A 230,771-nucleotide genomic window follows, 5' to 3' on the forward strand; every position below is an offset into this window, starting at 1 on the left:
CTCTGTCCCCAGGACCTAGCACAGTACCTACCCATAGTAAGTGCTCACTCTTGGCTGGGGAGTGGACCTTATTCACCTCCTCCCCTGGCCCTCTGTCCTGGACTCACCAGGCTCCTCCATGCCCTTCTGCCCCCTGGTGTCACCCTCAGCTTGCCCCCCCCCCAGTCTGCTCAGATCTGCCCCAGTTCTTCACCCTGTTGGGGTCTCCCCTTCCCCTCTCTTTCTAATCATGCCAATATGTCAAAGACACAATCAGGTGCCTCCTCCAGGCAGCCTTCCCAGCCCTTTTCCTTCCACACTGACTTCTCCCTTCTCTGGGTTGCTTTGCACTTGTAACTCTGGACAGAGGTGGTGGCTGTGATTGAGCCCCATCACAGGGGGAACAAATAGCCAAATGCGGAATTCTTTAGAGAGGAATTGCTTCTATCTTTTCCCTAAACCTTGTGATTCCCCCAGGAAGAGAGGAAGAGGGGAAGGGCAGGGGCCACTGCAGAGAGATGGCAGCTCAGATGGGAAAACCCCAAAGGACATTCCCAGCAGCCCAGAGGACAAAAGTGTGAGGTGTATGAGGTCAGCCCCAGGGAAACAATCGGCAGTCGTGCCTGGTGTGGCCATAGCCGCAGACACAGAGCCGTCACCCTGGGAATCCCTGCAGGCAAAGGGGACGTGGCCCCGCCTGGTGAGGGGCGGGGACATGGGCAACCTTGGCTTTCCAGGTCATGTGATAATGAGCTGTCACTGAGATGACCCTCCGTCGTCAGGGTCCACATGCAGCATCCGTACTTGGTGTTTGCTCCAAGGAGTAAAGAGTATCATTTGTTTATCAGATTTATTCAGGTGACGAATATGCTAGAGAGTTTGGCAGGAATGCCACATCCGGAAGAACAGTGCCTCGTTCACCTTCAAAAATACTCCGAGGGAGACCCATCCTATAGAAAGGGTGTGTTTCCCAGGGATGGATGGCAGCCTGTAATTACGCACAAAGGGTTAGGGCCACACACAATAGCATTCAGCTTCTCTCTCATTTTCTCACGTGTGCTAGTCATTCTCAGCAGGTTGATAATTCTGTGAATGGCCAGGACCATGTCAGGCTGTGCCGTCTCTTCCAAAATGCCTAGTTCTGAGCACACAGTAGACTCTGAGTAATTTTTTGATCGCCTAGTCAATAAACAAAAGACGAACATCTTCCGATTTCTATGTGAGGGATGCATACATACTGATCTAACGTCTGGCCATTTTCTGAGAATTCAGCATTGGCATTATTCGATATCCTCTGTCCCCACAAAATTGTGCTCCATGTAAAGGGAGAAAATAGCTTTTGAAAGGGATTGAGGGGCCTGGGAATTATTCCGAGAGAGAGTGTTAATCAGCTTTGTGACAGAGAGTCAGAGAAGGATGGCTTGGGCTGTAGAGGGCAAGTTCACGCAAAGCGCAGTGGCAGCTCTGACTAGTTCAAGGCCATGTGGGCGAGCAAAGCACAGGGGCCACCTCTGAACAGCCAGTTTCAGGATGGTCTGCCCACCCACCAACCGCTAGAGTGCACCTGGGGCCTCCGCACCACCAGCGACCCTCTCCCAGCTGATGGGATGGCATCCTCTGGAGTAAGACCAAGTCTCTCTCTCTCTCTCTCTGGGACCCAGGATCTTTGGGGCAATGGGAGTAACCACCATTTTCCTTCCTGTTAGCAAAGATTCACAGCAAGTCACCCAGGGCTGTTTGCAGCCCTTGCAGGTATGAGCTGAGGGGGTCCTGCAAGGACCCCTTTGCCCCAGAAGCCCACCAACCGTGGAATAATGTGAGGTCCTCCAGCCAATGGGACACCAGGAAGATACAGAGGGGCACTGAAAACTTGCTTTAACCACCTCTCAGGACTGCTAAGAGCCTGCTGTTCTCCCAGCCTCTCCGTGTCCGTCCAGGAAGCTTGCACAAAACATTTCACCCCAGAACAAAGCAAACACCTTGTATTACAGGATCTGCAATATCCCTCCCAGCTCCAGGAAGCTGTGGCTCTAAATTCAAGGCTTAGCTCGGAGATGACGCCGGCCCTTTGCTTCTTTTCCTCCTCCGCCTGCATTTGCTGTTTCATCGTGTTCCTTGTCTCCTCTGCCTTATGGGGCTGAAAGTAAAGAGAAACTCAAATCCATCATTTTCACAGTTTGTTGGCAGCTCAAATTCACCGTTTTGCAGTTGTTTGCAGCTCTTGGAAAAAAAAAATGTGTGTTCGGAAGGGTGACGGAACCACAGCCTGGTAGGAGAGACAACGGTGCGATGGGATAAATACAGGTAAAAGTCCTTGGAAGCACAGACAGGGAGTGACCAGCTGCTCAGGGATGTGAGAGAAAACTGCAGAGGGGCTGGCTTTGGAGTTGAGTCTTCAGGAAAGATTAGAAGTTTCCCAGCCTTTATCATTGCTGCCCCATCTGCCGAGAAACCAGTCCCTTGGAAATTCCTGTGACTGGCTCTTTTTTTTTTTTATGTTAAGACTTTATATTTTTAGAGCAGTTTTAGGTTCATAGCAAAATTGAGGGGGTGGTACAAAGATTGCCCATATACCCCCTGTGCCCACACATGTACAGTCTTCCCCATTATCAACATCGCCCACCAGAGTGGTACATTTGTTACAGCAATGAACCTATGAGAACACATCATAACCACTGAAAGTCCATAGTTTACACTATGGTCCACTCTCAGCATTGTACATTCTTTGGGTTTGGATGGCTGGTTCTTTTCATTCTTTAGCTCTCATTTCAAACGTCACCTTCTTGAACTGAAGCGTTCATCAATGGATGAATGGATCAACAAAATGGTGTATCCATACAATGAAATATCATTTGGCCTTAAAAAGGAGGGAAATTCTGATGCATGCTTCAACATGGATGAAGCTTGAGGACATATGCTAAGTGAAATAAGACAGCCACAAATGACAAATATTGTATGATTTTAATTCTATGAGGTACCAAGAGTAGTCAAATTCATAGGCAGAAAGCATAATGGTGGTCATTGGGGCTGGGGGGAGAGAGGAATGGGGAGTTAGTGTTCAATGGATATGGAATTTAGGTTTGGGATGATGAAAAAGTTCTGGAGATGGAAGGTAATGATAGTTGAATAGTAGTGTGAATGTACTTAATGCTACTGAACTATACACTAAAAATGGTTAAAATGGTAAATTTTATATTATGCACATTTTTCAATAATAGAAAAAATAGATGCAAGTTACAACTGAGAAAAGGTCACCTCTTCAAAGAGGCCTTCCCTGACCATCAGGTCTTAAGAAGTCTTCCTACTGCAGTTGGTTGGTTACTCTCTGTTTCATTGCCTTATTTATTTCCTGCACGTCACTCACCACAATCTGAAATTATTGTACTTGTTTCCTTGTAGGCTTCATGAGGACACAGATCTTGTCTGTTGCCTTCACAGCTATATCATGCTGCTTGTGCCATGCTTGGCACATACTAGATGCTTAAGCATTTAGAAGGAAATACTGAAACCTCTATAAAATGCAAAGTGCAATAAATATGTCAAAAATATTATTTATTTCATGTGGCTCTTCTCGATCTGGAAGGATTCCACATAGTGAGGCTAGTTCAGGACCGAGGACCAGATGTGACCAATTGTTGCTAAAGGCAGCAACAATTTGACTTTGACTGATGTAGGCCTGAAACAGAGCCAAGAAGTAGATCAACAAAGCCTCATCAGGGCATGGCTCCTTGAGCCTGCTTTTGGCTGAAAGAAACAGAAACCTCAACTCAGAATGGTTTGGACAGTAAAGACCATTGTCCTTATCATCTCCCATAAAAAGAGATCTCGAGGTAGGGTGCTGCAGGGGTTGGTTAATTCAGTGGCTCATCTAGCATCAAGGCCCCAGTTTCTGTCCATACTTCTATTCTGCCCTTTTCAACACATGAGCTTTGTTGTGAGCTCATGATGACTGCCTTAGTTCCACTGTGCCACACCCAGACACAATAACACAATTACTCTTGTGGAAGAAAAGAAACTATCTTTCCTTGTGTCTCTCTTGGGCAAGTGAAGGAATCTTTCACAGAAGCCCCACACAGATTTCCCCTCATGTGTCCTTAGCCAGGACCGCATACCATGTTCATGCCTAAACCGGTCACAGGCAATGGGAATGGGACCACCATGACTGGCTTAGACTCATATAGACCCTTGGGATTAAGGATGTATCCAGCTTTCCCCAAAGCTCATGGCAAGCTAATGGTAGATGCATGAATTACTCTTGGCATTAGGAAGATGGAAATGCCTATTGGGAAGGCAGCTAGTAGTGTCTACCTCAGGGTGAAATTAGAGGTTTGAATCCATGTCACAATAGCCATCCTGGCATGGAGATGGAAGCATGGATCATTCAAGGGAGCACTGACTATGGAACACCATGGCAGCCCCCAGGCCCCTGCTTCTTACCCACCACTGACCTTAGCTTATTTGGGATCAAACTGACTACAAAGGGTTTAATGAAATTGATGCACACCTAGGAACTTGCCTCATCTTGTGATTTCCAAGACAAGTAGCCATCATTCAACCTTCATCCAGCATGAGGTTTGCATTTACACAAGCCTGTGTTCAATTCTTATTCTAAAACTCTTTCATTCTTTGATTCAACATATATTTATTGAGCACCCATTTTGTGTCAGGTATTATACTAGGAACTGGGATATAAGAAATAAAGTGTCTGCCTTCATGGAGCTTACTATGTGGTCTGGGGAGAGAACCAACTAACATATTTTTAAAAATTAATTTCACATATGTACTGATATGTACTAAGGAGAAAATAGAATGATGGGATAGAGAGTGGTGGGACCAACAGGCTACTTGAGCTAGACAGTTAGGGAAACTCTCTGAGGAGGTGAGAGACCTGAGTTGTGAAGGAAAAAGCTAGAAGGAAGATTTGGGGGAAGGATATTCCTTGTAAATACATACTCTTTGTAGCAAGAATAAGATTAACATGTTTAAGTCATACCAAATCAGCCTGTGTTACTGGAGCTTGGAGGGCAAGGGAGAGAGTGGTAGGGATGAGGCCGAAGTTTCAGTAGCCTTGGAGAAACTGTTTTAGTGGGGGAGGGGAAAATCCAAGACTTGGGTTTTGGACATGTTAATTTATCTAGGTGGATTAGCCATTTAAGGGGGGATGTAAGAGGTCCAGAACACAGAGTTGTAGACATGAAGCTGAAAATTATCAGCTTATGGATGATATTTTAAATCTGGGTGAGATCACTTAGGGAGAGATTGTAAAAGAGAAGAGAAAGGCTTCTAGACTCACTAGGTGTATGATTTGAGCATGTTATTCAGCTTCTTTGAGCTTGATTTTTTTTTTAATTAATTAATTAATTTTTAACATCTTTATTGGAGTATAATTGCTTTACAATGGTGTGTTAGTTTCTGCTTTATAACAAAGTGAATCAGCTATACATATACATATATCCCCATATCTCTTCCCTCTTGTGTCTCCCTCCCTCCCACCCTTTGAGCTTGATTTTGAACTTGTCTATAAAGTGAGTTTTATCGTATCTACCTTGCAGAGTTGTTATAAGAATTAAGTTAGATAATGTATGTGAGAGCACCTGGCACAAGGCTTGGTAGAGTCTAAAAAAATGTTTTTTTCTTCACGCTGAGTATCCTCGTCCCATTTTGTTAGATAATAAAGGTATGTATGTGAATCATTAAAATTGGATCTAGGTAAAGTGAGCGTCCAGGATTTGACATTCCTTTTTCTGACTGATCAACTTTCAAAAAATCATTCTTAGGCACTGGTGGATAGATGAGGAAGGAGTTCTATCATATTTTTCTGCTAAAAGAGAGCCCAGATTTCCTTAGATGGGTGAGGGAGGATAGGTGAAAGAAGAGCTGCAGGTATGGGAGAGGAAGGAAAATGAGAAAAAAGTATTTCAGACAGCATATAACGGAACAGTGATGGAAAGCTCAAGATTTCAAACCTTTGTCTTTAGGAGATGGTGTCACTGCCGAGAAATAGACACATCGGATGAGGAGTTAGTCTGGGATGAACGTAGAAGTGATGGTGAGCTTAGTTTTGGCCAGGCTGAGTGTGAGCTCCAGAGAGGGCGACCTGGAGGAGACAGCAAGCAGACAGCAAGCATTTAGGGAATTTTTGTAGCACAGGAGAGAGGCCGGACCTGGAGCTACAGGTTTAGGGGGCTTTGCATGGAGAGGACTGAAGCCTTGAAACTGGCGAGGTCATGGACAAAGTCTAGGGTGAAACCCTTCTCCAAAGAGCTCTTTTACTGCTGTTTAATATTTCATGTGGTTGTTTGGCTTCCCTGTTTGATTGCAAACTTAACTGCTCTTCCACTTTCTCAAAGGTGACTTGGGAAATTGCCTCTCTCAGCTTCAGTTTCCTCAACTCTCAAATGGGACTAATAATACGTACCACATAGACGGTTGGGAGGACGAAAAGAGATCATCTCCTGGAGCGATTAGCATCGTGCCTGGAATGAGGAAGGTACACAATGAACACTGAATGTCGCCTCGATGTTATTTATTTGATTCAAAACTAAGAAGTGTTCTTGCATACTTCCCAGGTGTATAAACACTTCCTGTTCACTCAGGGTACGTGACAGTGGGGAGGAGGCGTTGAGGTGGGGACTCTAGTCCTATAACTTCCTCCTGCCCAACCCTGAGGTCACATCCTAACTAAGCTTGGGAGAACTGCCTCGTCCCTGGTTTATATCAGTCCCTCCCACATAGGAGGGGAATGGTAGATTGCTGCAGATTCAACTGAAAATAGTCTTTTCCAGTTGCCACGGCCCACATACTGCTCTGAAGCCCGTCTCTAGCACAGATATCTAGGTCTCTTTTCTCCTAGTGGGACTGCCCCAGCTGGACATATGGGCGGTTGTCAGAGGGCTGGCGGGCCCCTGAACAAAAGAGAGAAGCAGCAGGGACACATCTTTCTTGGAAACCAGCCTTAGGCAGCCCAGGATCCCACAGTCTTCCCACCTTCTTTGCTTTTCTGCTGGGATTTGAGGTCACCCCCTCCCCTCAGGAGACACCCACGTGGATCTGACCATTATGATTTGCTCTCCCCTAGTCTGTGCTCCCAGGGAGGGGAGGGGAAGAAGAGTTTAATTAGGTCTCTGAGTTTCCTGATGCCAGCAAGAGTGCCCTCAGGTTGTCTGATGTGTGAGTAGCTTTGGGCTAGTTTCGAATTATTTTTAGGACTGTAAGAAATCAGCTCTGAGACCTGAGTCATGAGCAGGCTTGCAGGAATCTGTGGACATGGAGCTCTTGGCCCCTGGCATGAAGGGGAAGGAGGGTCTTGCCTTGACCTTGCAGCTTTTCCCTCTCAGAAGCCGAGCAGACAACCCTACGGGGGGCTCAGGGTGTACAGGGTATGGGTCCTTTTAGAAATGCAGCCCTCCTCACCCCACGCCCATCTCATTTCCCCACCAATTTTTTCTAAGCTATTTTGAAACAGCCATGAAAAGGTTTAGAACTGGTTTAAATTCAGGTAACAGTGACGATTCTCTGTTTGCAAAGACCTGGAAACCAGCTGTGCCCTTAAAGCCAAGGAGAAGACTGGATTTAGCTATTGCTGGGAATACAGCAACTATTTCTCCCACCACCCTGGTTTGGCAACATACAAACATGCCTTCAGAAATCTCAAAGAAAAACTCAGATTTAAAAAAAATAAATGATGACCTAACTTCAATTTACAGAGCAGTTACAAGGCTAGGGCAAAGAATTTCACTCAAATAAGGCAGACCTCAAAAATATTGCAGGTTTGGTTCCAGAAAAAAGAATATCAAAGAAAGTGAGACACTCTAAGTTTTGTGGTTTCCTAGTGCACATCAAAGTTATGTTTACACTATAGTCTATTAAGTGTGCAATAGCGTGACTAAGAGAGCATATATAACTTAATTAAAAAATACTTTATTGTTAAGAATGCTAACCATCACCTGAGCCTTCATAATCTTCTCGCAATAGTAACATGAAAGATCACTGATCACAATCACCGTAACGAATATAATAATGATGAAAAAGTTTGAAATACTGCGAGAATTACCATAACGTGACACAGAGACACGAAGTGAGCAAATGCTGTTGGAAAAATGGCGCCAATAGACGTGCTTGACACGGGGTTGCCACAAACCTTCAATGTGTAAAAAACACAGTATCTGTGAAGTACAATAAAGCCCAATACACAAAGTCTGCCTGTACCCCAAATGTTAACATTCTACTATATTGGTTTTATCATTTTCTCTCTCACCACATACACTGATACAGGGTTCACCATATATACTGATACAGGGTAAGACTGATACAATACTATTCCCTAACCTGCAGACTTTATTCAGTTGTCATCAATTTTCCTATAAAGTCCTTTATAGCAAAAGAAAACCCAGGACTATATTATTCAGTTGTTGCATCACTTTAGTCTGCTTTAATTTTGAACAGTTATTGAGTATCTCTTTGCATTCATGATATTGACATTTTTTCATAGCGCAGGCCACTTACGTTGTAGAACGACCCTTCCTTCGGGCTTGTCTGATGTTTCTTTGTGATTGCATTCAGGTCGTATGCTCTGGGCAGTAACACCAAAGTTGTGGTGCTGGGTTTTTCTCAGGGCACCGTATCAGGAGGCACATGCTGCTCTCTCTTTGTTTCATCACCAGTGATGTTAGCTTTGATCATTTGGTTAAGGGGGTATGGGCCAGATTTTTCCACGGTAAAGTGACTTAATTTTCCCTTCTGTAAGGTTACTTTGTAATTAATAAGAATCTTGGGGGGAGGTACTTTGAGTTGGTCTATATACTCCTCTAAATTTCACCCACTAATTTTAGCATCTATTGATGATTCTGGCCTGAATCTATCATTATGTTGATGGTTGCCAGGTGCTGGTTTTCTAAATCCATTATTCCTTTTACATTTATTTGTTAGTTTTCTACTGTAAGGAAGAACTTTCTCGCATATCTATCTATCTATCTATCTATCTATCTATCTATCTATCTATCTATCTATCTATCATCTATCTATCTCAGTTTTTAAAAACAAAACAGCATGTTAACTAAAAAAACCCAATGTATTCCCACAGTGGGTGTCCTTCCTTGAGCCCTCACTGACAGCAAACGTGTCCAGGCCGGTCTGGTGAGCTGGGGGCCGGCAGAAGGCGTCAGTACACAAGAACTGAACTGCACTGGGGCTCTGAGTGTGGTGGGGGATTCGTGCTGGCCTCTGATAAGGGGCAGGGTGTGGAGGGCAGCAGGCAGGGATTGAAGGAACTGTCTTGTGTGAGACAAGAATGTGAGCGGCAGGCATGTGTGTCCCTAGGACAAAGCAGGGCTCACAGTGGCGGACAGGGGAGTTTAATATCCTGGGCACACGGCACCCTGTGCTGTAGGACCATACAACCTGGCAGCAATGGCTGTGCAGGAAGATGGGGACACTGGGGTCTCACGTGGGTAGTGCCAGTGACTCTCACGCGGGCTTTCAGGAGGATGGGAGCGGGACAGAGGCAGAACATGGCCCACAAGCATGACGGTGGGGAGGGGCACCTACTCTGGGTACTTCCAGAGGCGACTTTGTGGGAGTCCAAGATCTTATATGAGCAGGTCAAGACAAAAGCCAGTTCAATGACAGAGGCTGGAGAGGCCATGGGACACTGGAGTTCCAATCCACACAGCACTTGCAGCCTGGCAAACAGTCCCTGATAAATGAGACTCGTTGCACTAGGGGCGGGGCTTGCTTGGATGTAGAGCATAGTGCCAAACTGGTGCGCTGCCCCACCTGCCAGCCGCCCATGCTCGTCAGCACAGTTTGGTTGTCTCCTGCTCATTCCTGGGTGCTCTCCTGGGTTCTGAATGGCAGAGGACCGGTCCTCCTCCTCCAGACTTATGTATACCCGAGGGGACTAACTCTGAACTAGGCACTCGCAAAGAGGGACGAATGCACGAAAGGAGAGCACCCAAGAAAGACGGAAAATGAGGAGACGTGGCAGCACAAGGGAAGCGGCTTCGCCACATCTACCAAGTAGCTCCCTAGGAAATACTCAATCTTTCATTTAATTGAAGACCGGAACATTATTATCTCTGGCACGAGAAGGAGTTATCCTAAAGAAAATTTACAGTGGTATTATCATCGACTCAAAAATAAATTACACTTTGGTCTAGTTTAATTTAGTTTCCTAAATTACACTTTGGTTATATTTGGGTATCATATCAAATCAGGCCGTGTGCATCTGTCTGTGAGAGTGAAGAAATGCTACGTTAGAAAGCCTTAATTTGAAATGCTGGGTGCATTGTCCACTGTGTACACTTTAGCAGTTTTCACTTGGAAGTTGATGGTGATGCAGTGTTTCCTACAATACAGTCTTTACGTCAGGCTTTCGAAGAAATCTTTTTGAAGATTTACAATGCGGGACAGCTCGAATGTTACTTCTGAAGTGATTTTTGGGAAGCTTTGAGATAAGCCAACCTGCACTCCTACAGCTGGGCTGGAGGAGGCCCCCAGGGCCTCAGACACCTGCCTGGCCACCAGAGGCTACCTGATCTGGGTCCCTCTTTTCAGGGTGATGACGGCCACAGTTGTCTGATCACCTGCCCTTGGAAGCTGTGTGTATGATGGCCTCTGAGCTCCCCTGTGCAGAGGTCATTCCTCCTGGATCAGGGAGTCACGTGGAGTCACAGAACAGCTGTCAGAGCCTGACCCAGCCAGCAGGGACCTTCCCACAGAGCTATTACAATTCAATTTCAGTAAATATTTAATGGCAGTCAATACCAGAACAGATGCTCTGGGATGAGAGTTCAGGAAGTACAAACAGGACCTGCCTTCAAAAGATGGACAACCTAGTTGAGATTCAAGTAACATTTATTGGGGAAAAATGGGAGAGAGTGAACAGAGCTTGGGGCTGGAACCACAGGGTTTTGTGTTTGGGTTTTGATCTTGTCACTTATGGGTTTCGGGCACCCAGTAGGACCTTTCAGGGCCTCCATCCACAAGGAGCCTCCGTGTCTCCATCATACATGGAGAATAACCATTCTTACCGCATGGGTTTCTTGTAAAGATTAATGGGAGACTAGACAAAAAGCACTCAGCGTGGTGTCTGGCCCAGAATAAGAGCTCAGTAAACAATAGCTGGTTTTTTGAGGGCTTTCACAAGCTGGGCATGTTTACCTATGTGGCCTCCCACACCCCGCTGAGCAGGGTGTTATTATTATGCCCCATTTACAGATATAGAAACTCAAGGCCAGAGAGGCGAAGGGCTTGCTTTTAGTTAGCGGTTCATCAGCGGTAGGGCTGCACTTGACGGCCCACCTCCTGGCACCTGACCTGACGCCATCCTCGCTCTGACACGACTGGCCCTTGCGGTGTCATGATCATCTATGGAGAAGAAATATTCTGGCATCTTCTCAGCAAACACACCACTAATAACAATGATCTCTTACCTTTGTATAATCCCTTTACCTTTCCAAAGTGCTTTCACATCCAGTATCATTTGATCCCCTCCACTCCAAAGAGGAGTCTTCTCTGTTCAACTTGCAAAATCAACTTCTGCCAGGACTTTTTCTGCCTGAAAGACTGAAGCATGGCAGAATAAATGTTCTGGACCGTGTCTTTTCCAGCCTGGGCAGCGGATAGGGTGGCTTTCTTTCTGGGCTGAGAAGGCTCTGTTTTTATTTTGGGCTTTTGTGCAGCACCCCTAACCCAGCCCGCCCCACTTCAAGCTTCTTCCTGCTTTACGTCATGAACTAGGGGAGCGTTTCCTATCTTCTTCAATACTTTGAAAGCCTCTGACTCATCTTGGGATGAAGCAGAAGTCACATCGGTAGGATGCTTGGACCAATCTCTCGTCCTTACACCCCTTGGAATACACACATGTGCACACGTGTGTACACCTGCTGCTTCCCAACTGCCCTAATGAATGAGGCTCAGTGAACACGAATCCACGAAGCTCCACGGAAGTCTGCCACTTGTTTATGGCTCCCTTCCAGGAGCTCAAATGTTGATTATCCACGTGTCTCATCTCCATCTCCTTCAACTTGGCTCAGGGGTGCTCCCATTAATGTTATAGTCACTAGACACGTTATCTTCCTTCTCTTTGAGCAAAGTTATTTTTCAAACACTAAGCACAAATAATTATTCTAGAAACACTTTGCAAAAACAGCATTTATGAAAACCGTACAATTCAAAATCTATTTTAGAAGCTTTTACAAAAAGCAGGAAATTTAGCGGGGGAAGCAGGTGCTGCATTCTTTTCATGATAAATGGCGGTGCATGCCCGGGCGAGGGTGGGGTGGGAGGCTGCCTGACTAGTCCCGGATAGAGCGGTACCAGAAGGTTTTCCAAACACAGCCTCCAAACCAAAATGCCCTTAGACTCAAGCAGCTCTGACCATAAAGGTAAGAATGAGAGGTGTGTTTTGCTGGTCTGAGATTTGTAAGAAGTGCAGTCAAGTAAGCAGTTGATTTAGTATCTCACCCCCTCCCCTTGCAGAATTTACCATTTGACATTTGGTGCCTGTGACCTCAGCAGGAGTTCTAAGGACAAAGCAACACCTGTGTCGACTGAAGAGGCCATAGCTGGGGTCTGGAGGGTCCCCAAAGCGTCTTTGAAGGAAACGTCTTGAAATCAAAAGCCATCTGCTAAGGGAAAACTCTGTTTTTTGTGTTTTACCCCCAGGAATCACTAGGTTCCTAGTGGAGGAGTCCAGGAAGAAGAACAAGACTGACAACAACCATAGCTATCACTTTCCAGAACTTCCTGAGCCACAGACTTCACATACATTATCTTGTTCATCTCATAGCAATCCAGTGAGGTGGGGACCATCCTTATGCCCATTTTCCAGTGGGGGAAACTGAGTCTCACAGTGGTTACGTCCCACGTGGACAGTCTGTCAGCTGGTGAGTGGCAGAGCCGGCATTTAAACCCCACACCATTTGACTCTACATCCCACGCTTTACCTCCTTACTGCACACTGCATTCCTGGACCCCTTCCAGCCATTAGCCCCCCACCCAAGGGGAGCCACTCTCCTGACTTCCACAGCAGAGGTTAGTCCTTCTGTATTTGTACTTTATGTAAATGGAATCATGCAGTGTGTGCTCTTTGGTGTCTGGCTTCTTTCACTCAACATTAAGTTTGTGAGATTCACCCATGTTGTTGAGTATGGCTGTTGATCATTGGTATGCTCTTGGCCGTATGGAATTCCATTGTGTGACTACGCTTCAGTTTATGTATCCTTTCTATTACTGATGGACTTTGAATTGTTTCTTGTTCTTGGCTATTACACAAAGCTGTATTATGCATATATAAACTTTTAAGGTTGTAGATAAAAGAATCTATATAGACAATCATATCATCTGTGGATAATGAGAATTTTAAGTTTTTTTTTCCCCTTTCCAAACCTTATATGTTTTCTTTCTTTTCTTTTTTCTTCCTGATTTTAAAAGCCTTCACTGTTTCACCATTAAAAATAATTTTGTGTAGGTTTTGGTTAGACTTCCCTTATCAGATTAAGGAAATCCCTTTCGATTCTGAGCTAGTTAATTTTTTAAATCATAAATAGATATTTTGAATTTCATCGAATGTGTTTTCTCTTTTGAAATAACCATATTGTTTTGTTCTTGTAATGCTAATGGGGTGAAAGATAATTACAGATTTTCTGAAGTTAAACCTTACATTCCTGGAATAAACTCAGCTGAGTCATGATGTGTTATTTTTTTTCATAAAGTGCAGGATTTATTTTGTTAATATTTGTGTAGGATTACTGTCTTTATGTTCCTAAATGAAGTTTCCCTATGATTTTTCTTTATTATATTTTTCCAGTTTTAGCATCAAAGGTAGAGTGGACTCATAGACTGAATTAGGGAATATTCTTTTTCTTTTTTCTTCAAAGAATTTGAATACTATTAGAATGATATGTTCCATGAACACTTGGTAGAATTTACTACAGATGATTGTAAAATCATCTGTGCCTGGTGATTATTTGTAGGAAAATTAAACAATTGATTCACTTGTTTTGATGGTTATGAGCTATTTCTATTTGAGTTGGTTATTTTTAAAAGAATGTGCTCATTTCTTCTAAGTTAATGCATCTTTATGCATTCTTTGGCATGTAGTTTTTTATAGTACTCTCTTATCTTCTTAGTCTCTGATGGATCTCTCATTATATCCCTTTTTATTTTTAATATTATTTGTGCATTTCTCTTTCTTGCACAATTCTGCTAGAGGCTTGCCTATTTTATCCGCGTTTTCTAAGAACCAAATTTTGGTTTTTGTAAATCTTTGTTTTCTATTTCATTAATTTCGACACCTAAAGTTATCTTTCTTTAAATTTATTCTGTTGTTCTTTTTCTAATATCTTAAGTTGGGTACTTAGTTCATTAATTTTCAGCCTTGCCTCTCTTATACGAATAAGCATTTAAGTCTCTACATTTCTCTCATTTCTCTCGTAGTATCTTTTTTACTGCATTCCAGAAGCCTTGGTATGTTGTATTTTCATTATTGTTTAGTTCTAAATATATTTAAATTTCTCAGGGTCTTTTATCCAAAAGGTATTTAAAAGTGAGATTTAAAAGTTCTAAGCATATGTTTTTGAGGTCTAAATTAATTGCACTGTGGTTGGAAAACTTGGTCCATATGATAAGGGATATTTGAAAATTTTAACCCTTCTTCTATTCCATGGTTAGTCTTTGTAAATATTGTCATATGGAATCTATATATGTTTGATAAATGAAACGATAATTGCATTTTTATATTTTTACTAATTTTTTGTCCTATCAATAAATAAAAGATGTACCTTGAACATTGCCCACTCTGATGATGAGTTTAATTTCCCTATGTACTCTATCAATTTTGCATTACATGTAACATAAGACTTTTTAGAATTGTTTTATCTTTCAGATGCATCAAACATTTTGTTATTGCACAGAGGCCCTATCTATATAACGCTTTTCTGTATTAAAGCCTACCTTTTCTGACAGTAGAAATCTTTCTTTTGGTTAATATTTGCTTCATAAATCTTTCACTTCCAACTTTTCCCTGTCCTTATGTTTGAATGTGTCCCCTGTGAATAGCACACGGCTGAATGTTTTAAAATATCTAGTGTGACTATCTCCGTCCATTGTGTGGTGAGTTTAGTCCTGTTTCATTAACGTGATGCCAGATTTGTCTGTCTTTCCACTAGGCTGTTACCTTCTGCTTCCTATTTATTTTTCCCTCTGCCTATTTTTCTCTTCTTGACTATTAAAACTTTCCATTTTTATTGGCTTTCTCATTCCATTTTTCCTTCTACTCGTTTGGAAGTGATGCTGTACTCTCTTTCTGTTCTCTGATGGTTACCTTTGAAATTATACCATGCAAAACTACTAAACACTAACAATAGTACCTCAACCCTCCTAGCAAATCGCACAACAATTTCCTCTTTCAACTTTTATACTATTATCCTGAGTATTTTCATTTTGTCTTCTTAAACATTTTTATTTCTATAAGTTAGACATGGAAATTAAATGTTAATATTATTTTATGGACAATATTAATATTTGCCTACTTCTTTACTTTTTTGCAACTCAGACTTTTCTTCCAAGATTATTTCCCTTCTTCCTGGAGTGCATATTTTAAAGTTCTTCTGGCTTAGGTCTATTGGTAGTAGACTTGGTTTCTGTTTCTCTAAAAACGTTTTTATTTCACTCTCATGAGTGGAGGTATTTTTGCTGGGTGGACAATTCTAGGATGACTGTGATGTGATTTTCCCTCAGCATTTAGAAGATATTATTCCATTGTCTCTTGGCTTTGGTTTTTGCTGTTGAGAAAATTGCTGTCAGTCTGTCATTCCTTTGAAGGTGGTACATTTTCTTTTTTAATGCTTTTAAGATCTTCAGTTTGTTTTTGGTACTTGGCATGTTGTCTTCAATATGTCCATGTTTGGATTTACTTTTTCTTTGTCTTGTTGGGTAACTGCCATGATTACTGTGTCCTTGTACTCATGTACCTCAGTTTTAGAAAATTACCTTTAAATTAGCCCTCTTACCTGTCTTATCTACTCCTTCCTCCTGGACTCTGATATGATATTGGAACTTCTTACTCTACCTTCCTTGTCTCTTTTTTTCTCTCTTGCAGTTTACATCTTGTTTCTTTGTGCTACTTTCTAGAAAATTTCTACAGATCTATCTTCAGGTTCACCAATTCACTCCTCAATTATGTTTAATATGCTATTACCGCACTCCCTGAATTTTTTTTTTTTTTTTAATTTATTTATGGCTGTGTTGGGTCTTCGTTTCTGCGCGAGGGCTCTCTCTAGTTGCGGCAAGCGGGGACCACTCTTCATCGCGGTGCGCAGGCCTCTCACCATCGCGGCCTCTCCTTGCGGAGCACAGGCTCCAGACGCGCAGGCTCAGCAACCGTGGCTCACGGGCCCAGCCGCTCCGCGGCACGCGGGATCCTCCCAAACCAGGGCTCGAACCCGCGTCCCCCGCACTGGCAGGCAGACTCTCAACCACTGCGCCACCAGGGAAGCCCCCTGAATTTTTTTAATAGCTAAAACTATATATGTCATTTTAAAAAGTTCTATGTCTTTTTCAAATCTCCTTCATCATATTTGCTATTCCTTTCTGCTTGCTCATCTTTATGATCCCATCTTTTTCTTTAAACATTTATATATGGTTATTCTCTATTCTGATTCTGAGAATTCTAATATTTCAAATCCATATGCATCCTAATCTGTTTTATTTCTGCTGATAATCACTCATTATGATTTGTGTCCTTGTGTGATGATCTATTGAGCTCATATTTGGCTGTTCTTGGTCTGTGGAAAACAGAATAGGATGCTTGTCTCCAGAGTGGTTTCTTCTGCCAGAACCAGGAAAGCTGCTGACCTGGACCCATGTCATCCCCTTCCATAGTCCCTGGACTAAATTGTGAATCTCAGGGTCAGCTTCTCCCTCTTGACATACTGTTATTTGGAATTGTCCTCAGAGCAACTCTGCCTGTATGTCCTCAGAGCAACTCTCCAATACTAACTACTCAGATCTCTGACTATGTGTGTTTGTGTGTGTGTGTGTGTGTGGTGTGTCCCCATGGAGGTCTCCCTTATTTCCATAATCTCAGCAATGCAAAGAAGTTGTATTTTATGAAAGATATACCTGTTCTGAAACAGGAGGACCCTCAAGATCACTAATCTCCCAATGAGACGTAGAAATTTGGGCCTGTTTTTGCATTAATAAAATAGACAGGGAGTATGAGAGGGAAAGATGGAAACATTTCATTGCCATTTAAGCAACCCTAAATAAATCCTAGTTATTGCTTGTGGCATATAATTTCCTAAATCTCATCATTCTGTCATTGCTTTCTGGCTACCTCATGTGTATGAAGCTTGCTTCCTGAGTTCCAAGGGCTACCCGATATCCTCTCTTCTATTTAGCATCTCGAGAGCATCCTTGCCCACTTCACCTCATTTTGTAATGCCCACAAGAGGCCTGACTTGCAGACTGGATGGAGTATAATGCTGTATGCTATAAGGCTATAATAGACAGAGACAGGTCCAAGGGAAAGGCTTGGGTCCCAAATTGGTCCAATCCAAGTCTTTCCTAGAATTTTCCATATTGGAGGCAGAGAAGTCTCTCTTCTTGGATTGCAAATAAGAAACACATAAGACTAAGGCTGTTGGTGGCCATCTTCCATGCCACATAGGGAGAGTCAATCTGTAGCCTTGATTAACACATGGGTCTGTTTCTGAGCTGAGCTTAAGAGGATGGGATTGACATGTACACACTGCTATATTTAAAATAGATAACCAACAAAGACCTACTGTATAGCACAGGGAACTCTGCTCAGTATTCTGTAATAACCTAAATGAGAAAAGAACTTGAAAAAGAATAGATACATGTATATGTATAACTGAATCACTTTGTTATACACCTGAAACTAACACAATGTTGTTAATCAACTATATTCCAATATAAAATAAAAAGTTAAAAAAAGAAGACATTTACAAAATGATTATAAAGAAGGGGGGGGTGAGTAGTTCCTGGCAGCTCATACTTTCAGACGGTTGCAGGAGGACTCCCTCGCTGTGCCATGACAGGGACCTAAGGCTTCTATCCCTTTTCCACCTTCAAGGCAGTGAAAGGGGCATGGCTTTAAGCAATTACCATCATCCACCCAGTATAAGTGTCAATTAGGCTAATGGAGAAAATAAGATTCAGAACCTTTTGAAGTGGTCCTTCCTCCCCTTTTGAGAATTAGCTCACCTCTACTTGACCTCAAAAATGTAAGCTTTCCAGTGAATCTGACCCCCTACTTCCTGTGAGTTTCAACATCTGCAGCATCAAAGTGAAACAATCACTCCTTTAGAAGCACAGAAAAATTAACTGGAAATAGAATGATGCTGGTTTCATGTGCTATGAGAAAGGGAAATGGGTCTGATTGCAACTAGATATAGAATTGGAAAATACCCAGAACTTTCTGATTTTTAAAAAGGCAAAATCAAATTGGCAAGTGTTTGGTGTCTCAAAAAATAATTTTACAAGATACACGCAAAGGAGAAGCATACAGCTCCAGATCATTTCAGTGACATCCCATACCCAGAAAGGATTAATGCCTGAGAACACTCAGTTGAATCAGTATTTTCTCCCCTCAATGCACAGTCACTACAGGATCAGCATAGAGTAGGAACATTAATAAAAGCTGGTCCAATATGGAATTAATTCAATTAGATAGGCAGGGGAGAAACACTTCAATCCCCTAGAGCCAAAGGTAACTTCTTTAAAACTCCTGATATCCGGTCAAATGCAATTAGTATCACTATCTGTTGTTCAAATCCTACAATAAAAGATATATACATGTTAATGTTTGACAAAACTTAGGTTATTTTACCATTCATTCCTCCCAAATTCTGAGTGTCCTCGCAAATCAGATTTTCAAAAATACTTCTTCCTTTCTTCTTTTTGGTTTTTTTTTTTTCAAAAATATTTTGTCCAGCGTTGGAGTCAAGAAAATATTATATAATAAAAGCTAACATGGAGTTTTTGTTGTGTGTTCAACACTGTTCTAAATACTTTACATGTGCTGATCCATTTAATCACCACGACCCTATGAGTTATGCACTCTATTTCCTTCATGTAAATAAAGAAACTGATGCATGGATGGGTAAAGAACCTTGCCCAATGCCCCTCTTAGTTAACTGATGGAGATTAGATTTGAACATGGAGAGTCTGGTTTCAGAGTCTGGGTTATAATCACAATGGTGTATTTCCTTTTCATCACTGAAAGGCCGGTAATGTATGGAAACAGCATAGGGAGTCGGAGAGAACTGGGTTCAAATCCCAGCTCTACCACTTACTAACAGCAGCATCTCAGAAATCTTTCTCAATCTCTGTAAACCTCAGTTCTTCATCTGTGAAATACCGTAGCTAACTTATGTTATAAAGGTTATAAAATAAAAGGAGATAAATGAATGTAAAAGTGTCTAGTGTATGTCAAGTGCCTGGCACATAGTAAACTTTTCATAAGGTTTGGCTAGATGATAGGATGTTTTGATCCCATAGTTTTGATCTGCTAAGTACTGAATACAAATATTTAAGTCAGAATACTAAGGCTATTACATTTTCATTGAGAGAGTATTTTCTAACACAAACTCCTTTAAGCCAATTCAATTCTGTGATCAGTTTTCTAAATGGTACAGGCATTGCTTCCAAATTTTTCTATTTTTGTTTTCAATTTACGAAACTTCTTTGCATTGAGACCGGTTGCATTTATTTTATCAGTGTTCTTGACAATATCAAATGTGACCAATTACAGCTTCTGTTGTTGTGGGAATTATTTCTACCAAGTTCAATTTTTCCAGGCCAAATTATACATAGATACATGTATAGAGAAAATGTGCTTCAATTTTTAGTCAGTAACAACTGTTACTATTTTCAGTTTTAGCCTTTGTTGAGTTTACTTTGTGTTAATAAATTTCTACTAAATCTAATTTTCCTGGGTTCAGGTTTTGATGTTCTCATTGTCAACAACAAAAATGCATTTTTTTCCAGCAATCAATAATGTTAGTTTTATTTTGTTTTTAGAAATCTTTTGAGATAATTGTAGATTCACATACAGTTTTAAGAAGGACAGAGAGATCTTATATGCCCTTTACCCAACTTTTCCTGATGATAACATCTTGTAAGCTATAGTACAGTATCACACCTAGGATACTGACATTGACAGCCAAGATACAGAACATTTCCTTCACCAGAAGGACCCCTCATGTTGCCCTTTTATCGCCATAAACACTTTCCTCCACCTCCATCCCATCTATAATCCCTGACAGCCACTAATCTGTTTTTCGTTTCTGCCATCCTGTCATTTCATTAATGTTATATAAGTAGAATCACACACTATGTAACCTTTTGGGATTGGCTTTTTTCAGTCAGCATAATTCTCTGGAGATTCATCTAAGTTGTCGTGTGTATCAGTAGTTGTTTCCTCTTCATTGCTGAGTAGTATTTCATGGTATGGATGTACCACTGTTTGTTTAACCTTTTAGCTGTTGAAGGACATCTGGGTTAACTCAGTTTTGGGTTATTATGAATAAAACTGTTATAAACATCCATATATAGGTTTTTGTATGAACATAAGTCAATTTCTCTGGGATAAATGCCCAGGACTGCAATTGCTGTGTCATATGGTAGTTACATCTTTAGTTTTTGAAGAAACTGCCAAATTGCTTTCCAGAGTGACTGTACCATTTTGCATTTCCACCAGCAATGCCTGGGTGATCCAGTTTCTCTGCATCCTTGCCAGCATTCTGTGTTGTCACTATTTCTTATTTTAGCCATTCAATAGGTGAATAATGATATCTCATTATAGTTTAAACTTGCATTTTCTCATCCCATAACTTGTCATTTTATCCTCTTAACAGATTCCTTCACACAGCAAAAGTTTTTAATTTTGATAAAGTCCAATTTATCAATTTTTTCTTTTATAGATTGTGCTTTTGGTGTCAAGTTTAAGAACTCTTTGCCTAACTTTAGATCCTGAAGATTTTTTCCTGAAAACTTTATTGTATTACAATTTGCATTTAAGTCCATGATCCACTTTGAGTTAATTTTTGTATAAGATGTGAGACTTGGGTTGAAGTCTTTCCTTCCTTCCTCCCCTTCTCCCTCCCTCCTTTCCTCCCTCCCTCTCTCTCTCTCTGTTACTTCCTTACTTTTTGCCTGTAGATATCCACTTGTTCCAGCAGTATCATGTTCAGCTGTCTGTCCTTCTCCATCAAATTGCTTTTGCATCTTTGCCGAAAATGATAATTGGACATATTTCTGTGGGTCTCTTTCTGGTTTCTTTATTCTGTTCCATTAATGTATGTGTCTATGTCTTCATCAGTATCACATAGTCTTAATTACTGCAGCCATGTAATAAGTCATGAAACTGGGCAGACTGATTCCTCTCACTTTCTCTTTTTCAAAATTGTTTTAGCTCTTCTAGTTCCTTTGCCTTTCCATATACATCTTAGAATAACCTTGTCCATATCTACTAAAAATCTGAGACTTTAAGAGGAATTACAATAAATCTGTTTATCAGTGGGGGAGAATTGACATCTTTATTATGTTGAGTCCTCTAATCCATGGATAGTAGGTCTATTTATTTAGGTCTTCTTTCTTTCATCAGCTTTTTGTGGTTTTCAGCAAGTAAGTCATATATATGTTTTATTAGATTTATATGTAAGTTTTTCTGAGTTATTGTAAATGGTAGTGTATTTTTAAATTTCAGTGACCATGTGTTCATTGATAATATATAGAAATCTGATTGATTTTTGTATGCTGCTCTTGTATTCTGTGATCTTGCTAAACTCACTTATTAGAAGATTTACATAGATTCCTTCGGATTTTCTATATAAACCATCATGTCATCTATGAATAAGGATCGTTTTGTTTCTTCTTTTCCAATCTTATGCTTTTTATTTTCTTTTCTTGCTTTCCAGCATGATGTTGAATAAGAGCAGTGAGAATGGACACGCTTGCCTTGTTCCCGATCTTGGGAGAAAGCATGTAGTCTTTCACTTAGGTGTAATGCTTGCTGTAGATTTTTTTGTAGATGCTCTTTATCAAGTTGAGGAAGTTCCGCTTTATTTTTATTTTTCTGAAAGTATTATTCATGAATGGGTGTTGAATTTTGTCAGATGCTGTTTCTGTATTGATTTATATGTTCATGTGCTTTTCTTCAATTTGCTAATGTGCTGGATTATTAATATGGTGATTGATTTTCAAGTACTGAATCAGCCTTGCAGTCTTGGAATAAATCCAACTTTGTTGTAGTGCATAATTCTTTTTATATACTGTTGAATGCAATTTGCTAACGTTTTGTTAAGGATTTTTACATCTATATTCATGAGTGACATTATTCTGCAGGTTTTGTTTGTTTCACACTGTCTTTGTTTTGGTATTGTGGTAACACTAACTTCATGAAATAAATTGGGAAGCGTTCCCTTCTCTTCCATTTTGTTGGAAGAGGTTGTGTAGAATTGGTGTTATTTCTTGTCTAAGCATTTGTGAAATTCTTGAGTGTTACCATCTAGCCAGGAGATTTTGGGGGGAGAGTTTTAAAATTATGAATTTAATTTCATTAGTGATTATGGGCTATTCAAATGATCTATTTCATATTGGGTGAGTTGTGGTAGTTTGTGTTTTTGGAGGAATTGGTCCATTTATCTAAGTTGTCAAACTTTGTGTAAAGTTGCTCATAGCATTCCCTTATTATCCTTTTGATGTCTTCAGGGTCTGTAGTGATATTGCTGTTTCATTCATGATATTGATAATTTGTGTCTTCTCTTTTTTCTTTATCAGTCTTGTTAGCGGTTTGTCTATTTTATTGAATTTTTCAGAGAATTTTTCAATTTTATTTGAATTGATTTCTGTTCTTCGATTTTCTTTGCTTGCTTTGGGTTTAATTTTGCTCTATTTCTAGGTTATTCTAAGGTGAGAGATTAGATTACTGATTTGAGATTTTTGCCTTTTTAAATGTACTTAATTCTATAAATTTCCCTCTCAGCACTGCTTTTGCTGTGTCCCACAAATCTGCCATTTTATTTTAATTAAATTCAATGTATTTAAAAAATTTTCCTTTGAGACGTTGACTTAGGGATCGTTTAGAAGAGTTCTGATTAATTTCTAACTGTTGGAGATTTTCCTGGTATCATTGTAATTGTTTTCTAGTTTGATGCTTTTGTGGTCAGAGAACACATTTTGTATGATTTCAATAATTTAAATGTCCTGAGTTTATTTTATGGACCAGGATATGATCTCTCTTGCTATTTGTTCTATGAGCGCTGGAAAAGAATGTGTGTTCTGCTGCTGCTGGCTGGGGTTTTCTGTAACTGTTGATTAGATCCTGTTAGTTGATGGTGTTAAGTTTTTCTGTATCTTTGTTGATTTCTTTGTAGAAGTCCTATCAATTGTTGAGAGAAGGGTGTTCAAGTCTCCAGCTGCAACTGTGATTTTATTCCTTTTTCTAGTTCTATTGGTTTTTACTTCATATATTTTGTAATTCTGTTGTTTATACATAGATGTTTAGAACTATGTCTTCTCAGTGGATTGACTCTCTTGTAAGTTTATGATGGTCCTGTCTATGGTAATTTTTGCTCTGAAGTGCACTTTGTCTCATATTAATATAGCCACTCTTTTGCAAATGTTTTCTCCCAGTCTGTGGCTTATTTTCTCATTCTCTGATCAAGAATTTTTTTCTTTTCTTCAGTTTTAGAAGTTTGACTATGATATGTCTTATGGATTTCTATGGGTTTACTCTTTTGGGGGGGTTCACTCAACTTCTTGAATATGTAGGGTTAGCTCTTTACCAAATTTGAAAAGTTTTCAGCCATTATTACCTTGAGCACTTTTTCAGCCCTACCTTCTTACTTCTCTCCTCTGGGGACATGCCATGACTGTTAGAACTTCTGTTATAGTCCCACAGGTCCATGAGGCTCTGCTAATTTTTTTTTTTTTTTTTTTTTTGTAATTTTCTATTTCTCAGAGTTGGTAATTTTTATTGTTCTGTCTTACAGTTCACTGATTCTTCTGTCCCCTCCATTCTGCTGTTTAGCTCATCCACTGAGCTTTTTATTTTTGTTAATGTGTTTTCCAGTTCTAAAATTTCGATTTGGTTCTTCTTTATATCTTGTATTTTTTTTTAAGCCTTTCTATTTGCCAAGACAATTTTATTTTTTGCTTGTTTCAAGTGTGTTCATAATTGCTTGTTGAAGCATTTTTATCATGACTTCTTTAAGATCTTTAGATGTTTCTAACATTTGTCATCCTCACATTGACACCTATTGTCTTTTTCATTCAGTTCGAGATATTCTTGGTTCTTGATATGAAGTGTGATTTTGAATTGAAACCTGGACATTTTGAGTATTGTAAGACTGGATCTGCTGTTTTATCTGGCATCCTCTCACACTGTTCTAGAAAGGGAAGAAGGTTGAGGCCTTATTATTGCCAGGCAGGGGTGTAAGTCCAGCTCCCCACTCAGCCTCCATTGCCACCTGAGTTGGGGGGAGGGGGCTTTCTCCACCACTGCTGGGTGGAGGTGGGGATGTTGGCTCCCCTCTAGGCCTCCAGTGATACCTCCCTGGCTGGGAGGGCTAAGAGTGCCTCATTACTGCTCCCCACATGACATCTATTGACACCAGAGGGGTGTTACTGATGGAGGGTGATAAAACTCCTCTCCACTAGGCTTTATCTGATACCACTCAGTAGGGAGAGAGAGGGGTGCCCTGTTACTGCATCGTGGTGGTGGTGGTGGTGTCAGTAGTGGTTGAAAGTCTAGGCTTCCCAAGTGGTCTCAACTGACTCTGCCAGGGTGGGGAGCTCCTTATTACATCCTGGTGAGGGTAAAAGTCTAGGCTCCCCACTGGGTCTCTGGGGGCATGGGTAATGGTTGGGGTCAAAAAATATATATATTTATACTGGGGATATATATGTATATATAGAATATTTTTTTAAGGGAAAAATAGGGGAAACTAAATGTACTTCATCTTCTGTCAGTTTTATTCTGTATTGATTATTTCTACCAGTAATATTCATAAAGAATTGAATAAAAGAATGAAAGTCTGTATTTATTTCTTGGAGCAAAGAGCAAAGAACATTAGTAGGGTAAAGGCATGGGATATGGATGTAGGGTCAAAATATTGTGCTTAATGGCTTTTGACTTTATATTGACCACCATGTTAAGCATGGGTATAATGACCCTGGCCTTAAGTAGCATGCAGTCCAGCTTGGAAGCCAAGATGGGGATTGCAAAACGGATATGCCAACAAAGCAGCAATTTCTAAGTGCTCAATAAGCCATAAAGTGAGCAGCTTGTCAAAGAAGGCTGATGTTGAGATGGAGCAGCCAGGGAGGTCCCACATTTCATACAAGAGGCAGGATGTGAGCTAACCTCAGAGAAATCAGACTTGGGTATGATGGGAGGAGGCAGCTGGTGAGAAAGCAATTAGATAGGGAGAATGGAATTGACAAAAATGGAAAGTCAGTAATATAATAACAACTGCAATATTTAATTACTGTGTGTGTATTAGGTTCTGGACACTATGCCAGGCACCTTAGATTATTTTAATCATCCCTCACAACACCCCTTTGAAGTATGAAATACAATTCTATTTTACAGATGAGGAAACTGAGGCCCAGGAAGGTAACTTCCCCAAAGTCACATACCTATGTCAAGAGGAAGAGTTAGATTCATGGGACGTCTGTCTGAGATATTTTAAACACTTTCCTAGAATGCTGGGAATGTACACAGCATTTGGCTGGAACAGCATTAGCTTGGGTGAAGAGAAGAAAATAATAAGATTAGAAATTGAGCCAAGATGTATGGGCCTTTCTACTTTTGAGCAAAGGAGTGAGGGCCTGAGTAGGCCTCTTTGGGGACAGCAGACAGAGGGGAACTACGGCAGGGAAGTGGGCCCAGTTTCCATTATGTAAGATGAGAATATGGATCTCACACTGACCTTTGAACAAAACCCCTTGCCAGGTCACCTTTCATGTCATTTCAAAAACACTAAGAAGACACAAATCTTCCAGTGGGGCTTACTCTCTCCTCTTTTTTTTTTTTTTTTTGAAAGACAAATGTTACATTAGGGGCATTTAAAGAACACCTTTAGAATTTTTCAATAGAGACTTTGAGATGTGATGGGTTAAATTCTACTTAGCTTCTGGCTCCTTATTTTTTAAATGTCGTGTTCCTGAATCATGCTTAGCCATTCATTCAGACTGGTTAGGTTAATTAGACACAATGTGGGTAGACAGAATGACATCACATACCTCCTTCAGAAAAGACAGAGGAGAAACAGAGGGGAAGAGAAGGATTCTAATAGAATTTCGTTCCAAAAGACTGGATGAGACTGACCAAAAGGGGGGGGGGGGGGAAGAATTGGACCAAAAGATTCCAGTGAGCTTTTGGACAGCATGTCTGTGGTGGTGCAGTCAATCAGTAGTGCTAAAGGAATTATAAATATTTCCTATTAACACAGGAAGGGAAGGCCAAAGAAGTGCAGCCTGGGAGGATCTACAGAGAGCTGTTTCCAGAAATATTTCACAGAACATCAATCCCATGGAAAGATCCAAGAAAAAAAAGAGTTCCGTGGTTTGTGAAAAACACTAGGTTAATCAAATGTGTCTTTACTGCCAGACTTTTCAGAGCCTTTAAAAATTTCACATGCATTATGAAATCCCAAGAGGGGCTGTAGTATGCTGTGTTCCCAAATATACTTGTTTACAGAAATTCCCCCCACCCCTACCCCCACACACTCTTTTTTTGCAGATTTTTCTTGCAGATTTCTTATGACAGGTACATCACACTTCACATTTTCATAAGTTCTGGACAGGGAAAGACTTACCTCATGACACAGAACTGTATTCCCCACTGTAGATTTTTCTTTGGTTCCTCAAAGATGGGTCTGACATATGCTTCTAAGATTACTTGAGAACTAAATGAATATTTTCTACTTAAATCCAAATGTACAAAGGCAAGTAATTTTCTTAAAATTTCCAAATTTCTACCCCAACCCTCTCAACCATCCAAATGAATTAATAAACTAGTTCATCAGAGGAAATTGCAGCTATTTTATATACTTTAAAAAAATGAATGCTCAATTATAATCAGATTATAAAATGAATCACATTGCCACATCTCTTTCTAGCCGCCTGGGCTGTAAGCTATTTGTCGTCAGGTTCTCAGTGGCCTCCTCTCTGCTGCCCACCTCGAACCTGGGCCTCCCGCCCTATCGGATCAAAGAAGTTGTTGGCAAACTTTCTCACGTTGTCTGCCCTGGACGCCCTGGAGATCTTTTGGAATTCACCGAAGGGTGCATCTTTCTCTCGCGAGCTCTGCTCCATCTTTCGCTCCTTTTCCCTAATGGCTTCCTTAATGCGCTCGATGTGGCACTTTTCCTCCTTCTCGGCTTTCAGCTTCAGGATGTGATGATTCTTCTCCCGCAGGATGTTGAGCTCCCGAATCTGCTGCACCTTGTCGCTGATATTCCTGTGGACGTTACTCCTGGTCTGCAGGATCTTCTGGTCCGCGAGCTCCACGGGCAGCCGCTCGTGCCCCCTCCTCTGCTCCCCGGACTCTTCCGCGCACCCCTTGACCTGCTGGCACTGCTCCTCCTCCTTCTTGACCTTCTCCTTCGGCTCCCGGTGATGCTCCTTAATCAGGCCCTGGGGGATCTCTTGGGACCACTGGGAACTCTGTTCCAGGGACAGCTTCCTAAGGAGCTCTTCAGCCTTGACCTGGCAGTCCCTGAGGACCTTCCGGGCCTGGTAATTGACTAGGGAGCTAAGACGGGTCTCCTGGATCTTCTTCTGGCCCTCGGTGGTGTGCACATGCCTCTTTAGACAGGCCTGCTTCAGCCTCTTCTGCAGCTGCAGGCTGTTCTGCTCCCGCAGGTCCTGCATCATCCTCTCGTGCTCCTGCAGGCGCTGCACCTGGTACGGCTTCCCGCGCTTGGCCTCGGTCTCAGAGGGGGCCCCCTCCAGCTTCTCCTGGCGCCGGTTCTCTTGGTCCCCTAGCTGCGCCTTCCACCTGCGCTCCTGCCGGATCGTGTTCGTCGCTTGCCGGTCCCGCCGTCGGACACGCTGCTCCTTCTCCTGCTGCCACTGCTCCTGGCTCTGCTGCAGCAGCAGCTTGCGCTCTGTCTCTAGGGTCAACTGGACCTTCTGGTCCGAGCGCTTCAGCTCCTCCCAGGCTAGGGCCGCCTGCTGCTGCAGCTCCCGCATCCTCTGGGCCTTCTTGAGCCAGGTCAGCACCAGGGCCACAATCTTCCGGTCCCTGGAGGACATTACTGCCTCTTCCAGCTTGTTCTTGAGGATCTGGGTGTGCTGGTTCTGCATCGCCTTGCTGGAGAGCGAGGGCTGGGAGTACTGGCTGGCTAATGACTCCACTGGATCATTACAGTATCTTTTCTGGAGGTACACGCAACCTGACTGCGTCCCGAACTCTCTGGAGGGCACAGAACACTTCTTCGTGTGAACCGAGGAAAGGGACCAGCGACCGAGACCTCTGCAGGCCGGCACTGCCCACTGGTCTCCGCTCTGCACCTTTTCTACCCCGAAAGTTCCACTTGGGGGAGTGTAAGCTCCCTGCAGGTAAGGTGGGGGCGAATCTCCCCGGGCCGGAGGGTAGTGCTGGCAGGGCTGAGGCTGTTGCGGTGGCAGCTGGGGCTGCTGCTGCCAGGCCGGGCTAGGCGGGCTGCCTCCCTGCTCCAGGGGCTTGGTACCCGCCTCCCCCCAGGCGTCTTCCAGGCGCCGGCTGCGGGGCCGGTGCTTCCTGGCGTGGTCCGGGGGCCTCCGGGCCACGTCGGTCAGGCTGCGGCTTTCAGGCGGAAAGTCCGGGTACCGGCGCCGGCGGGGCCGCGGGGTGGGCGAGCAGCGCAGGTGCGGCCAGGGCGCCGAGGCCTCGCTCCGCTCGCAGGGAGTCCCGGGCCGGGAGCACAGGCCCTGCTCGCTCTGCGGCCCTGACCCGCCCAGCCGCGCCGAGGATGCGCGCTCCTTGCGGGGCGGCGGGGCCTCCCAGAGGTCCGAGTGAGGCCACGGGGAGAAGCGGCCGAAGCCCTCCATGCTCCCTTCCCGCGCACCCAGCGTCTGAGCCAGGGTCCCTGGACCTCACGGGGGGCGCTGCGAAGACCCGCCCCGCCCTCGGATCCCGGGGGTCCGGGCCGCCTGTGACGCTCTGGCCACTTCACAATGCGCCTCCGCCCCCCGGTTGCCGCAGCCCTCGGCCCTCGGCCCTCGCCCACCCCAGCCTTCCTAGCACCCCGCGCGGTGAGAGGAGGGGGGAGGAGGGGAGGGGAAAGGGGGAGGAGAGGGGGGAGGGGAGGGGGAGGAGAGGGGGCAGGGGGAGGAGAGGGGAGTGGGGAGGGGCTGTAGAAAGACAGGGTGACCCTTAAAGCTGAGGGTGTGTAGTGAACCCCCACTGGTGTTTCAGGCAGGAATTTGAACTCGCATTTGTACACCTTAAAGTAGCAGAATTTTAAAAGTAGACAGGTGAAGGCGTTACTCCCAGAATGGAATGTGGCGGGCAAGTCCTTTAGTCAGGGGTTCCTCCGTCTCTGCGCCTCTGCAGTGTATGCAAATGAAGCGGCCGTGGAAGCACGTTAATTCACTGCACCATCCTTCTGCCCTTTTAAGTTAGCAAGCCCAAAGTATACTTTTTAAACTTTTAGAAGAGAGAGAGAGAAAAAAAATAAACAACTAATTTGTTTTCTCCTAATATGGCAATTACTGCTTTTGTCAAAATATGAATGTTAAGTGCACATTTCTGAAATAACATCAGTGGACAGCATGCCGAAATCACATTGTTATTGTTGTTTTCCTTTTTCTCCAGTTTTGTGAGATTATTTTTTCTTGTTGAGGCACCCAGGGCTAATGGGAAAAGCACTGAATTTGGTCATGCAAACTTGAGTTTGAATCTCCTCTGCCACTTTCCACTTGTGTGGTCTTGGGCTAGTTACTTAACTCTCCTGACCCTCAAATTCTGGAACAGTGGACTGGAAGAGGGGCCGTGACAATAGCACTGTTGGGCTGCTCTGAGGGTCAGATGAAACTATGTATCAAGAGCTTAGTGCCTTAATGCATTCAATAAACATTATTTTGATGTCCTTCTAGCCTTCAATTACAAATTGTAAGGTTTAATATATGGGTTTACAAAAGTTTCTACACATTCCTAGAGAAGAAGAATGGAATTAGTGTTATCCTAAAACAGTTTAGGTAAAGTATAGAGTGCTAGGGAGGGGCGATGCCCAGGTTCTGTTGTGTTCTTCCTGGACTGTGGATCATGGCTAAGTCACTTCCTTTCTCTGAGATGTAATGAGGAAACAGTTCTGGATAACATTCTCCAAATACGGTCAATCCTTAAAGAAGAAAATTAAATATTTACTGATCCCAATCCTCTTCACCCACATCTCCTTGAAGTTTCACAGTGACCCAGCTAGGCAGGGCCAGTAGAACTGATAACATTTCCTTAAGACAAATCTGAGACTTGGCCATATTAACTGATTCCCCCAAAGATCAGTTGGTCAATGGTGGAAGTTTTGACTTCAGGTTCACTTGTCTTTCCATATCATGCTGCCTTTCAGGAAATGTACTTTGAATTGAGACATGTGTTATGGACCGAAAGTTTGTGTTCCTCCCAATTCGTATGTTGAAGCCCTAAACCCCAGTGTGATGGTATTTGGAGGTGGGGCCTTTGGGAGGTGATTAGGTTTAGATGAGGTCATGAAGGTGGGGCCTCCATGATGGGATTAGAGAAAGGGACCAGAACTTCTGCTCTCTGCCATGTGAGATCCCAAACAGAAGGTGGCTGTTTGTAAGCCCGGAAGCGGGCCGTCACCAAGAACTGAATGTGCTTGCATTTTCACCTAGCACTTCCCAGCCTGCAGAACTCTGAGAAATAAATGTCTGTTGTTTAAGCCACCCAGTCTATGGTGTTTTGTTAGAGCAGCCTCAGCTGACTAAGATGACATGCTTTACAAAAAATTATGATCAGTATATATCTGAGGGTCATGACAGCCATGTCCTTGAAGCCATGTGGTAGCAGCCTTAACCAGAGTGACTGAGGCCTCCCCAGGAGCCCACTCTGCCTGGATGGGATCTCACATGCAGTCATTAGCACGTCTATAGCTGAGAACAGGAGGTTGTTTCTACCCTAGGTTTCTATTGGTGCAACTCATACCATTGTTAGAGAAATTATTTAGTGATTATAATTTTTACTAGGAGGCAACTTTTACATAAAATAAATCAAATTTGAAATGGAATCATTTAAGTGAGGAAATATTTGGGCATGAACTGAGTTGTGCTGATACCTGAATGTCATATGCCTTTGCGGAAGCTTTGTAAAACATTTTGTACATCTACATGTGGCTCTGGCTGGTATCAGGCCATTTCCTGTTACAGAGAAGCAGTGCTGTGTGGGCGAAAGTAGAGCCACCCAAGAGCCAGGAGACCTGCCACCAGGCAGCTCTGCCACCTGCTGAATCACCTGAAGTGGTCATCTTATTCTCTGTCTGGTGACTCTGGTGGTTTCTTCATTGCTGCAGGAGATGATCTGTAAGATCTCATTCAATCCCCAGTGCAACTAGAAAGAGGAGTTCAATTTAGTAACTCCTGCAGCCTTCATTCTGCAAAACCAAAATGAGTTAATCCCTGAAAAATGCTTACAGCAGTGCTTGGCATGTGGTTGCTGCCTTATAAAAATTAGTCACTAGAGTGATCATTATCATTATTCCAAGAGCATTAAAACCATAGCAGCTTAGGGCTGAATTTAAAGACCTAGTTTGGCAGATGTAAGCTATTACATATGGAATAGAAAAACAACAAGGTCCTACTGTATAGTACAGAGAACTATATTCAGTATCCTATGATAAACCATAATGGAAAAGAATATTTTTTGAAAAAAGAATGTATATATGTATGTAACTGAATCACTTTGCTGTACAGCAGAAATTAACACAACATTGTAAATCAACTATACTTCAATTATAAAGAAAGAAAGAAAGAGAGGAAGAAAGGAAGGAAGGAAGAAAGGAAGAAGGGAAGAAAGAAAGAGAGAGAGAGAAAGAAAGAAAGAAAGACATAGTGTGGAGCAAGCCAGATTCCCAATTCAGGGCTCTTTGGCCTCTTTCTTGCCCTGAAGGTTCTCAGAATTCCTCATGGAATTGAGAATAGCTCACTCACCTCTGTTGATGATAGAGGGGACACAGTCTTAACTTCATGATGCCACAAACATTTATTGAAATCTGGGCCAGGATTAGAAAGATAATCAAAGGCCCTTGCCCACAATATTGCTAGGAGAAACACGTCCAGGTAACAGATGTGGTAAGTGGTTAGACAGTAAATTCAGCAGTATTCCTAGAGGAGGGAGGGATTAGTTTATAACGGAAGTTCATCCACGTTGTTCATAAGGGAAGAGTTCACATAGAATGATGGTGCTAAACCTGGGAAGGCAACTAGGATCTCGCCATACAGGGATGAGCAGGAGGACACACCCGGCAGAGGACACTGTGTGGCCACAGTGTGAAGCCTCAGAAATGCCTGGCATGTGGGGTCATGTGTGGTTTGTGTAGCGGGGACTTGGGATATGTGTGCAGTGCAGTGATGGGTGATGGCACCAAAAAGGTGGGCTGGACCCTGATTCCATTGGGCCCTGAATGCTAGGCCAAGGAGCACAGGCTTCCCACTGGGCAGTAGGGTTCCAGCTGTGTCCAGAAGTGCTTCAGGATTCCTTGAAGCTGCCGGGAGCCCAGAGGAGGTGGGGCTAGAGGACTTTAGGGCAGCCTCTGAGGCGTCTGTCCCTGCTTCACCCAGAGCAGCTCAGAGCAGCTCAGATTTTATCTGTTTTCTATCCTGGGGTTCTTGGTAACACGTTATTGAAAAAAGTTGGGGCTTCCTCTGCTTATAAAAAAGGGTTAAAATCCACTATGTAGACAACAGTGAGTCAGTAAAAGTCTTGAAACCAAAAAGTGACCCGATTTAGTTTCTATTTTAGAAAGCTCACCCTGGCAGCAAGGTAGAAGGTAAATTGAGATGAGGAGTATGGGGAGGGAAATTGGAGAAAGGGGGCCAATTAAGAAATTGGTTCAGTAATTGGGGGCAAGCAAGAAGGAAGTGAGTGTAAACCCAGACATTGGCAAGGGGAGAGGGAGGGATGGATTCAAGGTACACTGCAGAAGTCAAGGAACCATGACCTGAAGGTGGACTCGATCTGGAGAAAGTGGGTTTCTACCCCAGGGGCCTGGGAAGATGGTGAGTGGCAGTGACAAGAGGTCTCAGTCTAGGTGACCTTGAAAACAGTGATTTTGGAAATCAGGTGAAAGAAGCTGTAATAAAAGTGACTATGGCACAGAGCAGCAAACAGAATGTCTGCAAGAGGCTGATGAAACTGGGAAGAGAAACCTTATCTTTTGAGGGACCTGGTGACGAGGCCCCTGCTTAGAGCACAGCTGCCCAAGCAGGACAGGTGCTCTCACCTGCATTGTTAGCATCTGATCAAGATCCCTGGGAGAATGACTAGCTGGGAAGCCTTGGTCAGCTCTTCCACCGGGCAGATGAAAGAGATGTTTTGTAAATGTTCAGCTGCTAAGCATTCCCTTGATACTAGGAACAATCAGCCTCCTTTTTATTTGGCAGAAAAATCCTCAATGTATTCCACTGGAGGCCTCAGAATTTAGACCTTCTGCCAAATGAGGACATGGGCCTCTTTTCTGCATTTGTTGGAGACTTAGAAAATATGGCAAAATGTGTTCTAACCTCACAATCTGAATTGACTTATGGAGTAGACATGTGTTTTGGGCCCTTACTCAGAATGACTGTTAGTGGGCCCTTACTCAGAATGACTGTTAGTGGTAGTGACTTCAGATTTGATCTCTTGGCACAAAGCAACTAGTTCTTGGATGGGCCAAAGGGGAGAAATAAACTAGAGTTTCTCCATCCAATATAGCAGCTGGCAGCCACACATGGGTATGAGCATTTGAACATGGGTAGTTCCAATTGTCATGTGTTATAAGTATAAAATACACACTGATTTTAAAAACTTACTATAAAAAAAAGTTAACTATCTCAACACTTTTTATAATATTGGTCACTTGTTGAGATGGCATTTTAAACACAGTGGACTAAATAAAACATATTATCAAAGTTAATTTCACATGTTATTTGTTTTAATGTGGCTATTAGTCAATTTAAAATTATATATATGTAAGTATATATCACGGTATATTTCTATTGGACAACACTACTCTAGATAATTGAGGTTCCTCAACATTCATGTTGCAAGTGAAAGCTTTCAATGTCTAGGTAATTTTTATTTTATGTAAATTTATTGCTTTGAGTAGAAGGGTTTAAGATGGCGGCATAGGAAGACCCTGAACTCAACTCCTCTCATGGACACAACAAACTTACAGCAACATATGGATGATTTTCCTTTGAAAAGGACCTGAGAACTAGATAAACAGTGCCTTGACAACAAAAGATAAAAAAGATGCATTGAGACAGAGAAGCAGAGTGTCTCACCCAGGTCCCCACCCCAGAAGCAGTGACCCACAGTTGGGAGGGATCCCAAAGATATAGAACTTTCCCTCAAGGAATGAAGGGATTGAGCCCCATGTGAGGCACCCTGACCTTTGGGTCCAACACTGAAAAGACGAGCCCCACAAATCAGTGGGGATTAAGTCCAGGAGAACCATAAAACTATAGGGAACAGTGAACCCGCTCTTAAAGGGCTTACATGCAGACCCATTTGCAGTGAGATCCAGGGCAAAAGCAGCAGAAAGGGCAAAAATGGCAAAGAGCACCTAGACCATAAGTGAGGGAGACCCACTTACTGATTTTACAGTAGCTGCCAGAGAGGTAGGAACCTGCTGGTACTTTCTTGGGGATGGAGGTGCTATTGGGCACCTTTTTTACAATCTCATCCTAACTTGCTGGTGAAGAGCTGGTGAATGCCATTTTTGGCACCCTCCCTCTATCCTGATAGCACCGGAGGGCATGCTCCACCCACTCCACAATACAACCCAGCTGGGTGAGGGCCTTGCCCACACTGCGCAGCAGCCGCGCCACAACTCGGCTGGGCGAATGCACTGTGTCCTGCCTTCCCCAGGCAGTGGCCATGCTGCAACCAAGTCAAGTGAGCACCCCAGGGCCCTGCCTTTTCCACACAGCAGCTGAGACCCCACCACAGCTGGTGTGTGCATGCAGCCCACACGAGGGCCTCCCCTTGAGCACCTGGCTCTGGTGTTCAGGGAAGACTGTGCTTCTGGGCCCCAAGGGTCATCTCCTACACGAGAACACTCCTTCAAGACTGTGAGAAGTAGGTGTTTTGCCTGATACATATAGACGAACACAGGTAGTAAGACAAAATGAGGAGACAGAGGAATACGTTCCAAACCAAAGAACAAGACAAATCCCCAGCAAAAGACATTAATGAAATGAAGATAAGCAACCTACCTGATAAATAGTTCAAAGTAATGATCATAAAAATGCCCACCAAACTTGGAAGAATAATGAATGAACACAGCAAGAACTTCAACAAAGCAATAGAAAATATAAGAAAGTACCAAACAAAAGTTATAACTGACCTGAAAACTATACTTGAGGGGTTCAACAGCAGACCAGATGAAGTAGAAGGATGAATCAATGAGCTGGAAGACAAAGCAATGAAAATCACCCAGACAGAGCAGGAAAATGAAAAAGAATTTTAGAAAGTGAAGATACTTAAGTAACCTCTGGTCCAACATCAGGTGGAATAACATTTGCATTAGAATGATCTCAGAAAGAGAAGACAGAGAGAAAGGGCCAGAAAAATAATTTGAAGAAATAATGGTTGAAAACTTCCCCAATCTGGGGAATGAAATAGATATCCAGGTCCAGGAAGTCCAGAGAGTTCCAAGTAAGATGAGCCCAAAGAGAACCACACCAAGACACATTATAGTTAAAATGGTAAAAGTTAAAGGTAAAGAGAGAATCTTAAAGGCAGCAAGAGAAAAACAACTTATAATGTATAAGGGAAACCCCATAAAGCTGTTAGTAGAATTTTCAACAGAAATTTTATGGGCCAGAAGGGAGTGGCATGACATAATCAAGGTGCTGAAAAGAAAAAATTTCCAGCCAAGAATTCTCAACCTGACAAGGTTATCATTCAGAATTGAAGAAGAGATTAAGAGTTTTCCAGATAAGCAAACGCTAAAGATGTTCATCACCACTAAACTGGCCCTACAAGAAATGTTAAAGGAAATTCTCTAAGCTGGAAAGAAAAGGCACTAATTAATAATAAGAAAACATACAAAAGTAAAAATCTCACTAGAAAGGTAAATATACAGGAAAGATAGTAGATCAACCACTTATAAAGCAGGTATGAAGGTTGAAAGACAAAAGTAGTAAAATTAACTAAAATTATAATAATTAGTTAATAATTAGTCTGACCACAATGACCACTATGAAACTAGAAATCAATTACAAGAAGAAAACTGGAAAAACCACAAAAATGTAGAGATTAAACAACCAGTGAGTCATTGAAGAAATCAAAGGAGAAATTGAAAAATACCTGGAGACGAATGAAAACAGAGATACAATGTACCAAAATCTATGGAATGCAGCAAAAGCAGTTGAAGAGAGAAGTACATAGCATTACAGGCCTACCTCAAGAAACAAACAAACAAACAAAAAAACCTCTCAAATAAACAATCTAACTTTACACCTAAAGTAACTGGAAAAGGAAGAACAAATGAAGCCCAAAGTCAGTAGAAGGAAGGAGCAGATCAGAGCAGAAATAAATGAAATAAATACTAAAGAGACAAGAGATCAGTGAAACTAAGATCTGGTTCTTTGAGAAGATTTAAAAAATATAGAAAATAGAAGATAAAAAATATTGAAAAGCCTTTTGTTAGACTAACCAAGAAAAAAGAGAAAGGGCTCAAATAAATAAAATCAGAAATGAAAGAGGAGAAATTGCAGTTGCTACTGCAGAAATACAAAGGATCATAAGAGAATACTATGAACAATTATACACCAAAAAATTGGACAGCATAGAAAAAAAGGGACCAATTCCTAGAAACATGCAATCTACCAAGATTGAATCATGAAGAAATATAAAACCTGAAGACTGATTACAGTAGTCAAAAACCTCCCAACAAACAAAATTCCAGGACCAGACAGCTTCCCTGGTGAATTTTTCCAAACATTCAAAGATTTAATACCTATCCTTCTCAAACTCTTCCAAAAAAAAATCAAAGAGGAGGGAATGCTTCCACACTCACTTTATAAAGCCAGCATTACCTTGATACCAAAACCAGATAAGGGCATCACACCCACACACACAAATTACAGGCCAATATCCTTGATAAGTATAGATGGAAAAATCCTCAACAAAATATTAGGAAACCAAATTCAATAATACATTAAAAGGATCATACACGCCATAATCAAGTGGGATTTCTTCCAGAGATACAAGGGTGATTCAACATCTGCAAATCGATCAACATGATACACCACATTAATAAAATGAAAGATAAAAATTATACGATCATCTCAATAGATGCAGAAAAAGTATTTGATAAAATAATAACATCTATTTATGATAAAAACTCTCAACAAAATGTGTATGGAGGGAATGTACCTCAACAAATAAAGGCCATATATGACAAACCCAGAGATAACATCATATTCAATGATGAAAAAGCTGAAAGCTTTTCCTCTAAGATCAGGAACAAGACAAGGATGGATGTCCACTCTACCAATTTTATTCAACATAGTGTTGAAAGTCCTAGCCACAGCAATTAGGCAAGAAAAATAAATAAAAGTCATCCAAATCAGAAAGGAAGAAGCAAAACTATCATTATTTGCAGATGATATGATGCTATATATAGAAAACCCTAAAGATTCTACCAAAAAACTCTTTGAACTAATAAATGAATTCAGCTAAGTTTCAGGATACAAAATCAATATGCAGAAATCTGTGGCATTTCTATCAGAAAGATAATTTAAGAAAACCCCATTTAAAATTGTAGCAATAAGGATAAAATACCTAGGAAGAAATTTAACCAAGGAGGTGAAATACCTGTACATGGAAAACTATGAGACACTGATGAAAGAAATTTAAGAAGACACAAATGAATGGAAAGATACACTGTGCTCATGGATTGGAAGAATTAATATTGTTAAAATGTCCATACTACCCAAAGCAATCTATAGATTCAATGCAATCCCTATCAAAATTCCAATGGCATATTTCACAAAACTAGAACAAATAATTCTAAAGTTTGTGCAGAAACAGAAAAGATCCTGAATGGCCAAAACAATCTTGAGAAAGAAGAACAAAGCTGGAGGTATCATGCTCCCTGATTTTAAGCTATACTACAAAGCTATAGTAATCAAAACAGTATGATACTGGCACAAAAACAGACACACTGATGAGTGGAACAGAACTGATAGCCCTGAAGTAAACCCACACATATAAGAACAATTAATTTATGACAGAGGCGCAAAGAACATACAATGGAGAAAGGACAGTCTCTTTGGTAAGTGGTGTTGAGAAAACTGGATTGCCACATGTAAAAGAATGAAACTAGACTACTGTCTTACACCAAACACAAAAATCAACTCAAATTGAATTAAAGACTTAAATGTAGGCCTAAAACAGTAAAATTCCTAGTAGGAAACATAGGCAGTAACCTCATTGTCATCAGTCTTAACAATGTTCCTGTGGACCGGACTCCAAGGGCAAGAGAAACAACAGTAAAAATAAACAAATGGGACTACATCAAACTAAAAAGCTTCTGCACAGTGAAGGAAACAATTATCAAAACAAAAAGGCAACCTACTAAATGGGAGAAAATATTTGCAAATCATGTATCTGATAAGGGTTAATATCCAAAATATATAAAGAACTCATAAAACTCAACAACAATGAAACAATCCAATTAAAAAATGAACAGAGACACTGAATAGAGACATATCCAAAGAAGACATACAGATGGCCAATAAGCACATGAAAAGATGTTCATCAGTACTAATTATTATGGACATGCAAATCAAAACCATAATGAGATATCACCTCACACCAGTTAGAATGGTTAGTATCAAAAAGACAAGAAATAGCAAGTGTTGGAGAGGATGTGTTGATGGGAATGTAAATTGGTGCAGCCACGATGGAAAACATTTTAGAGATTCTTCAAAAAATTAAGAAAACTACCATACGATCCAGCAATTCCACTCTGGGGATTTATTCAAAGAAAATGAAAACAATAATTCAAAAACATATATGCACTCCTATGTTCATTGCAGCATTATTAACAATAGTCAAGATATGAAAGCAGCCTAAGTGTCCATCCATGGATGAATGGATAAAGAAAATGTGGTATGTATACCCAATGGACTACTACTCAGCCATAAAAAGGAATGAAATCTTGCCACTTGTGACAACATGGATCGACCTGGAGAGTATCATGCTAAGTGAAATAAGTCAGAAGGAAAAAGACAAATACCATATGATTTCACTCATCTGTGGTATCCAAAACAAAGCAAAACAAAACAAACGAACAAACTCACAGATACAGAGAACAGATCAGTGGTTACCAGAGGGGAAGGGGGTTAGGGGGTGGGCAAAAGAGGTGAAAGGGGTCAATTTTATGGTGACGGATGTGATCACTTTGTAGTGTATACAGATTTCGAATTATGATGCTGTACACCTGACACTAGATAATTAAAAAATGTATTGCTTTGAAATTACCTTTTCTAAAAAGATAATAATTGGGTCAAAAGGTTTTTTCTTCAATGGCTGGATGATAGGTTAAATTATTAAGTTTCAGATTTTAGCTTTGCAGTACAATTTCACAGGAATTCAGTTATTTCACGCCCCACCCCCACTTTTTCCTTACTACACAAGAATACGACGCCCCAAAGCAACAGTATCTGAGAATACAGAATAGGCCACTCTCTACATGTGCCTATGAGATATGAACTCATTAAAAATACCAGACCCACAAAACAGTGAAAAAAAATTTTTTATGGGAACACCCATGGCAGTGAATGAAAAACTTATGTTAATGCTGTTCTAAGAATGAAACTTGTAGCTTATAAACTTCTTTAAAAAAAAAAAAGAAGAAGATAGTGGGATAAGGACCTGGAAATATGAAAGTTAAGTTCCCATGGAAACAATCATTTATCCACCATGCAAATATTCCATGAGTATGAGAGTAGATATGTGTAGAAATGAGGGCTGACCCATATTAAGTTGGAGCGTTGGAGTGTTGCTATAAGCGCTTTATGTGTAAACCCTACCACAATGAAGTGAAGTAGGGACTGTTTTTTCTTGCGGCACAGAGAGAGAATCAGAAGATCAGGAAGCTAGCTAGCAGTGGAGCCAGAATCAGAACCCTGGCCCTCACCCTAACCTCTACACTGTATGCCCTTCTGAGCAAGTGCAACATAATTATAGTCAGAGAGAAGCACGTGTGGACCAGAGAGCAGGACAGGATTTTAAACATTTCTAGTTTTGCTTCATCTTAGCGTTCTGATGTTTTTCACATTTGTAACCTTAATGCAATTAAAAGCAGGAGATGGTAATCAACCAATTCTTATGAAGGAAAGAAGGACTTAAAATAAGTACTTTGAGAGCCGAAAGGGAGTTCACTTCCACAGTGTGATAACGGGATGCAGTTACTGGATCACTCAGCAGTGACACAGGAACACAAAACTGTGCCATAACGTTATTTATTTTTGAAATTTATCACAAATAATTTGTAAAGTTAAACATAGGAAGAGGCTTTTCCAATGGAAATTTGCAAAAATAGTCACACTTAATAACTTACCCAATTTGGAATTTCTTCTTCATCCTCAACATAATATAGATATTACATTAAATTTTTTTTAAAGAATGTGCTTTGCTGAAACTTTAAAAAATGTGTGGGGTTTTTAAAGTTTTATCTTTTTCTGTTTTGCTAAAATTGAGCCTGGCATTTTTAACTTCAAAGGAAATTTGTTTTTCCGAAAGGTCTAAGTGAGGGGAGATAGCTCTACAGTACAAGTCTGATGATGGATGGTTTGCTGTGAGTGCTGACTCTGCATGTAGTGTATCAGTAATAATGTTGTGCATTGACTTCTTTTTTTAAAAAAATTATTTATTTATTTTTGGCTGCGTCGGGTCTTCATTGCTGTGCATGGGCTTTCTCTAGTTGCAGCGAGCGGGGGCTACTCTTCGTTGTGGTGCACGGGCTTCTCATTGTGGTATCTTCCCTCGTTGTGGAGCACAGGCTCTAGGCACATGGGCTTCAGTAGTTGTGGCATGCAGGCTCAGTAGTTGTGGCTCGCGGGCTCTAGAGCTCAGGCTCAGTAGTTGTGGCGCACAGGCTTAGTTGCTCTGCGGCATGTGGGATCTTCCCAGACCAGGGCTCGAACCCATGTCCCCTGCATTGGCAGGCAGATTCTTAACCACTGCGCCTCCAGGGAAGTCCTGTACATTGACTTCTTTACTGATGTTACCAGCTGGGTAGGAACCCTCAGCCCACTAAAATTCCAGCCGCCACATCCAGCAGGCTTATCCTACTGTGGATAACATATGGTGTCTTTTCACTCAAAGCCACTCACACACAGGGCTGGAGTAGAATCTCGACAACCATGGGTGGCTTTGTCTGTGTGCTCAGCAAACACTTCTGTCCGCAGGAACCTTACAAAGGTGCCTTTGTCTGCCTGCCTGGGACTCTGCATGGTCCAGTTCAGGGCAAAGTTATGAGCCGTTCTCCCTTCTGTATGGATTGGTGCTCCTTCTTCAAGTCTTGGTTTGAGGCACGCCTTCCCTGACCTTCCTGACCAGATGAAATCCCCTGCCATGCCCTCTCATAGCCACTTTAGAGCACCAGCCCCTCTCCTTGGTGGTATGTGTCCATTGCAGGGCTACTCTTGGCAGCTCTGTGATTAACAAAGACCTCCACCAGTAAGTTCCATGAGAGAATGGGCTTGCCTGTTTTTGTCACTATCATTCACTAATGTTTCTCCAGTGCCTGGCATGGTGCCTGGCATGTTGTAGGCACTTGGCAAGTATTTGTTGAATGAATGAAATAAATGGTTGGCTGCACCTAAAATTCAGTATCTAACCACAGCTGAGCCCCCGTGGGTGAGCATCAATCATTCTCTATGTGTATATGCACCTCCTGCAGCGATGATTTCCAATCTTTCTTACTTGACTCAATGCCCAAACTTGGCCTGCTCACTCTTTGCTCCTGTTCTCAGCCCCTATGTTTTAGACAATATCAAGTGTTATCAAAGCAAGCTTCGTCACCTTCCCCTTCCTCTGGACCTTCACCCATTTTCCTCTTCCTTTCTGACCCAGAGCAGAAATTGTCCCCATCCCTTGCCAAAGCCAACTTTCCCCGTACCCTGATCCTGCCCCCCCCCCATCCTCCCCCAGGCCACTGCTCCAACCTGCATCCCCTATCTCGACTCTTCTCTCTTTTTCCAGCTCCTTCCTCTCACCTTACAGCCATGCTCAGGTGACTCCCATCTTCCCAATACGTTGGCCCTTGGTGGTTTAGCTCTCGAGCACCGCTGTCCAATGGAACTTTCTGCAGTGGGGGAAATACTCTGTATCTCTGCTGTCATATATGGAGGCCACTACCACATGTGGCTATTGAGCACTTGAAATATGGCTAGTGTGACTGAGACATGAAACTTTAATTTTATTTAGTTTTAATTAAATTTAACATTAAAATACACACATGTGGCTAGCAGCCTCCATATTGGATCCCACAGCTCTAAAGTGTAAGTTCCGAAATCATATTGTTTAGGTTAAAATAAATTACAGTTGTACCACCTCCTAACCATATGGCCTTGAGAAAGCTACTTAAGTACTAAACTTTTTCATCTAAAATTATGATAATCGTACTATAGTATAGAGTTGTTATGAATAAGATAATTCATGGTATTACATTTAGTGCAAAGTGTATATACTCAAAATGTATTTGTTTTTGTCATCACCATCATCTTCACTGTTATCCAATCCTATTGAGACTGCTTTTTCAAGCTTCAGGTCAGATGCTTTAATGACCAACAAAATCAGTTCAGTGGGTCTTGACTAGCATTTTTTTAGAGAAATAGACCAGACTAGAATAAGAAGTATGAGTGCTTCTCATGCAGTAGAAATAGGTATTAATTCATGAAACATTTGTTTCTATATACGAGTGCATTGTGTACCAGGCAATGAAGTAAAATATATTTCTCACCATGAGTTGCATAAAAAGAGTTGTGTTTCTCTAGAAGTGCTGCTTCCGAGTTGAGAAGGTCAAGACTGATATACCAGAGGCCAGATCCACTGGCCTCTTCTCAACCTTATCTTGATTTCTCAGTCCTATTTGGCACTGAGGTCCACCTTCTGTTTGATTTTCTTTCCTCTGTTGACCTTTACTCTTTCCCATCCAGTATTTCTTTGAGGGCTACTTGCATCAGAATAACTCCAGGAGGGTAGGGACATATGGTAGTCAGCCTCCAAGTTGCCCCTCCACCCTGATTTTGTCTCCTGTCACTTCTGTGAACTCTTCTCTCACAGTCAATAGGACTCACCTATGTAACCAATAGGATTTTGCAGAAATGACAAACGTGACTTCTGAGGCTGGGTCATAAAAGATATTGTGGTCTCCACCTTGCTCTCTTGGATCACCTGCTCTAGGGGAAGCTGGCTGACACTTGATGAGGACACTCATCTTGGAATCAGAGCCTCAGGCCCAGATAAGTCTTCAGATTTCTGGCTTACAACTTGACTGCAGCCTTGCGAGAGGCTTCGAGCCACCCAGCTGAGCTGCTCACAGATTCTTGATTTCCAGAAACCACGAGATCAAAAATGTTGCGGTGTTAAGATGTGAAATTTGGGGGTTATCTGTCATGCATCAATAGATAATGAAGGGAGTGTTCTCTTTAGATTGTATGTTCCTACTGAATCTGGTTTTCTGGGGAGGGGTCTAGGAATCTGCATGAATGTCTCTGGGTGATTCTTTGACCCTCTAGAGTTTGAGAACCACTGCTCTTTTTTTCACTGACTGCCCTCCCTCTTCCTTCCCTCCCTCCATTCCTTCCTTCCCCTACAGTACAGTTCCCAAAAGCTCTGTCCAGGGCCTCTTCTCTTTTTATTGTGCACTCCCCAAGCAAGTACACCTATTCTGTGGCTTTAACAGACAGACTTGGAGCAACCCGTGGACCTACTTCTTCCACACCAAGCCCTCTTCAAAGCTCCTAAGCCTTATTTTCCAACTGCCTGCCTGATATCTGCATGTGTATTTCCCTCCAGCAAGTCAAACTCAGTATGTCCAACATTGAATTCATAACCGTCCTCATGAAACCTTTTCATTTGTGTTCCCTATTTTTGATAGTAATTTATAGCTTAGTCTCCTAGGCTCTAAATCTTGATATCATCCTTGCATCCTCTTTTTCCTTACCCTCAACACATCCGAAGATCTGACAGTCCTCCTCTTCAGTCCTCCATTCTCCCATGGCCACTGCCACCACTCTGGTTCACACGTCATTACTCCTTACCTGGCCTGTTGTGATGGCTGCTCCATTGTTTTCTCACTCTTCTCTTTCCCCACAACCTCTTCCATTCCAACCTTCAATCTACAACCTCTCCATTGTCTTTTGAATAGAGTTTAAACTCCTTGGTGTGGCATGTAATTTCCCTAACAGTGAGGCCCTAACAGGATGTTCTACGTTTATTATTAATAGCCATCTCCTAACTCACCCCTAAACACACATACTCTCTCGGCACAAGACGTTATCCATAATTTCCCAAACATGCCTTGAAGTGGTCTATATCTTTTCTCATACTATTATGACCCCTAGAAAATTAAAATTCTCCTTTGAGAATAAAAAAACACATACTATAAAGCCCATTGCAAAATTTATTTGTGGTGCAGTTGCAATGGTAGATGTAGTTCATGTCTGCACCCTCTCATCCCAGTCCCCAAACCAGGTCAGGAGAAGGCAGGGGGAGAGTGTGGGTGCAAACCCCATTGAGCTTGCAGCTACTTTGTTGCCTTCGGACATGAAAAAGGCATTTTCAGCTTCCTGTGGGTCTTCACCTGCTTTATCTACACAGGTTGTACTTTTGTGAAAAGATGCACTCATTATTCATTTATTGAGCTGATAAGCATTTATTAACCCTGTCCTAGCATCATGGTGGATATCAAAGTTAAGACCTAGTTCCTGCTCTTTGTCAACTCTGGTAGAGAGTAGCAATTGCCAGAAGATACTAAAATATCAGGGGACTTCACAGGTAAAGGAAATCACCTCTAGGTTGGAAGGGTGGGGAGTGGGGATAAGTTATTGCCTACCTTCCTCTCCTTGAATGTAAGCAAGCTCCAGAAGGGCAGGCATCTTTGTTTTGTTCAAGTCTATATTTCCAGTAGCTAGATCAGCAACCTACACAGAGTAGGACCCAAGATATATTTGTTGAATGAATGGGTGACTGAATAAAAACTTTTACGTAGAAAAAGTGTAGGTTCAGGTTCATAACTGTGAACTTCTTAAAGGCTGAGATGATAGCCATTTGCATTTGTATGGATTTGCATTGTGTTCAGCATACCTTAGGCACTCAATTAGTGCTGGATGAATGTTGAGTGATTCCATAGTGAGGTTTGTTTTCTCCCACCCCTTCCCTGGTGTCATTAAGTGTTAGCCTTCCAAAGAAAATATTTATGCTAAGTTGACAGTGGTTTTAAAGGTAAGAGTCTTTAAGAAACCAAGGAAAAAAGGCAAGGTGAAAGAAGATGAGACAAGATAAAAAGGTCAGGAAAATAACATTTTTAATGTAATTAACTACTGAAAGTGTTCCTGAAAGCACTGGTTTACCTTTACCTAAGAGTCAACTGAAATGGAAAATCTGACTATATGTGACGTTGTTAAACCATCTCATTAGCAACACTTGTTTGATTTAATCCAAGAACCAAATATTGCTATATAGAGGTCAAAGCTTAAAGTTATTGAAGACTTATCCAATTCAGAATTAAATAAAAAGGCCAAAGGCCCGGAGAATGTTTATGCTGCTGTTCTTTTTTCCCCCCAGTGATCTAAATTTAACTAACTGAAATTATATTCTAAGTATCAGATATTTATGCCAGGCTCTTAAGTGGCAGCTAATTTGCATACTGAAATTACTTGAGACTTGTTTTAGTGAGAAGCCCATTGGGTGCAGAAATAATTGCTGGGGAAGAATCAAAAGCAAGAGAACATGATGGTCTTTGCCCTGAAGCAGCTTACCATGTAAGCAGGTGAAACAGATATTAAGAAAGCGGGGGCTGGGGGGGTGGGGGGAGGGAAGAAGTAAAGAAATATTTGAGTTCAGATTCATTTACAGCCTTTTGGCGCAGCCTGCTAGTTGGCCATTGAAATCTGAGCTTTCCTTCTTCAGAAATGGTTGTCCCTGGGACTATATTTCCCAGCTCCCTTTGCATCTATGTGAGACTATGTGACTAGTTGGCCATGTGACCTCATTCTGGCCAATGGAATGTGGGCAGAAAAGATGTGGACCACTTTTAGGCCTGGACCTTATGCCTTACCCTCCTTCTTCTATGGGCTGATATAACTTTTTTTTTTTTTTTTAATTGTACTGTCCTGTCCCAGTTTTGAAGCCCTGAATAAGAGGCTGGTCTGTCAGTTTCCCTTCTTAAACAGCCGATTAAGTCCACATCCCAAACCACTTCATTGTTGGGCCCTAACACTCTGGGGCCACGAAACATATACCCTAATTGCCCCAGAGTCAGGTACCGGACAACTAGGGATAACCCCTATGCCCAGAGCCCTGCCCCCAAATTATTCAATTTAGCCAATCCACAGGAAGACCATGAAACCTAGCTAACCCCACCCGGCTTGCCATAAATCAGCTGCCCCCTAGAGCCCCAGCCTGCTGTTACTCTGTTCCTGGGTACAATCCCCTGTGTGGCCCTGCCTAGCAACCTTCTCTTGTTCAGAGCTCTAAGAATCAAAGAATTTTGCCTTTCATTTATCCAAGTGTCATTGTGTTGGGTCTCACCATCTTTAAATCTTATAAAACAGCTGTAATGTCAGTGATCACAGATTCTTGGAAACTACGTTGATGATGGCAAAGTTGCCTTCTGTCTGGTCCTGAATGTCTTCCTCTGACTCTCCCATCCCTGCCCCACCGTCAGTGCCCTGCACTGTCCTAAGAGAAAGGAACTTCTATTATGTTGTTACTTGTTTTGGCTTATCGGTTATGTCAGTCTAGCCTACTATATTTATTATAGGAAAACAACCAACCCATTGCTAGGGATATAATATGAAATGAGGAAGCCTCCAGAGAAAGACAAGGGAAGCCAGTATCTCAATAATCTCTATGAGGAGGGGAGCTCAGCGTTGATCTTTTACAAAATGGCAAACTAGTTTTGCAGTTAGTCCTTACTGGACATCCCTCCACTCCTGTCCAAGGAAATGCTTCAGTCAAAAGATGCCTTATGTAGATAGATCTCCATTATCTCTAGTTTCAAAAAATATACCATCAGTGCACAGTATTCTCAAAGTTAACTTCATGTCCTTAGGCCCCAGGTTCATTCCGACCTTTTCCTCTTCTATGTTTATCTTTTTCCCCTCCTATCTTTTCCTTTGCATTGCAAATTAATTTCTAACTATCTAAGCATTACATAATAGTATTCTCAACAAAATTATATACAAATAAATAAATAATTAAAGTAAAATATAAATTATAGAAATAAAACTATTCTTTGATTAATCCTCCCCAACAATTCCATCTGCTCTCACCAACCCAGATGCAACCCCACTGTCTTCTGTGCATGGTTTCAGGCATTTTTCCTTTTTATTCACATTAGTTGATAGAAAACCTATGGTATTGTTTTTCCATAAATCATGTCTTACTGTCCATTCTGTCCCACAATTTGCTTCTTTCACCCAACAATGTTTTGGAGAGCTCTCCATGGTCCTACATGGAGATCTAGTTTATACCTAATGACTACATACTGTTCCTTAGTGTGACTGTACCACAATTCATTTAGTCATTCCATTATTCAGGGTGTCTCCAATTTTGCACCATTACATAAATATCTTCAGTGAACATCCTGGGACATGCTTGCCTGAGTACTTACTCAGTCCTGGGTGCTCTTCAGGTGCTTTCTAGGAGATCCCATTTAAGCCTCTCAACAGTTGTATGAGGTAAGTACTGACATCATCTTTGCTTAGTGGGTGAAGTGTTTGAGGTGAACTTGCCAGGGCTTCTTTAGGGGTAATAATGAGTGGTGCGTTTGCAGGGCAGTTTACCCTCCTCTAAGTGTAGCATGTTTTAAGGACACCAAAGGCTTTGTTTTAATCAGATACAGTAAGACATGTAGACATGGAAATGACTGTCAGGAAAGAGGTGTTTTTCTTTATACTCACAATTCCCTAGAAGCAGGAGGCATGGCAAATCATGCAGGGCCACTTGGGGAAGCACCAGAACCGGTCAGGAGGCAGAGGGAGTGAGGGGTGCAGTGGGGAATGTGTGGTTTTTATGGGAAGGAATGGGTGAGGTGGGTAAACAAGTTTATAATAGGCTAGTTTGAATAATTTCAGTGGGCTCTGAGGCATAGGGGCTGTCCCTAGTTGTCTGGTACCTGGCGCTGGGGTGATTATGGCAGGGGAATAGTGACTCTAAGTGTGAGAGACCATAAAGGAGGTAGTGGGGTGTGTGGGCTCTAGTTTACTATCTCTAGGAATTGCCTAGCCCTGGGGAGGGCAGTCTCTCCAGGGTCAACAAGTCCCCAGGTGTCAAAGCATCAGAATACAGAAAATAAAAGACATGGTTAATACATAGCAATTTACACTCCTACCAGCAGAACATGGGAATTCCCTTCTCCCTGCATCATCACCAAACACTTGATGTTATCAGACTGATATTTGTAGTCCATCTGATAGGGGAAAACAGTGTCTGTTGTTTTAATTGGCATGTTCTCATTAATTAGTGATGTTGAGTACCTTTCATGTATCTTTGGTCCAATGGTGAATAGTCCATTCCTGGCTCCTCTCTCCAATTTATTTCCACTCCTCCACAGTCTTCTCTCTTTTTCTTCAGACACAAACCAAACGTCCCTCCATGACTTTCCAAGCCTTTCTCAGTATGGCACAGGTGCTTTTTGGAATTTTTACTTCTTGGCGTTTCCCAACTTGTCTTCTAAATTCTACACTTGGTCTCTTTCCCCACCCCCTCCTTCCTGGTCTTTACACAAGCTGCTCCCTCTGCCTGGAAACTCACTGCACATTCTCTTCCTTTTCTTCCCTTTATACACACACACATGCGTGCGCGCGCGCACACACACACACTTCTACTCATACAACATATGAAGTCACCCCCAGGATCCTTTTCCAGCACACTTCATCCTATCTGCTTTACAATCTTAGCACTTAGCCCATGACCCTGTAATTGCAGATTTACTTTTCTACTCTCTCCATAGGTTATAAACTTGTTGAAGACAAAGATTGTATCTTTTATATTTTTGTATCCTCCACACCTAGTACAATGACTGAAACATGTCAAGTACCTGAGAATACACCTTGAATGGAGGAAGAATGGGTGAGAGGTGACTGAATAAGCACTTTTTAAAATTTAAGTATAGTTGATTTACAATGTCTCAGGTGTACAGCAAAGTGATTCAGTTATACATATACACATATATATATTCTTTTTCAGATTATTTCCCATTATAGATTATTACAAGACATGGAATATAGTTCCCTGTGTTATACAGTAGGTCCTTGTTTATCTATTTTACATATAGTAGTGTGTATCTGATAATTCCAAATTCCTATTTTGTCCCTCCCTCCTTTGGTAATCATAAGTTTGTTTTTTATGTCTGTGAGCCTATTTCTGTTTTGTAAATAAGTTCATTTGTATCATTTTTTTAGATTCCACATATAAGAGATATCATATATTTGTCTTTCTCTGACTGACTTCACTTAATATGATAATCTCTAGATGGACCTATGGCAGGGGGACAGTGCTGGCATGGTACCAGCATGGTACCAGCATGTTGCTGCAAATGGCATTATTTCATTCTTTTTTATGGCTGTGTAATATTCCATTATGTATATATATTAAAAAAATATATATATATATATATACACGACACATCTTCTTCATCCATTCATTTGTGGATCGACATTTAGGTTGCTTCCATGTCTTGCCTATTGTAGATAGTGCTGCTAGGAATGTTGGGGTACATGTATCCTTTTCGAATTAGAGTTTTTGTCTTTTCCAGATATATGCCCAGGAGTGGGATTGCTGGATCATATAGTAACTCTATTTCCAAATGAGCACTTTTATCCTGTTCCACACTCCAGCCTTGGAAGTGTGTCTCCTCACTGAGTGTGTTATCCATCCAGGGCAGAGGTGGTGGGTGGATCATATGCTATGACAATTCTAGATCTCTACTCAAACCCAGCATCTAGTGCAATGCTAAGCTATGTTCTAGCATGTTCTGAGCTCATTAAATGGGTTGTGGTTGATTCTATGTTTTCCTGGATGGGCAGGATTGAGGAAACCCAGAGAGAAGAGAGAAGAATATCAACTGACTTCAGTCTGGTTTTCAATGCCAGGGCAAGATTGGTGGGGAAGGTCTCCTTTCCTTCTGCTATTAATCAGTTAATTCAGAAAATAATTCTTGATTGCTCTACTGTGTTCCAGGCTCTATGTTTAGCAATAGGTGGAACAAGTAGAGAAACACTTGCTCCCAGAGAACTCACAATCTACTCAGAGGCACGGTACCAGTCTGCTAAGCACGTTGGGATGAATGAAAAGGTGTGAACTGTGGGAGGTGCTTCGTGGAGATAATGTTTAGACGCTGAGGGTTGATAGGACTGTGAAGCAGTGTGCCTTCAAAGCTGGCATTCTGGGGTTCAGGGGTGCAGGAGCTGAGAGGTGCTCAAGAGGGAGGATGAAAGGGCCACAGAGCGCAGAGTGGTAGAGTGTGGTTGATGCCATGCTGGACATAAATCCTTTCAGACACTTCCTGTTCAAGTGCCATCGTGTCCTTTCTCTGCTCACAAACCTCCAATGGCTTCTCTTCTCACCCTGAGTAAAAACCAGATCCCTGCCAGTGCCTCTAAGGTCCATCTCAGTAGGAGACCTCTCTGACCTCAGCCCCCCCTAGTTGTCTGCATCACTTACTCACTCCAGCCTCATTGACATCCTTCCTGTTTCTTGTACACAACAGGCATGCTTCTGCCTCAGGGACATTGCATCTGTTCTCCCCTTGCCTGGAAATGCTTTTCTCTTAGAAAACTGCATAGCTCACTCCTTCAGGTTTTTACTTAAATGTTACCTTCCCAGTAAGGGCTTCCCTGCCTACTTTATCAAAAATTTAAGCCTTGATCTTTGCACAGCACATGTGATAGACTGCCAGTTTCCCCTGACCCCTTCAGTCCACTCTCTTCTTGCTTCTGGTCACCTGGTTGCCCCATAAAGACTACATTTCCCAGCTTCCCTTGTAGCTAGATATAGTCATGTGACTAGGTTCTCACTAATGATAGATGAGAGAGCTAATTTTTGTGTAACTTCTGCCTCCCTTGCCTGAAAGGAAATTGTTTGCCTTAGATTCCCTTTTCTTATCACTTTCCCTCAGACTGGACCCCAGACAGATCAGTGACCCAGCTTCTGTCCCACACATGAAGACAGTATCTTAGAGGATGGCAGAATAATGAGGCAGAAGGAATCTGGGTCCCTGAATGACCCTATGGAGCAGAGATGCCCCATCCACCTAGAATAGTAAGACATTCACATAAGGGAGAGATAAACTTCTATTTAAGTTACTGAATATTTGGATCACTTTGTTATAACGACTCTGCCTGTGCTCTAACCTACACATCTCCTCTATAAATTCCCTGATTTATTATTCTGCCTAGTACTTAACACCATCTAACACTCCCAATGTTTTCTTCTTTTGTTTATCATGTATTCCTCAAGTAGACTGTGAGTTCTTCCAGGGCAGGGGGTTTAGCATCTTTGCTCACTACTGCATCTCCAGCACCTAGTACAGTGCCCAGTTCATAGCAGGTGCTCAATGAATATATTTGGAATGAAATGTTATTGTCCACTGAAAATGAAATCAAAGGCTATGCCATGAAGACAGAGCTTCAGTAAGTTTTGAAAAAGAATCCTAGGGCAAGGTGGGGGGGGGGCAGTAAGAGGATGGGAGGGGGAGGGAAAATGAGTGAAAATAGTGAGGAATGTCATTCATGGAGGGTTGAGAGAAGCGTGGAGTCCGAGGAGGGGTGGAGTTTTTAATCAGGTCAGAGAAGCCCCTCAGCTCTCCTGTGTTTGGGAGGGAGGCTCTGGAGGCTTTTCTTCAGCATGTTTCCCTACTGGTATTGGTTTTGGCATTGACTTCTATATGAAAGAGGAAGAAAGATTAAGTTTTTTCCCATTTAGCAGGAAGTAAGTCATGCTCTCTCCTGCATTCCATCTACCCTTATTCTCGTCCTCTTGAGAAAAATCTACATCCTATATTCAGGATAACTTACCTAGAATCCTTGAGGTGGAAGGTATTCATAGCAATAGCTGTGACGTATTGGGAAAACCATTAGGATGGAACTGAACTGCTTTAGATTTAATCTGATGCCTCCACTGGCTGGGTGGTCGTGAGTAATGGATTGAACTCCTTTGTCTTTAGCATCCTCACCTGTAAAATGAGTGTAACACTGGACACTGAATTGTGTCCCCCCCCCCCAACCTCCAGTACCTCAGAATGTGACTGTATTTCAAGACAGGGCCTTTAAAGAGGGAATAAAGTTAAAATGGGCTTGTTAGAGTGGTCTCTAATCCGATATAACTGGTGTCCTTATAAAAAAGATTAGGACACACACACACACACACACACACAGAGGGAGACACCAGACACTTGCACACGCAGAGGGATGACCATGTGAGCACATGGCAAGATGGTGGCCATCTGCAAGCCAAGGAGAGCAGCCTCAGAAGAAACCAAACCTGGTGATACCTTAATCTCGGACTTTTGGCCTCCAGAACTGTGAGAAAATAAACCTTTGTGGTTTTATGACACCTAGTGTGTGATATTTTGTTATGACAGCCCTAGAAACTAATAGATGAGATAATGTGGAAAGCTAACAAAATGGTGTGCTGTACCTGCCCTCCAAATGCTTGTCTTCTAAAGTTGCATTAATAGAAGCAAATTATTTAAAATACAGGATGTGCCAGTCCTATCGTATGCTGGTCAGAACCCACAGAGCGAATGTGGAATCCCCTTCTGGAAACAAACTCTGATTGCTTGGGGGTGGGTGGCCATTGGGAAACTGGGTCCCATCCAGAGAAAGGCTACAAGGCTGGTGAGGAGTCTAGGCACTGTCACACTGTGCGAAGTAGCTAAGTTTAACCCGGAGAAAGGAAGAGTTAAGGGGACGTAAAGCCATCTCCAAATGAGTAAAGCTCTGTCTTAAGGAAGAGGAATTCCATTTAGCTGTGTGGGCCCAGGTGGGAGAGCCGGAACCAGTGTGTAAACGTTTCAGGGAGGTAGGTTTCAGTTCAGTACAAAGAGGGCTTTTCTAAGAGAACTGTGGGCAAACATTACAGGCTTCCTCAAGTATTCCATGAGGCTGCATGACCACTTAGCAGAAATGTCAGAGGGGGGACTCAAGCACAGGTCCTGTGTTTGCACCAGATAAACTTGGATGTTTCTTTCAATCCTTTTATTCTCTGTACGACTGGATTGTATTTATCAGCTGGAGAACAGGTCTCAATAGTGCTTAGACATATCTCTTATGATTGTAAAGACATACACATGGTCAACAAATGTTTTTGAGTCTGTTGATTTGACGGCTTATTAGAAAGCTTTAGAAAATTTACTGAGAAAAACAATTACATAAATATTCAAGGTCATAGGACCTTGGAAGCGTGGGTACCCAACTAAGATTCTGGAGCCCCAAAGCACAAGCTTTAGCAGAAACGAACTTGTGCTAGTGAAAAATCTTAAACTTATTCTATGCAAAGCTGCCATCTCAGTTTTACAAAGCAAAAATAAATAAAGAGAAAAAATGCTGAGTTAGATTTATCTGCTAAAAGTTAATCTATCCTGAAAGAATTTGTTAAAATTACTCCCAGTAAGAGTCGACACAGTAAAAGCTGTAATTTCCTGACTACCATCAGTATGTGAGATGTGGGGAAAGCCGACGGAAGCAGAGGATGATTTGGTGGCGGCATCCGAAACGTGGTTTTCATATCCACAAATTGCTACAGAATAATGGGGTGCCGCTGGTTCTAAAGTGCCGCCTGCCTGCACCACCTCATTAGCTCACACCCCTTAACTACCGTGGCTGGGACGTAGGCCCTCGGAGCCAGGCAGGCCGAGGAAGGCCAGCCTTGCGCAGGGCCAGCGGGCGGCGAGAACCAGTGGGGAGTGAGTTGCACCCTTCAGCGGGCTGGGCTCGGGCACCAAAAGCCACACAGAGACAACACCGACGAGGCAAACTCTCTCCACCGGGGGCTGGGAGGGCAAACAACCTCGACCCCCTTGGGTTCCGATCCACAGCCCCAGAAGCCCCCCATCCCACCGCCGCCCCCTCCTCCGTACTCAACCTTCTGCAGCGGCACCGAGGACCCTCCCTCTCCCCGCAAGGAGAGCGTGCGCCGGGCGGAGGTTCGGAGGGGCCAGCGCACCTCCCAGACAGGCTAAGAGTCCTCCTGCACAACGCCTGTGGCTCGCAAAAGGGCAAATATCAAGGGAGCGGGGGAGGGGGAAGAGTGTCATTCGGGCTCTGAGGGGACACGCAGAGCCTTGGTGGGACGTGGTGAGGTGCGGAGAGCTAAACGCAGGAAAGGAAGACTTTGGCAATTGGCCGTCCCCCGCCCCGCCCACGTGAACCCCGTCGGTGGTGAGGGTCTTGGGGTGGGGACCGGCCGCGCTGTGCACTCTTGTCCCACGGGTTGGAGCCGCCACCGCGGCAGCAGCCTAAAGCGGAGCCCTCTCCCGCGCCGTGCCCCGCGCTGGGGGCACCGGAGGACGCGCGGAGGCCGCGGCGGCCACCCGGGCTCGCGCGCAGCGCAGGCGGAGACGGCCGTCCTGCGCCAGGAAAGGGGCGACCCGGCCCTAGGCCTGTGCCGACAGGTGCAGGCGCGCGGGCTTCCGATTGGTTGCGGCGGCGGCGGGTCCCTTCCCCCTCCCCGCGCTCGCGGGGCCCCTTCCCCAGCCTCGGCGCTGGTTGGGTCTGCGGAGGCGCGTGCCCGCCGCATGCGTGTCCGGGCTGCGCGCCTCCGCCCCGCCCCCGCCCCCTCCCTCTCTCCGCGCCGCCGCCGCACGCTCGGGAGCTCAGGTAGCGGGCGCGCGGGTGCCTTCTCGGGGGCGTGCGGCCGGACTGTCGTCCTCCCCCACCCCGCAACTCCCGCACGCGTCCGCTCCCGGAGCCTGGGGAGGGAGAGCGCGGGCGCGGGGAGCTGGAGCCGGGCGCCGCCGCCGCCGCCGCCGCCGCCGAGGCTTCCGTCTCGCTCGCTCGCGCAGCGGCGGCAGCAGAGGTCGCGCACAGATGCGGGTTAGACTGGCGGGGGGAGGAGGCGGAGGAGGGAAGGAAGCTGCATGCATGAGACCCACAGGTAAGACCGAGAGCCCCGGAAGGGGCTTTCCATCCCGGGGAGGCGCTCGCAGGCCGAGGAGGGGGAGTTGGTGCCTGGTTCTGCTCCCCGAGGGAGGAATTTTTTGACAGCGCAGAGAAATCTCACTGGGGACTGGGCAGTAGGACCCATCCCGATCCTGGGGAAAACCAGAGAAGTAGCTGGGGGGATCCGGTGCCACCTCTTGAGATTCCTAAGAGTGAAATGTATAGGCCCGGGGAAAAGTGTTTTTTCAGCCCCGAGAGGCTGGAAGGCTTTAGACTTTCCTGTCGTGGTCACAGCCGCTGAATCCAGGGGACCGGCGCGGAGCCAATGTGCGCTAACCCCTGCCCTCCCTCCCCTCCTCCATCCCTCCCGCACGCGCAGCATCCCGCGGCGGCTGTTACTCAGTGTACCCCGCGCTGGGGAGAAGCGGGGGGAGCTCGCCGTGGGAAAGGGGGCGGGGGCCGCGCGGGGGAGGAATGGGGAAGGAGCAGGGGAAGCCGAGGGTCCCGGTCCCAGGGCGGAGGAGGGGGAGCGTGGCCCCTGGCGCCCCGGCAGCCTGGGGTATCGTCGTGTTCGCTCCTGGTTGCAGACTCTTGCAAGCCGGATGCCCTCTGTGGATGAAAGATGTATCATGGAATGAACCCGAGCAATGGAGATGGATTTCTAGAGCAGCAGCAGCCTCAGTCCCCCCAGAGACTCTTGGCCGTGATCCTGTGGTTTCAGCTGGCGCTGTGCTTCGGCCCTGCACAGCTCACGGGCGGTGAGTGACCCCGCCGTGGCGGGGAGGGCCTGGGACGGCAGGGAAGGGGAGCCTGGCTGGCAGGATAGCCTTGCCACACCGCCCCCCCTACACCCCAGACTTCTGGGGTACCCGAGAATCCGAGGAGACCCTGTGTCCCAGCCTGAGACCACCCTTCCTCAAAACCCCTGGAGTTCCCAGAAAATTCCTCTGTGGAGCCTGCATAGATTCACACGCCCACATTCTGTCTGGAGCTTCCCACCAGCCGCCCATCCTGGCTTCTCTGAAGGAAAGACAATAAGCCTGGCCCATTATTCTCACTTTGGCCAAAAGAGAGAGAGAGAGAGAGAGAAAGAAAGAAAGAAAGAAAGAAAGTGGTGTATTTGTGACCAACGTGTGTTTGTGGACCTTTGACCCTGGTCTGTGCCCTCAGCAGGCAGAGGTCAGTTTTCAGCTTCTGGATTTAGGCCAGAGTTGCAAGAACCACCTTTGTGAATGTGAAGGGTCTGGAAATGTGACCAGACTGGCTGCAGGACAGCTTTATTTGAAAGTTAACTTTCTCTTTGCCTTGGGAGGTGGTGTGTTCAGGCATGCCCGTGCATGTTGGCGGTGGGGAGGGGATGCAGAGGTGTTCCTTCAGATGTGTTTCTGGAGAACTGCTTGGCTTATCCAGGTCTGAGTTACAGGGGGAATAAAGTCGAGTGCTTTTCTATGAAGTGGAAGTTAGCTGAAATCAAATTCAGAGCCTCAGTCCTCAGGGGCGGCTGATCTCTGACGCATTCGGTTCTGGGGGGGAGTGCTGTCTTTTGGTTGTGGTGGAGGAAGATGGATGGCATTCCTGTCTGGATTTCAGAGCCTGAGGGTCTTTCTGCCACCACTGCCCTTTGCTGTCCATTCCAGACTTCCTGTGAGAGCTTGCTGATGGGGGCATATTAAGAGGACAGAATCATGTTTCTGGAGCTGAAAAACTGTTAATCTACAAATAAATTATAATTGGTGGAAAAGCAGGTATTGATTTATACAAGTAAACCATTTTAGTGTTTTAAAATATTGCCGTTTTAGAGAATTCAAAGGTGAAGATGGAAATAATGGGTGAGAAATTAGTAGAGGTGGGGGAGGGCACTACCAAGTTGGGCTTTAACACAGAGGAATCAATAACCCAGGTGTTGCACTTAGAGGTCTGAGAGATGCCAGGAGTCTAAACGAGCTTCCTGTGATGTGCATATTTATCGGAATTAGTGCGAAAACACTCACTTTGGATGGGGGACCCGGTTTTGGTTTTTCAACAAGCGGTAACTTTTTTGGTGCTCCCTTTTTTTACAGAAATGTCTCTGAGGCAGGTGTCCTCTTCATAGAGGACAAGGTCAAGTGGGATGCCAGGCCAGCACCTGTGTGGCCTGCCAGGGCTCTGGTCACAGCCTCTGTCCGCCCGTGAGCTTTAGCTCCACTTGGAGGGTGAGTGGGACCAGGTGGGCAGGACAGCCTCGAGCAGGGCCTGGTCATCACCTCCCCTCTTCTCTTTTCTTGCCTCCAGTTCTAGCTGTCATTTCCTTAAACCAGGTGCACGTGATTCTCCATCCTCTCTGTTCCTTTCTCCAGTGTAGATGACAGGTTAGTCAGGGTTCATCTGTGTGTGTCTTGACTGTTGTTATTGGAAGTGTGAGGTCTGAGCACAGCCTGGACTTGGTTGGCCCTTGGTTCTGCCATTTGTGTTTACAGAGCATCCCCCCACTCAAGGATCTCAGAGCTCAGTACACAGCACAGCCCCCTCAGTCTCACATTAGTCACCCGTGTGGTTGTACAACACGTCTTTCGCTCCCCTCTTCCGAGAGGCAAAGATATCAACAAAAAGATCCAGGGCCTTAAAGAAGGCGGGACGAGGGTCGCCTATCACCTCTCCCTTCTTAGTTCCCACACGCCGCAGAAAGGCTGGCCATCAGCTTTGTGTCATCTGGAACTCCCTCAGGCTGAGTGTGATTTCTGGAAGATGATTTATCATTTCAAAATTCTTCCATGAATAAACAATTTGGGTGGAAAAGGGTGGTGGAGGTTGCTCTATGGAGTTCACTGTACAGAGATTTCTTTCTTAGGAAAGAAATCCATGTGGAGGCTACAGGATGGTTTCATTAAAGCAAATTCATTTTAATTCTAGACCAGTGCTTCTAAAATTTTAATGTACTTACGAATCACTTGGGATCTTGCAAAACGGCAGATTCTGGTTCAGCTGGTCTGGGGTGAGCCTGAGAGTCTCCATTCCCAACAAGCTCACAAGCGATGCAGTTGCTACTGGTCCCAGGACCACACTTTGATTAGCAATGCTTTCGACGACGAATTCCTTAAAACAAGTTGGTTCTGACTCCAGACTTTCTGCCATCTCTCTCAAATACCCAAATACAAATGGTCTGTGAAGAGGCAGAAGTCTCACCCAAGTGTCTAATCTTTAGGTGACACACAGAACTGAAACTCAGCCCTCAGAGAGTGCTGTCTTTTTTTTTTTTTTTCCAACCATGAAAAGGTGCCTATTCAATAGACACTGTTCTGAAATGTGGATTTTCATTTTTGATTGCTTTCAATGGAAAAGGAATATGACAATAGCAAGATATAATAGTCTCAGCTAGGAGGAAAAAAAAAGAAGAGCATGTGCCCAATACAAGAGTTACAGAAAAAGCCTGAACTAGAAAGGGAAAAATTGAGAAAATGATCAGATGAAGAAAAGGGGGGAAAAGAACTCTGTCAAAAACGAAATGCTTTCTCCTAGAAAGCCAGAGGTTCCATTCAATTCTCGGAGCCCTAAGGGAGCTTTAATGAGCCTGAGTTGGCCTGAGGTGACTTTTGGATGGCTCTTTCCAGGTTGCCGTTTATATCTTAGGACAGAGGGCCCACATTTGGGGCCACTAAAACCATGTACTGTGAGAGGAGTAACATCAGGTTTATAGGGAGACACAGGGCCTCGCTGTTCCCAGAATCTGCACGCAGCACACCTTCGGCTGCTTCTCTCTTCTTCCCTCGCAGTATGTGTTCCCTGAGATGGTTTTTGGGTATTTGAGGGCTGCCCGGAGTGGTCCACCCAGGCTCAGAGGAAGAGAGCTAAGAGTTTGCTTTATATTTAGGTCCTTGAAGGCGAACTCATTAGTACAACCTTATAGTGTCAGGAACACCGGCCACGCTCTGCTACTTGACATCTTTGGGGCTTTGGGCATTGGAAGCCTCAGTTTTCTCATCCATAAAATGAGGATGGTGCTGCCTAACTTCCGGGGTTGCTGTGAGGTATGGGAGTCATGAACACACTCAGTAAATGTAGACAGTAGTGAGCAGGGAGCTAACCAATCTGTAACCTTCCCGGCCTTTGTTTTATTCATTCAGTAAAACCTGTGACAAGCACTGCTGTATATAATGTTCTTTTTCCCTCGAAGAACCCTTCCTCCCTCTCTATTCTTTGCCCAGTGAACACATTTCTCTTTCAGACCCAACTTAAAATGCCATCATCTCTCTCATATTTCATTTCCCCCGCACTAGGTATAACTCTTTGTCCTAGTGTCATCTCATCCACTAGAGCATAAGCCCATTGAAGGCAAGAACCTTGACTTTATTTATTTTCATGTCCCAGGCACCCAACACAGCATCTGACACACACAAGATGCTCAGCTAATGCTGACTGACAGCAAGAAAAAACATTCCCAAATTGCTGCCACACAGTTTAGAAAATAATTACCATGGGCGGTTACAAAAGGACAGCAAGAGTGTCGTGGCGATTGAGGCCACTTCCACTTGGAGGAGGCCTGGGAGGTTGGAGGAGAACTCAGGAAAGGTTCTAGAGAAGAGGTGGCACTTAGGATGAGATCTGAGGGAGGGAGTGGTTGGAGCACCTCAGGGGAGAGACACCTTGTGCAGAGGTGTGGAGGTGGTGATGTCATTGAACTGTTCAGGGAGACAGAACAGTCTGGATCGTCGAGAACATGGTAGACCTTCAGGGAACCAGTAGGTAAGGAGGAGGAATAGATTGGGACCCAATTGTAAGCCCCGGTGAGGATTCCGAGTGTCGCACAGCAGGCAGTGGGAATCACTGAAGGGTTTAGAGCAGGAACGTAATATCATGTGAGCTATGCTCCGTTTCCTTTCTCTGCTTCCAAGTCTCTGACCCAGGGCACTCCCCGTTGGGCTGCCCTGTCTGCACATCAGAGGTGTGGCACTAGTACCGCTGGCTTAAGCTCCTGGAGGTCTTGTTTGGGCCATGTGGCCGTAGCATTGAGCTGTGTGCCAGCAGGCAGGAACAAATGCTGTCTGCCCAGCTCACTGATTTGGAGGTGCCAGTCTCTTGGAGTTTGAGAAAGACTTCTTACGTGGTAGAGCGTAAGCTTCTCCTGCAGTGTTATGTCTAAAAGCCACAGTTTCAACCTGTACTTAATTCCGTCTGTAAACAAAAGTCCCAGCGCCTCAAATTATAAAGCATGTTTCTTCAACAAAAGGCCACTCTAATATAAACAGCATGGAAACGCTTTTGATTTATCCCCGAGGTGAAATCGGAAAGCTTTGGGAGACAGGAGAAGGATTTCATACCACAAGTAGCGAATCTCTCATCTCAGAGGCCTGAAGTGGCAAGTTGGAGAGAGAGTCGGTGGTTCTTTAATTCCTGAGAGTAACGAAGAGTGTAGGTGAAGATTGCTCTCCAGTAAATATTGATTAGATACGTGAAGAAAAGCACCGATGTGTCACTTTTCCTGGTGTCAGAGGCATATTTCAAAAGCTTCCAAAAGGCCACGGAGACTTGCCCTTAGCTGGGAAGCTCTGGTACAGCTTGAGAGCCCTGCGTTCTTTATAGGGGTGATAGATCAAGTTCAGTCTCTGCTGTTAAATAGCTACATGGCTTTGGGCAAGTTGTGTAACTTCTCCTGAGCTCAATTCCTTCCACATCACTAACATTCTTTAATTCTGTGATTATAGGAATTTGATGGGTTCTGAACAATGTGGGTAAAAGCCAGCTCTGTTTTTTCCATCTATGCATCCATCTTTTGAGAGTGTCTGTTGAATGCCCTGGGGATATGAAGATAAGGGAATGTAGTCCTTGATTCTTAGGAAACTGACAAGTAAGGGCTGGTTTCTTCTCAAAAGTTTGAATGCAGAAGGTTGCATCAAACTGTTTTCTTCATGTACATTTTTAATTCAATTGAAAATTTAGTGTTATTTATTGATACTGAAGAGGAAGGTGATTTTTCCAGACTTCTTCTTTTATCCTTGTCTTATTTTGCAAGCTCATTTGGTGTTTGATAATTGAAACAACCACACTTAGTAGCAATATGTCTAAAGAGGTCATTGGGATCATTGTCTCTGAATTGAGGGAAAGAAAGGGGCAGAAAAATAGGTTTTCTAATTTGTTTATAAACACAGTTGCATTTCGCCAAAACCAAGCACAGCACTTAGGACAGATGCATCAGATGTATATTCTCATGGATCAGATACAACAGTTTGTTGATTTATTGGTCCATTCTCACAAGAACAAACTGTCAACTGTTGCTAACCATGGAAGATTGGAAAAAGATGGGACAAGTTTTATTTATTTTATTTTACTTTTGGGGGGGGGACAAGTTTTAAATTGGCCAGCACCTGAGTGATTGATAAAAATTTGTCAATTGTTGTAATAATACTAATGGCAAACCTTTAGACAGTGCTTACTCTGTGCCAATGCTCTTCTCCACATTTACATATATTAACTCATTTAATCCTCATGACAGCTCTACGAAGTAGGAAATATTATTGCTCAGGGTCACCCCGATAGTAAGGCATGGTGACCCATATTATCCTTTTAATTGTAAACTTTCTCCATAGGCATGGGAATGCTAATCTCTAAATGCATTTTTTTGCTTTTTGTATTTCAACCCAAATATTTCTCTTTAAGCCACAGTTATCAAATATTTTGGAACTGTGGCCTGCCCCACCTTGGAATAAGAGAACTCTTTTTTTCAATTAAAGTATAGTTGATATACAATGTTACATTAGTTTCAGGTGTATAACATAGTGATTTGATAGTTTTTAAGATTATACTTCATTTAAGTTTATTATAAAATGTTGGCTATATTCCCTGTGCTGTACATTACATCCTTGTATCTTATTTATTTTATTTTATTTTTAAATTATTTATTTATTTATTTTATTATTTATTTTTGGCTGCGTCAGGTCTTAGTTGCGACATGTGGGATCTTTGTTGAGGCATGCGGGATCTTTCCTTGCGGCGCGCGGGCTTCTCTCTAGTTGCGGTGCCCAGGCTCCAGGGCACGTGGGCTCTGTAGTTTGCAGCACACAGGCTCTCTAGTTGAGACACGCGAGCTCAGTAGTTGTGGTGCAAGGGTCTAGTTGCCCCGAGGCGTGTGGGATCATAGTTCCCTGACCAGGGACACAGGGTCAAACCTGTGTCCCCTGCCTTGTAAGGGGGATTCTTTACCACTGGACCACCAGGGAAGTCCCTCTTATTTATTTTATACACAGTAGTTTGTACCTCTTAATCCCCTTCCCCTATTGTGCCCCTCCCCTCACTGGTAACCACTTGTTTGTTCTCTGTATCTGTGTCTGTTTCTGTTTTGTTATACTCATTTGTTTTATTTTTTAAATTCCACATATAAGTGAAAACATGCAGTGTTTGTCTCTCTCTGTCTGACTTACTTCACTAAGCACAATATCCTCTAGGCTTATCCATGTTGTTCCAAATGGCAAAATTTCATTCTTTTTTATGGCTGAGTAATAGTCCATTGTATATGTATACCTCATCTTCTTTATCCATTCATCTGTTGACGGACATTAAGGTTGCTTCCATATCTTGGCTATTGTAAATAATGCTGCTATAAACATGGGGGCGCATATATCTTTTCAAATTAGTGTTTTCATTTTCTTTGGATATATGCCCAGGAGTGGAATAGCTGGATCATATGGTAGTTCTATTTTTAATTTTTTGAGGAACCTCTGTGCTGTTTCCCATGGTGGCTACACCAGTTTACATTCCCACCAACAGTGTGCAAGGGTTCTCTTTTCTCTACATCTTCACCAACGCTTATTATTTGTTGTCTTTTTTAAAAAAATGTTTATTGGATTATAGTTGATTAAAAATGTTGTATTAGTTTCTGCTGTACAGCAAAGTGAATCAGTTATGCATATACACATATCCACTCTTTTTTAGATTCTTTTCCCATGTAGGTCATTACAGAGTACTGAGAAGAGTTCTCTGTGCTACACTATTAATATATTAATATTTGTTATCTTTGTTATTTAGTTATTTATTTATTTATTTATTTATTTATTTATTTTTGGCTGTGTTGGGTCTTCGTTTCTGTGCATGGGCTTTCTCTAGTTGCGGCGAGTGGGGGCCACTCTTCATCGCGGTGTGCGGGCCTCTCACTGTCGCGGCCTCTCTTGTTGTGGAGCACAGGCTCCAGACGCGCAGGCTCAGTAATTGTGGCTCACGGGCCTAGTTGCTCTGCAGCATGTGGGATCTTCCCAGACCAGGGCTCGAACCCGTGTCCCCTGCATTGGCAGGCAGATTCTCAACCACTGCGCCACCAGGGAAGCCCCAATATTTGTTATCTTTTTGACGATAGCCATTCTGACAGGTGTACGGTGATTTTTCATTGTGGTTTTGATTTGCATTTCCAGGGGCACTCTTTTGTGTTGTGACTCAAAAGCAGAAAATATATAAGCAAATCAACAACAGCAACAGAATCTCTCAACTCGAGAAAAAGTGAGGGCCACAGTGCCTAAATCTTGAGCTCCAAATGGAGAAAGGGAAGGGGCTAGAAACTCATGAACCTATCAGGATGTGTTTTATTTAAATTCCAGTCTCTTTGTGACTGTCTGAGGAAGGGGGTCAGAATGAATGAGATATGCTCTGAGTCTTACCTGCCCTGAGGAGCAAAGGGTGTGAAAACAAATGGCTGGTCTCTGGGGCCTTCCGTTAGTGACTGTCAGGCCATCACCGTCCCCTCCTGTTTATTGTCCCCAATGAGATAGCCTTAGCGACTGTCAGGCCATCACCATCCCCTCCTGTTTATCGTTCCCAATGAGATAACCTTCCCTGGAGGGGTCCTTTTCCATGCCATGTTGTCAAGCACTAATAATAACTTTAGCTAATATGTGCTTAGAGTGTTATGGTTTGCAAGGTGTTTTTACATGTATCACTACCTTTAATTTTCTTAACAACCCAGTGAAATGAAGAGACTTTGCTTTTTTTCTCTCTCTTTTTTTTTTTTTTTTTAATTTGAAGAAACATTCTCTGGGAGGTTGATCTCCTAAGGTCCCACAAATAGACAAAGATGGATAAGCAGCCAGGCCTATGGGTCGAGACTTTTTTTCTTTGTTGTTCGGGGCCAGCCTTTAAACCTGTCTTTTCATTTATACGATGTAGATGATAATCTAATTAGTACATATCAAAAGATAAAAAGAAAAATTATAGCTGAGGATCATGAAGATGACGAAAAGTTCCTTCAACAGCTTTGAAGTAAGAATAAGGTTTGATATTTGATGAGATCTGAGCTCTGTTTACTGTCCAGGAAGATGTTTATGTTTGATGGTATGAGCTGAAGACGCTAAGTTTTAAGGAAGAATTTGGCCCAGTATTTCTTCTTTAAGAAAAAGGTTGCTCTACTATTCTAAGACAGAAGAAATTATCCACTCAGGAAGAAAAACAAATAGAAATAATTAAGTGAGTTGCTCACAAACTGGAATTGAAAGTGCATTGTAAAATAGCTTCTTAATTGAGAGTATTGTAATTGCTTTATTAATCTGAAACAAGGTAAACTGGGAACATCAGAGAAGTAAAACAAAATAATTCTTGACATTGTCTGGCGATGCCAGTAAACTTGGGAGCACTGTGGTGGGGGAGCCTGCATTAATTCACCATGGGGTAAAGCCACAAGCAGCCCCAGGAGGGCAGAGGGCTATGGGTGTACACAAGTGTGAGCACGTCCAGTGAATGCCTGCTCTCCAGGAATGGATTTTTATCCTTAGAGGTGAGAGGACTTGTAGAGCCCAGTAAGATTGGTTAATAATCATTTCATCATTATCCCAGTAAACTGACCTTTTCAAGAGAGAGGATGAGTAAGGTTTTCTGGAAATGACAGTTCGACCTGGTTATCTCCTGTTTCTGTTTGAAATTGGTGACTTTTATGTCCTGGAATTACCAGTGAGGGAGCAGAGCCGAACAAGGAGGGTCACTCGTGTTCAAGACGCCTTTTTTCTCCAAGTAACAAAATACAAAAAAGACCTTATTTCTTTGGTTTGATTGCATTTATAAAAGGTATATGTGATTGAATTGGGTGAAGCAGCAAGAGAGAGGTTCTTTTAAGAAAGAAAGAAAATCCATTCTTATCGTGGATTCTTTAAAACCTGGATGTTGTACAACACTGTGGCTCATCTAGCTGGTTTCCAAATTCAGAGCCTCTGTATGTAGAAGAATCCTTTAACACTTAAAGTCAGAAGATTCTGATTCTCTCCAGGCAGAAATAACAGGATCTACTTGTTTTGTAGAAACTTGATAGGTTTAGAGGCGTAATCCTGGGAGAGGCTCTCAATTGTTCTATTACACTGCCTCTGTTAACTAACTCTGAGTCTCAATGTCAGAATCTAACCCAAGGATGCCTTTTCAGGAGTACTTTGGAGTACTTTGGAGTCAGTTTTCCTTGCTATTGTCACCATCTGGCTAAGTGATGGTAACCTATTTGCTGCCTCAGTTTCATTATTTGTGAAATACTTGGACCATCTGGCTCCCATGATTGTTGTGAGAATCAAATGCATGACTGGGGGAAGAATCGTAACTATCTGAGGTGTCAACGTCATCACTAACAAACTGATGATGAATAATGAATGTTTGCTACATTCACCATGCTGGGGTTAGCCTACCAAGAGCTTCGTTTGTTTTGAAGGAATATAGTGTAACAAATACATAATAACACCCCATGGCACAGGCTGAGACAGGTGTGTGGTATTGAAATCACTAAGAGGTCACCAGGCCTTGGCCCCGGTATAGAACTCATTGTCATAATTCCTATAGCAGGTCCTATGGTGGAGATGTATCTTGGAGACTCTGGGGAAGGAGGAGGAGCAGGGGGAGGCTTACCAAAGAAGAGGACACTTGAGCTAAGTCTTGAACAATAAAATAATTTTCCAGGCAGAGAAAGTGTTGGTTGAGAGGTGCTTTTTTTTTTTTCCCTCCAGGAGAGAGGATACAAATACTAAGATTGAAAAGAATATGTACCAAAGACAAGGACTAGCCCAGGGCAGCCTTAGTAAAGGGCAGATAGATTGAGAAGACACAAGGGAGGGGGCCGGACAGGCAGGTTGGGGCTACATGCCCAGCTAATTCTGATGTGTAGGAATTTGAACACTGAGGTCAACTGGTGACCTACAGAATATGTCTTCGGGGACATGACGTGATTGGATCTTTGCTTTAGGGAAGAATTTTTTAGCAATGTGAAGATGGAGGAGAGATAGAGAGACCTTTGCTCATGAAGGGTTTGCCGTGACTTGGTGGAGGATCCAGTGAGGAGCAAAACAGCTCTGACCTCAGGGAACTTGTATTCCAGCAGGGGCCAGTTAGAAGAATCTTGCGTTGGCCCAGGAGGGACATGATGAGGGCTTTAACTACAGAGAAATAAATGCATGTAACATAGGTGAAGAAGGAGGAGGAACTGGGGCCAGACAGCTGGCTGGATGTGGGGACGGAGGAAGAGCCGTTAGCAGAGCCCCAGCAGCAGTCATTTGGAGGGAAGCTAATGAGTTCAGTTTGGACTAGGAGACTTGCATTGCCTGCAGGACACCCATTTGGGCACCATCCGTCCATCAGGCAGTTGAAAACTCGGTTAGGTGCTCAGGAGAGAGATTAGAGCTGGAGACTCAGATTTATGCATCAGAATCCCCTGGTGGTCCAGTGGTTAGGACTCCACGCTTCCATTGCAGGGGCCACGGGTTGGATCCCTGGTCGGAGAACTAAGATCCCATATGCTGCGTGGTGTGGCCAAAAAAAAAGTGGCAGGAGCTGCAGGAGGGGCATGACTTTGCCAGGAGGAGAGTGTAGAAGAGGGTTTGAGGAGGAAGCCCAGGAAACATCCACATTCAAATGTCAAGAGGAGAAGCCAGTAAGGAGGGTGAGGAGTTGTGCTGCTAATCAGTATTGGTGGTGATAATAACAAAACAGTGACAACGACAGTAGAACTTGATTCTGACTGTTGATGGCCCATTCTGTTTGGGGGCAGGAGGTTTAATCTTATGTTATTATCAGGATGATGTTTAAGTACTTTGAATTCGGGATGCCTACACCCACCGGACAGAAAGGAAAGCAGGGCAGGAGGGAGGAAGGCTCTGTTTGGGAGGATGGAGGGTCTGCACAGAGATGTTTGATGCTTGACTGCAGAAGCGTCGCAGTCTTTTCCAGCCTTCACGGGGAGGACGGAGCTAACCCAAGAACCAGAGCTGGACACGGTCACTAGGTGGTGTTTGTGTGTTCCCCCTCCTGGGGATGTTGAGCAGAGGGGATGGTGTGTGTGAGTGCGGTGAGGGTTGCCTGGGGGACCTCCTCCCCGCAGTTGCCCCTTCCTCCGAACTCCTGGGGGGCTGGGATATTTTACGAGCTCCGTGCTTCAGCTGCACATGCTTCTTACACAAATCCTTTGGCAGCCCTGTTCTCCGGTTCTTCAAAGATTCAGTCCTCTCAGGCTGTCAGTTAATCTTCAAAAGGTGCGATTGTCAGAGAGAGAGCCCTCTGTCACCCCCACCCCCTGTGACCAGCTCTGTCACCTCTGAAGCAAGTCACTTAACCTCTCCATGCTTTGGTTTCTTCATCTGTAAATCAGGGGCAACAAGGCTCGGTCCTTTACACTCCGCAGGGGGCCGGATGTGCAGGTATGGAAGAGGCAGGGTCAGAAGACAAGGGGTTTTATAAATACAAGACAGAGTTAGGATTGCCGGTCTGGAAGGAGACTTCTCCACTGCGCCTAGGGCCATTTTTGCCTTTTGCTTTCCTAAATCCAAAAGGAAGATGCCCTGCACAGCACGGAAACACCTCCCCACGTGCGGGTCCTGACCCCCTGAAAGCTCATTTTATGCAGACACGATGTCAAGGCAGCTGGAGGAGCTCTTTTGCTGCAAAGGGGAATGTGCCAATCTGTGCTCCAGCCCTGCTGCCGGCGCCTTCAGTGAATGGTCGCGTCTGGAGATTGAGAAGGTCCTTGTACCGCGGAGAGGAACTTCTCAATAGCTGTTGGCCCAAGCCCAGTCAGCCCCTTTTGTGTGCTCACAGATGCCCCAGGAAAAAGCAATTCAACATATGAGGCAGGCAGGGGATGGATTAAAGGTGCTTCAGAGGTCCAGGAGCGAGGCGGGGGCTCCGCGTGTCCCTCTCCGCCTCCTCCTCCTCCTGAGTCGTATTTCTCTGCCGGAAGCATCCCGGCACGCTGGGCCAGCAGCTCCGGGCTCAGGTAGGACAGTAGCATGAATTGGGAGCCGCGTCTGGATCCAGAGACTCACTAAGTGCTTGATCTACGTCGAACTCCAGCTGCATACTGGCTCTAATCCTCCAGACTCTCTTTATAGCTTTGCGGATGGGATGCTGCTTTTGGGTGTCTGTGGGCTGGAGACCTTGGGACTCCTAGTCCTTAGCGGGAATGCCTGGAAATCCCGTTTGCGATCCATCCTCAGAGCCCTTCGGGAAAAAGGCTGTTAGCCGCCAAGGGCGCCTTGCTGCAGCAGCCTCTCGGGTCCCCAGCTGTCCTCAACCCTGGAATGCCGGGTCTCATTTTGGGGAAGGAGCCCTTTAAAGGACAGCCCAATCAGCGGGCTTTGAATTAATAGAAGAGGGTCCTGCATGGTTTAATGAGGTAGCAGGGCATTTATCGCCTGAGAGCGGCTTTGCTGAAAATCTGCCTTGTAGTTTTCATTTACATGGTAATGAGCCCAGAGCTTTTGCCCTTTGTCACCTCCAGATGAAGGAAGACCCAGTTCTTTGGGGACCCCCCAGACACAGAGGATCTAAAACTGGGAGTGAACCTGCCCTGTCTCTGTGAGGATCGCCTTTGCGCCCTGGGCAGAGAACCGCAGCCACACTCAAGGGCGGATTCCTGAGAGTCTGTTGCTGCTGCTACTGTTCACATTGTTCTCTGTCGGTTTCCTCCAGCCGTGTGGCTACCAGAGGCTCTAATCAAAAGCAGAGCCGGGGACTGGTCTCTACCTCCACTTTGTGGCATCTCACCTCCCATGGGCCTTGGTCTTCTAATACTTGGCATTTTCTCTAGTCCCTGCTGTGTCGATGTTGTTGCTAAACTGGGTCATGTTCTCAGTGATGGAACATCAGCTAACTTCCACGGAAACGCAAGAGGCTGCAGCAAGCCCGTTTCTCCTGGACCTTCCATTTACGTGCAAACTCTATTTCTTCAGTATCGTTCCTGGACGAAGGTACACATGTAAAGTTGCTCTCATCAGGTTGAAGAGCCAGATGACCACGTATTCGTTAAAAGTTCCAGAAGAAAGATGATGCACTAAAGATGACCCACGGACCTGGAAAAACAAGGGTGGGACAAAATTCAAATTGGATCTGCTGAACCCGTTCATTTGCTCTGCCCTAAGTGAGGGTTAGGGTTCGGGTTCATCGCCCTCCAGCTGGCCTTTACCCGGGCCTGGAACGTTACCCGCCATCCTCTTTCTGCCTTCACTGAGCCTTCCCGTCCCCGAGGAGACAGCTTACATCTCCCTTCCACACCTTCTGAGACTCTTGGATGATCTCTGGCTTCCTTAGCTCTGCAAATCTTCTCTGTTGTCAGAAGTCTCACAGCACTGGAATCGTAGACTGTTGAGCTGGGGAGGACCATGGAGATGGTTGGTCCAGGGGGTTTGCACAGAGCCCCTTGGCTCCACCTACAGGGTTTGCCTGGACAGAGTGGGCACTGAGTGGGGACCAGGCTGAGCAAGCCACCCCAGGGCCCCCACCTGCTTCCACCTGGGTGTGTACCTGCTTTACATGGCTGCGCCTCCTCTTATTCTGTCATCAACCTATGAAAACACTGCACCCTGTCCAGCCCCACTTTCTAAGGAGGAGGGAAAAGAAGGTCTCTGTCACCTACGTGGCACTTTTAGGCACTAAGGACAAGGGGTCTGGAGACAGATCGCTGGGATTGAATCCCAGCTCTACTCCTTGGTTGCTTTATATGTGAGGCAAACTACTTAATCTGTCTCTGCCTCAGTCTCCTCATCTGTGAAATGGGGATAATAAAACCCATGTCATAGAACTGTTGTGAGGAATAGATAGGTTAATATATGGAAAGCATGGAGACCAGTGCCTGGCTTATAATGAGATTTCATTAAGTGTTGACTGCTACTCTTCTCATTATCCTCATCATTATTATTTGTTTTGTTTTTACTTATAAAAGCTCCTGAAAGCTAGGGTCCATAGCTGATTAATCTTTTTTTACCTGACCATGTTCTGCGGGTTCTAGATACTCAGTAAACACGAGTCTACTGACGAATGAAGGTACCAAGGACCCAGAGAATATTTCCTAACTCAGACCTCACAACTAGATTACAGGTTCTTTCAGGGCAGGCACCAGGCTTTCCCCTTGGTGATCTTGCAAAGCACTGCCGACGTAGCTAGTGGTCCCTTACTGGTGGCTTGGTCAACGGGTTAAAGGACTCTGCAGCCAGGACCTGCTCCCATATGAATAAAAGATGTTGTTGAGTTGAGCATTTTATTATTTCTAAACTGTCTCTTCTCTCTTGCATCTGACATCTGGGCAGGTGGCCCCAACAGCTGCAAGTAATTGGCAGGAAGGACACTGAGAGGGTTGACGTCTGGCTTTGCCTTGAACTGAATTATGCCCCCAAATTCATATCTTGAACCCTTAAACTCCAACATGATTATATTTGGACATAGGGCCTATAAGGAGGTTAAATTAAACCTATTAAGGTTAAATGAAGTCAGAAGGATGGGGCCCTAATCCAATAGGACTGGTGTCCTTATAAGAGACACCAGAGTGCTCCCTCTCCTTCCCCTCTCTGCGTCCCTGCGCACAAACCAAGGAAGGGCCATGTGAGGACACAGCTAGAAGGCAGCCACCTTGCCTCTCCCTCAGTGAGTGACAGCACCTGGAGGGTCTGAGTTTTTTACCTACTCTGACCTGAGGGGGTTTAAACATAGCTCTGAGATTCTAAGGGTGAGAAAGGGAGGAGGTCTTTGCAGCCTCTTACCTCCATCCACTCTTATATTTACTCAACAGGAATTTATTAATCACTTACTGTGTGCAAGGACCACATTAGGTACTAAGACTAGAAACAGGAAGACGATACAGTCTCAGCCCTCAAGGAGCTCGTGTGTCTGTGCATTGGTACTGTTGTCAGTCTGCTTGAGCTGCCGTAACAAAATACCACAGACTGGGTGGCTTAAACAACAGAAATTTATCTTCTCACGGTTCTGGAGGCTGGAAGTCCAAGGTCAAGGTGCCAGCAGGGTTGGTTTCCGGTGAGGGCTCTCTTCCTGGCTTGCAGATGGCCGCCTTCTAGCTGTGTCCTCACATGGCCCTTCCTTGGTTTGTGTGCATGGACAGAGGGGGAAAGAAAGGGAGCACTCTGGTGTCTTTTCTTATAAGGACACCAGTCCTATTAGATTAGGGCCCCATCCTTCTGACTTTATTTAACCTTACTAGGTTTAATTTAACCTCCTTATAGGCCCTGTGTCCAAATATAGGCATGTTGGGGTTTAGGACTTCAAGATATGAATTTGGAGGGGGGGCATAATTCAGTCCTTAGCAGATATCAAAGGAAGATAAATGTTAATTCTAATAGAAAGATACTATGAGGATCCAGAGCTCTTATCCCAGCCAGGGGAGATCAGGGAAGGCTTCCAGGAGGAGATGATAGCAGAGCTGAGTGCTGAAGGAATAGTGGCAGTTAGGTGCACAAGGGGAGGAAGAAGCAATATGAGTCAAGGGTACAGCCATGTGAACCTACGTGTGTGTGTGTTTGTGTGTGTGTGTATTTAAGGGGGCTGGTTTACAAGCCATTCACTTATGCATGCATCTCATGAAGTCATTCACCAAACATTTCTTAAGATTTGCTGTACACAGACAAACCACATACAGAGTCTGACAGTGGGGTCCAGAGATGATCTGAAAGCTCAGATTTGCAGAGTTTCCCAAATTAAAGGGCCATCATATTCGCTTTAACCGAATCAATCTACGGCTAGGCGCTCCCATTATTCCATTACAGTGGCAAGTGTAAATGACCACTAAAAAATCTATTGCAGATGGCTCCCCAGGCCACCCGGTGGGCCCACCCCAGGTTCAGGTTGGGTAAATATTGGATTATTATGTGGAGTTAGCCTGCGGGGAAGTGACGGGTTAACATGCACAGTAGCAGGAAGCTATCTTTGATTGTGTTTTTAAGTCATTTCGGAAGTATCTTTTATAGAGCAATTTTTTCTCTCCTAGTCAAAACATTTCCTCTGTTCTTTTCTTTTTCCCTTCTTCTTATATTTTAAGTTAAAACAAATGGAAGAGCTGAATGATTTGTGAATTCAGACTGGGTTGTGGTGCTGTTTTGAGGGGCCTGTGTTATGAGACCCTAATCCCTTTTGGTTAAAGGAGAGGTGTCGTCCAGACCAACCGAGAAGGCAGTGCCAGGTCAACTGAGGCCTAGCTCCCCCTCCCCTCTCTGATCCCCATAGCCTAGGAGTTGCGGCCTTGTGCCTGTGGACCTGTGAACCGGCTTATGGAGGTCTGGGAACCGTCCCTCCCCAGGCCCTGCATGTGTTTGAAGACGTGTGTGCATTTCTCTGAAGAGGGTGTGTCGCTGTCCACAGATCCTCAGATGGGTTCATGACCCGAAAGGTTTAAAAAAACCACAGGCTCGGTACAGAGTGCTGGGGAGTGAGTCTCTAGCAAGCTCCTGATGGAAATGGTGCAGAGAAGGAAGCCGTTTTCAAGGGCCTGGCAAATGATTTTTCCTCCTTATGAGTGCCTTTCTCTGGAAGTTTTGGTCTTAAACACCTAGGGGCTGAGGTTCAGGGTGTGCTGGGGAAAGAGGGTGTGAAGAGGAACAGCAGACAGGGAGGCTGACAAATTCATCTGGACTGGTGGCCATTGGAGAGCTGCCCCTTTAACTTAACCCTTCCTCCGCCCTGGCAGTGGCAAACAAACGCTGTGCGGTTTAGAACTCTCTGCTATTAAGTGGTTCCTCTATAAATATCAAAAGAATAAATAGAGAAGAGGTGGGGTGATCATTTACTCAACTAGCATCTATGGAGCCTTTATTATGTGCGAGGCCCTGGGCCAGGCAGGGTGGGAGAGGCAGAGGTGAATGACAGGCGGGACACGGGAGCCTGTGGGGTCATAGCACATGATGTGCGAGAAATATTCATCTTTATTTTTTCTCCCTGAAAATGTGGGCAGAACGAGAAATAGTCCAATAAATAGGCAAAAGCAATGCTTTTGTCTCGCTTATCTCTGTAAGTCAGCACGTCGCTGTGACACACTGAAGCATCAAGTGTACCGATGCTACTGCTTCCAGTGTTATACGCGGATGGTTTAGTTGCTCATGAAAATAAGTTTTTTTGGTTATGTTTTTGCCATAATGAATATTAGGAGCATGATGGCCGTTCCTGTGGTTCAGGTGTGTGGTCCACCCAGGCTGGGCTTTGGATTAGCAGCGGTAGAACTGGAGAGCCCTACGGGTTTTCTAAATTGCTGGTGTGGAGATGAAGGCCCAGAGTTGGGGTGTGTTGTGGGTTTCACAGCCGGTTATTGGCACAGCCAGGCCTAGGGCCCAGTCTCTTCTCTGCTGGGGATTTTCTGTGACATCATTCACCGTCCTCCAGACACTTGAGGGATTATAACAATAGGGCCCATCTTTTGGGGGTTATTTGGATTAAATGAGAAAAGCATTTAACGGGAAAGCATTTGTAACTAGTTCTGGCCAGGAACAGAAGCTCAGTGAATGCTAGCCACGATTGCTTCTGCCATTCCTTCCTTCCCTCCCTCCCTCCCGCGAACCTTGTTCTCCATGAATTCCCTTAAAACCCTTCTTCCACAGGTTCTCTGCCCCCTGTGTCTTGGGTAATGTATTTCATATGTTTATGAACTGCTAAGTACTTCTTTTTAATTTCCCTCCAATACATTTAGAGTTATAGGGGACACTCAGATCAGCCTGGCACGTTTTTTGTGTAATTTAAATACGCTATTGTTCTTCACACTTCACCTCCCTGGGAAGATGAGTGAGTCATTTTGCCCCCCTCTGTCTCCTCATCTGTCCGCGTGCCTGAGTCTCCCTGGGCTGGGGCCCAGGGATCCAGTCCCCTTGAGGCCTGGCCGCAGGGCAGTGGTGCTCAGCTGCCCAGGCCTGTGGGCTGGCCCAAGGCTGGTGTGACAGGTTCCTTTCTGATGATGGCTCTGTTTTGGTTTCCCGCAGCACAAGAGGTGATATTTTCTCCAGGGAACAGAGACCCAAACTCTCAGGCCTTTTTGTGCCATCCATTGATGGCCGGCAGCCCATTGTTTCATGAATACTCTATAGTGTGAATTGTTTTCTCTGAGCCTGATTCGCTCACACAAAGACTCAGGAGCAGTGTAACGGGAAACCCTTCCCTTCATGCTGAGATCTTCAGGCTCCTGAGCAGGAACTGTGAGGTTTGACTATGTTTTAGTACAGGGAAACTATCAAAGCCAGCACAGAAGCAAAACTACGAGGAAACAATTGGTGATTTATGTAAGAATATTAATTCAGCACTTAACATACTAAAAAAAAGTGGAGAAATGGTATGCTTACGACTTTAAGAACTGAAAGTTTGAACACTTTTCTGTTACAAATATATGTTAGCAAGGATATCCACCTCAGTACCCTGAAGTTTGAGTGTAGTCAGTCTTCCATATCCGAGGGTTCTGCATCTGCAGATTTGACTAACCACAGATCGAAAATATTTGAAAAAAAACTTCCAGAAAGTTCCCCAAAGCAAAACTTGAATTAGCTGGGCACTGGCAATTACTTATATAACATTTACATTGTATTTATAACTATTAACATAGCATTTACTTAGGTACTATAAGTAATCTAGAGATGATTTAAAGTGTACAGGAGGATGTGCATAAATTATATATATATATATATATATATAAAATATGAAAATACTATGCCATTTTATATAAGGGACTTGAGCATCTATGGATTTTGGTATCCTTGGGGGTGCTGGAACGAATCCTCCAAGGATACCAAGGGGCAACTGTATTTATATGCCTTATAATGCTCCTCTCAGACAAGAAATCATAGTATTATAAAATAGTATCTTAGATTAATTATTTCCTTTATGCATTCAAGTTAGAATTACTATGTGAAAGGCAATATTCCAGGTTCTGTAGAGTGACCCCTAAGATAGGGGTTGAGATGTATTTAGTTGGAATAATTCTATTCCCTGTACTTGTAACAGAAGAAAGTATGTGTTGAGTATGTAATCATAGTGTTGTGAGGTCCAGGAGCGGGAAAGATGGTTTTTGGCTTGTTTGAAGAGGGAAGGATTTGTAACAGAGATGACATTTGAGGTAGGCCTTGAAAGGCGTGTACAATTTCTGTAGGAGGACATGGAAAGCAGAGGATTTTCGAAGAAAGAGCATGAACATAGGCATTTGCCGTGGGCAAGCATAAGGTGTGTTCACTGCCACGCAAGGACTCACTGTGGCCTGAACTGAGAGCATGTTTTGGAAACATACAGTCAATAAGGCTGGAAATGCAGTAGCGATATTATTAATAATGGTAATAGTGATGGCTAATGTTTATCAATTACTTGCTTCATGCCAGGCACTTTTCAAGTGCTTTATTCATATTAACTCATGCAACCTTATGAATTAGGTACTGTTTTCATCCCCGTTTTCAGACAAGCAAACCACAGCAGAGAGAGATGAAAGGACAGGCCCAAGGTCCTAGAATTAAGAAGGGATGGGCCTGGGGTCCAGTCCGCGCCATCTGGCCCTGGAGCCCTGCATGTCTACCCCTCCTTGCCTCACTGTCTCCAGGCAGGGGTACCCTCAGCCATGAAGCCTCAGCTGTCAGACCAAAGATGAATCTGTCAGCTGCCCTCTCTGCTTTGCCTCTTTACCCCTCTTCCCCAGCACACCTTGAACCCCAGCCCAAAGGTGGTGGAGCCCAAAATCTCCAGAGAAAGGAGATCATAAGTAGGAAACATAATTCCCTAATCTCTTGAAGACTGTTTCCTTCCTGAGAAGTCGTTGGGAGGACATTGGCGAGCCACTGAGAGTTTCTGAAAGGAGCAGCGTGTTTGAGTCATGCTTTAGGGCCATGGTTCTCAACGGGGGCGATTTTTCCCCTCCAGGAGACATTTTGGGGTCATGACTGGAATGGGTGGAAGGTAGAGGCCAGGAATGCTGCCGAACATCTAACAACACACAGGATACCCGCCGGCAGCAAAGAAGTACGCAGCCCACGGTGTCCATGGGGCCGAGGTGGAGAAGCCCTGCTCTGGGGTGATGAGTCTGGCTGTGGTTGGGACAGGGTAGGCTGGAGGGGTCGTGGAAGCAGGTAACCAGGAGGAGGTATTCCAAGGGAGGGGTGCTAAAGGCCCAGAGGAGGCCCACTGGCAGCAGGACTGGGAGGGGAGAGAAAGCCGGGAAGACCTTTCAAAGGATGGATTCAAGAGAATAGAAGGGAAGATCAAGGAAGACATTGTAGCCAGAGGTTTCCAATGTGGGTGTCAGAGAGAAGAGTGGAATCATTAACTGTAATGGAGATGTCAGGGAGAAAAGCTTACTTTAGAAAGATGATGAGTTTGGTTGTAAGATGGTTAAATTTTGACACGCAGGTGGGATTGCCCAGCAGGCGATGGAGAATGAGGATGGAAAAGAGACTTTGGGGGTATAAATGCGGATGTAGGAGTATTCTTACGGGAAGCAGTTCAGTGGTCTAGAGAGGAGATGGAGGGGCCCGGGGGCCTGGGGGTGACTCCCCTGAGGGCTGGTGGAGAGAGAGAGAGTCCGGAGGCCTGCATTTGAGTCCCAGCCCATGTCTTAATATGCCCATGATCTGGGACATGTTCTGGAACCTCTCTGTGCCTCAGTTTCCCCACAGGAGACCAAGGGGAGGTTCAGAGAGACAGATAGGGGACCAGGATAGGGCAGTGTTACCAAACTCTGGGATAACATGGTTTAGGGAGGGTGTGGTCAGCAGTGTGAAACTCTGCAGAGAGGGGATGGATGAGGGCAAGCAGCGGCCCCTGTGTTGGGAGCTCATTTGTGGCTTTGGGGTGGCATTTCTGTGATTGGTTTGTGAGCACCCTTCAATATAGGTTAGCCTCACTGGTATTATTATTACTATTTTACAGTGGGTGACAGAAGTTGTGCATATGTGGACTTAATAGTGAATTACTGGCATTATCTTTCCCCCCCCTTAAAGTAAGAGGGAGAAGCTGTAGGAGAAGAGAGAGAAAGAGGAGGCCCAGATGAGTTAGGAATGGGAGGGAAGAGACAACAGAGGGGACTTTGGGAGTATTTCTGCAGAATCTGTTTTTCTTCTTACCCCCAAACTCCAAGCCTTGAACGTAAGAGATAGCGCTAAATGTTCTAACTCAGGAAAGCGGTCCAGATGGCCTCAAGGGAGCAAGCTGCCTGCCTTCCCCGAGTGCATGGCAAAGGGGCTCCTCCTGGATGGACCACAAGACAGGCCTGCTTGGTTTGAGAGCTCAGCGGAAGGCGAGTGCGCCCCGGCCGCAAATGGGAAAGGTCCATCCCCATTAAGCGGGGCCACGGGGTCTGGGGACCATGAAGTGTGACTGGCAGTTTATCTGGCCTTGAAGTCTGCATCTCACTGGGACTGAAACATGCCCAGCCCACACCGATAAGGAGAGCGGACTTTGTCCTTGGCGGCCCTTCAAGGGGAGGTGTTTTCTCAGGGATGGACAATTCTTGAGCAGTTCCACCAGTGTATTAAGTGCAGGCTGGCTCCATCCTTACCTACCAATAAGCAGGCCAATTTCACTCTCAAGAAAGGAAGCCCCAGGAAAGTGCGGTGTCAGCACAGGCTTACTGTGTCAAGAACACCAGACCAGTGGGGTACTTGAACTCTCATGAAATGTATCTTTTCGTTGTATGAGACCCTCACCTGAGAAGCTGGGTCCCCTTTCCACCCCTCCCCTGACCTTTGGCAGCAACACTTTTCCTTCCCGGGGTCTTGCTTGTGTCAGACATCGTGTATGCCCGTAACGTACAAAACACGCCCACCTCTTTGAACTATTGTAAGCATGATCTTTGTTGTTCAGTATTAAAACTTGCAGTTGCCCCTTTGTCCATTTTATTAGGTGGTCAGTCTGTCCACATATATTCATTGAGTAGACATAGTTCTCAAGACTAAGCACAGATTTCTCATTTTAACTGTTCTTGGGAGTTGGGCTGTTTAGTTTTCTTAAAGTGCGGTATGCTCTTTCGTTTAGTTTTTATTTTCTGAAGACAAGTAATCTGGGGCTTGGAGGTGGCTAAACAGAGTTTTGTACGGTGCCTTAGAGCTAGGTTCTTTCTTTCTGTTGGTGGAAATGAAGGTAGAGAGGTGGTGGAGGGTCGGGGGAAACTTATGGAAAGGGACACCCACTGGGCTCCTGTAGGAATCACTGGACTCTGGGTTGGAGAGGAAAACCATAGCTCGTGTCAATCTTTTCCTCTTATTAAAAAAACTATATATGTATGTGTGTGTGTGTATTCACTGTTGAAATTGTAAACAAAAATTTGGATAAGCGAAATTAAGAAAACAGATGTCACACTAACCTCCTGTTAAAAATGTGATGTATGTCTATTTTCTATATGTACACGTTTTCCCCCCAAATGGTACTATATACGTGATTTTATAACCTGCTTTTGTTTCTTAACAATATATCATGATATCTTTTATACTCTTAAAATTAATCTTCTATAACAATTTAACTCACTGTGTAGAATTCCATTTTATGTGTATCATGTAATTTATGTAACCGTTGTGCAGCACATAAAATGATCAGCAAAAAACAGGCAGTTTATCCAGAGCGGGAGAAAACAGTCTGATAATTACAAAAATAAATGTATAATTACCAGCTGTAAAAAGTGCCAGGAGGAAAACTACTTGGTGTTGAAAGACTTGTAAAGGAGGAGGGAGGGGAATCTCATTTAGTCTGGGTTGGGGGAGGGTTTAAAGAGGGCTTTCCTGGGGAAGTTAGCTTTGACCAGAGAGTTGAGGGATTTAATTAGGTGAAGATGGAGGGAGAGGGTTCCTGGTGGAGGGAAGAGCTTGCGCAAAGACCCCGTGGCAGGAGGTGGCATAGAATGTTCCAGAACCTGAAAGAAGGCCAGTGTGGCTGGAGTGAAGAAAGCCTCATATCTTTTTTTTTTTTTAACATCTTTATTGGAGTATAATTGCTTTACAATGGTGTGTTAGTTTCTGCTTTATAACAAAGTAAATCAGTTATACATATACATACGTTCCCATATCTCTTCCCTCTTGCATCTCCCTCCATCCCACCCTCCCTATCCCACCCCTCTAGGTGGTCACAAAGCACGAAGCTGATCTTCCTGTGCTATGCGGTTGCTTCCCACTAGCTATCTGTTTTACGTTTGGTAGTGTATATATGTCCATGCCACTCTCTCACTTTGTCACAGCTTACCCTTCCCCCTCCCCATATCCTCAAGTCCATTCTCTAGTAGGTCTGTGTCTTTATTCCTGTTTTGCCACTAGGTTCTTCATGACCTTTCTTTTTTTTCCCCTTAGATTCCATATATATGTGTTAGCATACTGTATTTGTTTTTCTCTTTCTGACTTACTTCACTCTGTATGACAGACTAACTCCATCCACCTCACTACAAATAACTCAATTTCGTTTCTTTTTATGGCTGAGTAATATTCCATTGTATATATGTGCCACATCTTCTTTATCCATTCATCCGATGATGGACACTTAGGTTGCTTCCATGTCCTGGCTATTGTAAATAGAGCTGCAATGAACATTTTGGTACATGACTCTTTTTGAATTATGGTTTTCTCAGGGTATATGCCCAGTAGTGGGATTGCTGGGTCGTATGGTAGTTCTATTTTTAGTTTTTTAAGGAACCTCCATACTGTTCTCCATAGTGGCTGTATCAATTTACATTCCCACCAACAGTGTAAGAGTGTTCCCTTTTCTCCACACCCTCTCCAGCATTTATTGTTTCTAGATTTTTTGATGATGGCCATTCTGACTGGTGTGAGATGATATCTCATTGTAGTTTTGATTTGCATTTCTCTGATGATTAATGATGTTGAGCATTCTTTCATGTGTTTGTTGGCAATCTGTATATCTTCTTTGGAGAAATGTCTATTTAGGTCTTCTGCCCATTTTTGGATTGGGTTGTTTGTTTTTTTGTTATTGAGCTGCATGAGCTGCTTGTAAATTTTGGAGATTAATCCGTTGTCAGTTGCTTCATTTGCAAATATTTTCTCCGATTCTGAGGGTTGTCTTTTGGTCTTGTTTATGGTTTCCTTTGCTGTGCAAAAGCTTTTAAGTTTCATTAGGTCCCATTTGTTTATTTTTGTTTTTATTTCCATTTCTCTAGGAGCTGGGTCAAAAAGGATCTTGCTGTGATTTATGTCATAGAGTGTTCTGCCTATGTTTTCCTCTAAGAGTTTGATAGTGTCTGGCCTTACAGTTAGGTCTTTAATCCATTTTGAGTTTATTTTTGTGTATGGTGTTAGGGAGTGTTCTAATTTCATACTTTTACATGTAGCTGTCCAGTTTTCCCAGCACCACTTATTGAAGAGGCTCTCTTTTCTCCACTGCATATGCTTGCCTCTTTTATCAAAGATAAGGTGACCATATGTGCATGGGTTTATCTCTGGGCTTTCTATCCTGTTCCATTGATCTATATTTCTGTTTTTGTGCCAGTACCATACTGTCTTGATTACTGTAGCTTTGTAGTATAGTCTGAAGTCAGGGAGCCTGATTCCTCCAGCTCCATTTTTCGTTCTCAAGATTGCTTTGGCTATTCGGGGTCTTTTGTGTTTCCATACAAATTGTGAAATTTTTTTGTTCTAGTTCTGTGAAAAATGCCAGTGGTAGTTTGATAGGGATTGCATTGAATCTGTAGATTGCTTTGGGTAGTAGAGTCATTTTCACAATGTTGATTCTTCCAATCCAAGAACATGGTATATCTCTCCATCTGTTTGTATCATCTTTAATTTCTTTCATCAGTGTCTTATAATTTTCTGCATACAGGTCTTTTGTCTCCTTAGGTAGGTTTATTCCTAGATATTTTATTCTTTTTGTTGCAATGGTAAATGGGAGTGTTTTCTTAATTTCACTTTCAGATTTTTCATCATTAGTGTATAGGAATGCAAGAGATTTCTGTGCATTAATTTTGTATCCTGCAACTTTACCAAGTTCATTGATTAGCTCTAGTAGTTTTCTGGTAGCATCTTTAGGATTCTGTATGTATAGTATCATGTCATCTGCAAACAGTGACAGCTTTACTTCTTCTTTTCTGATTTGGATTCCTTTTATTTCTTTTTCTTCTCTAATTGCTGTGGCTAAAACTTCCAAAACTATGTTGAATAATAGTGGTGAGAGTGGGCAACCTTGTCTTGTTCCTGATCTTAGTGGAAATGGTTTCAGTTTTTCACCATTGAGGATGATGTTGGCTGTGGGTTTGTCATATATGGCCTTTATTATGTTGAGAAAGCCTCATATCTTTAAAAGCCATTTGTATTTATTGGTTTGAGTTGTTGGTTCATGTACTTTTTCAATTTTTCTATTGATGTTTTTATCTTTTTCTTATTCATTTGTAAAAACTTTTCAAATATTCACCCTTTCACGTGTATTACAGTGATTGTCCTTGAAGTTTCTGTTTGCCTTTAATTGCATTTATTATAAATGTATCAACCTTTTTTCTCTACAGTTTCTGCTATTTGGTGTCATGCTTAGAAATTTCTTTGCCAACACAAGGTTATTTAAATATCCACTTATATTTCCTATATTTTATTTGTTATATTTAAACTTTTAGTCAATCTGGAAATTCATTTGTGTGTATTCAGAGAAGTGGGGATATAGTTTATTTTCATCCAAGTGGTTACCCAGTTGTACTGACACTATTGATTGAATAGTCCATCCATTTCCCACTGTTTTGAAATACTAGCTTCATAATATACTAACATGTTTAGATATTTGGGTCTGTTTCTGGACCTTCTATTATATTCCATTGATTTGATGTCTCTTCCTATGTCATTACCACACTATTTTACTACTTGTACCTTTTAAAATCTGATAGAGCAAATCCCCACTCACTACTTTTCTTTTTCAAAATGTTCTCAGCTAGTACCATGAAATTATTCTTCCAGATATATTTTACAATCATTTTGTTAATTTCGTAGATTAATTTGGGGACAAGTGACATCTATTCAATACTAGTATTCTCAGAAAAAGGGCAAGTCTCTCCATTATTGTAAATCTCCTTTTGGGCTATTGGGTAGAACGTGTCTAAAGACAACAGCAGCCCTGAAGATACTGCCTTTTCATCTAGAAAATATCATCTAGAAAATATGACTGAAATGAAAACTCGACCAATAGCAGGACACCGAGGGCCCGTCGGTGGTTTTCCCTGCCCTGTATGCCCCAGGCTGCCACCTGTCCTGTCCTCCTGATCATGGTTCCACTGTGACTGTGGTCCCCCAGGGCAGAGCTCAGTCACTGCCATGAAGAAAGTGTGGATTTATCACGGCTCATTTATGCTGCCCATCCTTCTCACTGCTTTGTATGTTGCCTCATTTACTTTTTTTCTTTTTTTTAAATTAAGACTTCAGTTTTAATATGAGTATTTTACGAGCAATAACAATAAAAAGTTTAAGTTTTCAGGACATTTCAAATAAAGGCAAACATTTTCAATAAAGCCTCATTTACTCTTAACATGACCAGAAGATTAGTGATCATGAGCTCTGTTTTACATCAGAGTCTGAGACCCTAAGAAGGGACAGAATTTGTCCTAAACAGGGACGGGTAGTGATGGGCGACCAGGAAGCCGGTGGTGTCTGCTGGCAGATGGTTGGAACGGGTTTGGAACCCAGGCCTCTCTGAAGACGAAATCCCACCTCCTTTCGCTAGACCGAGATGTTTGCTTCCCTCCCTCAGGCTGAGAGCAGCCCCTCGCTGGTCATTAACTGGGGAGGGGGAGTCGGGGGTGCCCCCTGTGGGTGTGGCCGCACACGCAGTTGTGTGGTGCTCTGGACGTGGGGAAGCAGTGTTGGATGTGTCCCTCGGTGGCTTGTGTATTTCAAATAAGACCTGGACCTGTGAATCCTCGGACGCCCGCCGCATGGCGGGACCGGGGACCACCGGCTCTTCTGCGTTGGGCGTGGTTCCTGGGAAGCTTGATGGGAGCCGCCCCTTCCGCTTCCCACGCCGTCATCACAGCTGGAAGGCGGACACTCTGCAGGCTCTGCTGGCGGCAGCTGCCCTGCCTCGCGTGGAGCCTGGGGTGGCGAGATGCAGCCGCAGCTCCGCTATTTTTAAGCTGTCCGCTATGCTCCGGTGGAGGCCGCCCGCGTCTGATGCTGAATCATGATCCAGCTTGCTAATTGCAGCTGCGCCTGTAGCCTGCCAAGTACCCAGACAGGCATCTGGCTCTGCATTTTGGATTCTGGTGATCTAGTGGAGGACAGGTAGGGTGACAAACGACCCCCTTGACAGGGGTACCCAGCAGGCCCAGTACTGCCACGGCTCTTGTAAATACCTTTGGATTTTATAAATTTACAACAAGAACCACCTTTCTCCAGAGAACAGCAGATCATGACCGTATCTGCTTCAAGCTGAGGACTTTGCACATCAAACACGTGTATTTTAGCCATCAAAGCTACTTTTATTCCCTCCCTAGAACAGATAGCACCTACACGCAAACCAGATTAAAAGACCATGTGTAACACACAGGAGGTTAGCTATATGAGGTCACGTATGTCTTTTTCGGGAAGACAGTTTTGGCTAGGTGATGATTATGTTTCTGAAACAATGGAGGTTGAAGAAATGCTCCTACAGAGAGTCCGGCAGCCTTTGATGTCCTCTCTCCCGCCACAGGCCTGATTGCATGGGTTCTCTCTCTCCCTAACTGCCTTAACTAGTTCACAGGACTGAGAGGGACCACATTTCACCTTCTGTGGGAAGAGGTCACTGTCTGATCTTTGGCTGGAACCTCTCTGACCCAGCCAGCGTCCTAGAGGTCAAACCAGGTTGAATCCTGTGGCCTCTGGACTGAAGCCCCTTTGGATTAGCGAAGATAATAAAGGACTAGGTGTTGACATCCCCTTCCTCACCTTTACTCTCAAAGCCTTCTCTGCACCTGGATGCCCTTCCTGTCTCTTCGCTGACGCGAAGCTGACTGCGGTTTTCCTTCACAGCTGCAGCATTGCACGCTCGCCCAGCTCCATACCCCCAAGTGAGGACTCACGGGGTCAGGCCATTCCTCTGTGTCTGCCGAGGTGCCCAGCTCCTCCCATTGCCCCCCTTGGAAGGACTGACAAACCTGCGGTTCTTCTAAGCTTCCAGAGCCTGAATTCTTGTCAGTTCCGGGTGATAGGACCAATTTCCCGAGAGCCGAGCTGAGTCTTGGGGGAAGGAGTGATGGGCACAAGTGTGGCTCCCCTGGTTCCCAGACGAACAGGGTGTTTAACTTCTTGGCATTGTTCATTCTTTCTTAGGGTACTGGGCCTGGCACTCAAGCTCGTGTCACAGTCAGAACGTTCTTCCAGGACTGGGCTGTATGTAGTCATCCTCAGGGAATGTGATTCAAGCAAGAAGATCGCGGGGCTCTGTTACCTGCAGTTCTTTCCAGCCCTTTTGGGTAAAGGAGGACAACTTTAAGGAGATAAAGGATTTCTGTCATTGCTCTGTCAGGGGAAGGCCGGTGCATGAGGGCCCCAGTCCCTTCAGCTTCGCAAATTAGCCTCGGTTTCTCTCAAGACTGTTGGAAACTGCCCTGAACTGTGTGAGGGCAGGAGCGATGGGTAGGCCTCATGACCAGCCGGTCCTGGGTGAGGGGCGGACCAGGGCCTGCTTCCTGTGGGCCCTTCAGTGTACGATTCACAAGGCTTGTTAGTTAAGTTAGTGGTGCCCCAGTGCATCAGAAACCACTGGGGAATTTCTACCAAGACAGATTTCTTGACCTCGCCTCCAGAGACTCTGAGAAGGCAGATCTGGGTGGAGCTTGGGGATTTATATATTTAACCAGTGTCACGAGATTCTGATGGGTAGCTAGCTAAGATTGGTAACCCTTCTCTAGTGACCCCCTCAGTCCCACACCAGATCTGAGAGGACTTGACGTCCCTGAGGGAAGGTGGCCACAGCTGCACTGCATCCCAAGACAGTGGGAGATGCCACCTTCTGAGCTATGGTAGGCAGGATGGGGGCCAGCGAGGTGGGGAGTATGGGGTCCCTCTGTTCCATCCCACCACTGCCCCTCCTGGCTCCTTCTCAGTTGACAAATAGACCTAATAGCTCCCCTTTCAAATGGAGACCCTTCCTCGATCCTGGCCCTGCCCTAGTGTTCTCCCTCTGCAGCCGAGCTCCTTGAAAATAGTCCATATTTAGTCTCTCTGCTCACTTCCATCTCACTGTTCAACCCACAACAATATGGTTTCCACCCGTACCGCCCCACTGAAATTCCCCTGGTAAATGTCACCACCAGAAGACACTGGAGCACTAAGTCCATGCCCACCGTGGGGTCTTGTCTGTTCTCCTCTTTCTTGAAATCCTCTCCTCCCGTGACAGTGAGGACATCACTTTATCACTGGAGTTTCTTGGCCCTCTTCTCCTCTCGCGACACACAGTCTGTTCCATGCAAGCTTATCTCCACTTGTGGCTTGAATTACCACCTAGAGCTGCACGTATTTCCCCACTCAGAATTTTTTCCTGGACCTGATGGGGATGTGCAGCTGTCTACTGGACATTTCTACTGAGGTGTCCCCCGCATCATACCTCAGCTGAATTATATTCTTCTCTCAAAGTGCTTCTCTCTCCAAGTTCCCCGTCTCGGTGACTGGCATTCTCATCTGTCTGGGCCTCTGATCCAGATCGGAGGCCTGGACCCACCGAGTCTCTCTATCCAGCCCGCCCTGGCAGTTCTGCACCATAGGCACCTTGAGTACTGCCCCTCGTCCCCAGCCCCACTGCCCCCATTCCTGCTCTCTTCCTATTGCTCCTGGGCCATCGGAGAAGCCCAATTGGTGGGTTCTCTGCCTCCAGTCTATCAACCCTACTGCTAACAGAGTTGTTGTTCCAAAACACATCTTTGCTTGTATCATTTTCCTGCATGGGTCCTTCACTGGTCCCCCTTGCAGTTGAAGTGTAACCAAATCACCAGACACAGAGCGCTCTGCAGGCTGTACCTGCGTCTCTCCCCTGCCTCAGTTTGGCCACCTCCTCTCTTTTTTCAGCTGTACTAAATGCCTGCAGGGTTCCTGGATACTCTGTGCAGCTCTGATCGGTCTGATTACAAAGCCGAGGACCCAAATATGCCTCTGAGAACAGTGGCTCCCAGCCTTCACCCCTCTGGATCCCTTTTATTATTTTCAACCCACTGACTTTGTGTCCTAAAAGAGAGGGACTACCTTTATTCAGCAATAGTTCGTTCATTTCTCTCCTTTTTGATTAAAGAGGTATGTGGATGTGAATATCAGCTTTTTCACCAACTTATAGTCCCAATCAAACAAAGAAACCTGGATTTTTATGTTGGTCTATGTGGATCTGTCCTGAAATAAATGTACTATTTCCATTCATCTTTCTAAAGAAATGAAAAATTGTTCAAGCATCCCCTCAGAGTCCGGGGACCTTGGGTGGAATGGATCTAGTCCTGCTTGAGAAAGAAGCTCTGCACAGAGGGATGGGTGGCCTCGGCCGGGCAGGCTCTCTGAGGGGCTCCTGGGATCTTTCTTCAGGGATTTGGTGTGCTTTGGCCTCATTTTTTCACTCTAAGCCTCCTTTGTTTTCTCCTGTGTTGATGCCAAAAACAATAGCCCTGCCTCTTGAGCACAAAAGCAACCCTGAGTGATGACTCTGTAAACAGATCATGTAGTAGGTAACCACACAGCTGACACAGGCGAGGGAGGGGGCGTGCGACCTGCCACTTGTGTACACAGCTCACAGCCACGAGCACGTGGTGCTGGGCTTTCTGACTGCAAGTGTCCTAATTGTTGTCTTCTGAGTAGATGGCTGATGCCGGTGGTGTGAAGGTTGCAGAAGAGCTTCTGTGATTCACACCCTGTTGTAGTGAGACCTCCCATTTCCTCCCACCCCGGTCGTCAGGAGCTCATCATTGGATCCTTCTATTTGTCCCTCACACCTTATGCTAAAATTAGCCATTTGAGGTCTCATCCACTGGGCACAGTCCATGGGGAGGCTCTAGGAAGTGTCATTCATGCATTCACACATTCAACTGATACTTGAGCGCTGAGGGCGCCGTGGAGATAGACACAGCCTGCCCTCATGGAGTGTGCAGTCGCGATGAAGATGGACAGGAAAACAGTAACAATGAAGTGTGAAGCGTGCAGAGAATACGGCAGGAGCAGGGCTGGAGGAGCGAGACCAATTCGGGAGCCAGTGGCGGTAGCCTGTCCTACCTTCTCTGTGACTCACCCGGTTTCAGGCTCTCCGGGGTGTTTCTGGGCCATGCAAGGTGGGCTGGAGTCACAAGCTGAGGGGCACAATAAATCACACCTTCACCAAATACTCTTTGAACACCTCCCATGAGCCAGATACTGTGCTAGGTGCTGGTGAGATAGAATTAGCACTGAATTTAGAGTCAGAAGAGCTGGGGTCCAAGCCCGCCTAGAATACTAGCTGTGTGGATTTTGTTAAGTCCTTACGGAAAAATATGTGTATAGCTGTAAAAAGAGTATAATGCAATAATGCAAGTGAAAGTATTGAGCAAAATGTTATGCAAGTATAAATATGGTAGTAGTGGCTGTTATTATTATGTTAATTTCCAACCTGGCCCATCAGACGGTTTTCTTCTGGGTGAGATAGTCATAGCTGAACCCCAATAAGAATTAAGGCCAGCTCATTTTTTTCTTAATAGAACCACTTTGGCAGTATCATTTCTATTCAGGCACCACTGTGCTTTTCCTGATGATTCTAATCGAATGCTAATGCTTTGAGCAGATTTCAACTTTTCCTTTCTTGGAAGCAGGTTTGCGTTTAGTAGTTGAAAGTATCTTTCTTATAAAACAGTTTCTAACAGAACATTTTACTAAGTCAGACTACAGCTCTCCGTTACAATCACCAAGAAGCTATTGCATAAACGATGCAGACTTATACAAGTCCATAGGGCCATTGACTGAAATTCTCACCTGCTAGCCAAGAGTTTTAGGACGCACAGAAACTGTGACCTCTGGGTAGAGGTTTAACCTGGGAGAGAGCGGTGCCCTGCATCACCCCTCCCTGGCCTGAGTTCTGCCCCTCTGAGGCAGTCACTGTCAACACTTGTCACTGCTCACGAGGCTACCTTCACTTTTCTAAGTCATTTGCTTACACTGATATCTCTTGATTTCTAAAACTTAAAGGTATTAAAATTTTTAGATATTACCCATTGACTTCATATGGGAAGTTCCCTCCCCCAGTTTCCATTCTTTCTGGTCTCAAGACAGTTGTCTCCTAATTTTTGTTTAAATCCAGTCATTGTTTACATTCCATTGACTTGGTGAGTATTGTTCACTATACTAAGCACAAAAGTATACTCAGATAACATTTCCTTTTTTTTTTTTTTTCAATAACTTTTTATTTTTCCAGGAGTTAACCATCACTTTGTTGGTATTTTGTTTTGTTCTGAAGTATTTTCTGTGTCCCTGTAATTAATTCTTCCCTAAATCTCCAAAAGAACTCTAAATCTCTCTTAATACTATTTTCTGTATGGTTAAATGCAATCATTAATCTATCGATCGCATTTTTCCCTGGAGATATCCTTCCTGGAGTCCTCCCCCCACCATCCCAATTTGGACTTCCTGTTCTCCAGGTCTGCTGCCCAGTTATCTGGAGGGTTTGTCTGCCCTCCAGCGTTGGATTCCCTGTTTTCCGAATCTGTGTCTTCCCGTTTCTTGGATTACCCCCTGACTTTGATGGGGCAGATCCTTTAGTAGCTTCCTGAGTAAGGGGTTCGAGAGGTAAATATTTTGAGATTTGACTGTTTGAAAATGTCTTTTTTTCCTACTCTCACATTTGACTGATAACTTGGTGTGAAGCATAGAATTTTGAAGGAATCAATTCGTAGTCTTCTGGCTTCTAATATTTCTGATGAGAAGTGTGATGTCATTCTGATTCTCAGTCTTTTATACATGACCTGTCCTCCCTACACCAGAAGCTTAGGATCTCTTTCTATCTCTTAGTTTCCTGAAATTCCAAATAATGTACACAATATGAGGTCTGTTCCTTTACTGTGGTCTTTTCCATTTGGAGACTTGTGCCTTTCATTTCTGGGAAATTTTCTTATATTACTGCTTTATTTTCTCCTCTTTGTTTTCTTTCTTCTTTCTGGCTTTCCTATAACTCCTAGATTGGTCCTTAAATGTTCTTATCTTTTATCTTCAGTTTTCCATCTCTTTGCCCTTTTGTTCTCTTCTCTGAAAGATTTCCATGACTTTTCTTCCAGATTTTTGTCACATTTTTTTCAGCTGCATATTTAAATTACTAAGAACTCTTTCTCTAGTTGATTCTTTTTTAAATAGCATTCTGTTCATGTATCGTGGATACCTATCTTCTATTATATATTTGAGGATATTAACTGCAGTGTTTTTCTTTCTACATTGTCTCCTATTTCTTCATAGATTGCCTTTTAAATTGGAAACTTCCTTGCCCATTCGTAATTAATACCAAGACACGTAGGGAGCTCTGTGTGTGCAGGTGGGGTTTGTCAATTCCTGGGCATCACTGAAAATTGATTGGGCTGGAATTTCAGCCATTTCGCTGAGGGTGGGGGGAGGTGGTCCCCAACTATCCACATCTGTAGCATCCATAAGTGTTTTCTCTGTGGCTGTTCATTTCTCCAGAGGAGAATCCTCTGATTTCTCGCCTGGGGTAGGGATGAGGAGACTCGCCTGGATTCCACCTTTCCTGGAGAGGGTAGAAGGGCTGTGAGGAGGAGTGTTTGGTCTAGATTTACACTTTCACTGAAGCCCCTGTTTTGTGTATGGTGCCTTTTCCCTGATCTCTGCTGCGCCTGGTATCCCTGAGTCTCCGAGTCTGGGGCTGCCATAAAATGAACCTCTCCTCTCCTGCTGTGGTAGGGGAAGGGTGATCACCTGGAGGTCCCAGCCAGGAGAGGGGACCTGGGTCTCACCGCTCCTTAATACATTTCAGCCCCACTTTCTGCAGAAGCTGGTACTGCCAATCTCCCAGCCTTTCTGAGGTTTCATGGCTCAGAAAGGGTGCCCCTTACTTTATTCTTCATAGCTCTGCTAACTTCTCTATCCACTTTCCAGTTTCTTAAAAAATTAGAGACATTTTTTGCATTGTTGCTTCTCCTGTTCTCTGTGTCGTTGGGGGTTTACACCTTTTCATAATCCTTTATTTTCATTGCAGTGAAGTTTTGGGAAGGAGAAAAATTATCCATGTGTTAAGTGTGCCAAGATCAGCAGGAAACTCTGATTTCATTTTAATTTCTTTCAGAATGATTTTTTTTAATTGAGTGCCTACTAGTACCAGACGCTGTTCTAAGTGGTTGTGTGTATCATCTCACTGAATCTTCCTGCTTGCTCAATAAGGAGGTACTGATATCCCGGGGGTACAGCTTTGGACACTTAGGCAGAGAGAGGTTTAGTAATTGCCCTGGTAGTGAGTGGTAGAGTCTGGTTTGAAGCACCAGTGGGGTCTAAGCTTTGACTGCTGCATCTTAGGAAGGGGAATGTGTGCCTGATTGTCCTGGGACAGTGATCTGGGCGAGGTGGACAGTTGGGGCAGTGTCCACCCAGGGTGCTAGGAGCACGTGGCCAGGGGCAGTCCTTGGAGTGGGAACATGGCGGAAGATGGGCAGGTGAGGCACCGCTAGAATGGTCCCCATCCTCCCCGGTGCCCCATTAGCCAGAGGGATCTATAAAGGACAAGGGCAGGAGACGGAGGGGTCCAGCTTCGGACCACCAAGCCACGGGAGGAAGTTTTAACCCCTGGTTCTATTTCCCTGTGGCCTGAAGGAGAGGCTTGTCTGTGGAGGCTCCCATCTTCCCACAAGTACTTCCAGTCACTGAGAATTGCAGAATAACTCACTCCAGTGGGGTCAGGCCATGTTTCAGTGCCCAGGATGCGTATTTTAAAGTCTTGAATCCAAATTATAGCCTTAAAAATAACGAACGACCTCTAGTTGAAATGGGCAAATCCTAAGAAACTTTATATATCTCAGTGCAATGAACGAGGAAGGTTGGTGTGAAGTAATGCAGAGTGCCTGAAAATTGTTATAGACACCAGCAGCAGTAAGTATCCAATTTTTGCAAGAGACCTCACCGAAGTAATTTAATCCCTTTGATGCTCAGTGGAATTCAGGTACCATGTCTGAATATAGATATGCCATTTATACACATACTATAGTATTTTCTGTAGATATGTGTGTATATGGTCACGTAGAAAACAAGTTGCTTTGAGGTAGCCTAGCCATGCTTCCTAATAACACCCTGCGAATATTTTATGAACTGCATCTTACGTATTTTACGGCTGCCTAGAGCATCCCTGACGTACCGCCCTGACTGCTGCTTCGCGTAGTACTTGGCCTTTGACTGAGAGGACTGGAACTCAGAAGCTAGAGAATCAGGGGGCTTGTACTGGTGCCACACGGGTCCTCTGTCCCCGTGACTCAGCCCTCTCTTTGGGGGTTCCAGGTAGCAATCTAGAACCGCCAAGCTGGGATTTTATGGAGCTGAGTGTAGGTGGGAGGTCAGCAAGGTGGGAGGATGGGAAACTGGAATTCCCAAGTGTCCCTTTAGGCTTTATGAAGGACCCACTTGCTGCCTCATCCACTAGGAGCTGTCTTCTTCTTACTTTTACTCTTGTTTTCAGTACAACGTGGACATTTCGTCATTGCCCTTCGGGGGGTTTGGGGGTGGTTTTCTGGCAAGCACGGGGAGAGCCCACATCCTCCCTGGCCTCTGTGGGGCGCCAGCTCCTGCCTGCAGGGGCAGATGGCTTGGACGGATCCTTTCCAGCCCTGCTGAGAAAAGCCCACGAAGTCCTGCAAATCGAGACCTTGCACAGTGTGTGAGTTAGTCAGGGAGGTTGCTGTTGAAAAGTCTCAGGCCCCAAGAACGCCAGTTCTGCCTCATATAGGTTGTATCAAAGGCCTTGGAAATAAACCCAGGGCCTTCCAGGAAGCAGTGTGGGATGACTATGGTTTCCAGGCCAGACTTGCATTTGCTTTTCCGAGGCCCTTTCAGTGGTGCTCAACCTGGACCATGTGGGGACACGGGTTCAGCTGTGGTTTTGCTGGAAATGACAGCGCTCTGTTGGCACACAAGATTTCCCAGCTGGCTTGGAACGAGAAGAATAAATGTTCAGAAAAAGCTTGCATGTGGGACTCAGTAGCTCAGAGCGTTGGTTCCATGCTAAGGAATGGGCCTCTCTTGGATGCTGGAATTGGAACTCTAAAGGGCCACCAAATCTAAGCCATTGTCATGATTACTCTTGCTTATGGGCAGTGGTCGCCACTCCGAGCAGTTATGATTGCCAGTGCCGTCAGAGAATATAGTACGAATCTGATGTCGAAGTGCAGGTATAGAAATTTAAGGGGTGACATTGAGTGGATCCATTAAAGGGCTTGTTGGGCCTTTCACTGCCTTGCAGCAGGACAGTCGCACGGGTGGCGATCCTCCAGCAGTGATCTGACAGTGCGGGGGAGGGAGACTCAGCAGAGCTAGCATGTGGGTTCAGGCATTTTGATTGTAACAAAGATCCCAAATCACCATTTGGCAGCCCTCCTCATTCTGTTCCCCTCTCTCTGTCATCCTTACATCTTTTATGTCCAGTGGGTAAATACTTCTGTGATGAGGAGGCCCTAGCTGGCTACATGGGGCTCTTCTCCCATAGGAGTCCCCTGATTTTGCATGAAACCCACCAGCTACAGTGGCTAGCACCATGAGACTAAATGCTGCAGTCAATTGTGTCTACAATCTGTTTACTTGAATTTGTCTCTACTGTACTTGAACTTTGTGGCTCCTGATGCCTGGGGTGCTAACTGTATGTTAGCTGCGTGAGGCTGGAGACACGCAGTTTTATTTCTATTAACGCCAGGAGAGAGAGAAAGTTAAAAGCAGTAACTAAGACAAATGGCATTGCTATTGGCAGATATTCCTTTGGCTGTCAACTAACCTGTTTTATTTTTCTTAGTGTGGACTTTATTTTCTCCTTTGTTGTTTTCTGACTCTTCTTGCTTAAAACTTAAAATTTGATGAAAATAGGCAATGAGAGTCTTAGGAAAGAATAAAGATATTTCAAGAGAACTGGGAAGGCTGTTAAGCAGGTGAGAGAAGGAAGGCCTGGGGAATTTTCCAAACAGAAAACTTTTATTTCTTAAATATGAAGTGAGAACAGTGATATGTGGGTTGTGGTTTAGTCAGAAATCTAGCCCTTTAAGTTCTGGACCTTTTATGGCTTTCCCTTGCTACAGCTTGCCAGTGTGCTTTTAATTTAGTGGTGGCAGCAGAGAAATTGCAAAACCTCCCCAACTGAGAACGTGCCTAGGAATCAAATGAGTGTTATAATGAGGATGAATGTGAGTTGCTTTTCCAAAGAAATACGAAAAGAGAGTAAGTTGTAGTAGTATACCCAAAAGAAGAGTCTGCCTTCTCTCCTCCTCTCTGCTACCCATCTATCATCCACCCATCTATCTACCCATCTGTCCATCCATCCATCCCTCCCTTGGTCCACTCACTAAACCAACTTTTTCTGAGCTCCACCCATGTGAAAGGCCAGCAGTAAGAACCTTAGTGATGCAAAATTGAATCAGGAGTGTGTGCCTTCCAGGAGCTTAGAGTAAAAGGTGAGCACAGAACACTATAAATATAAATGACTATGAAATAGTGAAAGCAAAAAAAGGAACATGTAGATGAAGTGCTGGGGAAGGTTAGAGGAGGGCAAGTTACAACCTTGGGAAAAAGGACTTGGAGTGTGAACGCGTGGGAAAAGCAGGGCAATTTCAGGCAAAGGTGTTTTCAAGTTTTTTGGAAGAAGATTATAAGTTATTGTCAGAACAGACAACCCACAGTCATTCTCGTTCATTTATTGATCAAGAATAGGATAATTTGGGGAAATGAAGGCCATCAATAATCCTTATATTTTTGTCTGCATGTGTTTCAATCTTCTTCCTGATTATAAACAGAAAACTGGACCTAAAAACCCCTGTTTCTCACTCTTCTCTATACCTGTTTTTAAGGCTGCTGAACTGAAGTGAAAATCGCCCCTGGGGAGTTCAGTGATCTGAAGAAGAAGAGATGTTAGGAGAGGGAGGCACGCCAAGTGGTAGGACAGGATCCTCAACTTCAGGCAACTGAAAGTCAGGACTAAGCACAGCAGCTGATTTTTGCTCTCTTGGCACGATCCAGTGACAGATGGATTTGGAAGCCTAGTGGATGGAGCGTGGTGCTAATAATGGTTGTCAACTCCAGGCCAAAATAAAAGTTTGTGGAGTGGTGGTAGGGACCGATACCTCGAAAGCCAGGACTCACCTCCATCGGGAGCCAAATTTGACCCTGAATGGCAGAATCCCTTATGGATTCTCAGGAGCCAACTGGTCCACCAGCCGAGGTGGCAGGGACTGCCCTTGAGGCCTGGCTGCTGACACAAGGGCCTGATGGTACTGACTAAGTAAGGCTTATACCCAGCAAGCCTTGCAGATGTTCCTGATGTCAGGCCATGGGGAAGCAGTGAGACTTGGGACACGGTTGATGAACGGCAAAGGCAGCAACATCCTTGGTCTCCCTTTCCCTGGATAGGTGCACTGACTCTGAATGGTGTGGGCAGTCAGGTGGAAAAAGCAAACACAGAGATACTTTTTGACCAGAGAGGGTTTCCTGATAGGTTTCACCAGAGGAATCAGGAACTTTTCAAGAACAGAATAGGTGGATTCTCTATTCAGGGCAATTCAGACAACCCTGCCTGAGTATAGAATAGAGTAGGAAGGGGGCTGGTGTAAGTTTTAGTGCTGGCTCTGCCACGTACGCTAAGACCGTAAGCAAGTCACTTAACATCTCAGAGTCCCGTTTCCTCATCCCTGAAATAAAGGATGTAAGGGCCCGGTAGGAAGGACTAATAAGTGGGAGCCCTTAGAAAACATGAGGAGTCAAATAAATGTGAGATATTTTAATAATAGTCATACTTGGACATTTAGACACCATGATCATCATTTCCATAGCAGAGATGAAAAATGCCAATTTTCTTTAAAAAATTTTTTTACACAGCACTAATGATTTTACTCACGACAGATGACATTACCCCTGTAGTGTTCTGTCTCTGTCCAATCTTGGGTGCAGAGGAAAAGATTGCCTTTGTGGATAAAGAGATTGGAGGCTGCTGTTGAGAACTCTCTTCTCTCTGCTGCACGCTTCCCTGTGGACCAGAGCCAAATAAGAAACTACCCCTCAAAAAAAAAAAGAAAGAAAGAAAGAAAAGAAACTACCCCTTAAGAAGATAGATTTTCAGCAAAATGGTGCCTTCTAAATGACTACAGATTTTTAAAAATTGAAGTATAGTTGATTTACAATGTTGTGTTAGTTTCTGGTGTACAGCAAAGTGACTCAGTTATACGTGTGTATATATATTATTTTTCAGATTTTTTTCCATTATAGGTTATTGCAAGATATTGAATATAGTTCCCTGTGCTATACAGTAGGATCTTGTTTACCTCTTTTATGTATAGTAGTTTGTATCTGCTAATCCTAAACTCCTAATTTACCCCTCCCCCCCTCCCCTTTGGTAACCGTAAGTCTGTTTTCTATGTCTGTGAGTCTTTCTGTTTTGTAAATAAGTTCATTTGTATCATATTTTAGATATGATATTTGTCTTTCTCTTTCTGACTTCCCTTAGTATGATAATCTCTAGGTCCATCCATGTTGCTGCAAATGGCATTGCATTCTTTTTTATGGCTGAGTAGTATTCCACTGTATATATACACCACATCTTCTTTATCCCTAAATGATTACAGATTTGACCAAGGAGACTTTTTGTGTAAATGCCATGTCTTATTGAATGTGCCCACCTGTGATTATACAGGTGGCCCCCAGTTTTGCTCACCCTGGCTGGGCTCTGGCCTGCAATTTTCATGTCTGCCTTTTTCTAAGTGCACAGAGGATCCCTGTGGGCGAGTAGTGGCTCTGTGCCCCTCGCTGAGTTAGAGTAACAGGGAGGAAGTAGGGTCTGGGAGCCGCTCTCCAGGAGCTCAGCAACTCGTGGCCCCAAGCATGGTGGGGTCACAGTCACGTTTTAACCATATAATAGAAAAGCCACTTTCTCTTACTCTGTCTGGCAAATGGGTGAACTAATAGGATGAATTAAACGTGGTTTACAGGAGACTGTGCACATTGTCGAAGCTTGGTATGAATTATGAATGATCTCTCCTTCGAATTCTGTAGAACTTCCATACCTTCCAAAGTTAATCTCCCCTGCCACTCTCAATATATTTCTGTTAGAGTCATGTTCTTTTCTGAATTTTTTCTTACAGCTAGATTCAATCAAACGATGGTATTAGTTGGGAATTCTTTTCTTTTTTAATTTGCTTGTTGAATTTTAAAAAAATAAAGATCTCAGCATAGAGGAGGGATACTGATGCCAAACCACGTAATGAGAGCCGGCTTTAATTCCAGTCCTGGTTGGGGATGACCAAGGCGCGTCATTCAGATTTCCTGGTGCCTTGGTTGCTTTCCCCCCTTGGCGAAATGAAGGCCAGGGATTTCTAGGCCTGTCTCAACTGCGTTGTGGCAGTGGGTGTCACAGAGGCACGCAAGAGAGAACTGCAGACTGGAGTGGCAGTACATTGATCTTGGGGTGGGGTGGGGAGAGTGCGTGTTTACAGATAAAAGCCCTTCTGCTGAGAAGAGCAGATGCAATTACAGTAAACCATGTAGACGGTTCTCCCACGAGTGCCCATCACCTCCCTGTCACTCGTTCCTACAGAGATGGGCTCAGTCCTTGCCCTCCCAAGGGCTGACATGGCCTCTCGGTGCAGGGGCAGCCGGGATGTCCTCATGGCGCTGGGAAGGGGCAGGCTGGCCTTGAGCTCTCCTCCTCTGAGTCCTCGCCCTGGGCACCAGGCATCCTGCTGGCATCCAGGACGGAGTCCACAGCTGGTGTAACCTCTGGGGCTGAGGTCCCTCGGCGTGGCCATCTGCTTGCCTGCTCTGCACGCTGAGTCCCACCTTGTTCTCCATCCTGCCCCCGGCCTGGGTGGTTCACCTTGCAGTTTAGGTATGAAGCCCTCTCCCTTCTCCCGGCAGCAGCCTCATGGCACACCTGCTGCCTCTCAATTTTCAGCTACCTTCCAGGTCCCCACTGGGTCCCTTCATGCCACCTGGAAGCCCAGGGGCCCCTGTGGGTGCTCTCCTGGCCCCTGCCTTTCAGAACCCTGTACACACCACTGCGTTTCCTTTCTGCAATGGTCGTCTCCTGTTGATGCCAAGGCATCTGCAAGGTGGTCCTTACCCAGCGTCTCGAGAGGATGCAGGAAATAAGTGCCCTCAGCTTTTATCTTCTTCTCTTAACCTCTCTCCCTCCTCCTTCCCTCCTCCCTTCCTTTTCCCCTTTGCCCTCCCCATGTTGAGAGTCAGCCCCAAGGGGAGGAGGAACAGGAGCCTGGTGCTGCCCTTACCCCTCCCTACTCTCTTCTTCCAGCCCCGCCCAAAGGCAGCAGGGCTGTCTGTCCACCATCTCCGCCTGTCGGGTGGCAGGTGGCAGCCGTTCTCTCCATGCCCGCCTCCTTCCCTCCCTGGCCTTCCTTGCTGCTCTGCTCCCCTCCTTTGGGGGAAGGACTTAGCTGTAATTGTGTGAGGGCTGCAGGGAACATGATTATAAGGGAATGAAAAATACATCTGTTTAACATTTTCAATATACCATTCCTGTTGCACAGACATAAATAAAGCATGGTCTGTGTCCATGGAAAGCTCACTTTAGTCAAGGAGATGATAGATTGATAACTTATAATTTCAAAATAATTTGATAGATGCACGACTGTCGTCCAGTCCTCTACTCCCCACCGCACACACACACACACACACACACACACACCCGAGGCCCCCTACCCTTCTAGTCACTTACGTTATGGCTTTTTCCAGCTTTTATCTTGTGTCACAGTTACTTGCGTACAGATTCTAGCTTCTAGAGGGCAGGACCCTCAGCATCTGTTTGTAGCACTTGGCACAATGTCCTAAGTTTATTAAGTTTAAATAACAATGTGTTAAGTCCTTCCTGCATACCAAGCTCTGTATTTGAGTCTGAGATTACAAAGATAAACAGAACAATGAGCTCTTAGAAACTCACAGCCCAGATCAAGGTTCCCAATGGAATTCAAAGGGTCTATGAGTTTAGATTAGAAAAAAAATCGCCTTTTGATTTTCACTAATCTCTAACTGAAGTGTAGCGTTTCCTTTACTTATAAAGGCAGGGGATTGACCAGAGTAATATCAGTAGTCCCTGTGCCTTTATCACCAATAGAAATGACAGATATTTCATATTACTTATGGTTGTTGTAAATATCTCAAAATATCATTTATGTTCATCACTCCTTTAAAATCAGGGTAATTATGAGACCCAGCAGTACATCCTGTTATTTAAAGTGTTAATAAAGGAGAACATAGATTACCATATCACAGATCTGTTTTTGAGAAATATTTTGATAACTGTATTTCAGTATGATTGGTTTCCTTTAGAATCCTATGCATTTTATTTTATGCATTTAAAACACTGCATTGAGAAGGGGTCCCTGGCCTTCACCGGGTTGTCAGAGGAACAAATACGTGATCTAGTTGGATCGAAAAACACATGGCTAAATAATTATAGCAACATAGTAAGTCCTGGGCTGGTGATGTGAGCACGACATTGGGGAGATACAGAGGAAGAAACACACGTACTGCCGGGAGAAGTCAAACATCTTCCCAGAAGAGATGAAGACCACTCAATAATGATGATAATAATAGTCAACATGTATTGATTGCTTACCAGGCACCAGGCAGAGCTCTGAGTGCTTTAGATATCATATCTCCTTTAAACCTCCTAACTGCCCTAAGAGGTAAGGACTTCACTGTTCCCATTTCACAGATGAGGAAACTGAGACCCAGAGAGGTTGATTGACTTGTCCCAAGTTACACAGCTAGAGATGGGCTGATTCCGGGTTGAAGGCAGGTTGTCAGATGCTGGTGTCTGTGTTTTTCTCTGCGTGTGTGCTGCCTCCCGAAATGTTGCAGGAAGGAACACTCAGGGCCAGGGCCAGAGCCTGATCCTGGAGCAGGCACTGTGCTCCGTCCTGAGTTGGCTCAGGTCGGCCAGCGTCTTACTGACATTGCTCTGGCATCACCATCCATCTCAGCACAAGGGCCCCATCTCCCTTCTCACCGGCTGGCTGTGTGCTGTCAGTGCTTCCGTCAGAGGCGGGGCGAGTCCAGTGCACCTGGGCAGTGGCCTGATCAGAGGGGCAGGGCTGCCGATGCAGAGGTGTCTGCAAGGACCCAGACTCACGTCTGGAAAGGTGCATCGGGAGAGCCATCCGGATAGAAATCCGTAACATTGTAAACCGTGTGGCTTCAGAGACTGTCAGGGTCAGGGGCAACCTTCCAAACTTGGAGGAAGTCAACTTAGGAAAACCCTGAAGGAAATGCCGTCTCCCACAGAAGCCAGGGCACCGTCAAAATGGTTCCAAGGAGAATTAGGGCAGGTTTGTGAACGGCAGGGCTGTCAGTGGGGCGGGATCCAGTGGCACGGGGGCACAGTCCTGTGGAGGTGAGACCCTGTCCCAGGACAGCAGTTCCTGAGCCCGGGGCCATCGAGGGAAGAAAGAGACGTTTATAGTAGCAGACCTTGTCACCACTCTCGGGGGCTGTGGGGACTCGCAGAGGGCTTTTGACAGTGTGGCCTGGATGGGGAGGGGCGCCACGTGCCCTGAGACCCTCAGACTGAACCAGCTGTTTGCCTCTCCCTGGGGAAGTGGCCGGGTGCCAAGGCTAGAGTCAGCCACTTCCCGTTTTTAAGGACTCTGCCCCACTGTTCTGTCCCCCGCAAAGGAAATGTGGATGTCAGCGGGCAAACCCATTGTCCACGGGGGCTTCCTTGTGTGGCGCCCCAGGAAGCAGAGGGACAGGCCATCCTGGGCCCCTCCTGGGTGGGGAGAAGCAGCAGCCCCAGCCCCTGGGGGCTCCCGGCCTCCTGATCTTGTTCCGAGAGCGGAGCCCACCTCAGCTCACTGGCACCACACGTGGGTGGTGGAGCCCTGTTCTCCTTTCCGCCTTCCTTAATCCGTTGACCAGAGTTCTTAAGGATGGTGCCATTCCTACCCACCCTCCCCCATGTCGACCACATTAAAAGCGAAGCAGGGCGGAGACCACGCGGGGCACTGCCTTGCTCGAGGTGCACGATTTCTTGAGGTGGCAGGGACACAGAGGAGATGAAGGTAACTTTTCCTACTTTCACTGACATTTTTAAAGGACAAATTATCAAACTCGTAGAAGAAACCGTTAAAGAAAAAAAAAAAAACAAACCTCTCCCAGATGAGGAAGGGCAGAAGGAAGCTTATTGAGGGCGTCACGCCCTTACTCAGCACGACGCTTCATTGAATCCTCTCCATGACTCAGCCTGTGTTAAACTGGTTTTGCTGATGAGAAAACGGAGTCACAGAGGGAAAAGCAGCCTGTCCAGCCAAGACCACCTGGCTGACCAGTGGCAGAGCTAGACTCGAACCCATTTCTATCGACTTCAAGCTCTGGCCCTCCCCGCTGTCCAGCCCATTCCCCGACACTTCTCCCTAGAACGGAAAGGGGTGCCTCTGAGCATATTTACACCTTTATTTTCTTCGCTGGTTGGAAATGTCAGGAGGGAGCTTTTGACTTTATTGGAAAACATAAAGAACTGTGGATTAAAATTCAGCAAGAAGAAACTCGCCCTTAGAAAAGAAGTCAGTGCCGCTGGAAGCGCAGCTTTGTTCCTCCTGCCAGTGAAAAGCAGACCATCTGGCGCTCCCCATCGCGGCTTGCGATTTTCAGTGTGTGTTTCGGGTGCAGGCGCCTGACCCGGCAGTGAAAAGCAGACCATCTGGCGCTCCCCATCGCGGCTTGCGATTTTCAGTGTGTGTTTCGGGTGCAGGCGCCTGACCCGGCGCTGGAGTCAGGAGGTGTCTTCGCGGGGAGGTTGTTAGGTCAGCCTCGTGAGGGGCAGAGCTTGCCGGGCTCATTAATCCCGCATTCAGAAGGCGAGTTAAAGAGCTTCCGCTCCGGTGCGGTCAAGGCCACAGCCAAGCGGACCTGGAACAGATGGGCTTCCTGGCCTCATGAGAAACGGGGATTTGAGGTTTTGAAAAATAAACAAATGATGTCCTTCTGGGAGTAGGAGGGATATGAGCTCTTGGCAAAGACCACTTCCCCAAGTTTCTTGAGGGCTAAGACTCAGAGGAATTTCAGAGCAAAGTTTTCGCAGAACCAGGTTGAGATCTGAGCGATTCACGACCCTGATGCTTCACTTGAAGGCCTTCCCCCACCAGCCCACTCCCTTGTTTGTGGCCGCCCCCCATGAGATCCGGCTCCCAGGCCTTCTGACCTCCACAGGCCCCCCCACCCCCACCTCGGAGGCCCTCCCTTGCCCTCTTAGACTCACCGGCCTCTACAGTTCACGGCCTCTCCAGGTGGGGTGGTGTCGGGAGAGAGAGTGGGCTAGACAGTCCTGGATTCAGATCCTGGCCCTGTGACCCACTAACTTGATGACCTTGGGCAAGTTGCTCAAGCTCCTGGAGCCTCAGTTTCCTCAGTTGTAAAAGGAGGGTGTGGCGGGGAGCCCCAGCCCCGCCTAACTTCTGCGCTCCACTGAGCCCGGCACTGACCTAGCAGAAGTCTGTTTGAATGAGGGATGGATGAGGGAGAGACTCATCCTCAGGAAAGAAAAAGGCAGATAACCAGTGGCACTTATCAGGGCGAGGAGAGAGCCCAGTACTGCCTGGTGTCTCCCTCATCCCCCTTCCTCCAGGGTTCCTTCTGGCTGAGGGCATGGAGGAAGATGTGGAAGAGGATAGAGAGAGAGGTCTAGGTCTAAGACTCCAGGAGCTGTTTTCAGTGAGAATTCTGTAAGCCAGTGGGTGCAAGGCAGTATTATTTTGGCCTCCCCATCAGACTGATGTAAAAAAGGAGAGACAGTCTCCCTCATTTCTCCCCAGAAGCACTTGGCCTTGTGCCCGGTTACTGGATGCTGGGTAAATACACAAATAGTCACTCTCCATCCCAACCCCCTACCATTTTTTGGTCCTGAAGATTTTTGTAAGTCGTTTTAGGTTCTATCCACCATACTTTCCTGTCACTCTTCTTGTAAGCCCACCCCACAGCTTTATGTGCATCCGTGGTTACCTTGGTGCCCTTCCTTCCAGCCTTTGTATGCAGGTCTTAAATTTTTTTTTGGCCATGCTGCACCATGCTGCGCCGCGTGGCTTGCAGGATCTCAGTTCCCTGACCAGGGATTGAACCCGGGCCCTGGCAGTGAAAGCCCAGAATCCTAACCCCTAGGCCACCAGGGAGCTCCCCAGGTCTTAACATCTGAAGCCACTTTCCTTGAGGCTGAGGAAAGAAGAAGAGCATCTCAACACTTCTGAGTCACCTTTTCTTCTAGAGTCTTGCTATGAAATCAGCCCTATTTTTTCTTTGATTTTTTTTGAAAACCTGCTATTGTAAGTACAGGCTTTTAAGACAGGCTGTGTAAATCTAGCATCCCCTTCCTTGCAATCAGAACTTCTAATCAGCAGTCTCTCCCTCCCAAAAGTTGGTCACTTTAATTTTGTTGTCTGATTCTTGAAACTCAGGATAAAGTACTGGGGAGGAGCCATCCTAGCAATCAGAGTTATTCTCTAAAACAAACTCTTTTTTTAAAATAGTGGCAGAAACGTTTTTCAGATGATTTTTTTTACCTGTAGCCCCCATATAGGAAACATGAAAAGTTGGGTGGGGGCCCAGAGCCCCAATCCCTCAGCTTCTCCTTTTCCTTCAAGGCTGAACCTGGAACAACCCCTGTTTTAGGAGAGAGCGTTCTCAGTGGGGATCACTTGTCAGACACTCTGCTCAAAGAAGGAGGTTTTCAGAGCATTTCTGGATCATCTTTCTACTCTCAAAACCTATCTGCCCCACTCACTTCCTGCCCCTGACCTGCAGGCCATGGCAACATCATGCCCCCAGCCTCCCACCCTGAGGCTCAGGACCTGACCGAGTTGCTCCTTTACCCACCTCTGGGCTCTACCCCACGGCTCTGCTCAGATCAGACCTCCACTCTTGGAATGTTCAGGACTTGGTGTGACATTTCATTCAGTCCTCGTAACTCCACGTGGCGGGTATTATCTCCACCATTTTACCAACCAGTCAGGACACTGAGTTTGGGGGAAATTAACAGGTTTAGTAACCTGAATAAAGTCACAAAGCTAACTTGACCATAAAGCGAGAATTCAGCCCCAGGTTTGCTGACTGAAATCCAGATCAACGTCACTCATCCCATCTTTCACTGCCTTCCTGCCACCTTGGACCCTAAGGGCCTGCAGTGCAATTCTGACACCAACTACCGGACTCAGCACAGACCCTGTAAGTTAAGGGTAGGGTCCCCAGAAAGACTGCCCCCACTTGAGACAAAAGCCGCAAGCTCTGGGGATTCCCAGGCCACCTACTGGCTGCAAATTTGGGGGTTTCTACTCCCTCAGGTTTGATAATTCACTGGAGTGACTCACAGAACTGAGGAAAGTGCTATACTTATGATTATAGTTGTATTATAAAGGAATCAAATGAGGACCAGTCGAAAAAATAGACGCAGGTTGAGGTCTGGGAGGGTCCCCGAACAAAGTGCCCTTGTCCTCAGGACACATCACTCTCCTTCTATATCAGTGTAAATCACCAGCCAGGGATGCTGCCCTGAGCTCCGGTGTCCAGTGTCTGGACTGGGCTTTCATCACCGTAGGCACGAGTGACTGACTCATTGGCCACATGGCTGAACTCAAGCTCCAACACCCCACTCCTCCCAAGAGGTCAGAAAGTTGAGCTTGACATCACCTGGCTCAGTGCTCCAACCCTCTAATCACATGGTTGGTCTTTCTGGCATGGCCTACCCCCATTCTGAGTCATCGCATTAGCATAAACTACTTGGAGCCCAGCATGAATAATAAAGACACATATGACTCAGGACATTCCAAGGCTTTAGAGGGTACCTCCTAGGATCCAGGGCCAAAGGCCAGCCAGATTCTTTTTTTTTTTTTTTTTTTAAGTTTATTTATTTATTTATTTATTATCGATTGATTGATTGATTGCTATGTTGGGTCTTCGTTTCTGTGCTAGGGTTTTCTCTAGTTGCGGCAAGCGGGGGCTACTCTTCATCGCGGTGCACGGGGCTCTCACTATCATGGCCTCTCTTGTTACGGAGCACAGGCTCCAGATGCGCAGGCTCAGTAGTTGTGGCTCACGGGCCTAGTTGCTCCGCGGCATGTGGGATCTTCCCAGACCAGGGCGCGAATCTGCGTCGCCTGCATTAGCAGGCAGACTTTCAACCACTGCGCCACCAGGGAAGCCCCCAGATTCTTTATTATACATCAGGGCTCTGTTTACTCTTTGCTTCCTGCCCACCTCCCCAACTCCACTTGGTCTGCATGGTCTACAGACTTCTATCAGCAGGCTACCATGACTTGTCACCAGGTAGCATCGCCCTGTTTCTAAGTCGGAAATGACCTAGGAAACCTACTGACTTTCATCCTCCCTTTCTCCAACTGCCTCACTGGCCAAGGGGTAACAACCATGAGCAGAGAAAGAGAAACATGTAGGGATTTTCCTTGAGTCTCTGAATAAGGGAACCCAGCCTCTGGGCTGCACCTCTATGATTCAGGTCAAATCTGCCACCCTTGGGCTTCAGGTTACCAATCAGGTCATTTCCAAATCGCATTCGAATAGCCTTCCAGAGTTTTCAAAGCACTTAGGGATCCTTACCTCTCCAGGTGCCCCGCAGCTCTGAGATATGGACAGGGTCATTCCAAAACCCTCTTTTTTAGCTAAGGGAACGAAGATCTGGAATCTTCTGTAATTTGCTGAAGGTCATGGGTCATTGCAGTGATGGAGCCAGCCTAGCAGCTGTGATTTACCCGCTCCCCTCCCCATTAGAGTGAGTGAGTAGCTATGCATCACTTTTTTTCTCTCGTGCAGAGTTGAGGCCAGAGCAGCTTTAGTTCCCAGCCTATCCTATTTGCCAGCTAATGAGACAAATTGTAGGCGCCATAAAAATTAAATAGCAGCTGGCTCATTTTCTTCCTATCCAACTTTGAAATTATGACAATCTCATCTACATGGTTGCTCAAGGTATGCGTGTCTGGGCCTGCAGGATCCAAGAATCCTTAAATGCACCCAGAATCAGATTTTTGTGTTTTTTCAGATTGGCTGGTATAAAAGATTGTGAGCACCACCTCTCATGAACCAAATGGAGTACATGATTCCTACTCACCCTTGTTAGCTGCTAATTAATAATACCTCACAGGTGGAGGCAATACCGGCGGCTTCTCGCTGAAATAATAGTGAAGAGATGAAATTAGAAAATGAATTGCGCTTAGAGAAAATTAGCAAACAGACGAATCCTAGAGCACAAAGTTGTCTGCTGTTCTTCCAGCCATAAGAAGCAGCAGAGATAGCGAGCAAGCCTCAGCTTACCCTAAGTGCAGATTTTTCTATTTTGTTTTGTTTTTTGGCCAATAATGATAGTACAGGCTGCATGTTGACACTCAAGAAAGGACGATTTACTTGCTTCTATGTTATAGAAGGTTGGGATTTTATAAATTTTGCAAGAAAAATAAATGATAACAAAAAACCCAAACCTATTGCTAAATAAACAAGTATCTAATTGCATTTTTCTTTGCATTCATGTTATGCATTTATTCCTCTATTCAACTGCCCACAGACACCCTCTACCTCCTTCACAACTGTAAGACTGTAACATGACGTTTAAAACCATAAATTAGGGTAGAAGTCTGCAGATAAAAAAGGGCCAACGTTTCGATGCCCTTTAGTAACTATGATTTTTTTCCAAGCAAAGCTGCTCGTCCATAGCCCAAGGCTGCCTGGAGAATGTCTTACGTCATTGGTAGCGTTTCCCTTTATCCTCCAGGTAGCGTGTAGGCTAAGATCAGAGGGAAGGATATCTGTTTGGGGAACCACTGGTATTTTGTCAAACCATTTCTGATTCACCTCCTTTCCTCACAAACCCACTAACTCCATTGACAGCATGTTTATAATACAGTGTTTCAGAAATTAAGTAATTTCAGATAGGGTGTAGCAGTTCATTATCCATCCCGACCAGACGGCTGTGTTATCCTGTTTTATCCTCGGCATCCATCTGTTCTGCTTCTCTCCTAGTCTCCTGGTGCCTGCCCAGGGTGAACACCATTTATTTTCAGGGTGCAGGCACCCCTCTTGGGGAGCAGAGCTATAAACCACGCCAGCACAATTCTAGATGTTAACAGCCCTTAGACGTTCACCGCAGACCTTCAGAGTCTTGGGCACTCAGAGTTAATGCCGCTCCTTGGGCAGGGAGATGATTTAGGGGGACCACTAAAGGGACATTCTGTTATTTGCAGGACACTCTGTGGAATTCATACCCACCAAGGCAGAGCTAGTCCTCAGTACCGCGCTCCTCTAGAAGAATGTCACAGTTTTGTTCTGTTTTGAATCTTTGAGACTGTGTGTGTCTGTAGAGAGCCCCACGGGCCAGCTCTCACCCACCTCAAATTTAACCCACCCTTGCCATTAGTGTTCACTTTTAAAAAGTAACATTTGTTTCTTTTTTTTTTTTTTAAACAAGGAGATGCCTATTTTTTTAATAAATTAATTTATTTATTTTTGGCTGTGTTGGGTCTTCGTTTCTGTGCGAGGGCTTTCTCTAGTTGTGGCGAGCGGGGGCCACTCTTCATCGCGGTGCGTGGGCCTCTCACTATCGCGGCCTCTCTTGTTGCGGAGCACAGGCTCCAGACGCGCAGGCTCAGTAGTTGTGGCTCACGGGCCCAGTTGCTCCGCGGCATGTGGGATCTTCCCAGACCAGGGCTCGAACCCGTGTCCCCTGCATTGGCAGGCAGATTCTCAACCGCTGCACCACCAGGGAAGCCCTTGTTTCTTGATTATAAATATTCATTGCAGAGAATTTGGAAAATAGAGAAATGTATAAAAAAGAATATAAAGATCACCCATCAGCCTTCAATCCCAAGTAACACAGTTAATATTTTGGAACATTTCATTTTTTTTTTTTTTTCTGTGCACATGCATCCTTTTTGTATAGTTAAAAAAAATGTTCGTGCAGTATACACTTTTTGGTGTTTTTTTTCCATTAACTACATGTGGGGAATTGTCCCATAATCATTAACATTGAATGATCAGGAAGTCCTCACAATGTAATTTTAATGGGTTCAGAGTGTTTTATCATATGAACAGATACTAGCAATTATTATGGTCCAGGTGCCGAATGTACAGGTGCTCCTGAGAAAATGCTATATGACCAACATGTTTGCAAACTGGGATGCTATGAATTTTATACAAGAGTCCCTAGTAGAAGAATACAGGGAGTGCACATTCTTACTGCAGCCCAGGGCCATAGCACCACTGCTGTGCTCAAAAAAGCATCATGGCATTAGGCATCATGACAGAGGTAGGCTCTGACACCAGGGCACCATCCGGATTCACTGCCCTCTCTTCTTGGTTAAAGGCACTGTGTCAGTGCCTGTCCAGCCTAAGGAGAGGGATGCCTTTGCAGGACCACAGGACCCAATAAAAGATAAGATGTGCAGCCTTTTCAAGCTGAAGGTCCATCTCTAACTCGTCACCAGTGGGCCACAAGTGAGGCCACCCCGTCATCCCAGGCAAGCCCTGGTGCCGGAGTTCATGGGCACACCGGATGTTACAACTCAACCACAGAATGCTGAGTGATGTGACGCTTTCTAAAGCAACATAGGTCATGTGGGGAAACCAAATTAGCTGTGCTTTGTGAACGATACAATAAGGTCAGGAAACTCTGCCAATCAAAGACATGTCAGGGGGTATCCCAAAAGACTAGTCCTTTTGGTGGAATACATCTTATCCCCAGGGATGGCTTTCACCCAGGCCCCGTGCATTCTAGGATAGCTGCTACCAGGGTGGCTCCTCCCTGTTCGAACCAAACTTACGTACCAGGAGCGAGGCTTCGTGTGGAAACCAAGAGGGAAGAAGTGGCACAAATTCCTGTATTTCTCTAGAGCAAATGTAGTTTGCTTTGAGCCCCTAACTGCCTGGCTGATGAGAAGTTCAGTCTTTGTGTGTGCACGTGTGGGTAGCTCATGGGGGACATGGGAGGCTCCTTCTCCACGTCCACATTCGTTGTATCCCACAAGAGTCCTGGGCTTCCGCGGTGCCAGGCAAGGAAAGCACTTGACCGCTGCTCTGTTACCATCCCTTCTTCAGCTGCCCGGGTACCTCCAGCCAGTGTCTCCGGTCCTGCTCCTCTGGGAGGGCTCAGGCTGCCCCCAAAGCGCCCCTCAAAGCTGAGCAAGACCCCAGATACCAGTGCTTTTGGCCCTGGCATAGCACCTGTGTAGCCCCTGATCCCCTCCTATCCCTGGAAAAGCCCTCCAGAGCCTCTGTCTCCCCGACCCTGGCCCCTTCCTGCTTCCTCCAGCCTAAGCTGTCTTCTGTGACAAAAATAACTGATCATGAGTAGGTAGACAGCACAGTGAAAGGCATAAATGGAATACTTGGCAGCCGTTCGGAAGAAGGAGGCTGATCTACACGTGGTGGTCTGTGAGATGGCTGGGAATACGTGCGAACTAGGTTGCCTCTTTCTAGTTTCACTTTGAAGCCCTTTTGGCCTGTTGCAGGGAGGTTTTGGTAATGTCTTAGCCTGCTGTGCTCTGAGAGGGTTTGTTAGAAGAGGGAGAGAAAAACACCTCTCTGTGCATCAGAAGAGCAATGTTGCCCCAATTTTTATAGTCAGAGAAGGACCACATACTCTACAAGTCTGTTTGAATGAATTCACATAGTTATCCTAGTTTAGAGGAAATCCTTTAGATTTAACAATCCAATCTGATGCCCGTACGTTTTCCTGGAGGTAAATTTTGGTAATGGTCCGAGGTAAAGGTGCCATCATGGCAAGATGCCCGTTCCAGCAGGGGGCAACGTAGTGTAGCCCCTCTTTGAGGTTTGCCTTCTGTCCTCCAAGTAGGAAGAAGCCTGGATTAGGAATCCGGACCCTGTGTTCTAATCCCTCACTTAGGGATTCACTGTGTGAGTCGGCACAGTCATTTAAACTTTCTGTCACAAATTTCTCAGCTAGAAAATGAGGGGGAAATTATTTAGATGACTTCTAAGATTGCTTCCTGCAATAACATTCTGTAATTTCTGTATTGCTGGAAAGTTCCATCTTATATATACTTGCATACTGTTTTGTAGTTTTCAAAATAATTTTATCAAGGTCCCATTTGACTTAAATAACCTTGTAAGGGAGATAGGTGATAAAACTGTATTTAAAATACCTTGCCATTTAGTAATCTAAAAAAAAAAAAAAAAAAAGTTTCTGAAGAACCTAGGGACAGGACAGGAATAAAGACACAGACGTAGAGAATGGACTTGAGGACACGGGGAGGGGGAAGGGTAAGCTGGGATGACGTGAGAGAGTGGTATGGACATATATACACTACCAAATGTAAAATTGATAGCTAGTGGGAAGCAGCCACATAGCACAGGGGGATCAGATCGGTGCTTTGTGACCACCTAGAGGGGTGGGATAGGGAGGGTGGGAGGGAGACGCAAGAGGAAGGAGATATGGGGACATGTGTATATGTATAGCTGATTCACTTTGTTATAAAGCAGAAACTAACACACCATTGTAGAGCAATTATACTCCAATAAAGACGTTAAAAATAAATTAATTAATTAAAAAAGTAAAATAAAATACCTTGCCATTTAAATACGTGATCCTGACACATTCAGATAGAGGACCTGCTGGCACAAATCCCAGCAAGGAGAAGAGTGTGGCTTTGACCGAAGATAGCTGAATCCAAGGGGGACAGAACAGAAATGGTGGTTCCTGGAACATATGGGCACGTTTTGTATGGTGACTTTATATAGGTGATGGAAACAAGATTTTCCTTGAGCTAAGGGCATCTTAAAAACAAAGAAAGAAACGAACAAAAAACCCAAAACAGAGCCCTGATCTCTTTGTTACTTGCATGTACCGAGGTTTACCTGTTAATAGGACTGAAGACTGTCTTGGTGATAAAAGAAGACAGTCTTCTTGCCGATCTGGGCCTCACTCAGCAGCTTCTTTTCCATCTTCTATTTCGTTTTGTATCTTGCTCTTCCTGCCCGTCCCCACATGCTGAAAAAGTCCCAGTGGCATTTGAGAATGTAAATAAAGGTTAGAAACCTCATGATCTGGACTCTAGTTGGTGACTGAACCATTCAAGGGAGGGAATATACAGTGTTTTTGAAAAGATTGTGGGTACTGTTAGAAAAGTTAGTACTGTTAACAGTTGGATTTTTATAAAGTGGCTGGGAAAGTGAATCCTATCAGACTGTTATCTTGATCTCACAGGGTTGGCGTGTGGGTGAAATGAGATTGTGTATGTAAAACACTTTGTAAACTGTAAAGTTCTCTCCATGTGGAAAACACTTTTCGTATTGCTCTAAAGCTGTTGATTACAGAAAAGAAAGGGAATTTGATTTTTAATTACCTCTTTATTTAAAAAAATTTTAATTGAAGTATAGTTGATTTACAATGTTGTGTTAGTTTCTGGTGTACAGCAAAGTGATTCAGTTATACATAAATATTCTTATTCAGATTTTTTTCCATTATAGGTTATTACAAGATATTGAATATAGTTCCCTGTGCTATACAGTAGGACCTTGTTTATCTATTTTGTATATAGTAGTCTGTATCTGCTAATCCCACGCTCCTAATTCATCCCTCCCCTACCATTTCTCTTTTGGTACCTTAAGTCTGTTTTCTAAGTCTGTGGGTCTGTTTCTGTTTTGTAAATAAGTTCATTTGTATCATATTTAGATTTCACATATAAGTGATACCATATGATATTTGTCTTTCTCTGTCTGATTTCCTTTACTTAGTATGATAATCTCTAGGTCCGTCCATGTTGCTGCAAATGGCATTATTTCATTCTTTTTTTTATGGCCGAGTAGTATTCCATTGTGTATATATATAAACCACATCTTCTTTATCCATTCATCTGTCAATGGACATTTAGGTTATTCCACGCCTTGGCTATTGTAAATACTGCTGCTATGAACATTGGGGTGCATGTATCTTTTCGAACTATAGTTTTCTCCGGATATGTGCCCAGGAGTGGGATTGCTGGATTATATGGTAGCTCTATTTTTAGTTTTTTTAAGGAACCTCCATACTGTTTTCCCTAGTGGCTGCACCATTTTACATTTCCACCAACAGTGTAGGAGGGTTTCCTTTTCTCCACACCCTCTCCAGCATTAATTGTTTGTGGGCTTTGTAATGATGGCCATTCTGACCGGTGTGAGGTGATACCTCATTGTAGTTTTGAGTTGCATTTCTCTAATAATTAGCAATGTTCCCTTTTCATGTGAAGGGAATTTGATTTTTAGAAAGTAACAAATAACCACAAGCATTTTGAAAGTGTGTTCTAGGATTTTTTTTTTTTTTTTTTTTTTTTTTAACCAACCATGCATTGTCTTCTGGGCCACTTCAGTCTGAGTGCTTGTGCTTTGGGAGGTTTCTACCAATTTTTATCAAAAAGTGACTAGAAATCATGGAATTTGGCAGTGGCAGAGATCAGATAAATCATCCAATTACCTCATTCAGTGATGAGATGTTAAAACCCAAGAAGATCGCGTTACTTATCCAGGGTCACAGATCTAGCTAGACAGGTCACCTCATTATACTCAATAAGGATTTGCTTTCGAAAAGAGCCACATTTTTAACTTCTCAGTCAGTTTTTACATTTATCCTTGCCTTCTGCAAATGTTTTGTCAACTGGTAATCCTAAAGTTTATATCAACTGTGAAATTTCCATGCCACCATGTTCCATTCTTCTTCCCAGCTGATGGAAGGAATCCTCAGATTTTTCTGATGAATGGTTTATTTCAAACAGATAACGGTTTATTCTGTTTTTCCCTGTTATAATATCACAATCTGGAATAATTTTATTATGTTGCTGGACATGCTTTTACAGAGCAGTATCATGAGACTAGAGTGAAATCACATTATGAGTTAGCATTGGTATCAGTTTTATTGGAGCTGAAACTGAGTGAAAGGACTTAGGAATAATTGGGTAATCAAAGCGAATTAAATCAAGAGGAGAAAAATATCAGTTCTGGCATCAAATGGGGAGTGCTATGACTGCCACATCTGTAGTCTTTATCCATTTTAATCAAGTCGAAATTATGCTATTGAGACTTATTTTTGCTACATTTACTTGCTCAGACGTAGCCGATGTTATATTCATCTCTGGATATTTCTTGAAACATTAAAACATTCTCACTATTTCTTGGGAAATGTTACCTAACTTGATTACCGTACAGATATTCCAAGTTTCTATTATGTTTATAACTGTGTATGAAGTATTCAGTGTAGATTCTGGGTAATGGAATCCAAAATACTGAGTTTTCAACCCACCTAGATAAATCCTGAACCCCCCAACACATTGTTGGTTTTTCAAAAAACTAGGTTTAAGTGATATCCTGTTAGTATAAATTTGCTATAATAAATAGTAGATGGTACACAGCTAGTAGTACACAGCTAGAAAAGGGCAGAGTCGGGATTCAAAGTACACAGTCTCACTGCAGAACCTGAGCCCTTAAGCACCCACTACGTGATTTGAAGTGAATGTATGTTATCACGTGGAATGACAAGGTGGAGTATATTTAAAGCAGTGTTTTTCAAACCTTTTTGACTGTGAACCACTGAAAGAAATATATTTCACATTGCAGACCAGCATGTGTGCACAAGCAGAACTAATAAAACCACACAAAACAGTACTCACCCTTACCATGGAGGACGCACTCTGACTTCTCCTTTCTCTTTCATTTCTAAAAAGTGCTGGTTCTGACCCTTAAAATTGATTTCATGACCTACTGCAAGGCCACAGCTTGTAGATCAAAAACTCAAGGTCCTACATGCAGGCTGGCTCTGCAGGAAGTCCCAGTTCATGCCACCTGCTGAATGAGCGCCCGTTAGCTCCTTCCCCCAGCGCCCAGCACTGTTTGTTGAGTGAGTGTATACACAGATTATATTTTCCTTTCCCCATCTCTGTTTTAGTAAGTGCCCTCTCCCCTTCTTTCATTTTCTTTTTAAAAACAAAAAGCTGAAATTTTGCCAAACATGGAGATGATTTAGACTGGAACAGAGGAGGTCAAGAAACACTGACTAATGATCTTGTTATGGAGATACGGGTTACTAATGAGTCTTTATAAAGCAAATTACATTTTCTCATTGATTTTAATTGCAATTTCCGCAGTGTTAAATTGTTAAATTGCTGTTTCTACCACATTCTGCCTCTGGGACCTCCTCTTATCCCAGCAAGGGTCTTCTGTGGCCCACTCTGGCTTCTCTTCTCCAGGTGGGTTCATTTGGGAGGGGCTTACCAGCTCCTCCATCTCCATAAGAGTTGAGGCATTCCAGCAGCCTTGGGGCCCGGGTTACTCAGTCCTCCTAGCATTTCCTGGAAGATGTTTGGCAGCCCCTAAACTATCTAGCACCGGGGAGGGGGATCCTCTAATTGTTTGAGCCTGACCTTGGCTCAGGACGGACCTCCAGAACATGTAGAACTTCTCTAGGATCTCAGGCTCAGAAGGAACATCCATTGATGTTCAACTCCAGTGTGGCATCACCTTGAAGGGATGTCAGGAGCCTCTGATGGGCTGACAGGCAGAGAATGGACCAGCCCAAAAGTGCAGTTGGCTGCCAGGTGGCCGGAAACTTCTGGCACGTCAGGTAGTTCTATGTTATCAGGTCACCTATAGCCGACCTGATACACAGAAGCACTGTGTTTGAAAATACTGATGTTAGAGAATTGATTTATTTGCTGAACAGATTTCGCCTAATATGATTTCTGTAGTATTGCCTCTATCTTCCTCTTCTTTTTGTTGCTGATGCCTTGTTACGGATACAGCACCAGCTCACACAGTTTCTGGAATAAGGCAGGCTATCAATACATGTGTTCATTAACAAAATTAATTAAAGTAGTTCTAAGAGCAAGGGATTCTTGAGACGATGGAGAAGATCAAGGTGAGGTGTGTGTTGGCAGTAAAGAGACGGTCAAAGGGGCCCCTCATCAACAGATCCTCAGGACCTTCCTAATGCATTTTAGCTTGTAATTCAACAAGCCCAGATAATGAAACTTTCAGAATCTTTAAGAATAGGAAAGGTTTTTTGAAGATTTTTCTCTAATAACGGCAGAGGCATTCCCTACCTGGTATAAATGCTTTTTGAAGCACAGTGATATTTTACTAGTTAGGTGGTTTAAAAGAAACTTGGTCTGCGTTGCTGGTGATGAGAAAAAGAGAGATTTCAGCCCACGGCAGCTGGAATTGGAATGTTCACATCTAATGGGGGAAAAGCCCTTACGTGGTCAAGAGGGACTTCCTCAAGCTTACTACATCCTTCTCCATTTATTCTTTTGCTGTTGAGGGCAATAGGCGCTCCACTCACCAGGACTAATTCTGTTTCATGAAACTGATACCTGAGGTTAGGTCGTGATCGCCTCAAGAGCATTTTTCATCACCAGAAATGCTCTACAGATCCCCGTTGTGGTCAATGGCTGTCTGGCGGCTGACTGCCTGGATTCTTGAATGTTTTGGGGGGACCATAAAGGTTCCCCAGCCTCTTCATTCTGAGACGGTGTGCTGGGAGGTGTCAGCTTTGGGGGGAACCATGAGGATTTACGTCCTATTGAATCATTAACTGTTTCACCGTTGCTATTGGCTCAGTCCTGTTTTAACAGATACAGGGACTCCAAAACATTTACGAATATTCTTGCCCTCAAAGAGTTTAGGATTCATGAAGATTCGAGTCATTCACGAACGTGAAATACGACAGGAAAAGGCTAAGGGGGGACAACATCGTCAGTGGCAGGAGCGCTGGACTGTGAGTCGGATGCCCAGGTGTCAGTTCCAGCTCTGTGATCAGGGACTGGACTCACCCTTGACCTCCGCAGGCCTCCGTGTCCTCCTCTGGGAGACAAAGGGGTCGGACCAGAGACCCTCTAAGGTGATTGTAATGCCGACCGTGTGAGACCGACAGTGGGTGCAGTGGGGGGTGGGGGAGGGGCGAGGCTTGGGGGCTACTCTTGATTCTGACTAAAATTTGCAAACGTGTCTGTTTAAACTTTAGCAGGGTTGCCCTTTTCTCCCTAGCCCCCGGACCTTCTCACTAAGTAAGTGCATAAAAAATCAATTTTTGTGTCTCTATTCTGTTTCTTCCCCCAAAGACTCATATAGCAGTTTACAGGGAAAGGGAAGCCCGGCCCTAGTTTGAAATTGATTTGGCTACATTTGATACACTCTTCCTTTCTAGGATGTGACTTTTCAGTTATAATAAGCCAAAAGATTGCTTTTCGCACCTCTTTCGTTTTTATGATTCTTTTCAAAGACTTCTGTTGCTCACAGTAAAACTGTCTGGTAGGTTTCAGCAGACTCAAAAGTAACCAAATCAGAAGTGTCAAGACCTTATCATGAGATTGAGGCTGGATGCATTTCTTTGTATGTGAAGACGGAGATTCTCTCAATCCCACTGAGAACAAGTTCAAATTACAATCCTACCCATGACTTGTTCCTGGGCTCACAAACACTAAGCAGGAAAATCAGTGCCAGTCATGGAGACACCAGGACTTAAGAGTGTGACACAGGCTGAGAAAGCAACCAGAGGGGACCTCGGGCCGGGACTCTCCAGCAGGCTGTTCAGACCCCAGGCCCCAGGCGCTGCCCCCGCCCCTGCCACTGTGCCCCGACTGCCTCAACGGGCTGCTTACCTGAACTCAGGGGTCCAGAGAGAAATATCATCCTCTGGAGTGTGGGGACAGTCAGCATCCATGTTACTCACGTTTGTAAAGTGCATGAGTACCTTTAGGAAGACTGTATTAGTCTGGGTTCTCCAGAGAAAACAGAACCCATAGGAGATAGGTCACATGCACGCACTATTAGGACTTGGCTAATGCAGTTATGGAGGCTGGGAAGTCCAAGATCTGCAGTTGGCAACCCGGAGACTCAGGAGAGCCGAGGGTGTAGTTCCAGTCTGAATCCGAAGGCCTGAGAACCAGGAGAGCCCATGGTGTAAGTTCCAGTCTCAGTCTGAATCTGAAGGCAGGAGAAGATTGATGCGCCAGCTTGAAGACAGTCAGGAGAGAGCAAGAATTCTTTCTACTCTCTCTTTTATATTCAGGCCATCAACTGATTGGGTGAGGCCCACCCACATTAGGGAGGGCAATCTGCTTTACTCAGTCTACCCACTCAAAGTCAGTCTCATCCAGAAACACCCTCACAGACACAGCCAGAATAAATGTCTGATGAAATATCTGGGCATCCCCTGGCCTAGTCAAGTGGGCACATAAAATGAACCATCACAAAGACTGTCTCTTGTAGATAGGTGTTGCACTCTGAATTGAATTTAGAAGCAACTGCTAGGGGATGCCGCTTCCAGCCACTTATTAAAATGGAATATTCCCTTTTCCTCCCACTTCCCCCGCAAAGAAACATATTGGAAATCATTCTGTGAACTCTTTTCTCCATGCTGTGGCTACTTAGCTCCAAAGCATACACAGAATTTGAAGAATGGGGTGAAAGCGATTGGGACCTTAGGAGTATGGTTCCTAGGGTAAGATTATTTGAGCGGGCTCATGCTCAAGTTATTTTCCACTCCTCTTCCCTAATACCTAAAGCAGCCCACCCCCTTAATGGATGTGTTATCTGATGGGGCTGGTCATCAACGCTTCAGAAAGACATTAAGAGGACAGCTCTACAGAAGAATGACCTGGGCTGGGAACTGATCCGCTCGGGGGTGATTTGAAAAGTAGAGTCTGAAGATGTGGCAAGTCCTAGAAAATTACTATCTTGCTCAATGGGATTAGTTGTCCAAAATGAAGACTATTTTCTTCTTATACCATCCCATTTTCTGATTGCTCTCTTTTTACCGCTTGTTCTTATTTCCCTCTTCCATGCCAAGGGCTGGATCCCACGGCCAGCAGCACCCTGATCATCAGTGCTGTCCCAGGCACGGGAACAGAGCCGGAGGCTAGCAGTGGTGACATGAAAGCAGGGAAAGTGGATGGAAATGCTCTTTTTAAAAGGAAGGAATAAAGAAAGAAAGAGTATCGAGTTAGATTCATTGGGAAATTCTGCTGCTCTCCCGTCATCATTTCCACAATGCTCTCATCATTTATTTACTAGAGCAGGAGTCGTTTTTCTGATGGGTTCGGGGCTGCATCTTCAGCTCTCACTTGAATGATCTGTCCTTCTCTGAGAGAGAACAGCTCTGTGGCCCGGGGCACGGTAGTAGGGTGGTGTGACAAGTCGAGGGGTCAGTGCCTAGGACTTAGCAGTCCGCATGGCTCATTTGTGAGCAGGGGGTGACCGGCCAAAAGTGTGTGTGTGGTGGCGGGAGAGGCACAGATGTCTCAGCCAAATCCTTTGCGTAAACCTACCTTGGGCTCTACAGTGGAGACGGAGGAGGAAGGCTGAGGTGTCTGAGGATGTCGATTGGAAGAAGGGTATAAAAATCTAAGAAATGCAGTCTACTTAGGCTGGGAGAAGAGAGGAAGGCGAGAGGGTGTTAGGAGAGAGTGTGTTGTCTGTGCTGGGGGAGAGAATGCACACCTCCCTTGGAATACGTAAGCTTGGAATACGTAAGCTTCTGGGACTATCAGAGTGATAGGTGTGACTGTTTGGTGGGATGGGGTAGGGATCTTTGCCTGATGAGTCCAGCAGAGCATGTGGCTCCATCCATTCATCCACCCTCCATCCATCCACCCACCCACCCTCCATCCATTCATCTTCTATTCATCCATCCAACCATCCATTCATCCACCCACCTATCCTCATCATCTATCCATCCATCCATCCATTCATCTTCTGTCCATCCATCCATCTATCTACCCACCTATTTTCTATCCATCCACCTATCCTCTATCCATCACCCATCTATCCATCCATCTATCCACCCACCAATCCTTCATTAGCAGCACTTGTGGAATGCCCACACTCACTATAGGAGGAAGTGAAGTATAGGACCCCATCTCCCCCTCCAGGAGTTCACAGCCCAGTGGGAGAGACAGCTAAGCAGACCAGCAATGACAGGGCAAGGGGCACGCTAAGAGAGGTCAGCCCAGGTGCCTGAAGGGAGGAAGAAGGCTCCCAGGGGGAGGCGCTACTTAAGCTGAGTCCTGGAGGCTGAGCACATTATGGGGCACATGCTTCCCTCAGTGGAGGTTCCGGCATAACTCCCCTTCCTGCCGCAGTGGAGGGCAATCCCTCCTCCGGGGTTTGGGTCCCCTCCCTGCCCACATCCAGGTGCAGGGAACTTACCCCACTTGCCTCCCCTTTGCTCCCCTTCATCTGCAGTCTTTGTTTCCCCCTGCTGTATAGAGACATATTCAAATCTCCTTCATCTTATAATTTTATTACAACAGTCAAACCCCTCCCTTGACCCTAATCCAGGGATAACTCCCAACCTGTGTTCTTTTGTTCACACTAAGCATCTGGAAAGAGAAGCCCATGCTTACTCTCACTGGCCCGCCCCCCCCGCAAACATGAGCAGGCAGGCGTCCTCCCCCAGGGATAGTTATTCCTTGTCCCTGAAGCTGCCTGGGCACTGGTCTCAGTGCCCCCTGTGCTCAGCCAGTGGATGCTTCTCAGACTTTGCTTAGCGGATCTCAGCTGACACTGCCACCCATTCCTTCCTGAAACCCTTTCCCTTGCTTCCATGACACAGTCAGGTCTTCCTCCTCCATGGCCCTGTATTCCCAGCGTCCTTTGTGGGTGCCTCGGCTGCTGCTTCTCTCACGCTGCGCTCGTTCCCGGGACAGAGCACCCGCCCATGCCCGCACCAGCCCAGGGCACCGTGGAGCTTCAGGCTCAGCCTCCAGCTCATCACCAGACATCTCTGCCTGGGTGTCCCCCCTCCACCAAGAACTCAAACTCCCCGGCCCCCCACCAGACACATCATTGCTGTCTTCACCTTGTCCTGTCAGTCTGCGTGCATGGCCCCACTGTCTACGCCGTCGTCGGCATCAGAACGTGGGCGTTATCCTAGATGCCTCTCTTTTAGTTCATTCCCCTAACCCCGTCCTCCATCCAGGCGGTCGCAGGTTTTGTGATTCTGTCCTTAGTGTCTCAGGTGACCCTCTTTCTATTCCATTGCGTCCGCCTTGGTTCTGACTCCTCGTTTCCCACCCAGTTCTGGCACGAGCCCTGAAATCCCACGGTTCTCAGATGCTGGTCCTCCCTCGGGCAGGTGCGGGACTGGCTGCCTGAGTCATTGAGAGAACTTTCTAAAACTCAAGACTTCTGGGCCCGACCCCAGCCAGAGAGAGCCTGGATCCGTGAATGTCCTTTTACAAAGCTGCCCTCCTGCTCCTCTGGTGCAGCTGGTGGCCTGGAGGCACTTCTGACGAGCTTCCTGCCTCCTGCTTGGTCTATACGAGTCAGTCCTCTCTGCGAGTACAGGAAAGATCATTCAACAAAACAAATCTGATCCCAGTCATGTCTTTGTTCAAAGCTCTCAGTACATGCCACGCCCCTACCCCTCACCTCCTCCTCAAGTCCAGACCCTTAGCTAACACATTCAGCCTTCGGGATCTGCTGTCGCCGTCTCCTGCCCTCCCTTCACCACCCTCCACCCCAGGGCTCCACCTATGGCAGTCACCCTGCCCACAGCCTGGCAGAACCTGAACCCCAGTCTCTTCCCTGAAATATGCTCAGCGGCTTCCCACCTCCGTGCCTTGTGACCTGCCCCCCCAGTGCCCTTCCACCCTCTGGCTGGCGGGTGTCTGCCTAGCTGTGAGGAGTCAGCCCCAGACCTTCCAGAAGGCTGTCCCCTCCTCTTACCCTCGGCTTGCCCTTCTGTGGCCACCCAGTGTCTGATACAGCCTCTGTTTGACTTCCAGCGTGTGTGTCAGAGTGACTTTCACTCCCAGACTGCCAGAAAGCGTCCAGACCATTCAGGTTTCTGTATGTTTATGCTTCTAGGCTTTCTAGGCTGGGATGGAATCACGAATTCCATTGCTGCTAGTTGCCCCCTCAATACCATAGTGGGTATACGTTTCAAGGACCCACCCTGAGACGGCCAGACTCAGAAGGAAATCATTGACCTTCATCACTTAGGAAGCACTTGACAATTTACAGTACTTTCCTTTGAAACAAAAACATGAAGCCATCACTTAACGACCCGCCAGTACTTTATTGCCCTCCTCCCAGATGGGTATTAATCACCGTCCAAGGGGCTGGAAACCTGCCTCCACTGTCGGGGTACTCACAGTGGGGCAGAGCTGCGGCTGCGTGTCAGGGGGGCTGAGAGGCTAGATGGTGTCCCCTTTGTCAAAGCATCTTCTGTTTGATAAAGTATCAGACCTGCTCCCACTTAAAGATGTAATAGCGTCAGATGTGGACGCTGTCCACTTCCCTGCTTTCCTCCTTGACTTTTCGCTTGGTCCACAGCCGCATGCCCTCGGCAGAGAGAGCACGTTATGACTGCTGGACCCCGTGCTGCTGCGGTGCCTACTGTGCCGTGTCGTGTGGCTTTCAGCACAGCGGTGCTGGCAGAATGTCCAGGGTCTTGAGGTCAGTTGGGGAGGACAGCAAGTGAGTCCTCCATGAGCCCATGAAAGTTGGGGTCAGGGAATCACCTACCAGCTGAGGACGTTTTGCAAGCCCAGTGTGTTACAGAGGATCAGATATCTCATGAGTCCGACATCCGGGCATCACCTGGAAACCACGTAAGTCCTCCAAGAGCCCCAGTGATACTGCCTCTGGGTCTGGGCTGAGATTTTCTAAGATGGCCCAGGCTATTCCTGTCCCTCTGCCACGTCTTGACCTGGCTGCGCTGGGGGTGGGGGTGGACGGGCACACCAACCCCCATCTGGACGGAGTCATGCATAGTTGTTCTGGGTACCTTTTCAGGAAGGATTTGTTGGTTGATTTTGTAAGAAAATGGAGTAGAAGGCCTTCGTAGTGCACAGAAGTTTAGGGTTCTCTCTGTCGCCTGCATTGCTTTCCTTGGAGGGTACGTTGGAGCATTGTGCACATAGACGACCCCTTCCTTATCCTTGGTGTCCCCCAACGAGCTCGTGACATTCATGAGCTCCGTGTGGCTACACAAAAGATCGTTCAAAAATGCAAATCTGGGGGCTTCCCTGGTGGCGCAGTGGTTGGGAATCCGCCTGCCAATGCAGGGGACACGGGTTCGAGCCCTGGTCTGGGAAGATCCCACATGCCGCGGAGCGACTAGGCCCGTGAGCCACAACTACTGCGCCTGCGCGTCTGGAGCCTGTGCTCCGCAACAAGAGAGGCCGCGATAGTGAGAGGCCCGCGCACCGCGATGAAGAGTGGCCCCCGCTCGCCGCAACGAGAGAAAGCCCTCGCACAGAAACGAAGACCCAACACAGCCAAAAATAAATAAATTAATTAATTAATTTAAAAAGTGAAATTCTTAAAAAAAAAAAAAAAATGCAAATCTGGTCCCAGTCATGTCTTTGTCCAAAGCTCTCAGTACGTGCCATGACCCCACCCCTCTCCTCCTCGTGGAGGCCAGAGTCGGGCCTTCGTCCCAGCTGTCTGGCCGTCTCCCTCGCCCCGACATCCAGTCAGTTGACAAGGCACGCCTGGAACCGGGATGTCTCACACTCTGGTGCCCTCCTTGCTGCTTCCAGCACTTTCCTGTGCCCTCAGGCCCACCACGTCTGACCGCACCATTGCCTGGGTCTCCTAGCCACGCTCTGGGCTCTTCCTCCTCCACTTAGTCCCTCAGGCTGCTGTCCTGTCGGCCTCCTGGTCCCCACTACCCAGCTCCATGGCTCCACGCTGGCCTCCTCGCTCAGCCGGGCTTTCTAGGGTCACCCCGGTATGTCTCCCACTCCCTTTTCCAACTCTGTTTATTCACGCATCAAACATTTATGGGGCACGTTCTAGGCAGAGCTGTGATAGGTTTCACAAGAGTGAAAAAGTCTCAAAACCTGTCCTCGAGGGGCTCATAACCCAAGATGAGAGGCGATCATCCTCCAAATGATTCAGTACAGGGCTGTGTTCACGTTCCAGTGGTGGAACAAATGGGGGGGTGGGGGTGGGGGGCGGGCAGGGAGAGTGGGGTTAAGGAAGGCCTCCCGGAGGAGGAGAAATGTGGACCAGGCCGGGCTGATGGGGGCGAGGGCAGGGGGCAGGGGAGGGTGGGCATTGCCAGCCTGCCTCTTCCGCAAACCCTGTATCCTCTCAGCCACCTGCTGCTCTGCAGACACGCCCGCGGTCTCCCGGCCCGGCCATTGCACACGCCATTCCCCGGTGTCTCCCTCCACAAAGCCAGGCTCAGATTCCATCTCCCCCTTTCCCGACCACCTCTCCCTCCTCCGCTCCCTTCTGCATTTTGTACTTCAGTCTCGACATTTACCGTCTTGTATTCCTTTCGTTGTTTACTTTTCCTCATCTTCCTACTCCTAGAACCTCCTTGAAGGGCTAACTTGACCGTGGAACTGAAATCACTAATGAGCGCTTTTCTAAGCAAAGAGCAAAAAGCAGTGTGAAATGCGCACTAGAGTGTTTATTTTCTTGGCTTTTTTATTGGTGGAGTTGGGTGGCCCATAGCATTGGAAAGAATACAGCGTCTGCCATTTATCACGGGGAACCTTCAGCATCCGAAGAATATATTCAGAGGCACCTTTTCTTCTCTCTGTCCATGTAGGGTTCGATGACCTTCAGGTGTGTGCTGACCCAGGCGTCCCTGAGAATGGCTTCAGGACGCCCAGCGGAGGGGTTTTCTTTGAAAGCTCTGTCACCCGATTTCACTGCCAAGATGGATTCAAGCTGAAGGGCTCTACAAAGAGACTGTGTATGAAACATCTGAACGGAACCCTAGGCTGGATCCCAAGTGACAAACCCGTCTGTGTGCAGGAAGGTAAAGTGCTCCCCTCCACCCCCTACCCCCATCCCATGGAAGCCACTCACGTGGTCAGCTTGTGGCTGCAGGGGTATGAGGCTGTGTGCCAGACAGGGCGGTACCCTGGGCTGCTCTCTGTTTCAGGGCTAATCCTGCAGGCTGATGGAGGAGTATGCATGTTCAGTAAGGGCTGGGGCAGGGGATAAATGCATCTCAGCATCAGGAGTAATCGTCTTCCTTTTCTTTCTCAATTACAACCCAATTTATCACCATTTTTGTCAATGCAAGAGAGCAACTCGGATAACATGAGGGCCATTTATTATTGGGCTGCCAACTCAGCACTCACTTCCGTGTTACTCAATAAAAAGTGCAGTAAATATATTGGGCCAGACCTGTATATAATGATACAGAAGATGCATGCTACTCAGAGAATTAAATCAATTACTACTTATCAGTTCTGCGTTAGACATGATTCATTTAAGGAAAGAAAGAACTGTGGCAAGCAATGGTAGACTGACAAGGTAGACATTTATTTCTAGCAGGTATCCCTAAATTTATTGGTCATGACAAGATATTCATTTACTCCTAGCAATTATCCCTAAGTCTGTTGGTTGAAACAACTTTATATATGTATATATATATTTTTTTTGCTTGTTTGTTTTCACTCTATAGAGATACTTTTAGAGTTTAAAAGAATGCATTGAGTTTAGCTACTTGGAATGCCAAATTGTTGATTATATATCTCTGATGATCAGCAAGGTTGAAGTAGGAATAGGCATGAATTAAGAATTAATTCTAGCCCCAAATTTCCATGAGGCACAGAACTGATATTTCATCAAGTTCATTAGAAGAGAGTTTCACTTTCTGTAAACACCATTATTGATTTTATTTGGGGATGGAGCTTTTATAATAATGCTATGTAAACTCTTATTCTGATTTAGTGTGTATCTTCTTTATGAAACTTTTAAAGTAATTTAATTTGGCAAGCATTGATCAAACATCTATTATGCTCCTCCTTATGGAAATTATAAAGGATGGGCAAGGTGGTGTCTTACCCTTAAAGTACTTGCTATCTTTGCTTTTATTTTCAAGGTATTTTTTAAAAAGCCAAAATTATACAAAGAATTAAGGTCTTTAAAAGTAAATTTATTTTTCCTCTTACATGCAGTCCATGCAAGCTATGATTTCTGTAAGATTCTATTAAGTAAAAGTTTATTTAATATATAAGATAGATAAACAACAAGGACCTACTGTATAGCACAGGGAACTATAGTCAACATCTTGTAATAACCTATAATGGAAAAGAATCTGAAAAAGAATATATATAACAGTCACTTTGCTGTACACTGGAAACTAACACAACACTGTAAATCAACTCTACTTCAATTTTAAAAAAAGCTCAAAAATACCAGAGAACAAAGAAAACAATAGGCTTCCTGAATATTGCCCAGAGATGAAGGCCCTCTGTTACTTGGTCATCCTGGAAAAAAAAGAAAAGTTTATCCCTTTTTAGATGAGCTTCTTTCCAACCTTGTCCATAACCATGTAATACATAGTAATTCCAAGAAAGGGAGTGAAAAATCACCTTGGAGTAGAGGCTTCTATTATATAGGTCTGCGTGCATAATTCTGAACACTTAGCCCCAAATGTGCTGGGAGGGTCTGTGTACCTGGGGATGGCAGTGGAGTGTCAGTTCTTTTATTAGGCAACTTAAAATAAGACCAGGTGCTTCCAAAGAACGTTCCATGATTCCTCATTTCCAGTCACGATGTTGTGCTCTAATCATCATTTTACAAAGTTTGGAAGAACAGGTATTGCCTTTCTAAGTACGATGGTATAATTAATTAGTTTTATATAAATGGTGGTCTTTGCTGGTCTTTGAAAGATCTGTATAAGGAGATTACTTTCGTTGCCCTCACGGTGGAGAAAATCATTAGCTGTTAGCAGCCTAAGCCATCTGTATGTGGCTTACAGGGGCGAGGGGCACACAGAAGTCTACTCCATGGATGTCGTAAAGCAGGGAAGAAGCTAAACTTTTTTTCCCTGGAGTTGTAAATGGCCTTTACTCCCTGATTAGGACTTATGCTGGGTGAATAGTAAGGGCTGCTCAATTCATTTGTTTCCGTTGTTAGGTAATTCTTTTTTTTTTTTTAATTAATTTATTTATTCATTTATTTAATTTTTGGCTGCACTGGGTCTTCGCTGCTGCTCATGGGTTTTCTCTAGTTGCTGAGAGCGGGGGCTACTCTTTGTTGCGGTGCACGGGCTTCTCATTGTGGTGGCTTCTCTTGTTGCAGAGCACGGGCTCTAGGCACATGGGCTTCAGTAGTTGTGGCACGTGGGCTCAGCAGTTGTGGCACGCGGGCTCTAGAGCGCAGGCTCAGTAGTTGTGGCACGCGGGCTCTAGAGCGCAGGCTCAGTAGTTGTGGCGCACGGGCTTAGTTGCTCTGCGGCATGTGGGATCTTCCCGGACCAGGGCTCGAACCCGTGTCCCCTGCATTAGCAGGCGGATTCTTAACCACTGTGCCAGCAGGGAAGCCCTGTTAGGTAATTCTTAGAGGGCTAATGGATTTTTCTGCATGCTGGAAATTGTGATAACAATAAATTATCACATTTTTTAGGTCATTAGAGTTTAAAAGTACATTCAGATTCACTATCTCATTTAACAAGTACAACTGCCCTACAAGACAAGTCTTATTGTCCTCATTTCTTGATTAGGAAACTGAGGCTCAGAGAAGTTACTTGCTTTGTCAAAGTCACACAGCTGATGAGTAAGCAGCAGATCTGTAACTCATTCTAAGCCAGCGTTTTTCCTCTACAAGATTTAAGTCTAACTTTCCTCTTGGTGTCACAAAAGCCCTACTGTAATCAGTTATGCAACGACACATTGTTATAACAAATGGCATCATCAACGTTCAGAGTCGAAGGGACTCTAGAAATTAGATAATCCAAGCCCTCGTTCTAATTTAGTTTTTGTTTGATCAATAGGGAAACTGAGTCTCAGAGAAGTTAAGAGTCTTCCCAGACTTAAATGGTGCTTTAGGGACACATCTGTTCAAGGCCAGGTCTTGTCACTGTTGCCTGGACTCCTTCCAGGCTTCCCTGCTGTCAGCCAGTTCTGCCTGAGATACAGATTTTTAAAAATAAGTTCATATGCATTAAAATGCTTTATAACAGTAAAGTGCTCTACAGAAGCAAGGTGGTATTAAAGCAAATATTTTCTTGTGCATTCACACAGATTCCCTCTCTTTTATTCTCCACTTCACCCTGCCACACATACCAGCCATCTCCCTTCTCTCCTTTTACTCCAATCTAAATGGTTTATTCCAAGCAAACTCACTTACAGAAGTTTGGACTTACAGAACCGATAATATAGGCAATGAATTAATTTCCTGGCACCCAAAGCCTCCAGCCTAAGAAATATCTGTGCTTGTCAAAGCTGCTTCTGTAAGACTAGAGCCTGCACATCCCTGAGCAGGGGTGGGGACACTTATGGTCCAGGGAGCAGGGAAGGTGACCAGTATGGTGGAGAGGGTACCATGGAGTTGGCAAAGGACTGAAAATACTGCCTGGGGGCACAGGGCTGCTGACATACTAAGTGCAGTGACTAAAGGCCAGGGGGACAGCCACCATCTGGGCCTCTTCCTTTCCAAAATCACTCAACTAGTCTACGGGGGGACACTTTCCCTGCTAATACATCCCTTTCCCACATTTCATAAGAAAAAGTATAGGTAAAGTCAGACTGACTTTGCGTAAATTCATTTGAGGGGAGACCTTCAAGATGGTGGAAGAGTAAGACGCGGAGATCACCTTCCTCCCCACAAATACATCAGAAATACATCTACATGTGGAACAACTCCTACAGAACACCTACTGAACGCGGGCAGAAGACCACAGACCTCCCAAAAGACAAGAAACTCCCCATGTACCTGGGTAGGGCAAAAGAAAAAAGAAAAAACAGAGACAAAAGAATAGGGACGGGACCTGCCCCTCTGGGAGGAGGCTGTGAAGGAGGAAAGGTTTCCACACGCTAGAAGCCCCTTCGCAGGCGGAGACTGTGGGTGGCGGAGGGGGGAAGCTTCGCAGCCACGGAGGAGAGCACAGCAACGGGTGCGGAGGGCAAAGCGGAGAGATTCCCGCACAGAGGATCGGTGCCGACCAGCACTCACCAGCCCGAGAGGCTTGTCTGCTCACCCGCCGGGGTGGGCGGGGGCTAGGAGCTGAGGCTCCAGCTTCTTCGGAGGTCAGATCCCAGGGAGAGGACTGGGGTTGGCGGCGTGAACACAGCCTGAAGGGGGCTAGTGCACCACGGCTAGCCGGGAGGGAGTCTGGGAAAAAGTCTGGACCTGCCTAAGAGGGAAGAGACCATTATTCCGGGGTACGCGAGGAGAGGGGATTCAGAGCACCACCTAAATGAACTCCAGAGATGGGCACGAACCGCGGCTATCAGCGCGGACCCCAGAGACAGGTGTGAAAAGCTAAGGCTGCTGCTGCCGCCACCAAGAAGCCTGTGTGCAAGCACAGGTCACTATCCACACCTCCCCTCCCAGGAGCTTGTGCAGCCCGCCACTGCCAGGGTCCCGTGATCCAGGGACAACTTCCGCGGGAGAACACATGGAGCGCCTCAGGCTGATGCAACGTCACGCCGGCCTCTGCCGCCACAGGCTCGCCCCGCATCCGTACCCCTCCCTCCCCCCGGCCTGAGTGAGCCAGAGTCCCCGAATCAGCTGCTCCTTTAACCCCGTCCTGTCTGAGGGACGAACAGACGCCCTCAGGCGACCTACATGCAGAGGCGGGTCCAAATCCAAAGCTGAACCCCAGGAGCTGTGCAAACAAAGAAGAGAAAGGGAAATTCCTCCCAGCAGCCTCAGGAGCAGCGGATTTAATCTCCACAGTCAACTTGATGTGCCCTGCATCTGTGGAATACACAGATTCCACAGTAGAATCTGTGACAATAGAATATGTCTATTCGTTGAATAGACAACGAATCATCCCAAAATAGAGGCGGTGGACTTTGGGAGCAACGATACATATATATTTTTCCTTTTTCTCTTTTTGTGAGTGTGTAAGTGTATGCTTCTTGGTATGATTTTGTCTGTATAGCTTTGCTTTTACCATTTGTCCTAGGGGTCTGTCTGTTCATTGTTTTCTTTTTTCTTTTTTTTTAATATAGTTCTTAGCGCTTGTTATCCTTGGTGGATTTGTTTTTCGCTTTGGTTGCTGTCTTCTCTCTTTCTTTCTTTCTTTTTTTTTTTCTTTTTCTATTACTTTATAATTTTTTAATTTTAATAATTATTTTTTATTTTCTATTTTAATTTTATTTTATTTTAGTTTTCTTTCTTTCTTTCTTTCTTTCTCTTTTCCCTTTTCCTCTGAGCCGTGTGGCTGACAGGGTCTTGGGGCTCTGACCAGGTGTCAGGCCTGTGCCTCTGAGGTGGGAGAGCTAAGTTCAGGTCATTGGCCCACCAGAGACCTCCCAGCTCCACGTAATATCAAATGGCAAAAGCTCTCCCAGAGATCTCCATCTCAATGTTAAGACCCAGCTCCATTCAGTGACCAGCAAGGTACAGTGCTGGACACCCTATGCCAAACAACTAGCAAAACAGGAACACAACCCCACCCATTAGCAGAGAGGCTGCCTAAAATTATAATAAGGTCACAGACACCCCAAAACGTGGACCTGCCCACCAGAAAGACAAGATACACGCTCATCCACCAGAACACAGGCACTAGTCCCCTCCACCAGGAAGCCTACACAACCCACTGAACCAACCTTAGCCACTGCGACCAGACACCAAAAACAACAGGAATTACGAACCTGCAGCCTGCAAAACGGAGACCCCAAACACAGTAAGTTAAGCAAAATGAGAAGACAGAGAAACACACAGCAGATGAAGGAGCAAGGCAAAAACCCACCAGACCTAACAAATGAAGAGGAAATAGTCAGTCTACCTGAAAAGGAATTCAGAGTAATGATAGTAAAGATGATCCAAAATCTTGGAAATAGAATAGAGAAAATACAAGAAACATTTAACAAGGACCTAGAAGAACTAAAGAGCAAATAAACAATGATGAACAACACAGTAAATGAAGTTAAAAGTTCTCTAGAAGGAATCAGTAGCAGAATGACTGAGGCAGAAGAACGGATAAGGGACCTGGAAGATAAAATAGTGGAAATAACTACTGCAGAGCAGAATAAAGAAAAAAGAATGGAAAGAATTGGGGACAGTCTCAGAGACTTCTGGGACAACATTAAACACAACAACATTTGAATTATAGGGGTCCCAGAAGAAGAGAAAAAGAAAGGGTCTGAGAAAATATTTGAAGAGATTATAGTTGAAAACTTCCCTAATAGTTAATCAAGTCCAGGAAGTGCAGAGAGTCCCATACAGGAAAAATCCAAGGGGAAACACACCAAGACACATATTAATCAAACTATCAAAAACTAAATACAAAGAAAAAATATTAAAAGCAGCAAGGGAAAAACAACAAATAACATACAAGGGAATCCCCATAAGGTTAACAGCTGATCTTTCAGCAGAAACTCTGCAAGCCAGAAGGGAGTGGCAGGACATATTTAAAGAGATGAAAGGGAAAAACCTACAACCAAGATTACTCTACCCAGCAAGGATCTCATTCAGATTTGACAGAGAAATTAAAACCTTTACAGACAAGCAAAAGCTAAGAGAATTCAGTACCACCAAACCAGCTTTACAACAAATGCTAAAGGAACTTCTCTAGTCAGGAAACACAGAGAAGGAAAATACCTACAGTAACCCAAAACAATTAAGAAAATGTATAGGAACATACATATCGATAATTGCCTTAAATGTAAATGGAATGCTCCAACCAAAAGACTTAAACTTGGCTGAATGGATACAAAAACAAGACCCATATATATGTTGTCTACAAGAGACCCACTTGAGACCCAGGGACACATACAGACTGAAAGTGAGGGGATGGAAAAAGATAGTCCATGCAAATGGAAATCAAAGGAAAGCTGGAGTAGCAATTCTCATATCAGACAAAATTGACGTTAAAATAAAGACTATTACAAGAGACAAAGAAGGACACTACATAATGATCAAGGGACCAATCCAAGAAGAAGATATAAAAATTGTAAATATTTAGGCATCCAACATAGGAGCACCTCAATACGTAAGGCAAATGCTAACAGCCATAAAAGGGGAAATCTGCACTAACACAATCATAGTAGGGGATTTAACACCCCACTTTCACCAATGGACAGATCATCCAAAATGAAAATAAATAAGGAAACACAAGCTTTAAATGATACATTAAACAGGATGGACTTAATTGATATTTATAGGACATTCCATCCAAAAACAACAGAATACACTTTCTTCTCAAGTGCTCATGGAACATTCTCCAGGATAGATCATATCTTGGGTCACAAATCAAGCCTTGGTAAATTTAAGAAAATTGAAATCGTATCAAGTATCTTTTCCAACCACAGTGCTATGAGTCTAGATATCAGTTACAGGAAAAAAATCTGTAAAAAATACAAACACATGGAGGCTAAACAATACACTACTTAATAACCAAGAGATCACTGAAGAAATCAAAGAGGAAAGCAAAAAATACCTAGAGACAAATGACAATGAAAACACGATGAACCAAAACCTATGGGATGCAGCCAAAGCAGTTCTAAGAGGGAAGTTTATAGCAATACAATCCTACCTCAAGAAACAAGAAACATCTCAAATAAACAACCTAACCTTACACTTAAAGCAATTAGAGAAAGAAGAACAAAAAAAAAAAACCCCAAAGTTAGCAGAAGGAAAGAAATCATAAAGATCAGATCAGAAATAAATGAAAAAGAAATGAAGGAAACAATAGAAAAGATCAATAAAAGTAAAAGTTGGTTCTTTGAGAAGATAAACAAAATTGATAAAACACTACCCAGACTCATCAAGAAAAAAAGGGAGAAGACTCAACTCAATAGAATTAGAAATGAAAAAGGAGAAGTAACAACTGACACTGCAGAAATACAAAGGATCATGCGAGATTACTACAAGCAACTATATGCCAATAAAATGGACAACCTGGAAGAAATGGACAAATTCTCAGAGAAGCACAACCTTCTAAGACTAAATCAGGAAGAACTAGAAAATATAAACAGACCAATCATAAACACTGAAATTGAGAGTGTGATTAAAAATCTTCCAACAAACAAAAGCCCAGGACCAGATGGCTTCACAGGTGAATTCTATCAAACATTTAGAGAAGAGCTAACACCTATCTTTCTCAAACTCTTCCAAAATATAGCAGAGGGAGTAACATTCCCAAACTCATTCTACGAGGTCACCATCAACCTGATACCAAAACCAGACAAAGATGTCACAAAGAAAGAAAACTACAGGCCAATATCACTGATGAACATAGATGCAAAACTCCTCAACAAAATACTAGCAAACAGAATCCAACAGCACATTAAAAGGATCATACACCATGATCAAGTGTTTTATCCCAGGAACATAAGGATTCTTCAATATACGCAAATCAATAAATGTGATGCACCATATTAACAAATTGAAGGATGAAAACGATATGATCATCTCAGTAGATGCAGAAAAAGCTTTTGACAAAATTCAACACCAATTTATGATAGAAACCCTCCAGAAAGTAGGCATAGAGGGAACTTACCTCAACATAATAAAGGCCATATATGACAAACCTACAGCCAATATCGTTCTCAGTGGTGAAAAACTGAAACCAAAGATCAGGAACAAGACAAGGTTGACCACTCTCACCACTATTATTTAACATAGTTTTGGAAGTTTTAGCCACAGCAATCAGAGAAGAAATAGAAATAAAAGGAATACAAATCGGAAAAGAAGTAAAGCTGTCACTATTTGCAGATGACATGATAGTATATATAGAGAATCCTAAAGATGCTACCAGAAAACTACTAGAGCTAATCAATGAATTTGGTAAAGTTGCAGGATACAAAATTAATGCACAGAAATCTCTTGCATTCCTATACACTAATGATGAAAATTCTGAAAGAGAAATTAAGGAAACACTCCCATTTACCACTGCAGCAAAAAGAATAAAATAGCTAGGAATAAACCTACCTAAGGAGACAAAAGACCTGTATGCAGAAAATTATAAGACACTGATGAAAGAAATCAAAGATGATACCAACAGATGGAGAGATATACCATGTTCTTGGATTGAAAGAATCAACATTGTGAAAATGACTATACTACCCAAAGTAATCTACAGATTCACTGCAATCCCTATCAAACTACCAATGGCATTTTTCACAGAACTAGAACAAAAAATTTCACAATTTGTATGGAAACACAAAAGACCCCGAATAGCCAAAGCAATCTTGAGAAAGAAAAACCGAGCTAGAGGAATCAGGCGCCCGGACTTCAGACTATACTACAAAGCTACAGTAATCAAGACAGTATGGTACTGGCACAAAAATAGAAATATAGATCAATGGAACAGGATAGAAAGCCCAGATATAAACCCACACACATATGGTCACCTTAGTTTTGCTAAAGGAGGCAAGAATATACAGTGGAGAAAAGACAGCCTCTTCAATAAATGGTGCTGGGAAAAATGGACAGCTACATGTAAAAGAATGAAATTAGAACACTCCCTAACACCATAAACAAAAATAAACTCAAAATGGATTAAAGGCCTAAATATAAGGCCAGACACTATAAAACTCTTAGAGGGAAACATAGGCAGAACACTCTATGACATACATCACAGCAAGATCCTTTTTGACCCACCTACTAGAGAAATGGAAATAAAAACAGAAATAAACAAATGGGACCTAATGAAACTTAAAAGCTTTTGCACAGCAAAGGAAACCATAAAGATGAAAAGACAACCCTCAGAATGGGAGAAAATATTTGCAAATGAAGCAACTGACAAAGGATTAATCCCCAAAATTTACAAACAACACATGCAGCTCAGTATCAGAAAAACAAACACCCCAATCCAAAAATGGGCAGAAGACCTAAATAGACATTTCTCCAAAGAAGATAGACAGATTGCCGACAAACACATGAAAGGACGTTCAACATCACTAATCATTAGAGAAATGCAAATCAAAACTACAATGAGGTATCACCTCACTCCTGTTAGAATGGGCATCATCAGAAAATCTTCAAACAACAAATGCTGGAGAGGGTGTGGAGAAAAGGGAACCCTCTTGCACTGTTGGTGGGAATGTAAATTGATACAGCCACTATGGAGAACAGTATGGAGGTTCCTTAAAAAACTAAAAATAGAACTACCATATGACCCAGCAATCCCACTACTGGGCATATACCCTGAGAAAACCATAATTCAAAAAGAGTCATGTACCCCAATGTTCATTGCAGCTCTATTTACAATAGCCAGACATGGAAGCAACCTAAGTGTCCATTGACAGACGAATGGATAAAGAAGATATGACACACATATACAATGGAATATTACTCAGCCATAAAAAGAAACGAAATTGAGTTATTTGTAGTGAGGTGGATGGACCTAGAGTCTGTCATACAGAGTGAAGTAAGTCAGAAAGAGAAAAACAAATACCGTATGCTAACACACATATGTGGAATAAAAAAAAAAAAAAAGCGGTTATGAAGAACCTAGGGACAGGGCAGGAATAAAGATGCAGATGTAGAGAATGGTCTTGAGGACACAGGGGAGGGAAGGGTAAGCTGGGACAAAGTGAGAGAGTGGCATGGACATATATACGCTACCAAATGTAAAACAGATAGCTAGTGGGAAGCAGCCACATAGCACAGGGAGATCAGCTCGGTGCTTTGTGACCACCTAGAGGAGTGGGATAGGGAGAGTGGGCGGGAGATGCAAGAGGGAGGAGATATGGGGATATATGTATATGTATAGCTGATTCACTTTGTTATAAAGCAGAAACTAACACACCATTGTAAAGCAGTTATACTCCAATAAAGGTGTTCAAAAAAAATTCACTTGACACTTATGCAATACATGTCAAATCAGGACATGGAAAGATGCCATCCATACCCTGATAGCCTTAAAAGGGGCGGGGTCAGTATTGTGGCGATTCAGACTGTGATTTGCACACCATGAAGAAGTAGTTTATTTTAAAAATAAATATTCCAAAGAAACTAAATTAAAATGAATTCAAACCACTTATATTATGAACAAGTATCATGGGGGGACAGAAGAATCTGCCTATGCCTCGCCAAAATCTATTTATTATCAATATTAAGGGAAATATTTCATTACTTGACCATCCCGTGGTCCAGCTGGGATACAGAATACATCTCAGCTCTTATGGCATTGGTTATACTAGCTAGACACAAGTTTTTGGTTTTGTTTTAAAAAAGAGAACTAACTAAATAATTGTGCCTAGTTCCTGGGTAGGGTGAGAGCCTTACTTAGACTGCAAGATGATGTTCTGTAGCACCCAAATCCCCCCTTTCTTTGGATTCTCATTTCTGGGAGAGTGTCTGGGACACTGTTTAAAGCCAGATACCTCTAGCCAGAGCTTCAGCTTCTGGGTGGATTCAGGATGCCCATGAAGCATCCTTGGATGTAGACAGTGTACCCTTTGTTCGGAAACACACCTGTTTCTTGTCTCCTTTGAGTTTCCTCCTCCCGATCATGCACCCGGGAAGGCAGAGGCTACACCAGCGCCGCTGCAGAAGTACATTTTTATGCAAAGGGCCTTCATATCGGAGGACTTCTTCTCAGACCCTCCTCTGTGAGGTGGAGGGGACCTTTCTCTTTTCTCCTCACCTTCTCTCTTGAGCAGCTCTGCAAATAGTCAGTGGTCACGCTGGTAAAGTTCAGATAGATCTGTACTAAGCAAATAAAAAGGATTTGGGTGAAGTCAGAGTCCCACAGGTCTCGCAGGCAGACAGCTTGTTCAAGTGCGAGTCTTCCAGAGCACGTTCCAGACCAGCTTGAACCCCCCATGGCTCTTCTGAGCAACCCCAGGACCACGCCGCTGAGAGTTGGTGCGTCTACTGAGCGCCGATTGTTTGAGAACCGACTCGCTGAGCAGACGGCTTTCTCAGGAAGTCCTCCCTCGATGCTTGGAGCCGAGCAAGAGACAGAAGGACTGTTTCAAGCACACATTGGTGTAGCCCCAAAGGGCCGCCCCTGTAAGGAGGGTCCCCCTTAGGATGGCTTTCCTCGCCTTGAGAAGGACCAGCGTAGCCCCTGGCAGGATGGTCTGGTTGGACCTGCAGTCCCAGGGGCCGCGCTGAGACCCTTGAGCTTTGCCTGACGACCCACAGAGCAACCACATCCGGCCTCTTGGTGCTTCTCAGGGGAAAGGTCCCTCCACCTAGGAGGGAGACGTTGGTACCAATGACACGCTCGCCGTGGTGCACGTGATGACCAGCTCCCCACACTAGATGTCACCACGTATATTACCTGCCAGTCTAAGCAGGCGGTTCTCATGCATGAGGCGGGCAAGGGAGGCCCCAGCACACTGGCAGCTGTTTCCTGTGGTGCTTCCTGGCCTGTTTTCTTTCATCACTTGACTGTAGGCCTGGTGGAGCCCATCTGCCTGATGCCCCCTTTAGACAGGCGGTCTGGCTAAGACTTTTGCATCCCTCAGGTAAGCCTTTGCCCGTGAATACTTACAATGAGCTTCTCCAGGAGTTGCTAATTTTTTTTTCTGGCCTCCCCTTTACTCCTTTTCCTGACATTTGAGTTCCAAGTGCAGTTGGCTCGAGCCATTTTTCGTCACTCACACACAAGGAAAGCACGTGGGCATTCTTTCCTTCCTTCCTTCTGATTATCTTGGTACACATTTTATCATTGCTCTGCCCACAATCAGCAGTGTTGTCAGAGCAAATGGGAATGAGTTTTCCAGAGGTCGTTGTGAATTGAGTTGCCTGTCCCGGGTCCTGCACTCTGGGGATGTTGACAAAGATGGATTCAGAGAGGCAGCAGTTGAAGGAGAAAGATCCCTAGACAGCAATCCAGAACCTGCCCCGCCCCCATCATTATCGGCAAAATCTACCTTGGTGTTGGGCACCCGGCCCACCCAACACCCCCATATACCTGTTCCTGGTCTTCACATTGCCTCTGTTTTCCCTTCTCAGCAAGACTGCAGTGTTTTAGGAGGCGTCTGCTATTTTATTTATTTATTTATTTATTCATTTATTTAATGGCCGCACTGCACTGCATGGGGGATCTTAGTTCTCTGACTAGGGATCGAACCTGTGTCCCCTGCAGTGGAAGCGTGGAGTCCTAACCACTGGACCGCCAGGGAATTCTCTAGGCGGCATCTGTTATATGTATTGGGTACCTATGCTTTATATGCATTATCTTCTTTACTACAGCAACCCTGTGAGGTTCTACTACCTTACAGACAGGAAACGTGGAGGCTCGGAGAGGCGAAATTTTCCACGGTCTCATAGGTAGCCCTGCATCCCAGTGGCAGAGCTAGTATCCAGATCCAGGTCTGTGCTTTCCAGTATGTTCATCTCACCTGACCAAAGCTGATTTTTCCCAGGGGAAGGGAGGGGGAGCAAGTGACACATAATCACAGTGGGCCACACCCACACCTCATGGGGGTGGCATCTTGCTTAAACCGGTAAGAACCTATTCATGCAGGGCACCGGTTCCCAAAGTGTGTGCCAAGGACTCCCTGCATCAAGCACTTGTTAAGAATGCATATTCACACCTCCTGCATTAGCATGCTAGGAGTGAGGCCAAGGATCCTGCATATTTTTTTAAAACTCTCAACAGATTCTTATGCAAAAAAGTTTGAGGCCTACTCATGTGGGGATGTGGTCTGATATTGTTTTACAGTGGGGAAGGGAACATGATTTTCTCTAGTGTAAAAGAGAGGTTCTGGGAGATCATTAATTCTTAGAATCAGAGAATGTCACTGCTGTCATTTTATAAACAAAGAAACTAAAGCCAGGAATGCCCTGGAGGTCCAGTGGTTAGGACTTGGCGCTTTCACTGCCGTGGGCCCCAGTTCAATCCCTGGTCAGGGAGCTAAGATCCCACATGACTCGTGGCCAAAAACCAAAACATAAAAACAGAAGCAATATTGTAACAAATTCAATAAAGACTTTAAAAAATGGTCCACATTAAAAAATAAGAAGAAGAAGAAAAGAAACTAAAGCTTGTAGAGTTTAAGTGACTTACACAAGTTACATGGCAAATAAACCAGGATTAGGACCCACATCCTGACTCCTAGCTCAGTGCTCTTTCTACCATCCTACTGGTGTGCAACCCAGGCTGCGTGTCAGAATCACCTAGGGAACTTTTAGAAATAACAGTGCTGGGAACTTTTAGAAATAACAGTGCCTGGAACTTTCTCCAAGAGATTCTATTTTGGTTGTTCTGGGCAATGGGAGCTCGGACATGGTATTTCTAAAAGTTCCCAGGGTAATTTCAGTTACTGCTGCCACCTGCACTTTTTTGTCTCAATTGCCCTCATTGTCTGCTTGTGGCTGAAGGTCACAGAGAGCACAGGAGAGCTGGCCCTGTCCCTGTCCCAATCTGCTATGTCTCCATGCTGAACCCCTCTCTGCCCCAGTTCCTTGCAGAGTTCAACAGGGGAAAAAAATGAATTCACTCAGTAAGCGTTATTTTTAAGTACTTACTAAAATATTTTGACTCCCATAGACCTGACCAGGATTGCTGTAAAAGATGAGTAATTTGATGTTAAGAAGGTTCTTTGAGTTTCCTGGGGAAAAGGTGCAATGTAAGTTTAAGTAGTATTATTACATTATAGATTTTTAATTAAAAAATTCAACTTGACTCATGAGCTAAAGCTGGCAGTAAAGATGGCAGGTGACTCCTTTATTCAGTGAAACTGTGGGGTGCAGGCACTTTTCAAAAGCAAGGTAGTCCTACTTCTTTTTTACAGTTACTCCTATATTAAGGTGAGTTGTCTCCCATGGGGTTCCAGAAACTTCCCAAAACAGACGGATGCTTTAAAAATGTTTTATTTAGGGCCCTTTTCTTCTCGTGTGCATTTTCTACCATCTAAAATTTCTTTCTTGTTGCCTTGGACATGGGTTATCAGAAACAGCAGCCTGTGCCCACAAGGGCAAGTATTTGCATGTCTTCCCCTAAGATAATCTCTTCTCATTTTCCATCTTCTAAGATGGGAAGGAGCAGAGCACTGCCTCTCCCTGTCTCCAGGACCACTGTCATTACTTATTTATGATTCTTGTAACAGAAGTCACTGCTTCCCTACTCCCCCTCCCTTGTGGCTTCAGTGTGAGTTTGGGTTTTTGTTCTTAAAAAGATTTCTTTAAGTTAAATGTGGTCATGACTTGAAAGGAAAAACAAATCCAGAGGAAATAGGGTCAGGTCAGCTGGGGGCAGATGCAGCAAAGATAAGTGACAGAAATGATCAGTTATCATTGTTGCAAGATGACAGCCGGACCGCCTCAGACAAGGGTTCACAAGCCTGCCCAGCTGAGCCCCCTGTAAGTGCAGAGGCAAAATCCAAATCCTAGCAGCCTTTACCAGCTGCTTCCCGTCATCTCCCATGTCATGTGAGTGCTGCCATTCGCCCTCTCGGTACAGGGGCCATGGAGGTATGGAGTTGCTTTAAGTCGCAGAATTATTCGAAAATGCAGAACATCCGCACGTGTACAGATCCTTGTCAGATCGTGCATAAAGGTCACAAAATGATTGTTAGCAACCTCGAACACCACGCCCATCGTGGAGATTCCCTAGAAAGCAGTTCTTCACAAGCTTGCAACTGAAATTTGCCAGAATTAGGTTGGCTGCTTGTGAAAAATACAGGGCAACCCATCCTTCCAAACCCATCCCAGAGGAAGTTCATTTTTCCCTCATGCTGATCTTGAACAGTTTGGGGCTGACCGTGGCTCCCCAGTCTGCATCTTGAAGGTCCTGTTATAATGCAGGTCTCCTCAGAACCCCACGTCGGGCCAGCGGAGGGAGAGGCCTTGGGTGCAGAGCTGCCTCCCAGCTGCTCAGATAAGATTCTGTTCTTTACTGCATTTGTCTGACATAGCTGCTAAGGATGGGCTGGGGCTTGTTAAATGTGAGCCAGCCTCTGCATTTGGACCGCCGTCTTCAATCTAGTCAGTCACCTTGTGTATCCATCAAGCAGTGGTTCCCAACTTTGACTTCATGGGAATTGCCCAAGGGGCATGTTAAAAATGCACATTTCCAGGCCTCCTCTTAGAGGTTTTATGCATTAGGAATCTGAATTTAGCAGGCACCTCCAGGAGATTCTCATGCTGGCAGGCCTTAAAACACACCTTGCGTTTCTTGCCGTAGGTGCTCCACAAGCAGAACATCAAGATGTAGGTTACAACCTATGTTAAGTCCACAGCCCATGAGAATGGCATTTGAACGGTCTTCTTTTATTTTTCTTGTGAGCTCAGCTCTAGCAACCACGTGCTTCTATCACTTCCTTGTTGTTGAAAGTGAAGGCTACTTTCCAGAAGGTGGAAAGAGACCTCAAAGTTTTTTTAAAAATAAAATCGATAAAATTCTGCTTATAAAGAGAAGAGCAAGAAATCAGGTCGATTTGTCTCCTGATTTGTTGGCCAAACTCTCTGAACCAAACCCAGTTTCTCCAACAACCTCTATATCTACATAAGAGGTCAAATTACCTTCCACAGAGTTTCTGGGAAATAATTAAGGTTTTATACTTTCGGAAATTTAAATGCCACCCCAAGATGTTTAGTCATTCATTTCCCAAAATTCTGCTAAGCACTCTCTATTTGTCAGGCCCAGAAGCTCCCAGTTTAGTTGGGAAAGATCACTACCTTTCCGGTGAATTTCCTTACTCCTCTTTCTGGATTAATTTTGTTGTTGTTGCTTTAACCTTTAAAATTCATAAAATATAACATATAGAGAGAGATGTATACAAAACCAAACAATTCTGCAAATTATCACAAAGCAGACACTCTTGTCACCACTATCCAGGTGAAGTTATAGACCATCACTGGCACCCCAGAAGCACCCCCCAATCACCGTCTCCTCCCTCCCTCTCTGAGGTAGCCCCTTTCCTGAATCATGGCAGTCATGTCCCATGGTAATCACTTAGCCTGGAAGTGTGCATTCCTAAACATGGTACTATTTTAAGTGTAATTTACTTTTGCCTTATTTTTGAGTTTATATACATGGAATTATAAAGTAAATATAATTTTATGTTGGACTCTTTTACTTTATGTTTGTGAAATTCATGCATATTATTGCATGTAGCTGTAGTTTGTTCATTGGCATTGCTACATCATGTTCTATTATATGAATAGACCATAATTTGGACATTCTGATGGCAATGGAAATTTAGTTTTTTTTCCAATTGGGCCTGTTACAAATAGTGCTGCTGTGAACATTCTTGAACACACCTCTTGGTGAATATATATATCCACATTTCTGTTGGATATACACCTAAGATTGGATATGCTGGGTCATAGGATATACCTGTGTTTAGCGTTAATAGGTACTGCCATTACTCAAAGTGGTTGTACCAGTTTACACTCCCACAACAGAGTATGAGAGTCCCTGTTGCTTCTTGCCAACACTTGGTATTGTCAGTATTTTAGACACTGGTGGGTATGTAGCGGTAGCTTGTGGTTTTATTGTACATTTCCTTGGTGAGTAGGAGGTTAAGCACCTTTTTGTATGTTTATTGGGCACCATGTTATTCTCTCTTATGAAGTGCCTGTTCAATTCACTTGCCCATTTATCTACTGAGTTGTCTTTTTCTTAATGATTTTTAGGAGTTCTTTATATACGCTGAATACAAGCGCTATGTTGGTTATATGTGCTAAAAATGTCTTCTCGCATCATGTGGCTTACTTTTTTATTACTCTCTTATCAGTGTCTTTTGATAACAGAAGATCTTAATTTTAATGCAGTCAAATCTATCAATCTTTTTCTTTATGCTGGTGCTTTCTTTGTCTTGTTTAAAAAATGTTTTTCTACTCTGATGTCATGAAGACATTCCCCTATGTTATCTTCTCAGACTTCATTATTTTGACTTTCATGTTTAGATCTGTAATCTATCTGAATTTGATTTGTGTATGTGATATAATTCAGCACCATTTATTTGAAACACTGTTTTTCACCCACTGCTCTATATTGCCACCTTTGTCATAAGACAGATGTCCTATTTCAGAACTCTCTGGTCTGGTCTATTTGTCTATCTTTGTAACAATACTGTGCTGTTTTAATTACTGTAGCTTTATGATAAGTGTTGAATTCTGACAAAGCAAGTTTTCCTACCTTGCTCTACTTGTTCAAGACTGTCCTGACTCTTCTTGGCCTTTTGCATTCCCATACAAATTTTAGAATCAACATATCAATTGTAAAAACAAGTTTTAATTTTTAATATGATTGTATTGAATTTATAGATATATTTTGGGGAAGATAATGCCCTTATGATATTGAGTTTTCATACAGGAACATGGAATATTCTCCCATTTATTTAGGTCTTTAACAGTTTTTCTCAATAATATTTCATAGTTTTCTGTGTAAAAGTCTTACATTCCTTTTGTTAGGTTTATGCCTAGAAATGCAAATATTTTTGATGCTATTGATGATAAATTAAAACAATTTTTAATTGATGATATATAGAAATTCATGATGCTAAACTCATTTATTAATTTTTCTATTTATCTGTGTAAATTCTTTTTATTTTTACCACACACACAACTGCGTCATGTATGACATTAGTCAATGCAACTTCTCTTTTTTTCTTTCTGATCCTAATACTTTGCTTCCTTTTATTGCATTTCTGCTTTTGTTAGGAGCTTCAGTACAATGCTGAATACAAGTGGAAAGAGTGAGCGACCTTGGCTTATTCTCAGTCTCAAATGGAATGCCTATTTTTGCTACAGATTTTTAAAAAGATAACCTTCGTTATATTGTGTCTCCTTCCACTTCTAGCTTGTTAAGAGGTTTTTTTTTTCTAATGTCATGAATAGATGTTGAATTTTATCAAATGCTTTTTTGCATCTACTGAGATAATAATACTTTTCTCCCTTATTCTGTTAATATAGTGAATTACACTGTTTGATCATCAAATGCTAATCTAACCTGGCATTCTTGAAATTAACCCAACTTACTTGTGATGTGTTTTCTTTTAAATTTGTTGCTGGATTATATCTGCTAATACCTTATTTATAATTTTAACATCTACTTTGATGAGATGGATTGGACTGAATTTTTCTTTTATTTATTTATTTATTTTTTGAACAATATGTTCATTTTATTTTATTTTATTTTTGACTTGAATAATATATATATTTTTTATACAGCAGGTTCTTATTAGTCATCAATTTTATACACATCAGTGTATACATGTCAATCCCAATCTCCCAATTCATCACACCACCACCCCCAACCCCCCGCAGCTTTCCACCTTGGTGTCCATACGTTTGTTCTCTACATCTGTGTCTCAGTTTCTGCCCTGCAAACCAGTTCATCTGTAGCATTTTTCTAGGTTCCACATATATGCAGTAATATACGATATTTGTTTTTCTCTTTCTGACTTACATCACTCTGTATGACAGTCTCTAGATCCATCCACGTCTCAACAAATGACCCAATTTCATTCCTTTTTATGGCTGAGTAATATTCCATTGTATACATGTACCACATCTTCTTTATCCATTCGTCTGTCGATGGGCATTTAGGTTGCTTCCATGACCTGGCTATTGTAAATAGTGCTGCAATGAACATTGGGGTGCATGTGTCTTTTTGAATTATGGTTTTCTCTGGGTATACGCCCAGTAGTGAGATTGCTGGATCATATGGTAATTCTATTTTTAGATTTTTGAGGAACCTCCATACTGTTCTCCATAGTGGCTGTATCAATTTACATTCCCACCAACAGTGCAAGAGGGTTCCCTTTTCTCCACACCCTCTCCAGCATTTGTTGTTTGTAGATTTTTGATGATGCCCGTTCTGACTGGTGTGAGGTGATACCTCATTGTAGTTTTGATTTGCATTTCTCTAATACTTAGTGATGTTGAGCAGCTTTTCATGTGCTTCTTGGCCATCTGTATGTCTTCTTTGGAGAAATGTCTATTTAGGTCTTCTGCCCATTTTTGCATTTGGTTGTTTGTTTTTTTAATATTGAGCTGCATGAGCTGTTTATATATTTAGGAGATTAATCCTTTGTCTGTTGATTCGTTTGCAAATATTTTCTCCCATTCTGAGGGTTGTCTTTTCGTCTTGTTTATGGTTTCCTTTGCTGTGCAAAAGCTTTTAAGTTTCATTAGGTCCCATTTGTTTATTTTTGTTTTTATTTCCATTACTCTAGGAGATGGATCAAAAAAGATCTTGCTGTGATTTATGTCAAAGAGTGTTCTTCCAATGTTTTCCTATAAGAGTTTCATAGTGTCCGGTCTTATGTTTAGGTCTCTAATCCATTTTGAGTTTGTTTTTGTGGATGGTGTTAGGGAGTGTTCTAATTTCATTCTTTTAAATGTAGCTGTCCAGTTTTCCCAGCACCACTTATTGAAGAGACTGTCTTTTCTCCATTGTATATTCTTGCCTCCTTTGTCATAGATTAGTTGACCATAGGTGCGTGGGTTTATCTCTGGGCTTTCTATCTTGTTCCATTGATCTATGTTTCTGCTTTTGTGCCAGTACCATATTGTCTTGATTACTGTAGCTTTATAGTATAGTCTGAAGTCAGGGAGTATGATTCCTCCAGCTCCGTTTTTTTCCCTCCAGACTGCTTTGGCTCTTCGGGGTCTTTTGTGTCTCCGTACAAATTTTAAGATTTTTTGTTCTAGTTCTGTAAAAAATGCCATTGGTAATTTAATAGGGATTGCATGGAATCTGTAGATTGCTTTGGGTAGTGTACTCCTTTTCACAATGTTGATTCTTCCAATCCAAGAACATGGTATATCTCTCCATCTGTTGGTATCATCTTTAATTTCTTTCATCAGTGTCTTATAATTTTCTGCATACAGGTCTTTTGTCTCCCTAGGTAGGTTTATTCCTAGGTGTTTTATTCTTTTTGTTGCAGTGGTAAATGTGAGTGTTTCCTTAATTTCTCTTTCAGATTTTTCATCATTAGTGTATAGGAATGCCAGAGATTTCTGTGCATTAATTTTGTATCCTGCAACTTTACCAAATTCATTGATTAGCTCTAGTAGTTTTCGGGGGCATCTTTAGGATTCTCTATGTATAGTATCATGTCATTTGCAAACAATGACAGTTTTACTTCTTCTTTTCCAATTTGTATTCCTTTTATTTCTTTTTCTTCTCTGATTGCCGTGGCTAGGACTTCCAAAACTATGTTGAATAATAGTGGCAAGAGTGGACATCCTTGTCTTGTTCCTGATCTTAGAGGAAATGCTTTCAGTTTTCCACCATTGAGAATAATGTTTGCTGTGGGTTTGTCGTATATGGCCTTTATTATGTTGAGGTAGGTTCCCTCTATGCCCACTTTCTGGAGAGATTTTATCATAAATGGGTGTTGAATTTTGTCAAACGCTTTTTCTGCATCGATTGAGATGATCATATGGTTTTTATTCTTCAGTTTGTTAATATGGTGTATCACATTGATTGATTTGCGTATATTGAAGAATCCTTGCATCCCTGGGATAAATCCCACTTGGTCATGCTGTATGATCCTTTTAATGTGTTGTTGGTTTCTGTTTGCTAGTATTTTGTTGAGGATTTTTGCATCTATATTCGTCAGTGATATTGGTCTTTAATTTTCTTTTTTTGTAGTATCTTTGTCTGGTTTTGGTGTCAGGGTGATGGTGGCCTCATAGAATGAATTTGGGAGTGTTCCTTCCTCTGCAATTTTTTGGAAGAGTTTGAGAAGGATGGGTGTTAGCTCTTCTCTAAATGTTTGATAGAATTCACCTGTGAAGCCATCTGGTCCTGGACTTTTGTTTGTTGGAAAATTTTTATTCACAGTTTCAATTTCATTGCTTGTGATTGGTCTGTTCATATTTTCTATTTCTTCCTGGTTCAGTCTTGGAAGGTTAAACCTTTCTAAGAATTTGTCCATTTCTTCCAGATTGTCCATTTTATTGGCATACAGTTGATTGTAGTAGTCTCTTAGGATGCTTTGTATTTCTGTGGTGTCTGTTGTAACTTCTCCTTCTTCATTTCTAATTTTATTATTTAATTTTACTATTGTTTTCTTTGTTTCTATTTCATTTATTTCTGCTCTGATCTTTATGATTTCTTTCCTTCTGCTAACTTTGGGTTTTGTTTGTTCTTCTTTCTCTAGTTCCTTTACGTGTAAGGTTAGATTGTTTATTTGAGATTTTTCTTGTTTCTTGAGGTAGGCTTGTATAGCTATAAACTTCCCTCTTAGAACTGCTTTTGCTGCATCCCATAGGTTTTGGGTCGTCGTGTTTTTATTGTCATTTGTCTCTAGGTATTTTTTGATTTCCTCTTTGATTTCTTCCGTGATCTCTTGGTTATTTAGTAAGGTATTGTTTAGCCTCCATGTGTTTGTGTTTTTTACGTTTTTTTCCCTGTAATTCATTTCTAATCTCATAACGTTGTGGTCAGGAAAGATGCTTGATATGATTTCAATTTTCTTAAATTTACTGAGGCTTGATTTGTGACCCAAGATGTGATCTATCCTGGAGAATGTTCTGTGCACACTTGAGAAGAAAGTGTAATCTGCTGTTTTTGGATGGAATGTCCTATAAATATCAATTAAATCTATCTGGTCTACTGTGTCATTTAAAACTTCTGTTTCCTCATTTATTTTCATTTTGTATGATCTGTCCATTGGTGTAAGTGAGCTGCTAAAGTCCCCCACTATTATTGTGTTACTGTCGATTTCCTCTTTTTCAGCTGTTAGCAGTTGCCTTATGTATTGAGGTGCTCCTATGTTGGGTGCATATATATTTATAATTGTTATATGTTCTTCTTCTTGGATTGATCCCCTGATCATTATGTAGTGTCCTTCCTCGTCTCTTGTAACATTCTTTATTTCAAAGTCTATTTTTTTTTTAAATTTAATTAATTTATTTATTTTTGGCTGTGTTGGGTCTTCGTTTCTGTGCGAGGGCTTTCTCTAGTTGTGGCAAGCGGGGGCCACTCTTCATCACGGTGCGCGGGCCTCTCACTATCGTGGCCTCTCTTATTGTGGAGCACAGGCTCCAGACGCGCAGGCTCAGTAATTGTGGCTCACGGGCCTAGTTGCTCCGCGGCATGTGGGACCTTCCCAGACCAGGGCTCAAACCCATGTCCCCTGCATTGGCAGGCAGACTCTCAACCACTGTGCCACCAGGGAAGCCCTAAAGTCTATTTTATCTGGTATGAGAATTGCTACTGCAGCTTTCTTTTGATTTCCATTTGCATGGCATATCTTTTTCCATCCCCTCACTTTCAATCTGAATGTGTCCCTAGGTCTGAAGTGGGTCTCTTGTAGACAGCATATATATGGGTTTTGTTTTTGTGAATTTTTCTTTTTTTTGTAACATTCTTGTCAGGTTTTACAATCCAGATTATTCTGCACTCATAAAATGAGTGGTTTTGGTCCTACAGACTAGAACTCTGAAAGAGTTTGTATAAGAAGCGTACTCGTTCTTCCTTAAATGTTTAGTAGAATTCACAGGGAAGCCACCTAGACCTGGAGCTTTCTTTGTGGGAAGGTTTTTAGTTTTGAATTTAATTTATTTAATATTTTGTGGGATTATAACCACTTTCTATTTTTTCTTGTGTCATTTTTGGTAAATTGTACAATTTTTGTTTGTTTTAGGAATTTGACTCCATCTAAAATTTCTAATTTCTTGGTATAAAGTTTTTTACATATTTTTTTTTTTTGGCTGCTTTGGGTCTTCATTGCTGCATGCGGGCTTCCTCTAGTTGCGGCGAGCGGAGGCTACACTTCGTTGCGGTGGATGGGCTTCTCACTGCGGTGGCTCCTCTTGTTGCAGAGCACTTGCTCTATGCGTGCGGGCTTCAGTAGTTGTGGTGCATGGGCTTAGTTACTCTGCAGCATGTGGGATCTTCCCAGACCAGGGCTCGAACCCGTGTCCCCTGCATTGGCAGGCAGATTCTTAACCACTGCGCCACCAGGGAAGTCTGACATCTTTTTTATTTTAATGTAGCATTTGTAATGCTGTCCCTTTTTTATTCTTTTATGGTTATGTGTGTGGTCCCTCTTTGTTTCTTGATCAGTTTCATCAGTGATATACCAATTTTACTGATTTCAAAAAACAGACTTTTGGGTTTGTTGATCCTCTCTTACGTATGTTTCTTTTCTATTTCATTAACACTTGCTATTTTCTTTATTATTTACTTCCTTGTAATTTCTTCAGGTTCAGTTGTCCTTTTTCTAACTTTTCTAGAGGAATTCTTAATTTGGGTACTTAATAATAATTCTAAATTTGTGTGTTCCTTATAATATACCTCAATATATATAAAGCAAAAGTTAATAGAACTTTAAGGACAAGTCCACAGGGACTTCCCTGGTGGTCCAGTGGTTAAGACTCTGCGCTCCACTACAGGGGGCGTGGGTTTAATCCCTGGTCAGGGAACTAAGATCCTGCATGCCATGTGGTACGGCCAAAAAATTAAAATAAATAAATAAATAAATAAAAAATAAATGCCTGATGACATAAGACTTTACAAAAAGAGCTCTTTAAGGACAAGTCCATAAACACAGTGAAAGCTTTAAACATTCCTCTCTTAGCAATTTATAGAGCAATCAAGAAAAAGCAAACCTACTAGGTATAGAAAACTTGAACAATGAAATTAACAAAGTTGACCTAACCAACTGCCAGGTGTACATTCTTAATTTTCAGATATTTCTCTTTTTCTAATATGTGCATTTATGATTAAAGGGAAATTTAGAGCCGTAGTTTTGTCTGTGAGCATACATTTTCATATGTAGTATTTTCATTGCTATTCTGTTCAAAGTACCTTCTATTTTTATTGTTATTTCTTTTTGGACCCATGGATTAATTTAGAAAGGTATTACTTAATTTCCAAACATATGGGAGTTTTACTTAGTTTCCAAACAGTTGGCCCTCAGTATCCACAGGTTTCACCAGAATTCACCAACCTCAGATTGAAAATATTCACACACACAAAAAAATTCTAGAGAGTTCCAAAAAGCAAAACTTTAATTTGCTGCACACTGGCAACTATTTACCTAGCATTTATATTATTATATTATTATTTGAAACTATTTACATATCATTTACATTGTATTAGGGATTATAGGTAATCTAGAGATTATTTGAAATATACAGGAGGGTGTGTGTAGGTTGTATGCAAATACTTCTCCATTTTGTATAAGGGACTTGAGTCATCTGTGGATTTTGGTATCCATGGGGTTAGGGGGAGGTCCTACTTGGAACCAGTGCCCCATGGATACTGAGGGATGACTGTATTCATTTCTATTTTAATTTCACTGTGGCCAGGAAGCGTGCTCTATAATTTCAGTCTTTTGAATTGTTTTGAGACTTTATGGCCCAAGTATGGTCAATTTTTGTAAATGTTCCATGTATGCTTAAAAGAAATATATAACATTCTTAGTCCTTCAGAGTGGACAGCTAAGAAACCACAGAGAATTATTATCCAAGTGTTAAATATAAAAATAAATACTTTCAATAACAAAACACAGGTAATAATTGCCTTCATCAACCACAGATAAATAAAATATACCAATCTGTAGGTCAAAGAAAAACACTAAGTACAAGCAACACGCTTACTTATAATAACTTTACTCCATCCACTTCTGTTGCACATGGCTTTTTCTCAGTGGTTTTAAGCATGACCTGATGATAATTCCACATTAACATTCGGCTGAGAGCCACAGGGTCTTGAATATCCTGTCCTGATGCTTCTTCAGGTTTCATAAGAGTCAATATCCTATGAAGAAGAAAGAAACAGCCTGAACTAGCCATGCTCCCAAAGCAAAACTACCCACATGGTGGTGCCTCTTTTTCTGTGAAGCGTCCACTCTCTCCAGTCGTCTCCTCTCTGAACAGCACCAACTCTTGCCTCTACTTCTCTCTGCCTTATGTTGCTTGTTTATGATGACATCATCAGCCACAGTTGACTCCATTTAGCATCTTCAGCCTGATCCTGAGTAAACTATGGCGGTCAGGACAGTGTTCTCTAAGTACTACTGCATGGGACAGTAGTTATGTAGAACAGTAGAGGTGTGGAACAGCACTGATACAGAACAGTGACTCTGAGGGATGTTAGTAGATATTAAGTGAAAAAAGGATTTTGTCGTACAAGATTTGGGGATCCCCCCCAAACCACCATCACCTCTGAAAACAACTGCAAGTTCAAGGGTCCCCAAGACTATCAATTTCTGATTCCAGCTACAAGTTTGGAAGTCCCCAAGGCCATCCTCAGGTTCAGTAATTCACCAGAAGGACTGATGGTAGTCATGATTATGGTTTATTACAGCAAAAGGACACAGATTAAAATCATCCAAGGGGAGAGGCACACAGGGTCTAGGAGGCGCCAGGCATGAGCTTTCAGTTGCTCTCTCCCAGTGGAGCTGTACACACAGTGCCTGTTCTCCCAGCAACAATGTGTGTCAAAACACACGGAGTATTGACAACCAGAGAAGCTCACCTGAGGCTTGGTGTCCAGCATCTTTACTGGGACTTGGTCATGTAGACATAGTTGGCCACTTATGTGTCTCCAGTTCTTTCGAAAGTAGAGCTGATAACTGTAGGGACCAACGTTCCCTGGCCTAAGTCACATTGTTAGCATAGACTATCTGGTCTATGCTAAGCTCCAGATAAACAAAGATACTCATCTCGGGTAGAACAATCCAGGGGCTTAGAGGTTAATTCCCAGGAGCTGAGGGCAAAGGCCAGAACTCCCTTTTGGCAAGGCCAGCCCTTTACTGCATGTACCCACATGACACAGAGCATGTCATGGCCCATGCTTTAGAAGCTCCAGGAGCTCCTGCCACACTAAAATAAAACCAAATCCCCTGTCCTCATCTACAATGCCCTGCATGATCTGACTTTCCATCTCCCTCTTGCTTACTACAGGCACACCGATTTTAATTTTCTTTTTTTAACATGAAATTAGCCTTTTTTTTTTTTGGCCATGCTGTGTGGCATGTGGGATCCTATTTCCCCGACCAGGTATTGAACCTGCACCCCCTGCATTGGAAGCATGGAGTCTTAACCACTGCACCGCCAGGGAAGTCCCTGATCTTCTTTTGTGTTTTTAAGGACACTGAGCTCTTTCCTGGCCTTTGTAGTAGCTGTTCCCTCTGGCTGAAACTTCTTCCTGGTCCACATATGATTGGATTCTTCTTGTCATTAGGTCTTAGCTTAATAAAAGTCATTTCCTCAGAGGCACCTTGCCTGTCTACACAAATTAAAGGAGTGCCCAAGTCAGTTCCTATCCTATTACCTTGTTATGTGTTCATCATAGCAGTGATCATTGCCTGTTATTTTCTAGCTCACTTACCTGATAATTTGCCTGTTAGCAGTCTCCCTCATTGCAAATGCCATAAGAGTAAGATACTTGACTTTTTCTCTATCCCCAGCACCTAGAATGTACTGGGCCTAGAGTAAGTACTCAATAACTCAATGAATGAATGAACTGATGGATGAATAATAAGCTTCACAAGTGCTGGCTTAAACAAGATCCAGTAGAATTCTTTACAGCAAGGCTTTCAGAGCCTTTAATATGCTAATATGAATTGTGAATCTGAGAGTGTATCATGTATTCATGTTCCTAGGAACACTTTGAGGGGCATATTAATGTTGAAACTTAGCATTTTTAAGGAATCAGATTTGTTTTCACGTAAAGCTAACATTTTAAAGGGAAACAAATCTGGGACTTCCCTGGTGGCACAGTGGTTAAGAATCCGCCTGCCGATGCAGGGGACGCGGGTTCGAGCCCTGGTCTGGGAAGATCCCACATGCTGTGGAGCAGCTAAGCCCGTGTGCCACATCTACTGAGCCTGCACGTCTGGAGCTTGTGCTCCGCAACTACTGAGCCCGTGTGCCACAACTACTGAAGCCCACGTGCCTAGAGCCCGTGCTCCGCAACAAGAGAAGCCACTGCAATGAGAAGCCCGCGCAACGCAACAAAGAGTAGCCCCCGCTCGCCGCAACTAGAGAAAGCCCGTGCGCAGCAATGAAGACCCAGTGCAGCCAAAACTAAATAAATAAAATAAATAAATTTATAAAAATAAATAAATTAATTAATTAAATAAAAGAGAAGTAACTCTAACACACGCCACATATTCTTCAAAATTCCTCTTTCTCTTTCCTGCTCCATCCTTTAGGACTCTGCTCTCTGCAACTAATCTGATCAACTGATTTGTACGTAGGTATACATGTGTAGTACTGCCTTAGGGCCTTTTATCCACTCTGTTATTTATTTATCATATTAAAACCTCATTGTTACTAGTAGCAAGATACAAAAATAATGATAGCGATAGGCTGGTGAAAAATGATTTCTGGAATGGAAGCTTTTGATATTCCTCAAATTTATCTCCAAAGCGCCCATTGATACCCTGTAGACAAAAGTTTTGACTGTTGACCTGATTCTACTTGACAGAATCAGTTATTGATAGACCTTTTTTCATAGGTATATTTCTTTGGTAACAGTATTTTTGAAGCAGTTTTTACAAATTCTTTGTGTCAGCTGGATGCATTTGTGCTATAGAAAATCATGTTATTTCTATATGAAACTTTAGAATTGATGAAGATTGCATGTTTCTTTTCAGAGACTAAAGATCCTGGTTTATTTCTTTCCAGAGAAATAAGGTCCAGAGTTGTTGACTGCTACCGATAACTGGTTAGGACATGTATTTATTCCAAAGCCTTCTTTCTACTTCACCCTCCTTCATTTGGGGGGCTTAGGTGCCAGACATTCTGGATAAAAAATAATTAGAAAGGCTCTGGATGGTAGTTTCTCCTGTCAAGGTTTAGGTTAGGCTTTGTTAGAGCTGGTCTGTTTGAGTTTTGTGCTTACGCATAGGGCATGGCCGCTTCTGGCCTCTCTACCTTGGTGGAATTTGAACTCCAACTTTTGACTCCCCAGTGGATATGGGGTTCCACTCACATAGTAAATTGGCCCTATATCACTCTCTATGCTGACTCTTCTTTGAGTAGAGTACATAATTACTGGCATTTGGGAGGCTGTGAATTCCCTTTGAACCTATAGTCCCCGGCTCCTGCCTATGGAAACATGACATTCTAATTAGAAGTTCAAAGCATCCTATACTATAGACCACTATGCAGAGAAGCCACTCTTGGAAACAAGGCTTGGGTGCTTCCGCTCCTGGTCAGCCAGTGTCCATATGTCACAGTGTCCAAATGGCCAGTTCTGTCCATTGAGTTTACTGCCACTAGTTGGCCACCTCCTGAGTATCCTGGTTAATTCCTGAATAAGTTTTAAGTCAACCGTGAAAATAACTGTTAGTCATATAAATTACTACCACAGGATCTATTTACAGCCCAGATTTTACAGACGGATGCCTTGACAAATGTGTTTTTATTTGCTGTGAATAATTTCTGCATAGCGGTATTGAAAAACATGTAATTCACATTTTCCATTAAGAAGAAGGCAGCAGCGGTGTGCAGAGAACTGTCAATTATCTGTGACTCCCGTCATCATTATTCTGGGATTGATTTGGGAGGAATTCAGCTATTCTTGCAGAAAAACTATTGGTTAAACATGAACAGTTAGGAAAGCTCTTTCTGCAGCCTGAGACGCAAAAATGAGAAGTAAGATGGAAACCAGAACCCGGTTCTCCAGCCAAGACTCTCTCTGTTGAAATCCATAGGCAAAGGGAAGAGCTGATGATGGGTTTCCTCAGGGCAAGGCTTAGCTGCCAGGACTGCCCCGAAAGCCTGTTAATCAGCCTCTCGAGGGGGCTGCAGGCGCACAGCGTTCTCGGGCAAAGGTCCACATGGCTTCCCTCAGCCCTTCTCTGCCAGGTGTGTACAAAGGTCTGGAGGCGCGGAGGGAATGTCAGAGGAAGTGGCGACACAGTCCCTGCTCTCAAGCTAATGGTGGGAACGAGGGCTGAGATCGAGGCAGAGCCGGGCTCGCAAGCGTTTGCCTCCGGAGGACTCATAGGAGATGGTGAATGGCCGCCACCCCTGGGCTCTCAGCTGCCAGGGCCCTCCTCTGCCTGGGAGGCCACTTCTGCCCGAGGCTTTCCCGTCACTAACATTCTGTTTTCTGGAGTCCGTTGTTGTCAGATTGCTCCCAGTAAACCCAGCCTCAACCCCACATCAAAGCTCCTGGGACATGCTCTTTTGAAAGCTACCCAAGTTCCCAGCTCCCAGAGCCATCCTCAAGCCAGCCACCTGCATCAGGGTTCCCAAGGTTCATCGCCCTAGAGCTAATCGTTCAAAGCTTAGAGGAACTTGAAGGTCAGACTTCCTATTAATACTATTCCAACCTATTCTGGATTCACTAGGCTTTGGGGAGTGGCTGAGAAACCCACTGAGAAATTTCCGAAGGAAGCTTCTATGATCATCAAAGCGCTGCTTTTAAATTTTGCCTTGTTTCAAAAAACGGAGAAGCAGCAAACTGGAAGCATAACTCATCTACCTGACTCTAAAAGTAGAAATAAATAAATAGCTCATGCTTACAAGCATATGTGCGTGTAAAATCAGGGACTTTAAAACAGGAGATGAAGAGAGACACGTGGTGAACAAAGTGACTTAAACCAGATGGGACTGACGTGTACACACTGCTATATTTTAAACGGATAACCAGCAGAGACCTACTGTATAGCACAGGGAACTCGGTTCAACATTCTGTAATAATCTGCACGGGAAAAGAATTTGAAAAGATACATATATACGTATCACTGAATCACTTTGCTGTACACCTGAAACGAACACAGCAACATTGTTAGTCAACTCTACTCCGATATATATTTAAAAAAAAAATTAGATGGGACTAGTTGGGCGGTGTTTAGAGGGGGAGGGTCCAGCGGGAGCAGGATTCCAACGTCCCAGCGCAGAGTGGAGTGGCCCGCAGGGTAAACCGGAGGTAGCTAGAGTTAGAAGCGGATAGTTACGATTGATCAGTTTTATTTTCTCTTTTAATCATTTTGTTGCATGATTGTCCCCCCAACACCCTTCTCCTGACTCTGTCGCCTCTTCCCCTCCCAGCCACCTGCATTCTGCTCTGACTCCATTTTTCAAAGGCAATAGTTGCTTTCTCTGAGCCTTTTGTGATATTGGCAGTAGTACGTGCTGCTCTATTTATTATCGTTTTAAAAACAGATAAGGTGGATGGGAAATGCTAATAGCAAATGCAGCCCCAGCTCGGCCTCCTGCTGTTCTGCAAAGCACATTTTCCTATCAGGCCCAGGCCCTCGCCCCACAGGCAGAGGCGGGGGGGGGGGACCAGGCGAGACCAGGCAGCCAGGCTGTTCGGTGCAACGCACGGTCCGCAAACCCAGCCAAGTGGGCAACCAGCTAGATAGTTCAGGTGAATCCCCAGCTTTTGTCTTTCTTCACTCGTTTCCAAAATTGCTTGTAAGCTCAACTGTAGGGTGTAAAGTGTCGCGGGCAGAAAACAAGGTTCCTTTTGGACCTGGACCTCGTCACCTCGACCCCTCTTCCTATTTGTCTGTGAAGCAGGTTCTGCAGCTTCTGCTGCTTGCCCGTGGGACCTGAGTCTAGTGATAACTAAGGAACCATTTATCAGATCGCCGTGTAGGTTGAGACCACGTGTGAAAATAAGAGCTTTCTTGTGAAGCTGTGAACCACAACTGTTTGAATTCCAAAAATAATGTATCCTTTTTACGCAATTGCAGATTGCCGCATCCCGCAAATTGAAGATGCCGAGATTCATAACAAGACATACAGACATGGAGATAAATTAATCATCACTTGTCATGAAGGATTCAAGATCCGGTACCCTGACCTGTACAACAAGGTTTCATTATGTCGTGATGACGGAACGTGGGACCATCTGCCCATCTGTCAAGGTACGGGGCTGAGGCTGTGGTTCTCAGCTGTTCTTTCAGACTTGATTGTGGAGCGTGTACACGTTTCTCTAATAGGATGACAGGGGGAAACACAAAGCCACGCACACCCCATGGTTCAGCTGTACTGCACGCTGATCACCACAGCTCTGTGTTTGGAATCTTCCCACAATTCCCTGTGCTTCTCTCCAGCTCTATACACCCAGCTTTAAAGTTTAAATGGGAAATACCTTATTCTTTAGTGTGTTGGATGTCTCCTTTATTCTAAGAAACCAAAAGTCATTGCAGAATTAGGAGCCTTGTAACTGGGCTGTGAACCCAATGATGAACTATTGTATATTTAATGGAAATAACAGCATTTATACTGATTTCGGTTGTGGTGCGAATATACTTAAAGCCAATCTTACAGAGGCTATTTTCTCTTAATAATGTTATCCTTTTTTATAATGCATGAGGAGCAGAAAAATAATCAAATTCAAATTTCATCCAAACCATACGATGAATATTTATCCTCTTGCGTTTTTTAAATTTGCTTGGGCCGACACAGAGGGCCCTATTTGTGAAAATAAGCCCTCGAGTTCCCATTAATTCTGATTTTATTTTTTGACGTGTGACTTGGACCAAAGGACCAAGAAACCCATGCATAATTCATAATCCAAGGGAGAGGGCTAGCAATCTTATTTACACCAAAAGCACTGGCATGTTAAAGTTGAGATGGATGTCAACTTTCTGCTTGGAAATCACGACGGGCGGACTCTGATATTGCTTTGTGCACCCCATAGTTGGAAATAAATCATTTCCTTATGTGAGAGTTTAAGAGTCACGGCCCCTTGAAGAAACAAAGGCTTCGGGATTAGGAGGACAGAGGCAGCCCGGGTCCTCACCCTCCTGCATTTCTCCCCAGAAGCTTCTGGGTTGTTCAGCGTGTTATGTGTTACATTCTTAAAGGAGACACTTGATTTATTTATACTCTTAGAGACTCTCCAGAGAATCAGCAGCCGGCTTTCAGGTGGGGCTGTTTATCCAAATGAACTTTATTAACCATGGATTCGTTCCAGTCCTGCGGCGCTATCCGAGTAACGGCCAAGAAAATTATTTCAGACTCCAACCCCTTCTTGCTTTCATATTTTCCACTTGTCTTTCGGTTCTCCCACCCTTTCAATTTCCTTTTACGTCCCTTAAATACAGTACGCTTCTTTAGGAGTTCTTTTTATCCCAGTGATTTTTTTTAAATGCCCTATGGTGATAGACATCTTGGGGTGTCATTGTCACGAGTTCAGGTGCAGGCTTGCCTCTTGCTCTGTCTGCGCCCTCTTGCCCCTCCCCTCTAGCACCCCTTACTAAATCTCAGTCATAACACAGCTTCGATGTTTTTTGCAGCAACAAAAGAGCTGGCCGGCCGCTCTTGAAAGGTGTGCTTCTTCAAACAGCAATACAGCCCACAGCCCACCTTCAGCCCTCCTCAGAGCCCTCAGTCCCCACAGAGGAGGTGCCCCTGGTCTGGGCCCTGATACCCCCCTCCAGCCCCTGCACCTTGCCGTCCACTCGTGTGGGCACAGCAGGGTTGCTTTAGACAGCCTGACACCTCTCGAGCCCCCAGGGGGTATATAATTGGCCCTTCGAGTGACATTTCATCCTGTAATTTTTATTTGCACCTATAGATCCAGGGGCTACAGCCTGAGGAACCGTCTCTCTATTATCTCGAAGTGCAAATAGAAATCACATTCAACTATTGAGTCGAAGCCAGTTTTCTACTGTATTTTTAGGACAGGCTGTCCTCCAACCAAGAGTGGACATAGCTTTCCTTCTCTGATTGGCTGCACATGTTCCAACCCCTTTCATCTCCTTTTGGGGTCGGAGGTGGGAACCGTTCCAAGGCCATTTTTCCCCCGGAACTTTGTGTTTTAGAGATCCATGGCCCGATGCTTCCTGCTCCCTGTGGGTCAGAGTTAGTTTTTTACTTAGGGGATGCAGTTTATCCACATGGGTAGCTTAGAACCACACTCCTTCCCAGAAGGAGGCAGGGGCACAGTCACGTGTGCCCACACGTTGGAACCCTGCTCAGGGTTCTAACACATTCCCTTGTTAGTGTTGATTTGCTTATCTTTTTTTTTTCTCAATTATTGATCCTGTTTATGCCCGATTGCCAGCCTCCCTCCACTCATTTCACTTTTGCCATGAACAGTGTCAGTTTTCAGCTCCGAAAAAAGAAAAAATCATTTAAGACAGTTGGGACTGCCCAAAAGGATGGCTGGGCACCGTGCATTTCTGGTCTGGTCCATCCTGAGTGTGGCTTGTTCCGGGCAGGGATCTTTGGGGTCTGTGGGGTCTGTGGGGCTGCAGGACACCAGGATGCAGCAGTGCAGGTTGACCCTTGACGGCCCCAGAGTGAATGCCTCCTACATTCTGCACCCCTCACTGTGGTGTCTGTGTCTGCTCTGATACAGACACAGACACCACAGTCTAAGGCGCCGACCCAAGCAGTTCGCTCAATACGTGGCTCTTCGACGCTTGTATTGTAATGTGTCACAGAGTCATCTTAAGAGAGGAGTTCCATCATCTGCTGCAGTGCCTGCGTGATATAATTTGTGCTTGGTGATTGGAAGGGAAAGTAGGTTTTTCCATTATCCATTATTTACTACACACACAATTAGTTCTCCCCGGGAAGAGCACAGCTCTGCAGGGTCATTATTCCCTCCAGTGAAGCTGCTGAAGCCAATAAGAAATTCACTGATCACAGCAGATGCCACACCAAGTGGGCTGCTGTGCCACTGGGAATGTTCCACTGGGCTGCACAGGCTTCACGACAAAAGGCAGCTACTGTTTTACAGAAGCAGGGATCCAGGTCTCATGCTCACTCAGATGGCACACAGAATTCTGTGCATGGTGCACAAACTTGCTACAGCACGTCTGCTCAAAGCCTGGTGCCACGGCAACAGCACCCAGAAACCTGCAGCAGTGCAAATCCTTGAGCTCTACACGGACCCACTGAACCAGAAGTTCTGGGTGGGTGGGCCAGCAGTCTGTCCTACAAGCCCTCTCTGGGTTATTCTCAAGTTTGAGAACCACTGCGTTACATGTTACTTTCCTATTTCACCTAAAACACAATGGGATTTTCAAAACTTTCATTGCACTACGTCAGACAGGTGTCTTCCATTATCTGCTGCCATGGGACCCAGTTTGCATCCTAACCTTCTCAAGCTGCCCACCACCACTGCTGAAACAGGAAATAGTCTCTCTTTCCTCTGTGGCACCTCAGTGGTTCTCAGCCCTGATGGCACTTTAAGATTACGTGGGCAGCTTTAAAAGAGATAGGGGTGCCCAGGCTGGATACTGACCTGGGCACAGGGCTGGGCATTGGTGTTTTTAAAAATTTCCTCAGGTGAAAAGGGAGCCCTCCTACACTGTTGGTGGGAAGGCAAGTAGGTGGGGCCACTGTGGAAAACAGTATGGAGGTTCCTCAAAACACTAAAAATAGAATTAACATATGACCTAGCAATTCCCCCCCCATGCATCTATCCGGACAAAACTTTAATTCAAAAAGATCCATGCACCCCAATGTTCATAGCAGCACTGTTTACAATAGCCAAGACATAGAAACAACCTAAATGTCCATCAACAGAAGAATGGATAAAGAAGATGTGGTACATATATACAATGGAGTACTACTCAGCCATAAAAAAGAACGAAATAATGCCATTTGCAGCAACATGGATGCAACTAGAGATTATCATACTAAATGAAGTAAGTCAGACAGAGAAAGACAAATACCATATTATATCACTTATATGTGAAATCTAAAATATGACACACATGAACCTATCTATGAAACAGAAATGGACATAGAGAACAGACTTGTGGTTGCCAAGGGAGAGGGGGTTGGGGGAAGGAGGGAGTGGGAGGTTGGGATTAGCAGATGTAAGCTATTATATACAGAATGGATAAACAACAAGGTCCTACTGTATCACACTGGGAACTATATTCAGTATCCTGTGATAAACCATAATGGAAAAGAATATAAAAAAGAATGTATGTATATATATGTATAACTGAATCACTTTACTGTACAGCAGAAATTAGCACAACATTGTAAATCAACTATACTTCAATGAAAAATAAATTAATTTAAAAATTTCCTCAGGTGGTTCTAACATGCAGTCAGGGCTGGAACCACCGGCTAGGGGTGTCCCGACCCTCAGCTCCACCTCCCGTTACTACTTCCCTACTCGTGTCACCCTCTCGATGCCACTTGCAACTATAAAAGCAAATACCTGCTTTAGAAATAGAATAGGTACGTAGATAAGGAGGTCTGAGCATTTAAGACCAAGGTGTGCAGTCCTCGGAGGCCATGCCACGTTTACAGCGGGGGAAACCGAAAGACATATAGTGCTTTGTCTTTCAGGTGTACAAAGATGACCACGTGAGACACTTCCCTTTTTTTTTCCCACGTCGCAGGCTGCCTGAGACCGCTCGCCTCTTCTAATGGCTATGTGAACATCTCCGAGTTCCAGACCTCCTTCCCAGTGGGAACTGTGATCTCCTATCACTGCTTTCCTGGATTCAAACTCGAGGGGTCGGAGTATCTTGAGTGCTTACACAACCTTATCTGGTCGTCCAGCCCACCCCGGTGCCTTGCTCTGGAAGGTATCACATCTTATTCTTTTGGAAGTTGAATTTTGGCTTATTAAAGTGGATGTTTCAATAGGCGGTAAAGAGCTGAGAATTATGGTCAGCAATAACTTCCGTTCCCTGAGTACACATTGCTTGCAGAGGCAGCAAGCCTGGTCATCTGCCATGAAGCAATACTTAACAACCAGACATAAAACTGGCTTCCCCCATTCTCAGGCTTAAAGGGGATGAAAGAGAAAAGTTTCAAGCGTCAAAGGTTACACTGCAAAATATTGCAAAGTTAAATGAAATGTCTTCAAAAATTAATTTTCTCTGCACCAAATGAAAACAGATTGTATTATGGCATCATTAATCTCACCCCTTGTTTTATTGTTGTGTCAGTGTTTCCTCCTATTTCCATTCATTTTATGGCTTGGCTCTAAATGTTTTGCTGCAAGCACACACTTGGAAGCCTGAAACCAAGAGATCTTTCCTCCTTGTTTTCGTTAAATGTATGTGATTATTTTTGAGTGTGGTTCACTAAAGACCACTAATCAGTAGTATGAAATGGTCGGGGTGGGAGGTGGTCAGAGCATCCACTGCTGGAGTCAGGCCAGTGTCTGTGGGTATAGAGTCTATAGAAACTTCTCCTAGGCAAGCTGGGCATGCTGGCTCAGCCCTCACTTTAATTCAGGTCTTGAAATTATCATCGCAGGGAACAAACACCGATTTACTTCTTGGCATCTGAATACAGTGGGCGGGAGGGGGGGTCTATATGGGGAAAGAAAAAAATGAAAGGAAATCTCCAATCAAGAGCCCCTCCAAAGCCCATCTGCAGCTTTTCTTGGGAAACAAATCAAGACACAATAGAACGTAGAAACAAACAAGTTCTAACAAGCACCGTCTGCCTCCGCGCGTGCACCTCAGTGTGGGACGAGGTCGGGTTAGGAGGTGTGTTATGGGGGGTGACAGCCAGAGGGATCAGAGGTGTCTCCTAAGGAAGACCATGGAATGGCTGGAGCCATGGAGCCTCCTTAGAGAGAAAGGAGGAAGGGGTGGAAGGGAGGGGAGCCTGGTGCTTGAAGGAGAGAGAATGCCAGCCGGGGCCATCAGTGGTGCTCTTCTCCTAGGCTGGTAAGCGGAACCCCCACTCGCCCCGACTTCCCACCCATCCTGAATCTCCTAGGGGGTCAGAGCCCACAGTAGAGAGAGATAAAATACAGGACACCCAGTTAAATCTGAATCTCAGATAAATAGCAAATACTTTTTTAATGTGAACATGTCCTAAATATTGGATGGGACTTACTCATGGTCAACAAGTATTCTTTGCTTATCCGAACTTCAACTATAACTCAGTGTCCTGTATTTTCATTTGCCACATCTGGCAACCCTAGCCTAGAGGGATAAGGGTATCCCCTCTATTTCCACTGGGAACAGCTTTTCTGCCCTCTGGACACCGCTGGCCAGCGTGGTGAGTGTGGGCTGCTGGTGAATGGGGGCTTTTCTGGTTCCTGGAGGTTTCTCCCTGCTCAGATAACCAGAACTAGAGAACCTGTTAAAGGTATCATGTTACAATTATATCAATTTAAAATGCTATTTTCAAATCTTTTCAAATTCGGTTCAAATGCCTTTCAAGCCATCATAGTCTAAGCTTCATTTTGAGACTTTGAAAGCAGTTTTTCTGGAGCTTAGGGAATATAATGTGAATAGGCATAAAACAAAATCTCACTTTAAGGGGCAGTGAGCTAAGGTTATGAACAGGAAGCCGTGACTGGCTTCTGATTGGAAACGAGTCTCGTGATTTAACACAAGTCCCTTTTTCTCTGCCAGCCTGGCCTGTGCCCGAAGGGGACACTAAAAGTCCAGGTGACAGCTGCCTGTGACAAGAAGGCCACCTAATACCTTTTTTCCTCCATTTTTAAAAAAATAATCTTTACATCCTTATTTTCACTACATGTTCCTTTCAATTACCTGATGCAATTAGTTTGTGAGACCCTGATGCAATTAGTTTGTGAGACCCTTATTTTCAATACATGTTCCTTTCAATTACCTGATGCAATTAGTTTGTGAGACCCTTAAATGCTACCCTGGCTAAAGACACCAAAGACATGATTCTAAACTGAGAGAGGCAGAGAGGACTAAAGGGTTTTTTGTCTCAAGACTTGATAGAAGCTGGGTTAAAATACAAGGTAAGGATCCACGAACAAAAAGTATCCAGATGCACCTGGGTGTTGGTATTTCCTTAACTCTTACTTGAATAGTGTATCATCTTTTTCAAAGGCGGTGCCTTATTTATGCAAATTGGTCAAAGGGTATTCAACGTAGATGCCCTGTCCCGACGGAATCTACCCACCCCTTTAATATATCACCCACGGTCCCCCATCCCCTCATTTTGTTTTCTGTCTTGCTGAGCACACAATTTGATTTTTCTTGATGGCAGAGTGAAAATTATCACACTGTGCTGTGGAATCATGACGCTCTCGGGGGCTTTGAATATATATTAGGGCGTTCTGACCCCTGATATGACTGGGTCTGGACAGCTGGGCCGTGGAAGCCTTTCTCTGTGAGCTTTTTATCCCCTTCCCTTTCCTGTCTCCCTATTAATCCGTCAGTCCATCACATGTCGCTGTGCCTGTCACTTCAGTTCCCTCCACCCCTCGAGCTCTTTTTTCTAACCTGCCACGAGCCGGGAGATGGGATCACCAGGATGGTCATGGAGGCGCTGTAGGGTATTGATTAGAGTGTGGGTTGGCATGAGACTGGCTGAGTTACATCCTGAGTCTCCTACTTAATCAGTTTGACCCGGGGCAAGTCACTTAGCTTCTATCAGCCTCTACTTCCTCATCTTTAGAATGCGGGAGATGATTGTACCTGTGGGACTGTGGGGGATCCAGTGTGATAACAAGTGTAACACATTTAGTGAAGTGCTGGGTGCACAGTAGGTGGTCGATCAAGTGTCCATCATTATTATTGCTCTTAGACTTGTGTACAGAGTCACACTAAATGAGAATCTGGACATGACTGTGTGAACAAAATACCCAGGCTTTTACGCATTTACATTGCAACACCGTTTTGGTTGTTCAGAGGAGATTTTGGTTACTTGCGTACTTTTAACTGTGTTTGTATAAGATGAATCCCAGATAATGGGAGGAAGTACTGAACAATAATAATGATTGCCAGTAATCTTGAGAGCTTACTATGTAGCAGAATGTTTGACAAAGTATCTCATTTAGTCCTCCTATTGCCTCTGTGAGACAGGTACTATTTTTTTTTTTATATTTATTTGGCTGCGCCGGGTCTTAGTTGTGGCACACGGGATCTTTTTTTTTTTTTAGTTGTGGCATGCGAACTCTTAGTTGCGGCATGTGGGATCTAGTTCCCTGACCAGGGATCAAACCCAGGCCCCCTGCATCGGGAGTGCAGAGTCTTAGCCACTGGACCACCGGGGAAGTCCCAGACAAGTACTATTTTTAACCCCATGTTACTGCTGAGCAAGCCCAGGTTTCTGAAGATTCAGTAACTCACCCAAGGTCGCACAGTTAGTAAGTGGGGGAGTGGGGACTCGAACAAGGGTCTTTGCCACTTGGAAGCTCGTGCTCTTCATCACTAAGGTGCGTTATGTAATTACGCGTTATCTAATTTGTTCTGATTTCTTTACAATTTGATATTTTTATAGCCATTTTTTTAAAGCATCGAAAAATTTAAAACAGTTATCACACAGGCAGGGATTTGTTCTCCTAGTCCAGTTCTCCGCCCTGTAGAAATCCCGGCTGCAGGGGGCCGTGAGTCCGGGCGGCAGAGAGCACTCCCCGCTGCCCCGCACGTGCCCACGAGTCACCCCGTTACAGCAGAGCCTCACTTCAGCCCCTGGGCTGCGCAGGGATTGTGTCTCCTCTCGCAGACCGGGCGACTGACACCTTGAAGGGTGGCGTGACTTGTCCACACTGCCAACCCTTGGCCGTGGCTTCTTCCACTACGTGTGGTGTCTCCTCTCCCTAGTGGCAAGGAGCAGGCTTTGCTGGCGCCAGTGTTGAGTGGCAGCGGTCACACTCAATGTCAACAGTCCCTTAACTGAGGCCTGGCTTCATGAAGGACTTTATAATTTGGAAGGAAAAACTCTGGCAGCTTCACCAAAGGTGGCAAGAATTCTCAGGCCCAGTAGGAAGGTGTGGGTGACGTGTTTCAAAGGCCTGGGGCCGTGGCACCTGGCTTGCTGAGTGGTAATGACACCCGTCTCCTGTCTGTTTTCCCACAGCCGGGTTGTGTGGGGTAAAACACCTGAAATCACAAAATCTTGGACCACAATGTCGGCCACGTCATTTAAAAATACGTGAATGTATAAATTTGAGCCTGGAGGGAGCCTCATGGGTTTCTATGTGCTGGTCTTTCTCGCTGTGGGTCTGCGTGCTTTTCTTTATCTCTATGTGTCTTCATGTTTTCCATTCTCAGGTCGTCTTCATCTCTGAGGCTTTCATTTCTCTCTCTTTCATACACACACACACATACACACACACGCATTGAATCCAAGAAATCTTTAAAAAAAAAAAAACAAAAACCTTTGACAGTGAATGTGGGCATTTTCTCATTTGTAAGTGCTAAGAACTCTGTTTACATTGTCAGCAGTGTTTATTGGACACCTGGTAGGCACAGAGTGACACCGAGTTGAGCTCTGGGGAATTACAGAGAAAGAAAAGGACATCATTCTTTACTTTGAAGACCTTACAGTCTAATGGGGAGAACAAGATGACAAATCCCGTTACCTAGAGACTAGCGTCATCACAGACTGCACCGCGTATGCCCACAGCTACCTTAACCAAAGGGCACGTGCGTGCTTCTGCATTTGGAAAGAGTGAAAGGAAAGTTCTGGTAGGTGGTATCGCAATTGTAAAATGAAAATTTCTGTCTGGGGATCTATGAGTTTTTGTTTCTTTTCCCTGAAGGCCAAACAGAAGTGTGTTTTTTGTCTCTGCTTGGGCTTTGGGAAAAGAGAAAGAGTCTAAACATCTTACTCATTTGGAAGGACTGTACATTTTGAAGCTCTGTAGAGCTCAGTAGCCAAGGCAACATGCCTTAGTGTGTGTGAGGAGTGCCGGCCCAATGGTTTGAAGGTGGAATATAGGAGGATATTGAGGGGCATAAAAATAGGCAAACGAACCAAGCATGCAACACGGTTACAGGCAAGGCTGCAAAGACACATGTCTAGGAAGTGGTACTAACTCCCCAGAATCCCATAGACACTGTGATGTTAGGGCTGCAAGGGATGTTGGCTACAGGTGGCTGCAGAAAAGGGCTCTTTGTCTGCATGGGGAGGAACCATCCAAAAGCCTTAAGTATCGGAACACTCCGTTCACATTCAAGTTTTCAAATGTCGTGGAAGTAGTAACACGGGTGCTGGGTATCTGTTGACAGGAATTCCTGGGAGCAGGTTAACGACAGCAGAGTTCACATGACTGCATCTTTGAGGCAGGTAGCAAGGGCTGGGAGGACAGATGGTTGACGCCCAAACTTGGAGTCTTCAGTCCCTGGTTGTGACCTCCCCACTTAAAGATTCCTCTGTTTCCCAACCATGAAATTAGAGGGCTGGATCCTTTAACCAAAAGTCCTTCTTTCAATAGCCTCTGGGGAAAAAGATGGGATCAGATCTAGAAAGGACCAGTCAAACATTTCGTGAGATTAGAGTTTGAAAAGAAAGACACCCAAATCAGTGGTATATGCTATTTTAAATAAATGCCTGTGAGATTCATGTATGCATTCAGTAAAAATTTTTATGTTCGTATGCCAAGTATTTTGCAAGGCACAGAGGCTACAGAGGCAAACTAGTGACACGAGGTCTCTGCCCGCTGGGCTCACCCATCCCACGTGCAGTTTCTGAAAGTTCACTCTACACAGGTGGGGCTCGGTTCCGAATATTCCATTTCTAAGTTTTCAGGGCCTTTGGTGGTAGAGAAGATTGTCACCTACTCTGAGGCCGCCTGGAAGGGGCTCCCAAGGGGGTCTCTATGGTTTTGAAGGAACTGGGCAGGGTGAGCCACTTTTTGCTGTGTTGGATTGTCTGCCGCGTGGTGCCTGGGCTCCACTCCGAAGGCAGCGGGAACACAGGCTTCCCCGGAGGACCATGAGCGTGGACCCCGGGGCCCAGGAGAGTTTGTTGTGCTTGTGTGTTTGTTTTTCCCAAACAGAGAAATAAATCGCTCCAGGAACCGTAGGGGCCTACGGTTTCATTTGCCGTGACTTAGGCGGGGGCTTCCCCAATGCTGACCTTTCAACAGACTTTCTCAGCGTCATGGCTGGCATTTCTCCCAGGAACAAGCAAACCTGACCTCATTAGAAGCTGAATATCCAAGACGTTTTGTTTTTAAATCCAGACAGTCCCCAAACTCAGAATGCCCGAAGTAATTCCCAGCGCCCCGCCCCTTCCCATCCATTTCACTGCTCACGTGGTCAGAGATGGACGCTTAATCAGTTTCAGATGCAATTACAAGGAAAGGCAGCAGCGAGATTTCCTAAGAACCTACGAGTGCCCAGGGGTCCTTTTAGGTCTGCATCCTTATATAAGAAAAGAAGGAAAAACAAGAAATTAAAAAACCCTGTTCGATCAAATGTGAAATTACTTGAAAGGTTCCAACTTGGGATCAAAACTCAAAGCCAGTTTGGACGGGGTGGATTCCCAGTTCCTGAGAGGCCTTTTCAGTGTGCTTTGTTCCCGAGTCAAAACTCGTTTCTAGTACAAGAGGCGCCCGGAGGCAGAGGCGCCGGCAGGGATCTCTCTCCGGGAGCCCTGCCTTCCGCGCAGAAGCGCCTCGGGACTTTAAATGAATCCTGTGTAGGAACAAGAAAGAGAGAGGAAGAACCCGGGCCTCCTCAGAAAAGACCTGCCTTGCGTCTTATCCTCAGCAGATAACACTCAAAGGAATAATCACGGCCCACCTTGTGCCAAGGTGGTTCCCATTTTACAAAAGGAAAATACGAAGCACAGAAAGGAGTCCAGGCCTGGTCCGAGGAAGGTTGTTGTAAATTATTGTCCGTGGTGAGGTCACGTGTCGCCGTGTCATCCCCTAAACCAGAGTCAGACATGCTCCCGTGGAGCTGTGTCCCTCCTGCTGCCACGTCTCACCAGACAAGCAAAGGACCGTCAGGTCTCTCGCGCCTTCCTGCCCAGCCATCCTCGACCACAAAGTGGCCTACTGGACCTCTTAATTAGCTGGAAGCTTCTGTATTGAATCTTAAGTCAATCAAGGGAAATGACAGAACCAAGTCACAGCGGGATTTATTGGTGCTGATTTGGGACCATTGATCATAGAATTCAGAGCTTAGAAAGCCTTAGACATCACCGGTTTACCTTTCCCCCACCCTACGCACTGCACCCTGGCACTCCCTTTGCAGAAATGAATCAGCAGTGCTGGAGATGAGTGGATTTGTGCGAGGTCTCGGGGTCTGGGAGTGCCAGCGAGGTGCCCACCCCTGTACCCCGGCTCTGGCACCACTGGACTGCCTCAACGTGGGGGGCCCAGGCCACTCATCTTCTCTGCCTTCCTCACTTAGATTCTTGAACAGGGAGAAGCAGATCAGAAGTTTATCTTCTTAGGAGCAACTCCAAGGCAGAAAGCACCTTGTTCCTCCCTGCATTCCCCTGGCACATGGTATATGTACTCATCAATGTGTAGCTATTGTAACTAAAGCCTCCTTTGACTCCTTTGACTGTTTGTGGATGCCTGCTCCATGCCAGGCCCTGTGGAGGCACCTTTAGCACGTGATCTCTCATCCTAATGAGCGTCATGAGAACTAAGGGTGGTGCCAACGGCAGATGAGGAAACTGAGGCTCAGAGAGTCTCCCCCCTTTCCCAAGGCCACCCTGCTCACAAGCGGTGCAGCAGGGGGCCCCCTGAGCCCACACTTTCTACCCACACTGCTCTTCCAGGCACTCCTAGGACCCAGAGTACCTGCTGGAGATTAGGGCCTGGGCTCTAATCCTAGCTCTGCTGCTTGCAGAGAGTCCATTTCGTTGGATGGGAAGGGAGGGAGTGGGAAGAGCTGATTTCTGAGGCTCTTTCCTAGCCGCCACGCTCCTTGACTCTGCTCTGAACCAGAACGCACCGATCCAGAGGGGCCACCCTGCCCTCCGCTGGCTCTGGGAGCAAAGCAAAAGCCTGGAATGCTGGGAGAGTTTCTCCCCTGGACGACTGCTGACAGTTTCCCGGAGGCTCGTATTCAGTCAACCCATGAGCCTTCATCACCAGTAGGCAACTGGCAGGGAGAGGAAATAGATGTTTGTTGGGGGTCATCTTGGCACCAGCCACTTCACTTATCTTTTTTTAGCTTTAAAACAACTCCAGGTATTATTATGCCCCTCTTCACTGACAGTCAGCAGGCTGGTAACATGGCCTCGGGGAGTAAATTGCAGAGCCAGGATTCAAAAGATACAAAAGATTCAGTCAGCCCTGACCTGACTCCCCAGCTGTGCTTCTTCTCCTGCCCCTGCTGGCTCCTGCGAGAGAGGCCAGGTCCCTGCCTTCTGAATAATCTGCTCAGCTGCCCGTGGGCCACTTTTTTCTCTGCTGATGTTCCCTAGAACCTGGATTTTTATCATGTAAGAGATTTTAGAGGGAGGGAGGAGGAGGGTACACTATATGATTTGGCCCAAGCTGCACTGCATATAATGTTGGACAACATGGGAACTTTCCCTTCCTCCCTCCCTCTCCCACTTCCTTCCTTCCTTCCTTCCTTCCTTCCTTCCTTCCTTCCTTCCTTCCTTCCTTCCTTCCTTCCCTCCCTCCTTCCCTCCTTCCTTTCTCCACTCCTTCCCTTTCTCCCTCCTTCCCTCTATCCCTCCCTCCTTCCCAGTGAGGACTCTGGTACCAACCAGAGATGTACTAAATGCTGTGGGGCTATTGCTATTAGGAATTCAAGTCCTGCTCACCAAAACTGGAGTGATAATAGCAGCGACCCACTGTCACCCACACCCACCCAGGCCTCCCAGCATTCAGAGGAGACCAGCTGGCCAGGACCAGGGTCTCCCTCAGCCTCTCCTGGGCTCTCAAGCTTCCTGCAGACGCACCCATGATCCTGCCAGCAGCCGAATCCAAATGAAATGGAGTCAGCAGACAATGAAGAAAGGAGCAGTGAATGTTCTTTTTTCTCTCCTGTTTACTCAGTGTAGCAGTGGGGCCTCTATATGGGAAGAGGGAGAGAGGGCTTCTTTATCTGCTTATCTGACCCTATACCCTTCCCTTTCCTTCTCTTCCAAATGTAAGAGGATTATGCAAGGCTAGGAAATACTTGGCCAGGTGGTTTTGTCCTGTCCTCAAGGCCCTGAGGCCCAGGGGGTCCCTAGGAAGCCAGCAGAGTCCAAGGTAGCTTTGTTCCAGCTGCCCTCACCGCCCCCCCCCCCATGGCACTGTTTTACATACTTGCATCTTGTGTTCCCACTTAAGATTTATTTGGAGAAAGAGCTTCCCATTGTAAAGTATGAAAATCATTCATCTAATTCTGCCTCCTTAGAAACTTGAGACCAGAGAAATGAAGTGATTTGCCAGGTCACAGCAGAATTCCCCCATCTCTTCAGACTCCCAGCCTTCAAGTATGTGAGTCGATGGCTAATTTCGAACCCTCATTAGGCATCCAACTTCCATCAGTCAAAGTCTTATGGGATTTCCCCATCTTACTCTCAAAAACAAAAGACTCTTCAGTTCCCTGAAGACAGATGTGTTCCCTGGGCCTGCAAAAGAGGAAATCTCAGGTTGTCCCCCTGTCATGTGTCAGTGACGTTGGCTAGGGAGAAGCCCTGTCTGAAGCAACGTGGAGGTCGCGTTGTGAACTGAAAATGTCTTCTGCCATCTTGGCACACGTGTTAGGGCATCACATCCTCTCCTGTTGTTTCCTGGCAATGAAAATTCCTGTATCCGGCACTGTTTGTATTACAGCTACCTTGCCTGTGACCCTCATGGGGTTTTTTATTAGAAGAAAATGCAAACTAGCAAGCAACCTTGTTAATTTATTGTTCACAAGCAATAGTAAATTATTCTAATACTATTTCCATGTACTGTTCATATATTACAGCAGAGTGATTACCAGAAAATAGCCGCCTGCGTGTCATAGCAGCATTTCTGAGGGATCACTGTGCTTAATTTTCCCCTCTCTTTTCTTTATACAATAAGTAATTGCCGCTGTAGCACTTCCTCTTCTTGGGCACACGTCTCTCTTGTATTCAAGAGTAGATTGTGCCGTGGCATCAAGAAGCTTCATGATTCTTTTCTTTTCTTTTTTTTTTCTATATTGAATCCAGAAACACTAAGAAATCCTAAGAAAACCAAGAGACCTTGTTCCTATTTTTCAAGTGGAACCAAGTTCTCGGGCTTCCCGGCTACTACATTATAGGCTCTTATTCTCTTGAGTTGTATGACTCCTGATCTGATAGATGGCCCTGAACTCCCCCTCATCCTCTCTCTCCAGGCCTGCTGTTTGCCAGCCGTAGCCCCTCGGCAAGCTCTGCCTGCCACCTTGCTTTCCTTTTAACCTCCTTGGAAACGTGTAGCCATCAACCCTCCAGCTCTCCTAGAATCATCTTTTTTTTTTTTTTTTTAACCTCATTCAATTGCAGAGACTTTACATTGACATCAAAGAAGAGAACTGATTCCTTTTCCCACCAAAGGCGAGCAAAGGTGGCAGGGCTCTGGACTGGTTTCTCTCACCAGATCAAGGAAAGAAGAGAACACCAATGGGGGACTTGACTAACCGACCCCCCCCAATGTACTGTCACGTTCAGAGATGGGGTCCCACCAGATGGGCTCGGACGCAACTTCTCCCAAGGCCCCTACCCCTCAGCTCTCACCCGGGCAGGCAGCCTGTCCTGGAGCAGATTCAGGCCCCAGGGGGACACAGTGGATCTGAAGCCAGGCACCATCACTCATGTTTTTATGGAAATGTCTCCTGGTTGCAAGGCAAAGAGGTGGGGTTGAATCCTCGGAAACGGAATAAATTGGAAGCCCCCTCATGCTGGCTCTGTCGAAACCCTGTGTCAGATTGTGTCAGTAGGGATGCTGCAAATTTTCTGCAGTGGAAGCCACTCGTATAAAACGAGACTCCTACACGCAAGCTTCTCCTGGGGTCAGTGTTCTGAATTAGTCTGAATTCCAAACCTTCCATGGCAGAGAGATCTGAGATCTTTCACCCCTTTTTTGCAGGCCAGGCTGGATTCGAGGGGACAAGGGTGTGGGACCAAGGGCTGAAGGGACCGATCCCTTTCAGCCACCGCGTTCATGGTTCTCACCAAAATGTATTTCTGCTTTGCCTTGTAGTCTCCTCATATTTTTGAAAAGCTCACAGGCGTGCAAGCAGAGGTCTTTATTTTGTGATGTTTAAATGTCAGGTCAGTGAAAGGAACGCACAACTAAGCAACTTCAAAGCTGCGGCCAGTGGTTTGAGCCACTGGCTATGCCGAGAGGGTGACTTCATCACGCTCAGGAAATAGATGGCTTGTACAAAAGGGAAAATCTTGGTGTTTTTTCTTAAACTCTAGAATATCTTCTCCATCCCTGCTCCAGGCAGGATTTATTTCCCTCTTTCCTCTCTGGAAAGTTAGATGACTTTGGTAATAAAACCTCTTGCAATCAGGTGCAACACAGAAGGTAATAAATCCCTTCAGTCACTCCCTGCCTTTTACAGACCGAGAGTCACCAGGAAGTATTCCGCAGGGTGGTTTGGGGGTCATTCCTCCCCAGTTCCCACCCCCAGCCCCACTTTTCTTTTTCTTTCTTTCTTTCTTTTTTTTTTTTTTTTTTTTTTTTTGGCCGAGCTGCTTGGCTTTCGGGATCTTAGTTCCCTGACCAGGAATTGAACCCGCACCCTCAGCGGTGAAAGCACAAAGTCCCAGGGAATTCCCGCAACCCCACTTTTCTTCACAAGCAGTTACCAGAGCTCCCTTTTTTCCCTAAAGTGATTAGAAGTCTGGGATGATAGGCAGGTAAAACAGTCACACCTGTCTGTGTCCATCTTGGTGTCTTGCATCATTCTTTTTTTTTTTTAGTTAGAACCTGTAACATAATATCTGTGTTCGCAATCATTTTCTCCTCCTGTACAGGAGGATTGTTTTGTTGTCTGGGGTTTTGTTTTTGCAAAAAGATGGTGCCCGACTCTAAATTGTGCCCAGATTTCTGTAAAGTCAAAGCGCTTAGCGGAGGTGGCCCTTCATCTGATCGTTCCTCTTCCTCCCAGTACCTGGGGCTCCTGCCGAAAAGTCTAGGACTTTGCTCACATGCTGGCCAGTTTGTTCTTCAATGGATGAGAACTTAATGCATTTTCTAACGCCATATCTTCCACTCATGGGCAGGGAGGTAACAGGTCCAGGCATTAAGGTGGTGGAAACAGCTGGAATTTTAAAGAAGCCAGTTATACTGGATTTCAGATTTTAAAACTAGTCCTTAGCTCAGGAGATCACAGGCAAACAACTGTGCCGACATCAGTCTGTATTTTCATGCCATAAATATCTTATTCCAAGGGAAATTTTTTTAAATTGGGAAGAAAAGTAAATGTATAGGAAGCTAGGAAGTTAAGAGTTCTATAGACAACCATGACTAAAATTGCGTGTAAGAGGACCCTTACTCTCCCATACTACTTGACCTTTTCAAAGATCCTGTGGTCCCTGGAGTTAACTGTGAGTGACTCTCTACTGTCCCCAAAGCATAAGGCTCCCCAACGTGGTTTCTGCCGGCACTACCCAAAGAGAAGAATGGTAATCTCCCCAAGGAGCTCTTAAGGTTCCAGCCCTGGGATGCTGTCCTCCTGCATTGCTTTATTCCACTCCATCCACTAAAGCACAGCTCATGAAATAACCACTTTCATGTAAAACAATTCTTCTTTTTACTTCACTTTGAGGAAATCTTGGTGTCTAGTTATTTCAGTGAGACATTCTGACATTAGCCAGGAAACCCTCCTGTTCTAGCCGGTTGCTTCCCTGTGGACCTGGCCCAAGCGCTTGGCCACTTCCTCCCAGGCCAAGGGTAGACTCATGCTGTACTGGTTTCCCAGCACTGCTGGAACAAAGTACCACGGGCTGGTGACTTAAAACAAAATTAATGTCTTCTCTCATGGTTCTGGAGGCTAGAAGTCCAAAATCCAAGTGTTGACAGGACCATGTTCCTTCAGAGACTCACCTTCCTTCTAGAGGTGGCCTAGGCATTCCTTGGCTTACAGCGACACCATTCCAGTCTCTGCCTCTGTCATCACGTGGTGTTTTTTCCCTATGAGTCTGTGTCTTCACATGGCTATCTTCCTTCTGTGTGTCTCTTCTCCTATTATAAGGATACCTATCATACTGGATCAAGGGCCCACCCTACTATAATATGACCTCATCTTAACTTTTACATCTGCAGTACACCCAATTTCCAAGTGAAGTCATATTCACGGGTAACCTGGGGTTAGGACTTCAACAGAACTTTTGGGGGAACACAGCACAACCCACACCACGTGCTCCCCTTGCCTTGGCTTAAGAAGAAGCAGATGCTTCTTGTGTCTTCCTTGTACCTCTTGTGTCAGGTTTAAAGGACCGTCTTCAAAGCTTCCCAAACCCCAGCTGGCCAGCATCCTTGGGCTCCACCCACAGCCCTGTCCTAAGCTCGCCTCTCCTCTGGCCCTGTCCACAGCATCCTGCTGATGCCCACAGGTGGAACAGGAATGCTCTGTGTCCATCAGGTTCCCCCATCTTGCCTTTCTTCTCTCCCGAGAGGCTCCAAGGCTTTTCCAAACTCTAACCCCACTGTGCACAGCCCACATCTTTGCAGATCAAGAAACCCATTCTGTCACATCTGGTCCTTGGGTGGCCTACACTCCCTTGTGCCTGTGCACACGTAAAACCCTACAGCAAGGCTCAGTGAGAGAGCATAGCTTCGGAGTAAGCCTCACTTACGGTCAAATCCTCGGTCTTCTATTTATTTGACCTTGGACAAGTAACTTCACTTTCTTGAGCCTCGATTCCCTTCTCTGTATACATGAGGCCGTAACAATACCTGCTCTGCAAAACTGTGGTTAGGATGAAGTGGAACAGTGTGTGGCGTGTATGCTGCTCTCATGGTCGGGGCTTGTTCAAAGTTGTCATTGGCCTTTCTGCTTGCGTTTTCTCTCATTGCCTCATAATATAGCTACTATACATACACAATATAGTTACTAATAATAGTAGCTATCTGTTTATCGGGCATCTATTTTTGTGTCAGACACTGTGCTTGATTTACAGCTATTATTTCTAATTTTTATAAAATCTCTGCAGTGTGGGTGTTGCTATTCCTGTTTTGCAGGTGATGGAAACTAAAACTACCTCAGAAAGAGGTTAAATGAAGTGCCCAAGGTCACATAGCTCCAAAGTGTTTGAGCCAAGATTTGAACCCAAGAAAATGCGCTTTGCACTATGTAAAGTTGCCTGTAGGCAACTGCCATTAATCCACTGATGTTATGTCTTCCTGGCTTTTCTCACACTCTCTCCTTTCCTGCTCTTCTAGCTGACTTTTCCCCTTTTTCCTTTTTTCATTGTCCATGACTTCTAAGCCAGTAGTTTTGAAATACATTCAGATGTCAGAAAAGCATGGTACTTTTCACAGAATAGCAAGTTTTTTTTTCTTTTTTGTTTTTGCAGAACACTAAGGAATACTGTGTAAGCCTTAGAAGCACTTTTGCTAGCAGAAAACAGAGCTATGTATTTTCTATGTACAGTATGGGACCATACACATAAGTGTACACATGCACATACACGCATGCACCCACACTCAGCTAGGAATAAAGCATAACCACTTGCTTTCCATTATCATGAACTTAGTACTCAATTATTTATTCCCTCATTTGCTAGGATTTGCTAACAGATAAGATTGAGAAGGCACAAGAAATTTAAGAAAAAATTTACGGGAGAAAAATTTGAAGTTCGGAAAATCAATGTGTTATGCATTAATATCAGTGTAGCACCTTGGTCCAATTTGTTCAGAAGGAACTTAAGAATTGCTGGAATACACCGGCAACATTTTATATTCAGCATGCTCTCATGGGGAAGGGTTTGCTGATTGCAGGGCAAGGCAGGAGACACCTGCTCTAAATGCTCCCTTCCCTGTGGGCTTTCTGTGTTAACTTGTGGGACACACACCTTTTTCATCTTGAGCCCCCGATTTCTCTCCCTTTCAAAAAATTAAGATGCCCCGATTACCATCAGGCATTCCATCTGTGGGAATCCTATTTGAGAAGATGTTCACAGGCATCCGAACACTTTGACACCACAGATGTCTTGTGATTTATTTTCACATCGTGGTGAGTGAGGCTGTACTGGGCTTAGCCCCTGGTGCTTGAGTCACTACAAAGAAGGAAGGACACCTCATTGGTACCCAGAAACACGTGTCAGAGTAAATCACGGTTTTACACCTGCTCCCTCACCTGTGTGCTCCTTTGCGGCTTCACTGTGTCTCCAAAACTAGACACACTTTGGATTTCTTACGTGAAGCCGTATTTTTTTTTTTGCACTGAAGTTTCACAGTCGTCATCAGATGCATCGTGTGTTCCTTCAGGGACACCCTAATGTGGTGACTCCAAGATGGAACACAGATCAGAGCCCCTCCCTCGGAGCTGCCAGGTAATACTGATCTTAAATTTGATCTGTCAGCACATCTCCAAGCAAGTCAACACCTTGCTCCATCAGGCCTGGAAATAAGCAAAGGCCCAGCCTTGTCATCATTTGCTTCCTTGGGTGGACACATTTATTGGCCTTCCGTGTTGTTACAGCAAAACAAAAGTGGAAAACGTTATGTGCTGTATAATGTTTATTGATTTTCCCTGAGCTGAAAGCAAGATTTTGGACGTAGCCTTGGAAGCAGCTGTGATTTTGGCATGGAGGGTGCCAGGCAGCTTCCTGGAATCATTACCCAAACTTGGATCAGCCTGGGGACAGCCGGTGGGGACAGTGGCAGTTTAATTATTAGAAGCCAGCAGAACTCCTGAAGGCAGAGTTTTGGCTGGTTCTGTACGTGTACAGAGCAGCGCCCGTGCGCTTGGTTCCTGAGAGGGGCTCGGATATCATGCTGCTGGTCTTGAGATGACGCCTTGGGACTTGAGACACAGACCTGCTGGCTTTCCCACCACCTCCCCGTGCTCTGCCAGGCCAGCTGAGGGCCAGATTCTGGCCTTAAGAGCGAGTTTTCTCTCCTTGTCACCGCTGAGCTCAGCTGCAAAGCTTCGTCGTGGTCTGGGGCGGCGCTTCTCAGACTGGACTGTGTGTGTGAGTCACCCGGGAATCTTGCTAAAATGAAGTTCCTGATTCAGTAGGACTCGGATGTGGCTTGAGATTATGCATTTCTAACAAGCTCCCGGCTGATCCCAAAGCTGATGGTCCATGGACAGCAGTGAAGGGCCTCGTGGAAGGTAAAGACTCTCACCAGAAACCGTGGCAACTTACTTCTCACGCTCGCTCCCCTGGATGTTGTAAGCCCTCCATCCCAGCAGGTGGAGAATGGAGGGAGATTCATCTCCCCAGCTCTCAAGTCTGACCACCTAGGAGAATCCCCTGGGAAGCTTCAAAGACCTGGCCGCACCCAGGACCCCACCCCAGACCACCCCAGGTGATGCTGATGTGCAGGGTCGAAGGACCACTGACTTAAGTCACTAAGATGCTCCTCAGATGGTAAGATGTTGGCATGGCGGGGAGGGTGGGTGCCTGTCACGGTAGCAGTGAACCACAGGAAAGCGAGTGCTTTGCCGATCCACACTGTAGAGCGTAGACCCGCTCCTGGGAGGAGGCTCCCAAAATGTACAGTGGCTCAAACAAAACAGAAGTTTACTTTCACGAGTGGAATTAGTGAGTGTGGGTCAGCTGGTGCCTCCTCTCCACCCAGTCGTTCAGGGGCCAGTGGAGCCTCTGCTGTTTTCAAGGTGCAGCTTCTAAGGTCCTCTTGGGAGGTTGTCTCATTCTAGAAGCTTGGAAGAATTCCGTGCATCGGGTCTGGAGGAGTATTTATCACTTCTGCTCACATTTCACTGACCAGAACTCAGAGGAACAAGGGACACTGGGCAATGCAGACAGCTCTGTGCCCAGAAGAAAGAGGGGAACGGGATTGTGGGAGCAGCCAGCAGCCTCCAGCACCAGCCCTGTGGGCTGGATCTGGGCACACAGACTAAAAAGCCAACTTCTCCCTACACGAGGACCACCCAGGGGGCCGCATGAAGCTTTGGAAGACTAAGAATGGAAACACGCAATCCAAATACCTGGGCTCGTGGCTCAGAAGGATTAAAAAAATAATTAGAGGTGGTACTGTTTTACATTCTTCTGTCCCCCACAAAATAATTTCTGTGAATGTTCACGAAGCACACAGACTATTTTTAAACCTTGCTTTCCTCTTCTGGACACAGTGAAATATATAAATGGGCGAAGGGCTGTGATAAGTGATGTATAATTCTCAGCTCTAAGCTCCTCCTCCCTGAGCAAGGGCCTCACCTCATACTGCCTTCAGAGAGTGCGAACCTACAGATGGCAAGTCCCCCACATCTCCATCACCCTGGCTTCGATCCACTCGTCCCTGTGTCCAGCTCTAGTTCTTCCCTCCGGCCTCCTCCTGCTCCTGTCAAAGGCCAGTCTGTCTGCTGATGTGCACAGGACCACAGCTCCTTTCACCTTCATAATGACCTTGCATTCCTTCTCCCACCCAGCATCACCAGCCTTGTCCTCCATGTTGGTTTGCTCCCGTAGAGGACATATAAACAAGGTCCAGGGCTCCTGGGGGGCGGGGGGTGGGCAGGATCCCCCGGGCCTCCAGCTGCCCCATTGGCTGCTTTCCTTCAGCAAACTTCTCTGAGTCTACATTTCCTACCCCACCCACTCCTCAGCCCACACTGCCCCTCTTCCACTGGCCACTCACCACTCTTCTGAAATTGCTTGCCTCAAGGTCACCGGTGATTTCCAATCGTTCTCAGCTTGCTGGGAACTACTCCCCCCTGCTCAGAACAGTTTCCTGTGTCAGCTTCGTTGGTCCATCCCAGTCTGCTCGGCCAGTCTCTTTCACACTTTCAACTGATTTCTCAGCCTTTGGATGGGGACCCCTCCTCTCTTCTCTCTACCCTCTCTCCCTAGGTGAGTTCACCCGGTCTCATGGTTTTCAGTCTTATCTCTAGGCTCATGATGCCTGAGTACTTTTTCTTTCTTTCTCTATTTTTTTTTTTTTTTTTTTTTTGCTGCACCGCGTGGCTTGCAGGATCTCAGTTCCCCGACCAGCGATTGAACCTGGGCTATGGCAGTGAAAGCCCAGAATCCTGACCACTAGGCAACCAGGGAACTCCCCGATGCCTGAGTTCTTTACTGACCCCAGGCACTTTCTCCTGCTGCCTGATTGATACTTGGATGACTGTCTCACTGGCAGCCCAGACTCTCACTACCTCTCCCTTCCCACAAAACAAACAAACGAAAACCTGACGTGGTGAATGGCATCACCATCTGCCTGGGTCCTAATGGCAGAAATCTGGGGGTCATCCTTGATTCTTCCCGTGTCCCCCAGATTCCATCTCTCAGCAAATCCTATTGTAGAAACAGGTAGTTCTAAATAGGTCCCATCACTCTCCTCCTCACCGTGTCACTGCCGCTGTCCTGGTCCAAGCCACCATCCTCTCTCACCTGGTTGCGGCAGCAGCCACCTGAGAGCCCCCCCACCTCCATCCCTGCTTCCTAGCCTCCACAGAGCAGCTAGAGCTTCCTCGTGAAAATAGGTCTATACCGGCTCTTCACAGTGTCCCTGACACTGTGGGTAAAATCTCAACTTCCGGCCACGGGGCCCACGGAGCTGCCTACACACTGCCCTGGCTGCCTCTGCACCCTCCCGTGTGCAGCCCCTCCCCTCTCTGGTCACACACGGCCACCACCCCCTCCTCCCTTCATCCCTCCGGCTTGCCCTCACGTGCGTCGTCCCCTCTGCCCGGGATGTTCCTCCCCACATGTCCCTTGACCACCTGTCCTAGATCAGGGCCCTTGCCCTTGGCTGCTCTGGCGTCTGGGGTATCCTCGGTTTCTCCAGCATGGGGTACACACAGCCGCTGTCCTCTGGCCCGTCTCCATCACAGGGGGCCTGAGGTGGTCTGGCCTTTTTAAAGCTTTTGCACCCCTGGTTCTCTAATCCCCTGCCAGGACCAGCTTAGGTTTTGGATCTTCTTGTGCCTAAAAGAACAGCTGGCTGCCTTTGGTCCCAGGCACCTTCCAGGCCTCTCGGGAGGTGGGGGCAGGTCTCCCAGGCCACCTCCTGTGTGTGAGAATTGATGGTGTTTTTCAACAGAAAGAGGAAAGGTCTCATCCAGACACATCAATATTCATTTGTTTACTTATTATCTGTCTTTAGTAAGCCCCAGGAGGGCGGGATCAATGCATTATCTAGTTTCAGTGGTTGTCCAAAAACTATGTGTTAAGTAAATGAATTAAGAAATGAGCAGGGCTTCCCTGGTGGCACAGTGGTTGGGAATCCGCCTGCTAATGCAGGGACACGGGTTCAAGCCCTGGTCCGGGAAGATCCCACATGCCGCTGAGCAACTAAGCCCGTGAGCCACAACTACTGAGCCTGCGCTCTAGAGCCCGCGAGCCACAACTACTGAAGCCCGCGTGCCTAGAGCCTGTGCTCCGCAGCAAGCGAAGCCACCGCAATGAGAAGCCTGCGCACTGCAACGAAGAGTAGCCCCCGCTCTCTGCAACTAGGGAAAGCCCGCGCGCAGCAGCAAAGACCCAACGCAGCCAAAAATTAATTAATTAATTTTTTAAAAAATGAAATGAGCAAAAGAATATAATCAGGAGGGACTCCCCTGGTGGTCCAGTAGGTAAGACTGTGTGCTCCCAATGCAGGGGGCCTGGGTTCAATCCCCGGTCGGGGAACCAGATCCCACGTGCATGCTGCAACTAAGAGTCCGCATGCCGCAACTAAGACCTGGTGCAGCCAAAATAAGTAAATAAATTTTTTTTTTTTTTTTTAAAGTATAAGCAGGATACTTGAACAGAACGTGAAGAGGCTTTTCCTTCAGAAGGTCTGAAATGCAGCCTGTCCGAGTAAAATCGCTTCCCGTGTGTACGCCGAGGAGGCGGGTGCCCTAGTGCTGATAATGCAAAACAGGCAGAGGTGGTTGCAGAATCGTTTTTTTACACTTAGAAGTGCATCAGGCTTTCTTACCAGCTTCATTTCTGTCGTGGTCCGAACACGGGTTGGAAAAGAATTTCCAGACACAAGGCAGAATATAGAGAAGATAGAATTTATTAGAGGGGAGGGTCGCTGCCAGAACAGCTGGCCGACTTCCTAGTAGTCTGGGAGAGTCGAGCCCGAACGTGTGCTATTGATCAGTTTTTATAGCCAGAAAACAAAGGAATAGTCTGAGGTGAAAGTTTTGTTTACTGATCGGTCTAGGCACATATACCTTCCTTCTATAGGGTGGGAGTGAGACAGGCCAGATGCCTTTCCTTATTTGAGACAGGGTCCCTGTTGCCCAGGTGGACTCAGGAATTTCGTAACCATCGCAACAGGGTGGGGAGGGCGAGTAAGAGTCCAGTAGGGGGTGTGACGCTGACACTTTTTCAGGCAGGGTCGTCCTTTTTCCTTGAAGCACCATTGTCCTTGGAGCACCACGCCTCAGATAACCATAAACTCTTATTTTAAAATAAGCTTCCTGGGACTTCCCTGGTGGCGCAGTGGTTAAGAATCCCCCTGCCAATGCAGGGGACGCGGGTTCGAGCCCTGGTCTGGGAAGATCCCACATGCCGCAGAGCAACTAAGCCCGTGCACCACAACTACTGAGCCTGCGCTCTAGAGCCCGCGAGCCACAACTACTGAAGCCCACGTGCCACAACAAAGAGTAGCCCCCGCTCGCCACAACTAGAGAAAGCCCACGTGCAGCAACGAAGACCCAATGCAGCCATAAATATATAAATATATAATTTTTTAAAAAGAGAGTTATTAAAAAAAAATAAGCTTCCCAAATTTATAATTAACACTTTGATTGTCTGTTCCTTCCAAGTTTAAAGAACACTCCCGACCCTCTGCCCCTACCAGGATGCACAGGGTGGTTTTCCTTGCAGCAAAGCTAATGGCCGGCCAGGTGCAATCACTAGAAACACTGCAAAGTGTGAAGACAAACGTTTCCACGTAGGGGACAAATGCATCTCTATTAGCAACCGATTATGACAGTCTCGGAATCAAAGCCTCTACCGTGGGTGGTTTTTATCCGGCCTCTGAGAAAACCTGCCAGCGAGATGCTTCCAGATTCCCTCCAGGAATGTTTGGGGCCAGCCTGGTGCAATCCACGTATCCTGATTGTACAGCACAGGCACTCAGCAAGTTCAGGCACCAGTAATACTAAGCGCTGTTATTTATTAAGTGCCTACTGCGTTCCAGACTTTTGTGTTACGTACGTTACATACACTTTCTAATCCTCACAACAACCGTAAGAGTTAGGAATTGTTGCCCTGACTACACGGATGGGGAAGCTAAACCCCCGAGAAGTTAAACAAGCTGCCTAACACCCTGCCCCCAACTCAGCGGTATAGAGCTGGGATTTGAACATGAATTTGGGGCCCTCCATGCCCGTGCCTGGCTGCACACGCTGTACCACCCCCCTCCCTTGTCAAATGCAGGGTCCGGTCAGCCCAGGCCTTCCTTAGCACATCAGGGACCACCTGCCTCAGGGTTAAGGCAATGATTTGAACAGTCCTTTATCCTCCAAGTGAGGAAAAATGCTGCTGAAAACTGTCAAGTGAAAAAAATTGCACAACGTGAGAGCTGTGAGTTAAGTTTTATTTGGGGCCAAATGAAGACTATAGCCTGGGAGACAGGCTCTCAGATGTCTCTGGGGAACTGCTCCGGAGAGGTGGGAGGAGGACAGTATACATGTGATTTTGGTGACGGGGATACGTACAGTCAAGCTCACATCTTGGCAGAAGGTTGCTGCTGGTCACAGGGAGATGTCTCCATTAATGGTTTTAGTGCTTTTCTAGATATCAGAAGATGCAAGAAATTGGGCTCATAAAATCTCTTGAAAATATCTAACCGTCTGAAGGCCTGTTCTGCCAGTTTGTTCCAGAGCACAGAGCGCCTCATTCCTGATCTCTGCCCTGAACTCCTTTCACGGGGTGTTGAAGGTCAGCGACTGCAGTGACTTAGTGACTTCATTCCTGTAGAACCAGGTGGAGAATGCCGATTTTTAGTCGGCATAACAAACTTGCATATATATGTTTACAGGGCTTCTTCCGACCTCTCGTGACGTTTTCTGGGCCTTGAAAATGCTCTGGTGATTTTCTCATCCTGTGGGGACTCCTGGGGATTTGTCTGGAGGGCAGCTAGGAGGAGAGACCTGCTGCTCTGTATAACCCTTGACTGTGGAAAGGACCTACTCTCCCAGCAAAGGTCCAGCCCCCCGTGAGCCGCTGCAGTGCTGGGGGCACTCATGGGAGGTGCAGAGGAGGGGGACCCCCCCTGTGGCCACATGAGCCAGGAAGCCCTGGAGGCCACCAGAGTGGCAGATATTGCTGTCAGGCTGGCCGCACAGCGGACATCGAACCTCCCCTTCACTCTGGAAGGCAGGGCCTCCTTCAGCCCAGGAAGGTGGCTCTGAGAGCCCAGTGGCCTCCCTCACTGGGCCGGGAGCCGGACACTTCCTTCCCTGTGCTCTTCACAGAGGGGCCTTTGGGGAAGGAGGGGCCCTTGCTGCAAATCCCTGCTGGCATCCCAGGACCAGCTCAGTGCTGCTGGTACCTTTTCTCTCTCCCTCCTTCTCGTCCTTCCCTTCCTGTTCCTCTCCTGCTGCCTTGATCACCGACTGGGGATGCTCATGGAACACCCTGGAGGGAGTGGATTTGGCAGGAGCCCCAGTTTGTGGAACTAGAAGTGCATTGGGTGACGGGACTCCGTGGCCCTGGGCAGCTCTGTGGAGGGCGTGCATCTGCTGGGACGGGAGATGCCCTGGGCTGGCGGAAAGCCAGAGCTCCGGTCCCGACTCTACACCAGTGTCTACCCGTGGGACCCGAGGCGCAGTCACCTGCCAGCCGCCATTCATGGAGAACGCTCTGGGCCTGTGGACCTCAGACCCACTCCTGGACCTTCCCCTGCGCCCCCCCACCCCGGTCAGCTGGCTCCCTGCCGGCTTTGTCCAGAGGGAGTGAGGGCAGGTGGAGAAGCTGGGGCATTTCCCCCTGAGCCTCGCTGCCCCAGGGCGTCTCCAGCAGTGCCTGAGTTTCCGCGGCCTCCATCTCCCACAGGATCACCTCCGTGGCTCCAACTTCCACGGGGGCCCGGCCACTAGGACACCTTCATCCCACCTGCCCAGGGGCAGTAGTGCGTTCCCACTGCTGCGCATCTCAGCGGCCTCATTGTCCACATAGGTTTTTCCATCACCTGCGGAAGCAGTTGCCTCATTGCGACCCCCTCTCTGTAGATGCCCGGTTCCTGGTTATCCCTGACTGCCCACTTACATCATGTTAGCTCGGAACTGAGGCCTGGCCAGCCTTCCCCAGGATAACCCTCAGATGCTCCCATTTTACAGATGAGGCCACTGAAGCTCGGAGATGAGAAGCCACTTGTTCAGGGTCACCCGGCTGGTGAGGAGCTGAGCCAGAACTCAGCCCGAGCTCCTACCCACTCCTCCAGCTGCTCCTGGAGAACTTGACCTCTCTGAGTTTCTGTTTCCCTGACTCTGAAAAGAGCCAGCAAGATCTGCCTCGTGGCATTGTTTGCAGGATGAGAGAGAGTGTCTGTAAAGAGCCTCTTGGCCCCAAGCCATGGGACACCCCCATCGGGTGGGCCCATCTTGCTGACCAGCCCCAGTGCCCGGCTTGCTGCCAGAAGAGAGCTCCCGACACACATTCCAGCGGCCCGTGTGGGGCGGGTAGCTCCCTGCAGATGCGGCTGCGTGGGGAGAGCTCTGAGGCCTGCCTGTGCGTCTCCACTGCCCAGGGCTTGGGTACCCCTGGGAAGAGGCTCAAAAGTTAACCTTCTCCCTGTTTTGGTCAAAGCTCGTAGCGGTTTCCATAGGTGTGGGTTTGAAGCTGGCCTCGGTGGTCTGGGCTTTGATTGTTTCTTGAGGCATGTTTAAGGGCAGTTCTGAGTCCTCGTCCAGGAAAGAGGGCTCTTTGTGGGAATCAGTGAACAAGCCCTAAACTCCACGAAAACCATCTTTCTGGACCCAGAGACAGAACCGTTCTTACCTGACAACCCAGAGTTTGGGTTCAAGAGAGGCAACTGAAAACAACTTTTTCTTCCCCTAAAATCATAGACTATGAGGGTTAGGAAAAACCATAAAACATTATCAAGGGTAGAATAAACTTCCATTTTACAGAGGAGAAAATCAAGGCTTAAATTTGGTTAAGCGACCTCTGTAAGGTCACGTAGCAACGTAGCATATTGGTGGCAAACCAGGCCCAGGCCCCAAGGCTCCTCCGTGCTGGTCAGGGCGCCTATGACTGGGAGGCTGTGGCCTGGGCCTGCAGGGAGCCAGCAGAAGAGCTGCATATACGTCATTGGCCAAACCCCAGGAGGGCATCTGTGGATCAGGTCAGGCACACCCAGGGATCTGGATGGTCCCAGATTACTCCCATAGCCACAGGAGGAGGCTCAGCATAGCTGTTCCTTTCAGCGAAGATTCTGTCCATAAATATCTCAGTTGTATTTACTAGGTTGTCTGGCACACAATAGCATGCATTATTAATAGAGCAGCTTAACACTGTCCATTAAGTAGGCATACTCTTTGCGATGTAAAATGAACCTCTCTTTTACGATGTACTTTATCATTATAAAGTGACACGTGACAGCGACAAGCGCTCCGCATCTTATTGCAGGCTTCCGTCTGACCTCACGTGGAGGGACAGACGAAGGGACTGTCTTGGGGACAGCTAATCATCACTAGTCTGATGATTCATGTATCAGTGCATCTCTGAGTGATGTGTTCTCCGAGCTCAATCTCTGTTTTGAGGGTCCAGACAGGATAAGCATGTGGTTCTGAAACTCTTATTCTCCCCCACTGCCCAAGTCTGTCCGCTACCTCCCATGGTGAGTCACGGCGATTTCATCTGCCACCCGCGGCCGTGTGAGCGCTACAACCACGGAACCGTGGTGGAGTTTTACTGCGATCCCGGCTACAGCCTCACCAGTGATTACAAGTACATCACCTGCCAGTACGGGGAGTGGTTTCCTTCCTATCAAGTCTACTGCATCAAGTCAGGTGAGCACGTCGAGGGCGTCCCTGGATGGTCCAGGTTCAGACTACTCACGGTGGCGGGTGGCTGTGTCCTGAGCCCCGTCCCTCCTCCCACACACCCTCCCCCCTCACACGCGGTGTTAGGGACTGGATATAGAAACTCATCTTTGTGGATACACGTGGCTGATACTTCCAAACCCTGTTCAGAGGGTCAGGAGTATTAACCCGCCCATGCCCGTGTTAAAATGCTGACCCTCTGAACGGGTCCCTAGACCCCTAGCATCCATGGAAGGACCTGGCCTCTGTGCACTCTGTCTTCTCCCAGCCTTGTCCCCTTCCACTGACGAGGATACAGGCCCATGGGTGTGACCCAAGCGATGCATGACTCAGCCTTTCTCTTCCAGTCCAGGACGCATATCAGAACACAAATGATATGATTATGGGTAAAACCTGCTCTCACTTCTAAAAACGTAAGCCACGTGCAAGTGTCAGTGCTTCCTACTTAGTAACAAATGCAAACCATCCTCACCCCTGGTCTCAGAGCACCCGGGTAGTGACCACACGACGGAGACTCGGGCACCCGTGCACGTCCGCCCACCGTCTCCCGCCCACCCCGGTCCAGCCCGCTTGCCCCGGCTTTTTCCAGGTGTGGCCACAGCCACCTGCCCCAAGCAGGGGTGACGGCTGCCCCGGATGTAGCAAGGGGGGCGGGAAGCATTTGTTAACACAGCACATCTGGAGGCCCACAAACGGTAACGCGAACCAGTGCGGGTGGAGTGCAGAGAAGTAAAGAAGGCAAATCCCTCAAACGAGCACACAGGAACCCCAGCGCCCGTCACGGCCCGCGAGCTTCACAGCTGCCTCGTCCTCTCTCCCGGCAGAGCCAGCGTGGCCCGGCACCCATGAGACCCTGCTGACCACGTGGAAGATCGTGGCGTTCACGGCCACCAGCGTGCTGCTGGCGCTGCTGCTCGTCATCCTGGCCAGGATGTTCCAGACCAAGTTCAAGGCCCACTTTCCCCCCAGGTCAGTGCAGCCACCTTGAGCAGCAAGGAGAAAGGATGGTCAGCCTTCATGAGTGCAGAGTTGAGCTTCGAAGGGGCAATAGGGGAGAGAGCAAAAACACTCGCCTGGGAGGTTTTGGGGTGTCTTGGGTCAGAACACCAAGCTGCAGACAGACTCATTTCCCTCTTTCCGCCCCCCCCCCCCACCCGTGAGCTCCCCGTCTCCCTCCTTCCCTGGGTAAACATTCTCGAGGCAGGCATTGTAGGGGGTGCAGAGAAGGGGAGCACCGTCAGGGCTGTACACCCTGCACCTCCCACCCCCAGGGGTCCCCCCATTGCCCACTATGTGCCTGCAGCTCTAGACTTACGTACCTTGGAGCTTCCAGGCCACAGGGAGGATAAGAAATACACAGAAGTAATTAGGGACAAGGTCCAAGGTGCGTGACCCAACAGAGGTGCAAAACCGTGGCAAGTCTCAGGAAGGAGAAAAGGCTCTGGATGGGGAGCCAGGACAGGGCTGGTGAGCTTCTGCCTCCAAGTAGGGTCTGAGCTTTCGGAGCGGGACCTGTGGGTGGGTGGGGGCGGGGGGGTGGTCTCCATCCTCCTCGGCTGCACAGGTGAGCTTGGGTCCGTGTCTTCATCCTCCCTGTCGTCATCACCAGAGAGGAGCTTGTCAAAGTCCCTCAGAGGCGGTCTGGTCCTCTCAGTGCCCAGGGCAGCCTGTGGCCCTGCCCCTCCGACGCTGGCCCCTTGCCCAGAAGCAAGCACACCAGCGCCCTTCGGAACCAAGAGCCACCCAGCACTGCTGCTGGCAGATCACTGTTCCTGGAAGGAGAAGTCATTTAGAAAGCACAGGGATGGGCTTCCCTGGTGGCGCAGTGGCCGGGAATCCGCCTGCCGATTCAGGGGACGCGGGTTCGAGCCCCGGTCCGGGAGGATCCCGCATGCTGCGGAGCGACTACACCCGTGCACCCTAGAGCCCGTGCTCTGCAACGGGAGGGGCCACCGCAATGAGAGGCCGGCGCGCCACAGCGAAGAGTAGCCCCGGCTCGCCGCAACTAGAGAAAGCCCGCGCACAGCAGCGGAGACCCAACGCCGCCAAAAATAAATAAATAAATATATTTAAAAAAGAAAGCACAGGGATAAGTTTGTGAACGTGAGAAGGAAGTCAGGGCACCGAACATCATAGGATGCTAGCCAGGGCTCCCAAGGGAATCAAGTATCTCCTTGGATTCCTGTGCCCATGTCAGAGTCTTCTCATTTGGGGACCTCATGCTTGAGAAAAGGGCATTTGTTTCTGCCCACAGGGACGAACTGGCCCCCAGGGTCGTGTGTACCACGCCCCTGGCAAAGAGCGTGTTGCTTAGTGGGGGAAGCGGCTCCCAGGACTCACCGCTTCCCACTCCGCCCTCCGCCCTCCAGGAAACTCACTCGTGTCTCTCACACTCCCAGCCAGGCGCGGGGACGGGAAGCAGGCGGGGCTGCTGGAGAAAGCACCTGCCCACCTTTTCCCCTCAACCTCCCGTCCCCAGGACGGCCTCATCCCACGTAGCAATGCCCCCGCCTGGCAGCAGGAGCCCCCCAACCTGCAAGCACCTCACTCTCCCAGCCGTGAAAGTGTGCTAGGTCGGGGGTGGGTGTGCGCCTGCATCCACGCCAGGCCCAGAGTGTGTGGACACCATCCTGGGGCCACAGCCAAGCTCCAGCTGAGGTGACAGAATCTTCTTTCCTCTCCAACCTGCCATCCGCCCTCTCTATCTTCACCGTTATTTTTTATGAGTCAAGGGACCATGTTCTATCATTGAGCAATTAGCCTATCTAAAGAAGGCCTAGGGCTTCCCTGGTGGCGCAGTGGTTGAGAATCTGCCTGCTAGTGCAGGGGACACGGGTTCGAGCCTTGGTCTGGGAAGATCCCACGTGCTGCGGAGCAACTGGGCCCGTGAGCCATAACTACTGAGCCTGCGCGTCTGGAGCCTGTGCCCCCCAACAAGAGAGGCCGCGACAGTGAAAAGCCCGCGCACCGCGATGAAGAGTGGCCCCCGCTTGCCACAACTAGAGAAAGCCCTCGCATAGAAACGAAGACCCAACACAGACAAAAAAATAAAATAAATAAATAAATAAACAAAATCCAGCCATTCATATAAAAAAAAAATAAAAATAAAGAAATAAAGAAGGCCTAAGGGTTATAAGGAGAAAGCTGAACCACATATTGTGATTTACAGTACACTGGAGTACTTGAACGTGGCCTGTAGAGCTGTTTTTCTACATAGGCTTGGGAACAAAGTTTCCAGGATAGAGACTAAATATTAAGATGTTTTAAAAATGGTCCCTAGGGAATTCCCTGGCGGTCCAGTGGTTAGGACTTGGAGCTCTTGCTGCCAGGGACCCAGGTTCGATCCCTGGTTGGGGAACTAAGATCCCGCAAGCCGTGCAGCGCAGCCAAAAGAATTTAATAAATAAATAATAAAAATGGTCCCTAAAACTCACTTGATTTTTTTTTAAATCCCTCGAGTATTTATTTCCATCTTAGGTTACTCTCCAGTTGTGTGGAAACGTTGATCTCAGCTGTGCAAATAGATGATAAGGTTCTCAGGAGCAGGTCCAGGAAGGACTTTTTTACTCTAGGTCCCAGAGGTGTAGACGCCGAAGAGATGCGATGACAGCCGTGGGGCTGGGACCAGGGGGGAGAAGCTGCCACTGTGGGAGCTTTTGTTGGGGGAGAACGGAGAACAGAGGCATCCATCGGGTCGCCCTGACCCAGACAGCTTGCTGGTGAAAGGGACAGTGAGAGGTAGGGAGACCTAAGTGAGAAAGGAGGGCAGTGTGAGACCCTGGAGGCCAGGGAGGAGGGGAGCTCGGCCAGTTCCAGACCCACTCACGAGGGCTGTGGAAGGGGAGAGAAGCTGGATTTGGAGCAAACTCTTCCTTTCCTCCTGGCTCCTGCCTTTTGGGGGTCATGGGCCTTGCAACCTCCCCCATCTCTGGGTGGCCTTAAGGATGGTGGAGCAAGGAGCCCCCCCGCCAGAATCTCTAAGCAAGATGATCCAAAAAGCCAGTGGCCCCGAGCGTCAGAGAGAGGCGGCCTGACACTTCCTCCACCTCAAACACCAGCGTCCAGACATCTCAGTCCTCAGATTTTGGAGCCCCTGCCGCTGGCATGCAGGAGTTCAGGGTCTACACCACCCCCCCCCCCCCTCCAGCTGGGTTGTCTTCTCCTCCTGATATTTTACCTTCTGGCCACATGACTCAGCACCAGTTCCCAGCCGAGGAAATAAGGAACCGAGTTCCACCGGCCGCTTACTGGCCACCCCGGTTCCTCCAGGGACCAGGAGCAGAGAGTGGTCACGGACCTCGGGCTTTGGCATCAGACCCGCGGTGCGGAAGGTGCAAGGGACCGGAGGCCAAGGGCAAGGCCAGAACCGCGTGTGTGTCAGCGTAAGGGAACCCCCGCTCCGGGCAGCACGGGCGGAGCTTAGGTTCAGGTGGCTGCTGGGTCGGGGGGTGGCCGTGAGATGGTGTTCAGAGTTCCTTTTTTTTCTGTTGTTGTTTTTCTGTCTTGACTAGAAATGAGTGATTTTTATACCGTAGCAGAAAACAAACACGAAGCATACGAAGCACAGGGGTAACTGAAAGGGGCACTTAGGGTCCACGGTTTCCCAAGCTTTTAACGGTACTGTTCCGTTTCCAACAGGCTTCCTCAGGGACGCTGCCGGGGCACATTGGGATGCTCGGTTGGCATGGGCCACAGAGTCCCCTGTTCTCAGGTTTATGACCATAAGGCCGAGCCCAGAGGTCCAGTGGGGGGAAGAAGGAAGTATGAGGAGATACTGGAGCCCAGAGGCGGCAGGAGGCCAGGAGGGAAGCAGGAGAAGAAAACCTCTCCTGTCCAGAGTGTGGCCCTGGTGGACGCACCGTCTGCCGGAGGGGACCAGGCAGGGAGGCTGGATCTCCTGCACCACCTCCTCCCAGGGCTCCGCAGCCCCCAGGACCCCAGCTGCAGTGGGGGGCACTGTGGCCTCGTTCCCGGGGTGACCTGTCACCTGACAGATTAGCACCACTTTCCTCTCCACAGGGGGCCTCCCAGGAGTTCCAGCAGCGACCCCGACTTCGTGGTGGTAGACGGCGTGCCCGTCATGCTCCCGTCCTATGACGAGGCTGTGAGTGGCGGCTTGAGTGCCTTAGGCCCAGGGTACCTGGCCTCCGTGGGCCAGGGCTGCCCCTTACCCGTGGACGACCAGAGCCCCCCAGCATACCCCGGCTCAGGGGACACGGACACGGGCCCGGGGGAGTCAGGAACCCGTGACAGCGTCTCAGGCTCTTCGGAGCTGCTCCAGAGTTTGTATTCACCTCCCACGTGCCAAGGGGGCACCCGCCCCGCTTCCGACAACCCTGACACAGCTCCCAGCACGGCGGGGGAGGTGGCATCCACCAGCCCAGGCATTGACATTGCAGATGGTAAGCATTTGCCCCGAGGCCCGGGCCACCCTTGCACAGCCCCACCCTGCTCCCAGCTCAGGGCCAAATCAGTGCTACCGTCTCACTCAGCTTAAATTGCATCTTGCTCTCTCTGCATGTAGAGGCCGTGGGCAAGGCCAATTATTGGAAGAAAAGATCAACATCTCACAAGTGATGAGCCCATTAACTGGAGGCATAAAAGAGCACCAAGCCATCCAAAGTAGAAAGGCCACAGTGGGCGGAACTTGGTTTTCATAGCATCCGTATGATCCAGGATGCTTTTCTTCTTTCTCCCTTAATTAGGCAGGACTTCTGAAAGTGGTGCTTGGGATCAAGGTAACACACACGTGCTAAAAGGGAAGACCCAGATGCGGGCACGAGGGCCCAGCCCTGGAGAAGCTCTGGGTACATACAGGTTATGTTTATCAGGGGTGAAGTAAAAGATGTGTATGTGCCTACTGCAAGGAAAGGCAGATTGCAGCTCATGGCAAAATAGTAAAAATGCATCAGACTAATCAGGGCTGTGTTTCCCGGGGCAAGGGGGCACCAGCACCACTTTACAAATGAGAGCGCTAATTCCAGCTTATATTGACAGTAAGTAGCAGTAACCACATGGAAACAGGGGTCTGCTGGTTCCTCATAGAGTTCCTTTTCTCCAGTACCACCCTGCCTCTCTGTACTTGAACTTGTAACCTTTTGGTTTGTATGACCATTAGGGTGCATGGTTGAAGCCTAACAGTTTATTTTTTATGAGCTGAGTATGAGATTTTCCAGCAAATAATGTTGTACAGAGGAGGTGGTTTATTTGCTTGTTGACCGATATGTGGAACTTAGCATTTTCTTCTTCTCACTGATTTGTAGGAACCGTAGACGTTTTACTAAAGCTCACGATTCCAGATCTTTGCGGTGTCTTCCGGTGTATTAGTATAATAACCATCTCTTCTTTTACAGAGATCCCTCTAATGGAAGAGGATGCATAACTGGAAAAAGTGCCGGTGATTCTGCTGCCCCTTTGGGGATGGGCACCTTGTACTTTGGAGTGAGGCCCCTGGAGGACAGAGCTTGGGGGGATGGAGGAAGTTTTCTAATTTATCAGCATGGGGACGGTGACTCCATCATACGTCTCGGACTCAACAGTGAGGCTGACACAAAGGGCAGTGGCAGTGCTTTTAAATGAAACTTGAGGATTTGCCAAGACCAGTGAGGAACAAAAAGGATGGGGGGAGACCCTGTGCGGTCCTGGAAGAAGGTGTTAAGTGCATCTTGTGCTGCGGAACGTGGGACAGACGGTGCCACGCATATCCCGCCAAATCCCACATCCCGCTGACTTATGAGTACTACCCGCCTCCTCTGAAAGCATGTCACGTTATGTAAATCGCCTCTAAAATCTGCTTCAGACTGTCTCTGGACGCCAAATTAGGATGCATCAGCCTCTGCCGGAAGTCTGTGTTGAGCTGCTGGAAGAGCGGCAGAGCGCCCCCTGCAGGCTCCCCAAGGAAGATTCTGGTGTGTCCCTTGGGCTGGACAACTCTGATCAAGGCAAGACTAAAGCGGGATGTGGCGGTTCCACTGAGAAAGGAAAGGAAAGACTCAGACAGACTCGGCTTTCTGGAAGTTTCTTCAAAAAGTAGAGCTCCTGTCCTCCGTGCTGTCCTTTGGTGAAATATCATCAGTATTTGTATTCATGGTCTAGCACACGGATCCATGGCGTTGGCTAAATCTTGTGACTTTACACATGGTCAGAGTGTGTTCAAATAGCATCTCGTGGTGGAGAAGTAAGCAAGGTAATGTTTTGTTTCGGCATCTTTAAAAGATCCCACTTGACAATTTATCTGAGTCGTGAGCCCATCTCCAGTTAACTCATAGGGTTGTTGCCCCCGCTGCCAAACTCAGACAGATTTAATTTTCCAAAACAGAAATTGTATCTGAAAATATATTCCTCCTCCTCCAAATAAAATATGAGGTTGGATTCTTTTTCCCCCCTTTTATTTTGTCCTGCGAAGTCCGCAGTCTCCGAAGACAGATAGCTCTCCGCTCCTGCTTCCCAGGCGTCCGGCTGTCTCACCCGCCTGTCCGTCCAGCACTCGCACCGTGCTCTCCCGGGGCCCACTGGGTGTCGTTCCTAAGAAAATGATTGATAAAAACATTTCCCGAGTCTTGAAGTGTCTCTTCCAATACATGTTGATCTGTGGAGCTGATTCCGTTTCTCCTCTGGGTTTTAGACAAATACAGTCGAAACTCTGATCCATAAAATTGCTATGCTGATAGAGCGGTGAGAGCTGGAAGCTTGATCAAATCCTGTTTTTTCTCGACACAGACTGATTAAAAATTAAAAAGAAAATGACACTTTGAAGCGTGGCTTCAATAGCGGAGTGGGTTTGGGTGGGCAGGGAGGGGCAGTGGCAGTGATCCCAGGGGATGGAGACAGCGGAGGACCAGGACCAGAGGCTGAAGGAGGGAGGGAACAGGAAAGGGCGTGCCCGGCCCGGTGCCCTGGGCTGCGGGGCCACCAGCAGCAACAGCTGAGCGAGTGGGTAAAGGTGTTTGGTAATTGTGACATTGTTTAGTGCCGGAAGCTGGTTTTCATGGTGTTCATGCTTAAACTCCATCTGGCCAGCTCAAAGACAGACGGCATAGGTGGCTGGGTGGGACCGGGGTCCGGAGTTCACTGTGGGCAGCCCACACCCTCCTGCCCCCTGCCGCCAGCAGCCTTCCCGGGGTCCCTGTCGGGCAGGTCTCAGCTCTTCTCCACGCCACGCCTGTCCTCCCCTCACTCCCTCTAAATGGAGAGTGTGTCTCAGAGACTACCAGGTAAGTGCCTCATTTCCCACCAAAGAAGCCTGCGAGGCTGTCTCTGGGGCCTGGCCTCTCCTCCTTCCAGAAAATGCTCTCCCAAAGTAGAGAGCAGCAGCATGCAGCTCGTGAGCCGAGCACAGCCCCCCACACCTGGGAGACAGGTAGCACAGGTGCAAGGTACATCCAGGTGTTAGTGTCGACGTTGTTCTAAGCACAGAGGCTGGTAGGAAGGAAACGCCTGCTCAGTGACAGAGTCAGACGATGTCCAACCGAATTACCTGGATCCTCCCCTCAGTCCCTTCAGTGCGTGGCCACATCAGAGTCGCAGTCACAAATACTGTTTGCCATGATTTTTTTTTTTCATTATAGTGAGCTTCTGTGGCAGGAAAACATCCTCATGCTATCCCAAGCATGTCATGCTTCTGGCTCTTCTCGTGTAAAAGTCCTGGAGGCCCTCTGGGTATAACCAGAATCATTCTCACCCTGCCCCAGGAATTAGTAGGTATGAGAACACACCGGGGGTGTGCCCAGAGGGGTGGTGTGGGAGAGAACCAGCCCCGCCTGAAGGGCTTTCTGCTTTGGGAGAGGGAGGCATCTCCAGGGCAGCGGTCAGGAGCATGCTGAGAACCGAGGTGTTCCAAGGCGTCAGCCTGAGGTGTTTACACAAGTGCCTGTTAGAAAGAACTGCAGGGCAGCAGCGGCCCTCCATCATATGCACGCCAGGCGGAAGTCACAGGATGTCTTCACACTTCACTTCCATGCAGCTTGTTTTAATTGCAAGGTTGTGATTGGCTGGTGTGGGCTCCTTAGAGCCTCTTCCACTTAATTACACCCATCGCAGCAGCTGGCACATGGACAGGACTGCCTCCTATTCCTGCAGAAGTGTTTTGCCCCCGGGCACACAGCAGACCTCGACAGTTGGGAGTGACATGCAGAGGCTCACAGGCCACAGCCTGCCGGGCCTGGAGGCCTCTCCTGCTCCTTTGCTCCCTCCCTCCACACCTGGCTATGCTAGGCGGCCCTCCTCCCAGGACGTCTGGGTCCCAAGGCAACCCCTGCAGAGTGGTGCGGCATGCCGGGAGAGCACTGGCTTTGGAACGGGCCATCACCTGCTTCAAAACCTGCCTCTGCCACTAACTGGCTGTGCACTTGGATGAGTTCTTGCCCCCGACCCCAGACCTCAATTTCTTCATGCAGAAACTAGAGATGGTTTACCTCTGCCTTCCCCGCTGGGCTGTAGTGAGGTTGACAGCTAATGTAAGTCACAGCGCACAGTGGGCATCTGACAAATGGCCTCTGCTCTCCACTTGTTCCCCACAAGGAGAGAGAGAGGGTGTCACGTGGGTGATTTACTCAGTGCAGCTCTAGGCACCATTGACCTGCCTTGGTCCCCACCACCCTCCAAAGTGTTTGTAGACAAAGCTCATTTGGGCTGCCCCAGCAGGCGGGCTGAGATGTGCCATCCTATTCCCTCAGACCCTCTTGCCAGGAGCACCTCCCTGGCTTCCACAGGCCAAGCTTTCCATGCAGAGGGAAGTTGTCAATCCTTTGGGCATTTGCCTTCCCTCCCAGCATAGCCCTCTCTTGAGTGCTGCAGAAAGTTCTGCTCAGGGAGGGCAGGACAACCTCAGAAATTCCTCCAAGGACTCTGAAGGACTCAGATCACCTCCACAGGCAGCCCTGTAGATTAACACTACCGGGCTCCCCTAATTTTATTGTCTATTTTGGATTTAAAGCATAAAAGTTAATGCCCATGCATTTCCAAGGTGATAAAGAAAGAAGTCCAAGGGAAAGATGCGTGCTCTAGCAGGCAGAACAGGGCTCTGGGGAGAAGCAGTTACCTGTCAGGGAGGGCGGATGCTGAGCACGATCGCACTGAAACCGTAAAACTCAACACAGAGCGTGCAGTGTCACGGGGGCCGTGTTTAACTGCTGTGGCGGGCAGTGTACCGTCTCCACACTGGGCTGGAAAATCAGTCCCTGGGTACCTGTGGTGCACAGTGTTAAGTGGCCAGAGGAGGGCCCAGCTACCTGAGTAGGAGCCAAACCTGCCCTGTTTAGTGCCTCATCCACGTGTTCAGAGCCTGCGGGAACTCTGGTCCCTGGTCCTCCAAGACGCCGGGATAAAGAAACCCGAACACGAGCAGATGCTTTAAGAGCTTGGGGCAAGGGGGATGGGATGGAGCCTGAGGGAAGGAGATTGATATTGTCTTCTTGGAGCCCATAAGAATATTTATAGAGCCTGTTCAGTCAATAAATATTTATTAAGCACCCGCTATGGGTTAGGCCAGGTCTGCGCTCTCCGGTCCAGCGGAAATAAGGACTGGGAAACCGGCAGATACAAACCCAGAGCTCCGAAGCGAAGGATGCTGGACCCAGACCTGGGCTCTCAGGGGCTGCCTGCGGGCACAGCAGCCCAGCTGGGAGCAGGCTGAATGGGGTGTTCGGGGAAGGGGGGAGAGGAGCACAGGCCTGCGGGGAGGTAGAGGAGGGCTGGGGGGTGGGAAATGGGAGAGTAGTTCTGTGCTTCGGGGCCTGGAGGGGGGGGTGTGGGGAGGGACTGGAGCCGTAACTCAGGACCAGACCCTGGCAGCCTGGTGCCATGTTAAGGAGGCAGGTGGTTCCCTTCGGGGGATGGGAAGTCAGAGAAGGTGTGAAGCAGGGAAGTGCTGGGGTGAGATGGGGGTAGATGAGCAGGTCTGAGAGCTTGAGCAGGTCCTGCTCCATTTTGTGGAGCACGCCTAGGAGTCCCAGCCATCTGAACCCAGCTGAGGGCGCCACCGGGTCTTGGGCGGTGCGGGGTGGGGGGGCACCCTCCAGGCCTCCGGTTCCTCAGCGGTACAGTGAGAGGGTAGAACAGAGGGTCTCGGAGCCCTTCCAGCTCTGACAGGGTGAAATTCTCTTTTCCTGGCTTTTTAAAAAAATCCAGAGTCAAACATCCCCCATCCCCCATCCCCCATCCCCATCCCCAAGATCTCTCTTCGCAGCGCCCACTCCCGCCCTTCCCCCCACCTACAGTGTCCCCACACTCCTCCCACCTACTCCTCCCACTGAGCACCTGGGGCTCAGGAGCAGCCCCCACCCAACATCCCCTTGGTGGAGGGATCTACCCTCTAGAAAACCTGCAGCCACCTCAATCGAGATGGGGATGGGGGAGGCACGAGACACGATCAATTCTGGCCACCTGGGGCGGTTACCTGGACCCTTGGCCAGAAGCCGACGCTAACAGGGCCCCTCATGGAGTCCATTTCACTCTGATGACCAGAAGCAACTAAAAGCCCAAACAAACCTATTAGATTGAGTTTGCCCACAAATTCTTTATAACTGTGTAGCATTGTCCACGCGATGAAGCACGCTCACCTACTGTGTACTTTGGGGGTTGGGGGATGGGAAGGAAGCAGACACGCGCCAGGTTCCCGTTGGCTGTGCCTCTTTTATCAGTACATTCATCACTGGGAGTGAGAAGGCTGTCCTTCCCCATAGTTCTCGTGTTCCTGTGACCTCACGGTAACACATCGGCAGTATTTCCTGGTTACGCTGCAGGTGTGGACACAGAGAGCCGTGCTTTTTTTTTTTTTTTTTTTTTAATAGACTTTGTTTTTCAGAGCTGTCGTAGTTTATAGAAAAGTTGAGCAGAAAGTACAGAGTTCTCATCAGATCCCCCCCTCTCTCAGTGCAATTTGATACGCTTGCTACTACTTTTTTTTTTTTTTGGCGGTGCCACGAGGCATATGCAGGATCTTAGTTCCCCGGACCAGGGATCGAACCCGTGCCTCCTGCCGTGGAAGCACAGAGTCTTAACCACTGGACTGCCAGGGAAGTCCCCACCTGCTACAATTGATGAGCCAATATTGATACGTTAATATTCACTAAACTCTCTAGTTTACATCAGGGTTCCCTCTCGGTGTCATCCATCCTCTGGATTTGGACAAATGTACAATGTCATGTGTCCGCCATGACAGTATCATATACAGTAGTTTCACTGCCCTGGGCATCCCCCGTGCTCCACCTATTCATCCTTCCCTCCCCTTGAGCCCCTGGCAGCCACTGAGCTTTTTTACTGTCTACATAGTTTTGCCTTTTCCAGAATGTCGTGTAGTTGGAATCATACAGTATGTAGCCTTAGCAGACTGGCTTCTTTCACTTAGAAATATGCAAGTAAGGCTCCTCCATGTCTTTTAGATCTCTGTGCTTTTAAAAGGACAACAAGGAAGGCAGCCAATTTTCACAACTGGAAACTTCAAAGACTTCATAGGCTTCTTGGCTCATAGGCTGGAGAAGAGTGTGAGAGGCCAGGGAGTCTATTACCAGGTCCCCTCCCCGGGGACTCGGGAAAGAACATTCTGCAGCTTCCCTCAAGACCACATTCTGGGGTTTGACAAACTTCTTCCTTATGTCATCCCCTCCGTTTGGCCTTTAACTGAGATTGGGCCACACACGCCCTGTAAACTTTTGCTAACCCTCAGGCTCCAGGGCCCTAGGACTTCCACCTTTCCTCCACACTTTAACTCTTTCCACCCCTCAGTTCTCAAGTCCTTCCCACCCCCTCATCAACTTTAACAGAGAGCCCGTGAAGCATCACTGAGCTGCATGCTGAGGGTCCCTAAATGGATGAGATGACACCTACGCCCAGGAAATGATAGACCAGGTGGAGGTGTGGCCTGGCAAGTACATGGAGGGGCCACCATCCCTGCCTGGGAGGCAGAGAAGGTTTCCCAGAGCCGGGGATGGGAGCTCAGATGGTCATCGTCTTGTGCACCCAATAGCTGGTCTTCCCCAATGTAGGTGACAATCTCAGTCTAAAGGGACACAGTCTCAGGGGTTTGCTAGCCATGACCTTTCTCTGTTTCAATTTCCCCAAGTGTAAAACATGGAAAATAATAGGACCTAATTCACAGGCGTGTTGGGAGGAACTAACAAGTTAACCTGTGTACAGTGATTCGATCCATGCCTGGCCTGGAACACCCACTCAAAGGTTGTTTCACCCAGACAGTGCCCCAGACGTGGAGTTAAATCTGCCTGCTCGGCGGTGTTGGCTTTCTCCACAAGCAGGTCACGGTGACATTTTCCTCTTTGATTCTTGAACCATCTCCACTTTCCTCCTGAGACTCCCTCTGTGCTCATTGTGGCTAAGGGGGCCCCTTAGGGCTCAAGTCTTCAACCCACCAGAAAGCAGCCCGCCCTGGCATCATCCAGCTCACTTCCAAAAGTGTCCTCACCAATGTCAGGAGAAATGGGAGCAGACACTCGATGGACAGCCGTCTACAAGTTCCCCTCCACCACGCCCCAGACCAGCAGAAGGGCAAAGCCATAAAGAGGAATGAAGTCCGTCTGGTATAACTTGTTTTTTGTTAACTTAGGATATCACAGTGATTTTTATGCACCACCACTTCCGTATCCAAGGGCTGACAAGCCATCTATTTTGTAGCTGAACCAGATGCTTGTCTACTATCGACACTGAATTCACAAGTCCCTCGGTCCCAGCCCCACCTTCTCTAGTTTGGCCAAACACTGTCCCAGATGGGCCTTTCCAGTCTCAGGGGCGCTCCAGCCTCCGCAGTGCCACACGGGCCCCTAACGTTGGTTTTGCTGTATCAGCTCTGGGTCTTCTGGGTGCCTGGGGTGGGCGCTGGGCAGTGCTGTCTGCTGCTTAAAGTCCTGGGCATTGAAACCCAGCAGACCTGGGTTTACATTTCAGCTCTACCACTTACAGAAGCAAAGTCAGGCAAGATTTTGACACCCAAGCTTCACATCTGTCACCTGTAAAGTGAGGTCACTAATAGCACCTACCTTGTAGTTTGTAGAAAGGATTAAATACCATGATGACATAGATTGCTTAGAACAACGCCTGGCACAAAGTAAACACTCAAAAACGGTAGCTGCTCTCAATACTCTCTTCCTTCTGCTGCTGCCCTGTGAAGCAATCAAAACCCTGCAAAAAATCAGCCCTGCACCATCCATCGGGCAGCAGTGTGTCCCTGCCGTTCCCGTCCTTAGCCCGACCCCTACCCCAAACGTCCATGCTTCAGGTCAGGCCACACTCCTCCGGCACCCATGGTCCCTGCTCTTCCCCACCCAGGGCTCACCGAGGCTGGGCTCCCCAGTGGTCCCTTGTCATAATTACTACTGTGAGGGCTGCCAGCACCGGAGGGACTTCACTGTGGAATTTCAGGCCATGAGACCAGGCTCTCTTGACCCCGAACTTACTGAAATCTGGTGTCCTAACAAAAACAGGGTAAAGAAAAGCCACTTTGATTGCGTGCTCAGGCACTGAGGTGTAATTGCACTTAACCCTCAAATAACCCTCAGGTGTCACACTGTGTCTCTAGCATGGTGGTGATTTTTGCCCCCTCCCAGGGGACATTTGTCTGGAGATGTAGGGCTTGTTCTAGCCCTTTAGTGAATATGTAACTTCGCTGAGAAGGATATACTCAGACCCATCTGTTTCCTTGTGGGAAAACCAGCTGTGGAGTTTCCTTTGGAGGGTCTTGAACATTAACTACCCTCACTTTTCTCTGAAAAAGTCTCTGTACGGCAGCATTCCCCTAAGTTGAGGATGCTAATAGATGTTAGGTGAAAGAGGTGTTCTAAGGTCAACTTTGGGGAAAGTTCTCTTAAGCAAATCGTTAGGTATCCTTACTGAAGGGCATCACAGAATCTTTATTATGGAAAAGGTAAAATGGTCTCACAGGACCCTGGTGTCACAGAGCATTCCCAGGACCCCTCTGGGAAATGCTAACCCGGGATCAGTGGGATTCAGAGGGCAACTGAGCCCACACCTCACAGCCCCGAACTCATAGAGGCCTTGCTGGTCCCAACACATTCTCGTCCGGGCGTCTAGGAGGCCATGGTGGACCCGGATGCGGTGGGTGCCCTGCCCCGGCTGAGCTCACGTGCCATCCCAGCAGGGTCCCAGGACTGCCATCCAGCTCCACTTCTAATGGCCGACACCCACCTATTTCTGGGGCGCCTCACCAAAACTACACACACTTTGGTCCCAGGAAGGATAAGACACTGCTCAGCCTCCTATTCAGAGACCGCCGTGACCCAGGCCTCATGGCCACCCTGCCCCAACCCAGGACTGGACCAGCAGAGGCCAAGATTGCTGGGTGTTGAGGTGGGCAAGGATGTGGCCGAGCTGAAGCAGCTGCTGGGGGGACGCCTGGGGGCGAGGACATGGGCCAGGGCTCCCGACAGGTCTGCCAGCACCAGGAGCTGGCTCACCGGGGCAGCCCACGTGGAGGAGTGTTAGATGCGGCATCACCAACACCCAGCAGGGAAGCCAGAAGAAACGCGTTTTTAAACTACCGACAATAAAAACAAATTGACATCGACCATGATTACAGGAAAGACAGAGTCATCTTTTTATTGTCTCTATAGAAAATGACAATACCAATTATTGTCCTATGAGGAGGAGATCAAAGAACATACAGCCAAAACGTGTAGGATGAAAATATTATAGATGAGTGACAGCAACAATCAATACTAATGACTTATAAAATATTTTGTTATCTTTGCCTCGAGTTTTGTGTTGAAAGCTTTTTGAAATGTGTAATTTGCTGTGATTTCTCATTCTAAATAAATATTCATTTTTGTATGAACATCACATTTGTAGTTTTGCTTTCTTTTTCTTAAAGAGGGCCGAAAGATTCTGGGCTCCCCCTGCCTAAGCCTCGTTGAGAGGTAGCAGGGGGTCAGGGTGACCCCTTGGATCCCTTCTAGCTCTGTCATTTTATCCATCTCCATAAGACCCAGGACTGTAAACCTCTGATGATAAGGTGATAATAAGGACTAATAATTGTAGAGCTGTCGGGTTTTGGCAGTACCCTCATGTCAATTATCTCATTAAATTCTCCCAGCAACTCTGGGGTATGTAGGTAAATCATTCCATAGGCCTAAATAATAATTTATTTTTAAAAGCCTACAAAAACCAATGCTCTTTTAAACTAAGCATTTTCCCATGTCCTAAACTGTCCCTCTGGCCTTTGCTGTACCCGTGCCACCCTCCTCAACATGGCCAGCCCTTGGAGCACTCCAGTCTGAAGGAGAAGCACCGGGTAAATGCAATCAGACACTGCGTGCTAGGAGGGGGGGGCGAAAAGTGGGCGCAAGGGGCCTGGAACTGGGACCCTGATCCTGATGCAAACTGCAGAAGCATCATGACCATGTTGAGGAGCGTGGCGTCATCCCTGGGGCAGCGGGGAGCCACGGGAGCGTTTTCACAAGCAGCTCTGAGGTCTGGGGAGACCCGTCCAGCCGCAGGGTGGCAGGAAAAGCCTGGAGAACAGACAGGCTGTTCGGATGGACGCACAGACTTGCTGGGGAAGGAGGAGGGAGGGACCAAGTGTATTTGCTGGTGTCTGGCGTAAGCAAGTGGGTGGTGGGGTCGGTCACGGTGATGGGGAGACACAGGTCTGAGGTGGAAGAAGATGAGGTGACTCCGCCATGTGGAGTCTGAGGAGCTGCAGGCCTTGGAAGCGGAGATTCAAGACGGGCAATGGGCCAGCGATGCAGCAGCAAGGTGGGCCTGGAGATGGAGATTTGGAGTCATGGGCATGGGACTCCCAGCCAGGAGAAGGGCAAGATGGCCTGGAGAATTCACAAGGCGGGAGATGAGCAGGCGGCCAGGCCCCTGAGGAGCAGCGTCCAACCAAGGGACTGGGAAGGGGTCCCAGCAACACATCAGCAAGCAAAGCATGTTCAAGGAAGGTGAGCGTGACGAATGAGTGAAGTTTGGGAATTACTGGAGCAGAGAGATGAACACCGGGGTCCTTGCAGGCACCAGCACTCCACTCCCTGCAATTCCCATGAAAGGACCATTTGCTGCCCACAGAAGGGAGCCCCTTAGCCCTTGGTGCACGGCAGCAAAGCCCACCTTCCGAGACGGTGTGTGTATGCGTGTGTACACTCGTGCATACACACAGGGGGGAGGAAGGTAGGCTGCAGGGTGGTCCCGGCCCAGCTGAGCTCACCTAGTGCCCGCATCAGCCCTCAGTCGTAGCCCAAAGACCAAGAGGACGCTGGGTCACAGGGACACTCGTTCCTGGGGACTCTGCCCCAGGCAGGCTTGCTCAGAGGATCAGATGTGGGCTAATTTGGAACGCCTCGGAATTCCACCTGCCTTCACGTTGCAGAGGCTGAGGTCTGGTCTGGCTTTGGCCCCTGGATGAAGAAGCAATTCAACGGCCTCTGCCTCCCAGGCTGGCTGCGCAGGGAGCCAGCCAGTGTTGGGAGCCAGCAGGTTGGACAGGCGCTCAGGGGTGATGCTGAGAGCCTGCTGGGTGCCAGCAGCTGTTTGCTTCCGCTAATAGGGGGGGTGGGGGGTGGTGAAGCTCCCCGCCAGTTTCAGAGCCAGCTGACCGTCCCTGCCCCAGACCCTCCAGGCCTCCCCGCCACCCTCGGAATGCAGCCCAATCTCTTTCGCACAAGCAGCAGGGCCTCTGCAGCCAGCCCAGCTCTCACCCTTCTTCCCTCCCGCTCCGTGTTTCACACAAACTCTACTTTGCTTGGGTCCTGCCCTCTGGACCCCAGAGCATCGTGCATGCCATCTCCCTGCCTGCAGCACTCTTGCCCCTCCCCCTTTGCCTGGCTAACCTCAATTTAGGCATCACCAAACGTCTTTCCTGTCCTCCGAGCCCAAAGCCCTCCTCCCCAATCAGAGGCTTCACCCAGCTTTGCGTCACCTCCTGTCCCACGTCCTCCTCGCCCTCTGCCCGGGAAGCTGCTGGAGGGAAGGGCAGGTCTGTCTCCATCATATCTATTGCCCTGGGGCTCAGCTCTGTGTCTATCACCTGGTAGACAGTGCCTGCTCTGTGAGTGAATGAATGAACGAGTGAATGAGTGCTTCGGAGCGTTCATCACAAGTAGCAGACATTCGTGTAAATTGCCATAGAGAGAGAGCGTTTGGGATTGACTCAGATTTCATATCACCAAGCCAAACATTTCCAAGTTGAGCCTGTCCTTCCCAGAAGGGGGTGTCTCCCCACTGTCCTGAGGGGAAGCCTGCACTCAGGGACCCAAGGACCCCAGAGCCCACGTGACTTAGACTCAAGCGCCTGAGCCCCTCCGTCCCTCCCCTGACAGACACTGGGTGTTGGGCCTGGGAGCACGCCGCCAGGGGGTGCAAGAGAGGGGCTTGAATTGAGGCCTGAAACCCCAGCCCCAAGCCCGGTCCTGGAAAGGCGGGTGTGGGGCAGGAGCTGCATCTTCCCGCTCAGGCAGGTCCCTCCTCTCCTGCTTTCTCACAAATTAGGAAGAAGGGCTCGGGAAGATTCGAACATTCGTCCCCTTGCAGGGCCATCCAGACCCACAGGCAGAAAAGTCGACTATGTGATCTCTCGCCCCAGAACGTTTCTCGGATGCTGTGTCATCTGCAACACTGGAGAATCATTTAGGTTCACAACCAGGGGTCAATAGCAGGAGGGAGTAATTAACACAGACTTCTAAAAAATTTAAAACAGTTTTTAGAAGGATTTTTTTTCTCTTTAATTGTGGTAAAACATGCACAACATTAAAGTTACCATCTTAATGATTTGAGGGTGTACAATTCAGCGGCATTAAGTACATTCACATGGTTGTGCAGCCATCGCCACCATCATCCATCTCCAAAACCATTTTCATCTTGCAAAGCTGAAAACTCTGTACCCCTTAAATAATAACTCCCTCATTCCCACCTCAGCCCAGCTCCTGGCAACCTGTCTCTGTGAATTGACTATTCCAGGTACCTCAAATAAGTGGAATCATAGAACATTTGTCCTTTTGTGTCTGGCTTATTTCACTTAGCATAATGTCCTCCAGGTTCATCCAGATAGCGTGCGAGAATTCTCTTTTAAGGCCCCAGAACATCCCATGGTATGTTTATACCACAATTTTTTAATCCATTCATCCAGCGCCCACATTTGGGTTGCTTCCACCTTTTGGCTATTGTGAATAATACTGCTGTGAACATGAGTGTACAAATATCTCTTCAAGACCCACGTTCAGTTCTTTGGGTATATGCCAGATGTGGAACTGCTGGATCATATGTTAATTCCTGTTTTAATTTTTTGAGGAACCGCCATACTGTTGTCCACAGGGGCTGCACCACTTTAAACACAGGCTCTTTTAATCAGATGCTTCCTGACACCTGGATGCCGCTCGCCAGCCTCAGAATGCCCCTGGGACTGAAGAAGGTGGAAGGGAAGATGGCACGAAGCCCCCTCGAGCCTCACTTCCAGGATGCCCTGGCCAGGCCACGTCCTCTGCGCCACGTCAGTTGTGTCCAGTGCACTCTGGCCGCAGGGCAACAGGCTCCTGGATGCCACCTCTAAAGTATGTACCCACCACTGGCTTCATCTGCCTTCCCTGCCAGCCTGTGAGCAACGTCAGCTTTCTCAGCCCAGCTTCTCCCTGAAAAGCAGAGCCTGAAACAAGGGCTTGTTTGCAGGTGGTTAATTTGGGGGAAATGATGCCTTGGCATCACCTCCTTGAATCACCTACCTGCAAACAAACAGGAGTGGGGACTTGGGAAGAGTGAAGCAGAGAAGGAAGGAAAGGTGATGCAGGCTATGTTCTTGAGATGTCACTGCTCCGGGCACCTGGAACTCGGTCCCACTGGGACCCTCTGAGATGCCCAAGAAAACGTGCCTGGGAATCCCAGTGACGGAACTGGCTCCTGTGCCCGGCTGGTCTAGAGTTGCTCCATGGGCTGTTCACACCCTCACTTATTCAGGTTTCCCACTGTGAGTGCCAGGCAGGTTCCTGCAAGAGATGCTGACAGGTACACCTGCGTGAAGCTGATGACCTCACCAATGGCTGGAGGAAAATGTGTGTCCAGAGGATGTGAGGTGTGGACAAGAGGAGTCTGATACAATGTGTCACTCATCCTTTAGCACAGGGTTCCGGCCTAGAGACAATGCCAAATAGGTTCCTGTCACATTAGTAACAGAAATCATTGACATGGCACTTACCATATGCCTAGAACGGCCCCAGGGCTTCACATATATTAGCTCATTTAATCCTCACAGCAACCCAGTGAAGGCCTCCTGTTACTGCCCTATTTTACAGATGGGAAAGTAGAGGCAGAGGCAGGTTCAGTCAAGGTCACCCACCTGGTAAAGTGCAAAGCAGGATTCACAGCCTCTCTGCAGACTGCCTGACTCTGATGCAGAAGCACACACACCGGGGTATACTTTATTTCCTAAGCTACCCAGGCCAGGGAAAGCCAAAGAGGATATCACAGTATAATAATAATTTAAAAAAAAAAAAAAAAAAACTTGTTGGGCTCTGGCATCAGACAGATGTGGCTGAGTTCAGATCTGGGTTCCGCCCCTCACAGCTGTGTGACCTTCAGCAAGTCACATGAACAGCCCAAGCATCACTCTCCTCATCTGTAAAATGCAGGTGTGAATACATGATTCTCCTGAGTAGCCAAACACTGGAAACAAGCCAGGGGCCTCTGGAGCGGGGTGTGGTACAGCCACATAGCAACTACTCCTCTGTAATAAAAAGGAATGAGCTACTGACACACGCAACATCATTCACTCAACATGGATGAGCCTTGAAAACTTGCTAGAATAGGCAGAACTAACCTATGGTGGAAAAATCAGAACAGTGGCTACCCCTGGGGGTTGTGGGGCAGGGGCTGACTGAGAGGACATGAGGGAAATTTCTGGGATGATGGTAATGCTCTGTATCTTGATAGGGGTTTGGATTACACAGCTGGGTTTCAACTCAAGAAATTTGACTTGGGACTTCCTTGGCGGCGCAGTGGTTAAGAATCTGCCTGCCAATGCAGGGGACACAGGTTCGAGCCCTGTTCCAGGAAGATCCCACGTGCCGCGGAGCAACTGAGCCCGTGCACCACAACTACTGAGCCTGTGCTCTAGAGCCTGCGAGCCACAACTACTGAAGCCCGTGCGCCTAGGGCCAGTGCTCTGCCACAAGAGAAGCCACTGCAATGAAAAGCCCACGCACCGCAACGAAGAGTAGCCCCCGCTCGCCACAACTAGAGAAAGCCCGCGTGCAGCAACGAAGACCCAACACAGCCAAAAATAAATAAATGTATTTAAAAAAAAAAAAAAAAAAGAAATTTGACTTGAGCATTTCATTGTAAGTACATTTTACCTCCAAAGAAAAATCTGTTAAAAAAATATTGAACTCTAGTTAGTGATTGCATGCCCAATCTAGGGGGAAGTGTACTGATGTTTACAATTTATTCTTAAATGCATCTAAAAATAAAGCAGATTAATGGGTGGCTAGAAGGGTGAATAGATGGACAGATTATGTGACAAAGCAAGTATAACAAAATGTCAAAGGTAGCATCTAGGTGGTAGGCATATGCAATCTAGGGGTGTTCGCTGTAAAATTCTTTCAGCTTGCTGTTTGCCTAAAATTTTTTTTTATAATAAAGAGTTAGAAAAAAAATACAGTACTTTTCTCGCAAGGTTGCAGCAGATGACCTGAGGTAAAGAAGTAAAGTGTAGAACCAGATGCCTGGTTTACATCATCATCCGCTCTGATGGGTTGAATTGAGTTTCCTCGAAATTCCTGTGTTGGAGTCCTGACCTCTAACCACTTCAGAATGTGCGGCAGGGAGGGACCCCAGAGATGGGGGAGGAGCTAGCTGGTCCAGGCTGGAACTCTCTGTCACTACCCTTCCCATACACCTTCATTAGCCTTTGAGTGGTGAGGCTGGCAGATGGCTTGTACGTTTCCTGCCTGCCTGTTAATTGCAGACGTTCTGTGCCACCTTGTCTCTTGTCTCATATTCAACCTTACAGCCCAGCATTTCAGTCCCCAGAGACTGTGGAGCTGGGGAGGCACACTTGGCACTTCCCAGGTAGAGTCTAAACACGTGGCTTTCCAACTTGAGTGCGCACTGCAATCACCTGGCAGGCTGTTCAAATGCAGAATGCTGGGCCCCAACCCCGGAATTTCTGATTCTGAGGTCTGAGTGAAGCCCAGGAATCTGCTTTTCTAACAAGTTCCCAGGTGTGGCTGGTACTATGCCTCCAGGCATCTAAATGGTCAATGCTTCCTTTGGATTTGGAGGTGATTTCCCCAGCTTCCTCTCCCCACTGTCTTTCAGCCGGCTGGGCTGCCATGACAAAATGCCATAGACTGGGTGGCTTAAACGACAGACACTTTTTTCCTCACGGTTCTGGAGGCTGGATGTCCGAGATCAGGGTACCAGCATAGTCGGGTCCTGGTGAGGGCCCTCTTTCTGGCTCGCAAGTGGCCACCTCTGGCTTGCTGTGTCCTCACATGGTAGAGAAAGAAAGAGAGCTCAGGTATCTCTTCTTATAAGGACCCTATAAAGGACCCCATCAGGAAGGCCCCACTCTCATGGCTTCTTTTAACCCTAATCACCTTCCAAAGGCCCCACCTCTAAATGCCATCACATTAGGGATTAGGGCTTCGACAGATGAATTTTAGGGGCACACAAACATTCAGTTCATTACACTCTCCAGTCTCTTGCATCTTGGCCTCTCCAGCCCCCGTAACTCAAAGTGGATTCATGTCTGCCAGGGGACTGGACACAGCCAGGATATTACAAACCACCAAGTACTGGTGGGGACTGGGAAGCAGGCAATGATGAAGCACAGAGAAAACGGGTTTTTCTCTTCCGGTTTGAGTTAACTTGATCTCACTGGGTAAATGTTTGGTCCAGTCCAAGTTCAAACTCTCTCTCCAGGTTTTTCTTCCTTCTCTCAGAGCAACCATCCCAATTTGCCCAGGACTGAGGGGTTTCGAAACTGGGAGAGTCCCAGGCAAACTGGGACAAGTTGGTCACCCTAAAACTTTAGGTGGCCCCATTCCCTCATTTGTTTAATCTGTTCTCTGACAGCTAGTGAGTTTGCGCTCTTTTCACGTTTACTGGATTCTTCGGTTCCCTCTTCTGCAAACTGGTAGCTCATATTCCCTCACCATCTTCTTACTATGTTTTTGATTTAACTTTTAAAAATATAATTAATTTATAGGCACTCAACACAAGAGATATTAACCCTTCATCTATCCATTTATCAATCTATCTCTTATCTGTCAAGCCAACGGAAATATATTTCCTAATCAATTGTTCACTCTTTGATTTTGTTTCTGGGTTTCTCTTGTCATATAAAATGTTCAATTTGTAAATAGTCAATATGTCTCTACCCTTTCTTTGATGGATTCTGAGATTCCTGCCTTCTTTAAGAAGTGTTGCCTCATCCAAGTTTTTATAAATATGCCCCTAAATCCTATTCTAATATATTAGTGTTTTATTTTGACACAAATATTTAATTCACCTAGAATTTGTTTTCATATATGGTTAAGGTAGGCTCTCCCTTGGTTTTTCTTAAAGCTGGATGACCAATGAAAGTATAATTCATTAAATATGCCACCCTTTCCCTCTGACTGGAAATGCCACCATCATATTTTAGTTTTCTTGATCTACCTGCATCTATTTCTGGGCTTTCTAAACTGTTTCCTTGTTATTCTGGTCGGTTCCTGTGCCAGTATCATGCCGTTTAGATATTGACAGCTTTAGTCTAAGTTTTTTTTTTTTTTTTTAAACAGATGGGGGTTATTTCCATGTTTGTTTGTTTTTTTAATTTTATTTATTTATTTATTTATTTATTTATTTATTTATTTATGGCTGTGTTGCATCTTCGTTTCCGTGCGAGGGCTTTCTCTAGTTGCGGCAAGCGGGGGCCACTCTTCATCGCGGTGCGCGGGCCTCTCACTATCGCGGCCTCTCTTGTTGCGGAGCACAGGCTCCAGACGCGCAGGCTCAGTAGTTGTGGCTCACGGGCCCAGTTGCTCCGCGGCATGTGGGATCTTCCCAGACCAGGGCTCGAACCCGTGTCCCCTGCATTGGCAGGCAGATTCTCAACCACTGCGCCACCAGGGAAGCCCCCTAGTCTAAGTTTTAACGTTAACTAAAGCTGCTCCCCCCCATTTGTAATTTTCTTCACTGTTTTTCTCTGCACATTTGAAATGTAAAATTATTTTACCCATATAAAATTTAAAACTACTCTATCCAGTTCTTAGAATTAGGATTCTAATTACAATTGCATTAAATGTATATATTGCTATTAATGTTTTAAATTTATATATTCATTTCCTAAGCACCGGCATGTTTATGATATTAAGTCTTTCCACACAGAAACATGTCTTGTACATCTCCATTTGTCGAAGTGTTGTTTTATGTCCTTCAGTACAATTTTATTCATTCTATTTGTATAAGTGGCATACTTTTTCTTGTTAATACACCCTTAGAAATGCTATCGCTTTGTTGCTATTATGAATGGGCTATTTGTTCCATTTCCCTTCCCAAATGTTTATTGCTATCATAGATCAAAACTTTATATATTTATCCATTTACTTCACTAAATTCTCTTATTCATTTGACTATTATTTTATTAAAATCTACTAAGTTGTCTAGGTATACTCTCTATCATCTATAAATAAAGATATTTCCTCTCCTCTTTCAATATTTATTCCACTCAGTTCATTTTCCTGTCTTACTCTATTAGTTAAAACCTCCAAACCTGTGTTGATCAATAGTGGCAACAGCAGATACTATATCTTGTTCTTGAATTAACAGAAATGACTTCAGCATTTTTTCCGTTTAGTAAAATGTTTGATCTTGGTCTTTAGTAAATAGTCTTTATCATGTTTAAGCAGTTTCTATCTACACTCAACAACTTCTTAGGGGAAAAAATAATATGTATCTGTCAGATATAGGCTAGAACTACCAAATAGCTATGAAATTGGGTCCATAAACTGTGTGGCATAAATCATACTTCTATTTTCTCTGTGACAGTATAAAACTCATAAATTTTTGGTGGTTAGAAAGTTTAGAACAACGGGAGACTAGGGTCATTTTGGAAACACCCAATCCTGCCATCTCAAGGAGAGACCTCCACAGCAGCCCTGCAGCCTACACTCCCCGAGCATTTTAGACACACCAAACAATTGCTGGCTGCGGGGCTCAGTAGCCCAAAGGCAATTCACACAGGGGTCTCTCTAATCCAGGGGAGGGGCAGGTGGAAGGTGAGGGGAGAGGCACCTGAGCAAGAGGTGCAATGTAGCAAAGGGAGGCCAGGGCACCGTGTGCCAGAGATGGGACAAAACCTGGTATCTTCGCAGCTGGCACGCTTGCCATCCTGTGCTGTCATGTTGCTAAATAAATTACTTACTTTCTTACTTTTCTTACTGCCCGGGAGAGCTGTGGAAATAAGTCAGAATCCCACGGTAAGCAGGAACCTTGCAAATCCTTTAGTCCACGCGCAGCTGCCAGGAGGCGTGTGCCCTTGAGTCACCCCAGGCAGAGAGAGATGATGTCGTCTTATCCTATCCCCATCTTTCTACTGAAGCCCCATGGGTGTCTTAGGGTCCATTGCCTAATTTGCCACATGGGGAAAGAGGGTCATGGCCCTGTCGGCTGGGGACACATGTCCAGCACTCAAAGGCAACTCATGGATGCACTCAATCAACATGTGGCCTGGGGGATTCTGACTCTACTGCACGTTGGCGCCCCCCCGGTCCCCCAGCCCGTGCAGCTCCTGCCCATCCCCCGCCCCGCTAGGCTATTACTGGCTCTTAGTCCCCCAAACCAGCAGGTCCACCCAAACCAGCATCTTTCCTGTTTTTTCCCTCCTCCACTACTTGTTCCACCAGTTATCTACTCCCCTCCGGGAAGGAGGTGACAAGGGAGGTGTGTAGAGAGCGCCCCTATCCCTCTACCTCCGCCTCCCCATCTGCAGTTTTTCCGCAATAGGCAAGGTCTCCCTGGTTTAAAACAGCGGGACAATTCCTCCAACAGCCCTGACGTCTGCGCTGTGCTGGAGCTGTGTGGGGACGAGGATGAGCAAGGGGGCGCCCAGAGACCCTGAAGAGCAAGTGTGTAAGGGAGCCACAAGGGCCACGGGGGCGCCAAGGCGTGGAGTAGCTGTCCCACCCACAAGGCAGGGTGTCTGCAAGCCAGCGCCACACACACGCAAGGGGAGGAGTTTGCTGCACCCAGGGATGCGCAGGAACACCCGGGGACGCGCAGGAACGTCCGCGGCTGCTGTTCTGCTCGGCCCACGATCAAGGCGCCCAAACCCACTGCATTTCCCCTCTTACCTGACCTCTCCTTCCTTCTCGTCTCCTTTTCTTCCTCCTCCTCCTTCTTCTTCCTCTTTTTTCTCTTCCTCTTCCTGCTTTTGCCCCTTCCTCCCCCTTCTCCTTCTTTTTCTCCCTGTCTTTTCTTTTTCCTTCCTCCCCTACCCCAATACTGCCTGCTCTCAGGATTGACAGCTATTCCCTTTCCACCCAATCACCCATCCATCTTCTTAACAAATATTTATTAAGCACACATGTTGTGCCGGACATTGTTCTAGACACGGAAGCTAGAGCAGGACAGATGTGGTCTTTACCCTCGCTCTTCAGGAACATCCCAGATTCAGCCACACTTTGTTTTTCAAGAGGAGAGAATCACAAGGGACTTACCATGGGAAAGGACCAGGAGGGAACTCACATGTCGCTTTTCTACTATTTTTCAGGTCATCGGCTGGAGATGGAACTTGGATCATTGATTTGAGACGTTCCTCATTTTTAATATAAATACTTAAATGCTATAAATATCCTCCTTAGCCTGCTCTAGCTGTATCCTACAATTGATATGTTGTATTTTCATTTTCATTCAGTTCAATATATTTTTAAAATTTCCCTCGAGAATTCTTCCTTGACCCATCAATGATTTACAAGTGTGTTGTTAAGTTTTCAAATATTTGGAGACTTGTCTCTTATCTTTCTGTTCCTGATTTCTGCTTTAATTCCACTGTGGTCAGGAACATACTCTGTATGGTTTTAATTCTTTTAAACTTGCAGGGGTTTGTTTTATGGCCTATCTTGAAAAGAATGTGTTTTGTGCTGTTGAAGGGTGGAGTGTTCTACAATGCCCGTTAAATCTTACAGATTGATAGTATTGTTGAGTTCTTCTATATCCTTGCTGATTTCTGCCTAGTTCTATCAATTGTTGAGAGAGAGCTGTTGGTCTTCAACTAGTATTGGGGATTTGTGTATTTCTCCTTCCAGTTCTTTCAGTTTTTGCCTCTGATGCTTGATGGATTCACATTTAGGATTGCTCTATCTCTTAAATGTGCCTGGACCCTATTATTATTATTTAATATCCCTCTGTCTCTAGTAATTTACTTTGCTCTCAAGCCTACTTTATCTGAGATTAATATAGCCACTCCTGCTTCCTTTTGATTAATATTTGCACGATATATTTTTGCCATCCTTTTACTTTCAACCTGCTATATTGTTATATCTGATGTGAGTTTCTTGTGAACAGCATAGAGCTGGGTAATAGGTAATATTTTTTAATTCACTGCACCAATTTTTGTCTTTTAATTGGTATGTTTAGGCTATTTATACTTCATGTAGGTACGTTAGGGCTTAAGTCTGCCATTTTATTATTTTGTTTTCTGTTTGTTCTGTTTTTCATTTCTCTTTTCTCTTTTCTTTTCCTGCATTCTGTGGGTTAATTGAATATTTTTAGTCTTCCATTTTGAATTATCCATAGTGTTTTTGAATGTATCTATTATATAGCTTTTTTAGTGGTTACTCTAGGTCTTGTATTATATATCTGTACCTTATCAGTCTAAGGATGTTTTCATTTTATCGACTTGAGTGATGTGTAGAAATTTTACTTCCCTCTATGTCCCTTCATCTTCTCCTGTTTATAATATAATTGTCTCACAGATTTTCTCTACATACATTTTGAACCATGTCAGACAATGTTATCTTGCTTCAATTGTCAAACATAGTTTTAAAAACTCAAGAAGAGAAGGAAAGCCTATTGTACCAATAATTCCTTCCTGATGTTCCAAGGTTTCTCTTTCTTCCTTTAGCCATTCCTATAAGGTAGGTCTGCCAGTGACAAATTCTTATTTTTTCTTCATCTGAAGATGTCTTGATTTCTCCTTCATTCCTGAAGGATATTTTTGCAAGGTATAGGATTCTGGGTTGACAGTTCTTTTCTTTGAGCACTCGAAAAATATCATCCCATTTCCTTCAAATTACCATGGTTTCTGATGAGAAATCTGCTGTCATTTGAATTGCTTTACCCCCTAGAGGTAAAGTGGCTGCTTTCACTAGCTGCTTTCAACATTTTTCTTTGCCTCTAGTTTTCTGAAGTATAATTATGTTTCTAGGCATGGATTTCTTTGGTTTTATCCTGTTTGGAATTCATTCAGTTTCTTGATCTGTAAATTTATGTCACTTGCCAGATTTTGGAAGTTTTCAGTCATTACTTTTTCAAGTACATTTTCAGTTCCTCCTCTTTCTCCTCTCCTTCTGGGACTCCAATGACATGAATATTAGGTTTCTGAAGCTCTAGTCAATTTTTTTTTACAGTCCATTTCTCTCTGTTGTTCAGATTATGTAATTTCTAATATTTTATCTTCCTCTGTCTTTCCTCTGTCTCCTCCATTCTACTCGACCATCCACTGAGTTTTTCATTTTGATCATGGTATTTTTCAGTTCCAACATTTCAATTTATTTCTTTATATCTTCTATTTCTTTGCTGAAATTTTCTATTTTTTCATTCATTTCAAGTGTGTTCCTAATCATTCACTGAAGCATTTTTATTATTGCTGCTCAAAATCTTTGCCAGATAATTGTAACATCTCTGTCATCTTGGTTTTGACATCTATTGTCTTTTTTCATTCAGTTTGACATCTTCCTGGTTCTTGATATGACAAGTGATTTTTGATTGAAAGCTGGACATTTCTGTATTATGTTTTGAAACTCTGAATCTTATTTAAACCTCCCGTTTTAACTGGCTCTCTGCACCACCAATCTGGAAAGGGAGATGAAAAGCACTGCCTTCTTACAGCCAGGTGGGGTAGAAGTCAAGGTTCTTCACTCAGCCCCCACTGATACCAGAGGGAAGGGCCTCTCATTATTGCTGGGTGAGGGTTAGAGTTCCAGATTTTCATGTGATTTCTACTAACACTTCAGTCACAGGTCAGGGAGTCCTTGTAACCAGCTGTCAGAGGTGACCTCCTGGCTCTCTACTTGACTTTTTCTGACACCACTTTGTCAGGGGTCTTGGGGTACCTGATTATAGTCTCATGAGGGTAGAAGTCTATGCTCCCCACTAGGCCTTTGTTGGCAGGGGTTTTTTTTTCTGAAGTGTTTGGAGTAAAATGGTTATTGTCTAAAAGTTTTGTGTCTTGCTAGTCTGCCTTTTTCCTCATTCCTTAGCTAGAGAGAGCAGGCTTTTCTTGTTTTTGTTTGTTTCTTTGTTTTGTCTGCACCTGTTGCTGGCTTCTTCAGCTCCTGGTCTGGGATATGTGAGCCAAAAAGACTCCCAGGAATCCCACTACTGTGTCATTCTTCAGATCCCACAGTCCCTAACTCATCTACTTTTTTCTGTCTACATTTCAGAGTCTTCTCATGTTCATTTTATGTAAATTGTCCAGAGTTTCTAGTTGTTCTTAGCAGGAGGAAAAGGAAAAAGTATGTCTATTACATCTTCCCAGAAACAGAAGTAAACACACGCAGACACACACTGCAGTCATTTTAATATTGGCTCTGAGACCATAATTTTCATTTATCCCCCACTTTATCCTCCTTTGCATTCTTCTATCCTTGTCACATTCTTCTCTCCTTCTCCTGCTCCACACTCTTCTTTTTTTCTATTCTCTCTTTTCTATCCCACCACCACCTTTCTTTTTTTCATTTTAAGACTGAGGAAGAGTTGATCAAATTTAGCAGAACCACTAGGCAATGATTTAAAACCCAACCATCTTTCTACCTTACTTCATTCACTTTCACCTCTCAGACACATGGGGCCAGGCTGGGCTTGCTGAGAACTGCAGGAATCCACCTGCACCTTAGGGCCCACAGACATCCCGTGGCCCCTCTAGGCATCCTCAGCTCATATTATCCTACAATTGTACCTTCCTAATGATCAATTTCTGTGACTAATTTTTCCTCTTGTCCGCTGGTGTGTGATACTTTATGCCTTCCACATTGCATCCTTTGATGTTCTGTTTGACTTCTTATACTTCCTCCTCATCCGTGTGGATTCTCTGCTTGTTGTAAAATCTTGATTGCAAAGTCTTGATGATAAAATCTCCAGCACAAGCTTAGCATCTTCCAAACTACCTGATTGACTGCACCCTTTCTCTGGCTTGCTTTAACCTATTCATTTCTGCTCAAAGCGATGCTCTAAGTAACCTAATGTTTAAACACTCCACATCTAACCCTATCATGCCTGCTGGGTTTATGAAGGGGAAACCAAGTGGCTCATGGTCTTTTTATTTTTCTAACAGTCTCAGGAAACAAATTCATGCAGGGCATAGATTCTGCGTAAAAGAAGTAGTAGCTACTTTGCCCAAGCTAAAAGGTAAAGCCACATTGGTAGGCACTGTGCAAAAATAGAGGCAGGCTTTAAGCCATAATTTGCATGTTCTCCTTGCAGAGCTATTTACCTGGGGATGTTAAAGTTCTCTATGTGTGGAGAACTCTCAGCGTTGCGTAAATGGACTCTGACTGAATCTGGGTAGCTCAGGCAGATTTCTGGGAGTGGGTAGCATGTGTTCTGGAATAGCTTTCCATACGTCTGCAACAACTATCCCCTCATATGAAGGAAAAGCTGAACTTAACATGAAGCCTCTCTCTGTCAGAGAATCCTAGATGAGATGGCGAAAACCTCAATCCCAGGGCTTTGGAGGAAATTCCTATCTCTAGAAGGGACCGTGGAGGACAATGTCATTCAAGGATTATCCTTAAGTTAACAAGACTCTGCCCCCAGTCAGAGTAGGAAAAAATATAAGGCAAATATTTGAACAAACCAAAAAAGGCCATGAGCAAGAAGACAAAACCATCCCAAGAAAGAGGCTGGGCTCAATCTGAACCAAATTGATAGCAAGGTCCATGGCCAAGCATGTCTTTCCCATGCGGCTATGGTGACGAGTGGGGCAGGAGCCACTGGTTTAGTTTGTGAGGTTAACTCACAGGATGCCATTTGTCAAGGTCACACTGAGAGCTTTTGGAGAAACCTACTCAGGCTGCAGACTTGTCTTGACTTTGTCCCATGTGGTCACACAGCTTAGCTACCGAGGATTTGAGGGGAAAAAGTGTGTTTGTATGGGTGAGAGTGTGTATATTTGGTAATGGTTGTCCTTGAGCCAAATGTGCTCAGACTATGCTGATTGACACTGAGCTGCTCCTGCTCGGAGACCTTATTACATATGTCTGTCTGCCTCGTGGTGAGTCTTGTGTCATCAAACAGACCACAAGTCCTTGCAAACTGGACAGCCTCTCAGACTTCAACTTTTTCTAGTACCAGGGTCAATAAATGCTATATAAACTTGAAAGGGCTTGAGAATTATTTGTAGTATGCATTAGTCTGCTTGTTCTGCCATAACAAAATATGAGAGGCTAAGTAGCTTGAACATCAGACACTATTTCTCACAGTTCTGGAGGCTGGGAAGTCCAAGATCAAGGTGCCGGCCCATTCAGTTCTTGGTGAGGGCTCTCTTCTTGGCTTTCAGATGGCCACCTTCTCATTGTGTCCTAACATGGTAGAGAAACAACAAACTCTCTCTCTTCCTTTTCTTATAGAGCCACTAACCTAATTATGAGGACTCCACCCTCATGACCTTATCTAATCCCAGTTATCTCCCAAAGGCCTTACTACCAGATTCCATCAAATTGGAGGTTAGGGCTTCAGCATGTGAATTTCGGGGGACACAATGCAGTCTATAGCATAGTAGTCCCTAGGGTCAGCCTCAGACCAGAGAGGCTGCTGGGGGTGAGAGGGGCCAGGGTAGAGGGACCACGAAGGTCTGAGATGCTTCAGCAAGGAAGTGGACTTTCAAGGAAGTGGGAATATAAGAAACAGCCACTGAGTAAAGCTGGGGAAGGAAATGCTTAACCTCATTGAGAGAAAGGGCACCCATCCCTCGAACAATGTTCTGTACTCCAGGCCTTTGGGAAGTGGGCTCCCTGCCTCGGGGGCACAACTCAGGGAGCAGATTTGAGGCACATCTTCCCAACTTCCTGATGCAGATCAGTGAGAGGCGACTGGGGTCTGTGGAAGGGGGATGTCCCTCTTTCTGGAAGACCTAGTTTAGTCATTTCTGGTACCCCTTCTTTGGGACCAGGTTGCCTAATCATCCCTCCACTCCTGGTCAGTGGGGTACAGGGTGTTAAATTTTAAAGATACCTTCACTGCAAAGTAGTTTATAGTGACCTTTGGGGATGAGGGTAGAGATGGACTGACAGGGACAATGTGGGGTTCCACACAGACCTCCGTGTCGGGGAGGAGGACCCTTTTAATTAGCTTAAAGGGGAGGGAGGGCTGAAATACAAATGGATTTCATGGGCTTCTCTCTCTCTCTCTCTCTCTTTCTCTCTCTCTCTCCCCCTCCCTCCCTGTGTGTGTGGATGTATCTTTCTCACACACAAGTACACACACACAGACGCGTGCACAACCCAGGGCTTTTTGACTTCTCTCGGGGGCCACCTGTTTACCTGTGTTATCATTAACCTGCCTCTCTAGCTTATCACCCTCCTGCACCCTCTCTCTTCACTGATGCTTTAGCTTCTCCAGGGCCCTGCCTGCTCTTCATTTAATTTCACAACCTGTCACGGTGCTGTGATTTCAAGGCGGAGGGAGGATGGAGTTATTTGTAAAGCCTCTCCCTTCTCTCCAGCCGCTCGCCCTTTTCTCCGATCCCCTCCCCTGGCTTGCAGGTTCCCAGCAACCCCGCCATGCACGTGAGACAGGGGGGCTGGAGAGTCTTTCCTGGTCCACTAAGCTGTCAGAGCCCCTGAGAATAATTTTATTCTCCTCTAGGTCAAAAACGAAGTCTTTATGAAAAATCCACCTGCCTGTGTGAGGGTCCACAGCAAGACCTGGTTCTGGTGGTCGCGCTGGGCGGCGGCTCTGAGGAATTGCAATTCCGAGAGAGCAGCAAGGATTGGCCTTTCTGTTCCTCATCTGCAGGAGCCATTTTTAACATGTGGCCATTTTGAAAATAGAACACTTTTGGAGGGGAACCGGAATCTTGGTTGCGTTGTACATTCTGGCTTGGTCGGTGCCCGGCTCTATTAGTCTATGTTTCTCTTCCTTTATTCTTGGCCTTCCTTGAGAGTATTCAGGATATCCTCAGAATTGAGCATCTGCCTTCTCGCTTCCTTCCCAGTTTCTTCTTCCTTAAATCCCCAAAACACAGTGGTTGACGTCATTGGAGGTTTGGGGGTCAAGTTGTGTTCAAGTCCCAGCTCTGCTACTTGCTAGCTGTATGACCTTGGGCAAGCGATGTCACCCCTCCCACCTTTTGTAAAACAGGCAATGACGGTGGGGATCGAGGCACTGAACATATAAAGCTGAGCCGCATGCCCTGAGCGTTAGCAGTTGCCATTATCATAATTTTGGAAAACAAGATTCCAAAGGCAGAGAGACGTCTGTATACACGAGAGCTCTCTGGAGCACTGTGGGACAGCTCAGACCTGCAATGTGCACCGCAGGGATGTCTGCAGGCAACACATCCCTAAATGTCCTGGGCCTGGCCTTTGGAGTCCAAGGGCTGCACTGTGGGTTCAGGGTGGGCAGGGGGAGCAGGGCTGATGAGCAGGCAATCTGGGCTTTGAAATCTGTCTTGGACAACTTCCTCCTCTCTCTGAGCCTCTGTTTCCTCACCCATAAGATGAGGATACTAATTTCCAGCTAAGAATATTTTGGAGAGGTTTACAGATCATGTATCTAAAATGTGTAGCCCCCAACCGGCTTGGAGTGGATGCTGAGTCTTTTAACATTACCTATGTTGTCACACCCATGTGCTTACCTTGTGATAAGCATCACTTGCAGTGGTGGCCAAATGTCTGTGGGAAGGGGTTGGGGGAGAGTTGCAAAAACAAGGACACGATCTCTTTCCCTCAAATAGCTCATGGCAGCTCCAAGATGCTTTCAAGTAGGTGATGTCACCCCCCCCCAAAACCACTCCGAGGCAGGGCAGGGATGGTCAGTCCCTCTGAGGAGTGGGCAAGGGGGGGGTCAGAGGTAATGAGATGTGCCTGAGGCAACATAATGTGAGAGGTAGAGCCAGTCCTCATACCTGCTCTGCCACCTCACAAGCCCAGGCTCACTGCCATACCCCATACCCATGCTGCAGCCCATCCCTGGAGCTCTGCAGAAATGCCACACCTTACAAGGTGAATCCTAATTCCCATTGGCCCCTAGCCTGCCACATCTTCTCCAAGTCCTCAGTGTCTGTGCTCCTGCCAGGCTTGTCCTCAAGCGTACCTTTCATCTGGGTAGGACGGAAGTGCCCTCTCGGCTTCCACACCTCTCTATCCTCCAGCCCTGCCCACGTTTCACTTCCCACTGAAGCCCTCCGCACCCACAGGCCATAGCAATTAGCCTTCCTGTGAAAGCACAGCATTTCTTGTGCAATGAGCCCGGGAGAGCGGTGCCTGGTCATGTGTTGTCTGAGTCAGTTGCTGAATTGCTGCATTAAAATTCACACTCCCTCAGCACAATGCTTTTGAGGTTTATCTCTCTGTCCCATGCATCAATAGCTTGTTCCTTTTTTTAACCACTGAGTACTCTTCCATGGTACCTACTACAGTTTTTTTATCCATTTGCAATCAGTTTGCCAAACTGCAAAGTCTGAGGGAAGCATCCCCATAAGATGACCTCAGGTCAGGCACCAACCACAAGTTTGAGGGTCCCTAGGGCTACCCTCACTTCAGATAAGCTGGCTACAAATTTGGGAGTCTCCATGACCACACGCAGTTTCACTAATTTGCTAGAACAACTCACAGAACTCAGGAAAGTGCCATATTAGAATTACATTTTTATTATAGTAAAGGGTTACAAATTAGAACCAACGAAATGTTCCACCACATAGGCCCAAATATGGGAGGGTTTCAAACATGAGGTTTCCATATCCTCAGGGATGTATTACACACACACACACACACACACACACCCCTGCACCGATGTGTGGCAAAATGGACAGAGTATTGCCAATACAGGAAGGTCATCCATGCTTTGGTGTCCAGAGTTTTTTTGGAGCTTGATCACATATTGCCACACGGCTGACCTTTAGTCTCCAGCCTCCAGAACTGATATAGTGTGTTCCAAAGACCCATCCATCCTAAATCACTTTGTTAGGTTGATGGGTGGTCAAGTCCCCAGACAGTCCTATGAAGCGGGATATTCCAGGGGCCTAAAGATCACCTCCCAGTAGCCGAAGGCAAAAGCCAGAGCTTTCTTTGGATAATTCTTCACTGCATATCATTCACCTGCTGATGGACATTTGGAGTGTTGTCAGTTTGGGGCTGTTAGGAATTAAACTAATGATACATGCCACAACACAACTGAATCTCAAAAATATTAGGCCAGAGACTTCCACGGTGGTCCAGTGGTAAAGAATCTGCCTTCCCGTGCAGGGGATGCAGGTTCAATCCCTGGTCGGGGAACTAAGATCCCTACATGCTGCGGGGCAATAAGCTTGCCCACCACAACTACTGAGCTCACGCACCTCAACTAGAGAGCCTGCGTGCTGCAAACTACAGAGCCCACGTGCCACAACTAGAGAGAGAAAACCCGCACACCACAACTAGAGAGAAGCCCGTGCACCGCAAAGAAGATCCCACGTACCGCAACTAAGACCCGACGCAGCCCCCCAAAAAAGTGATAATAAATAAATAAATAAATAAAAATTTAAAAAAAATATTAGGCCAAGTGAAAGAAGCATGTACTTATGAGTTCATTTATATGAAACTATACAAAAGGCAAGTCTAATCTATGGTGACGGTAGGATAGGCTACAGCTACATGATTTGTGGGGCTCAGTGCATTTTATTGTTTGCACATTATACCTCAACAAAGTTGATATTAAAAAAAAACCCACTCCCATTTTCTTTGCCCTTGCTATATGCCAGTCATTTCGCTAAGCACTTTCTGATATTACCACTTTTATGGTCAGATAACACTGTAAGGTGGGATTATGAACCCTACTTTAAAGATGAAGAAAATGAGACTTAGAGCAGTAAAGTCACTTGCCCAAGGTCTCATCTGGTAAGTGACAGAATCTGAATTTGAACCCAGGCCTATCAGGCACCAAAAGCAGTGCCATGAACCACTGCCAACCAGCACCACTGTTCTCTGCTCAGCACTTCCCTAGGCTGTGTTTGGCTTTTCATTTGTGTGTTTCTGGTCTTCCTGTCCTCTATAAGTCCCCAAGAATGGAGATGGCACCAACAATGAAAGGAGGGGTACATTGTGGGGTACACTTGTGCATTCCTTTTCAGACTTTTTTATGTGCATATATCTTCAGACCCAGGTGTACACTGTTTTGTTATTTTTATAAGATTGGGATCTTCTATACAAACTGGATCATGATTTTTTTCATTTAATAGTGTTTAATGAGTTAGTATTTCCTCTATGTTTAGATAGTGTTCATGTTTGGTTCTTTCAGAGCAAGGAGAGAGAGAAAGTTTTAGTTTTCTGAAGTGTCAATGACATGCTGTTTTCTATAGATGACAATTCTGCAGACACAAGGCTTTCCTATTGCAATTTAGATGGTTGCATCCTCTACATGCAGACACTAAGGAAGGTCAATAACTTACAGAAAAAAATCCTTTCATCAAGAACATACAGTTCTGTTTTCAGAGTATTTACATTTTCTTAAGGACAACTCTAAAGGGTAAAATATGAAGTGTTTCACACTAATTTTATGTAAAGTACACACTAATTTCTTTCTTTCTTTCTTCCTTCTTCACTCCCTCCCTCCCTTTCTTTCTTTCTATCGTCGTCATCATCAACTTAAATATCCCCAAGAACATCTTTAAGGCTGCATGTGTCCCAGGATGTAGATGTGCCAGCACTAACCAAAACTGGTGTGAAATTTGTCAGAAAAAGACTAAGAATTTAAAAGTTCCTGGGAGGGAGCTTGGGGGAAGTGGTCTCCGGGTAGGTGGCATCTGGGCTCTTTGAGAACACAAACGTCTCAAGCTCATGCGCCGACGTGGACAAAGGAACACAGTGATGTTTCCACACTAAGCCGAGGTCCAAGTTGGTATTTTGCACCTTATAGTCCCACAGGCAGATGGGGGTCTCACCATGATGCTGTTGGCCTGAGAAAGATGGAAAATCTGCAGTTACAAACAGATCACAGAGTTGCATCAAATTTCACAGTTCTGTTTTCATTTTCCTTCAGGCAATAGTTTGCAATATTGTCTGTGTGACAGTAAACGGAATAAATGGGTGACTTCCAAATTCTCTTTGGGATCAGATGTTGGTGAGCAAGGATCTGAGTTTAACCCAGACCACAAGGGTAAACTGTACAAACGGGTCCTGGCCACCGTCAGAGCCCATGGGTGACGGGGCAGTCCACAGGTGGGAGCACAGGGCTGCCAGGCCACCCGTGTGTAGCAGCCACTGTGAGTGCTCAGCCCGGATTCCCTCTGGTTCCCTGACATAGATGTGCCTGTGCTTCTAACAGCTCGCTCCTGTGACCCTTCCATCAGGACAGTTTCTGAGACATCATTTACCCTCAAGAGCTCTTCTGCACCATCTGGTTGAGACTTTGCCTCAAGGTGGTTGTCTTAGCTTGGGCTGACGTAACAAAATAGCACAGACTGGGTGGCTCAAAGAACAATTATTCCTCCCAGCTCTGGAGGCTGGAAGCCCAGGATCAAGGTGTCAGCATAGTAGGTTTCTGGTGAGAACCTGCCTCTGGGCTTATAGATGGCCACTTTCTTGCTGTGCCCTCATATGATGGAGAGAGAGAGAAACAAACTCTCTGGTCCCTTCCTATAAATGCACTAATACCATCATGAGGGCCCCACCCTCATGACCTCATCTAATCTAAGTTACCTCCCAAAGGCCCCACCACCAAATACTATCACATTGGGGATTAAGGCCTCATCATATGAATTTTGAGGGAGGTTAGAAGACACAGTTAGTACATAGCAGGGTTCCTGCTGGGCAGTTTCTCCTTTCTGGTCATTCTTCCCCCACCACTTACTCATTTCTCCAGGGAGCACTTTCTTTCTTTTTTTTTTTTTAAATATTTATTTATTTATTTTTGGCTGTGTCAGATCTTAGTTGAGGCATGCAGTCTCTTGGTTGTGGCGTGCAGGCTCTTCGTTGTGGCATTCAGGCTTCTCTCTAGTTGTGGTGCACAGGCTCCAGAGCATGTGGGCTCAGTAGTTGCAGCTCACAGGCTCTCTAGTTGTGCTGCATGGGCTCCAGAGCATGTGGGCTCAGTAGTTGTGGCATGTGGGATCTTAGTTCCCCAACCAGGGGTCAAACCCACATCCCCTGCATTGGAAGGCAGATTCTTAACCACTGGACCACCAGGGAAGCCCCTCCAGGTAGCACTTTCTTAATAAATCGCTTACACACAAGTCCTTGTCGCAGAGTCAGCTTCTGGAGAACCTGACCTAAGGCACTGTGGTTGTGAAAAGTGAACTAGAAAAGGTGCCTAAAGAGCTTCACAAGACTTAAACGGGTGGCCACAGGAAGATGGAGTGTGTTCAGGGGAGAGAAACAGCTCAGAGCAGCGTGTGCTGGTTGGAAGGCAGCCAGGATTGCACAAGAAGTTCTAGAGATGCATCAACATTTGTTCCCAGGTAGGGAATAAATTGAAATCCCTACCTCATGTCCCACCTCTCATCCACCTTATCACTCTATAGTGCTTTTTAAATGGGTTGTTCCCCTTCCTCCAACTCCAGGGATGTGTGACGGTGTGTTGGGAGTGCAAGAAACAATGGGATCAATAGGAGACATCTTCCTGGAGTGTGAATTTACTTTAAAGTTTCTGGGGTAAACAGTTAAGTACTTTAACCAATAAGTAATTTATACATTGACTTTTGTAATCAAGCAGCTATAGAACTGAATGTAAAATTCAAATGGATTTTTAAAATTAAAAATCCAACTTTTATGGACCTTTTTATGGACCAGATATTCAAGGGTAAAAGTTCTTTCTCTTTTCCTATCAGGGGGATTTCAGTACTTTTGAGTTATCTAATATTGGTATTCCCTTTCTTCTTTACTAACACAACTCCGATTTTGTTGGTGGACTCAATTTTTAAAAAAAACAAAAAAAACTTACATTTCCTTGAAGATAGGGTGGACAAGTGCCAGTTCTGGCCAATGAGATGTAAGTAGAAATCACCGGGTGGGACTTTACAGAGGGCTCCCACCTTTCTAAGGGCAGGTAGATTCAGTGAGTGAGTCTCCTTTTGACCTTGACATTTCTCCTTGTTACTGCCTGGAGGTGACCACAGGGCAACCATGGAGAAAATGCCAAGAAGTGGCTGAGACTTTGACTCTGATTACCTTGAGCCTTTGAATCACACCCTGCCTACCTGTGAACTTCTTGTATCAAGAGAAAACTAAAACTCCTAATTCATTAAACCAGTTTTTCAAGTTTTTATTACACTTGATTGCAGCTTGTTAACGATACAATATCCAATGCTGGGAAATTTTTCAATATTTCTCCGTCCTTTATGAACCTCTACTTTCTACATTTCAGCTTTTCCAAAATGGTCATTGTCAAATCTTGAGTCTTTTAGTCTCATCTGATCGTGCTCCCTAGGGACTCCCTGGATCAGGATGCTGGAAGATGGAGAAAAAGCTGAAGGGATCAGATGCCTGGGCAGGAGAAGGAGCCCATCCAGTTGGAGCTGAGGACAAAGACCCAGGGCCCCTTGCCCAGGAGCATGGGTGAAGCCCATATGACTTCCCTTGACCCATCTTCTTACCTCCTGCAACTGCCCTTCTGAAGTCAGTAGAAGGCAGTGAGCCCTGGATGACATAAACCCAAGTTCTGTTCTTGCTCCCCTTTATAGCCATGGGTCCCCTAGTTTCTCATCCCTAATCACACCTACTTCACAGGATCATTGGGCTGATGACACATAATAATGTACATACAGTGCCTGGTACAACACCCACTGCACCTACATCCCACCACCATCACCACACATATGTATACAACATTATTCTGTACAATTTCCAACTTTTATTTAAATGGTATCACACTCTATGTCTCCATTGGCAACCTTTCTGTTATTCATTCAACATTTTTTTATGCTTATTGATAAATGTAGCTGTGTGGCTCTCTGTTGTATAAATATACCGTGACCTGTTTCTTCATTTTGCCAATTGATGACCATCTAGGTCAGTCCCAACTTTTCATTTCTACCAGCGTTGCTGAATGGATACTCATGTTCATGTGGGTGAGGGTCTCTACGTAAAAGAAGAACTGCTGGGCCTTAGGGAATCAATATTTTTGAGTTTAGTAGTGCTCCATTTTTCTCTAAAAAAAATGCATCCATTTATTCTCTCATCAGCAGCACATAGAGGCCCTGCTGTTCTGCTTTCTTAAGAGCACTTGGTATTGTTATTTTGCTTTTGTTTTTGTTTTGTTTTTCATTTCTGCCAATTGATGGACAGGCTTTGGGGCAGCCCAACCAATAGGACTACTCTTTCTTGCCCAAGCTCTTGACCAACTGAGAAATAAGACAAAGGACCCAGCAGATGGAGAATCAAATAGCAATAAATTGGGGTCAGCACAAGAGCAGAAAAGAACTTGCTAAGCCTGGAACAGCCCACTCATGGCAGGATAGAATCTGCAGTGTAATCACACTTACCCAGACTGCTGGATCATTCTGGGCCAGGTGAAGAGAGAAGGAGAAAGAAACAAAACTCCTTGCATTGAAGATCTTTTTTAGATAAGTTGCATTCAGGAGGAAAATGTGGGTCAAAGGACACCCCCCCCCCCAACAGGTAACTCACTCCATCTCCATGGGGAGGGGAAAGGGTAGGACTAGAGGCTATGGATATATAGTGGGGGGATTTTCCTTCTTAAAGGAAACATCAGGATTGGAGAAGAAACCTTTTTTCTTCCAGCCAATATAAAATGGCATCTTGTTTTTAGTTGCATTTCTTATTATGACTGAGGTTGAGCAAATTTTCATGAATTTATTGGCCATTGAAGCTTTCTCTCCTAGGAATTGCATCTTCCTATCCTTTGTGCATTTTCCATGGTGCTGTCTGTCTTTATCTTATAGGTTTGTAGGCATTTATTTATATATTTTGAATTCTAAACTTTGTCAGCCATGCACGTTGCTAATATATTATCTCAGTTTTTGAGTTGTGTTTTCACTTATTTATAATGAAGTAGAAGTACATGAAAACTGAAGATTTTTGTTTTAATGTGCTCAAATCCTTTATCAATTCCTCCTTTTAAGGTTTTTGGGTTTTGTATCTTGTTTAAGAAATCCCTTGCTTCCTTTTACTGGCTAGGATTAGCAAGAGTTTCAGGATGTGTATGTGTTAAGCTGTTATGGCCACATCTCAAGGATGGGAGGTGAAAGTGTGTAGTCCTAAGGGCCAACCTGATGAGGAGGAAAGGCATGGAGGGGAGGAAGAGAGTGAGCGGGAAGATTGTCAGCCTCCCCGCACTGAGCTAGTCCTGAACAGCACAATTTTCTAGAGTTCCATCAGGCTCCAGTGCCCAGGGTAATGGAGCTCCTCTGGCCATAGCAACTAACATGCCAAGAAAGACTTCTGTCCCTGGGCAATGGGGAGCCTCCCAAGACAGAAAACCCAAGGTTCACGTGGAGCACGATGAGGACCACCCACAGGTCCGGACATGATGAAGGCATCTCTGAATCTTTGTTCAGGACAGATCTTTTCTTTTGAGGATAGAGCTTGTCCCACCCACATTGGGGATTGTCTTCCCATGGTCTGCCTTGGAGAGGTCTGGAGAAGGGGGCAGCTGAGCCTTGACAGGCCTTGTGTCCATCCAGGTAAGCAGAGGCCCCAGGGAACCTGAGTGGGCTAGTGAATCCAGAGCTGATGAGCTGGGATGGCTGCAAGGATGAGCCAGCTCCTGGAATGAGATGCAGTTAGGAACACGGTGCTGAGTTTACATCTGGAGGGCTATTTTCTCCAAATTGTCACCTCTGCTCACATAATCCCTGAGGTGCCTCTAGTGAAATATTTCCTCTCTCCTCTGCAGTTTCTGTGTCCTGAAGTCACCTGGCACCAGCACCTCCTGGGCTGTGTCACCACCTCCCCCTTTCCACCACCAGGTCAGCCTAATCAGTGGCCGAGCTGACTCGAAACTTTGGGCTCCAAGAGGTGTCCCTTGATGGTCCTCTTCACCCAGCATGGACTAGCCATCCCTCACAGTTCTCCAGTGTTTTATAATCTCTCCTAACAGCCTGGTCCTCTGTGCTTAAACCATCACAGCTTAATCGTTTTTCTCTTCCCAGCTTCTCTCCCTCACCAAACCCTCTCTAATTTACATCACAGCCCAGTGGTTTTTTGCTGCAGTTAGCAGATCGTTGGCATAATTACTTTTCAGGGAAACAGCAAGCGTACCTCTCATTTGCTCCCAGCTCCCACCTGGCTGTGGCCCATCTTCTCCAGAGTCCTGGTTCCTATTCAGTGAACCCAACTGAACTGAGACACACAGGGGGTATTATTAACGTTCTATGAATTATGGGGAGTTTCCCAAAGGTTATAGAGTTGAATGGGAATTTCCCTAACGTGATGAAAAGGAATTCTGAACACATTTTTCTGTAATAAAAACATATGTTTGTAGTGTGTTATTGTGTCTGTTACTTGCACATAGCAGTGCCTGGCTGAGCTCTGCCTTCTCTTCTCATCCTCTTTCTCCTATCTTTATCCTGTAATCTGTCATGGTAACCAGTAGGTGGCTGCAATTATGCACACAGGCACATGTGTGCACGTGTACACTCATATGCATGCACGCACGCATGCACACGTGCTCCAAGCTCTTCATTTTCATCTACAAAGTTGCCACAAGTAAATAAATGAGTATTTGGATGGATGAGTGAATGACCCAATGAATGAATGAGGACAGAGGAGAGGGCTGTTGACAGAAGACACTCAGTAGCAGTGACTATTAGAGACTGGATTATTTTTATATACCCCAACTGTTCAGAACGTCAAGGAAATAGGCCATGGAAGCCAGAAAAATATACCATTTCAGTGCGGCAGTAGAGAGTGTATGAAATAACAAACAAAAAGGAAGAAAGTAAAAGAATGTGCGAAGCACAAAGGTGAAAAAGAGAGGACAGGATAAAGAAAGAGGGAAAGAAGTGAGTAGTTTATATAGCGATTTCCAGGACAGGCTGTACATGAATAGGTAGTAATGTAGACTTAGATTCAAATATTTCTGAGTGCCCAGTACATTCCAGGCACTGAGCAAAAAACATGTCCACGCACGTGAATTCATTGAATACTCACACCAGCCCTGGGAAGAGGCACTATTTTTTCACTTGACAGATAATGAAATCAGAGCTGTAACAACCTGAGACTCACCTGGTCTCACAGTCCTGTGCCTGAGGAGGGTGTGTTTCAGTGCCTCCAGAGATGCTGGGGTGGGTGGGCAGGGGCATAAAGAGAAGCTCCTAGTCCCCGCCCTCAGGGAGCTTCAGGTTAGGTCAGCAGACAAAGCTGACAGCCATGAAGCAAAAAGACAGAGTAGGACTTCCCTGGTGGCGCAGTGGTTAAGAATCCGCCTGCCAATGCAGGGGACACAGGTTCGAGCCCTGGTCCGGGAAGATCCTACGTGCCGTGGAGCAACTAAGCCCGTGCACCACAACTACTGAGCCTGTGTTCTAGAGCCCACGCGCCACAACTACTGAGCCTGCGTGCCACAACTACTGAAGCCCGCGTGCCTAGAGCCCATGCTTCGCAACAAGAGAAGCCACCGCAGTGAGAAGTCCGCGCACCGCAATGAAGAGTAGCCCCGACTCGCCGCAGCTAGAGAAAGCCCATGCGCAGCAATGAAGACCCAAAGCAGCCAAAAATAAATTAAAAAAAAAAAAAAAAAAAAGGCAGAGTAGACAGAAAAGAGAATCGGGGCTGAAAGAGTCGATTCAGACACAGCATGCTCCATGAATTCAGAGAGAGATGGACCCATGAGGGGCTGACCCCTCAATTCCTGGAGGAGGTAAAGGGTACCTTAAGGGTTAGATGGTGGAGGAAAGCGGTCCCAGGTGAGAGGGACCAACAAGATGAAGGTAAGGATGAGCCTGGCGTTCCAAATACAACAGAGATGTTATCCCAACTGGAATGGAAAGGGCCTAGGTGGAGTGGAAATAAATTGGGTAAGAAATAGAGCTGGACTCCAAAGGGTCGTGACCGTCAGACAGAGAGTTTCCATGGTCACCTGGATGTCAGCCATCAACATAACTTTCCCAACTTCCCATTAAAATATTGGAGATGCGGCATGAGTACTCACTAAAAATTAGGTCTAACAGTCAATCTATCCCCGGTTAGTAGCTACAAGGTTTATAAAACTGGATTGAGAAGCCTAATCAAAGGCAGGTATGAGGCTGTCGGTCTCAACATAGAGAGAGGGCCCCTCATCTCTTCCCTCACTGCCTAACCTTGAGTCCAGAACACAAAATCTGTACAAACCAGGAAACTGGGCAGTCAGACCACAGGGCAGCTCCTTTTAGAAGTAGGCAAAGAACTGTGTTCCTTCTCCCCCCAGCCCCTCATTAGCCTCTCTCTTTATGTATCTGTTTATAGACTTCTACTTCCTAAGCCAATGACGCAGGCAGTGAGAAGTGAGGGGGAATGGGGGATGCATGTCAAGAAGAGCCCCCGTAGCAGTGACCTCTGGAGACTGTACTTCCATTTTGCACTGTCCACAGGCAGGAGGGGTTGAGAGGAGGCATTTCCATCCAGTGAAATGGAGGTGATGGCAGCCCCATAGACATAAGAATTGGGCTGAGAGCTCTGCCCCTTGATCTGTTGCCCAGAGATGAAGCCGGAAAGGAAATATGACAGAAAGGTAAGTGAACAAATAGATGCTACAATGAGCCACACATGCCTCTGTGGACATGCACCGGGTCTGGGTGGGTCCCTGCTGCTTTGAGAAGTAAACCAAAACCCAAGACAGGACCTATGAAAATGTACCGTGGACCATGGGAAAGCATCCGTCATCCTGAAGACTTAGAGAATGCCCAGATCTCTGGAAGTGGTTTTCTGCAGACACCAAAAGGAAAATTGAGAAATAGTACTTGGCATTCTCTACAAGATAGGAGAAGATATGGTCTTCATAAAGCAGAGCAAAGAGAAAACGATCTGAGATGAAAAGACGGCAGATATTATTATACAAAAAGGAAGATAAGAAAATATTACGGGGAAATTAAACATGTGGTGGAGGAATTAAAATTCATATTTCTGCCAAATATCACCCCACATCCCACTTGCTAATCTCAAAGGGGAAATACGTCTTTGCAATAGATTGTTCTTACCTTAACAACGTGATC

At 45.6% G+C, this 230,771-nt stretch overlaps 2 protein-coding genes across 2 annotated transcripts; one reads left to right on the plus strand and one right to left on the minus strand.

Annotated features, from left to right (window-relative positions):
• Positions 1–27,168: 27,168 nt before the first annotated feature.
• Positions 27,169–29,049, minus strand: CCDC185 (coiled-coil domain containing 185). The gene has a single exon (XM_068538533.1). It carries the CDS (start codon positions 29,047–29,049, stop codon positions 27,169–27,171), a length of 1,881 nt encoding a protein of 626 aa, XP_068394634.1.
• A 26,424-nt stretch (positions 29,050–55,473) lies between these two features.
• SUSD4 (sushi domain containing 4) lies at positions 55,474–192,588 on the plus strand. Its single transcript, XM_068538534.1, has 9 exons — positions 55,474–55,558; positions 56,151–56,321; positions 123,385–123,597; positions 155,279–155,452; positions 159,905–160,093; positions 185,051–185,242; positions 186,100–186,244; positions 190,295–190,677; positions 191,629–192,588. Exons 2-9 carry the CDS (start codon positions 56,186–56,188, stop codon positions 191,655–191,657), a joined length of 1,461 nt encoding a protein of 486 aa, XP_068394635.1. The 5' UTR covers positions 55,474–55,558; positions 56,151–56,185; the 3' UTR covers positions 191,658–192,588.
• Positions 192,589–230,771: the final 38,183 nt, after the last annotated feature.

Source organism: Eschrichtius robustus, chromosome 3, assembly GCF_028021215.1.
Source record: "Eschrichtius robustus isolate mEscRob2 chromosome 3, mEscRob2.pri, whole genome shotgun sequence".
NCBI lineage: Eukaryota > Metazoa > Chordata > Mammalia > Artiodactyla > Eschrichtiidae > Eschrichtius > Eschrichtius robustus.

Bases quoted from the DNA above. Each gene is read 5' to 3' on its own strand.
- CCDC185 (XM_068538533.1), bottom strand. From the start codon at position 29,049: ATGGAGGGCTTCGGCCGCTTCTCCCCGTGGCCTCACTCGGACCTCTGG.
- SUSD4 (XM_068538534.1), top strand. From the start codon at position 56,186: ATGTATCATGGAATGAACCCGAGCAATGGAGATGGATTTCTAGAGCAG. The intron at 155,453-159,904 runs GTACGGGGCTGA...CCCACGTCGCAG, and splicing joins CCATCTGCCCATCTGTCAAG to GCTGCCTGAGACCGCTCGCC. The intron at 185,243-186,099 runs GTGAGCACGTCG...CTCTCCCGGCAG, and splicing joins AGTCTACTGCATCAAGTCAG to AGCCAGCGTGGCCCGGCACC.